Here is a 288,358-nt window from a genome sequence, read left to right on the forward strand (position 1 = left end):
ATAACTACTCTCTGACTACGGTTATCCAGCCAGTTATGCACCCACCTTATAGTAGCCCCATCTAAGATGTATTTACCTAGTTTATTGATAAGAATATCATGCGAGACTGTATCAAATACCTTACTAATGTCTAGGTATACCACATCCACCGCTTCTCCCTTATCCACAAAACTCATTATCATATCAAAGAAAGCTATCAGATCGGTTTGACATGATTTATTCTTTACAAATTCATGCTGGCTGTTTCTTATCACCTTGCCACCTTCCAAGTGTTTACAGAGGATTTCCTTAATTACCTGCTCCATTATCTTCCCTGGCACAGAAGTTAAACTAACTGGTCTGTAGTTTCCTGGGTTGTTCTTATTTCCCTTTTTATAAATGGCACTATACTTGTATTCTTATCAATTATATTTATCAATTCTTATTATTTGACTACTTTGACTAATTGAGTTGCTTTATATTACTTTTATCTTAGAAATACTATTATTTAAAAATAAAGAAAACCAGTGTTTCAGATATTGGTGGCTAGGGTTAGAAGCAAGGAGAGCACTTCTGTAGTGTAGTAACCATAGCTACAAGAAAGATTCTCTTCAGTTGTATTCCCGAAGAGTTAAAATAATTGATTTACTGGACTCATTAAAAAAAATTTGAACCTTAACTTTTTCTGTGTTTTGTTTCATATTTTTTCAGTTGCTCCATCTCCTTCTACAGTGGAGGTTTCTGTAATAACCATAACTTTTAAAATAAAGAAGGCAGAAGGGATGAGGATTGGGGCATATAACACAGCCTAAGAAGGGAGGGGAAACATGAGTAAGAGAGATTAACTAACTCTGTGAAGTCAGTTTAAAGTACAGGCAGCAGCAGCAATGTATGTACCTAACAGAGAGGATATAATATGTAAGAAAGAAGACTATGTAATTAGGTCTGAAAAGGGAGTGGGATTCCATAAGTTAAAGCAGAAGATCTTGAAACCAGTCTGCTGGTTTATATCCTGGCTCTGGGGACAGCTTGGGTTGATACCTGTTCCCACAAAACCTGAATTTGTTCTCTCACTGCATGTTGCTTTTGTCTGCATGCCAAATAGAATATAGAAGTGCTTGTCCCTTCTACAGTTAACCATTACTGGGCAGCTCCATGTGTTAAGGCAGGCAAAGACAACTGATCAGAGGGGACACCAGCTATGTGCTCCTCACACCCAGGGAAGAGCCGGGACAACCTCCATTCACCACCTTTTCCCCACCCTCTCTCCACCCCTGCTCTGTACTTCTCTGCTCTTGCCCTGCCCCTTCTCCCAGCTGAGACAGCCTGGGGGAATAACAGGGCTGGCAGGAGGGGTCTATCCCCCACATTTATTGGTAAGTGCAAGTGGAGGGTGGACCTTTGCTAGTCCCTCTGCTGACTGTTGGCTGGCCCGTTCTATCCTTGGCATGTGGGAGGTGTATGTGATCCCTTGTGCCCCCACACATAATCCCTGAAGGCAGAGATAGGGAACATTTTTTGGGTTGGGGGCCACTGACCCACAGAAAAATTAGTAGGGGGCCACACACAAATGAAAAGCAAAGAAGAAATTCTCACTGATCTGCCACCCAAGTGAGGAGAAAAAAAAAAGCCCTCACAGATGTGGCCCCCAACTGAGAAATAGGGTTGTAAAATCCCAGTTAATCAGTTAACATAATGTTTAACTGGTTAACTGATTAAAGGAGAACCCAGTTGAGCTAGAGCGGCCCCTCCTGGCAGGTTGAGCCTGCTACAGAAGGGTGCTACTTTGTCCAGGCTGGAGCATCATTGCCTGTGGAGTCTGGGCTGGGTCTGCCATAGGTGGGGGCTGCTCTGGCCAAGCTCCATGGAGTGCACTCACCCACAGCAGGATGGGCCAGTAAAGGTGATGTTTGTTGCATAAAAAAACCCTCTGCCTGAGCTTACTTGATTTTATACATGCATTTTCTGAAAATACACTAACTGTAAGGTCTAAGGTTTTAAACTGCAACTCATTTGTCAAACCTTGCAACTTGCTGTAATCTTCATAAAATTTTGTAAGCTTTGTAACTCTCAGCCACCTTGCTTGTAACTTGCTTTAAACTGCATTCTCCCCTGAGTGATGGAGAGAGAGAGAGAGAGAGTGAGTGTGTGTGTGTGTGTGTGTGTGTGTGTGTTTTTGAAGTTGCAATGCTGAGGCTGGAGCACATGGTGATGACTCATCAGAGACTGCTGCTTTGCTGGATAAAGGGAAGTCTGGGCATGCTCCCTGATGATGAGGTGGATGAGTCACAGGGGCCATACAGACACAATATAAAGGAGAAGGAGCACATGTGAGACTCTCTCTCTCTCAGGGTATGTTTACACTACCACCCTAGTTCGAACTAGGGTGGTTAATGTAGCCATTTGAAGTTGCAAATGAAGCCCGGGATTTAAATATCCTGGGCTTCATTTGCATCTTGCCGGGCGCTGCCACTTTTAAATCCCCATTAGTGTGGACTCCGTGCCCGCGGCTACACACAGCACGGAGTAGGTAGTTCGAATTAGGCTTTCTAATTTGAACTACTGTTACTCCTCGTGGACTTTGCAGCTCCATAATATATAAGCATCCAGCTCTTCAAATTGAAATGAGGTTTTTTTTCATGAGATGCTTGAAAAATACTTGTGTTTTTATTTTTTCTTGAAATGCAGCAAAGCAATTTGAGATTTTAGATTAAGACACACCAGCTGGACTGCATTGTGATATACCCTTAATTTTAGAAACTGGCAGATTTGCTATGACAATGTTTGGTCTGAAATAAACAAAACTTAAATGTATATTTTTTAAAAAGTTTAATGCTACTGATTGTACAATATCTCTGAGGTGGCTAATTTGAAGCCAAGAATTTAAACAGATTTAAAAATGGTAATCTGTTGTCATTTAATGTTTTTATTCTTTAGAAAGTTTTGAAGAGATTAATAACTAGGAAATGAGAGAGCTTCTGAAGTTTAATGCAATGAAATACTGTGTAATTGTCCAAACAGTAATCTGTGATCCAGATTTCTACATATTCAAGCAGCTGGTGTGAAGAAAGACTGCCAAGATTTTTGTTCCAGTAATTATTCTCATTCCACAGCCTGAAAAATAAGGCAATTGCTTTGTCAGCAAAAATGAAGTTTTAAAGAGCATTACAATAATAACTGATGCCAGCAGTGCAGATGTGGAATTTGCAGTTTTAAATTTTGGAGCCACATCCTATTCCCACAGAAGTCAATGGAAATTTTATCATTGACTTCACTGGGATCAGGGTCACAGGGTCAGTCTTTGATCTTTTCATACTGGAAAGTTCATGCTTTTATTTTAGTGGATTAATCAATTTTCTTCTGCAGTGAAACTTCCATAAACCTTGAGCCAGAGGTAATATTTGAAACATAAGGAAATCACTAAGTAGTATAAATGTTTGTTTCTGCTAAAAAGGATTGCTTAACACACTAGTTCTTATTAATAAATACCCCATCCTTTTGACTATTGAAAAGCCATTTCAAGTGCTTGATCCTGCAGTCCTTACTCAGTCAAAACTGGAGTTTTGCTTGAATGCAGGAGCAGCTCTTGAGTCCTTATATTATTCTTTAGATAAATGAGCAAACGTTCCATAACTCTATTGCTATATGTCAGATAAAGGCACTTAGTAATGTGGAAAAATGGACAGGTTATTCAGTTCAATTGTTGAATACATCCACCTCCATTTGAAGCTATGTGAAAGAAATTGAAAAGAAATATTTATATGCCTGCAGTTTTCTTATTTTTGATTTGCATGAATAAAAGGACTTCAATAAATTAACTAAGGCTAAATGTACACTACAGGGCTTTTTGGCGCTGTCCACACTGTAAGAAGTTGAAGGAAGAACACTCTTCCTTCAACTTCCCTTCCTCTTTGTGAAAGCAGGGTTACTGGCATCGACCAGAATAACCCTCTCACTTTGAATTAGCTGTCTTAACCAGACCGCTGATTTGAACCCTGGAAGATCGGCAGTGGCAGCTTCGATCTTCCTCTGTGGTGTCAATGCACCATAAGGGACTTGTTAAAAAGCAAATCATGGCTGTCTGCTTCATTTAAGCATGATATTTTATGGACTGTTCTGTATTTTGCACGTAGAGCTCTGAGTAACTGAAAAGCTCAGTATGTGTCAGCTGAGTAGAACATATTTTCTTCATCAAATCATAGGTTTAACAAGGGGAAATTTGCCTAGCCAAGTCCATATTCAATATCCTTTTAAAAATAATCCATGTCAGTTGAAAGATTATCTTCAGCTGTTTTACTCTGACTAGTAAATAGAAATGAAACTTCAAATAACACCAAATTTTGAAAATTAGTATTTCTCCTTACTGAAAAACAAAAAATGTTGAATGCTTGTAATATGTTAGTAATTTAAGCCACTGATACTTTCCATGATTCCAAAGACATTTCCTTTGTATGTGGACCTACGTAGAATTTTACTAATTTTATTTTAAATTTGCTTTTTATTTATAGAAGTACTTCATGAGTGAAGAAAAACACTACATTTATCTAGGATTCACCTGTTTCCATAGGACCCAATCCTACAGTCCAACTCAAGAGAGTATAACGAGTGCAGGCAAATATCAATTTATCAAATATGTAATTAATATATGTCCTCTTTTAAGTATATTAATTTAAGAAAGAAAATGCTCCAAAATGGCCTTGTTTTCCTTTAATGCTCATTTAGCACCTTAATCATCCAGTGGCCTTACTCACTGTTTGGCACACTTCCTGCTTCTGATATACTTATGTATTTTTGTTAGTTTGTGTCTTTTGCCACTTGCTCTTCAAATTCATTTTTGCCTGCCTAATTTTACTTTTCTACCTGATTTGCCAGAATTTATGTTTATTTCTATTTTCTTCACAGGATTTAACTTCCAAAATTTAAATGATATCTTTTTTGCCTCTGGTAGACTGTTTTACTTTGTTGATTAATCTTAGTAATAGTTTTTTTTTGGGTCCTTTTACTGTTTTTTTAAAAATTTGAGGAAAACATGTAGTTTGAGCTTTCATAGTAGTCTGGTGAGTATCCATGAGATGGTTAGAGGGATCCGAGCGTACGACAGGTTGGACCTCCCTCTCTAGCACCCTCGGGACTTGACTGGTCCTGAACAAGGGGATTTGCCAAATGAGGGAGGTCCTTCCCAACATAGCCCATGCTGCCCTGGGTTAGGATTCCAGCTGAGTCCTGCTGCTGCTTGCCTGGCCATGGCTCCCCATGGGGCTGCAGCTCCTGGGTCTGCCAAGGCTCCGCGATTGCCATGTCTTCTGGGGCTGCCAGGGGACTACCCCTGGCTACTGTCCAGCAGCAGGGGCCAGAACACCCTGCTGTGCTCTCCATTCTCAACACAGAGCTCCTGGCTGAGTTGTTCCTCCCCCCTCCCTACTCCTGCCCCACGTCCCGATCTTCTTATACCTGGACTCTGTGGTCTAGGAACATTGCCAGACCAGAGTCCCTGTTAAGGGAGATACAACCTGTAGAAGATTCACAGCAATACCCGTCCATAGAGGGAGTTGGCTACTACATATATTATGGCCAAACTTGATTTAGTTGATTACAATAGTACATAAAATATGCATGAACTCCTCTGTGGGAGATAGGACATAGTTTGGATAAACTTAAATCAGTATCTCCATCAATTGTGAAGCACCCGTGGCTGACAAAGAATACCTCTTGTGCCAAGATAAAATTCAAAGACAGAAATTCCCTGTACTCAGAAATTAAAGGAAAACTGCATTAGTATTGATCTACATATCGGTCTCCAGTACAGCTGTATTGCCTAAAGGCAATGGTTCTTCCCTTAAGAGATTTGGAGGCAATAAGCACACAAATTGGATGAAGGCTTAAAAACTTTACTAAGCAAATATAAAGGTAAAAGACAATGCTTAATATTAGAATAAAGTACAATGCTTGTTAAGCAAATCTTAGAATAAAATACAATACTTATTAAGCCTAAACAAATCTTAGAAGAAATCTTAGGATAGGATACAATATTTATTAAGCCTAAGCCTATTTTAAAGTAAAATGCAATGCTTACTAAGAAAGTACAATGCTTATTAAGCCTAAGCAAGCTTCAGAATAAAATGCAATGTATACGTCCCTTCTGCTGTTGGGAACCTCCTGAAGAAGGGGGCCAGTACGTAGCACCTCCTGCAGCTTCAGTCTATACCAAGGTTCCAATGTTAGGAATATCCCTGGCACTTATGTACTGTTGGATCTACAGTATCACCCCTGTTGTTTTGAGAACCTAACAAGATCGTTGATACATTGCATATTTTCCCACTTCCAATAATTAACTTGTTGCTACTTTGCATATTTTCCCAGGGCAAATAATTAGCATTATCAGGTGGAAAACATTCAGCAAAGATAGCTACGTGATTTTTCCCAAGCCCTCCTGCACTCCTATACCAGGTGCATTGCCTTGGGACCTGTCCCAGAACTTGTTGAAAGTCAACAGTTCATTCCTACACTGAGCAAACAGCTAACTCTGAGGCTATATCTACATTGGCAAGATTTCTACACTGGCCGTGAGTTCTTGCGCAAGAACACTGACATTCTAATGTAAGAAATCAGCGCTTCTTGCGCAAGAACTATGACGCTCCCGCTCAGGAATAAGCCCTCTTGCGCAACTATTCTTGAGCAAGAGGCCAGTGTAGACAGGCAACATGAATTTCTTGCGCAAGAAAGCACGGTGGTTAAAATGGCCATCGGAGCTTTCTTGCGCAAAAGCACATCTCTTGCGCAAAAGCACATGCCAGCATAGACGCTCTCTTGCACAAATACTCTAATGCAAAAACTCTTGCGTTAAAGAGTATTTGCGCAAGATCATGCCAATGTAGACATAGCTTAATTAGAGAATAATAAAAGAATAATAAGAAGCAAAAAGCACAAATGGCTGTCTAGAGCATCCAGGCCTATAAGAAAATGCAGGCATAAAAGGAACGATTATGGTACACCACCTAATTTCCTCGATCTCGTGATCATCTTCTGCATTTCCACTACAACAGCTTAGTATGAATAAAACACAAAATGTAATTTGTAATAATTTACAATGAATAGGCATCTTTGAATCTAAGTATGGGAAGTCAATGTAAAAAATTACTGCAAAACAAGTTTCTGAGTTTTTAATTTCTATAAACATTAGACTATTACTATACAAATTATACCTTTTGTATTTAAATATGATAATATATTATAATTATTAAACTATAATTCAGAGCTGAAATATCACAGAAGAAAAGGCTTTATTAAATGTACTTGATGGTTGTGATTTGTTTTGACTGAGATTTTTAATTAGTTTTCTCATCTGTTTTATTAAGTCAGCTGGGGAATATGTTGTAGAAAAGTCAACATGGCTTTTATAAAGTGAAGTCATTTCCTCACCAATCTATTAGAGTTCTTTGAGGTTGTAGCCAATTATATGGACACAGGTGCTCCAAATGGATCTAATGTCCTTGGACTTTTAGAAAGCTTTTCAGGAAGACTCATAAGCAAAGCAAGCAATCATAGGATACTGAAAAAGTCCTCCCATGGATCTATAGCTAGTTAAAAGATAGGGGGGAAATAAAAGAGTAGGAATACACATTGGCTGCGTCTAGACTGGCAATAGTGATAGAAATGTAGCCGTGTTAGTCTGGGGTAGTTGAAGCAAAATGCAGGACAATGTAGCACTTTAAAGACTAACAAGATGGTTTATTAGATGATGAGCTTTCGTGAAGTGGGTCTGGCCCACGAAAGCTCATCATCTAATAGACTGGCAAGTTTTTCTGCAAAAGCAGTTGCTTTTGTGGAAAAACTTACCAGCTGTCTACACCGGCCACTTGAATTTCCACAAGAACACTGATGATCTCATGTAAGATTGTCAGTGTTCTTGCGGAAATGCTATGCTGCTCCCGTTCGGGCAAAAGGGCCAGTGTAGACAACGCGGTATTGTTTTGTGCAAAAAAGCCCCGATGGCAAAAATGGCGATCGAGGCTTTCTTGCGCAAAACCGTGTCTAGATTGGCACGGACACTTTTCCACAAAGTGCTTTTGCGGAAAAGTGTCCGTGCCAATCTAGACGCTCTTTTCCGCAAATGCTTTTAACAGAAAACCTTTTCCGTTAAAAGCATTTGCGTAAAATCATGCCAGTCTAGATGTAGCCAGTCAGTTTTTATAACAGAAAATAGTAAATAGCAGGGTCCCCAAAATCTGTACTGGGACCTGTTCTATTAAACATTCAGAAATGATCTAAGAAAAGGGGTAAATAGGGAGGTGGTTTGCTGAGGATACTAAATACATCTAATTTCTTAAGCTCAAAGATGACTGAAAAGAGTTGCAATGGGATCTCACAAAATGGGATGATTGGGCAACAAAATGGCAGCTGAAATTCACTGTTAATAAATGCAAAATAGTACAGGTTGGACTTCCCTAATCAGGCACCCTCAGGACTTTACCAGATCCAAAAGAGATGGTGAATTCCAGCCACTTTGCAGGTGGTCTCCAGGCTCTTCCAGGGAGCTGCCAGCCTCCTGGCTGGGCTCCTCTCAAAGTTGCTGGCTTCACTGCCATACCTAGCCAAGCTCTCTCCCCCCAGTTGCCGTAATGACTCAGCTCCCAGGCCCTGGGAACTCTGGCCATAGGACCAGCTCTGTTCCTGACCCTCTAGCCATGGGACCAGCTCCACTCCTCAGCTGGACTCCTTGTCCCCTGACTGGCTCTGCTCCTTGCCTCCAGCTGCAGGACTGACTACTCTCCTGGCCCTCCTTCTGGGCTCCAGGCTGCTGGCTCCCCAGCTATGGGGCCAAATTTACTCTCAGACCCCTGGATGGGCTTCAGGCTGCCAGCCCTCCAGTCAGGCTCTGGTTCTGCTCTCAGCCTCCCAGCCATAGGATTGGCCCGAATTCCAGCCCTCTAGCTGGGCTCTCCCTTCTCCTGCTCCCCCACTCCTCAGCCACTGGACAAGCTCCACTCCCGCTCCGTCACCACCAGAATCCCAGCTGGCCCTCGCTCCTAATCGCTGGGGTCTCTGGTCCTTCTGGACCAGACCAGACAATCCTGAACCAGACAGGTTCAACCTGTGTATACACAGGGAAATATTATCTCTGCTGTACATGCCTCTTTTCATAACCCAAGAAGGGATGTGAGACAGAAATATGAGAGTGACAGTGTAAATGATACTGAGCCACTAAAAGGCTATACACATTTTGGGGGGCTTTTAAAGGTACAGAGTATTATAAGTTTTTCTTACTATGTATTCATGTTCTTGCATGTTCTCTTCTCTTTTTTCATGAATGATGGGAATTTTGGTTACAGTTAGTTTTGTTGTGAGACAAGAAGCTGCAGTCCACTAATGAATTTGAGCCGAATCTTGGGGAAAGCTCCTTTTGATGGCTGTCTGACCTATTTGTCCACTTTCAGAAGAAAGAGCAGCTAATCAGAGTCTCTGCCCTAAGCAGACTGAACTCTTCCCCATTCCCTCAGGCTACATTTACACTACAAGGCTTTTGCGTAAAAATGGCTGTTTTTGTGCAAAACCCCATGGAGTGTCCACACCTCAAGCACATTTTTGCACAAGAAAATCTACAGTCAATCAACAGAACAGAGAGCTTTTTGTGGTGTAGGTAAAAAGGCATAACTCCTTTTTGCGCTACAGCTCTTGCACAAAAAAGGCATGTGTGGACGTTCCACAGGGGTTTCTTACACAAAAAGAACATATCAGAAAAAGCACAGGTGCTCTGATGGCCATTCTGTGAATGGCAGTCAGAACTTTCTTGTGCGAGCATGGACGCTCTCTTGTGCAAAAGTGCATTGCAAAAGCGATGTCCTTTGTTTGAGGGTGTGGATGTCCTTTGGTGCAAGAAGTTTTTGCACAATAATTCTATTAAACCATCTTGTTAGTCTTTAAAGTGCGACATGGTTTTTCCTTTTGTTTCCTTCCTTTTCCACACAGCTGCCTACAGCCTGGAAGGGGGAGAAAAGGACCCTGCTGCAGCTGCATCTCCCGCCAAAGAAAAGGGGATGAAAAACCTCATCAGTAGGGAGGAAGAAGAACAGAGTTGATCGGGGAGGGGATGGGCAGATGCAAGGGTGTCTGGGCAGCCAGAGTTAATTGCTTGGAAAGCGGTGGGCATCAGGGTTCTTTGTAAGTTGTTGAGGAGAGATTCAAATAGCGCCCAACGGATTAGCAGAGCGGCCAGGGCTAGGCTTTGCGTGTCACATCGGCTCACACCTTAGTGCACATCAGGCCCGTCCCGCACGTGGATGGCAAGGGTTCGCAGGAGCAGTGGGGCATACAGGGTGAGAGCTGCACAGCACTAGCAGAAGTGGCCGCCCTACCCAGTGTTGGAGCGGGGTAACCCATTCACCGGCGACGGGCAGGGGCCGGCACCGCCGGGAGGAGCGCGCGCCGAGCCCGACACGCTGCGTTCTGTAGTTACTACAAGGCGGAACCGGGAGACTGGAGCCCGGCACCCAAGCGGCCTCCGCGTCTCTCGCCCCGCCAATCACGCCGTAGGGGCGGAGTCAGGTGTCGCGCGGCTACTGCGGGTGGAGTTCCTGGCGGAGGTGGGCGGGGTTAACGCTGAGTGGGCGGAAGTGAGGCGGCGGGGCGGGGCGAGCTGAGCTGCGCGCGGGAACGAGAAGCCGGTAGGCTCGGTGCGGAGAGCGGCAGCCGGGTGAGGGTTTCGCGCGTTCGGATCGCTCCGTTCCTGCCGCCTCCTCGGAGCCAGGGCCCAGCGCCGCTGCCTCGCGCTCTCCGGTGCTGCTGCCGCCGCGGTGCCTGAGCGTGGCCCGGGCGCGGTGCGTCCCGTTGGGGGCGGGAGGGGGGGGGGCGCGGAGCTGGGCGGTCCGGTGCTGTCGGAGGACGGGCGGTGGGAGTCGGTGCCCCGGGCCCGGGATGCCACCGTCACTGGCGCGGCGCGTCTGTCTGCCACGGAGCCCGCTTCCCGAGAGTGGCCGGGTTCCAGCTTGGTGCTGCCCCTTGTAACTCGCTCCTGGGCAGTGTGTCCCGCTGTCTGTGAGCTGGGGCTGCATCCACCGAGGTGGGGATGTGGTGTCGCCAGGGGTGACAGTCGCTCCCATTTCTTACAGGTGCTGTACTCTCCCAACCCGCCTCCCCTTGGAAGAACCCTGCACTTGTACAACTCTACTTCTAGGAAACGTTCCTGGGGGAGCTCAGGGCAGAGGGTGTGTGGGTGGGTCAGGCTATGGATAGTGGGGCTGGGCTAATTTACCTGGCTGGGTAGCTGCTGCTGGATGGGGGCCTGGCCAATTTCGTCTCCCCTCCTACAGGAGCTATTTCTACTCCTAAACTATGGAAGGAGCGAGGCTATCGGCCACTGCCAGCCCCTTTCCTGGTCACATGGAGGCTAGTCTGTGGGGCCTGCCCCAGGGCTGGGGTCATGGTCTAGTGGCTGCAGTCACAGCCATGTCCAGACTAGGGATGTAAGTGACTAATCGACTATCCAATAATTAAATGCTTATCGGGTCGTCGAATAGGAACTTGACTAGTCACTCCCCCCGCCCCATTGCTGCCTCTATCAGAGAGAGGGAGGGAGCATGAGCCGGTGCTCGGGGAACCCTGCTTAAAAGCCCATGCCGTCTCTGCAGGGGCTGGAGAGGCAGGGGGCAGCAGATTGACACAATCCTGCTTGTGTGGGTCACGCTGCTGCTCCTCTCCCTTTGGAATGTACAGGAGCTGCCTGTAGCTGTCATACATTTCAAAGGAAGAGGCACAGAGGGGAACCTGGGCCAACAGGGATTGCTTTGCTCCTCACTGGCATGGGTTCCTGCTGCCTCTCTCCCTTTGAAGTATATAAGAGCTGTGGGCAGTTCTTGTAAATTTCAAAGGGAGAGGTGCAAGAGGATAGCAGATGCTCCTTATCGACTAATGGAGTAGTGGATGGAAATTCTTTTGACTACTTGATTAGCTGATTAATTGGAATTAAGCATCCCTAGTCCGGACAGGGGTTGGTTTGGCCCTTTGCCCCACCGCAGCAGGAGTGGGGCCACCACCAGTTCCTCTCATGGCCAGACTGAGGGGCCTGCCCTGAGACTGGGGCCAGAGTGCCATGGGCTAGACAGGGATCACTTCTGCCACTCTGCAGGAGCGGGCCCGGACAGCCATGGCCACACAGTAAGCCGGCTGGGAGTGCATGCACCTTCTCTATAGAGTGCCCCCAGCTGGTCCCTTTAAAATGTCAGTTCCGAATCAAATGCCCCAGGCTGGCTGCAGCCAACCTGGAGCAGTGCACCAGGGCACACCTCCTTACTTTCATATCTGGATGTTGCCTTCATTGTATGGCAAAATGTGGTTATTTCTGATGATACACTGATTAAACCAAATATTGTTTTAACTTTTTCCCCTCTAGTTTCATCTGAACACAATGGAGTTTTCTAGAGAAAGAAGGTTGAAGGCAAGGCTGGCAGGTGATAGACGAGGAGATTTGTATCCTCACAGCTTGCAGTTCTACTTACAGCCTCCCACTGAAAATATTTCTCTAGCTGAGTTTGAAAATTTTGCCATCGATAGGCTTAAATGTGAGTAACACTATAAAGCTATAATTCATTTTTTTGCACTTTGGATAAGTGCAGTTTGAGATGATCCATAGTCAACAAGTGATACAGTATTAACTAGGGATGCAAAATTCTGTTTAATTAGTTAATGTGTTAAACATAACCCTAACTGATTAAAGCGGGGCAGGAGGAGGAAAAGGGCAGGAGGAGGGATGGGATGGAAGGTGTCCGTGGGGATGGGAGGGGACAGGGTGATGCTGGGAGAAGGGCGAGACAATGGGGGAAAGAGGAAGGAAGAGGAGAAGGGAGGAGTGGGTGAAAGGAGCAGATGGGTTGAAAGGATGGGTGAGCATGAGGAAGGCAGGGGATTGAGCAAATCATGTCTGCTGACGCAGAGGGGGCATGAGGAGAACTGGGGCAGAGAGTGATGAGGGGGTGAGCATTGGGGAGAGGCAGGGGCAGTGAGGGAATGGGGAGGCACCAGGAAGGTGCAGGTGCCAGGGAATTGTGGGGGTGAGGTAGTAAGGCAGACATGTGGAGGGGCGGGATGGGCACCAGAGAGGGAGGTGTTAGGAGAGGGGATGGGGAGGGGTAGCTACAGATGATCAGAGTTGGTCTAGAGGAGGGGTGGACACGGGGAAGAGAGGGCTGGTGCAGGGGAGGGGGGGGGCAGGTATCCAAAGGGCTGAGGGGAGTGAGAAGGGCAGGAGCCAGGACACCAGAGGCGGGTGGGGAGCAGCAGGCACCAGGGGAGCACATGGGGGGGAGAGTGGGGAACATGGCAGCAGAGGGAGAAGGGAGAGGTTTATAAGATATTATTATTAACTTGCGCGTTAGTGGCACACATCTGAACAAACACACATGAATTCAATCCTGGTGCCCAAGACAAAATTCACTCTGCTCATGGGAGGAACATGTTAGAGGGAACACTTCCCCCAGCCTCTCTCCCCATTAAGTTAGTGCATTGAGCGGGTCCTGTGGGCGCCAAACCCATCCCTATTGCTAGGAGAAAGGTGGGAGGAGTTCTTAGGGGGGGTCACACAACACCCTTTACTTTTGGTTGTGTCCATCTTGACCCTGGGAGTACTACCTCCAAGGGCAGGACTTCTTGTGGCAGGGAGTGTGGCTAATGGGGTCAGGGGGCTGGTTAGTGTGTCCCTAATTTTGGTTCAGAAAATATGGTCGCCATATTTAGATATCCCATATAATGACATTTGTTCAGAGCCCTTTGAATACTTGACAGTAGCAAAAAAGGAAAAAAAAAAAGAATTGGTTCATGAATGGCTAGTGAAGAAAAAATATTTTTTATTAGAAAACTAATTTGACATTAATTTGACCACAGTAGTTAATAATATGCTATGGCAATTAGGAATCATTCCATTGACAGTAGTAGGCTTTGAATCAGGTCCCAAAATATCTAACTGTAGCACTGCATTAGCTTATTGATTTTGATCTCTTCTATTTTATTGATTCAGGCTAAGGCCTGTAATCCTGCAGGCAAATTTCTTGTTGATCCAAAAACTTGTGGGGATGTGGTAGAAGAAAATCTGAAATACTTTTGGCCTTTTTCAGTCTTAAAAATCCTATATAGCAAGAAAAACAATATTGTAGTTTAGATGATAGAACTAACAAATTCTACATAGATGTATTTTTAATATTACAAGAATTGCTCATGCTGATTTCTTTTTTCCTCTATTTATTTTAGTGCTCAAACTAGTTGAGAACCTTGGTGTGAGCTATGTGAAAGGCAGCGAAGAGTACAAAAGCAAGCTGGGGCATGAACTTCGAAAGCTTAAATTTCCATACAGAGTAAGTATATAATAGAAAAAGGAAAAGCATAACCTTTTAAATTTTATTTTCCAAGTACTGTTGAAAATTGCATGAATAAGGATGCACTTGTTGAATGCTGCACTCAAAGCATATTTTTTATAATTTGGACAATTTATGTTGATTTTTTTTTTTTGAGCCTACCAACTACTTTTTTCTTGTTAATTTTATATTAACATTTTTTAATACAATTTTCACATTCAGAACTCCTTTCAAAATCAACTGAAAGCTGCTTAAGTAAGGTCTGCAAGATATTATGTAGTAAGATTTGGGAGGTTTAATGTGTGCTTGGCTAGAGGCAGAAGATTTAGAAAACAGAGTGGAAGTTATATGTTTCATGGATTGTATTTCTTTTTTTGGTGTATTGGCATTGTTTGTCCCAGCAATATTATGTTTTACTCTGGGAATTGGTTTCTTATTGGTGCAGAAAAGGGACACGGAATTGTTTTTGTGTGGGTGACTTCAAACAGTTAGCTTTGATTTGTTTTCACAAATGAGTGTTTTGACAGAAGCTTTTTCCCAATGGTCATTCTAATCAGAGCAGGTATTTGGATGAGAAGTTTCCCTGTACAGGGTACTATAAAGTATATTCTTAGTTGCTATTGTCAGTTAAAGGTAGAACTTTTTTCCATTTGTCTTTTGATAGCTATGTCAGAAGTGTAGAAAGTTAATTGGTATAAAAGAGTTTGATGTACTTTACATGTTTTACAGTGATATGACAGAATTGTGGGTCTTGATATTCAATATGGGAATTTTTTCTCAACTTCTTTTACTGCCATAATTCAATACATATTTTCTCTTTATGAAAACTAGGTTTTGGCTGAGGATGATTATGATGCAAGGAGGAAAGATCATATATCTCATTTTATACTGCGCCTTGCTTATTGCCAGTCGTAAGTTACTTTTTTAAGCAATTGCATATTCTTGTTAATATTTCATGCATATAGTTAAAATTTTGGAACCTGAAGTCTGGTAAGATGGTATTTAATAGAGATACAACTTTTTCTTTGATTCAAATATAAGTCTCTTCCCCATTTAGTCAGGAAGAGCGTTCACTTGTGAGGAAATGTGACATGCAGTATAAAAATTAGAATACATTCTTATACTTGAACAAATTTATTGTGATATTTAAAACAATTCACTCACAACACAGCCATTGGGTATGAATACAGGTAGCATGTTTTTTTTAATTTATTTTTTACTTTCAAAGGCATTCAGCATTGATTTAAATTAGTTCCCATTGATGTAAATCGAAATAGATTTAGGCTGGTATTAACACTTTTGACCCCCGAACTGGCAGTAATTGAAAAGACAGTTTAAAAATATCACTGTAGATAACTGCCTTATACAAGACCCCCAATCATTTCTTTCAGCAAAAGTCAGGCTTTTAAAAATGTGCCTAAGGGGATAAAGGCCCAAACTACCATTGAATTTCAGTTGGAGTTGGTTGCTAAACTCCATTAAGCAACTTTGAAAATCTCACAGTAAGTACATGCATGAATTTAATACTGTTCCCAAAAGCTAGAAAGTTGCCTAGGGAGGTGGTTCCCATGGAGCTGCCTCCCCACCCTTGTGCTGTTGCCTCTGACACAGAGGCAGCAGTGCAGGGAAGGGCAGGTTGCTCCACGGAAGCCAGTACGGGCCAGATCCTGTCTGCCCCTCCATGCTGCTACCTGTGTGAGGCAGTGGCATCAGAGGGGGAAGGTGATTCTTGCCTGCCTCTTCCCCTCCCTCCTGGGACTACTGCTTCTGATACGGAGGTAGCTGTGAGTGTGTGCACGGAGGGAGAGGTGCCTCTGCAGGAGCCGGTGCCCACAGGTAGTTTGCTTAAAAGCTGGCTCCCTGTTAGCACTGACTCCTTCTGGGTGCTCCCTCCCCTTCCCCAGGTGCTGCCGCCTCTATAATGAACAGAAGGGGTACCATGATAGAGCTTGCGTGAGAGACTCTTTAGGGCAGATGAGTTATTGTCAGTATTAGCATTTGGGGGTCCAAGGTTCAAAAATCCAAGTGCAGTTTTGTCACTTGTGGTTTCTTAAAATCAGCAAGTAACTTGTAGTAGTTACTGTTGTGAACTAATACTCAGTTTCCTATTACCAGAATATTAAAAATGCGTAGATTGCAGGAGAATTTCAGGAGTGTAGTATCAATTGTTGTAATGTGTATAGGCAGGGCTCAACAAACCGCTGTTTCTACTCGTCCATGGCGAGTAGATTTCAGCCGGTCGCTCCATGCGCCCCATTTACCGGTGCTGCATGCATGCGCGGTGCGGGGTTGGCGAGTAGCTCTCGCCGCAGTTTGTCAAGCCCTGTGTATAGGCATGTTATACATATACAGTTTATCTTTTTACAAACTCCATTTAGTGATTCCAACCAGTAATGTACCTAATATACTTCCTTAAAAACAAAGTTCTGACTATCTACTTAGAAAAAAAATTGCCATCTTAAGGGACACTAGTAACTCATAAACCTGACTCAACAATTCATGGATTGGATGTTTTTCCTAAAATACATATATTCAAGAAGTTATTTGGGGGAAGTTTAATGGCCTGAGATCAAACTATATGATCATAATGGTCTGTTCTGGTCTTGATATCTATGAATAAGAGGAGAGCCTTCTTAAGTTACAATTTAGATTGAAGATTATTATATTAACAAATTATTGAGAACATTTCTGTTGGGTTTTAATTAGGGATGTGAAAGATTAACTGGTAAACATCACCCTAAATGGATAATACTTTCCTGTTTTAGTTAACCAGTAGGGGCAGGAGCAGTTCCCTGCCTGCTCTGGCCAGAGAACTGCTCCAGCCCTGCGGGGCCCACAGGAGGTAGGAGCTGCTTCAGCTGTAGCAGTCCCTGTCTCTGGCAGGCCCAATCCACCCTCGCTCCTTCATCCCCTGCTGTAGGTTGCACATTGGCTTCATGGGATCAGGGCCGATAGTGACTGTGAGCCCCACTCACTGGGAGCCAGCTGCAGAGCCTGTAGGAAAGCCTCCCAGGGAGATGGGCTGGCACCACTCCTGGAGAGGCAGTTTTGCTGTGGCAGCGAAGACTTCTCCCTGGAGTGGGGCCAGCAGCTCTCAGTGGCCCTGCTCCTGGGGAGGCTTTGCTGCAGGCTCTGCAGTATAAAGTTTACTTAAGCTTTATACTGCAGAGCTTGTGGCATGTAACCGCTAAGATTTTTAGTGGTTACATGGTTACTTTTTTACATGAATTTTTACATCCCTAGTGTTAGTGCATTAGACAGCATTTTGTGTACTTTGGAAAAAGGTTGGCATTGTGGGTTGCAGTGTTACATGGAGGAATAGAGCACTTAATTTAGGCTTGAGAGACCTGGCTTCTGTTAGAAACAGGTGACCCAGGAGCAGATGGGGTAAACAGAACTGCTTTATTGCCCATGCATGTTAAACTCAGACCCGCAACACGAAGTTCTGAGTGGCAACAATTTGGCACCAGTTGCACCCTTTTATCTATTTTAGTATGTTAATTCACACATCTATCACTACTTTCCCTAAAACCTTAATTAGTAATGTTAACAGTCATACAATAAATATTGATAAGCAGGTGATGAATACAATTACACCTGCCTCTGTTTACTGGTTTTTTGTAAAACCCACTTTATACAAAAGCGGCGAGGAGTCCTGTGGCACCTTATAGACTAACTGAAGTGTAGGAGCATAAGCTTTCGTGGGCAAAGACCCACTTCGTTGCCACTTTATACAGTGTCCCAGCAGCTTATAGAGAGGGAAAAAGAATTCTGACCCTGACAGTATTTTTACAGAACAAGTGCGAAGACCAAACACTGTTGTACTGACACTGTTCAGTACAACTGTGTTTCAAGGCTGCCAAGACAAATGGGGAAAAAACATGTTTAAAGAGCAATGCTTGCTGTGGCTGGACCCCTTACCACTATCGCGGACCCCTATTAATTTTTACATATCTATTCTGAGCTCAGACACTGACCTCCTGGATGACGTTGGAGAAATTGGCCCTGGAGGTTTTTCGCCTTCCTCTGTAGCATGGGGTCCAGATCACAGCTAGAGGATTCTCTGCATCTTAGGGTCTTCAAAGTATTTGAAGGCTTCAATATCTGAGATATAGGTGAGAGGATTATTCTAGGAGGGATGGGTGAGATTCTGTGGCCTGCACTGTGCAGGGGGTCAGACTAGATGATGATAATGGTCCCTTCTGACCTTAAAGTCTATGAGTCTATGTAAATTCTCAAGTTCATCTGAAGAAGTGGGTTTTGCCCACAAAAGCTGCTTATTCTCATTCTCTCTCTAGTATTATATATATTTCTCTGAAACTAGAAGATGTTACTTCATCTTCTTATGCCTCAATTTCATCTTCTGTAAAATGGAGATGAGTGTGTAAAATACTTTGAGATCTGTTAATGAAGAATGCTATTTAAGAGCTAGGTGATTTCTCCCCCCTCCCCCCCCAAAGTACAATGCATATTTCAGTATTCTATAACTTCATGAGTGTATTGGTCCTTCATAAAGGGCTGTTCTGAACTAAATGCTAACAGTATAGTATTGCTATAGATAATTTTGTTAGCCAGTTTTTATCCTATGTAAATTGTTTTTTCCCCGTTAGGAAGATTTAATTAATGGTTAGTGCTGGGAGGCAAACAACTTGAACAGGAAAATATTGAAGATGGGTGAGGTAATTTTTTTCTAATTGGGCTGATTCTGTTGGGAGGATAGATAAGTTTTTGAGTTTACAGAGCTGTTTTTCAGCTCTCCCCCCAACAAAAATTGGTCCAATGAAAGATTCTTACCCATCTTGTCTTTCTCATATCTTGGGTCCAACTCTGTGTATGAAAAGGAAAAATATATATCTTAAATTTGTAATCATTCCGGGATGGGAAGATGCTGAAGTGAAACATAAGCTGCACACCGTGGTTTCCGCTATTCCCCATTGAAATGCAGCCATCTGCAATGAAAATTGCCATGCACTGCCAATGATAAATTGATACACTTCAATAGGTAAGACCACGATGTGAATAGTACAGGAAAAACTTTTTGAACTGAAGGACTTAAGGCAGAGAAGCAATTTTTGGCAAAGCTCAAGGATTTTATAGTTGCTGTTGGTTTAGTACTAAATTTGGAATCTATTTTACAGAAAATTTTAAGTAGATGGAATCACAGTTTTAGTTCAAGGAGGATGTGTTTATGGATAAAATACATGGGAGGTGGAAGATGTGAGCTTTCTTTTCATTAGTGGATTAACAGTGCCACCCAGAGGTGCAGATGTGCATTTTTTATTTTGTTATTTCTCTGGCTTATTGCTAGGTTAGTTGGATTGAATATCACTTTTTTATATTTGTCTGATGGGCTTTAGTTGTGCATATTTGGAATGAACACACACTTTATTTGTGAGCACTAATACCACCGTCCTCTGTCAAGCCCATAGCCTGGGTATTGTTTTTGACTTTCTCTTTAGTTCCTTTCCTTTGGTCTGAGCCTACATCTTACTGATTCTACTTGCATGATATCAGAGATACAGTCTTCCCACTTTATATGCAGGGCTCGACAAATAATACAATCTACTCGCCCGTGACGAGTAGATTGTAACCCGGAAGAGCTGGGTTCAGGTGATCTTTGCATGCGCAGAATGATCTGCGCATGCACAGATCGCCGGACAGTGCATCTGGCGAGCCCTGTTTATATGTATAGCTAAAATGCTCACCCAGGCTCTCATCTTGCCTTTTTTATTAGTGCAACATGCTCTCTTCTGGCTTGGATAGATGCATTCTTGCCTCATCCTGCTGCGGCTCTGCAATTTAAAAGGCAGAAGGAGCTGGGCAGCCTGCGTTTCAAATTTGCAGAGTCACAGTGGGGTTTGGTCCCACACCCGGGACTGAGTGCCTGTTGACTAAGAAGTAGTTGATAGAATTTTTATGAACTAATCCATTAGTTAAATACCTGCCTATTCACATCCCCAGTTGGTGTTGCTTTTCAAAAGTACCTTGTATGTAATTTTACACATGTAAGCATAGGAGAAAGAGAGCCTGAAGCACTAAAATTGCTAGCACTAATAAAAGCACATGAAATATGTAAATTGATTCTGCCAGAACAGTACAAGGACACGCAGCTAAGTACATGATAAAACAGCTTGAAACAACAAGAGTGAAAACATAACAAGTGGTGAATGCTTTGGAGGAAGGTACTTGGGGAAGTACCAAATGTGTCATTAATGCATAGGATAATTTTTCTATTAGGTACCTCGACTTAACTTTTTGGCTGGCCTATGGGGCAATAGTGAAATCGATATTATTGATTAAGCCATGTCCATTGTTGTGGGTACAAACGCGTAGGAGCTCAGAGGCCATCTGGCTACTGATGACTATTAATGTATTTCATTCAACAATAAACTTGACTTGGATGCCTTCGTATCTTATCTGAGTCTGTGGTCTTTGGGGGCTCCCGTAAAGTCTATTATGCTAGCTTGCTGCACAGAGCTGACATGATATACTGAGGGAGCATACAAAACCGCATGCAGCCGAACGTTTATCATCACTGATAGAGCGGGAGACCTGTCAGGACGCCATACCAGTGGACTGTGTATTTATTACATTGCTGTCCTGAACTACTACATAAGCAAAGGCACTTGTTAATGATGGTTTGTTTTTAAAACAGGTAATAATCTGTTGTCACAGATCCATAAGATCATTGTTGTGCCTCCTGCTTAGGAACAATCTGTAGGAGGGAACCCCTTTGGTGTGCCTCCCTAGAGCCTTTCAAGATTACTGTGACGACATCACGTGATGGTGTCAGACAGTAGAATTTACTCATTAACTGGAAATGAGTAATCATAGGAAATCCTTAGTGTATGGAGAGATGAAGGTTATAGCATAGCCCCTTCTGGTTAGCCCAGAATCCAGCCACATTATAGACACAGTGTGTATATATTTGAAGTTTTCTGAAATTGTTGACCAACTAGAGGAAACTGAAGAAGTGTGAGTTCTAAATTTCAAAAAGGAGCCTTTACAATTTTGTTTCTGTAAAGGTTAAATTTGTTTAGAACAAATACTTACCTTTAGAAATTCACATGCTGTCAGAAGAGTTGCATAAGAACTGTCATACTGGGTGAGACCAAAGGTCACTCTTACCCATATACAGTCTGTCCCAGACAGAATGAACAAAAATGGTGAATCATTCCCTGATGCCCATTCCCTGCTTCTGGCATACAAAGGCTAGAGACACCATCCCTGCCTATGCTGGCTAATAGTCATTGATGAGCCTTTTCTCCATGAACTTATCTAATTCTTTTTTGAACCCTGTTATAATCTTTCGTGGCCTTCACAGCATCCTCTGGCAGAGAGTTCCACTGGTTTACAGTGCGTTGTATGAAGAAATACTTCCTTGTGTGTGTGTTTTTTAAAACCTGCTGCCCCTAGTTTGTGTGTTATGAAAAGGAGGAAATAACTTATTTACTTTCTCTACACCAGTCATGATTTTATTGACCTCTATCACATCCCTACTCAGTTCTTTCTCTTCCAACCTGAAAATTCCCAATCTTATTAATCTCTCATACAAATGCTGCTTCATACCCCTAATAATTTTTCAGTTCAAATATCTTTTTTTATCCTTTTCCAATTCAAATACACACTTTTGAGGTGGGGGGACCACATCGGCACATAGTATTTGCTATCCTATTATCTATCCCTTTCTTAATGATTCCCAGTGATGTTTTTTTTTTTCTTGACTGCTGTGGCATATTGAGGGGGTGTTTCCAGAGAACTAACCATAATGACTCCAAGAGCTTTTTAAGTGGTAATAGCTAAGTTAGATCTCTTCATTTTATGTTTTTAGTTGGGATTATGTTTTCCAATGTACATTACTTTGAATCTATCAACACTGAAGTTTATCTGTCATTTTATTGCCTACCAGTTTTGTGAGATCCTTTTGTAACTCTTTACAATCTGCTTGAGACTTAACTTATAGTTTTGTGTCATCTGCAAACTTTGCCACCTCATTTTTTTAACCTCTGGGGAACACCTCCATTTTGAAAACTGACCACTTATTCTTACCCTTTGTTAATAGTCTTTTAATCAGATACTGTCTATGAGAAAAGCTTATCCCATGACACTTACTTTGTTTATGAGCCTTTGGTGAGGGGCCTTGTTCAGGTTTTCAGAAAACCTGAAGTATACTATATTAATTGATCCCCATTATTTACAGCTAATATTATGCTAATTTGAAGTCTGAATGGGATCTTTTGACAATTACACAAGGGTTTTTAGTTTTGCTGGAAGCACTAATCTCTCTAAAATAGGTATTGTTAATCTTATTTCAAAATCATATCTAATCCCTCCTCCCTTTTAAGAGTAAAAAAAAAAATCTTGACACTAGGATGTTATTGTATAGTCATTAACGATTAACCAATAAGCCTAGACTTACTGATTAATCCAAATGACTACGCACCCTGCCCCCTTCACCCCCACTGACTGTCAGAGGAAGCAAGGAAAGGGAGAACTGCCTCCTCTACCTCTGCCCCCCATCCCCTCTGCACACTGCTGCCTCTGATAGTGAGAGTGGGGTGGGGGGCAGGCGGGAGCTGGTACATGTTGGAAACCGGTTTTCAAGCCAGCGCTCTGCACCAATCGGAGCTGGCTAAAAAGCTTGGCGGAGCTGCCCGTGCCCTCGCACTGCTGATTCTTTATCAAGGCAGCAGGGTGAAGTGGCATGGGGCTCCCCAGGAATGGGGCTGGGAGCTCACTGGCTGCTGGCCTCACCCCAGGAGATCATAGAATAATTGTGTAACCCATAAGATTTGATGAGATTACACGATTATTAAATTAAACAACATCTAATATCCCTACTTCACACCTGCAGAACGTTTATAGAAGGGTGAAAATGAATATATCTTGCATTAATAGTATTGCATTGATTGTGCTATTTCTGGTCTTAAACATATTACATAATTTATATCTGACTTTTTACTGCAGTGAGGATCTCAGAAGATGGTTCATTCAACAAGAAATTGATCTTTTTCGATATCGGTTTAATGAGCTAACTGATGTTTTGGTCCAGAAGTTCCTGAAATATGTTAATTTGTCATATGAAGCTGTAAGTACATTATTTTGTAGTTTTTTTTGTTCTGAAATGTTCATTTCAATCTGACGCTTTCTAGAACTTTTTCATTAATGTTGAAATGTTCTATTGTAAAAGTCACAAAGGAAATAAGTTCTCTCAACTTCTGAAACTAGGAAATATACACAATAAAAATGACAACTCTATGTATTGTATTGTAATTTTGTGGTTGACTGGATTATAAATGGAATATCACTTTAAAATGTAATTTGTAACAAAGGCTTATAGTCCTGTTATTGAAAGAACATATAATTTTCACAAATAATTTTCAGGAGTAAAATAGAGGTATTGCTCTACAATCAGAGTTGTGAAAGGTGGGCTATGGTTGCCAAATACAACTTGTGTATATTATCTCTCAGTTGTCCTTTAGAGGAAATCTGGCTTGGACTAGGCTGATTCTTTTTGTAAATGTATATCGGAAATGTTGAATCATAGACTGAGACTATTAAATATTTGTATAAAAGCATTCTTAGTGACTAGTATGGGACGATCAATAAATTTTGGGAACTAACTATGGCACTTGGTCCTTTTATCCTAACATAGGGTATATAGTGTGAGGCTCTGTCCTCTTCTCACTACTGGTTGGAAGTGGTGAATTTTCTTTGAGTAGAGAATTTAGTTCATTACTGTTTTTGATGGAATGCATTCCACGCTACTGGGGAGACAGTAGAGCCTGTTGTTTCTAAGGTATCTGCCTCTTTCTAGAGTATCAAGATAAATAGTCTGATCTGGAGACACATACAGTACACTAAATTCAAAAATTGAGAATTATGAAAAGATTCAAAATGTAACTGTTCAGCTATTTGAAAGATATTTATTATAGCCATGGATATATGAGTGAGCTATAAACCTTTAGGGAATAGAACATTCTCTAGCTTGACCATCTGTTCTATGATTAGATGGAATAAATTCTGGGTGTCACATGGTATGTGTGTGCATTGTATATTTGATATGTCAGTCAGTGTAACCAATTCTGACTGTCTTGAGGAAAATGTGTAGAAGTTGTGTTGCTGCTACTGGGTACATGGCTGCATTGGCAAGTAGAAACAAAGTCTTTGGCCAGCTTCAATTGTTTCAACTAGTTTTCTTATGATCTCTTGAAACAGTACAATCTGTTAATAAGATTGCCTTTGCATCTTTGTTGCAAGATTTGTATGTGTCTGAACTACAAATTGAGAGTTCCTAGTTGCCAGAGTTCAGAACTGATTAAATTAGGTTTTTGCAGAGTTTGGGGTGTTTGGCAGTGGATTATTGTTTAAGACAGTGGTGAGGAACCCTTTGCACTTGCGACCCCTGGTAAAACTTGGTTGAACAACAACAACAACAAAAAAAGCCCCTTTTAAATGCTGCTCCGCTCGCCTGCCACTTCCCCCATCCACGCTGCATGTACGGTGGGTGCCAAGACGGGAAAAGAAAACACTGGCTGGCCCAAATCACAGTGCTGTGATGCCCTGGAGGACAGCCACAACCGGCGGGTTGTGCACCACTTGGTTAAGACATCTGTGTAGTGAATAACTATATAGCTTTTTCAGGAAAATGATCATAGCCAACACGACCCATTAAAGCTAGTAATGTTTTCTTCCTGCAGTCATTTGTACCTTTTCCTCATTCAGAACTATTTGTATGATTAGGGCCTGCTTCTGTAAACTGTAATTTCAAAAATATGCTTGTGTTCATTATATATGCATTTCTTGCCTTCCAAATTCTAATATGATGGTTTCCACAGATTTGGTCATTTAAGGGATATTTGACCAGACTAATTTCAATTGTTTTCTCTGGAACTAAGTCCTTAACAACTGGAAGAATTCTGTTTCCTTGACAATCCTATACAAATCTGTTTTTACAGATTCTTGGAAAGAAAGAAATTTTAATAATTGGATACAACATTTTGGATCTTATTAAAAAAAAAACCTGTTTAACTTTTAAATACAGAAAATACTCTTCTTTCTCACCCCATTAATGTGGTAGTCGTTACTGCAGGGATTTGAGATGGTGGCATTGCTGCTAGTGGCTCTAGGATATGACAGGCTTCCAAAACAGTAAATAATTTAAAATTCTCTTTAATCATGAAAAATTGTGGCTTATGTTTAAAAAAAAAAAATAGAAATTTATTCCTAGATGTCTCTTAGTTTATAGCTAGTATCTATCAGCTACTGAAGCAGAGTAGTTGGATAGGGGATAGCAAGACAAGACCTCTAACTCAGGTAATCACGTTCTCACCAGCAACTCTTGTAAGCTTGTTCTGATGGTTTTTTACCTGTTCTGAATATGAATATTCCTTCTAATAACTTTAACAGGATGTTTTTCTTTACTAAGTTAAAGGATTTGGATCAAATGTAGGCATGTGGTAAAGTACTAAGGCAAAGATCTCTGTTCATTAACAGGAATGTGTACAACACAACTTTCATAGATTAAAAAAATTCTCTTGATATGCAGTTTGCTGCACTTTGTGGTAATTAAGCATAAAGTAACTTCAGATGTTCTTTATTTGTAAATATTTTGCAAGCCTGCCTCTAGAAGATGCATTGTCGTTCTGTGAGATGTTCTTGAAAATCTTTTCCAAAGTTGTTGGAATGTGAGACAGTGGTTTTTACAGGACTTGGGTTCCATTTCTTACCCTCCTTGTCCATAGTTCTTCCAAAGCAGGATAGTGTACCTTTGGTGAAATGGTGTGTTATAAAATTTAATGTCCTTATTAATTTATTTGTGATTTTTTTTTAAAACTTTCAGTTGATAACTTTTGAAGATTGAAAATCAAGGTTTCAGCTTAAATTTAACCACACTACCTAATTGGAGGAAAAAGAGAGTTGACAGTGCTTGCTGTTTTACAGTATGTTTTCACTGGAACGGGAAGGTATAATTTCCAGTAGTGATGGACATAACTGCACTAGGGATGTGCAGGACTAGTCACTCCTCCCTCCCTCCCTCCCCCACTACCTCTGTCAGAAAGAGACAGGGGGAGGGGGAATGGAGGTGGTACTTCAAAGTGGTAGCTCTGCATGGAGCCTGGGTCCATCTGTGATGTCCCCAGGCTGCATGCGACGTTTCAGAGTGGCATGGCTGTGTGGAGCCCGGGATCAGCTGGAGACTACCCCCCACCCTCGGCTCCATGTAGTGCTGCCTCTTTGAAATGCCACGAGGAGTGTGACACTAGGCTCCCCATGGCGTTTCAAAGTGGCAGTGCTGCATGGAACCCGGGATCAGCACGGTAGTCTCCAACTGATCCTGGGCTCCACGCGACGTTTTCACCTTTGAAGTGTAGCAACAGCACTAGGGCTGTTGCTACATTTCAAAGGTGGAGGCGCTTATCAACTAATCTAATAGTTGGTTACTCGCAATTTAACATCCCTAAGCTGCACTGGCTCTGAGTAAGTTAATGTGCTAAAAACAGAAGTGTGACAAGGTGATGTGATCAGCGAGATGGGCTGGCTGCCTGAGTATAACCCTGTTAGAGGCCCTAGGAACATATAAATTTGGCCCAGTAGAAGAAGCAAGAATTATGGAACCTCTCTACTCATTGTATCAAGATTTCTGGATTTATTTTTACTCTCTTCTTAATATCTTATTTTTTGCAAGGCTGGAAATTGCCAGGAATTGTATTTTTAATGGGTTGGTAGAGAAAGTAGTGTTCTAAATTATAAAAATAGGAAGAATATTTACCTATATTTTGACTTGTATCTAATTTTGAATCAAGTCATTTATGATTGACGATAGAATGTTGGTGTGACTGCTTTTTGTACCCTCATCCTCTTGTCCTGATTTTCCTATCCTTGTTAAAACTTGCTGAAGCAAGAATGGTCTTTTTTCTATGTGTGTACAGTGTACCATCTCACGTGATGAAGCCCTAATCTTGAGTGGGGTAAAGCTAACACTATTCACATCTATTCTTTCTTCTAAAAACTTTATCTTTGATACTGCTATGGGGGAAAATCTATTAAATAAGACTGTGAGACTTTCTTTTGTAATGATTCTCAAGAGGTGTATGTTTGAGGGTATAGGTTAAAATACATATGGTCAATATCAATTTTTGTGACAGATCTTGGTCATGCTATTGTACAAAATTCTTTGTGAGCCTTTGATGTAAGAATAGTTTATCCCTGTTGAATTTTCTGTGTAGTTAGAACTTTTGATGAGAATTTATGTAGACTAGATTTTCAGAAAATTAATAACTTTACACGGTAACAAACTATTATTTTATCTGTAAATAGTTCTAGTAGGTTAATTAAATATGAAAAGATTAGGGGAGAAAAGTAACCTTTTAGGACTTGGCCATTTGGTAGAAATACTTTTTGAGGATCCTTGAGCAGGAGTGGCTAGATGCGACCAAATCTGTGTTAAGTTCTTATATGGTTTCCATCTCTGTAGTATCTGAATACCTCATAGTTTTTAGTGTCTTCATCCCTGCACACTGAGCTTGGGGAACCTTTTTTGGGTTGGGGACCACTGACCAACAGAAAAATCAGTTGGGGTCTGGAGAAGCAAACCCCCCCCCTTCATCCAAAAGAAACCCCTCACTGATGTGGCCCCCAACTGAGAAGGAGAAAGACACTCCCTCCCATACCAGAGTCTAGTGTTGTCCAGCCTAGCTGATTTTGTGTGCTTTAGCTCCATGGTGGGGCAGCAGAAGGGCTGGAGCACCAGTGCAGGCTCCCCAATGCTAATGGAGGCCCTGAACCTGTTTGTGTTAGGGAGACCTTTTGAAATATACGCAGAAACCAAGGATCTAGAGTAAAAATGAAATTTTCTTTATAGACGCAAACTCCTATGGAAAACCCTGCTGTAAATTGATGGCTTAGTTTTTGTAAATAAAACTGTTTAAGGGCTTCTGATGAGGGCACAGAACCAGATTCTCTAAAGAGAAACAAGGAAGAGGAACCTTGGTAGTTGAGGAAAAATGGAGTCTTGCACTAATTGATGTATAAATATAAAATTCTTGCTTTGTGTGTGTATATACCTGATCCTGGCAGCTACTGTGCTTTCTACTGCTGATGTGTGAGCAGTGTGCCTGTTTAGTGGGCTACATCTTTAGATGAACATAAGTCTGTTTCTGATTTACATTTTCTTTGATTGGCTGGTCAAGACGTATTTATCTATTTTGGAACTGAAATCTAGACATCTAGTCCTGGCTTCACAATGGTATTGTCAAGTAGGTTTTCTGTTTGTAGCAAAGGATTTCATTATATATTGTCACATAGTTACTACTTCAGGAAAGAACAAAGAGAATTGGTCAAACATTTTGAGGTACAGGTCATTTAATTATTTTAATTATGGAGCCAATCAGTAGCAGTCTTTCTTGTTTAGATTGCAACCAGGGTATATTTACTATATAAACCCTATATGTACTCCCTCTATAAATTGGCGTAAAAAAACAGTCATTTGAGTACTTCCAGGGTACACTTGTATTTTTTTAGAAAATTATAGCATTTGCTAAAACCATTTTCCAGTTAAGGGTACGTAAAGTGACATTTTAAAAACTTTACTCAGGTTCTTAGACTTACTTGGGTACCTAATAGTTAAAAAAGCATGATTTTAAAACTTTTAGAGAATTTGTGTGTCTCTCTGTCCATGAGTCAGTCCGTCCAAGAATGCCTCCTAAATGGTAAGACATAGGGCCATCAGATTTGGTATGCTTTAAGTTAGGATAAGAGAAAGCTGCAAGGCCAGAGTTTAGTCATGCCAGGACAATGGGATGCACCTAGAATTACATTATTTTCCATAATATGGAAAGGGAGGGTTCATATTGGAGGGACAGTTATACTGCAGAGTGACCACAAGGGGCAGCGAGCATGGCGGACAGATATACTACGGAGTGACTATAGGGGGCAGCTGCACCAGAAAGATTATGGCCAGCTGGTGTGAGGGCTCTCTCTGTTGCCAGCTGTCTGCCTAGTAAGTGTCCGTCCTGTCCTCAATCCCCAAGTCCTTGACTGCAGTGCTAGATGGGAATGGGCTCACCAGCCAGCAGCTCCACAGCCCAGAGGACCTGCAGACTAGGGTCAGGCAGTGGGTGCTTTCCCCCCGAGAAGCTGGAAGAACTGGGGGGGAGGGATAGCGCAGTGGTTTGAACATTGGCCTGCTAAATCCAGGATTGTGAGTTCAGTCCTTGAGGGGGCCATTTAGGGATCTGGAGCAAATTTGTCAGGGATGGTACTTGGTCCATCTATGAGGGTAGGGGACAGGACTCAATGACCTCTCAAGGTCCCTTCCAAAGAAATGTGATGTATGTGGTTTCAGCCAAAAGTCTGCCAGGCAGAGCAAGGCAAAGGGAATAGGGAATTTTGCAGAACCTGTGAGCTGTGCAGAGAGACAGATGAAACCAAGGACCTGATGGAGCTCCACCTCCCAGAGTATGAGTTCTGGGAAACAGTGACTCAGAATTTCTAAGATCCCAAGCTTCAGAGGAATAGCCAAGTTAGTCTGTATCTGGAAAAACTTAAACAGCAAGTAGTCTTGCAGCACCTTAAAGGCAATCAAAACATGTAGATGGTATCATGAGCTTTCGTGGGGACAATCCACTTCAGATTAATGGATTAAACTAAACAATGGGTACCTAAGTCATTAGAATGTGGAAGGTAGTGTGCTAGCCAGGTAATGTCTTTACTCATACCTTTGTCATGGCTCCCAAACTTGTAACCCCTGTAGGTTAAAGTGTTCTCCAGCAGCACACCTCCATCATAATCATCCAGGAACCCACCCCTCCAATCAGCTCTGGTGCCAACTATGTCCACACATCTACATAAGTGATTTTATCACTGGACCCACCATATCAGCCACTATATCGGGCTCATTTACTTGCACATCTATTAATGTGTTCTATGCTGTAAAATGCCAGCACTGCTCTCTGCCATAAATTTTGGCCAAACTGGATAGTCTCTATGGGAAAGACTTAATGGACACAAATCAGATATCTGAAAAGGCAACACACAGAAACCTGTTAGAGAACACTTTAACCTGCCTGGGCGCTCGTTAATGGATTTAAAAGTCACCATGTTGTTTCAGGCCAATTCCACAAGCCAAATACACAGGGAAACTTTGGAACTTAGTTCCCAAACTTGTAAATGAACTTATCAGGAAGGTATGAATAAAGACATTACCTGATGAGCATACTATCTTCCATATCCTAATGACTTAACCAACTAACAATGACTACTTAAGAACAATTTACACCTTCTCTATCAGCTTCTTGTAACATAAACACTCTTAATTCACTATTTTTTCCCGCCCGCCCCCCCCATTCCCTATTTATTTTGGAACTGGACTTTTAATACTCCGTTCATCTGAAGAAGTGGGTTGTACCCATGAAAGCTCATGATACCATCTACATATTTTGCTGTCTTTAAGGTGCTGCTAGACTATTCATTGTTTTTTAAGCTCCCAAAGTTTGGCTAGAAAATACTATAGAGTACCAAAATATTGCCTCTGAAATAAGAAAGGGGCAGAGGGGAGGGCAGGGTAGGTAATGGTGTCTAACATCCAAGAGTAACCGGGGGAAGAGAGCAATAGTTTGGTCCTGGCTTCCTTTGCCACTAAGAGAACCATATTTAGATAAGTTAACTTCAGAGATTGAGAAGTTTGAGATTAGAAAGCAAATTTGTATTTAAATAGCACATTAAAAAAAGCTTTCCTCATCTATGGATGCTTCAATTATCTTATATGGCAGTTGAGGAGAATCTTAGTGGTACATTTCTAAACTCCTTGTCCTAGAAACACATTGCTCTCTTTTGTTGTACTTTTTTGGCTTGCTCAACACTATGTCCTTAAAAGGAGTCTCTATTGTTTAAAAGGGTTCAAAGTCTCTGGTTTTTTAACTTATATCTTTTTAAAAAGAACATTTTAAATATGGCTTGTAATTTATAGCTCTGAAAAAACACATTACAAAATCTAAATGCAAAGTCTGCCACAAGATGAGCACAGCTAGTTTTGAAGTAGCACTCAAGAGCTGTGGAATAAATGCTGACATTTAAGGTGACGAGGCCCATCAAAGAGAATAAGCAAACACAGGTGTGCAGTTGTGAGATTTAATTTGGGAGATTAAAGCATTAAAATCTTGCTAGAAATGATTAATTATGGTGTCTGACAGTTTCTGGTAGAAAAAGAAACCAAAATAGATGGTAAGATATTTAAAGAAAAATTCAGAGTATTTATCATCTGAGAAAACAACATTTGAGAGTTTTTAGATTAACTTCATATTTTTGAGAGTGGTGGAAAGTTTGAATTTCAAGGGTCTATGAAAGAAATAACTATTTAGCAGAGAAATTACATTTGATACTGGCCTTTAGTTGTGGAAATGTCTCTCACTTTCAGCAAGATCTGACTCTTTTAGCATACTCCTTTTTTGTTGTTTAAATGAACTGAGACCATATAGGGGACTTGTTAGTGACATAGGTCATACCTATGCAACAAATCTAACAAGTCATCCTATATTAGGTCAACTTAGAGCCACTGCAGTACAGTAATTACTATGGTGGTGCATGTTCACACTACTCTCCTTGGGTTGGCAGTGCATGTCTGCACCAGAAGCACTTCATTGACATGAGAAGGGCAGTGTGGGGAGCCGAGAACCTAGTCTCTCAATTCTGCTGGTAGCTCCCTGCCAGAAGCCTGGCTGCCCCACAGATTCCCAGCTTCCAGCATTCTTTCCCTTGCTCCCATCTGGGAGTGGGGAGGGGAGACTGCCTAGAGCTTCTTGCCTCCCATTTTCTGTCAAGAGTAGGGGGGAAGTCACTTGGGTTTCTCATCTCGGCTCTCAGCTAGGAGCAGTGGCTTCCTTCTCAATTTTTGGCTCCTGCTGTGATACTGACAAGAAAAGATGTAACGAACGCAGTGTCCACACTGGTAAGTCTTATGCCTCTATTGAGGATGGGGTAGTTACGTCAGAGTAATACTTTGGTGGTAGGAAGGCTTGTAGCGCAGACACTGACATAATTAGGTCCACGTAAGCTGCCTTATGTTGACATAACTGAGTAGTGTAGACCAACCCATAGATAAGACAGACTTTCAGGTACTCCGCTTCAAAAAAGACAACAGTGTCTGAGCCATCAGTTTGGGGGAAGCAGTAACCTAGCTGGCACCATCCAGACTAAGATGTCTTTCTCTTCCTAAGGTGACCTTGGCATAAAGGGATGGTGTTAAAGTGTCAGTAAGTTGTGAGCCTATCTCTGTGGCTGAGACAGGCTGACTAATAATAATCAAGGGACACAGTAAGGTAGATGTACTCCTGGCTTCTACTTTAAAACCTGCAGTGCACAATTCTTCTCCTCTTACTTTTCACCTTTTGGCTCACTCTGTGGTTCAGTCAGACACAGTCTCCTCTGTCCATTTGTCAGACTCTACTGTACTTGTGCATGGAGCACATTTCTTAAACTCCTACAAGGCCTCTTCCCTCTTCACATTCAAATTCCTCTTAGAGTCCTTCTCAGGTAATATGGCAAAACTAGATGTATTGTTGGAGGCATAATTAGGATAATTATATCTCTGGAATCAGGTGTTTTAACTCAAATTTATATTACTAAGACACAGCCTTTTCTGTTTGTGTGCTAGAAGAATAAAATTAATAGTTGCAGTAATGTGTGTTCCTCTGTTGTGGTACAAGGAAGACACGTGTCCTGAGTTTAGAGTTCATGTACTCTTTTTTTCTTTTGCCTTATCTTTAAGTAGTAGGCAGAGGAAATACACTTTAAGTGGGGCAATGTAATTTGTCTTGTGAGTAAATTATCCTGCATTGTTGCTTCCCTCACATGAGTTTGTGAGGGTCCTATATATATTAAACCTTAACATAAGTTTTCCCCCTTTTATAACTTTTCCTGGCTTGGGTGGTGGTTGTACTCATTCTGGCTGATATGTAAGAGCTGTATTCTTTTTGGTAGCATCCAGTTTGAAAATAATTTTAAAACTATTAAAATATTAAATATTGATGAGAACATCGTTATTTTATTATAATATTTTGTATTGTATTAGTGAGGGAGAAGAGAGAAAGAACAGATGCCCTGGAAGAGCCAGTTGGAGGAGCTAATGCTCTGTAGTGGAACTGATAGCAGCTGGGATGCTCTGCAGAATAGGAAGGTATAAAACACATTGGAGAAGTTAATTTTCCCCAGAAGCTTCTCTTTGATGTATCAGTTTAAAAATACTTGAGTAAGTTTCACCAATACAAATGAGAATTTTTTTAATTTCCAGTTTTATAATCAAAGCATTCAAATGGCAACACTCCACATATTTCCTTTTTAGTATTTGTGAAGACTTTTATTTCAGCATTAAAGGGGTTTATGTAAATATTTATTTACTATATCAAGCAATTAGTGTTTTGTAGCTTTCTTTGGAAGATGCACCATATAAATGTCCTAAAGCCAAATTTGGGATGACTAGGTGTTGTCTGTAAGCTACAGATTTAGATGTTGAGGTGATGTTGGACAGTTTCATATACCTAGCTGTTGAAGAGTTAAGTTTCTGATTATGCTTTCCCCCGTTTTCATTTTAGGTATACAAATTAGAATTACATTGTTTTGATCAGAGCCATATAGTGTCAAACTGTAGACTAGAGGCACCAAACTGCATCAGATTTTTCTTTGAACAGCATGGTAAAGCTACAGTTGCCGAGATGTTTAGTTTGCTGCAACTCAGGATAGAAATTATAACCATTTTAATAGGCATCAGTTTGTATTCATGAGAGGCATAGGTTTGAATTTAGGTTAGTTTTTTGCTGCTTGACGCTATCAGTTGACCCTCTGTGCTAAAAACACTACTGGAAGTCATCATCAAAGGTCAGAATCTTTGAACGACTGCTTCTGAAATAATGATGAATGACTGGTGTAACCAAGGGACCAACTGAGAGAACATATGGATAAGATCAAATTGAATTAAAAACATAGAAGGATCAGACATCAAGAGGAGTGGACTATAATGGAAAAGAGGCTTAAACAGGATAAAGTTCTCTCTCAAAAAAATCAAATCATTTGTTAAACAGGGTAACATTAAATACGACTTTAACACATTGCATTCATAGCATGCTTTGTTTGAAAGAAAGTAATCAACTCCCCAGTTTAATAAAATCTTCTGAAGTTTGAATAGTAAAGTGAAAGAGAGCATTTTAACTGTACTTTCATTTTAAGTGTCCCTGCAGGTGCTCCACCTTAGGTGTTTTGGCGTTGCAGTGTTTCTGTCTTGAAGATTTTACTAGTAGTGGCTTTAACAGCTAGCTCGCATATGTGCAGAAGCATTACACACACGAGGCGGCTCATGCACAAGATATAATCTCCTCCGTTCCTCTTCTGCCGCCACTGGTGTCGGTCAGAACCCGCAGTGTGCTCTGCAGACTTCTCCTCAGACAGCTAGTCCTTTCCCTTACTTAGTTAGCCTTTTCATTATATTTTTATTTTTTTACTATCCTCTCTTCTCCCCCCTCCCCCAAAAAGGTGATGACCGAGTGGCTCCCTCAGATAGAGACAGACACGGGCTCCATGCCTCATGCTGCCCTTCAGGGGACTCCTCTCTCCTGTACTGAAGAGTTTCTTTTCCCTCGGCTTCAGCCCCAGCCTTCTCATATAAGGCTGAGAGATTTTTTTTCCCCACAGATTTAAAAAATTTTTCTTAATATTTTTCGCAGCATTCTCCTGCAGCATTTCGCAGCGGGGGCTCTGTTTTAAGCACTGTTTTCTCCTTATGGACTGTCAGTCACACTGCCAGATTAGCGTGTCAGTTTACTGCCATCAGTGAAAAATTGGCAACCAGAGCCAGGAGAGCCAGAGGGTTTTTAGCTCAACCTGATGTCCCTCAAATGCTCTCTCAGATCTGGTCACCTCGCATCCCTGCTATTACTATCACCAGCAGCAATGTCAGATAAGGCAGTTCCTGTTGCTGCCACTGCGAGCTCTGCCTCTTCCAGACAGAAAAGAGCACATGTAGTAGCAAACAGGGAATCCCTTTGACTTAAGAAAGGGTGATGCCTGAATCATAAGCCAGTTCTGTCCCCTGCTGGGGCTCTGGACAAGCGCTTACCGGGGCAACGTTCACCCACAGCGCCTCAAGGATCTGAGGACCTGGCCAATGTGCCTAAACATACTGACATGCCCAAGCCTGTCATGGCTGAACAGCACAGGGCTACAACAGCATTGTAGGTCCTACTAGCACCAAGCAGTGCTGTACATAAGGGCAGCTTGGGGACCAGAGCGCTGTTACCGCCCCCAGCATCTGTGCCATCCCCTCTGCTCGTGAAGCCAAAGCATACACTGGCACAATATTCTTTACCACCTGTGCCTCCTTTTTGCCCTTTTATGACCACAGATGCTTCTATGATCTCTTCAGTGCCCACAACACCCTTGTTTGGCACTGATTCCTCTCTCCATTCTGAGGGGTTTTCCATGTCTCTGCCTGGTACTTCCATACCTCCGTTATCTGGTGAGGGGGATCAGGCTTCTGTCATGACCTCAACCCCTCCCAGACACTCTGCAGTGAGGTGCAAATTCCCTCATTCACAACTGGCCATACCACACTGGCAACTTGCACATTGACAACCACCACCTGTGCCAGTGCCCCCCATGTGGCCCTACTGGGATCCCTGGGATCCTTAGAGGGCCCAGCAGCAACAGCATCACCATGTTGTGCAGCTTTGCTCCAGGCCTACATCCACTTTGTCCCTTGACACCTCAAACAACCAGACAGACTTCAATCAGCCACTAAGTGACAAGGAATCCACTACTTCCTCTCACCCACTTACACAGATCTCCTCCCTCCCCTCTCATGCCTCTGCAAGCCCTATCGGGGGATGATTTCAAGGCTTTTCAAGACCTTTTCAAGAGGGTAGCTGAGGTCCTTGAGGTCTCATTAACCACACTGCCAGAGACTCAGTATAAACTTAAGAGCGTCCTCCATAGCTCTCCTTCCACGAGGCTTGTTCTCCCCAGGTACCCCGCCCTCATAGACCCAGCCAAGCAACTTTGGCAAATACTCTCCACCGTTCATCCAGTGGGCAAGTAGGCGGATTGGAAATATTACATGGCTCCTCAGGGTGCTGAATTTTTATTCTCACTTCACTCCCTTAACTCCATAGTAATTGAGGCAGTGCATCAGAGGAGCAAGCAAAACATTGCCAAATCTACCCCTCCTGATAAGGAGTGGAAATGTCTAGACATAATGGGCAGATGGTCATACTCTTCTGCCTCCCTACAGCTACATATCGCTAATTACACCGCGATGCTTGCAAAATACACTCATCACATATTTGAGCAAATTGCAGATTTAATACAGAACAAATGAGAGGTAGCACCAATGAGGGTCTCCTGAAAGCCAGAACGGCCCTCCAAGCTGCTTTGGACTCAGCAGGCAGCTTCACGAGTCCTTGCCATTTTTGTGGTGATGAGAAGAGCCTCCTGACTCCACCTCTCTGGTTTCCCAAAGGAGGTCCAGATGAAGGAGGAAGACCTTCTATTCGAGGACCTGATGGCTCAGATGCTATTTTACATTCCCTGAAAGACTCCAGGGCCACACTTAAAACGCTGGGCATCCAGGCTCCTGCACCAAAATGCAAACAAAACAAATCTTATGTTCAGAGATACATACCTTCCCTCTTTGGTCATTTTCAAAGGCAATATGACCCTAGAAAGCGCCGATGTCAAGGGAAAAGGTGACAGCTAGCTGATCAACCCATTCCATCTCAGTCTTCTAACTCTAGGCAAACATTTTAAAGGTCTGGTTGAGAGCCATCAGATTTGTCTTCCTTCACCTGAGCCTTCTTTCACCCTGTTATCCAACCACAGATTAGCACCCTTTTACCATCAGTGGTGCCTCATCCTGAACATATTTATCTGTAGTTATGTGATAAAGTTCGGGTACTGCATCCCCTTCCTATCTCCTCCCAAAATCCACCCACCCACCCTGTCCCTCTTCAGGGACCCATCTCATGGGACTATTCTATGTCAAGAGATCAACCACTTGCTCCATATCAATGCAGTGGAAAAGAGTTCCACAACAATATCAAAACACTAGCTTCTACTCCTGATATTTTCTCATGAGAAGTTGTCAGGGGGCTGGAGACCCATTCTCAATCTCAGCTCTCAACAGAGATGTCCTGTACTAGAGAATGGTTATCCTCTCCACCATCATATCCTCCTTCAATAAAGTCAACTGGCTGGCGACTCTCGACCTCCAAGACGCGTAATTCCATGTACCCATACACCCTGCTCATAGGGGGTACTTAAGATTCACAACAGTGGGACAACACTTCCAGTATACAGTACTACCTTTCGGCCTATCCATGGCATGAAGGGTTTTTTCTCAGGTCTTGGCAGTTGTGGCGGCTCACCTGCGAAGACAGGTAGTGTCAATTTATCCATGTCTTGACGACTGCCTTGTATAGGGGGAAGGCATTCCAGGAAACTCAGGACTCAGTCACGACCACCACGTCACTGTTCCGTTAACTCGGTCTCCAAATCAACATCTCCAAATGCCAGCTCCAACCAACCCAAATACTACAGTTTAAAGGTGCTCAACTCGATCGCATCCTTACCCCATCAGATGTTCCTTGAAATAGTACAACCTCACACCATAGCTCCACAACTTCCTGCCAGGGCGTGTGTCCAGCTATTAGGCCATATGGCAGCTGTGATAACGGTTGTCCCGCATGCCAGATTATACATGATGTCTCTACAACACTGGCTGAACACAGTATACATTCCTTGGTTAAACAGCCTACACAAGCTGGTCTCACTTCCAAACATGGTCAAATGCTCCCTTCAGTGGTGCTCAGTAGCATGAAACTTGTGCTAGGGTCCCCTTTGACAGGCAAACCCCATCGTTCACCATTACCACAGACGCATCACAACAGGTCTGGGGAGCTCATCTGGATACCCTCACCATACAAGCACGGTGGACCCACACAGATACCATGATGCACATCAATGTGTTCAAGCTTCATGCAGTATACTATGCCTGCCAGCATTTTGTGAACTTTATTTCCAACTCCACAGTGCAGATCTTTATGGACAACAAAGCTGCAGTGTTGTACATAAACAGGCAGGGAGGGGCGAGGTCCTACCCCCTTTGAAGAGAGGCAGTCCAATTATGGGCTTGATGCATCGCTTGCAACATAATGTTAATTGCCTCACATCACCCCAGCAAAGACAACATAACCACAGACAGCCTAAGCAGGAACTTTCCTGCGAGCCATGAATAGGAACTAGACCTTATAATTCTGCATCAAATCTTTACATAATGGGGCTTCTTACAGATTGACTTGTTTGCCACCAGTGCCAACAAAAAGTGTCCGCTACTGTTCGGGTGCAGGCATTGGAAAACAATCTCTAGGGGACGCATTCATGAGACACTGGGGGACAACCCTACTATACACTTTCCCTCATACCGCTTCTCATCAAGTAGTCACCAAGGTGCGCTTAGATAATGCCAGCATCATACTGATAGCATCAGACTGGCCAGGATAAACCTGGTATACGTACCTACTGCAAATGTCAGCCGACCGCCTGCAGGCATCTTCCCACGGCTGCCACAACTCCTCACCCAATGTTGAGGTTGCTGTGAGCATTCTCATCTTTATACCCTGAATCTTCAGGCCTGGCTTCTCAATGGCTCACTTCACTAGAAGCAGAATGTACAGATGAAGTCCAAAATATTGTGTGTAGCAGTCGGAGAATATGCGGTCACAAAACTTACCTGTACAAGTGGTGTCGATTCTCCACCTCGTTTTACCTCCACAATCATAACCTATCTTCCACTCCATTACCTGCGGTCCTGCAATAGATAACCAAAGTCAAAAACTCTGGGCTTTCACTCAGTTCCCTGAAGGTCCACCTTTCTACCATAACTGCTTTACACCAGCCAATAGACAGCAAGTTGCTATTTACCCATGCCATGGCCAGAAAGTTCCTCAAAGGATTGCAGAACATTTATCCACCAATCAAACCTCCAGCTCTGGCCTGGGACCTCAATTTGGTTCTGAGGGCCTTAACTCGTAAACCATTTGAACCTATGGTAACCTGCTCCAGCTCTACCTTTCTATGAAGATGGCCTTACTCTTGGAAATGACATCTGCAAGGAGAGTCAGTGAAATTGCAGCTTTCCTAGCAGAGACCTTCCTTTCGCCGCCACCTATAAGGACAAGGTAGTCCTCTGGCCTTACCCTAAGTTCCTGCCAAAGGTGCCCTCTTCTTTCCACTGCAACATACCTATTAACTGACCAGTCTTTTTCCCAAACCCCACGCCAACCACACAGAGGCCATACTCCACACTTGATTTACGGAGGGCCATTGCACTCTACCTGGAAAGGACCAAGCAAATTCGGAAAACCAACAGGTTATTTGTATGAACCACGGAATGATCTGAGGGATTCCCCATCTCCTCCCAGAGTGTCTCAAAATGGATAGTGGAACGCATAAGAATAGTGCATTCAATATTTGGTAAAGAACCACCTGCACAACTTCGTGCACATTCGACCAGAACCATGGCAGTATCAACAGCCTATGTACAAGTCAACTTCCTGTCTGATAAGTGCAAATCGGCCACCTGGTTCTCTACTCATACATTCGCTGCTCACTATGCTCTGGACTCCTATGCATCCAACGAAACTGCGTTCGAACATAGTTTTTACCCTGGTCTAAAAGGACACTACACCATCCGAAGCTCCCACCTTTAGAGGATAAATTGCTTGTAGTCACTGGAGCAGCCACAGGGACACTCCTGGAAGAAGGAGAGGGTTAGTCACCCTCTGCAGTAAGTGATTTTCTTCAAGATGGGTGTGCCTATGAGTGCTCCACCACCCAGCCTTCTTCCCCTCTGCTTTGGTATTATTTCCATACTTTTCTGGGGCAGAGAAGGAACTGAGGTGACCGTATCTTACGCGTGTGCATTAGCCGCCTAGCGCATGTAGCGCTTCTGCGCATGTGCGAGCTAGCTGTCAAAGCCATTGCTAGTAAAATCTTATGGCCAGGCACACTGCGGTGCCAAAACACCTAAGGTGGAGCACCCACAGGGACACCCATCTTGAATGTCAGTTACTGCAGAGAGTGATTAAACCTCTCTTCTAGACAAGAGGGTTTTGTTAGCTCTTGACCAATATAGGGAGAAAAATGCACTGATTTCCATCAGGTTAATAGTCCTAGTCTGTAATCAGCTGTGCTGGTGCATTAGTGAAGAGGATCACAGGGGGACCTCTTGCTTCATGCCCAGGTGGAGCAGGATAGTGTAGTACTGAAGGGAGAACAAAGAGGCTGTTCCTCTGAGAGTCATGGTCCTCAGTTCAGAGGCATAGCCAGCCTATTGGTTGGCTAATACACAGGTATTATCTCTAGCACATTGTAAGTGGGGAGTGATGTTGCTAATGTTTCCATAAAATCGGAAAGTTATTTAATTAATAAATGATTGAAGAGTATCTAACTAACGTGGGTGTCCCTTCTCACTTTTCTAAATGGGGAACAAAAATTAAATGCTAATTAAAGATTTTGATCAGACACAGATGCTGAGTATGTGCAGAAATCTAAATATACCCTTCTAAGCATAGGTGCTAGAACTAAGGGTGCTGCCACATCCTTCTGATTTGAAGAGGTTTTCATCATATACAGGGTGTATGTTTTGGTTCAATGGCTCTCCGCACCTCCATTATACAAATTGTTCTAGTGCCCATGCTTCTAAGTTTTATTACTTAAAATAAACTTGTTAAGCTAATTAAGAAAATAAAACACACTGTATAATACGCTGCTTGTAACGCCACCTTAGCAATGTAAGAATCTGAATTTTTGTGTAAAAGTAATTTTGAAAGACACATTTTTTATTTTTCTCCACTTGTATTGTGGTAATGTCCAAAGGTCCATTCAGAATTAGAGCTTTGTTGTGCTAGGTTCCCTGCAAACATGTAGTATGACAATGCTCTTGTCTTGCAAAAGTTTCATAGACTTAAATGAGACTGCAGAAACTGGATGCACTAAAAATGGGGAATGACAAATAAAATCATTTCTCTACATAAAAAAAGCTGCACATGTAACTTAAATACATTTTAAATTGTAGATTTATAATGTACGTATTATGCCAGTTCATACCTGATCCAGCATTGAGTCACTCTTCTGACTGCTGTGCTGGTGGCTCAGAGGACACCCGGTTCTTCCCATTTGGCATAGGTCTAGCATAGGTGGCTCTTATGCTGCATGTTCTTGCAGTGCCTGATAGAATGGTTAGGAAGGAGCAGATGGGGGTTTGGGTGGAGGGGAGAAGGAGGAGAATGCTATTGTGCTCTAGCAATCCTCAGATGGCAGACTGTCCCCAGAAGGCTATTTATCAGCTGGCATAGTAGTGGCACTAAAACCTGCTTCTTAATTGTCTCTCCCCTTCTGGCTAACCCTTTGTCAGCTGTACTCTATAAATACTGGGCACAGCTGAGAATGTAGCCAATGTGCAATTTTTTACCTAATCAAATAGAACAGGTTAATCATTCTGTGGTAAAATTCAATGGGTTGTCTCAACCAGTATCAGTTTATGGTCAAGAATATATGTAGTCAAGTATGTAGTCAAGTATCAGAGGGGTAGCCGTGTTAGTCTGAATCTGCAAAAGCGACGAGGAGTCCTGTGGCACCTTATAGACTAACTGAAGTGTAGGAGCATAAGCTTTCGTGGGCAAAGACCCGCATCTGACGAAGTGGGTCTTTGCCCATGAAAGCTTATGCTCCTACACTTCAGTTAGTCTATAAGGTGCCACAGGACTCCTCGTCGCTTTTGAAGAATATATGTAGTTCACATAAAGCCAAGAGACAGAGGACTGTAGCTCCACAGTTTGCACAACAGTGTGTTGACCTTCTCTCTAGGAGCCCCTATTTATACAGCTTCAGCTGGGCCCTAACTGGTTGCTATTTGCTGCTAGGGTTGTCAGGTGTCTGGTTTTGAACCAGACAGTCCAGGATTTGAGCTTTCTGTTCAGGAAACAAATTGAGAAAATATAAATGTCCAGTATTTTCTAAATAAGATGTAATATAGATTGTGATGTAATGTAAAGTATGTCTGGTATTTTTGTTGAAACTGTCTGGCAATCCTGTTTGCTGCAGCTATTTACTCTATACCCCTAGCCCTCTCTTAGAGCTGTGTTTAATCTTTGTTAGGGCTAGCGAGGGGCAGACACTGATTGATTGAATATATTTTATTTATTTTGTCACAGCATTGATTCAGTATATTTTATTTATTTAAATAGCTGTAATGAATTTAGGTCTCAACAGTGGTGTAATAAATTCAAATTTGGTTTTAAATAATATTATTTTAATCAACTGCTGGCCTTCAAAAGACATTTGATCACACTTTGATTTGCAGTGGAAATGATGGGAGAGGAGAAATGAAATGAAAACCAAAGTCAAGAGTACCTTTCAGTGCTTTCTCTCTGATTGACATTGTCCCTACTTCTTCCAAGCAGACATTTACTTTTTGGGTATGTTTGCATGAGGATTTAAAAAAACCCTGCAGCTGTGTGGGTCAGCTGATTCAGACTGGGGTTTTGTGCTCCAAGAGTCAGGCTCTGGACCAAGCCCCACTATGTAACCTTGCCAAAGTTGGGGTCTCACAGATAGTCTTCTACACCAACTTTTTGCACTGCAGTATGAATCCACTCATGGGGCTCTTATTGCCATGTACAGGTACTCTTAATGGAGCTGTGTTGTCCTCTGAATTCTTCCTACTTATGTTTTAATGTATATATGTTTATCAAGTAACTTTTTTTTATACAAATTGTGTGATGATGTTTCTGTTGGTCCCTTACTTTTTTTTTCCAACTGAAAGGATAGCATTCTTATTACTGAAAACATAAATGCTTGATTAGCTCATATAAAGAAATGGTATCTAAATTGTATAATCTATTTTAAAACACAACTGTTTTTGTTTTAGATTAGCGAAGAAGTAAAAGAAAAGCTTTCAGTCCAACTGCTAAATTCAACTCCTGGCCTCAGTGGAGCTAAAGTAGAAGAACTGGTGTTTTATAAGGTAAGTTAGCACTAATGGAAATTGTGTAACAAAACTTATTTAAATGTCACAATTGGGGTTATCTCCACCTCCTTAAGCCCCAAAGTTCCCAATTTTAGGTTGTATGGTTTGACTGTTCCCCACCGATTCTGATGTTTGAATTGATTGGTGCTGAGGAATTCCTTTACTAACAAGAAGTGTAGTGTAATCATTGATTGCAAGTTCCAGTCTTGCCACCTGACTGATCCAACTGGTTTTCTGCCTTTTTGAGTATTTCAGCTGTTGTACATTTTTATTTTCTTCCTTTTCATTGAATCATAGTAATGTAGAGCTGGAGTGGACCTTGAGAGGTCATGAGTCAAGTCCCCTGCAGTGAGGCAGGACCAAGTAAATCTAGACCAGTAAGGGGCAACCTGGGTTACTGAGTGGGCTGTAAGATTGTTATAACCAAGACGATCTCCTGGGATAGAGTGGTTTTGTTAACTCTGCTTGTGTATCTAGAGTTTGTAGAGTGTGCCGATTGAACCATAGCAGCAGTTTGATTGGATGCAGAGGGAGCACACAACTCTCACAATGTTGCATGCAATTAGCATGTGTCCATGCTTTTAAGTCTGTAATACTGGCAGAAAAAAAACCTATACAGATGAAAACCAGCAGAATTTGGCAACCCTGAGCGCTGGTAGTAGTAAACAATGTCTCGTGGGTCTCACATAGAACCCTCATGGTCCACATGTGATCCTTGGGCTGCAGGTTGCCCACCACTGACCTAGACTATTCTTGACAGGTATTTGTCCAACCTGTTCTTAAAAACTTCCAATGATGATGGGGATTCCACAGCCTCCTGGGAATGTCCAGAACTGAGCCACTCTTATAGTTAGAAAGCTTTTTCTAATGTCTTACCTAAATCTCCCTTGGTGCAAATTAATCTTACTACTTTTTGTGGTTCCTCCTGTGAACGGGAAGAATAATTGATCATAGCGCTCTTTATAACTGCCTGTAACATATCTGAAGACTGCTCTCAAGGTCTCTCTGTCTTCTCTTCTCAAGATTAAACTTGCACAGTTTTAAAATATTTTTTCATAGGTCAGATTTTCTATACCTTTTATCCTTTTTACTCTTCTTTGATCTTTCCAATTTTCCACATCTTTTCTAAAGTGTGATGCCCAGAACTGGTGTCAGTAGTTCATCAGAGGCCTCAGCAGTGCTGAGTAGAGTGGAACATTGATCTTTCTTGTCTTGCATACAACACACCTGCTACTGCTCCCCAAAGTGACATTTTGTAAGCATATTCTGTTCTCTGTTATCCATGTTTTAATACAAATATCCAATAGTAATGGATATAGGACTGACTGATGTGGGACCTACTAGATATGCCACTACAGTTTGACAGCAAGTTGTTAACTACTCTTTGAATAGTTTTTCAGCCAGTTGTGTACTCACTTTGTAGTAATTTCATTTAGACCACATTTTCCTAGCTTGCTGATGAGAATGTCTTATGTAACTGTATCAGAGAAAGAATTAGGTTTGTTTGGCATGATTTGTGCTTTACAAATCCATGTTGGCTATTCTTTATAGCCCTATTATCCTTTAGGTGTATCTAAAAATTGGTTGTTTACTAATTTGTTCAAGTATCCTTCCAGGAATTGAAGTTAGGCTGACTAGGCTATAATTTTCTGGAGCCTCTTGGTTTCCCTGTTTAAAGACAGGTACTATGTTTGCTCTTCAGTCCTTTGGGACCTCATCTGCCCTCCATGAGTTCTTGAAGATAATTGTTAATGGTTCTAAGATTGCTTCGGCTAATTCTTTAAGTGTCCTATGGTGAATTTCATCAGGCCCTGATGACATGAATACATATAAATTATGTTTAATTATTCTTTAATCTGTTCTTTCCTCCTTTTGGGAAACATTTCTTCGCTGCTCGTCAAGACACTCATAGAATCTTTCAGAATCCTCTCTTTCACTCTTGAAATGTGTTTAGTAGGGGTTCAAAGAACCCTCTTCTCTTACCCACAGTATCAAAGATAGTTTACTGTGTATCACGTGTTACACCTCAGGTTTGAAGAAGAGCTACTTCACCCTTTGCAGGCTTGGTGAAAATGATAGATCTGAACATCTCAGGCTCTGTTTAGAGGAAATCACCAAGACTATTGCCTACCAGAGCCCTGACGTCAGGCTATTAAAGAAATGCCTCCAGCAAATCCCTTCTTCTTTTCTCTTCCCTAGCAGAATTGTGGGACAAGGGCAGACCGTGTTATACTGCCATCTTGTCTCACCACCACTTTGGACTTGGTTTGAAAATCCATGAAGCAGCAACAGTATTTACAACACAAGCAACTTTCATTAAAAGTGGTAATCTGCTCTTGCTACTGTGTCCCATTTGTTTCAGCCCCTTTGCGTCTAGCCTAGTTAATTCTGGGAACTTCAGATGCATCCTGACAGTGGTAAACAAAGGACACATAAATCCAGCAAGCTTCTGCATTAACTTTGTTCTGTTTGCATGTTCCTTCCATCTGCTTTCCCCGGGAAATGCATGAAAAGCAGTGAATCCTGTCCTTTATCCTACATTGTCCAGAATGGCTTTCTGCTTTGTGGTAGCACAGACAGATAGATAAATAAAAATGTGAGGAGACTAATTGAACATTAGCTTCTGAACGGTCAATGAATATGTTCTGAAAAGGCATTGCAGAATTAGAGTTCTTGTGGGGTGCGGTTGGATTTGACTGTTCTGGGACTGGTCAGAAACTAGAGTTTTGGCATTTCTAATATTTCATGCTTTAGCACTGGATGCAGTCAAAGGAAGAGCTCATGATTTTTACCCCAGGTCATACCTTTGGTGGTATTTTAGAACTTTCATACTAGAATTGTGCTTAGGGAAAAGGGAAAGGGTTTTGTAAAGATTTACGTAGCTTTTATTTTGTTCTGAAGCATCTGTATTTCCCTCATTTTGAGTCCATGGACTATGTGTGTAATTCTGGAATTCTGGAATTACCAACCTGAAGTAGTTCTTATCTACAGTAAACTCCTTCTGTAAGTGAGGGAGCACACAGATGTGTGTGTGACCAAAAAAAAAACCCAAACAAAACAAAACCATTTTTACATGCTTATGTATTGCTTGTTAGAAACTATTTTGTAACAATCCACGCAGTGAAAGAGGTAGCGAGCCCCTTGTCATTTGTATATGGAGTTATGAGGGGCTGTTTGTGTTCTTGGACATCTCTCGTGCTGGCTTTTTGTGTTGAAACTTTTCTGTTCACATAAGAGTTTTCAAAGCTTTCCAAGAATAATTGTTTGTTCTATTTGAAATAGGTGTTTGTAACATGTGGGAAAGTCATCTGAGCCTTTTTGGCTACAAGGGCACACTTGACTCCTATCTAGCTTCTCATCCCCTGTAATCTCCAGGGTTTTTTTTTTTCCTGCCGTACTGCTACTTAGCCAGTTAGTCCCCAGCCTATAGCAGTGTTTGGGATTCTTCCGTCCCAAGTATAGGATTCTGCACTTGTCTTTATTGAACCTCATCAGATTTCTTTTGGCTCAATCCTCAAATTTAACTAAGTCACTCTGGACTCAATCCTCAAATTTAACTAAGTCACCCTACCCTCCAACGTATCTACCTTTCTCTTAGCTCAGTGTCAGCTTTGACGCCAGGCACAGGCTGGGCCAGGTGAAGGGGTGCCAGTGGTTCCTATGCCTGCACTGACCTAGCAGGACCAGGTGCAGGAGGGAGAAGAGGTGGAGAACCTGCTGGGCTGGGCACTCCCTGGTAGTATCATTGTCCCCAGATGAGATGGTGGTGGGCATGTCCCTGTCCCACCCTTAATGGACTCTCATGCCCATTATGACCTTCTGCGGCAGGTGGCGCAGAACCTTTATCCTCCAGACCCAGAAGGTGGTGGAAGAAGTGGACTCCATTGTGGAGTGTCCTTTTGCATGAGGGTCCAGCAAAGTTCACCATTGCTAATATCAAGGCCATCCAGGCAATCACCAGGGTCTTGTGGCAGACACCAGCATCTATTGCATCAAAGGCCAAGGGTGTGGAAAGGTGTTACATTGTGCCACAGAGGAGCTGTGAAAACCTTTTCACCTTACCCCAGACAGGATCTCTGGTGATGGATGCAGTGAACCACAGGGAGCACCAGGGCAGCCAAAGCCAACCCCCAAAAACAAGGAGGCTAAAGCGCTAGACCTGTTCCAGAGCAAGGTGTAGTCCACAGCGGGCCTCCAGCTTAGTGTCTCAAATCAGCAGGCATTTCTTACACGATAAGATTTCAGCTCCTGGAATGTTCTTTAGAAGTTCTATGAGCTCCTACCCTCATAGGTGAGACAGGAATTTGTGGTGGTGATGGTGCAAGACAGCTGCTTCGTGTCAAAAATGGCTCTGCAGGTGGCACTGGATGCAGCAGACTTGGCAGCTCATGTGATAGCTACCGGGGTCAATTGAGCTCATGAGATGGCTATAATTTGAGGTGCAATTTGGTCCAGTAGGTGTCTCTCTTACCACCAGAAGTCCAACGCACCATCCAGGACTTGCCCTCTGATGGCTTAGGCCTTTTTGCAGAGAAACAGACTCCTATCTTCACAATTTGAAGGACTCCAGGGATTCCTTAAATCCCTGGGGATCCATATGCCTGCCCCATAGTGCAGACATTTTTAGGTCCTAGCAAGACCAGGTTTTCCCTGGCCCTCCCAAGCAAGACCACAGGTGCCATAGGAGTCGGCAAATGCAGGATGGTGATGACAGACAATACCACAGCAAATGTTTTATATCAGCAGATAGTCACTCCTTTCCCCTGCATCATCAGCCCTGTGGGACCTCTTCATTTCCCACAACATCAACCTGATGGCCTTGTTATACCAAATAAAAGCAAGCAGGATCTTATGAGGGGGATAAGGCAAAAAGCCACATTTATTGTAAAGATGATGATAAAATAAAGAAAAGATAGAAGCAAACAACATTGTTTAACTACTTAACCCTTATACATATAAACATTCATTCATCCAGGTTCTGTGTATTAGTTATAGTTATCATCCTGGAAGTTGCTTGTGACAGAATACTGGCCAGGTATTCTGTACACAAGTGATGGTAGTGGGGAGTGAAGTCCTAATCAGATGCGCATCTGAAGCTCCTGGTAGGCTGGCAGCAGAACCTTGGACTCTGATTCCATAGTTTTTTAGTCCAGTTCTTACAGGAATTTCTTCTTATGCCAATCTATGGAAATTGCTGCATCATGCTGATGTCTCCAGGGTGGCTGCCAGGTGCTCGTCAGTGATCTCATAGGGTGGACCTCCAGTACTTTGTTTTCTCCACTTGACATCTTTTGGTTGCACTGGGCACCTGATGCCTTCTTCAGCCCTTTGTTGCTGTATTCTCAGGCTGGCACCTCTCAGAACCATTCATTCATCGTCCAAGCACTCTCTCTCTCTTACATACATTCCCTAATTAATGTTTCCCATACAGTATTTTGTATAATAATAAAAGTTGTAGTTACAAAAGTTTCTGGGTGGTATTGCTTAAAACATTCTCTGAGTGCTGAGTAAAGTTACAATGTTTTAAAGAGAACAGGCGTCAATTATGTAACAATGCCCTTAGTCAATTACAGGGCTTGGCTCCCATAGCAGAGTTAGTGGCTTGACAATGCATTGTTACAATGTATCTCTGCACAAGCCTGAGCATGCCCTGGGACACGGGGGCGGGGGGGGGGGGGGCAGCTGTTTCTGGCTACATAGGATTATATTCTTAACAGTTCTAAGTTACATGACCTAATACATTATATTTTAAAGGGGCAATAATACTAATAAATCTAAACATTTAACAATGAATTAATAATAAATCTAAACACTTTTAAGTTGTGGGGAACGAATTATGGGGAGTCACTTCCATTTGGGGGAATCATTTTCAATACATTAATATGTTATCCCTACATACTCCCCCTTTTGACACTACGATATCTGGTATAATTGTAGTGTCACTTTCTATTCAACTTGTTTAAAAGAAAGTATCGTGAGGCAACATGTGTTTGTGATTGTAATGTAACAAATATTCTCTTTATCCAGGTTAGGTGACTTTGCCCAGAGCGAGAGAAAATAGTGATTTTATCCAAGGCAGCTTGGGCAACAGTCTGAAACCCAATTAACAGTGCATGAATGTATGTGCTCTATCCCACATAGTGTAGGCATCTTTGCATTTAGCCCTGAAAACAAAATTGGTGGTGTGCCTCAGTTTCCCTTTTTTACATCACACACCAATTTTGGAATTTCCCTTTCTCAGGTGAGAAGCTTCAACACTAATTACAAGTACTAACAGTAAAATACCAGTGTTACAAGGCTTTTGAACATACAATGTGTTCTTGGGTACATTTTTTAACCATTTTCAGGGTTTTGGTACAAAATCCTGCACATTGAACATTGTTACACTTTTAAGCCTCGTACCATCCTGGGGAGAAGAATGACCTTGAGGACCACTTCAGCCAGTCGTTTCAGTCCCGTGAGTGGTCCCTTCGAGCAGATGTTGCCCTCTTCATCTTTCAAGCATGTGGTTGTTCCCAGGTGTACCTGTTTGCGACCCATCTCAATAAGAAGTGGCAGTGATTTTGCTCCTTCCAAAGGCATGGCAGAGTGTCACTGTCAGATGCTTTCCACCTGATGTGGACTGAGCAGTTACTATATGCGTTCTGCCTGGTGCTGCTAATACCCAGGGTCCTCCTCAAAATTTCAGGACAAAGTAGCAGTAATCCTACTTGCTGCCTCAGCCATACTGGTTGGTGCATTGGTTCACCATGCTCCTGTCCCTGTCGATGACCAAGCCCATAATGGTCTGCCTGGTCCAGACCTGCTGACCCAAGAGTTTGGCACACTATGCCACCCAAACTTAAACTTGCTCTACTTTACAATATGGATGCTCCATGGTTGAACCACCTCGAGTTCTAGTGTTGGGACCCAGGCAGGGTCACTTGTTTAAGGCTCAGAAACTGTCCAGTTGCATGAGTATGGTACTACCTTTCCAATGCCAGGATTTTTGAGTCTGCTTGCCTAATGTAGTCTGTGCTTAACATTGTAGCATTAGCTAGCAGATCAAAGTTGGAGGCCCTCTTAGCATTGGGAAAGGGTAATGCATCAGAGGTTTGTGAATAGTTCTGAAATGATGGATCTTGCAGTTACAGGTTATTTTCACCTTGTGATTCCCGGTTGGCCATTGTCAGATGCACATACTCACTCTTGTCTTCCTAACCCATTCCTGTGGGCTAACTGAACTGCCCAGAACCAAATTTATTAGGATTTATTATTTTGAAAACTCTGTTCTCAGTTTGAGTCTTTAATACAAAGAGTTACATAGCATCCACACAAATCAAGATTAATCAAAGGGATTTGCTAAGGGGAAACAAATGATTGTTCGGCTTTTGAATAATGTGACACTTCAGCGCTATTCTACAGTTGGTTTCTTTCTTCTCCCATCTCAAATCCAGGTTCCTTTACCAGATGCTATGGATCTCTTTAGAGTAAGAAGAGTTTACCTTCTGAATGGCATTGCATATGTACCTCATACAGACATTATTGCAATTGTTTTAAATAACTACAGAATCAAATTGTCAAAGGCCCTTGCGGTAAGTACACACTTTCCTATCTGGCTTTGTACCTTTGAGAATATTGAGTCACAATATTGTGCAGCAGCTGGTCAGAGCATTTCAGTTAGTGAGTTCGGTCTTCAGAATTCCAGCTAAACTTTATTAAAAGACTCATGAAGATTAACTGAAGGAGTGTGAACACACTTGGAGTGAGGTTGAGATGGACATAGGAGACGGAAGTGTTGAGTCTCTGAGTTAGGCTAAAAGGGATTAAAAACAAAGGTGATGTCATGCTAGGAGTCTACTACAGGCCACCTACCCAGGTGGTAGAAGTGGATGAGGCTTATTTAAACAACTAACAAAATCATCCAAAGCCCAAGATTTGGTGGTGATGGGGGACTTCAACTATCCAGATATATGTTGGGAAAATAACACTGCGGGGCACAGACTATCCAATAAGTTCTTGGACTGCATTGAAGACAACTTTTTATTTCAGAAGGTTGAAAACGCTACTGGGGGGAAGCTGTTCTAGATTTGATCCTAACAAATAGGAAGGAACTGGTTGAGAATTTGAAAGTGGAAGGCAGCTTGGGTGAAAGCAATCATGAAATCATAGAGTTCACAATTCTAAGGAAGGGTAGAAGGGAGAACAGCAAGATAGAGACAATGGATTTCAGGAAAGCAGATTTTGGTAGCTCAGAGGGCTGATAGGAATCGAGACTCAGGGGGAAAAACAACTGAGGAGAGTTGACAGTTTTTCAAAGGGACATTAAGGGCCCAAAAGCAAGCTATTCCGATGTTTCGGAAAGATAGAAAATATGGCAAAAGACCGCCTTGGCTTAACCACAAGATCTTGCATGATCTAAAAATAAAAAAGGAGTCCTATAAAAATGGAAAGTAGGACAAATTACAAAGGATGAATATAGGCAAACAGCACAGGAATGCAGGGGCAAGATTAGAAAGGCAAAGGCACAGAATGAGCTCAAACTAGCTACCGGAATAAAGAGAAACAAGAAGACTTTTTATAAATACATTAGAAGCAAGAGGAAGACCAAGGAGAGGGTAGGCCCACTGGTCAGTGAGGGAGAAACAGTAACAGGAAACTTGGAAATGGCAGAGATGCTCAATGACTTCTTTGTTCGGTCTTCACTGAGAAGTCTGTAGGAATGCCTAACATAGTGAATGCTAGTGGGAAGGGGGTAATTTTAGAAGGTAAAATAAAAAAAGAACAAGATAAAAATCACCTAGAAAAGTTAGATGCCTGCATGTCACCAGGGCCTGATGAAATGCATCCCAGAATACTCAAGGAGCTGATAGAGGAGGTTTCTGAGCCTCTAGCTATCATCTTTGGAAAATCATGGGAGACAGGAGAGATTGCAGAAGACTGGAAAAGGAAAAATATAGTGTCCATCTATAAAAAGGAAAATAAGGAACAACCCAGGAAATAACAGACCAGTTAATTTAACTTCTGTGCCAGGGAAGATAATGGAGCAAGTAATTAAGGAAATCCTCTGTAAACACTTAGAAGGTGGCAAGGTGATAGGGAACAGCCAGCATGGATTTGTAAAGAACAAATCATGTCAAACCAATCTGATAGCTTTCTTTAATAGGATAATGAGTCTTGTGGATAAGGGAGAAGCGTGGATGTGGTATACTTAGACTTTAGTAAGGCATTTGATACGGTCTCACATGATATTTTTATCAATAAACTAGGTAAATACAACTTAGATGGGGCTACTATAAGGTGGGTGTATAACTGACTGGATAACCGTACTCTGAGTAGTTATTAATGGTTCACAATCCTGCTGGAAAGGCATAACAAATGGGCTTCCGCAGGGGTCTGTTTTGGGACTGGCTCCGTTCAATATCTTCATCAACGATTTAGATATTGGTATAGAAAGTACGCTTATTAAGTTTGCAGATGATACCAAGCTGGAAGGGATTGCGACTAATCTGGAGGATAGGGTTGTAATTCAAAATGATCTGGACAAATTGGAGAAATGGTCTGAGGTAAATAGGATGAAGTTTAATAAAGACAAATGCAAAGTGCTCCATTTAGGAAGGAACAATCAGTTGCACACATACAGAATGGGAAGCGACTATCTAGGAACGAGTACGGCAGAAAGGGATCTAGGGGTCATAGTGGACCACAAGCTGAGTATGAGTTAGCAGTGTGGTGCCGTTGCAAAGAAAGCAAACATTATTCTGGGATGCATTAACAGGCGTGTTGTGAGCAAGACACGAGAAGTCATTCTTCCTCTCTACTCTGCTCAGTTAGGCCTCAATTGGAGTATTGTGTTCAGTTCTGGGCACCGCATTTCAAGAAAAATGTGGAGAAATTTGAGAGGGACCAGAGAAGAGCAATGAGAATGATTAAAGATCTAGAGATCATGACCTATGAGGGAAGGCTGAAGGAATTGGGTTTGTTTAGCTTAGAAAAGAGAAGATTGAGGGGGGACATGATAGCAGTTTTCAGGTATCTATAAGGATGTCATAAGGAGGAGGGAGGAAACTTCTTCAACTTGGCCTCTGGGGATAGAACAAGAAGCAACTGCAGCAAGGGAAGTTCAGGTTGGACATTAGGAAAAAGTTCCTAACTGTCAGGGTAGTCAAACACTGGAATAAATTGCCTGTGGAGGTTGTGAAATCTCCATCTGTGGAGATATTTGAGTAGGTTAGATAAATGTCTATCAGGGATGGTCTAGACAGTATTTGGTCTTGCTGTAAGGGCAGGGGACTGGAGTTTATGACCTTTTGAGGTCCCTTCCAGTCCTAGTATTCTATGATAATTTTAAGTAGAGTTGGGACTTTCTGCCAGGGATATTGTTAAGGAAATATTTCTTTTTAGATTGTTTAAAGGCTCATTTGTGATAGACTCCCTATGTTTGTGTCTCAGTAACTATGTATAGCTATGGCTACGCTAGTGCCTAAGTTGACATAAATAATATTGCTCCAATAGAGAGCTCTCTGGTGCAACCATTCTATAAGTTATGTTTTTACACAACAGGTGGTCCTGCGCATGTCTCCCTCTTGAGGGGTTAGCAGTATTTTCTTATGTGGAAAGTAACATAACTGTTACTGAAGATGTTAACCCTGGACACAACTTTTTAAATTTTACTTTATTTTGCAGCATTTTTAGGTAGAGATAAGAAAGGGAATATGCAGAGAGATAGCTGATATTAAAGTTAAAGTAATACCAATTCCTAACGTGTACCATTATAACTCATTTGCAGACAAATGAGACAGAGGTCTCATGGATATAGTGGGGATTTAAATGAAATCTTAGACTTCCCCCTCCAATGTATCATTGACGCAGCAAACAAATGTTGCCCCCTTTGAAATGGCACCTCTTTTGTCTCCACTCAGTAATACCATTGCATAAAAAGCCCTAAAATCTATGCTTTGAGGTAGTGTGTGTTTCCATGATGTGCTGGGGAAGAGCCGGGAAAGAATAGAATCATAAGGTTAGATGCTTTTGACAAATCATTCTCTGGCCCATCAGCCTCTAGAGAAAGCAGTGTTACATTGCTTAATCCCTTCTCCTATTTAGAAGGTAGATCAGACCTTAAAATCTGGTGAGTGGTTGAATGTAGCTTAGGCTTTCTTTCTCTTGCCCTCTGACTGTGGGATGCATAAGTGTATGTGTGTGTGTACATATGTATAGCATTCCTCTGTCTTTTTGGTTTGAATTTGGCATTCTGATGTTGCTCAGTCCGTTCTATTTGAGGGTATGTCTACACTACCCTCCTAGTTCGAACTAGGAGGGTAATGTAGGCATACCGCACTTGCAAATGAAACCTGGGATTTGAATTCGTGAAATGAGGAAGCCTAGTTCGAACTACCTAGTTCGTGCCCCGTGTAGCCGCGCTGCACGGGGTTTGAACCAGCGGGGTTTTAAAAATGGCGGCTCCCCGCTTATGCAAATGAAGCCCGGGAAATTCAAATCCTGGGCTTCATTTGTAAGTGCGGTATGCCTACATTACCCCGCTAGTTCGAACTAGCGGGGTAGTGTAGACATACCCGGAGTGAGTAAGCAGAATAAAAGGTGAGAGTTGGAGAAAGAGTTTCAGAATCTTGTTTCTATTGAAACAGACAAATGGTAACTGTTCTCATTCTCAGTAACTTTCACTGCCATTATAAAGTGAACATAAGAACATAAGAACGGCCGTACTGGGTCAGACCAAAGGTCCATCTAGCCCAGTATCCTGTTTACCGACAGTGGCCAGCACCAGGTACCCCAGAGAGGGTTGACCGAAGACAATGATCAAGTGATTTGTCTCCTGCCATCCCTCTCCAGCCTCTGACAAACAGAGGCCAAGGACACCATTTTATCCCCTGGCTAATAGCCTTTTATGGACGTAACCTCCATGAATTTATCCAGCTTCTCTTTAAACTCTATTATAGTCCTAGCCTTCACCGCCTCCTCTGGCAAGGAGTTCCACAGGTTGACAACACGCTGTGTGAAGAAGAACTTCCTTTTATTAGTTTTAAACCTGCTACCCATTAATTTCATTTGGTGTCCTCTAGTTCTTCTATTATGGGAACTAATAAATAACTTTTCTTTATCAGCCCTCTCCACACCACTCATGATTTTATAGACCTCTATCATATCCCTCCTCAGTCTCCTCTTTTCTAAACTGAAAAGTCCCAGTCTCTTTAGCCTCTCCTCATATGGGACCCGTTCCAAACCCCTAATCATTTTAGTTGCCCTTTTCTGAACCCTTTCCAAGCCCAAAATATCTTTTTTGAGATGAGGAGACCACATCTGTACACAGTATTCAAGATGTGGGCGTACCATAGTTTTATACAGGGGCAGTAAGATGTTCTGGGTCTTATTTTCTATCCCTTTCTTAATAATTCCTAGCATCCTATTTGCCTTTTTGACTGCCGCTGCACACTGTGTGGAAGTTTTCAGAGAACTGTCCACGATAACTCCAAGATCTCTTTCCTGATTTGTCATAGCCAAATTAGCCCCCATCATACTGTACATATAGTTGGGGTTATTTTTCCCGATTTGCGTTACTTTACACTTATCCACATTAAATTTCATTTGCCATTTTGTTGCCCAATCATTCAGTTTGGTGAGATCTTCTTGGAGTCCCTCACAGTCTGCTTCTGTCTTGACTATCCTAAACAGTTTGGTATCATCCGCAAACTTTACTACGTCACTGCTTACCCCTTTCTCCAGATCGTTTATGAATAAGTTGAAAAGGATTGGTCCCAGGACTGAGCCTTGGGGTACACCACTAGTTACCCCTCTCCAATCTGAAAATTTACCATTTATTCCTACCCTTTGTTTCCTGTCTTTTAGCCAGTTCTCAATCCAAGAAAGGACCTTCCCTCTTGTCCCATGGCCATGTAATTTACACAAGAGCCTTTGGTGAGGGACCTTGTCAAAGGCTTTCTGAAAATCCAAGTATACTATATCTACTGGATCCCCCTTGTCCGCATGTTTGTTAACCCCTTCAAAGAACTCTAATAGATTAGTAAGACAGGATTTCCCTTTACAGAAACCATGTTGACTTTTGTCCAACAAATTATGTTCTTCTACATGCTTCACAATTTTATTCTTTACTATTGTTTCGACTAATTTGCCCGGTACTGAAGTTAGACTTACCAGTCTGTAATTGCCAGGATCGCCTCTAGAGCCCTTTTTAAATATTGGTGTCACGTTGGCTACCTTCCAGTCATTAGGTACGGAAGCCGATTTAAAGGATAGGGAAGTGAGATGAGCTCTTGTCCTTAATTGAGGCTTCAAAGCACTTCTGAAATTCAAATGAGTGGTAACGAGATCAAAATAAAAAACTGATTTACCTTAAATATATAAATTTGCCATCTTTCTGTTGTCAACCTTTTCTTTATCTTAGATTTTATTTACTTTCTTTCCCTCTATACTACTTAGGAGTCTTGGGAATGGAAGCCATTGAACATTGAACATAGTATTAAACTTTACTAAATATTTTAAACTACCCTCTCTATTTGTGTTTGTTCCACAGAGTGGGAAGACAGAGTTATGGTAATAAAAAATAACTAAAAGTGTAGAATTTAGGGATTGCTGCCATGGAGGGGACCAGGTTATATATAATGTAGGAAAAGAGAAATACTGATACAGTCTTACAGCTTTTTTATCTGAAGTAATTGGAATGTTAATCTCAGGTTAAAGCTGAGACCACAACATTTTGTTTTAAACTATTAAAGGCACACAATGAGATCACTGTGGAAGAAGCTGTTTGGCATGCTTTGTTTTGGTTATAGTAAATCAAGTTTGATCTGATACAATCTGCAGAAGAAGGTATTTGTATTTAATTAACATATAGTTAGATATTCTTATGCTAATGATGCCATTAATGCTGTACAGTATAATTGAAGCCAGAGGCATCCTTATTTTAGTCAATGAGTAACATTCTTGAAAGCTAAGAATCAGTCTAATTAAAACAGTTTGCTACAAGTGCAACAGTTAAGTGATAACCATTGAAATGTTTTCGCTTTTTCAAAGTCACTGCAGATTTTATATAATGTTGGTAATCAAAACGTATAACTATTGTGTGTGGTTTTTTTATTGGAAAATAATCTCACATTTTAATTGATACCATGTTGCTGTTTGTGATATCTTATTTGCTCTCTTCTATCAAACCATGAACTGTTTATTTTTTAATGTGGATTGAAAGCCTGTATACATGTTAAAGTTATTAAAGGGCACTAATTTCATACTTAGTGTGAATTCTGGAGTCCTCTTTCAAAGCATACTATGTTTTAAAGCAAATTGAGTCAGTGCAAATGATTATTAGTTTGTATGCAGTGCTAAAGCGTGCTACTTTGGCGGCAGTCCTACTGCTTTCCTATACTGCTTTGTGGACATCTGTGACATACCCGTCTGTTTACCTGTGTGCCCTTCACTGCTCTAGGGCCAAATAGATTTGAAGCATCTGTCTGAAGCATGTTGAATGGCTTGTTGAATAATAATGCAGTAATGTTGATGTATTTGAATCTAGGTGCCAATGAGCAAATTCTGGCCCTTCATCAGTTTTTAAACATGAGGATCAGATGGGGAATATGGGATGAATGGAGTGGAATTATGGGATTTTAGGGACTTAACCATCAAGTCCCCAAGTTACGGTGGTTTCCACCTGGCTGTTGCTATGAATCCCTAAAATGTTTAGCATAAACATCCCAGAGTGCACATAACTCAGCAACAAAGCAAAGGCCCGTGGGATATCCACCCATATGCTTTTTTCTTAGAGTACACCTGACCCCTGTTATGTGTACACAATAATGTAAATACTAAGAGGGTGCAGTAGCTCTGTCTTTGTGTTAGTGCAGATTACATATTGTAGAAAATCTAATGTGCACCAACTCAGAGTAGACAAGCTCTAAGGCAATTTGTGTGACTATTTGGTGAAGGTCAAACTACTACTAAAAGACGGATCTTCTGGTGGTTCTTGCAGAGTCAGTTGAATTCTTTCTTGCTGTACTCTAAAACCAAATTTCATTGCATTTAAATAGATTTCATTTTGTAGTTATTTCAATCTGATCAGAATTGGCAACATGAAAAAAATGGAGATGCACCTTAACTGTTAAATTGAAAACACTTGTTATTTATTTAAGCTCTAGACCCTCCAGTAAGGTTAAATAAGGTTTGAATGTTTAGCATAGGATCATAGTGGGATTAACTCTTAAATGTTGTAATTTTAGTTTTAATATTACATTTATAACTGATGGCATAATTCATTGTATTATTTGAAATAATGTGAAACACAAAGCTGAAAATGAAGACAGGTGTGATAGATTTGAAATATTAAATTGTTGGCTTTATAAGGAAAAAAATTCCATTTCTGTTGGGCGAAAGCTCCTTTTTGAAAGTTTAAAGTGTCCATTTCACATGCTCTTGAGCTAAAGCTTGAGTTGAAAACTTAGATACAGGTTTAAAACAGTGTTAAATATTTTCAGAATTAAATTTTAGAGCTTCAAAATTTACTTTTTATGTATTTGTATACAATATTTCTACCATTTGGCACTTGGTTTCAGGCTAGTACTGTATTAAGGAGACCATATGATATAACATAGTTATTGGATGTAGTGTCTGACCTTAAACTAGACAGTGATATCCAAGACCAGGTAGCTTCTATGCTCAGCCTCTGGGTATGTTTCCATCTCAGATATGTGCAAAGAAGGTTTGATGGACCTCACTTCATACCTTTACAAAGTGTTGTTTACATATCACCTCTGGTGAAGAATCCTGCTTCAGAGTTCCAATTCTCCAGAAGTTTTTTCTGATGTTGAAAAGCCCATGCCCTGCAACTTGGTTTCTTTCAGGATGCTGTGTATTTGAGTTTAAAATTTTGCATGTGTTATGTATATATCCTGTAGACAAGCCAACAGTTTAAACAAGATTGTTGATTTTTTTAAGGGGGGGGGGGGGGGCAATCTTCTTGTAGTTGTTGCTCTTTGAGAGGTATCATTCACATCTGTTCCAATTGGGTATGTGCGCATAGTATGCCAATTGGGGGAAAGCTTTCCCCTTAGCAGCTTCCATTGGGTTGGCTGTGGAGCCCTCTAGAATCATGAGCCTGCTGACCTGATCCCCCTTCAGTTCCTTCTTGTTGGCTACTTCGACCTAAGGGAAAGAGGGTGGGCATTAGAATGGATGGGAGCAACACATCTTGAAAAATAACAGTTATGGTAAAGTGAGTAACCATTTTTTCTTCAAGTGCTTGTTGATGGCTATTCCAATCAGGTGACTCCCAACCTCTACCCTGGAGTCAGGGTCAGAGTTAAGGAATCGATCTTTGGAACACCACTTTGCTATCACCCAAAAGTGTCAATGATGCCAAAGGCGATGCAGCAATCAGCATAATGAGAGAGAAATGTATGCACTGATGACCAACTTGCTGTCTCTTACATCAAGACGTGGATCAGGAACCCAGCTAATGAGGCTTGTGTGTTTGTAGAATGTGCTGAAACAGCTGGGTTTGGGATATTGGCCAGTTCATAATGCGTGCAGATTGAAGCTGTGATCCAGGAAGATATTCTTTGAGATGAGACAGGATTCCTTTTTTCTGGTCTCATATCAACATGAACAGCTAGTTTGACTACCTGAACAGCTTTGTACACTCAATGTAGAATGCTAGTGCCTGCTGAATATCCAGTGAGTTCATCCTCTGTTCTTGGGTACAGATACGAGACTTAGGATAGAAGACGGACAGAAAAATGTCTTGGCTAGTATGGAGGTGACACTCCCTTCTGCCTGCCTTCCTCAGGAATCTTGAGCTGCACCATGTTCTTGTGGGGAAACCACATAAGGTGGTTTGGAGGTTAGGGCCTTGGACATGCACCTGGCTGATATGACCAGGAAGGCCACCACTCAGGAAAAACAGCAGTGAGCAAGTTGCCAGAGCTTTGAGAGGGGGCCCCATTAGTTTGGAGAGGACCAGTTTAAGATCCCATGCTAACCATTCCAGGCCCTTGAGAAAATATCCTGCCATAGTATTAGTGAATATAGAGTATCCAGACACTCCTGGTGTAATGTAACAGGGGGCTGGAGGCACCACTGTGAGGGTCAAATCAGGGTGAACTGCTTAGGACTAGGGCTACTTACAGGTCAAGACTGGGGGTCCTCCTCTGAGGCACCAAACCAGTCATACAGAGCACTTCAGCTGCCACTCTGGTTAGTAAGAAGTCTCATGAGCAATTGCCTTAGACACTCTTGCTTTCCCTGTGCCACAGCCTGTACCACTCCTTAAACAGGTTAGAGGTTCTGAAAACCAATCTCACCAAATCCAAACATATTCTACCGATCCCAAAGGACCAGCCACATTCCCAGGTCAATTTATACCTTGGAGCTTATCCAAAAGAGCTGTGCCAATCCTTTAGAATAAAAAAATCTAAAGGTTTATTAATTAAAAAAGGAAAGGTTGAGGATAGAATTGTTAAAGAAATCACATTACATACATCAGTCACCAAGTTCTTGATTCAGGCTCTTAGCAGAGATGTAGTACATTGATTGCTATCTTAAAAGTCTCTGGAGTACATCCTTTGTTAGGACGGGTCAGGAAATCCTTCCAGGACCCTTGTCCATAACAAGAACACTTCTGAAGTTAAGAGCAGGATTGAAGATGAGAATGGAGGAACCCCTATGATCCTTTTATAATCTTGTCCATGTGGAGGGAAAGCAATTGTCCTCCAGTGTGATGGTACTTCCCCAAATGGAGTTGGTCACGTGATCAAGTGACCTGTCCTATGTCTTTTTTAGGCAAGGGGCCATAGTGTACCTGCTGATCGGCAGGTTTGCAGCAGAATTCCTCAGACGTTTATAGACATCACTTAAGGGCCATTGTCCAGGCAACATAGCTTTCTGCTGAGTCATCTCCCCTCTCAATAGGTGAGTAAAACCTGCTGCTGTCTGCCAGACAGAAAACTTTTAAAATACAAGTACAAAGCCAATATTCATAACTTTACATACAAAAATCATACATGTGTATATGGATAGCATGAACAGAATCAGCAAAGCACAAGCTTTCAATAGACACCCCACTTAGCTTAGAATTAGGGGCAAACACACAACAATGACCTGGATTTTCATACTAAAATCCAATAATATCACACCTGTATGGAAGGCTGAAATAACAGTGAGGTGCACCTTGATGGATTACACTGGTAGACTTGAGATGCAGAAGGTACTCCAGGATAAGAGTTATAGGTGCCTGAGTGAAGGTGTGAAATGCTGAGCATGTGAGCAAGTGCACTTAGCAAGAGAAGTGGTCCTGATCGATGGTTTCCTGCTGCTCAGCAAAACCTCCCTTATCCTTTCCAAACACAGGAATTCCACTGCATTTAAACATGAAGCTTCCAGAATGTGAGAGGGAGTGACATAAGGGTGAGGAAAGGGCTCTATCCTGCTTGTGATGTAAAACATGGCAGCGGTATTGTCCTTGACCTTGCAGTTAGGACTAGAGGGTTTGCCATGTTAGTCATGCTTCTCAGAACTCCTTGATGTTGATATAAAGTGAGAGTTTGTCCAATGAAGACGTAGCCTGTGTTTGGAGGTCCCCCAGAGCTGATGCATCTAGTACCAAGGTCAAGGAGGGCTGTGAGCTGTTCAGGGGGATTCCTTTGCATGCCATCCAAGGGTCGAACCACCAATGAAGGGATTCAAGTGTGTGCTCTGGACTTTCATTAGAGTCCAGACTGTCACACCTTGGGTTTTAGGCAGATATGATCCATGCTTGTAGGAGTCTGAGCCTCACTGTGATATGGATCACATAAGTGTAGGCTGCGCTGTGGCTGAGAAGACTCATGCAGTAATGGTTGGGTATAGTCTGAGATACTGAATAATGTTTGTCATGATTTGGAATCGGCTCTCTGGCAAAGATGCCCTGGGCTGTACAGAGTCCAGCAGCACCGCCAGTAAACTCTAATCTTTGGGTTGGTGATAAAGTTAACTTGCTCATGTTGAGGAGGAGGCACAGTCTTTTGAAAGTGGTTTTGACTAACAGTCTTGAAACTCTACTTACTCTCTTGAGTGCCTCTGCAGCAGCCATTCATCAAGGTAAGGGTATACCTGCACCTGTCTCCTCTGGAAGAAAGCTTCTCTGAATGATGTGTACTTGGTGGACACTTTGGGAATGTAGATTGAATGGGAGAACTGATAGTGTTAGTAGGTTCTGGTAATGATTTTATTCACCTTGTTACGTTGCATGTGAGTTGTTTTGTCCTGTAGTACCCCGTGTGTGCCTCAGCTTCCCTGGGCACTGCACCAGTACCAAAATAGTGATGGGAATTTTGGGTGCAATAGCCTCCCACATATACACAGTGGACAATGCTCTTTGTAAAACTGAGGCTGGGAGGGAATGAAAATAGGTGATACCTTTTTTATCAGGAAGCAGGAGAGAGCCTGGAGGAAGAGTCTGGCTGAGGGGACTAAGGCGCTGTTAGTGGGGCAGTCTGGGCTGGCTTGGGGTGTAGGACAAGAGCCAGTTCTTAGCTCTGGGGCCCTCTCTCTAAGATGTATTGTACTGACTGCTTCTGGTTACTGTGTTGACAAGTCTTAAGTGTCATTAATCTGTTTAAGGTATTTTTCAAGCATTTATTTGTGATTGGCTAACTATTTTATTGGTAGATATTTTGTTTCCCATCTCGAATGCATTAAGGTATTGAAGATGGTAATAGTAGTATTTGTGGCATGTAACCAGTAGTTGGAGATATGACCCATTACAGTTGTATTTAGGGACTAGAAAATTCAGTGTTTTTGAGGGTAGAATGACACTACAATATAATAGCTTGAGATCCTCATATGCAGGGGTGGGGGAACCTATGGCCCGGGGGATGGATGCAGACCCTGGCTTGCTTGGATCTGGCCCCTGAGGCTTGGAGCTCCCCCCAGCATCGGGGGGACTGTGCTGGCTTGCCAGCTCCCCCCCCCCAAAAAAAAAATCTACTCTCTTGGCCCCCCTTAGGCTCTGGTGTGTGAAGGAACTGTGGGGAGTGTCTTTCTCCTTCTCATTTGGGAGCCATAGCAAGAGGGTTTGTTTTGTTAGGGTTTTTTGCTTCACTTCTGTGCAGCCCCTGACTGATTTTTCTGTGGGTCAGAGGCCCCCAAGCCCCAAAAAAGGTTTCTCAAGTCCGCTCAAATGGAAAACACAGTATAATTGCAAGTGAAAAATAATCAGAATATTAATGCCATAGAGTTTACAAGGTGCTTAAAGGTGAAACACAAGCTGCATCTTCTCCCTATTTGGTTTATTTGATAGTCATTGCTCTTTGGAAGAACTTGCACATTTCTCCAATAGACACATAGTTTGGAAAGGTTTGCTTTAATCACTGAAGACAATGACGATCTGTTAAATAATTTTCATTTTGGAATCTGTCACCTTAGTAACACTTAAACTCCAATGTTCCTTTCCTTCTAGTATCATGATTGTCCCTCTGTTTCTGTGATTTGTATTTTTGAAATATAACACTGAAACTATAGGGGTGAAATGACTTTTTAGTTATGGAAAAAAAAGATATATGTGCAAATACTAGCTTTTTCTGGTACTCCTACCTAAGATTCTTAAGTAGCAGAAAAATACAAATTCTGAAGATACACCAGGATTTGGATTAAGTTCAAGTGTTGGTATGTAGGAAAACTGTCATTCTTGATAATTTGGGGTTTTGAGGTGCTAGAATGTATGTGGGCTTGAGTAACTCAACAGTCTTAGGCAAGATATCAGGAATACTTAGTTCTCATAGTTCTTCAAATAAGTAGATCTCAAAGCTCTTCACAAAGGAGGACAGTATCATTATCTCTGTTTTCCAGATGGGGAAATTGAGGCACACATGTGCTTCAGCCAGAAGACTGGCAAAGAGTTGGTTTTTAAATAAATAGGTTTGATATTGGGGGGGGGGGGGGGGGGGGGAGAAGAGCTAAATTTGTATAAGCCCATCTGATAATTTGAACCCTTGTTCTATTATGGAGTGCCCAATCTGGAAAATTTAAATCAGGCATTCTCATCTCGTCTCAAACTGTTGAATACTATGTTCTTTTTCTTAATCTAGTAAAACATTTTTCTTGTTGCATTAACAAGGATATTTGAACTCCAGACATTTTCAATAGATCAGATTTTTTTCTGCCCAAAGTGTGGTATAATTTAAAGAAAGCTACTAAGATTGATTTTAGAATAAAATAAAGGATTTCAGAAAAGCATAGGTTTGCAGTTTTTCAACCCAGACACAGTATCAAAAGGTTTCTGTTGCTACATGATTAAGCTTGTTTATCTGAGTCAAATGTAGCAAACAGATCCTCTTTCTGCAAAGGATTAGAGCAAACAGTGAAAGATGCTTCTTGGATGAATAATATCGGCGGCTTTGGAGAAAGTTCTATGCCGAAATTTGGTCAAGCGTTCACATATTCATAGAGCACTATGCAAACTTTATTTGCTATCCTCTTTCCTCTTCAGAAACATTATTCATTAGAAATTTCCACAGAAATGTAGTATTTATTGAGCTAGAATGATTTAGTAGGCATTCTCTACTTTTTCTTTGTTTTCATTGATTTTCAAATTTTCCTACTCCTCCCTCTCCCTCCCCCAAACCCTTTAAAAAAAAACCCAGCAAATCGTCCTGTAGCACCTTAGAAACTAATAAAAAAAGATAGATAGTATCATGAGCTTTTGTGGGCACAACCCACTTCTTCAGATGTTTGTTCACATTGAGAGGATGTATGTCATCTGAAGAAGTGGGTTGTGCCCACAAAAGCTCATGATAAAATCTATATTTTTTGTTAAGTCTCTGAGGTGCTACAGGATCATTTAAAAAAAAAAAAAACCCACCCACCACACAATACCCACAATAAAGTTACAGACTAACATGGCTGTCCCTCTGAGAAATTTCCCTATAGTGAAGAAAAGGAGATGTGTTTTTCTGAGGAAAAAAGGGTTTAGTATAGAGGAATTTTTTTCCTCCTTTCAATAACTAGTCCTTATCTTGACTAGCTAGGCCAGATACTCAGATATCTTTTTTGGAGGGGTATGTACTAATATTCTGAAATCCCAGTCTGAATGATATTATCCTGGGATCTGGAACTTGATCCTTAATAATTAGGTGATGCAGCCCTTTTAATATGATCTTCGACTCCCATGTGGTGGTTTCAGTAAATGTAAAGTAATGTATGCTCCTCAAATAACATGTTTAATGATACTTCTTGTTTAAATATCCTAACTCTCAATTTAATTTTTAAATAAACTCTGTATCTACTAAAACATACCTCCTGTCTTACTGCATTGTTTACAGATTGGCGCACCTTGCTGCGTAGAACTGCTTTCACTGACACATGACTGCACTGAAACAACAGATTTTATCCATATTACCCACTTGTGATGAGAAAATATCAGATTCTAGTTGCTAGGGAACAACAGAATACTGAAATAGCTTTTTGGTACTTTGTAAATTCAGTTCTTTGACAGTTCTGTATGAAAAGTAAATTCAATACTTTTCATACAGCAAAAAAGTATTCAATGACTAAAAAATATATCATCTGTAGTTTCCAATTTAAAACATTTTGCACAGGTAGGACCTAGGCATATGAACATTATGTGATTAGGTGTGGAGAGTGTATTTTAAGAGGAGGATATGTATGTATATATAATGTACATGATTATATACTTACAGGCATTAGTATTGAATAAAATTTAATTTTTTCAGGGTTTATGGACTTCTAAAAGTTGTCTGTTGCCTATATTGTAAAAGCAAGATTCAGAGAACAATAAAAAGCATTGTTAGTGAACCTTATTGCGCTAAGGTCCAATCCAATCCCTTAACCACAAAAGAATTCTTCCTCTTACACCCTTGCATGTTTAGTAATACTTTGTTTTAAAACTGATCAGCTTTTCTTTTTGAGAGAATGTGTATTTTAAGGAAATACACAATATAATTTGTTTATATACTTAACCTAGGTTACTCTCTGCATCTTATGCTCATGTCTGTTTTGTTGTGATCACCTTGAAATAGAGAGATGGTTCTTTAAATTATTCTCTGCAATAATTTATTTAAAATAGACATTTTTCACTGACAGCAAATGTATTACCTTCTGTAGAAACTGAGCATGTAAGGTACAATGGTGCCAGAAATTAATAATGGTCTGTATGGTTAATGCCTTCCTGTCATCTGAGATTCTCCACAACAGTGTAAAAACATAAGGCCTTGCTGATTTCTGGCCAGAGGTGTCAGCAAGGTGGGTAGGGGATGCACCTTAGCACTCTTGGAAAAGGTGTGGCTGAGGGTGGAAGTGCCGGGGCTGAGTACAGCCAGCCCTCAGTGCCACCCAGAATGCACCAAGCAGCCCTCAGTGCTGTGCAGAGTAGGGTGCTTCACCTACCTTCCACCCCACCAGTCCTTAATGCTGCCCAGAGCATGTGGCATGACATGCTCTGGCAGCAATATAAAGGCCCCTTTGAATAGCTGCTCCTCGTCTTTCCGTACCCCTGGCAGTGGGCCTGTCCCTGCTTCTTCCTCAAGCCTTTGTGTTGAAGCTGACATCGTTAGTCTTCAAAGATTACTTTTGTGACCCCACTTTTTAGAATTAGTTCAGCTTATCCAGCTAAGCAAATTAAATAACTCTTTTAACCCCTATCTCAAGTTGTGCCTGCTGTCCTTCGAAATGAAAAATGAAGACAATAATCTGAAGGTATTCCACAAGGTAGAACAAAATAATGCTGCTATCCCACTATATAGGGGCAGCTGAACTGTGATATGAGGGTGAATAAGGATGTATACATAATAATAAACAATGAATTCTTAAGCTTGAAGCATGTTATGAAGCTTTTATAATGTAAGCAGATGCATTTATATAATATATATAATTAAGTTGCTTTTTCTAATTTCTACAGGCACTGTGCAGTTTTACATTTTATTTTACACTGACCTGAAAATACAAGTATGAACTTTTTAGGAAATCATAATTTAGGAATTATTATTATTATTATTATTCTAGAATCCCTCACTAATGGATAATTATGTAGCTGGGTATGTATGCATGCTGCATTTATAAAAATGTAGCTTGGTAATTTTTTTAATACAGGCTGCTGTCCATCTTTTGACAGAACACTATTGCTGAAATGTATCCCTGAGTGTTTTCTCCAGTTGGCAGTTGAAAATACTGCTTCACAATATTTGGCAGGTTCACATTTCTTACACAGATTTCTCTTGATTCTTGTCACCATCCTTTCTTAAAAAGATAAGTTATTTGTAGTCAAATAATGGCTGCTTATACTCCCAATACCGAAGAGTGAAGGGAAGCATGTGCATGCATGTTTACTGTATAATACTAGTTTTAATTTTCTAGGGACTGTAAATGTTCTGCACAATTTTCAAAATGTTAGTGGTAAGTCACAATAATATTCCCTAGCTGTATGTTGAACTACTTTTCTTCCCACCTCTTCTGATTCTGTTTCATTACTGATAAGCAGGGCTGGACAAATCAGTGAATCTACTCGCCCATGGTGAGTAGATTTCAGCCGGTCGCCCCGTTCACTGGCGGCGCGCGCATGCGCAATGCGGGGCTGGTAAATGCGCAGTGCGGGGCAGGCAAGTAGATTTCTCTGCTGTTTGTCAAGCCCTGCTGATAAGACCATTTTTAATCCTTTTGTATCAGCTCGATTTGAAAGTGTAGGGTGTGGCATGCAAAGTAACGGATATTAGTATATCAGTTCCCTATAAAAAGGATGAGAAGTGTTTTGACCCACTTAGGACAATTGGCTTTTTCAGATTCATTTTTTTGTGGGTTGTTTTAAATTTGTGGTAGGCTTCAAAGATAAGTGAACGTAGAATACATCTTTTTATCTTTTCCACTTCTTCCCTTCAGAAAAGTTGCAAGCTTAGACATCAAACTTGTTACTTGGACAATACCTCTGTGGCACTGCGTATCATAAATCTTGTCCATTCAGTGGAACTAACATGCAGTCTCATGATACCAGCACTCAGTACTATCACAAGGAAGGGTGTGGAGAGATGGGAAGGGCTCTCGGTTTCCATGATTGCATTAAAATTCTAATGTGGATTTCTGAAGTATTGTACCATTATCTGTGTAACTGGTCTGCACAACAAAAAAAATTGAGGGAATTCCAAGATAAAGTGCCTAGTTAGCCATATGTGGGATTTTTTTCTTTAAATTACAGCTTGCAAAGTCCCCCTTTTTCTTGTCAATTTTTCATCTATCAGGCTGGGGGAAGCTCAGGTCTTCTGTCCTGCTATAGGGGGCTACGGGCTTATGCCTTGCAGGGAGAGGTGTTTTGGGCCTTTACCCCCTCAGCAGATACTTGCTGGAGATTGGGGCTTCAGTGGGAGTGTAGGTAAAGCTCTGAGCTGCAATGGGCGCATGCCACGGGCTGAGTCCTGAGCCCTGGCAGCTGTGCCCGGCGCTCAAACTTCTCAAGATTATCATATGTGGCTGAGAGACAATAAATTTAGCCACCCCTGATATAATGGGTTTATGTAATTGTATTGATTTTCTCCTATGATTTGTGATGTAATCGCTATATGCTACTGTAACATGTCAAAACATGCATTTCAATATGTACATTTGATCGGTGTTACAATGGATGTGTGTAAAAAACCAGTAGTTCTAATATATGTAATGCATTAAGGTAATCAGGTTTCTGATATTTCTTAAGTTTTATTCCCTAGAGGAACATAATCTAAAGATGAAAAATAATTCTCTTGTCAGTTGTTTTTGTTGTCTGTGCCAGTAATCTTGTTATTAAACGCAGTCTAATTATAGTGGACCACAGGGTAAATGAGTCAACAGTGTGATGCTGTTGCAAAAAAAGACAGCATGATTCTAGGATGCATTAACAGGTGTGTTGTGAGCAAGACATGAGAAGTCAGTCTTTTCTACTCTGCGCTGATTAGGCCTCAGTTGGAGTATTGTGTTCAGTTCTGGGCGCCACATTTCAAGAAAGATGTGGAGAAATTGGAGAAGGTCCAGAGAAGAGCAAAAAGAATGATTAAAGGTCTAGAGAGCATGACCTATGAAGGAAGACTGAAATAATTGGGCTTGTTTAGTTTGGAAAAGAGAAGATTGAGAGGGACATGAAAGTGGTTTTCAGGTATCTAAAAGGGTGTCATAAGGAGGGAGAAAACTTGTTCTTCTCTAGCCTCTGAGGATAGAACAAGAAGCAATGGGCTCAAACTGCAGCCAGGGAGGTTTAGGTTGGACATTAGGAAAAAGTTCCTAACTGTCAGGGTGGTTAAACTACGACAAGTGGCAATTGGCTTTAGAATTTTTGGAATGCTTTTCCGTGTAAGTTTTAACACCTTAAATTTCTTGTGTCAAAGGGGAATTGGTTTCTCTTTCTGAACAGTCATTTTATTCTACCAGTAGGAACCCTACGGTTGGTTTTCCTGCAAGTATGATTATGAAGAAGGCTTGAATAATTGTCCTCAATCTATCTCCAGAATCATTTCAGACCACAGATTAGTTAGGCAGAGTGATTTTGCCTTTAATGTAAACAAGATTGCCTGCAGATAATCTACCTTCTTTCCCTCAGTGTCAATAATATCTACTACAGCTGGTTTTTTAATTCTTTTCTCCTCTTGGATATTACTTTCAAATTTGTTAGCAATATTAGTCAAACGGTGGAGATTTTCAGCTTCAGATTTCCATGAAGCCACTAATGTCTGTTTTATTTTTAAAAGAATCCTGTTTTTTTATGGTTAATTGTAGGGCTGTCAAGCAATTTAAAAATTCACTATGATTAATTGCATGATATCAAAAATTAATTGCAGTTAACTACATTATTAATTATGATTAATTGCTGTGTTAATGGAATACCATTTATTTTGAGGCTTTCTAAATTTTCAAATTAATTTCATTTACAACATAAAATACAAAGTATAAAATGCTCACTTTGTATTTCTCAGGGATAGCCGTGTTAGTCTGTAATTTTAAAAAAAGAGTAGTCCTTACAGACTAACAAAAATATGTATAGTATCATGAGCTTTCATGGGCAAAATCCTATATTTATTTGTATTACAAATTTTTGCAATATAAAAAGATACAAACTATTTAATTCAATTCATATAGAAGTACTGCAGTGAAATCTCTGTCATGAATGTTGAACATATAAATTTAGGATTATGTACAAAAATAACTGCATTCAAAAATATAATAATGTGAAACTTTAGATTCGGCAAGTTCACTCAATTCTACTTCTTGCTTAGACAATCACTCTGAAAAACCAAGTCTGATTACATTTTCAGTAGGTAATGCTACCTGTTTCTTGTTTACGATGTCACCTGGAAGTGAGGGCAGGCATTCCCATGGCACAGCTGTCTATATGCTGGACATTTGTATGCTCCTTCATGGTTCAGCCACCTTTACAGAGGACGACATGCATCCAAACTGATGATGGCCTCTGGTTGATAATGGTCCAAGGCAGTGCAAAACCCATGCATGGCCTTTTTTATCATCTTAATCAGATGCTGCGCTTCAACTCAAATTAATTTTTAACTATATAAAAAGTTCATACTGTAATTTTGAAAAAACATGGTTTTTATTCAGAGTTTTAAAACAATTTAAATGTCATCAACAATGATACAAACTAGAATAATTCATAATTCAATCTGTAAAAAAATATTGCAGCAATCAAATCGTCTTTCATAGCTTGCCGCAGAGCATTTAAAATTAACTTTAAAACGGAAAACAGTTGCTCTACACTAGCTTGAGTTGTTGGCATGCTCAAAGCAATTCTACAGGCAGCCTGAATGGGTTGTGGGTAGCTGTGAACGGCCTCAAAAACAGACTTAACTTTTACCCTACCAATAGACTCCATTGCCTCAAAATCTTCCCGAAAGTTTCTCTCGAATAATGCTTCATTACAATTATGAATTGCAGAAACTCTCTGGCATCTTCCTTGTTTATCTGATTCCTTTTTGAAATCGTCATCTTCTGAAGAATTGGTGCTTGAATTATCTCCATTTCCCTGTGATGGTTGAAGACGTCTCAGGGATGGACGCTCGAACAAGTTCAGAGTGCAGACGGAAGTTTGAGAACAGGCTGCTATTTCTGAAGGATGTGAACTTTCCGAAACCACAGATTTGATTGTTGATGACTCTTTTTGTTGTTGCATTTTCTTCAACCTCTTTCGCTGAGTTCAAATGTAGCAATAGATTTTGTTTTTCGAGTCATCGAGCAATATCAAGGAGACCTTCCTTTGCCTTTGGTATTTCCCTTGAGGTTAAAAGAATCCAATACCGTGGGTCAACATCTCCATCAAGGAAATGAATATTGTCAAAAAGCTTCTCTTTGCGCTTCTGCATGGAGGATAGAATTCCTTCCGCAATTTGTCCACCATTTTCTTGCAAGAATTTTGACAGTTTTCGCTATTCCTTCATTAAAACTCCTGGGGTTACATAGACAGCTGGAAGGTTCACGGTTGTTTGGTTTGGCTTTGCCAGGAGGTCTCTTAGGTTCTTCAGTTCGTCTCATTCAGATTTTGTTAACTTGAGTTCGCTTGTTCCATCAGCAGCCACTTGTTCACAGTAAGATTGAAAACTGAGAAGCTGATCAATCATTGCAAATGTTGAACCCCAGCGAGTCACAGTATCCAATGATTGAGTCATCCCATGTGGATCAAGCAGAACACTTTGAATACTTGGGGTTCATAGTTTGACGACTTGTCAATTTTATGCCAGTAATTTCTTCACATGTTCTTTGTTCAGTCCATCCCAGATTGCCAGCTGAAGAGTGTGAATACCACACTTCATCAGTTGGACTTTTGAGTCGTCCTCATGAAGCTATGTTGGAAGTATGAGGCTAGGGTCATTAACCCATTGCGCAGCAGCATCCATGTTGTTTGATTTCATCCATTCCTTTAGTTCCTCCATTAGTTCCTTCAAAATAGTTTCAGTTCTGTCTCCATCCCTGTTCTCAAAGGTAGAAATGGTTTAATTGTCCTCACTGAAATTTTTGACGGCACACATCATGTTTGCTGCATTGTCAATGCAGTTGCTCAGCACTTGCATTTCACTGATGCCAAATTTTTCTAAAATAGCTTTTACTTGACATTTCACATAGGAAGAATTGTGATGCCCTTCCGTGTTGATTATGTCCAAGGTTTTTTCCACAGCTTTATCTTTTCCTTCTTTGTAGTACTGAGCATTGATTGCAAGGAAATTTCTGTTTCCACGGCTTGCCGCATCCATTTTCATGTAGCACAATTTTTGCTCCAAAACTTTCTTGAGCTCTTTGCGGCCAGACTCAGTTGTGCTGACGACTAAATGATGAACCGCATCGTGCCCCGTCGAAACGCCAAGCTGCTGACCCATTTCATCTGCAATTTTTTGGAATCCTTTATTCTTTAGGCTGAAGGTAGTGAGCGGTGTTGAACTAAAGCAAACCATTTCCATCATCCCTTCACGGAAAGTATTGACATGTATGGTGAGTGTAACCTTTGAGGACTTCAAATGAGAGTCAAGTTTTGTTTGCTCAATTTTGGGTTTCTTTTCAGATGAAGCGCCACAAAGAATCTTTTCTCTAGGAGTTTTCAAAGAGCCAGATGAATGTCGTTTAGCCGCATCAGCTTTCTGTTTTGACTCATCTTCCTGATCCTTTTTTTGTAACTAGAGCCGCATAGTTTTTAGGATGGTTACGTTTTACATGCTGCCAAAGGTTGAAACTTTTCACGGCACGTGCTTCACTTGTCTTGAAGCTACATGCTTTGAGCTCACCATTCACTTCCTTTTCCATCTTGCACGTTGCTGATTTCTTCTTTGCTTTCCCCCAAAAGCCCAAATTAGGCTTTTCAAATTCAAAAGTAAAGATGTCGTTGAGATCCTTTTCCATAAATCAGCTACCAGTCATGGGGGGCAGATTTTATTTTTGTTCGGGGGTTTTTTTTTTTTTGTTTGAAGCCATGGCCAAATCTTCTTGTGCTGTTACCGCATCCAAATGTTTCTTGTTATGATCTTTGAAAAGCAATGAACAAAAGCACTACATTTTTTTTATAATGTACCTGCTTGTGATATCTTAACCACTTAAGATACTTTGAATTTATTTTGAATTTTCTGGACAAAAATCACCTTTTTTTTACACAATTATTATTAAAATATATTTTAACATGTTTCTTGCAGTTTGAATGAAGAAAAGTATTTTTAATATACATAATATAAATTTTTCTTTATAATTGCAAGTTAGTTTTTCTTATGAAATTTTGCGGTAAAAATATTTGAAATATTTTCCAAATTTTTAATATCTCAAATGCTTTAATATAGATATACCAATGAAATGTGGTATGTGCCATAGGGTTACTACATGCTATCTCTGTTCTACAATGTGAATTGTTGGGAAGTAATGAGGCTACCCGTTACAAAGTTGAAAATAAACACATACTAATCTAACTAATCTATGTGAGTACGTACTTGCCTAACCTTGGCAGAAGGGTGGGAGCAGTCTGCAGTGTTGCTGGATGTCTGATAATTTTCTGATTCTGTAATAAAACATATCTCCAAAAAACTTTGTAATTTTGTATCTGTTGTACATTAAATCTTCATTTTGGCCAAAGTGAGAATAACTGTGACACATTACGTAAAGAGGTAAAGTAGATGTTAATATCAATTGTTATACAATCTGAAACTTTTTGGCACCTTTAGAACTTTTTTGCTAAAATATTCATTTTGGATTGAACATGGAAAAAAAACCTGGAGCAGTAGAGCAGTCAAGATTTTCTGTGCTCTGGCACTGCTTTAGCTCTGGGCAAAAACCTGTTGCTCCACTGCTCTGGGCTCCAGTTCCGGGCTCCACTCCAAATCCCTGATTCAGAAAGTTGGTTTTGTTAATTTGGTGGTTTGGGTTCTATAGTTTCCGGATCAGTGAGTTGCTCTTTTAAGAATTCTATAAGCATGCTTCACACCTCCTCCCTCTCTGATTTTGGGAGGCTCTTCAGATTTTTAAATCTTGAGTAGAATGCTGTACCTATCTTGGGAATCTCACATTGGCACCTTCTTTATGTTTTGTCAAATTTATAGTGAAAGTGTTCTTAAAATGAAACATGCTGGGTCATCATTCAAGATTGCTATGGAAGAAGGAGAGTAAACACGTAGCCTGGGACTCTAGGGGTTATTTGCGGAAGAACTTTGTACGTGAAAGTTTAGGAGTGGTGCAATCTGCATTCTTTTCCCCCTTTCCTCTACTACTGATGAGCCAGAAGCAAGCCTCTAGGAACATACACCATTGTAGCAGGAACAAAATTGTAGATAAGGGCGGGAACATAACAGTCTTGTTTACCTAAATGTACTGATCATGTAAACAAAGTCAAAGGCCAAGCAGTACAGCTGAGCCATACTGTAACAAGCAATGAGTAACCCCCGAAAATCTCCAAACTGCCCCAAACAAGGTAGAGACACAGTATTTAAAGCTGCACCAAAGCACAGCAATTTGGACCTCACTGATGGGCTTTGGGTACCGGTGCCTCAGAAGCTGAGACAAGCTCCCGCTTCGTCCGCAGCCAGCTCAGGATCCCCGGCTAGCAGAAAGGGATGAAAGAGATGCCACTTCATTGTTATGTTTCCCTTCTAGTTAAGGGGTGCAGCTGTTAGCTGTCAGGAAATAAACTACTTGTGTAGCATCCTTTGTACTTTGAGAACCCAGTGTTGGACCCGAGAGTTACTCTTGCCAACAACAGGGACATACAAGTTTCCCCAAAGAGTTCATTCACAAATTTAATTAACACGTTCCTTTTTAACTAGCATTATCAGTATGGAAAAATGTCCTGTGGGCATGGTGGCTGAAACATGAAGGGATGTATATTAGCATATCTGGCATGTAAATACCTTGCAATGCTGACGACAGAAGCGCTGTGTGAATGCCTGTGCTTACTTTTGGGTTACATTTTGTGAATAAGTAGCAAGCAGCATTATCTCCTGTAAATATAAACAAACTTGTTTTGTCTTGGGATTGTCTGAACAAGAAGTAGTACTGAATGGGTTTGTAGGTTCTAAAGTTTTACATTGTTTTTCAGTGCATTTATGTAGAAAAACATCTAATTGTAAATTGCACTTTCATGATAAAAAGATTATATTACTGTATTTGAGGTGAATTGAAAAGTACTATGTTTTATTTAATTTTAAGGGAAATATTTGTAATTAAAAATCAAGTGAGCACTGTGTACTTCTGTTATAAATATATTCAAAATATATTTGAAAGTGTAGAAAAACATCTATAATTTCAGTTGGTATTCTACTTTTTAAGAATGTGATTTTAAAACTGATTAATCACAATTTTTTGAGGTAATCATGCGAGTTAACCGCAATTAATCAAAAGTCCCTGTTCATTTACATGTTGGTTCTAAGAACTTGCTAATGAGGATTAGGAGGGACCCAAACTTTTGCACATGGGGCTTAAATACTTGAATGTTCAAACAGCAAAGTAGAAAACTTTCTATTGTGGCATTGGTCTCTGGAAAAACATGATTAATGAAGGTCTTGTCAATTGAAATTCATTTCGGGTGTTGTTCTCAGTGTCAAAGTAATTCACTGTAACATAAATGGATGATTTTTATAATATGCATATGCAAGGTTAAATAAGGTAATAACTTTGGCATTACAGTATAAGACATTATTAAAATGGCTTTGTCCTCTAAATATTTCCTTTAAAGTTAACTCTAAGTACAGCAGAAAAGCACTTCTACTTTGGTATAATTTCATCTAGCATGGCTTAGTATTATTTCTGTTCTGTCATCCTTTCCATATAAAATTCTGAACTTCTTAAAAGATGCCTTTTGTTTGAGATCAAGGTACTTGCTTAAGCTACTACAGTAAAACAATATCTACCAGTTTCAGTTACTGAGTGTACAAATACTGTTTCTTGCTAGGCAACTATCTGAAGTAAATTGCTGTAAAAGTGTACAGGCAGTCCCCGGGTTATGTACAAGATAGGGACTGTAGGTTTGTTCTTAAGTTGAATCTGTATGTAAGTCGGAACTGGCGTCCAGATTCAGCCGCTGCTGAAACTGATCAGTTTCAACAGCGGCTGAATCTGGACGCCAGTTCTGACTTACATACAGATTCAACTTAAGAACCCCAGGCATCCCCAAGTCAGCTGCTGCTGAAACTGATCAGCGGCTGATTCCAGGAAGCCCGGGGCAGGAGCTTCCTGTAGTCAGTCACTGGTCAGTTTCAGCAGCGGCTGACTTGGGGACTCCTGGGGCAGAGTAGCTGGGGTGCTGCTGGGTTGGTCCAGTAGCGCCGCCGCTCCTCGGCGCTACTGGACCAACCCAGCAGCACCCAAGCTGCTCTGCCCCAGGCGTCCTGATTCAACCACTGCTGAATCTGACCAGCAGTGGCTGAATCAGGACGCCTGGGGCAGAACAGCTGGGGTGCTGCCCGGTTGGTCCAGTAGCGCCCAGAGCGGCGCTACGGGACCAACTGGCAGCGCCCCAGCTGCTGTACCACAGGTGTCCGGAGCAAAGCCACGGAGCACGGGGGCAGCGGGACAGCCCAGACGTGCCGTAGCTGTCCTGCTGCCCTCGGGCTCTGTGGCTTTGCTCTGCTTTGCTCCCCGTCCCCCTGGTCTGCAGACCAGGGGGATGGGGGGGGGGCAAAGCAGAGCCAAGCTGCGGAGCGCATGGGCAGCGGACAGCCCTGTCCGCTGCCCACGTGTTCCGCCGCTTTGCTTCCTCTCCCTGGTCTGCTGGAGACCAGGGAGAGGAACGGCCCTGTTCGTAACTGCGGATCTGACATAAGTCGGATCCGCGTAACTCGGGGACTGCCTGTATATATACAGTGCTGAGCAGAAAATCAAAATAATGGAAAATTGTGCAAATGCTTAGATCCCTTTGTAGAACTCTTATCAACAAATTAGAGAATCTCTCCATAGAAAACTTACTCTTTCACTTGCCGGTAATCTCTAGCTATGGTTCCCTAACTATCTCATGGTTAACATATTCCTGAAATGTACAATATTTTAATAATCTCTTCCACTTCAGTTCTACACCATCCCTGCAGCAACTGCATTGCTTGGGAAGTGTAATTTGGAATAATATTGAGCATAAAGATGGGAATAAGCTCATTTTAATACTCCTTTTGTCTGTGCCTCTTAATTTGGTATTTATTCAGCTTAAATTCTTTATCTGTATGCACAAGTTCACAATGGTTGGCTCTGAATGTGTCGCCATTGTTTGCAGCCCTGCTATGATATTTTTAGATTCATTTGCACTTTAGTTCTCTGTAAAGTATTGGTGTCATCTGGCAATTTACTTTCCGTTTTACTTACACCTAGTAAACACCTGACAAAGAAATATGGAGCAGTCAAACAGAATGGAAGGGTTCCTTGACATTTGAGATTAGTCAGCAAGACTTCAAAAAAAACCTTTTTGAACTTGACTGAATTAAGCAAAAAGTGTCACTGCTTGACAAATCATCCTCTCCTAATCAGCTTCCAGTTCTGGTTTACCAGAGGTACTGACACACTAATAAATAAATACCTGAACTTGGCACTTGCCACAGGAGGTGCCAACAATTTGCTTGGCTGCCTCCTTCACACTCAAGACAGACTCCCAGACTAATGGTTTTTTTTTTTTTCTAATAGCAGCCAGAATCCTATTAAAGCTTTAGCAGAAGACATGTACCACTTCTTCCTTGAATAACTCAGGTTCTTGTTTGAGGAATGTCCCTGTGGGTGTTACACTTTAGATACCTTGACACTTTGTGTTTGTAATTGGAAATGTGTAGTAGCATGTGTGGCAGCTGTTTTCCTACCACTCTGTTTATCATGCACAACCAACCAACCCCCGGTTTCTTCTCTACCATCTTTAGCTTGAGTGACAGCAGTATCCCTTCAACTTTGTATATAGTTCATAATCCTTTTTCTTTTATCCTTTCAATTCTAGTTACTTCCGTTAACATTACTTTTAGTTGCTTTCTTATTTAACAATAACAAAACTTTATTTGGTATACTTTTTCCTCTCCCGCATCTGGTGTGTCTCTGCCAACTAGCCATTTAAAAATGGCCTACCTCATTTTTCTTCAGACCTGGACCTTTCTCAGGCATGTCTGCTTCTGCTGGATTTAAATGCTGCCTGACCTGTAGGATATTGATATGTTTCAGATGGTCATGATTAATGCAGCTATGGCCAACCTGCGGCTCGTGAGCGGCATGTGCCCCCCGCCTCATGAAGCCGCCTCCCCCCATAGCTTGTAAAGCCCCCCCCCCCATCCCTGAAAATGGCCTTCTTCTCCTGGCTCCCTGTGCTAATCTGGGCAGAGGAGCTGTCTAGTGTGGCCATTAAATATGAAGTATTAACAATGGCATCGGCCAGCGGGAGCCTGATGTGGTGCCAAAGCCTCTAAACGCATTTTCTTAAAGGGACAGTCCTTTTTTCTTTTCCCCTTGACCAAATGTGGCTGGGGGCTCCTTTTTAAGGGGCAGTCCTTCCCCCTCCCACCTCCAACAACTTTGTCCTGGCTCTTCGCGCTAGAACCACTGATCTCTTGGCTCTTTCCCCGGAATGGGTTGGCCACCCCTGAATTAATGAATCTGCTGTCTTGGACATTCATTTATTTCTCAGACATGTCCTCATTGCAAAAAACTAACTGCTAAGACAATTACTCCCAGGGACTTCCAACTTAAATTACTAATGATGAAGTCCCTCAACCCAGCCTCCGACCCAGAGTCCAGGGTGCCTCGTGACCGGAGGTCACCACTAACAGCCTCAGACAAGGGCTCCGCTACCAAGACTGCTTGTAAGGACCCCTATCCCATAAAAGTGGTCCTATTTGTCACACAGCAAGATAGGCCTAAAAGAAAATGATTTCCTGGTGGAAAAACCTTCCTTGGTACTGATGGCACTGAGAGGCACCTTCAGCGTTTGGTCCTAGTCTTCTGAAGGAGCTAAGGTCCTAGTAGAAGCAGGCTCTCAGTCAGGTGCATGATCTAAAGCAGGTTTCCTAGCTCAGCACCAAATGTTCAGAAGAATGTCCTGGTACTGACTAGTGTAACAGGGTTACTCAATATGCAGCCTGTGGGTGGGAGCCAAAACAAAAAAGTAGTGAATATAATGGTCTTCTGTTGATGATATGCGTTTTAGTAGTTAAATTTCTGGACTTGCATTGCTCATTAGAAGTTCCATATGGGTGCAAATCAGATAAAAATTGGATTTTATTAGTATCAGCAGAACTGACTTAAATGGGGCTTGCTTTTTGTGTAGTCTTGCCTTAATCTTTGTATTCATGTCCGTCAGTGTGAAAAAAATATATTTGCACATATATGCAACCACACTTAAATTGCGGCCCTCTGCATGTGTTGTGATCCCACCCTCCAGGGCTTCCAAAGTTGAGTAGCTTTTGGTTAGCAAGACCTCAGCACTGACCGTTCTAAACCCTCTGCTTTCGCTGTGCTGCCATTCTCAACACTGAGTTTTGCAGTACTGACCTGCAAACTTGGTAGTTTCTTCTACACCAGGGAACCCACTGTGGTACTGACGGGTATGCCAGCAAGGCCTAGACCAAGCCAGATGCTGGCTCCAGGGGCTTAGTGCAAGCTCCCGCCAGTAATGAGGATGACCTAAGACTGCATACCCCTTGCCACGCCTCTCCTAGAGGTGGACTGGACCCTCACATAAGCAGTCCTCTGCAGACATGTGATCCTTGCAGCCCCAATTCAAACTGCCAGCTTTTATGGCCCTCCCACCCAACTGGCCATATTGGGACGCATGTGCCATTTACAGAGTTTAGAATGTTAGACTGCCTAACCTACCAGCTTCCATAACACACTCCTCTCCCTCACCAATAGTCCTAGCATCTTCAGAGGCCAAGTATGAGGAATTTGAAGAGGAGGAGAATTGCCATCTATTCATATCTCTTCTTTGTCTCCAAATGAAATAGTTATACCATCACCCCCACATTGGGGGTGGACTTCAGGTCTTTTTAGGACCTTTTCAACGGGGTAGAGGACTCTTCCAACATTGCCTTGTGTGAGATCCCTGGGAACCAAAAATAAACTCACTGACATTCTCCAGATGTTGCCATTAGCAAAAAAAGCACTGCCTATTAACGCTGCCATAGAGGATCATGCAAAAACCATTTGGCTCATGATGCTCTTGCTTTCTGCAAAAAGTCAGACAAAAAATATGCACTAGCAAAAGGGGCTGAATTTTTCTTGTTCACCCACTCCTAATTCACTGGCGGTGGAGCAGGAAAATCAGAGAAACAAATAGCAACAGAATAGAAGCAGCCTTTATGATAGACGAGAAGATGCTGACTTCTTCGTGTGCAAAGCCTATTGTTCCACCAACCAGCAATTCCACATCACAAATTATTGTGCACTGCTTGTAAAACACACAACCTTTTATTGGGCATCTCCCCAAGGACAAGAGGAAACCATATAAATCCAACCTCTTTGATGGCTCTCACTGTGAAGACTGCCATCCAAACCCCTCTCAGTTCCTTGGACATACCAGCATGTTCTCTTACAATCTCTGTGGTCATATATTGGTCATTCTGGCTCCAGTTAGCAGGATTCCTGACAGAGGTACAGGCCATGGTTAAAGATCTATGCGTTGAGGGTCAGAAGCTGTTGGCTGAATCCACCAATGTGTCCTTGCACACTTTAAAGGCTTCTGGGCCACCCTAAAGACTCTTGTCCCTGGGGGTGGGTGGGCGGGGGAGGGAGGAAAGGGCAGGTTTTATAACCAAAAGTTCTGTGCTGCATCTTACTCCCAGCCTCAAAAACATTATAGTCAGTACTGCAAACAGAAGCAGGTGGGACAAAGGCAAAATCAAGGCCAGACTTCCATGTCCCAGCCTTCTTCTTGCAGACAGTCATTTTGAAGGTCTGGTTGAGAGTCCAAGAACTCTACACTTTCTAATTCCAAATCTCAACCCCACTTTAGCAACTTTTGGGGACCACCTATCATTGTTTTAACCAGTCTGGAACAGCATCATCATAGACGGATGTGTCCTGAAAATTACTCCTCAGGGTTACTTCCATCCCTCTTCAGGGACTCCTCTCATAAACCTGGATTACAATTGGAAATAAACTACTTCCTACAGCTCAACACGAGAAGTGGATTTTATTCCCATTATTTTCTCACTCTGAAAAAAGATTGGCAGAGGCCACCCAGTTTGGGTTTTGACAAACTCAACAAGATTGAGAGAACACAGTGATTCAAAATGGTGACCCTATCAATAATAATTCCAGCATTAGAGGAAAGGTGATTTGGCTCTCACCCCTCAACCTCCAGGATGCTTATTTTCATGTCACCCTTCACAGTCTTGGGCTTTACCCTAAGACACACACATTTTCAATGTAAAGTTCTATCCTTCAGATTGTCAACTGCCTCAAGCAGGGGTGACGTGGAAGGGCACAGGGGTCACATGCCTCACACCCCATGCTGTTGCCTATAGCAAGGATCTTGCCTGCCCTTCTCCCCCTGCACTCGCCAGCAGCGGCAGGAGAAGCAGACCAAGGCAGCCCCAGCTCACTCTATTCCTGCACATGCATTTTTCAAAGGAGAGATGGCACCATTCCCTTCCTGGCGGGAAGTATGACAGCGGTAGAGTGAAGATATATGTGGTTTGTGATTGTATTCAGAAGAGTTCCAGGAACCAGTTAAACAGAAAAATGTCATTACTATTTAATTTCTTTTGTAGTGGTGTTTAGAAGGTCTCCGGTTGGTGGCCAAACTGGAAAACACACTGTCCCTGCCACAGAAAACTTAAGATATGAAAGGTTTTTTTAAAATCCAAACCCTACTGTTTTCTCCTGTTAGTTTTGTAGCTTCAACTCCTTAAAGCTAGTGCAGCAGTTTAGTTGCTGTAATGGTGATGCTGTATGTCACTGTTTCAGCTTTATATTTAATTCATTCTTATGATAATTAATGTAACACTTTTCTCCCTTGCCTCTTCAGCTCTGATGTTGATACCTGAATATGTGAAATACTACTTCTCTCACTCACTCTTTTATACACACACGCACACACACACGTGCAGAACCACATCAGTCCCATTTTGATATGGTTCAAAAGCATGTCTTCGCCCATAGAATTTGGTCCAATAAAAGATGGTACCTCACCTACTTTGTCTCTCTAGGATCCATTTCAAACAGTCTCATAGTTGCAGGCACAACCACTTTCATCTCTGCATCTTGTCATCAGAAATACCCTTCCTTGTCTACCTAACTGCCTTTTTTCAGGAATCTTTTTTTCCTCTTCTTATCCATTCTTGATTATTTCTCCCCTCACTCTGTCTTCACACTTTGTAACTATATGAACTTATTTTTTTTAAAGTGAATAGGATATAATTTGTATAGAAAATGTTATACAAATTGTCACATTTTTAAGTGTCTCAAGTGAGAAAAACACAAGTGGGAATTAGACTTTCAAATGAAGGAAAATTTCAGATCCTCAAAATACTTTGATTTTTTTAACATTTTCTTGGATGTTTGTTCTAAATAAGACTAGGCTTAAAGAGTTAATGCTTGTACATTTTTGGGCCATCCTATTATTTCCCTACTATTGTCATGTAAATGGCAGTAGTTCAGCTATCTTTAACACTACAGTGGCTCAGTGATTTACAGGCACATTGTGCATTTCAGTGATCTCTGCAGAAAATATAATGGAAGGTGTTTGAGACTGATTTCTTCTCTCACTTTCAAGGGTTTTCTTTATTGGAAAAAGGGAAACTATTCAGTAGCTTTTCAAAGTATGCAAAAGGCTTTATCTGTAATTTAATTGCATCAGTGAAGATCACCATTTAACTTTTACTGCTTGAAGTACTTGTGTGTATTTATAACTTAAATTGCAGCATAATAATTTTTTTAACAGTATGAATCGTTAAGTTCCTGTATTGCTGGAAATAAGGTGGGTGAATTAATATATTTTATTGGACCAACTTCTGCTTGTGTGAGACACGAGCTTTGGGTGTCCACAGATCTTTCTTTCAGGTCTCTGTGGCACTTTCTTTCAGGTCTCACCACTTTGTCCCTCATATCCTGAGACCAATATGAATACAGCAATGCTGCAAGCAATGGAATATGTTGGTGGACACCATTTTTCTGTAACTTAGAACATTGAATAAAATACCATCAGGATGTAGTGCCACTTAGTTTTGTGTTGAGGCTAAGAAGTTGACGTTTCTGTTAAGTTTTGAGGAAGTAGCATGATAATTTATTTCTGCAACTTACACATACCATTATTGAAAAGGTTGCAAACATGGATTTGAAAAATAAAGACCATATATACAGTCAAACTCTTAATGGATGATCAAGCATATAACGAAAATGTGTGTTTTCCTATTTCAGAATGTACTTGGATGGTATTAAACAGTTCAATCTAAAGGATGATTCTAGAGAAAAAAATTAAAGGTATTAAAACTGACTAGTGATATATTGTATGGTTGGCAGAACAAAAAGCAAAATAAAATGTCCTTTTTTTGTATTAATATTGGCACATGTTGAGGAATAAACATGTCGGGGAAAAAAACACTTGTGGACACCACACTAAGTTTTAGTTAATTATTTAGTCACATTTAATAGAAGGTTATTTCCTACTAATGTGCAATTCTGGAAATAGGTCAGCTTAGAGTTATACAATATAATTATTTAAAAATAATTTCCAATTACTTTACTTTTTGTATTCTAACATTAGTAGGCTATGAAATGGGAAATAGTAATTGCTCAGCAAATGTTGGAATAAATGTACTGCTTACTGAATGCATTTTTCTATCACAGAAGGTCAATAGCAACTGATTTGTATTTTTTTGATCAACACGTTTTATTAAGGCTTTAAAGAAACAAACCCAGAATAAATCCTCAATAGTTCTAATTGCTGATACAGGTCTCTTTTCTGCCCATCTCTTTGCTCTGGTATTTAAATACTAAAACTTTCATTCTCTTCTTGAGCAGAAATGGAAAAGGAAATAAGTTAGTATAGTAGTCCTTTTGTCAGCAGTAGGCTTTTCTGCAGAGTAACTGCAGTGTTGTAATTGAATAGCCATGAGATGAATTGTTTGCTGGGGCTATAATGATGATTTCTTTAGGAACCATATCAAGTGAGTTACCACTTACATTGGTTTCATAGGTTACATATAAAGGTAGAATTACCACTGTACCGTCCAACTGTGTTAAATGTCTGTCTTTAATTTGTAGCCATAGCAATACTTTAGCTCATGTTGGACTTGCTTTTTTTTTTATTTAGGTCTGGAAATTTGAAAGAGAAAATCTTGCTATTTTACTGTATACTGCTAATGAGCAAAATTAGCTTAGTTTAAGATGCAAGTTTTGGTTCTTTGTAATGTGGAGGTTTTATTTTGAAGAACCACACAGTTGGCTTTATGGTGATAAAGGAAGCTTAGGTTACTGGTGGTTGCATTTAAATTCAGTATGTTTTTATGTAATAATTCTAAAACATTCCTAAAATAAATAGTCTTTGTATACTATGATGTGGTAAATTAGATCATTTGTATAACTTTCCACATACAAATAAACCAATATCATGCCAGTAAAACCTGCATAACAAATTCTCAGATATTCATATTGCTGTCTCAGCTTGTCCCCTGAAAATATGGAAATCATCCCTTCCAATGGCATAAAGTTTTCATTTCTAGCTTTGAAGTAGGGTGAGAGCTAATTATATTAATATACTGAAATATCTTTCCTGTACTTTTGTCCAGTATAAATTAAGAGAAATTCCCCATTACTTCCATGAATGATGCCAGTTCTTAGTTTCTCGGCTTATCCTACAAACTTCACCTGGTTTGTTTCGTGTTGCTTAGTAATGAAAATTCCTTTCTTGAGTTGGCTTACAAGGTTGCTATTCTGTTTACTTTCCATTTCCTTCTGAAAGTCCACTTCTACTGTGACACCTGATTTTGTGTCAAGATTAAAACCTGTAGATGAATGGGGATGTTTAGTATTATCCCCTTTTTATGGATACAAATATTGAGTGTTATGAGGATATGATGGTTTATCACCTGACCAGTTTACCTATGTGCAGTGCCCCTTATTTGCCTGCCTGCCTTTTTATGTCTTTGTTCCTATTTGAGGCTAATTTATTTAGACAAATGCATAATGCATTGTTTTTGTGTTTCTACAAACATACATGGTGTTATGCAGTTACCAGAAAGGAAAAGAAAATTTAATTGTTGTTGGGATAGAAAAAGAACAAAATCTTTCTATGATGGAGTCCATGGATTAGAATGGCACCTCCAGTTGGTAGTCTTGGAGATTAGCTCTCTGAGCTAGCACATGGTGGTGCTTCTCTCTCAGCCTTCTCTGCTTGCAGACCCACCCCAGTTCAGGAACTGCAGCGTCTGTTTCATTGACTCAGTATGCTGGACACGCCACTCTCTGTGACTTCTGCCCCAAAAGGGAGAAAATATCTCTCAGTTCTATAATCTAGCCCCTTCCCTAGTGGCAAGTTGGTTGTTCTCGGACCCTCCCACTGTTTTGGGTTCCAGGGACACTGTTGATAGCAGCCTCTTGCTATTTCTCCTTAATTTCTCCACCAAACCTGCTTCATTTCCTGGATCGCTTCCATGCAACTCTGGCACCTTTTTTGTTCTTTTCTCAGGGCCTCTAGCCCATAAATCCCAGGAACCAGCCGGGAGCTCTGTTTTGCTCCCTACTTTGTCAAAGGTGCTATTTTCCTGCAGCCTGCTAGGAACATAGCGCTGTCTCCTTGGGTGCACCCTGCAGCAGCTGACCCAGCTCTCCACTGGGCCCTGATTCACCTGTCTGTACACTTCACTGTGACTGATGGCACAACCTTCTTTAGGTGGCTTATAACCTCTTCCTTTTTGGTTTAGTGAATACCCTGTCATATTTCCCTTTTAACCTCCTCCCTCCCTATATTAACTGAATAAATGCAGAGCTTTGGAATGTTTGAAATAGTTGTGGCTATTACGAATGTGTTCGAACACCTTGAACATAATATTGTAGTGTGTATCAACAATACAATATGCATGTGTTTTTTATATATTGAAAATGTGTATTTGTGAATCATGTTGTCCCTCAAGCACCCCATCTTTAACTCATCAAAGTATTTACAGGAGTATATCCTCACAATGATGCATTCACAAAAAGCCAAGGCAAGGAAGTTATACATTAAGATGCATTTATACCTAAGGCAATGACATTTCATAGTTGTTAGCCCAATACCATCACGACATGCAACCACTTCAGTACTAACAAATGCCTTACATGCTTTCAGTTCTTCTGCACATACATCAAAGAACTTAAAATCCCTTTTATGGATTGGAAGCATTTACCACCCCATTTAGGGATTACAAGTTTGTATTCTGAAATCACTCTTCTACCAGACACATGATGATTTATTTACTCATACGCACAAAGAAGTATTAATTAAAAGACTAAAAGTGTAATACTTCAAGATAATCTTTTCATTAACTCACAGCATACAATTCTGGGGTTGATTTAATAGTAGATAAACATCATATGTTGTAAACCACACTGCAGGTAGTGTCTCTTATTATCTGAAAATCTGATAGAAAATATTAATTTAGGGTAAACAAATTGACCTCCCAGTATGATTGGTGAATGGACCCTTAGGTTAATTTAATGTGAGGACACGCATTATTGCTGAAGAGGAACTACCAATGTGGAGAGAGATTGATTCTGTCCAAGGGTGGGGAAACTATCGCCTGAGGGCTGGATCCGACCTGCGGCTTCCTTTATCTAGCCCATGGCTTTGCTTGATCCGCAGTGGGGCAAGCCATGGCAGGAGCATGGGCTGCCCTCTGTGGAAAGTGAGCCCCAACCCTTATAGGCCTAATGAGAGGAAGCTGCTGTTTGGATTCAGCCTGTGGGTAGAAGCATGTTGCAGTGAGTTACAGCCTATGGGAGCAGTGGTGGACATTGTCTTCAGGGAGCACTTCTCTGCAGTGTGTGGAGCCCCTTGTAGCCCCTGGGAGCTGTGCCAGGCAGGTGCCCCAATCTTGTCCCCTCCTGCGCTCCCCCTCCTGTTGAGACCCTGCACCTCCCCCTCAGCATGCTTCATGGCAACCCCCTCTCTCACACTGAATCCCACATTTTTGTTCAGCCCCGTAGGCTGGAGGGGGTGCCCATACAATCTACTAGCCTCGAGCCCCCAGAAGTTAATTCAGCCCTAAGGTAGGCCCTGAGCCTTGGTGTCTCCTTCTCCTCCCCTCCCCCCCATGGGACTGGAGCTTGGGGTGTGGTGGGGAGGTGAGGTGAATGTGTTTCTTTTCCCTGTTTCTCAGTTGGGGGGGCACATCTGTAAGGGATATTTTTTTGCTTCTCACTTGTGTGTGGCCCCTAACCTAAAAAAGGTTCCCCACTCCTGATTTAGTGCTTTGAATTGTGACATTCAAAATGTATTGCTCTCAAACTGGATTTCCTACTACACGTAGGAACATGATAAATGATAACGGCAATTCAAGTTTCTATCAATTCACTTTCACCTGCCATGTTACTTGTCAATCTTGAGTGCTTGTCACGTAAAGTGGAGATTTATCCAGCTTTATTAAAATCAATTATATTTAAATGTTGTTTTACTGTCTGTCCATCACACATGCTGTGAATTAAATGTAAAAACTGTTGTAAATAATGTTTATGTTGTGACAAAAACTGATCAATGTAAGGAAATTCAGAGTTAAGGTTGACATCTCAAGACCAGCTTTTAATTGTCCTGGGTTTTCAGTTGAAGTCATAACCTTTGTTTATGACTTAACATTTATAGTCATGTATATTTCATTTTACAGAAAGTATGAGATATAATTCTTAGAAATTATGCAAAATAGAATATTTAAGAAGTTAAAATCTATTTTTATGTAGTATGTATTCAGGAATGTTGGAATAAATGTTTTTTCTACAGTAAGATTTTAGCATTTGTTTAAAATTACTGTAGCTTACCTGACAGACCATAAAAATTGTGAATATTAAGATATTGTATATATTGATTTTCTTGCCAGTAGGAACTGAATTTTTGTTGGCTATTTATAATTAAATAGCCTACATATAACATTCAATATTCGAGGCTCTTGAGTTAAAGGTGACCTTGTACATTTTTGCAAATCACTTTCTAGCTCTTAAAAAGTACTGTAAGTTACACAAGGACCAAACTTTTTTATAAACATTGAAATCTGTTTTTCTTTGTAAAATTATGATTTTTCAGTGTGATAGAATTGATTATATGATTTCATTTTAGAAACTGATTGTAAGGGTTAAGATAATACTTATGTGCAGTTAGGTAATCTATGCAGAAATATGTATCTAGTCCTTTTATGTTAAGATTGAATCATCTTGAGTTTATATTGGCTGGAAGCAGGGACAGTGAGTTTTATGGGGCCCATGGTGCCCTGGATCCAGAAATATTCCTGGGCCCGGGGGCCCTACTCTAGAAAAGTTCGGGGGCCAAGTCTCTCGCCTGGCTCTTCTGCTGCCTCCCACACCTTGGTGCATCCCTCTGGCTCCACCTGCAGTCCCTGGGCAATTTAAAAGAACCATGCCAATAGCAGTGCAGCTGGGCTAGAGCAGTTTCTGGCCCGCTCACTTGGTGTTCCTCCTTATACTTCCTTGTGGCTCTGTCGGGGTGAGGTGTAGGGGTCGGTCGGTCTGTCTGTCTGTCAAATAGCAATGCGGCATTGCTGGCATTTGATGGCATAGATCAAATTACTGGATGTGCAGTCAGATGACTTTCTGATATGGTAGTTTATGTTGTTGGATCCAGTGATAATTTGCTTGTATAAATATGTGGGCAGAGTTGGCACTGTGGTTGGTTCCAGGATGCTTATGATGTGGTTGTGTGGCATGGTTACCGGAAATAATTCATTTCAGGTTGGGAGGTTGTCTGTTAGCGAGAATGGGCTTTTCTCCCAAGGCGTCTGAAAGTGAGGGATCATTTTCCAAGACAGGTTGTAAATTGTGTATAATGCGTTGGAGGGGTTTGAGCTGTGGACTATATTTAATAACAAGTGGAATTCTGTTATTTTCCTCTTTTGGGTCTGTCTTGAAGTAGTTAATGTCTGGGTACTTTTTTGGCTCTGTTTTTTTCACTTCTCCAGGTAGGCATTTCAGTTTTAGGAATGCTCTATAAAGATTCTGTAGGTGTTTGTCTGTCTGTGGGATCGGAGCAAATCCGGTTGTATCTTAGGGCAGGGGTTCTCAAACTTTGTGATACCGTGACCTCCCCCTCTAAGTTGCTCACAACCCCCGGGGCGGGGGGGGTGTCAGGACCCACAGTTTGAGAAACGCTGTCTTAGGGCTTGGCTGTATACAATAGACTGAGAAATCTGTCTGGGATGTCGTGTAGCAGGTCCTTTTGACCACGGCCTCGCGCGTATTGCCCAAACTGCCACACTAAAGCCCCTCACGAGAAAAACACAGGCTGTTGAGGTGGATCCAGAAACAGTTTGAAGTCCCTTGGGTGCTCCGTTTACTGAGAACAGTGCTGAACTTAACTTGGCAAGCACCCGGCCCAGGGGCCTTCAAGCCTCAATAAACCGAACTTAACTTGGCAAGCACTTGTGCCAAAAAGATAAGAGTAGGGACACAAGCTGTCCCATACACTAAGTTAACGAGCACTTAAAAAAACAGGACAAGATAGGAATAAGAGAAATTAGCTGTCATATACATCTGTTAACAAGCACCTGGAGCAGGGAAGCAAAAACATAGCTAGCTTTCACGTGTGCCCGTCATGTCTGCATCAGGCACTGACCACAGTGCCTTGAGGCAGATGTTATATCACAAGGAAGGAACCCTAATATGGTACCGGATATCAAATAACTCTAATATGGTACCGGATGTCAAAATTCTAGTATAAAGCACCTTGAGCCCTAAGCTCAGGGAGGTCCCGTATCAAAATAGTAGGCACGTATCATCCAGCCTGGCTGAGGGGTTGATCACCCAAGGCCGCCTCCCACCCACCGAATCACGAAAGGGTGTACGAATCCGGAGCATGCTACGCATTGTTTTTTTTGTCTGTGCATCGTAATTGTTACTGGGCTTGTAAGTATTGCTTAATATATTATTTGTCAGCTTAGAAATAGTTAGTTGTATTGTATTAACCATACTGTATAATGGTACCACACCTAGGTCTAAATAAGGACTAGGAGTAGAATTGAGGGGTTGTTAAGTGAATAGGAAAACTAACAACTAGCTCTACAATAGAGGGACTGGCTGTAGGAGGAGTTTTTATTATTGTTGTATTGACTTTCTTTAATGTATGTTTTATTTGAATGCTATGTTGTCTTAAACAAATCAGAGACAGTAATTTAATATAATCAGATTGTAGTTAATAAAGTTTGTAAATGGTTAAGTACATTTAGGTCTCGGGCTTTCCTCCTTCGCAGCCCCAGTCCCTTGCCACAAAAAGCCACCCCTAGACAATCTTTCGAACCTCTGGTTCATCAGGATGGAAGCTGGAGGCATGAAGGTAAGTGAAGCCATCGACGGGTTTTCAGTACATGGTGGTGGAAGTTTGTCCATTATTTAACTGTACTGTTCTGTCCAGAAAGTGCATTTCTTGTGTGGTCTGGTCCAGGCTGAGATTGATGGTGGGGTGTAAGTTGTGGAAATCGTTGTGAAATTCTTCAAGAGTCTCTTTTCTTTGCGTCCCTATGATGAAGATGTCATTGATGTAGCGTAAGTATAGTAAAGGTGTTAAGGAGCGAGAGCTGAGGAAATGTTGGTCAAGCTCAGCCATAAAGGTATTTGCTTTTGTTATGGTGCCGCTGAGCATTTGAGGTGGCAATCGCATGACCATGCTGACTGCAACTAAAAATTTCTCTTTGTCCTTCATTTCCCCAGCTTTTTCATCAGCTTTGACTCCTTCAGACCATCTTCTCACCTCTACTTTTCTCTTCCCAAGATCTCACCCATGTTTTCTAAATGAAAATTGACAAAAACATGTGTCCTCATTCTTGCCTTTTGCTCACCTCTTTTTCCACTGCTTCTATCATTTTCTCACCTACATTTTGTCTGCTCTCCTCTAAATGTATAATTTCTTCCCCTACCATTACATCTTATCTCCTCAAGATTTTCTTTCATTATGAATGGTTGTCTCTCTCATCTGATCCCCACCTTTATAGTACTTGCTTTTTTGAATTGTTGCCTGTAGCCGGCCAGAGTAAGTCTAAGGTCCGACACTGGGTTCTCAAAGTACAAAACACGCCACACAGGTATCTGTCAAACACAAGTAGTTTATTTCCTGACTGCTAACAGCTGTGCGCCATAACTGGAAGATCAACATAACAAAGAAGTGGCAGATCTTATGTCCCTCCCTGCAAGCCTGGCACCCCGGGTAGACTGTGGATGAAGTGGGAGGTTGTCTCAACTTCCCAGGCACCGGTACCCAAAGCTCATCGGTGAGGTCCGATTTGCTAGGCTCTGAGGCAGCCTTAAATACAGTTTTCCTGCCTTGTTTTGCAGTTTGGAAATTTCCAAGGTTTACTCATTAGTGCTGATGTAGGGCTTAGCTGTTTGTTAGTTATCGATCTGGTTCTGATCTGGATCTTCTTGTTTTTTGGCCCTGTTTACATGATCAGCATGTTAGACTAAACAGAATTGTTTATGCGTTCTTGCCCTTTATCCTTATATTTGTTCTTGCTATACTGGCAACAATGCTTATCTTAAGTGGCGTATGTTCCCAAAGACTTGCTTCTGGCTCATCAGTAGTAGGGGAAAAGGAAAAGGGGGGAAAGAATGCAGGCCTTACCACCCGTAAACTAACACGTACAAAGTTCTTCCGCAATTGACCACTATACTGTCCCATGTCCTTTCTCTCTTTCATCTTGATGCTTGCTGAATATGCTGTCTAGAATTGCTTTCTTCCATATCTGTCCTATCCCCTCTATATCCCCAGTGCTTTGTTGAAATGGCTTTTACCTCTCCAGTGTCATGCTGGTTATAGCTCAGTATCAGAATTCCCCCTTAATGGGTGTCACGGCTGCAGCAGCCTCTGTACACATTGGGCTCAGGTGCTGGAGCAGCACCTGCCTTTGGGCACCCTGGCTCAGTGGGTTTAGCCCCAGCCTGTAGCTGTGGGAGACACAGGCAGGGGCTGCTCTGTCTGGGCTGGAGCAGCCCCTGGCTATGGCAGAGGAGGGCATGTTCCAGCTCAGCTGGAGCAGTCCCCCACTCCCTTTCAACTAGTAAACTAGTTAAATAGTATGTTTGCTCTGTCTGTGGGGGAGCTCGGGCTCTCCCACAGACAGGGGCTTCTCTTGAGCCCCTCCCACTGCTGCCTCTGAAACTGAGGCAGCAGCGCAGGGCCTCAGGCAGGAGCTGGTTTTTAAACTGGCTCCCTGCATGGATCGGCTCCTACCTGCTGCTCCATGCTGTTTCTATATCAGAGTCAGCAGTGCGGTGTGGCAAGCAGCTCCCCTGCATGCTCTTCATTTAAAACTCAGATCACCAGGCTGAGATTGAGTCACTTCCTGGTCAAAATTTTAAATGCAGAGAACAGAACCCTGTTCTCTGCATTAACCAATAAGCAATCATTTAGCGGTTAACCAGGTAGTTGTTAACATCCCTATTCTCAATAAACCTTATAGAAAAGAGATAAAATAGAAAAATGTGGAGTAGTGCTTTGTTGTGACCCCAAAAAGATTGATTTAGCTAAGGTTTGAAAATTAGAGGAAAGTGTTATTGGAAGCCACACTGAGGTTAGGCTTTTTTGTTAAGATAGTGAATGGTAACAGTTTATAGGAACAAAGAAGAAAAATGCAAAAAAAATTACTAAATAAATTCAACATAAAAATGTTAACAATCCCCTTTAAGAGAAATCTGCAATATAAACGAATAAAAATAACACTATTTTTTTGGAAAAAAAATTAAATTAATCATGCACATTTTCCTTTTATTTCACCCTTCCCTTCCCTGCCTGCAAACATTAATTAAGGATGCAAGCAATGCTGGGTAAATTTCCTAGTAAAATCATCAAGTGAACACTTTACATTTTGTATTGTGTTGTGATTGAAATCAATATATTTGAAAATGTAGAAAAACATCTGGTCATAATTTTAAATTGGTATTCTGTTTAACTGTGCAATTAATTATGATTAATTTTAAAAACAAGTTCATTTGTTTTCAGTTAATTTGTTGTTAACTTTGATTAACAGACCTAAAATTGTTTGTATAGGAAACATGGATCCTGTGTTTATCTTTCAGTTTCCAAGGGCATTAGATGCAGAAAATAAAGTAGCTAGAGTTAATGACCTATTAGTCCTGTTATTTCATTATAACTTGTTGACTTTAAAGGACAGAGATAATCTTTTGGAGAAATAATGTTCCATTAATCCTTGCACCCTAAAACAATATTGTGTATGTATACAGGTGCTTTTGATAATTCTGGTATTTTTCAAAGCAGTTTTCCATTTTCTCGTTATCTCTTTTATTGTCTGGAACAAATATTTGAAAACAATTTTATCTTCTCAGCCAGGATAACCTTATTGTCCTTGCACCAGATAATTTTTTTCTTTGCTTGAATGCTATGTAGCCTGTTATTTGATGAAGTTATAAAATGCAAAAAAGCTAGTTTTCCAGTTACTTTGTATGTAAAATTGAGGGATAAGTTTTTCTTCTAATTTTTAGTAAGCACAGAGGTAAGGAAGGGAAATGCTACAAATATTGTTTTATTCCTGAAATTATAGCAGTTTGGATTTAAAAAACAAACTTTAATTTTGTATGTAAGAACAAAGCAAAGATTGTGGGAGGAAGGAAGCTTAAAATGAAAAAAAAAAAAGATAGAGATGATATAACTTGTTTAATGCTTCACAAGTATGCTATGAGAGATTTGGGAAATGTATGTAGTACACAATAATGAAACAATTGAAAACTGCAAATGTAATTGAAAAAATCCTTCAAATCATAAGTAAAGCATGTTAGATGCAGAATGCAATTAGGCATTATATGTAACCAGTGAAATATTAACATAAACTAACATAACATAAATAAGAGTGTGTTGCATGTTTATATTAGAATAGAGATGTCAGAAGGAAAAGAAATATGTGCCTAAGTAAATTCTGCCTGCTGAAACTGACAGGAATAGGTGATATAACAATTTATACCATTTGTCCTTGCCTCTTTTTTAAATAGTTTGGATTTTTTTCCCCAAGACAGATAACTATATTCAGGATACCCTTTTTTTGTTAAATTATTGTGCTCTATGCAGTGCATCCCAATCCCACTATACTATGATTTGTAATGACTATTGTAGTGTTTATTAAAGACTATATAGTTTTCTGCTTCAATGTTCTTAAGAGTTGCTTATATTGGATTAAGTCATGAGAAAAATGCTTGTCTGTAAATTCAGAGGGACTTGATAGCGTGAAAACTTGTGAGTTACCTGGTATTGCAATGTAGTTAGTGTTATGGATATCTTGTGAAACCTTAGAAGTGAAAAGTAGTCTCAATTTATCTTGGAAAGTAACTATTAATAATAAGTTTTTGGAAAGTAAATTTGCTGTTATTACCTGAATTGAGTTTGTTACTTTTTTTGAAATTCTGATGAATAGCCTCAATCAATATTACTTTTAAGAAACATAAAAGTAAAGGTGTAGTGCCTATAGCCTGTGTTTTCAGCCTCATTTACTGAAGGTAGGCATTTAATTGTTGAAATGTAAGGCTTTTTTGATTCTTTGTAAGAGAAGCTCTGAAATGTGAGGTTGGAGCTGTTGAATACTGAGAGTTGTGCATTTCATGAGAGGTGCTCCAAATGTTTCTGTAAAAACGGGATGCATATTATTTCTTAGATCTTAGCAGGGCATTTGTTAGTTCTTAAGAATACCCAGCTGTTGATAAAGGTAAGTATTCAAATTACAGCTAGGTTTAGTCTCCTGCAGTATGAAGATAGGAAAATACTGTTACATATGCTGTTGTAATCAATTAGCCTTTTCCAATGTTTTTGATGACATCTATGTTGCATATGGGGGGAAAAAAAGATCCATGGATTCAATATGAAATGCTGTAGAGCTATTAGGTTTGACTGAAGTTGCATGATTATAGAATACTAGGACTAGAAGGGACCTCGAGAGGTCTTCGAGTCCAGTCCTTTGCCCTCATGGCCGGACCCAGTACTGTGTAGACCAGTGGTCCCCAACGTTTTGGGGCTGCCGGGCGCCTGGGGGCGGGGCCGCTCATAGGCCACGTGACTGGGGGCGGGGCCAAGCATGCGCCTCACGCCTGAGGTCGGCACCGGCATGTGCAGCAATCCCGGGCAGGGGCTGCCCAGGTTCCGTGCGGCGCCCCTGGGGCCGGGGCTGGCGCGGTGCCCCCGGGGGCGGGGTGGGGCTGGGGCCGGGGCCTGCGGCCAGGGCTGGTGTGGCACCCCCGGGGCCAGGGCTGGCGCGGCGCCCCCGGGGGCGGGGCCAAGGCAGGGGCTGGGGCTCAGGGTCAGCACCGGCACGCGCGGCGCACCCGGGGCGGGGGCCGGCCATGCGCCCGGGGCTGGCACCTGCCGCACGCCATGGGGCGGGGCCAGCCCAGATTGCTCCACGGGCGCGTGTAAAGGGCCTGGCGGGCGCCATGACTCCCGCGGGCACCGGGTTGAGGACCACGGGTGTAGACCATCCCTAATAGACATTTATCTAAACTACTCTTAAATATCTCCAGATGATGAGTTGCTAGAGGGTAAAGAGAAAAAGAGTACATCAGTCAGACTTTACAAGTTCCCAAGATAGGGAAGATGCCTTTGTGGGAAGATGTTTTTTCTTTGTTGTATTATTTTATTATTATGGTATTACCTAGGGACCAACTAAGCAGGGTCTCATAGTAACTATATAGAGTAGTAGACAGTCCCTGCCCAAAAGGCTTGTGTCTTAAGAACTCTTGTTAATTACCTTTTCTGATATTCCTATCTAGTGAATTATCATAGAGTACTAGAACTAGAAGAAAAGACAGGACTATGTAGCACTTTGAAGACTAACAAGATGGTTTGTTAGGTGATGAGCTTTCGTGGGCCAGACCCACTTCCTCAGATCAAATTGTGGAATAAAATTGGCACGACCATATATACCGAAGGGATACAATCAAATAAAAGTGAACACATATAAAAAGGACAAATCAAATTTCAGAACAGAAGGAGAATGACGGGGGGAGATTAATGTCTGTGAGCTAATATTATTAGCTCGAAAAAGGAGGTTTACACGGCTTTTCGACAAAGAGGGGCAGTTTGCCAAAAAAAAGCCGCGTCTTAATTGCTTTCGCTTTCGAAAGCGTGATCAGAAGAAGATATGCAGATTTCTGCGGAATTTGCATATCTTCTTTTGACTGTTCCCTATAGTCTAGAGCCCTCAATCTTCTCTTTTTCCAAATTAAATAAACCCAGTCCTTCCAGTCTTCTCTCATAGGTCATGTTTTCTAGATCTTTAATACGTTTTGGACCTTGTACAATTTGTTCACATCTTTCCTGAAATGTGGTGCCTACAGCTAGACACAGTACTCCAGTTGAGGTGAAATCAGTGCAAAGTAGAAGGGAAGAAGGACGTCTCGTGTCTTGTTCACAACACTTATGATAATGCCTCCCGGAATCACGTTTGCTTCTTTTTGCAAGTGTCATACTGTTGACTCGTAGTTAGCTTGTGGTCCACAATGACCCCCTAAATCCCTTTCTGCAATACTCCTCCTAGATCATTGCTTCCCATTCTCTGTGTGAAACTGAAACTTTGTATATGTTTGTATTGAACTTCAACCTATTAACCTCAGGCCATTTCTCCAGTTTGTCTGGATCATTTTGAATTATCCTCCAAAGCATGTGGGTGCATTTCATCAGGTCTTGCTAACTTGTCTAAATAATTTTAACTTCTGAAAGTACCTGATTTTCACTGGCATTCAGTATGTTAGGTGTCCAATCATTGTCAGCTACGTTAGTGAAAACTAACACAAAAAAGTTAAGCACTTCTGCAATTTCCATCTTTTCTTTTATTGTTTCTTCTTCTTCTCTGAGCAGTGGGCCTGCCCTGTCCTTTATCTTTGTCTTGCTTCTAATATATTTGCAGGTCTTCTTGTTACCTTTTTATGTCTTTAGCTTGACTGTGCTCATTTTTTCCTTGGCATTTCTAATTTTGCTGCTACAGACTTGTGTTTATATCCATCCTTTGTACTTAGACATAGGGTACGTCTAGACTACATGCCTCTGTCGCCAGAGGCATGTAGATCAGGCTACCAGACATACGAAAATGAAGCGGCGATTTAAATAATCGCCTCTTCATTTAAATTTACATGGCTGCCGCGCTGAGCCGACAAACAGCTGATCAGGTGTTTGTCGGCTCAGCGCGGTAGTCTGGACGCGTGGGTGTCGACATCAAAGGCATTTGTCGACCACCCAGGTATGCCTCCTGCGATGAGGTATACCCGGGTGGTCGACAAATGCCTTTGATGTCAACACCCGCGCATCCAGACTACCGTGCTGAGCCGACAAACACCTGATCAGCTGTTTGTCGGCTCAGCGTGGCAGCCATGTAAATTTAAATGAAGCGGCGATTATTTAAATCGCCGCTTCATTTTCCTATGTCTGGTAGCCTAATCTACATGCTTCTGGCAACAGAGGCATGTAGTCTAGACGTACATAGTTTCCATTTCCTAGTCTAGTTTCCATTTTATATATGATTCTTTACTGATTTTTAAATAATTCATATATACAATCTTGTTTCTGAAGACCACTTTGTTTTTTGATCAAAACGTAATTGAAAATGAGGAATCATCATTAAACAGATATGTTTCTAGTGGGGAACGAACAGAAATTTGTTCTTGGGCTTTTCTGTTTTACATTTTTGTCAATTACCTGGAATAAAACATGAAATCATCACTGCTAAAGCTTGCAGATGACAAAAAACTGGTCACGGATTCAAGTGAACACATGCAAATAATGTGCTTTAATTGTAAATGTACACCTCTAGTAACAAAGGACATGTACTATACTTTCAGACCAAGAGATTCTATCCTGAGAAGCAGTGACTCTGAAAAAAGATGCAAAGGTCATGGTGGATAATCAGATAAACATAAGCTCTCAATTTTTACAAAAAGCTAATAGAATTCTTGTGTTACTGGAATTTATAAATATAATTCTCATAACTGTTACCATTTTATATGAATTTTTCATGTTCCTTCCAATATCTAACCTCTTTCCCTTCTGTTGGAATAGCCAGCAAAAAGGAATTGGGGAGGAGACGTGTCTTCAGGGCTCTATATAGGACATCATAGTGCACTCTCATTGTCAATGTGTAACTCAGAAATGTAGATTTTTGTTTTTGTTACATAAATAAAAATCAAAACTGCAAAATTTTAGAGCCTGCAAGTCCACTCAGTCCTGTTTCTTGTTCAGCCTGTTGCTAAGACAAATAAATTTGTTTACTGGAGATAATGCTGCCTGCTTCTTGTTTACAATGTCAGCTGAAAGTAAGGAAAGGCATTAACACTTTTGTTGCCAGCATTGTAAGGTATTTACTTGCTAGAAATAACTAAACATTCATATGCCCCTCCATGCTTCAGACACCATCCCAAAGGATATTTCTTTGTGCCTCCCTAGTTTGAGTACCATGGGCTTACTGACAGATACAGTAGTTGCAAAAATCTGAAGAATTTGAATTTTTCTGGCTTTTCTAACTGCACTTTAAAGGTATCATGATAATAGTTTATTTTATGCTAACAGCAAAGACTTGTTGGTGTATGTATAGTACAATCTCATTAACTTTTGGAATGTCCTTAATTTTTATTTGACCAAAAAAATGTCTCAGGGATTGCAGTTTCGTCTGGTAGGAAAGCTTGGTTGCTCCAGTGACGGAAAGCGCTATGCCTACTCTTAGGGTGTCAGCTAAGGTAGACAGGTCAGTGAATGGAGACTAGAAGAAAAAACAGTCCAGTGGTTCAGCAGGTTGGGGGGTTGAGCAACAGGCCAATAACATACTGTTTAAAAAAGTACAGAAATACACAAGGTAGTTGTGAAAGTAACAGCATGTAAAAGTAATGGACTCTGACTTTGTAGAAATGAGTCTTGGTGAAAGGCATCAGAATGGGTCAGCCAAGATTGAGATATTTTTACTTAAGGTAGGTTAAAAGCAGGTTTCTGGAACACTAGGAAAATGTCTGCACCAATAAAAACCACACTGGTGATTAAAGAAATGGATGGCAATAATTTCAAAGTTCTTGGCGCAAGTGAACATTGTTGGCCTGGGGACGACAAGTGATTTTAATAATGAAAATAAGTACTTAATATATTTAAGGAGGCAAAGAGTTTACCACTTGAAGGAAGTAGCATGAATTGTGACTTTCAGCACAGAAGAGTCACTTGTGGCACGTCTAGACTTGCTTTCACATTCGAAAGAAGATTTGCAAATTTGGTGTGAATTTGCATATCTTCCAATCGCTTTTTCGAAAGTGGTTCTTTTGAAAAAAGTAGTCTAGACGCGATTCTTTTTAAGAAAAACCCCTTTTGAAAGAACTGTTCTTCCTAAAAAAATTAGGTTTACATGGTTCTTTTGAAAAAGGGGTTTTTCTCGAAAGAACCACATCGAGACTTTTTCGAAAGAACCTCTTTCGAAAAAGCAATCGAAGATATGCAAATTCGTGTGAATTTGCATATCTTCTTTGAAAAGTAAAAGCAAGTCTACATGTGCCCTTATAAAGGGAGAATTATTGCTCCTAAATGGGCTTCAAACCTGATGAAGGAAAATTATATAGTATTACGCACCAACAATCAATTATGATGATCAGCTTGAAATAAATGTTATATTTGTCTATAAACTCTGATAGATTTTCTTCCAATGCTCAGGAATATTAAGGGAAAAAAACATTCAGGAGAGCTGACAGCTCATCTAATTAAAGGTGCAATAGCACAAACGGTCCTGAGTTTAAAAAAAAAAAAAAGTGACTAACATGGCCACATAAGAAGCTCTTTAATCACGTGAAAATCAAAAAGAAATACCACAAAAAGTATTGACATGGTTAGATTACTAAGGCGCAGCACAAAAGAATAGCACAGACATGGAAGGACCTAATTAGAAAGTCAAATGAATTCTATCTACTAAGGGAAGTAAAAGGCAGTAAAAAGAGTTGTGTAAATTTAGGGACAAGAGAAAGGCTAAGGAAAGTGTAAGGCCTCTACTTAATGGGGAAGCAAAGCTAAAAACTGATGGCATGAAGAAGGCTAAGGTATTTAGTGCCTATTTTGCTTTAGCCTTTTCTTTAAAAAAGACTAGTTTTCACTAAGACTCATTTCTCCCAAGGTGGAACTCATTACTTGGATATGCTGTTAACTAGATTGGCTCTCTTGTTGTGTTTCTATACATTGCCTTTAATTGTGGCCAGCTGTTAAACACAGTATTTACAAAAGGAAGGAACGTTAGCCAGAATAGGGAAAACATGTTAAAGAATATTTCAATAAGTTAGGAATAGTCAAGTCAGCAGGCCCTTACTGCAGGCCCTTACTTCAGGAACTTTCTGAGGATCTCAGAACCATTAATGTCAACTCACAGAGGATGGGTAAAGTCCTGTCTTTAAAAAGGAGGGGGGAAAAAGAGGATTTGGGGAATTACAGACCAATCAGTGTTACTTCAATACAGAAACTCTTGCCATTTGTGGTGGATGCATTCCTGGCACCAGCGTGAATGGCTCCTCCATCTGCAAAGTATTGAAACAAATTAATGCATAGTTAGTTTCTAGGCACCTAGAGCAGTGGTTCTCAAACTTATTTTTTCGTGGATTGTTTGAACATTAGCGAGGGTCTCGGTGGATTACTTAATAATCTTTCCAAATATTGTTTATACAATTTAGCTAACTATTCTAAAGCACTTTGTATAAAAATGCTATATTTTAAAAAAAGTAATGCTTTTTGTTCTACAAATAGAAGTGCACAACTCATATTTTTGCATCAATAGGTGGTCTGTTCTATACCACAGCAGCCACAGAGCTGAGACTGGGGAGGAGGGCTATCTTTCTCAAGTAGCTGTAACCCTAGAGCTGGGGAAAGTTGCCCCTCTTTGGTTGCCCCAGCCCTGCATGTCTCAATTCTCCCATCACCTGATTTAATCCATTGCTACCCCACCTACTTCCTATTTTCCCCACTTCACCCCACTGTCCTTTTCCATCGGTGCCATATTTTCTCCACAGCCACCACCTCACTTTACATGTGAGGATCCAGGTATCTACTTGATGTACCCAAATCTACAAATCCCTAATTAGTGGGGCAGGCCTTCATTCTCTTGTTTGGCCACCCAGGTTTGCACCATGGAGGATACTATCTGCATGGAGCTTGCAGACCACTGGTGGACCATGGATCACAGTTTGAGATTCTCTGACCTAGAGTACAACAGGGTTATTAGGAATAGCCAGCATGGATTTGTGAAGAACATATTAAGCACAGTTTGGTACTTTAATCTCATGAAGTTCCTGATACCTGTTACTCACTGGTTAAGAATCTATACTTTCGATTTCAAACACATTATTTGCTGATACCATTAAGATTTTGGAAAACTAGTTCATATGTAAATGAATTGCATATATAAGAAAAAAAGTAAAATAGAATACTAGGACTGGAAGAGACCTCGAGAGGTAATGGTTAATATTTGGTAGTGATAATAGCCAAGGCTAGACATCTAGGAACCCCTGCCTACTTGGAGTGGCACTCTGCACCCTCCCTCCGCCCGCCACCTGTGGTGGCTAAGGCATTGATGGCAGGTTACAGCCTTGGTTGAGGAAAGTTGTCTTTTAGCTTAGGCAGTAGAGTCTCATGCATTTAGCTCCAAAAGTCCCAGGTTTGATCCCTGCTTCTGACTCTCCTGTATGAGTTGGCATTACTGAGGGATAGCGGAGCTTTGTTTAAGCAATGTTTGGCACCATGGGGAGGATTCAGATTAAGGAAGAATCCCACTTTGAATCGGTAGCTAAAGTATGCAGTAGCTGATCATTTTCATTTCTTAGCGATACATCTTATGTTCAGTATCAGAGAGGTAGCCATTTTAATCGGTATCTGCAAAAACAATCAAGACTCTTATGGAATCTTACAGACTTATGTTGAAAGTGACGATTCATTTATAATAAAATGTACAGTCATCGTAACAGTATCTGTAACTTTTCCTGATGAAATATTTATATTGTTTTTAGGAAATGTTCTTGTTTGAGAGAGATCTTGAGTAGATGGAACTAGAATAACTATGATGAGCTCTGCACTAATATCAGTTTCAACTAGTTGAGTGAATGGCAATCCTCTGGGGAAATTCTTTCATGGCCTTTAAAAATATTGTAGCACTGCCACAGTAACACTAGCATGTGTTTCTCTTTCCTATTTCTACATGCTATTTCAAGGTTGTGCAATATAAAAATAGTTTAAATGTCTTATAAAATTATGGTGTTATGTAACAAATGACTACACTGCATGCTCAGTGACATTATAAAACAATAATTTTGTTCATTTCGAAAAACGTTAGCTTCTTTCCTGTGTATTGTAGGCAAATATTTCACATGGAATAAACACGATTTTTAATAGTGCACTTGGATATTTATCAGGTATATTCCAGTGTGAATACTGTTGAAATAAATTTTAATAGGAGAAAGAGCATTGGTGAAGATTACTTATTAATTTTATGTATACCTTGGGATTTGAAACCTGTTGCAAAAGGTTAAAATCAAACTTTTTCAGCTGAAAATTGATCAGAACTAAAATGTCAACTGTCTAGTCATTGTGCCAACATGAAAACATTACTTCCTTATTTTAAGTTCCCTAGCTGCATAGCATTTGCATTGTGACATTTTATTAGTGTTAGCAAGATAGTTGATGTTTCTAGAGGGTCAGTTTTTCTTGGTACGAGACAATGTACGTTTTATTAAAAATGACCCATGGATGTATTAGGCTTTTTAAGTGAAGGTCTCTTTAATGGTGGTGTGGGGAGGAGGGAGATAGCAAGATCCAATTGCTTGAAGCTAAAGCCAGACAAATTTCAATTGGCAATAAGGGTGATTAATCATTGAAATAATCTACAGGTTGAACTTCTCTAGTCTGGCATTCTAGGGACTTGACTGGTGCTAAAGCAGAGAATTTCCCAGACCAGGGGAGGTCAATATTATCTAGCAGCATTACCAACACTTCTATTGCTTGTTGGGCACTTAAAAGACATTTTGGGGTAAATTAGAACTAAACAACAGCAAAGAACATTGAGAGACAGGGCTGGTGTCTGTAAACAAGGTTTATGGGACCACAGGAAACTTGGCCATATCCATGATAAGTGGACAACCAGCTAACTAAAATCATGCTGGACACAAATGTTGTTGGACCAGAGTGTGCTGGATTTGATAGCACTCAACCTGTATTAAGGGAAATGGAAGAGGATTGTATGCAGCATTTCTAAAACAAAAATATCCAAAACACAACACCTCATATAAAATTTCTGGTAAGTTCTTAGAATGTATCAGGTACAACCTTTTGTTTCAGAACATGGAGGGAGTAACCAGGGAACAACCATTTTAGACTTGATTCTGACAAATATAGAGAAAGTGAACCTGAAATGGTAGATTTATGAATATTTTCACCAAAGGGAAAGTCATCCTGTAAGGAAATATGTGATAACATAATAAGGAAAATGAACAAAAGCGGACTTTAACTAACAGAACTGGTAGGTAAGATCCAACAGAGAAAATGAGGAAAAAGTCATTCAGGTGGTGTCCCTGTGGGTGCTCCACTCAGGTCTCAGTGCGTTCTTGCGCTGCTGATTGGAGATTGTGCCTAGCAGTGCCGTCCTGCATTGCACATGCGCAGTCACTATCTCTCTCTATTACAGTCCGTGAGATGTGCGTCCGGTGCGATCCTCCCTTAGTTCCTTTTCTATTGTCTTTGGCTTAAGACAGTGTGTCAGTAGTGCTTTCCTTTCTGACAGAAAATTGAAAAATAGTATAGTTAGTTCACCAGTTGTTAATAGATTTAGTCCAGTGGTCCCCAACCTTTTGGGGCTGCCAGGATCCCGGAGGTGGGGGCCGCACACCAGAATGGCTTGGGCTGGCCCTGGTCACTAGGAAGGCACACACAAATGCACCGGTGGGCGCCATGGTGCCTGTGGGCGCCGTGTTGGGGACTACTGATTTAGTCAGTATAAGAGTAGTTTCACTTACAGCATTGTGAAAAGTACCCGCGTTGTCAAAACATGACTGCCAGAGCAAGGAAAGACCACGAAATAAAGCTGAACAAACTCCTCTGGGAGAAATCACTAGACACACAGGCACACTCAGCGCCCCATGAGAGGGTTGGTTCATTGCCTCAGAGAGGCTCTTGAGTGCTAAAGGCTTCCCTGGTATGCCTGCTACATCCCGGGCCTCCCGTTCTCTGGTGCCGTCCACTTCCAGCACCACAGAGAAATGAAGACCGACCTTGGGTAACAGAGCTGAGTCTGAACTGACATGCTCGGCACCTGCCGATGCAGCTAACTGGCTGGCACCGACAAAACTGGATATGCCGCTGCCACAGGCATCCTGGCACTGATTGAGCAATTCAGTTCCCGGCAGACGGTTAAAGCATGCTCTTTAGCCACTTTCTTATGTTGCGGTCCCAAAGACATGCCACTTACAAAAAGCCCCACAGGTGCACTAAGTCTACCAGTTCAAGGAGTACCTTCACCATGCTCCCCAACATAACCTCACTCTAGCCCATATAGACAAAGTGTAGAAGTTTTTTCCCGCTCTCATACACCTTTGTCACCGTGAACTGAGCATGGCAGCAAGCAGGGAAGTAGCCCATCCTCAATGGGCTTAGTGGCTTCATGGCATTATACTTGACATCATCCTTTTCAACAGCTCCCACAATTTCCATGGCTAAACTACTCCATGGTCGAATCCGCCGCAACAGCTTCAACCTCAGTGGCCTTTATTGGAGCCATGGCACCAATATCGCCCCTGCTTCTCCCTTCACCACGGCTCATGAGATACACCAGTGCATACATCTACATGGTCTCCGGCCACCATGGTGCATGGCCCACCCACCGTATACTACCTTTTCTAAGGGTAAGTTTATGTTCAGGTCTCATCTCAAGTTCCTCCCCAGAGTTATATTTGACTTTCACCTGTATGAACCTATATATGTAGTCCCATACTTTCCTAAACCTCACATATCTCTGAGACACCATCTTGCATACCCCTATATGCTAGATGAGCCCAGAAGACTAGGAGCTTAGACTCTTCATCTCTCTGTCCAGTACCCCCAAGAGAACAGCCAGAGATTATTAGAGCACACTCCACAGGTGGTGCGATGGCCACATAGCTTTCCTATGTAATGTGCCAGAAAAGTTGGAGTGGAAGTTATTTTTGCTGTTTTATGATACTGTGGATTCTGTAGTTACCTGTCAATTGTAGGACCACTGTAAATGATATTAGTTGAGTCAGGCTGGATGTGTCCCATTCATAGCTTTTGATGTGTAAATACAACTTTCAAAGGGAGGGAAAATTGCCTTTGTAATGTGTTAACCAGTTAATATCTTTATTAAAGCCCAAGTTGATAGTGTTGCATTTGTAAAAGAATTCCAGTTCAGCACTTTCCTCTGTTACTGGGTGATAACATTCCTTTGTAGAAGGTTGGCTACTTTTAAATCCTTTATTGAATGTCCAGGGAGGTTAAAATGTTTCCCTACGAGTTTGTGTGTTACCATTCTGGATGTCTGATTTGTGTCCATTAATCCTTTGTCTTAAAGACTGTCCTGTACTTGAGGGCATATATCACATTAAAGGATGTGGAGTTGTACGAACCCCTGATATTGTGGCTTAAGTGGTTAGATCCTGTGATGGTGTAGCTTGTGTAGAGAGGTGGACAGAGTTTGCAATGGGATTTGTTTCAGGGATGGGTTCCTGGGTGAGTGTATATCTGTGGTGTAACGTGTAGCTGCTGGTAAGTATTTGCTAACACTTGGGGGCAGGAGAGAGCTATCTGATTGTGAGGATTGGCCTACCTCCCAATGTCTGTGAGAGTGAGGGGTTGTTTTCCAGGATAGGGTGTAGATTGTTATAGATTGTTGTAATAAGCCATATATTCAGCGTCTTTATTAAGGCTATAATTTTTAGTGTCTAGCACAGTTATAAATATAATTCTATGCAGACTTTCCTTTGAAAAGTGAAAATACGTAAATCTGTCATTTTAATAAGTCTTCTCCAGTTGTGTGTGTTGGAAAGTATCATGACTGTGCACTTTAGAGAGCAACAGATGATTGCATATGGTGTAGCAAATTCAAGAGCCTTTTTTCAGATTGGTTTGAGGAGGAGAGAAACAACTTCAGTTACAAAAAAAAAAAAAATGCCTTCATATCCTATAGAAACCTGGAGGAAGATTGGGGGCAGGAGTGCCAGCTGCCTTTCATTAGGAAAACTCCCTGACTGAAGTCAGAAGGGATTATCTGGTGCATGGAAGGCATAAATTATACCCTCCATATCATCTTTAGTGAATTTGCCCCTTTGTTTTTAAATACTAAAATATTTCAACTATTTTAAGAAACTATAAATGTTAACAAGATAGAACACATGAAATGCCTAGTTTTAAGATGGAAAACTAAAATTGTCCATTACAATAGTTTAACAGAGGGCTACAATCTGTAAGGGAATGTTTTATTAGTAGACAGGGCCATGGTAGCTACTTTTTCCAGAATCTAAATGTGTAATCTTTTTGTAGTGTTCCTCAAAGTATTTTTTGCATATTATAGAACATTTTGCATCCTCTTATTGTGCTGTTGGGGACAAAATATTTCAGTGTCTTTAATTATGTAAAATGTAATAGTCCAGTTTTTACACACATCATATCTGAAAAGAAATTTAGAACATTACCAGTTAAATGTAACTGTTCTCCTACATCTGGGGTGGGCAAATACTGGCTCAGCGCATCGGTTCCAGTCTGCCAGGATTAGCTCCTGATGGGTCCCCACCACTATGTTTACCTGCATGGCTGCAAATACCATTGATCACAGCTCCTGTTGGCCATGGATCGTCGTTCCCAGCCAATGGGAGCTGCAGGAAGTGATGTCCTGCTCCATAACACTTCCTGATGCTCCTATTAACCAGGAAAGGTGATCAGCAGCCAACAGAAGCTGTGATCAGTGTACCTGCAGCTGTGCAGGTAAATATAATGGAGGTGTAAATGCCCACTTTTGCCATATATATCACTACAAGGATGCATCTTCTAATATGTTTCTTTAATACTAAAATGTAGTTGGAATATGCACTTGGTTGGTGGTAGTTATTAGTCTGCATGATGGTTTTGAATAACTTTTCAGGCATGGTTTGTTATGTATGTATAAATATTACTCTTCGACAGAAAAGGACTACACACAAATGGAAAAATAGATAAACCCTGAAACATTGTTATACTAGCTGCATATTTCATCTTTTTTTTTTTTTAGAAATTGGCTGAATTTATTTGTTTGACAAAACGATTGAGTATTCTGGAATATGATTACAGAGCATTCTATTATATTTGGAATTTAGGCACTTGAACATTAATCTGAAATGGTTAATGATATTCCCATATGCCTTTTTAGAGAGTCCACCCGTTGTGTATGTTTTGTTAGTTTAAGAGTGCAAGCTTTAATAAAAGAATACTGTTGCAGTGTTGCATTTTTAAAATATTTTATTTCATTTTTCTGTAAGTTTCTTCAAGAAAATAATTTAGAATAACTAAATTATTAGTCAGAGATTGGACAAAGATGATTTTCTGGCATTTACTTTGGATGTGGCATATACTTAATAGAAATGAATAGGCTGCAGCCAAAGATGCAGGAAAGATTTTCTGTTTTCACTCATGTGACACAATGATTTTCAACTGCACTTCATGTTCAGAAATTTAATTAACTCAAATTCTGTGCCTACTGCTTGTGAACCAAAGAAAGAAATAGTAACTGTAGTTCAGAAATACCCCGAAGCAAATAACTTTTCTGTACACTGAGAATTGTTGAGAGTTTCAAGCATAGCAGTTAAGGCTTTCAGCTTTAATGCAGAGTAGAGACCTGACAATTGAATGGTACTGAGGAGTGATACTGGAGTTACATTCTCAATCCTTCCTTTCATCTGCTATATTTTTGTAACACATAGTTCAGCAGTTGTAAAGTGAGTTGTTTGATGGCTTGCTATAAAGATTCTAGATGTTTACTAACAATTAGTTTGTATTACTAAAAGATTGTCTGGTATTCATTACCTTGTGAGTATGAGTCTACATTCCAAAGCCATCCCAAAGTTTGCTATCACCATCAATCATCATCAACAATAACAACAGGGCCTGGGACGGAGTTGGGATATAGGGGGAGGTGTGGTGCCAGAGGCATACTCTGGCTGGGAAGTACTTATCTAAACTGTTCCCAGGCAGCAGGCGGACTCAAAGGCAGGCTTCCCTGCTGCCAGCATCCCCAGACCCCTTGAAGTGGCTGGCTGTTCTGTCTGTGGGGGAGTGGAGGGGAGAAGGCTTTGCATGTTGCCCTCTCCCCCAGTACAGCTTCTCTTCGTTGCACTGAGGATAACTAAGGCCTAAATTTGCATCTGATTATTATTAATTAAGCCTCAGTGGAAGTTGCAGATACCACCAAACCTCATCTATCATAGGTGTTTGCTGACCCAAGAATGCCGCAGTAAATGAAAACGTTGCTCACTTTAAAGGGGCCAAACAATATATTGTAAAAGTTTTAAAAGCACAACAAGGAAAAGCAGGTAAACACTTTTTATCCAAACCCAAGAAGGAAAGAAGATAGAAAAGTACCCCACAAACATAAGTTTACACAAAATACAATAATTACACAGTCCAGTAGTTGACAGTGGGTGAGAAGCTCCTATCTCTCAAACCTTTGGCTAATTGAAAGCCTCTGGTGAAAGACAAGGAGGAGATCCCTTACAGCGGTGACCCTCTGTGGTGCTCTCGACCTCAAGCCTTAGGCTCCTTCTGAGCTCTTGGCAAGGAACAGAGAGGCGATCCCTCGGAAACCCTGGGGACGGGTATGGTGCAGGCAGGTGGTGATGATCCTCGTCTGGGGCCTTCCGCTCCTAGGCGCAGGAATCACCGGTGGAGACTTGCCTGGTGCTGATCTTCAGGTGGCTTCTGCTCTTCAGCAGGAACCGATGATTGACAGCTACCTATCCCTAATACCTGGAAACAAAACCTGACTAGCTAGACTCGACGCTCTCGTCACAGACAAGTACCCGGCCGCTGGTGCGGTGAACCAACGCATAATCCTAACGGACACACTTGATGACGAGAAGCTAGCTAACCCTAACTAACAGAGACTAACATAAACAGACAGGAGACAAGCAGGGACAATGGTGGCAGGAACGAACAGACACAGACAACTCTTAGCCAGGCCTTCAAGGCACCCTTCTCATAAATATTCATGATCTTTATCTTTAAAATCATTGGACCCTGTACAGGAAACAAGGGTCCCTGATTGGTTGCTTTGATAAACAAGTTGTAACAGCCTGGATCAGTGTGCTGCATGCAGCAGCACAGTGTGACATGTGCAGCTACTTGCGTGCCGTGTGCAACATTCCTAGAAACTTCTAACTGAATATGAATACAGCTAATACATATTCATAACTAAAGATACATACTAATGAGGTGTCAAAGTGACAGGCTACTTCTTCTTCTGATGATTGGTTTCTGTCCAACAGAAGTTCTGGGGTAGGGGCAAGCATGAAGGGGCCTCCCCCCATTTGTAGCACAGAAAGCCACAGGGGGCAGCCATCCGCTTTAAGCAGAAGGGAGCTTCTCTGGGCAAGCTGCTGGCCAGATGAAAAGGCTAGGCTGCCATATCTTGCCTACCCCTGCTCTGAGATATTTGGATGCATGAGACTGACATAAATGACAGAGTGATAGAAATGTAGCTGTGTTAGTCTGGTGTAGCTGAAACAAAATACAGGACTATGTAGCACTTTAAAGACTAACAAGATGGTTTATTAGATGATGAGCTTTCGTGAAGTGGGCCTGGCCCACGAAAGCTCAGCATCTAATAAGCCATCTTGTTAGTCTTTAAAGTGCTACGTAGTCCTATAAATGACAGATATTTTTTTCCCTGGATGTGAAGGATCCAAATAGTAGGGTTATGTTCTGTATTTTATCTTGTGTTTTGATGCAGCATATATAGTAAAACATTAATGATGATCCCTGTATGGGCTATGCATCTGCTCTATGCAACTGAAATCGGATAATTCTGATGTCTATTGCATTGCACCCTTGCTCCTGCTCTCTTAACAGAGTGATTCATCCATCTCCTGTCATCCTTTCCCAGCTTCTGGCAATCAGAGTCTAGGGGCACTTCAAAGCATGGTTTTGCATCCTGGCTAATATCCATTAATAGACCCTGTCCTCTATAAACTAGTTCTTTTTTTGGACCCTATTGTAGTCTTGGCTTTTACAACATCTCTGGCAGAGTTCCATAGGTTGACTGTGTGTATAAAGAAATACTTCCTTTTTGTTTGTTTTTTAAGTCTGCTGCATATTAATTGTATTTGGTGACCCCTAGTTCTTGTGTTATGAAAAAAGTAAATAACATTTCTTTATTTACTTAGTCCACCCCAGGCATAATTTTATAGACCTCTGTCATATCCATCTTAGTTGTTCCTTTTACAAGATAAGTCCTAGTTTTATAAATGTCTCATATGGAAACTATGCCATATTCCTAATTTTTTTTTAAATGTAAATAGAGGTTTATTTTTTTAAAATTAACCTTTTAAAAGTTAAATTTGAAATTGACAACCTCTGTTAAGTCTTAAACATAATCTATTAAAATCATTTAAAGTAAAGATTATTATTAAGTACATGTCTGCCAAAGATTTAAAGAAAGTGAAAATGCTGAACTGTTAGAAGTCACCAGCTGAGCAAATAGAATAAGAGCTTTTAAAGTGCTAAAGCAGCTTTTGAGAGCACTCACCTATTCTGCAAGTGGAGAAAGGATCTTTCAGTTTATTCAAGTAGTTCAGGTAAATGACTAGTCCATTCAAAGTTTAGAAACAGGTTGGGAGTTGAAAGAACAGGAAAGTTTTCTTATTTAAGTGCTTGCTCATATTGATTTCATTCTAGGTGTGCACATATTCTAGAAATGGGAAATATTTGCCTTAGTAGGAAATGGCAATGGGAAATTTTTGCCTTAGTGATATCTGTAGGGTCAGCCATAATGCCATGCCACACTCGTGCTGATATATTAGGTGCAGCCTGCCTCACACCCTCTTAGTCCCTTTTTACCACCTGTGATGTGTGCTTAAAGCAACATCCCTTGCTTGCAAGAGCTAGCATTTTTTTTCGTCGTGGACTTCATGCCTTAAGGCCTTGTTCCTAGTAGTTCGTGTTAGTAATTGCGGAGTTGCGGGACTTTGTCATTGCTGGGGCATGCCCCAATCTATGAGATTTAAACCCTGTACAGACTGCAAGAAGCCTATGGCTCTTAATGGCACCCTCTCTCCTACCCACAGCAGCTATCTCATGTGCTTAGAGGAGGCACACATCAAAGATAAGTGCCGTATCTGTATGAGCTTTCAGCCTTGGACAAAAAGAGAGCAGGATATTCAATTCCAAGCTCCTCTTATGGAGTCCACCCTCTATCTGGCATCCAGAGCCTCTCAGCATGAGTCACTGAGCACTTTGGCATCAGTGCAAAGTGCACCTCCAGCACCAGGCTCTACTGGCACCACTCCCCATTGTTGGCACTGAAAAAGAAGAGCCAGGTGATAGCAGGCAAAGGACCTGCCTTCGGCTGTCTCCCTACCTAGATGCCCCAGTCAGCCTTCTCTGGTTGGGGTCATTAGCCCCCTGAAAGGCCCTCCTTCGACTCCTGTGAGCAGTATTGAAACATTTCTCATGCTGGCACCAATGCCCTCATGTACTCTCCTGATTGAGAAGCAGGTCTCTGCCCATGCCGCTAGCACAAAAGGTGCTACAGGCCTCAGTGAAGGCTCCCAGAGAGAGCAAACCAGATTATAAGGCTCCCCATAGAGCAGTGAGTGCCACTGGTCCCCAGAGGTGATGAGGTGCTTTCCACATCTGTGCTGATGGTTGCTGGAGCCACTGTCAAGATCATTGGGTGCTCACTAGTGGTTGCCAGACTTCTGTCTTGACATTCATCACTGACGGGGGCACTGGTCTCCTTACTACTGGCACATATTGCCTTTTTGCTGATTGTATCATCATGGATCCAGGTTTCCATTGTCATGGGAGTGTTCTCTTTCGTGCTTCTGAGAGTCTCAGCACTGTCTCTGGTTTCCACACCATCGGTACCAGACCTCCTATGCCCATTACCATTATTGGTGTTCTGTAAGCACACTCAGTTGTCTACAGGCTCTCTCGGTGGCCTCCAAAAGGAGGTATCTCTGGGAATGCAGGTCACTTTAGCCTATCCCCTATACCTCAGCATTGAGAGAGGGGTAACCAAGCCTGCATCAACAATGTCAGTGCAGTAGCAGTTGGGTCAGTGTCCCACAGAGTAGTGGTGTTGGAAAGCAGAGGGGGTTCCTATCATGGCTATATCCTTTTTGCTCCACTCCTTGATTGCTGTTTCATAGCACAGCAGCTTGCACTGATGGCACATCCAGAAGCTGTAACTGCAGGAGGCTGTGCCCACCACTGAACTATCTTACTTTGTAGAAAAGGGTCCTTCTCCCATGATATTCTTTGTCCCCTATCAAGGTGATGACCAGCTTCTCAAGGGTCAGCCCACCTGATGACTTTGAGGCTTCATCTATGGCCTCTCCAAACATGGCTGGCCTCGGTAGACTGGGTGGTCAGAGTGCTAAACCATGTCATATTGTCCCTGTACCACTGGTTGCATCCCAAGTTGTTGCTGCAGGGAGTTCCTTTGCAACCCCATCTCTGTCTCTAACCCAGGGTTTCCACACTTCAGATATAGGCTGGGTAGCCCATTTAGGGGACCTCAGTAACCAAGGCCACTGGCTATGGGATGACCTAGACCACGATATCAAAATCAGGGAGCACAGGACAGTACATCTGAGATGTATTACAACAACAGGCAGGGCTGTTCTTTGTCATGAGGCACTCAGCCTTTGGGGTTTTTGTGTGTAACATGCCATTCATCTGGTCATTGTCCACCTACCTGGCTCCAAGAATGTCTGAGCAGATCACCTTAGCAGGGCCATCTCATCTGGCTATGAAGGGTCACTCCATTTGGAGGTGCCCTACATAATCTTCCAAAGGTGTCAAACTCTCCAAGTGGATCTTTTTGCATCTAGGCAAAATAGGAAGTGCCACATATTTTATTCCCTCTAATATCTGTATAAAGGTTCCCTTTTGGATGCCTTTTTCATCCCTTGGTTGTGGGTGCCAATGTATGTTTTTCCATTGGTGCCACTAATCCACAAAGTCCTGGTGAAAATCAATCAGGATAGAGTGAGGGTTATCCTTGTAACCCTTGTATGGCCCATCAGCACTGGTTCAGCATCCTGCTGAGCCTTTCAGCAGCCACCCTGTTTCATGGCCTTTTCAGTTGGATCTAGTATCTCAGCACCACAGCAGCCTACTGCATCTGAGCCTAGTGGTGCTGCTGTGTGGCTAAGTGTCGGAGTGGGTGTACTTGTCCCTGTGTTCAATAGATTTTGCTGGCCATCATGAAACCCTCCTCAGGACAACCTACTTGGCTAAATGGGCCTCAACCAGTACCTTCAGGCCTTTCAGAGCCTGTGGTAGGGCATCCTGGATTACTTACTTGATCTCAAGCTCCAAGAATTGTCCCTCTCTTTTATTAAGGTTCAGCTGGCAGACACGTTGCCACTGCATCCCCCATTCCAGGGCAGTATTTCTTCATCCATCCTACGACGGCAAAGTCCCATTCCATTACTTGTCCTCCTTGGAGTTGTCATCAAGAAGGAACTGAAAGTGCCTGATACACCAGTGAGTATGACACTCAAGGAGTGCCACTGCAGGCCCTAGGAATACTGGACTTGGACACTGTGCACCTAGAATGGAATGGCCAAGAGCAGTACATCTCAAAATAGAATTTATTTAAAAAATTGTAGCTTTCAAAAAATCAGGAGTGTGAGTGTTTTTAATACTGATTTTGTATGTTTTAATTGAATTCCAGTTTCTATCCTAGTGCAGGTCTGCAGAATTCACAAGTAAAGAAATAATGATTTAGTAAATTAGAATGGTACACTTCATCGTTTTTTGTGAGATAATAAAAACCCTATTTATTCAGATTCAGTGTTTTAGGAGTTTTTGTTATCTCACAAAATGAAGAAGTATGCACACAGGAAAATGTGTACTGTGTATCTGCCTGGTTAGTTAAAAGCTACCAATTTAATGTAAAGGCTATAGATTATTGCAGATTACCATGCTTTAATGGCTACCCACCATGAGAATCAACCTATTGCCTTCTGTTTAGGAAAATAATTAAATTATAAATGAAATACAAAATTAAGATCAGTGGTTTAAATCAGTATTTCCTGTTTGCTGATTTAAACAATGGTTATTTAAATTGCTGTGATTTAAATCACTCTACCATGTACAAAATCCTTATTAACTGAAAGCTGATATGCTTTTTATTAGAGGAAAATGTGTTCCTTTATACAATATATTTAATAGACTAAGAAAAAATGTTTTTGAACCATTTGTTTAAAAAAAATCATAACTAATCTTCAATCTCCTGTGTTGCTCAGAATTATTATGAGTTTAATTTACTGTCTTGTTTTGCTTGTTATTGCCAATACTTGGGAATCCCTGAGAAGTGGTACTATATTAAGGGTACAAAAAATATCACGATGGTAATAGAAGCTGCAGTGACTAAAAATGGGAAGAGCAACCATCAGCATTAAAGCTCATTTCTTGATGTGATAAAGTTGAAGTTTGTGAAATTGGAAAATTTTGAGCAGATTGAGATGTTGAAACTTCTAAAACCTAATATATGGTGCGGGCTTGACTTGCATTCATGGAGGGATGGATGTGAACAAGTCAGATAAAGGCGAAAACCTAGTGAGACTTTAAAGAAAAATAATCTAAAAGAATTAAATCTAGAGGTCTTGGTTTGCAGGGTGGTTTATTTTTTTTAAATCAATGTTAAAATCGAGGCTCTTCTACTGTTTTTGATGAATATGACAGGGATAAAGATTATACTGAGATTAAGTTTAAATTGGTAGAATCCCTCCACATTATACAGTATTCCAATATAGGGTTCCCTTTTTACGTTTTAATGGTAATTGGTTTTATTTTTCTTCATCTCCATCCAAGCAAAATTATTTGTTTATATTTAAATTATTCTAAACAATCTGGAAGGATACAGGCACATTTGAAATGATTACTATAATTAAAAAAGGACTAGGCAACAAAAATATTATCTGAACAAGTTTAATTCAGCTTGATTTTAGCTATCCCATTCTTCAAGAGATGAGTGGAAAAACTAGCTTCAAGTACTTTTACAAGAGTGACATGCTAAAATATACCAGCAGAACTATTACCATAGAGGAAATGATACTAGATTTCTATCCTAATAGATCTTATCAGAATTAAAATAAAATGTACTTCTCAGCTATTTAAGAAAAACATCTTTACATTTACAAGAGAGAATGCTTCCAGCTTCTTATTTACAGTGTTACCTGAAATTGAAAACAGGTGCTCACATGGCACTTTTGTAGCTGGCATTGCAAGATATTTACATGCCAGATATGCTAAACGTTAATGCCTCACTGCTGGTGATACTTGTTAAACAAATAATGTGTTAATTAAATTTGTCACTCAACACCTTGGAAGAACTATAAGCCTCCTACTCTTTTACCTATATTCTGCCATATATTTCATGTTTTAACAGTCTTTGATAACTCACTACAAGTTGTTCATATTAATAATACTTTCACTGCACATGTGACAAAATTTAAATAAGGTACCAATCTGAGGTTTCTGAAGATGGTTATAGGCAGCACTTGATCCAAGGTGTAAGATCCAGTATCTGAGAGATGAGGTATGGAGTATATATATATATAAATAAATAATGTAGGTTTGGCACACAATTGTAAAACAATGCAAAATGACTTGAATTAGAAATTGAGAACTTTTATTTTTACTGTATGCTAAAGTTAGAACTGTTTAGAGACTATAGAAATTAAGATTTAAGAAGCCAGTAAAAGCTGAGTCCTACAGCTGAAACGAAAATTAACAAATCTAAGATATTTGATGAGGCAGTGTCTATGCAAATCTGTACGATGTTGTCATGTAGAAGGGATCACCTGAAATTTGCTATCACCCAAATATTCTGATCCTCCCCCCCCCCCCAAAATCAGCTAATTTTCAATAAAATTGTATGAAATATGAAGGCAAAATAAGAAAAGTCTTGTATTTATTTAGATTAGTGTATATATCCAGCAAAATAGTTATTTCTGAGTTTTGAGTGTTTTAAAACCAAACCTCCATCACACATGTTCAGGTTAAGTTCAAGCACATACAGTTTGTCTAAAAGGAAAACTTTGGATTATCTGAGGAAGTAGATCTGCAGCCTGCACAATCGTAATCCCCTGCATCTGCTACTAAGAAATTGTAGAAAACCAGAGTGGGTAGGTGTGAGTATTTGATTAGAATCTTACCAAATCTTTTATAATGGTGGCATAAGAAAACTAGCTGCTTTAGTTTCTTAGAAAATCAACACGCTATTCATTGAGCTACAGTTATTCTTTTGAAGTTTTGAGACTCCAGTGTATTTTATTAAATACGCAGATTCCAAAAGTCAGAAAGTAGACTGGGCAGTTTCGTGTTAAACTGAGTCAAACTAATTTTTAGATATCCCCAAATGAATCACTTTGTTCCTATTCTTTTATCTTCTTTATCTTAGCTAAAGCTGGCTTATTACACATTTAATTATTTCAGGGCAACAGCAGTGCCAGATCTTAATTCTGATAGGGGCTCATTACTCAGACCCCCCTCTCATGTTATTCTTTTATCAGTGCCCTATGAAAATTGTCATGTTACTGTTTATAGCAAGCTGTTGACTAATAACATAACATTAGTCACCTTTTCTGATTTCATACCCACTCTAGGTTAGAAATATGGTTATTGCATAAAATTCAGCAGAATAGCTTCCTTTGCATATTGTCACTCATCTGTGAGAAAGCAGAAAGAGATTAGTGAATTCTGTCAGTGTATTAGACATTGTGCTCCTGAAAATTCCAGCCACAGTTGTATCAAAAAAGCAGTTTGTTTTGAAGTTTCTGGTAGGGATGCAAAAAGTTAATCAGTTACCTGGTAAGTTTTAGCCTAACTGGCATGCTTACTTAGTAATTGGTTAATGGGAGCTGTCCAAACTGTGGTGGACTCAGCCAGCAGGACCCTAGCTATGAAGGGCCAGGCTAGAGCAGCCCTCCACCTATGGTGCAGTGCGTTCGTCAGCACCATGGAGGGTCGAGCTCAAGGAGCCCCCTGCCTGGAGCAAGCTAGCGGCGGGACCCCTGCTGTGGTGGTCTTACTGTGCCTGGTAGGCAGGTTCTCTGCTCCATAGATGCAGTGGGACAGCAGCCCTGGAGGGCCCCAGCTGCTCTGCACTAGCCCTCCAACAGTTAACTGGTTAAATGATATTTTTATCATTTAACTGATTGTTTTAATGGGTATGTACATCCATAGTTTATTTGCTGCTGGCAAACCTAATTGTGTAGCTGAGGTGGCTGCTATAGTGGCACATGAATGTAGATCTGATCTGAACTTGTGGAGTTTCTGCTTATCCTAAAAATGTGGTCATTCTGTTTTTCAAAATATGACTGATTGTCTGACCCTTTCCTACCAAATGTTTCTCCTTCACTTTCCTATTTAAAATATTAATATTGATATTATAGAGCATAGCTTGGTTTTTTTTTAATGTTATTTTGCACATCACAGTTTTCATTATCTTAAATCAACTCTGGGATGTCTGCATGGGCTGTTTGAGGTTTACTCTGAGTTCTTCACATCATCCAGACCTCTGAACTGGAAATATCTTAACTCTGCAACGTTTAATATTCCCCATAAATGAAACTACTTCAGCACAACTAGAGCTCAGATGAAAGTCATGCTTCTTGCTTGAAAAGGTTATGATGGTTTTTTACATATCTTACATATTGGATAGTATGTTTGCTTTTCTGTGATAAGGTAATCTTCATGTTCAGTACATTGTGTAGGTGAAGTCAACACTGTAGTAATATATTTTAGTCCCGCTTGTGCAAGTATGGAACATGAAAACAAGGATACATTTGGTTTAAAAGTGAGAGCAGCAAATGGTAGAATCTCAGAGTTTGTAACCTATAATTCAGATTAGCTGCTTTTGTTAAAAAAATAATGCAAAAGAAATGGGGTTCTTAGTTGTTGGAAATCTGTGACATTAGCTCAGCAGCTGTGCGGGAGTAAGAAAATACTGTTGCTAGTAAGAGGGGCGAGGAAAAGCTCAAGGTTTAATTGGTGGTAGGATTTTAAAAACTATGTTCGGGGCAGACGATTGTGTGTATTTTCCTGTTTTAACTGAAATAGTTTGTAGTTTTTTAAAATTCAATTTTGTGCTTATAAAATATAATTTGTGAAGTGAAACATTGACTTGGCTTTGAATAGAGACTATGCAAGACTGTTTGTTTGTTTTTTTGCAATTGGTTTTCATGTTATTTCACAATCTATAAAATAAAACATGTACCCCTCAATGGCGGCTCCTGTCATACAGGGCTGGGTCCAGATGCCATTTTTAGTTGTCATCACGTGGCCTACAGAGTTAAAGTACTGTTCACTCACATTTATACTGGCCTCTCTTCCCCGTCATAATGGTTGGACATTTGGGTCAAATCTGAGAAACTCTGTGAACCGGTATGCCAGGTTACAATGCTCAGCATGAGGAGCTGGACTAACCCCCCCATAGGAGAGGAGCTGATGCTATGGGATTAATGCAAGTTATGCTTGTTCTGCAACTCCTCAGTCCTACTGGGGGCATGATTCAACTCTCTCATTTTACCTGGGAGCAGAACATGACCCACTCACCCAACAGCCTCCCCTGACAAAATAAAACAAAATTCCTCAAACATAAAACCAAAACATAACAGTCAACAGCCTGTAATGGCGCTCTACCTATAATATACCCAACACCCAGGGCCATCCCCAACAATGCTAGTGCCCTATGCAGCCCAACACCTGCACCTGACCCACTCCACAAGGGGAAACTGTGGGTTGTAGGGGCACAGCAGGGACAGGCTGATCACCTGAAGCTTCAGTCAAGTGTGCAGAAGACACAGTTGGCGGTGAGCAGTTTGACCTTGCAAGCTGGAGGACTCAAGGAGCAGCTGATGGCTGCACTGCTGGCTGGAGAGAAGCAGTGCTTTCTCCAAAGCTTGGTGGGCAGCGACTGGGCCCAGTCTTCTGCGGGGCCAGGGGATGGAGGCTGTGCAGGACACCAAATTGCATAGCGCCCTGCATAACTGTGTATTTTGTATATTGGTAGTGGTGGCCCTGTGAGCACCAAAGAACAAAACTGAGCAATGTTTACTATTTCACTTTTTTCAGTGATTGTCTCTAAGTGTATTACACATGTGGGATATGCATGCCCACCATGTGCCTGAGTTAGGAATATTTTGCGTAGAATATCTGTTGGCCCTCATACCATAGCCTCTCCTTGTGCTCTGAACTTGGACATAAAGTGGTGCAGGCCAGTACCTCTCTAGTTTCTTCTTAGAGCTGCCTCATCGGAGTCAGAATCTTCTGCATCCCCAGAACCTTTTTTACTGCGTCATTTCTGTAAGATATTTTATACAGTTAGTTTTAGTAGCATCTTTAAATCATAGTGTACATTAGTGGTTCTTAAACTGTGTGTTGTTTGAGACCCTGAAGTGGAGAGTTCACCAGGCTCAGAGTTGGTAGTGCCTTGGTCCAAAGCTGAAGCCCTAGGACGTCAGGCCTGGGCTAAAGCCCTTGAATTCTGCTTTGGTTCCCCCACTCAGAGTAGAGAGGCTCAGGCTTTGATTTTTGTTTCCCAGGCCCGGGGAAGCATGGTTTCGGCAGGCTTAAACTTTGATTCCCCCCCCCCCCCTTTTATTGTCAGAAGGGGGTCTCTGAAGTTTGACAATACTTGGTCTACATGCATAGTATACTTAGTGGCTGCGTCTAGACTGGCAAGTTTTTCGCAAAAACTTGCCAGCTGTCTACACTGGCCGCTTGATTTTGCGCAAAAGCACTGATGTTCTACTGTCCGAAATCAGTGCTTCTTGTGTAAATGCTTTGGCGTTCCTGTTCGGGCAAAAACCCTTTTCCAGAAATGTTTTTGCACAAGAGGGCCAGTGTAGACAGCTAAAAACTGTTTTGTGCAAAAAAGCCCCGATGGCGAAAATGGCAATCGGGGCTTTCTTGTGCAAAACTGCGTCTAGATTGGCACAGATGCTTTTCCACAAAAAGTGCTTTTGTGGAAAAACATCCATGCCAATCTAGACGCTCTTTTCCACAAATGCTTTTAACGGAAAAACTTTTCCGTTAAAAGCATTTGCGGAAAACCATGTCAGTCTAGACATAGCCAGTGGGTTTTTTTACATTTTCTTCCCCAAGCAGGGATTTTTTTGTTCCCCAAGAAGTCTGGGATTATGCTCAATGTCTCGGTTCAAAAACTGCATTTCCTGTTTTCTCTCCTTTTCAATGTGCAACTAACATCAGCTCTGTATCTATTGCTTGGATGAGGTTAATATTTCTGCCACATGCTTCATTTGTACTGGCATTCAGAAAACCTCTCATAGAAAATATAATCAACTCCAAACCAGAGCTTGGCTTTGGATCTGTCTCCTAATACATCAGTCTCTCCTAAGTGTCCAGCATCTTTCTGAGCATGATCTTAGGAATGGAGGCTAAGACTGATAAACTGAAGGAAAAGGCTTCGTAGAAGAGCAAATGGACAGTGCTACACATAAGAGCAAGCCATCTTCATCTAAAACTATCCCGAAGGTAAAGAATCTCTTCCCGATGTGGTCAAAGTTAGGAGAGCTGGTGTGTGTGGAGCGTAAGGACTTAAACCTGTGTAAATCTTCATGACAAAGAGAAGGACATTGTGAGGGGGGCATTCCATGTTCTTTCTGGGGGAGGGATGACTCAGTGGTTTGAGCATTGGCCTGCTAAACCCAGGGTTATGAGTTCAGTCCTTGAGGGGGCCATTTAGGGATCGGGGCAAATTTGTCAGGGATGGTATTTGGTCTTGCCATAAGTGCAGGGGACTGGACTTGATGACTTCTCAAGGTGCCTTCCAGCTCTATGAGATAGGTATAGCTCCATATATTTATAACTGGCATGTGCTTTATGTGAGAAACTTAATGTGAGATCCTTTGAAAGGAGGTAATCTACTGAATATGATTCTCCTATTTGTATGCATGTATCATTTCTGCATCTGAAGTTCGGGATATTGACTGTAGATTATCAGTGTATTCATGTTGGGAAAAGCCTATATCAGATTGCACTTCCCAAATTTGGGATTCTCTGATCCAACAACATCCGTGGTCTGGCATGACCACAGATGTTCCTGAATGAGAGTGTCCTGGAGCAGAATGGCCAGAAGCTGGGAGCCTGGCGTAGCTCGGTGACTCTGGTAGCAGCAGGGCTGCAGCAAACTGGGCAGTGATGGTACCCAGGTAGTGGCAGAGCATGATCGGGACTTCTGGGATTGCTGAGAGGCTTTAATCCTTATTGTCAAAGCCACCGTGTCAACTCAAGGTATGTTGAAGGAATTATGATAGTAGCAGAGGGAAAAAAGAGAAGCAGAAGCTTCCAAAGAAACTGAGGCAAAATTTCACACACCCCCCCCCCCAGCAACAAAATTCTCAGCATGATAAAGACAAAACAATCCACCTTTTGTACCCAGACTCTAAAAGGAATGGCAGGTAGTAACAGCAAAGCAGGCTCCACAGTATACACATCTAGCCAGTCATTGCCCTGTCTAGAGAAATAAGCCCATCAATACTGGAAAGGATTCATATCCCCTAATAGTTCAAAACCAAGCCCAATGCAGATAATTGCTCACCTACCCATAAATCAAAATTGTCATGGATCTGAACACAATTTTACCATGATGTTAAAGTTTTGCAAAGAACCAAAACTTGAGAATAGGTAATTGGCAAGCATCATAGATATGTGGATATCAGCCCTAAATGCATTCTTTATGGATAGGTACATAGCACTTTTCATTTGAGTATCATTAGTTGCCAAGTTAAATCAGGACACCAGAGAAGACAAGCCTTTGCCAAGTCTTTCTAGTCTACGTTAGCTCTTGAAAGTCAGACTTTGGAAGCAATTTCTGCATCTACACTACCTGTATATCTACTGATGTAATTGTGAGGAAAAGACTACTCTTATAGCTCCAGTAAGTTCTTCTTTCCATAATTCCTGGGAAATATTTTTCAACGTTTTGTTTTAACCTTTAGCATTCCTATGGAAGGCTTAATATTAATGGACATTCCTTGTCATCTAAAGATACATCAAAGCATATAGAGTTCACTCCAGTTGTGAGGTTTTTTTTGCTTCGCGTGTGTATGGTCCCCGACTGATTATTATTATTATTATTATTATTATTATTATTATTTTGTGTCAGTGGCCTCTGACCCAAAAAAGGTTTCCCGCCCCAGGTATAATGGGTTGTTTACCCCATAAAGCCTTGATTTATATTGTTGTTATATCAGAGGCAGGAGCTGGTGTGTGTTGGGAATTGGCTTTTAAGCCAGCTCCTTGCATGTGCTGGCTCCCGCAGAGCTGCCTGCCCCTTCCCCCTTAGCGTTGCGCACTGCTTCCTCCCACAGAAGCAGGCTCCCTGCACGCCTCTGTATCAGAGGAGGGGAGGGAGGCGGGAGCTGGTGTGCATGGAGAGCCAGCTTAAAAGCTTGTTTCCCGTGAACACTGGCTACTGCCTGCTTCCCTCATGTAAATGTGTAATCATTGAAAATTTCAGTGGTTTACAAATTTATCTTTCTATATATTAAAAGTTTTTCCTGTGGGACGACAGAGAAGTCATCATGTCACACTGCATCCTGCCTGCCTTGTGTGTGTCTCTCCCCCTCTTAACTTGAGCCTGACCTTGCTGCTTCCCCTCGCCACTTGGACTTGATATTTTAAACCAAGCCTCTACTCCCCTTCCTGCAGCCCCACCCCACAGGGCTTCCAATGCCAAGAAACATGGCACAGTAGCATGGCACAGTAGCACAGTAGCGGGATGTGCTGTGCTTGGGAGAGCATACCGGGGACAGGCGCTAGGATGGAGGCCCCCACCTAGGCTTGTGTGTCAGCAGTGGGCTCTTGGGGGCTCCCCCACTGCCAAGCTCTTGGGGAGCTCGAGCGTGGTGCCTGACCACCCAGGCTACGTCTACACTGGCCCCTTTTCCGGAAGGGGCATGTAAATTTCATGAGTCGTAGTAGGGAAATGCGCGGGGGATTTAAATATCCCCCGCGGCATTTAAATAAAAATGTCCGCCGCTTTTTTCCGGCTTTTAAAAAAGCCGGAAAAGAGCGTCTACACTGGCCCCGATCCTCCGGAAAAAGTGCCCTTTTCCGGAGGATCTTATTCCTACTTATTCAAAGTAGGAATAAGATCCTCCGGAAAAGGGCACTTTTTCCGGAGGATCGGGGCCAGTGTAGACGCTCTTTTCCGGCTTTTTTAAAAGCCGGAAAAAAGCGGCGGACATTTTTATTTAAATGCCGCGGGGGATATTTAAATCCCCCGCGCATTTCCCTACTACGACTCATGAAATTTACATGCCCCTTCCGGAAAAGGGGCCAGTGTAGACGAGCCCCCAGAGTCTGGCTGCCCCCCACAGAGACTCACCCCCTTTTCAGCAGCTATACTTACCATGGCTGCCAGAGCACCCCTGAGCTGTCCGGGAGAGCCGCCACACTGACGTGTCTGCTCTTTCCCTTCCACTCCCAGCGGGTGGATGGACTGCCCTAGGCTCTGCAGGCAGGGCTGGGATAGTGAGCAGCGCAGGCAGGACTGCACAGGGGAGATGTTGGATCAGTGGGGGGAGGAGGCAGGGGGATAGGGGAAACCGGGAGGGGAGAGCCGCGGTTGCCCTACCCTCTGATAGGAGAGTTGGCGGGCGCAGTGACCAGAGGGCACAGCCCCCTAGTAAAAATAAACACATTTTAACATCCCTGTAGGTAAGTAGTGTCCTGCATACCTGAACTTCAAGGATATATACCCTACACAAGCTTTCTAGACAGCTGTTTTTAGCACTATGTTCTGCTGCCTTGCACCTGCCAGGAACCTTTCCTTGCTGCCTGCTCGTTGCCAAAGCTTATTTGTATCATGGTGAAAGATTCCAGCTTCAGGGGGCAGCCAGAGACTTTCAGTGTAGGTGAACATCACAATAACCTATGTGGAGACAGCATGCCTTTCACTGCATCTTGTAGGTACTCACGTAGTGTCTGTGTGTGCGCTCCAGAAAGATTAGACATAGCTTTAATGTGGCCTGTGCACTAGGGTACGCTTAGTCCTGGAGCCTCCAACAACACTGGACTACCTCTGAATTCTATAGGTAAAGAATATTAATCCAAAAGCTGCTAAAAGGAAATTCGGGTAAGAAATTTGTCTCCTTACTCAGTAGACCCAGGTCTTCACCACCAATCTTATGTGCTAGGAATACATGGATGCAGAAGAAAGGTTATGGGCTGGTTCCCAAAACCTCGGTTACCATCAATGGTTTAAATTCAAACAATAAATATTTAGGGCTGTTGTACTCTACAAAGATAGGTACAATCAAGCTACATTTTTTTAGGTGGTGTGAAAAATTCACACTACTGAGACAGTGAAGCCAATCTAAGCCCCCTATCTAAATAGCACAAGGTCAACAAAAGAACTCTCTTGCAGAGGTAGATTTATTATAGTAATGGAAGAACCCACCCACTGCTGTAATGTTTAAACTGATATACTACAGCTTCTTGTTGCATTCAAGTGTAGAAATAGCCTTAGTGTGTGTCCCCTCTAGTTCTGACTCATAGACTTTAAGGTCAGAAGGGACCATTATGATCATCTAGCCTGACCCCCTGCACAATGCAGGCCACAGAATCTCACCCACCCCCTCCTAGAATAATCCTCTCACCTATATCTCAGATATTGAAGCCTTCAAATAGTTTGAAGACCCCAAGATGCAGAGAATCCTCCAGCTGTGATCTGTACCCCATGCTACAGAGGAAGGCGAAAAACCTCCAGGGCCTCTGCCAATCTACCCTGGAGGAAAATTCCTTCCCGACCCCAAATATAATGATCAGCTAAACCCTGAGCATGTGGGCAAGACTCACCAGCCAGACACCCAGAAAGTTCTCTATAGTAACTCCTATCATCCCTCCATTGACCCATTTACCACTGATAATGAATGGTCAATTAGTTACCAAGATCATGTTATCTTATCAAACCATCCCCTTCATAAACCCATCTAGTTTAATCTTGAAGCCAGAGCTTGGTCCAAGTATCCTGTCAATTTTCCCCATAAAGTAACCAGACAGTTTTTTGCACATGGAAAAAAAAATTCTCTAAAGAAAAGAAGTGCCCTGAAAACAAATCTGCCAGTTGAGAATTGTGATGCTGTAAGTGGATGTAAATTTGACTCTTCTTAGGCTCCTGTGTACGATTTTTAAGTCTTTTGCCACTAATGCTCTACCTATTTTCTTTGATTTGTTGTATATCATATGTTACCCAAGCTGATGTTGATTACAAAGCTAGAGACGTAGACACTCTGCTTAAGGAATTTCATAAAGTCAGAAGGGCAATTTTAATTCATTTGTCCATTTTATGAGCTCAAGTGTGTGTTTGTTCATACGTATGTGAACTAATATATAATATTTATTAAAGTTTAGTTGTATCAAACATTGTATCTTTCTAATTTTGTTGGCTTGCGTTATGTAATTTGGCTTCCCAAACCAGTATGCCTGCTTTTGAAGTATTTCTGAACAAATAAAATACCATTTTTGAGGATATAAGGAAACATATCATTTAAATTTACTAGTGTTTAGGATATACAAAGATTTTTTTATGAAGATGTATTAGCAATTCAAAGTAAACAGTATCTTTAAAATAGTGAATAAAAAGAGAAATGTGCTCAAGTCAAAATTAGTTATTTTATTTAAATAATTTTATTAACATTCTTAAAGGTTGAATATTCTTCATGAATATAATTTTTATTTTCTAAAATAAGACATTTATAAGAAATTTATAATCAGAAATACTAGTTTATGTAAATTAAGGGGATGGCACTAAGAAAAAATGGCTGCTATATAAAGCATTTTGTTATTTGATGCTATGAAGATGAAATGTTTGGGGTTTCTGCCTGAAGGAGTTTATAAATAATGCATATAGTATAGAAACCACAGTTTAAATCTGACTTTAGCCTAGTAAAATAAAAGATCTATAGGATTTTTCTGAAATAGTGGTCCAAAAAATACATAGCTTTAAATGTGTGTATATAAGGTTATTTAGGATTAATAGGACATGGCTTTTTATTTTTATGTAAAGTAAAAATGAAGTTTGCAAATAATTTTTACCGGTTTTATGGAATATTGTCACCAAGAAATTATTAGGTTTTCTTAAGTCACCATAATGGTGAAAGTTATACGACTGAAGTTTTAACTTTTTATAATCAGTTTTTTTTTAGATTTAGAGTCACATGATTGGTGATAAACAGTGATAAAACTTCCTTACTAAATATTTCTGAAATTGTGCTGCTATTATTAAAATGGTCTAACTTTGTTATTGACCCTGTTGGCAGCATTGCAAAAGTCATTGCAAATTTCTAAGACTTCATGATCATAATCTAAATTTTTCTTTACTGTGAACAGTTTCCTCTTTGTTTTTGTTTGTCAGTTATGGAATTTGTGTGTGTGCGTGTACAGATTTTATTTTTTTTATAATTAACTTGACATTGAGTGCCATAAAGTGAAATAGGTAGAAATCTTTAATTTGTTTGGATTCTGTGTCAAAACTAACAACCACAAACCATAAAGTTTGGCTAGAATGATAGATAGGTTATTTATATGTAAAGGAAAAACAATGAAGTATTGTAGCACCAGAAAGCTATTTCTTTTTTTAATTATCTGATCATAAGTTTTTCTGGATTAGTTGATAGGTATTAGGACAGCAATACTAGACTTCTTTCCTCCATGCTTTCCTGTTTCATCAGATAAAAAGTAGAGAGAATCCTTTTTGTGTGTCAGGCTCTTCTAAATGTACTCTTCCACTGTGCCATCTAAATGCAGACTGTACAGGCAGTCCCCGAGTTACGCAGATCCGACTTATGTCGGATCCGCAGTTACGAACGGGGTTTGCTGCCTGTCTCCCTGGTCTGCTGAAGACAAGCAGACCAGGAAGACGGGAAGCAAAGCCTCTGAGGACGCCAGCAGCGGGACAGCCGTGGCGCGTCTGGGCTGTCTGCTGCCCGCGTGCTCCGCGGCTTTGCTCCACATCTCCCCAGACCAGGGAAACGGGGAGCAAAGCCGGGGAGCATGCGGGCAGCGGACTGCCCAGACGCGCCGCGGCTGTCCCGCTGCCGGCGTCCTCAGAGGCTTTGCTCCCCGTCTCCCTGGTCTGCTGGTCTCCAGCAGACCAGGGAGACGGGGAGCAAAACCGCGGAGCACGCGGGCAGCGGACAGCCCAGACGCGCCGCAGCTGTCCCACTGCCGGCATGTTCCGCAGCTTTGCTCCCCGTTTCCCTGGTCTGCTGGAGACCAACAGACCAGGGAGACGGGGAGCAAAGCAGAGCAAAGCTGCGGAGCACACAGGCAGCGGACAGCCCAGACGCGCCGAGGCTGTCCCGCTGCCGGCGTGCTCCGCGGCTTTGCTCGGCTTTGCTCCCCGTCTCCCTGGTCTGCTGGAAACCAGCAGACCAGGGAGACGGGGAGCAAAGCCGCTGAGCACGCGGGCAGCAGGACAGCCGTGGCGCGTCTGAGCTGTCCCGCTGCCCCCGTGCTCCGCGGCTTTGCTTGAGACGCCTGTGGTACAGCAGCTGGGGCATTGCCGGTTGGTCCGGTAGCGCCGCTCTGGGTGCTACTGGACCAACCTGGCAGCACCCCAGCTGCTCTGCCCCAGGCGTCCTGATTCAGCCACTGCTGGTCAGTTTCAGCAGCGGCTGAATCAGGACGCCTGGGGCAGAGCAGCTTGGGTGCTGCTGGGTTGGTCCAGTAGCGCCGAGGAGCGGTGCTACTGGAGCAACCCAGCAGCACCCAAGCTGCTCTGCCCCAGGCGTCCCCAAGTCAGCCGCTGCTGAAACTGACCAGCGCTGACTACAGGAAGCTGGAGGCAGAGTTGCTCTGCCCCGGGCTTCCTGGAATCAGCCGCTGATCAGTTTCAGCAGCAGCTGACTTGGGGATGCCTGGGGTTTTTAAGTTGAATCTGTATGTAAGAACTGGCGTCCAGATTCAGCCTGTTGAAACTGATCAATGGCTGATTCCTGGAAGCCCGGGGCAGAGCAACTCTGCCTCGGGCTTCCTGTAGTCAGCCGCTGGTCAGTTTCAGTAGCGGCTGAATCTGGATGCCAGTTCCGACTTACATACAGATTCAACTTAAGAACAAGTCGGAACTGGCATCCAGATTCAGCCGCTGCTGAAACTGACCAGCGGCTGACTACAGGAAGCCCGAGGCAGAGGTGCTCTGCCCCGGGCTTCCAGGAATCAGCCACTGATCAGTTTCAACAGGCTGAATCTGGACGCCAGTTCTTACATACAGATTCAACTTAAGAACAAACCTACAGTCCCTCTCTTGTACGTAACCCGGGGACTGCCTGTATTTGGAAACAATTAGACTCCTTGGATTGAGTCTTGGATTGTGCTAAATATCCTAAGTGGACTCTGCAGTCTATGAAAATCATCAGGGTGCACCTACACAGCAGTGTTATTTTGGAATAACTAATGTTATTCCAAAATAATACATTGCATGTCTATACTACACATCATTATTTTGAAATAATGTTGAGTTGGAGGACTTCTTTCTTCAACTCATGGTAACCCTCATTTCATGAGGAGTAAGAGAAGTCGAAGAAAGACTGTTGTTCCTTCAACTTTCTGTTGTGTAGACAGCGTCAAAAGCAGATTTCAGCTTTTTTTACTTCAGCTATGCAATTGATACAGCTGAAGTTGTGTAGTTTAATTCAGCTTTAACCCAGCTGTGTAGACATACCCTTAGACTGCTTCCAACTTGCACTGTATATATTAAAATGGAAGTATATTAGGGTTGTTGATGAATTGCAGTTAACTCGTGTGATAAGCTCAGAAAATCATGATGAAAATATTAATAGCAATTAATTAGTTTTAATCGCATGGTTAAACCATAGCATACAAATTGAAATTTATTAAATATTTTTGGATTTTTTTCTGTTTTCAAATATGTTAATTTGTTACATTGTAAAATACAGAGTACACAATTCTCAGTTTATATTATTTAAAAAAAAATATTTGCACTGTAAAAATGATAGATAAGAATTTTTTTTCCAATTAATCTCATACAAGTACCATAAAGCAATCACTTTATCATGAAAATGCAACTTACACTGTAGATTTTTTTATTACATAATTACATTAAAAAACAAAACTATGTAAACCTTTGAAGCCTACAAGTCCACTGAGTACTCCTCCTTTTCAGCCAATCACTGAAACAAACAAGTTTGTTTTTATTTACAGGAGATAATGCTGCTGGTTTCTTTTTTACAATTCACCTGAAGAGAGAACAGGCATTTGGCCCTTTTGTAGCTGGCATTGCAAGGAATTTACGTGCCATGTATGTTAAACATTCATATGCCCCTTCATGCTTTGGCCACTGTTCCAGACAAGATGCTTCCATGCTGATGATGCTTATTAAAAAATAATGCATTAATTATATTTGTGACTGAACTTCTTGGTGGAGAAAGTCTCCTGTTTTACCCACTTTCTGCAATATAGTTCATATTTATGGCAGTAATACCATGTGGCACATGCTTTCAGAAGTCTTAAAAGAGCAACACTCAGATGTGGAAACTACAGTCTGAATCACTGAAAAAGAAAATCAACTCTCTGCCAACAGCGTCTGACTCATGATGATGATGAACATGTCAGTTTGCATTGCTTTGGATAGATATTAAGCAGAGCCCCTCATTAGCATGGATGTATGTCCTCTGGACTGGTGCTTGACGCATGAAGGGACATATGAATCTTTACCACATCTGGCACCTAAATATCTTTCAGTGCCAGCTACAATGGTGCCATGTGAATGTCTGTTCTCACTTTCATGTGACATTATAAAAAAGACATGGGCAGCATTATCTCCTGAAAATGTAAACAAACTCATCTGTGTGACTGACTGAACACTCTATAGGATTGAGTGAACTTGTAGGCTCTATAGTTTTACATTGTTGAACAGTTATTTTTAATATAATTCTACATTTCTAAGTTCAAATTTCATAATAAAGAGGTTGCATTACAGTACTTGTATGAGGTGAATTGGAAAATTTTATTTTTGTTTTTTAAAGCACAGATATTTGTAAGAAAATAAATACAAAAGAAACATTGTACATTTCATGTTCTGTGTTGTAACAAATCAATATATTTGAAAATGTAGAACACATCCAAAGTATTTAAATGGTATTCTCTTTTTAATAGTGCAATAATCACATTTTAATAGGTTTATTTTTAATGACTTAATAGGCCTAAAATAGATGTATGTATATCCTATTAGTTTACTCATACTAATTCACAGTCTTCCAAGTGAGACAGGTACCTGTAGAATTTGTAGAAGCCAACCGATAACCCTTAGAAATGAAGTTAGAGCCTTAAATAGGTATGCATCCTTAAATAGTTATGCTAAACAGGTAAAATGTCTTGTTACTGGACAAAGAAACATACCATGATTTATACAGTGGTATGCTAATATCACTCTTCTTATACCTGTGTGAAGAACTCCATTATTTATATTTACCTGAGAGAGTCTAAAAGTCTATTTCTATTTTGTAAGTTTTAGTGGGGCACCTATGTTGAACATTACTGCCTTCTAATTTAAATATGCTTTGTTAAAAATAAACATAAAACTGACAGACACTAGACTTGCTATTTAATTAAATATTTTGTATATATGTAACTCCATTATTTCGTGGATAAATATTTGTTTACTATAGATTTAGAAATACTGAGTTTTGTCAAGTGTTATCAGATAAATGGAGAAAGTGTCTCTTGTCTCATTTTACCCTAAGGAAAAAAATATAATTGAAATGATTTCTTATATCACTTCTGCTAGGTTATCACATTCTCTAATAGTGAGATTTTGTTTTGTTTTCTTCTAGTTGACTGCAAGATCGCTCCCTGCTGTGCAGTCTGATGAGAGACTGCAACCTTTGCTAAATCACCTCAGGTAATATGTTCTTGTGGGTAAGATCTAAAGTGTAAATTGGCCAGGCACTGTGGCTGGTTCTTTGGGCCCGGGAGGATCTGTTAAGACTAGGTGAGATCGGGTTTTATAACCTTTCACCTATGTGAAAGGTCCGGGGCTGATTGTGGTGCGGGGAAAGCTGGGGTGTCTGAGGGGTTTTGCTCATGAGGCTTCCTGCTGGCTAGATTGGCAGCTGAAGTGCTCTGTGTGACTGCTTTGTGGCCTGTTTGGGAAAGGTCTCCAGTTGAGGGCTGTAAGTAGCCCTGGTTTCAAGCAACTCGGCACCGCTGAGGGTGTCAGCTCAGGGCCAGACCAAGCCTGGTCCGTCATAGGATGCTCAGCAGTTCCATGAGCTGATGGATTGCATGACATCCATGTTGATCAGTAGCCATGGAGAAAACATCTCCTCTGATGCTCAGGATTTGTGGTGATATCTGGAAGAGTATGATGATGTTTCTAATTTTGATTGGCTATCAGTTGCAAGACTATTCTATCTACTCCTACTCTTGCCAGCCTATTTCCAAGAAGTCAGACAAATAATATCATGAAAAATCCTACAAGGATATATATTTTCACTAAAGATGTAAAGGAGTAGTCAACTAGTGGACTACCTGATGAGCAGGAGCTTATTGGGTAGCACTATCGACTATTCGCTCATCCCCTCGACCCCCACATTTTTAAAGGGAAGCCATCAGGAGATGATGCTGGCTGAATCCCTGTTCCTGGATCTCAGCACTTGTACCAGCTTCCCTTTAAAAATGCAAAGCGGCAGTGTGGGTGGGTGGGTAGATGGATGGATGGATGGATCCAGGAACAGGGATTCAGCCAGTGTCCTCTCTTGCTAGTTTCCCTTTAAAAATGCAAAGGAGATTGTGCTGAGACCTGGTGCACTGACACTGCCGTCCCTTAATTGACTAATTGAGTAGTTGATGGAAATTCCATCGATTACTTGATTAGCCAATTAATCACTTCTTAACATCCCTAATTTTCACACATACTCTATATTTAGTTCAGTGATGACAATGCCTACTGCCAGTAGCAGGCTGAGGTCTTGATAAGTACATTCCACTCTAGCTGATGCAGAAGGGAAGAAGAATACTAATTTCTTAAGTAGTAAGATGTTGCCTTTTTCCTCTTTTGGAATTAGGGTAACAGATTATCAAGCTGGTATGGCTGTCCATCAATTCCACTTCTGGAAAAGTCAAGAACATTTGTGCAGAACCTCACAAATGATCCTAGTGGAGGGTCAGAATGTGGCAAATGTGCTTTCCTAGGGCTGTGTCAAAACACCTTGGGCTTTTCTGACAGACCACTCACTTTTGCTGTTACACTGAGGAGACCTGTTTGGCCATTTTGGTTTCTCTTCTCTTGGTCTGGATACAGTAATGAAGGTGAAAGAGCTCCTCAAAGTGGATGATCTTTTCAGGAATAAGATGGATGAGTTGCTGGGAAAAGCCTAAGGAGATAAGAATGATGGCCTGCTCTTTGAATCTGACTTTCATTCTCTGAGGTTGCACTCAAATAGAAATGATAGTTGGCTTCATACTTGGAATATAAGGTGAACTTTGTCATTTTATCTAGAAAGACTGAGCTCTTTAAGTTATCTGCTCAGCTTTCTATCTTTTATACTGACAATTTCTATGTGTACAGTTTCCATATTGATTACTTTTAGCATCACAGAAGTGAACAAGGTATCAAAGATTGTTCCTCCAGAGGGACTTTTGGCCCATTCAGCAATGGCTCAAGCTACCTCAGTGGCATTTTTTAGGCATGTGGAAGCAGGACTAAGGGAGAGGGAATTTGGGTGGCCATTTCAGGGTTTGTCAGTAGCAGAGCAAGAGTCTGGTTCACTCTGACTCCTGCTAACGCGAGAGCTAGAAGAGACGCCTCTCTGACTCTCTCTCCAAGATAAGAGTGGAATGCTGACCTCAGTGAGAACCTTGAGATAAGACAGTGTCTGATGGGAACTGAGTGGGCAGGGAAGTAATTGTTTAATGTTATATGTAACGGAAAGGTATATATATATTAGTTTTAATTGTTTTGTATTTGAAGATCCACTTATGCTGTCTTCCCTTGCAATATTGCTCGAATAAACTGCCTCTGGCAACTTGTTGCTTAAACCCAACGCAGAGTGAAGGCTCGTTATCTTCCACGGGGATGTCCCCATTTTGGCATTTATAGGGCTTCTTCTTTGTCTTCTGTGCATATTATAACTCAACATTAAGCCATCACATCTATTTCAAGATCTAATACAAACTTGGAAAAAGTGATTCTACAGTCTTTCATTAGGTGGATTCTGAGCCTGCTTGTGAAGCACCTGAGTGATAAGTACATGTGCGGTCACACAGAGAAGAATGCATTACTTATCTCTATTGTAACTGTTCTTTGAGATGTGGGTCACATGAGTATTCCACAATCCATCTTCTGAACTCCCTGCATTGGAAACTTGAGTCATAAATTCTGGTGAAAGACCTGAGGGGACAGGGTGTTTGAGAGCCACTACTTTCATAGCCATGGGAGGAGTACCAAGAAAGCACAAGGTATGTGCGCAGTCCCAAGGGGTACTGCTACAGAAAGAATTGTGGTATGCTGCACATGCACACAGTTCAATGAAGTAGGCATTTGTTCATATCTTGATGAACAACAGGTACACATACAGGTGAGTAACTGTTCTAGTGTGTTATTTTTTCATTAAAACATCTTTGTAGGATTATCAGGAGTGCTCATCAGTAGTATAACTTAATTTCCACTGAATTCAATAGTAAAACATTGTTTACCGTAGTGGGAACAAATTTAGTTTAACACTTACTGTTTTTGAAAATTCCACCTACCGGTGGAATCTAATGATTGAGAATTTCATCATTGACCATTTTTCCCATAATTTTTATAGACAGGAATAGTGTCTATAAATGAATAGTGTCCCTAGCTTCTCTGCCAGAGCTGGGAATGTATGACAAGGAATGGATCATTTGATGATTATCTAGCCTGTTTATTCCCTTGGGGGCACCTGACACTGGTCATTGTCAGAAGACAGGATACTGAGCTAAATGAATTCTTCACAATTTTACTTTGCAGAAGCTGCACTTTGCTTTTCTCCTCACTTCTTTGCCTCCCTCTCCAACTAGCTATTTGGCTGCATTCTCACCCTCTCAACTTTTCTGCATTACTACCCCAACCTCCTCCCACGTCCAAACTCCCTCTCGTACCTCCTCCCCACACCCTCTTCTTCCGCACAACTCCCTTCCAGATCCTGCTCTCTTCACCCCGTCTTGCACTCTGCTCCTGCCCAGATCCTGCATCCCTATCCCGCTTGCTGGCAGCCCTGTCCTACACACCGAACCCCTCATTTTTGCCCCCACCCGAGAGCCTAAGGAGGTCCACAAAATCTACTAACTCTGAAACTCCAGAAAAGTAAATCTGGTCTATGGGAAGCCCAGAAACTCAGTCCCCCTGTCCCTTTCCCTCACTCCTTTTGGCTGGAGTGCCAGAAGAGTGAGGTTGGGGGGTTTTGGAGGAGGTGTGTTTGCTTCTCACTTGTGCGGTCTCCAACTGATTTTTCTGTGGGTCAGTGGCCCCCGACCTAGAAAAGGTTCCCCATATCTGCCATAAATAAAGGAAACATTGAAACCTTTTCTGTTGGACATCAATAATAATTTTCTTTATTTAAAATGAAGTTTGATAAATTAACATGAGAAAGTTAAAACACTTAATATGTTTGGATTAATTTAAATTAAACCATTCTCCCTAGCTGCAGCTGGTTCAGAAAAAATACGATCACCCTGCCCAACTTGCCACAGCCCCCTCCTCCTCTCGGCATGCATATCTGTAAATAGAAGTGAATAAGTTAAATCTTGGCATGCCACTTCTAAAAGGCTGCTGACCCCTGAGTTATAGTATAAAATTGGATTTTAGAACTTGAGAATCAGGCTTTGGCAGGGAATAGACAGATGACCTAATAGGTCTTTTCCATTATTTATTTGTATGAATCTGTGATTCATTTTTATGTCATCTTGCTCACAAAAATGAAAGGTATTTTACTTTTAGGCTGCCATCTACCTTCATCTTACAAGCTAATAATAAAATATTGCTGAAAGTAACTTTGTGTCAGACAAATAGCTTTATCAGGAGACGAAAGCTTAGAAATTATCTGAAAAGAGTGTACAATTGAAGGTTATATAAAATTGGTTGCCAATACATTGTATGTTCTATGACAGCGGTTCATATCTGCTTGTGAATTTTAAATTAGCCAGCCTTCACTTTCAGCACAAGTTCTTTTAGCTGACATTTACATCTACAGAGTCATTTTTTTAAACAATTCCTTATTTTAATGAATGGCCCTCTTTTTTTTTTTTTTTAATGTCCATAGAAATAATTTTGTAATGTAGACTTTATCTACAGGTGAGATACTCTTTCTTCCCTATTGTACTTCACTGATGCTTTTTAATGCTGATTGGACTGTAGTGAAATAAGAAATCACTTTAGCTAAACATTTATTTTATTTTGTATAATGCAGGACTGTCTTTAAGTTTTTGCAAAACATACAATAAACCTTTAAATATTGAACATTCTGAGTTGTACTTTTAATGAGAAATTCCTGAGCCAACAAAATTGAAGAGGAACTCATCTGTACATATTATTCTAACATTCTAATATGACTGTACAGAAACTGAAGCTTTGCATGTGTCAAACATATTAAATGGAAGTGAAGTTTTTGTTTCCCAAATTAACTTAAGTTTACATTTAGCTTTCTGTGTTCAGTAACACATGATCTCTTGAAGTTCCTCTAATACAAATATTCTGTAGGAGGGGACTAATAAAAGCAAAACAAAATGAGTGTTGAACTGTCTTGGGCAATACCAACAAATGAATATGTGACTGTGTACTTAATCTTAACATGTGCAGACTTGGAAAAGCTAATGTTAAGAGTTTATGAAGCTAACTTAGTCTACTTACCTGACTAACCTAAACCAAACTAAGAGACTATTAGACAGTAGTTTAGGGACTAATTTAACTCCGAACTCCTGCAATTCTTCATTCCTTTTTTTTCTTTTTTGCCTCAACTCGAGCCTCGCCTCATCCATATTCACAAAAATTAGACGTGAATATCCACATTGACATCCATGAAATCAGATATCCGCAGATATAAAGCAGATACCTGTGGATTTGCAACACTCTATTTATAGGCTCAGATGCTTGGGCCCTCATTCTATGCCCACAAACTAGGGTATACTTACTCCAAAGGCTGGACACACATGACATGCTTATATATGTATTGATGGCTTGTACATATATATTAATGATTTTAGATCATTCTCACTTATGTTACTTTTATGTCGTTTTTTGTTGTTCTTGTGGTGTACTTGTTAAGTTTTTCAGGGTTCTCTTGGAAGCCCCTATACCATGAAAAATCTTACCACTAACTATTGAGATGAAAGGTATCAAGCTTACACAACTTGTCTTTGATATCTGTGTGAAGGGTCCCAGACATATGTAAAATAACTTTGCTTTAGCTCAGCATTCAGGATATAGCCTGTAGGTCTCTTGTGTTACAGCCAAATTACTTTAATATAAACTTATAAGCCTACTGTAATAAAAAAGTAATTAAACCATAAGAAAATATATGTAGATATCTATAGGCAGGTTAGCCCTATAGGCTACAGAAATAGATAAGGAAGTGTTGTTTATTCTTCATTACACAAGAACTAGGATAAACTTAAAAAACAAAACCTGGTCCGGTAGCACTTTATAGACGAACAAAACATATAGATGGTATCATGATCTTTCGTGGGCACAGCCCCCTTCTTCAGACGACTGGAGTTCTTTCAAAAAAGCTTTTTTTTCCCCCCCAAAAGAACCATGTCTAGGCCGCGTTTTCACTTTCGAAAAATGCTTTTTCAAAAAAGCGCTTGGAAGCATATATGCAAATGAAGCACAGGATAGTTAAATCCGTGCTTCATTCGCACTTTTGATTTGCCTAATTTACATTCCTCTTTCGAAAGAGGAATGTAGTTTAGACGTGCTTTAGGAATGTAGTTTAAGGCAGCCCACCAACTGCTTTTTTTTGTTTTGTTTTTGCAACCGCTTTTACCATTCGTCTGAAGAGATGGGTTGTGCCCACATAAGCTCAAGATACAATCTACATGTTTTGTTAGTCTTTAAGATGCTGCTAGATTATTTAAATTTTCACTATTATCTGGATGGCCTTGGATGTGACGACTGATTTAAGACCTTCCTACCACCCGCTGTTTAGAAAAGTGTCTTAGTACATATATTTGAACTGTCTAGCCTGTGGAGGTCCTGATCCCTCATTAGTGTCTTAATATGCTTCTGTAATACAAATACGCTAGAAATGATTTATTGTTTACATATAAGAAGTTCTTGGGCTTATGTATTCAGACTAGATGTTGGTTTTGGACATGATGGTATTGTATGTAGTGTTTTGTAAGGTAATTAGGGAGCTCTGCAACATGGGAGAAATACATAGTGGAGACAACTAAAAGAAAAATGAAAGTGTGAAATTTGAAATCATGGGAAATGCATATTTTATTGGTTCATGACCTGACTGGTAGCATGAATAGCACTGAAACTGTGTAGAGCCCTCTACAGGATTGTTTGTTTTTTTGCTAATACCGGATAACATAAATAAAAATGTTAACATATAAACAGACATGAAATGAAAAATCCTCCAATAGCAATTCCTGGGCATTGCAATCTGGCAATGTTCAGGTTTTGTTGGGCCACTTCGTCAGGCCCAGCCGTGCAGCACAGGATCCGCTATTGCAGAATGAGTGTAGGGTCAGCTCACTCCTAAAATCTGACTCCTATCCTCACTGGGAGCAGGACTGGAATCCCTTCTCTGAGAGAAAGTTATCTGCTGGCTAGAAATAATTGACTCTAGAGATTCTTTAATCAAAAATAGATATATTTTTAAAATAGGAAATCTAAATATATACATAATAAATCTGAGACATTCAAATGAAAACTAATTTTGATCTAATAGTCTTTCATTGGCAATACATCTGCAAACTTCTTGTCATTTTTGCTTTTGTCACCTGTTTTCACTCTTCTGGACTATATTCTTTGTTGAAAAAATAACCTCTTTCTTTGATATTCTAGAAGCATGAACTAACCTTAAATTTAAGATGTTGCTACAAAAATAAAAATGGTAATCCTTACAATTTTATTTTTTATGTAAAACCTTGGAAATTGATTCATTCTGGATGTTTGAATGCATCTTCCTTGACGTTTACATTTCTTTATTTCCATTGGGTGCTTGCTGTGTAAATTGGGATAAATCTGTTAGGCCATGTTATGGGAAAACTCTAGAATAGCAAGGAAGCAATTAATTATGAACTCCTCTCAACTTGTTTTGCTCAAATACTGATTTAATTTAGATTTATAACTGGACCACCTTACTACTTGGTAGTAGGTTTTCATTTTTTTATTACTGTGTTAAATATACAGATATTAGTTTGACTTGCATGTTGCACTCAAAATAAAAATGGACTCTTTTATTAATTTTTGAAAGTACTAGGTGCTTGTAGCAATAATTTCACACAGTTGTGTTCCAATTTCTTCAGGTTATTTAAAAACAAAAGTGAATCATGTTTCTTTGTATTTCCCACTATGATGCTTTGCAGCTATTATGGTAATATAAACAGGAGTAAATTATAGTTGTGGCATAGTATAGCTTAAATCCAGGGTTAGAGTGAGGCCAACCTGCTTCACTACAAGAAGGCTAAACAGGTTAATGGCCTGGTCCAGGCCCTGCTTCACTGAGAACACACAGTTTCGAGGCTTAGGCCTATGCTCAGGCCGAGCTAGCAATTATTACACCAAGGCCCTGTTTGAGTGGACAGTAAGCTTTTTCAAGTGTTCAGCTCTATGCTTAGGCCAAGCAACAGTCAATATGGCCAGGTCCTAGTTCAGGGTTGGGCAGTGAACAGTTAAGGATGAGGAACAGTCGGGTTCTCTCACCCTGGTGGAGAACTAACCAACGTAGTTGTTCTGCCCAGAAACAAGGGAAGACTGTCACCCATGGATTGGTGTGGTTGAGTGGGGGAATGCAGGCCCACTCACTCGATTGAGTCCTAGCCCAGGGCCACTAACAGTGGCAGACCCAGCTGTCCTGACTGCAACATACTGACTTGTTCACTGGCATTGCTTCAGCCAGACCACTGTCGGCTACCCTGGGCTATTTCTTCATTCTCCCTCTGGGCATATCTTACTTAGTGGCAGTTCCTCTGGGTCTTTGGGGAATGGAGTCTCTAGAAGGGCTTGCAGTTACTTTGGGTCTGGATTCATCAGTGGTCCTGGCAGTCCTGGCCAATCCTCTGCTTCCTGGAGGTGAATGCCAGCCTCCCACTTCAGGAACTCTTGGAAAGGCATATGGCTCCTTCAGCTGCTGGGGCCCAACTTCTGGCATCACCCTTCTGCTTCCTGGGGGTGAGGCAGGATTGATACGTTGGGGTGGTTTTCCCCTTCTGAGTCAGAGGGAGGCCACCCTGCCTCATCACACAGTGCCATTGCTATTATAATGGCTACAGTAAATGTGATACAGCTTTCAATTAAATTGATTTTTAAATGTTTTGTTGCATTCATCCATGCAATTATATTTTAGTTGCTAATATGTTTACATGATACATATTTTGCAATAATTGTGTACAGCTGTTCCCCGACTTGCGAACACACCAACTTAAGACCATCTGTACTTATGACCAACCTCCCATTATAATATTTTCAAGTTGAGAGCCATGTATGTCAAGTTTTTCGAACAGCGCATTTAAGAGTATTTCCGACTTATGACCAAATCGAGTTACGACCACGTGTTCGGAATGTGACCCGTTCGTAAGTTGGGGACTGCCTGTATAATGTTGTTGCTTGTGCAAAATATATTTCAAGTAGTTTCAGAGCTTAGTATTTTGTATGGGGACCTAATTTCAAAAAAAGAAACTAAATATTGAACTACAGAATTTTTTTGGAAACCTTCCTTTGTCCCATCACTCTTTTTTTTTTAAATAATGTTTTTCTCTCAGGTGAGGCCTTCCATTCACTCTCTCTGAAAGCATCCTTGACATAGCATTGTGAGGTAGATAATTTATTTTATTGTGCTCATTCCATAGAGAAGAACACTTTTTCTCCTAGAGTCATTTTATTCTAGGTAATGCTACCCAGACCTCAGTGGCTCAGGAGCCAAATTAGCAATCATGATTATACAAAAGAGTCACAGTTGTGTGAATTCATTTTTCATTTACTATTATATATACAATTCTCCCAGCAAAATAATTTACCAAATATTATTCTATCAATTGCATATAAGAACATAGGAATGGCCATATTGTGTCAGACCAAAGTCCATCTAGCCCAGTAACCTGTCTTCAACAGTGGCCAATGCCAGATGCCCCAGAGGGCATGAATGGGGAATCTTCACACAATCCCTCTCCCATCACCCATTCCCAGCCTCTGACAGAGGCTGAGGACACCATTCCTACCCATCCTGTCTAATAGCCATTGATGGATCTAACTTCCATAAATTTATCTAGTTCTTTCTTGATCCCTGTTAAAGTCCTAGTCTTTACAACATTGTCTGGCAAGGAGTTCCACAGGTTGACTGTGCTCTGCACCAACATCATTGGGTTCTTGCCATCAGTTGCGGGCAATGTGATTGTGGTCCCCCTAGTCCTGATATGGATCTCTGAGGCAAGCACTGGTCCTTTACTATTGGCATTGATTGTCTTCTGACCAGTTGTTTTAATTGATTCAGGTCACCAGTGCCGTGGGAGCATTCTTGTCCCCTTGGCACCGACTTTGGTTCCCGAGCCATCAGTATTGGCCTCCCATGCCTGTCACCAGACACCAGTATTGGTGGCCTCTAAGCACTCCGTTGTCCACATTCTTTCTCAAAATCCCATTCTGGAGGGTAGTTCCTCTGGGACCAAATGTTGCTTAAATCTTGAGAACTGGGTAACTGAGTCTGCATTGGCATCAGCAGTGTAAGTGCAGTGACAGTTGGGTTAGTGTCCCTCGCAGTGGCCTTTTTGAAGTACAGGGAGGCAGTGTTCCCTCTAAGCTGCACTGCAGCATGGCTTCACAGGTGATTAATCAGCCCGACTCAGTCAGTAAGCTCCGTGCACAGAGTCCTCAGCCTCTGATTGGGCAGGGCTGATTAATCACTTATGAAGCTGTGCTGCCTCTCAACTTAGCGGGAACAGTGCAGTGGGGTGGAGGTTCCTGTCATAGCTATGCCTCCTTTGCTTCATCCATTGACTTTTGCTTCAGTGTAGTAACTTGGCAGCGCTGGCCTTGATATTAGAGAGATGCTCAGAAGTTGGGAATTATAAGGATGATCAAGTCCCCCTCCTTTCCCACTGGTGGTACAATCTTTGTTCCCCAGATGAGGCAGCCATAAACCCCTCCAAAGTTAGCTTGCCTGATAACTTTAAGGGCCACTGGGTTTTGCCAGCCTGCCTGTTGACTCCAAGGATCACTAGGATGGCTGAAAACTTGGGACTGGAATTGGAGGAGATGGCTGAACTAGTGGACACCTTATTCAGTGTCCTGTCAATCTTTACCTTGTGTCACAGTAACAGTGCATAACTACATCCTCGAGATTGGACATTTGAAGGAAAATTTATTTCACAACCAGTATATAGTTTTGGGTGGTGAATAATTAGGTCCTGTTGGGCTGCTATAACTTAACTTATGGGTCTCCCTCCGTAAGTTCAAAGAGGCCATTCCTCAGGCTTTGACCTACGAGTTCAAAACTGTGGTGCAGAACAGCACCACAGTGGCCCAATGCTCCCTTCAAAAGGCATGGGATGTGGTGGATTCTGCAACTAGGGTGTTTGAGGCACAGCTTCTGGCATCAAACCACTAGACTTTCTCAGTATATGGAACAAAATACAGGACTATGAAGCACTTTAAAGACTAACCAGATGGTTTATTAGATGATGAGCTTTCGTGGGCCAGACCCACTTCCTCAGATCAAATAGTGGAAGAAAACAGTCACAGCCATATATACCAAAGGATACAATTAAAAAAATGAACACATATGAAAAGGACAAATCACATTTCAGAACAGAAGGGGGATGCGGGGGGGTGGGGGAGGGAAGGAAGGTGAATGCCTGTGAGTTAATGATATTAGAGGTGGGGAAGGGTAGATGTCTGTGAGTTAATAGTATTAGAGGTAATAATTGGGGAAGCTATCTTTGTAATGGGTAAGATAGCTGGAGTCTTTGTTCAGCCCCCCGCAGAGAGTGTTGAATTTTAGCATGAATGCCAGTTCAGAGAATTCTCTTTCAAGTGCAGATTTGAATGAATGGCTGTGACTATTTTCTTCCACTATTTGATCTGAGGAAGTGGGTCTGGCCCACGAAAGCTCATCATCTAATAAACCATCTTGTTAGTCTTTAAAGTGCTACATAGTCCTGTATTTTGTTTCAGCTACACCAGACTAACACGGCTACATTTCTATCAGTGTATGGAGACTTCCTTCCGAGATCTTTCATTCTATGGGAATCCTATTGTCTCTGACCAAATAGATGGAAAGTTGCATGGGCTAAGGGATACCAGACCTGTCCTTCACTTGCTGGGTGTATACAAGCTGCAATCAGTGTGTAAATAGTTCCAGCTGCTTCTGCCATCAGGCTTATCAAGGGCAGGTCTGGTATCCTTTAGCCTATGCAGCCTAGAAAAAAGGACAGAGATCCTCCCACCTACTGTTCACCTGCACAAATTGGCCTGGTGAAGCATTATGGAGAGCAGAAGTGCTTGTTTAGCTGGTGTGGTTGGGGTGACACCCACGCCAGTTCCTTGCATCTGCTGTTATTTCCCTCATCCACCTCCTTCCCTAGTATCCATCCTGGTTGCAGGTCAATTTGAAACTTTGAGTCCTGGGCCAGCTGCTCATGCCAACCCTTCTTTAGGCTGAAGCCCTAATGTAGTTAAGCTAACATCTTACAGGCCTCAGACCATAGGCTATGCTTTATAGTAGGGGTGGGGAACCTCAGGGCCTGGGGGCTGGATGTAGCCCCTGGCTTGCCTGGATCTGGCCCCTGATGCTCAGGGATTCCTCCCGCATTGGGGAGCCTGGACTGGGCACTCCAGCCCCCCTGCTACCCACTCATAGGGCTGGAGCACACAAAATCATCTAGCCTGGCTTTTCACTTGTGTGTGGCCCTTGACCCAAAAAAACTACCTTGCCTTAGTTTGATTATTCCAAATACACACTCACCCTTAATAAATGTTTGTCAAGCTTATATCTCTGTAATTTTTACTTATTTCTATACCTAAACTTAAATCTGTTTATCACATATTGATTACATATGAATTAACTACAACATTATTCATCCTTTAAATATCTCAGTAAATTTTTTTTTGTCATACCTACATAAAGCTAAACACGAGTCAAGAGTGTGACAATCTTGCAAAAAAAGCAAACATGATTCTGGGATGCATTAACAGGAGTGTTGTGAGCAAGACATGAGAAGTCATTCTTCTGCTCTACTCTGCATTGATAAGGCCTCAGTTGGAGTATTGTGTCCAGTTCTGGGCACCGCATTTCAAGAAAGATTTGGAAAAGGTCCAGAGAAGAGCAACAAAAATGATTAAAGGCCTAGAAAACATAACCTATAAGGGAAGACTGAAAGAACTGGGCTTGTTTAGTTTAGAAAAGAGAAGACTGAGAGAGGACAGGATATCGGTTTTCAAGTATCTAAAAGGGTGTTATAAGGAAGAGGGAGAAAAATTATTGTTCTTGGCCTCTGTGTATAGGACAAGAAGCAACGGGCTTAAATTGCAACAAGGGAGTTTTAGGTCGGACATTAGGAAAAACTTCCTAACTGTCAGGGTGGTTAGGTTGTGGAATCTCCATCACAGGAGATATTTAATTAGAGGTTAGGTAGACATCTATCAGGGATGATCGAGATAGTGCTTGGTCCTGCTGTGAGGGCTAGGGACTGGACTTGATGTCCTCTCAAGGTCCCTTGCAGTTCTAGTATTCAAAATAACACCCCACCCCAAAAAGTCATCAGTTGGAAGTGCTGCTGCAGATGCTTATCTTCTCTCTCTCTCGCTCTCTCTTTTTTTTTTAAACATACCTTTGGTACTTTTGCATTCTTTTCAGTATTTTAAATAGTGACTTTATTTCCTTTTTTAAGGATGTTTTCACGAGGGTGTCTCAACAGTTTCAAACTCAGAACCAATATATAAATATTGAAGACTTTTCCTCCAAAAAATAAAAGAACCACAAAATATTTAGACTTGATTTTAATGTTCTTTTTAATTTGTTTTTGAAAACCTGTAGATAACTATCAACAATTTTATTTTCTTATGTCTATGGTTTGCATGTAAAGTTATCAGTTCCTAAATTTAATTTGCTACAGAATTTTCTACAGAAGTTCAGTTCCTGCACTTATAAAATTTTCTTTTTTAACTAACTAAACTAAACAGCTTATTTCCTTTTTTCTTTCAGTCATTCATACATTGGCCCAGATTATAGCATACAAAAAAACACTGGGAAAATTTCCCTGGAACTCATTGATGCTGTAAGTACTTTGTGCTCATCATTTGTTTGCTGTATGTTCCTTGTTGCCTTACACATTATTAAAAATAATTAACAGTTCATTCTACCACCTCTTATGGTAACTTTGGCCTTTCTTAAAAAATTCTTTGCTCTCCATATCCATAAAAGCTGTGATGAAACTTTTTTTTTCCTCTTTAGTAGTGGCTTTCAAACTGTTTTCAGGACCAGTTCAACAAATTGTCATATAGAAGCTAAAATGAAGCAACGTTAACTTAACGTTCACCCTGTTAGAAATTAGAGTGGGATTATTTGTGAGTTGGTGTTAAATATTTAATTCTACCTCCAGCTTTTTTCCTTATTCATTCTGTAGTCAATTTCTGTTTAGTCTGCATAATTGGTCAGTTTGCCTGGGTTCTCTTTCCTTTTTTTTTTTTTTTTTTGATCTTTCAAATAACAAAGGAGAATATCTTTTTAAAATATGGATATAAAAAAGGATTATTGTGAGTTGGGCATACTCTTGATGTACAAGAGCTAGACAAATCAACACTGAGTGCAATATCAAGTTCAGGATACTGAACTGGCATTAATATGAGGTCAGATGAGATGATCTACTACTGTGTTCTGGCCTTAGATTCTGTGACTCTTTGATGCTTAAACTCACATTCTCCATTTTCCCTGTGGTATAATTCTTCAAGTAGCTACAAGCAGGCATAAGACCCATTGTAGTAGTTATGCAGTTTTTGTTGTTTTTGCTGGAAGAAAATGATCAGTTACACTTTTGTTACCTAGTAGCTTTCCCCTTGTGTATTTTATGTTTTTGTCCTTGGATTTTTGGAGTCAAGGGCATATTTGATTTATTTGTGTAGTCCCCTTACTAAAGGGGCCTCTGTTTTATTCTAATAAGACCCTGTGTGCTACAATCCAGACTACAATTCCCATGAGCCCTTGGAACAACAGAGGTAGGAGGAACTCTTGTGAGAGAGAGGAGGCTCTCTCCATGTGCTTGAAGAAGAGGCCTAGCACTAGGCCTAGCACTAGGTCTGGGACTCTGCCTTGCAGTTTGGAACCAAAGGGGGAGCCAGGCTGCTGCCAAGGACATTGACCCAGTGCAGGGGCTGTTGGAGTACAGCTACTACATGCCTGTTGGAACTGGGAGTTAGCAGGCTGCTTCCTATAGGCACAGCATGAGGCAGTGAGTTTGGGCCTTGCTGGAAGAGTGCTGCCTGGGACAGAGCTGCTGTTTAGCCTGGACCAAATCCTCACTACAGCTGCAACATCAGCGCGCCAACGCAAGCGTCTGGGACTGAGTCTAAGGGTGTGCACACTCTGGGGTGGAGTAACTGTTGTCTAGCTACATAAGCTTCAGTTATTGTTATGTGTTTTGTTAATGCTATTCCTTGCTAATCTGTTAATCCCTGTGTAGTTAAGTAAAGATTGTTTATTTTAAAGTATTCTATTAGATGTATATGATTTGTAGTTGTTCTGGAATTAGATCTAGCTTCATGTTGGAATGAGTATATTCCTGGAGGCTCTCAAGGCACCAGTGTGTGTACAAGGCCAGCCAGGTGTAGGCACCACCACTTTACATTCATTGCCAGGAAGGGACTGCAGCAAGGGGGTGGATAGGGATTTCCCCAGCTAAACACCATCACCCCTGGGGTACTCAGGATCTCTTTTGGGTTAAAACGCCAGGGGCCCAGGCACACCTGTGAGTGTGACCTGCTCCCCAGTAACCCGGGGAGGAAAAAGGGGGTTACATTTGTAATCCAGTGATTATTGTATAAGCATTTTATTTTCCCCAGCCATTGACCTTTTCAGATAGAGTTAATTAGTAATCCCAATAAACATATATTCTATCAGTTACTTGGTTAATCTACTTTATATATTTTTTTTTATTCTTCAGCTTTCTGTTAAATCATTTCCTCTGTGCATGAGACAGTTGCACAAAGCCCTGCGAGATAACCACCATCTCCGTCATGGAGGTCGTATCCAATATGGACTGTTTTTAAAGGGCATTGGCTTAACACTGGAACAAGCTCTGCAATTCTGGAAGTCTGAATTTATTAAAGGAAAAGTGGATGCAGACAAGGTAAGTTTGTTTTTGGTTGAAGACTAACTATCGAAATGCAAGGACTTTTTAATACCGTACTCTGTTCTTCAGACCTCACTTCATTATTAACTAAAACATTTTTACATGAACATAAGAATTAGGATAATACACCTGTCACAGCTCAATCCTATGCGTGCAGAGTTGGGGGAGCTGACTAGCAGAATAATCTCTGCAAAACCTGTTGCTGTGATTCCCAGAGACACATTTACTCAATCTCGGTCCCCCTGAGATCCAAAAAAAGCCGGGGGAGGGGGGGCGGGAGGAAGCAAGACTGGTTTTTCACTTCCACCACTGAAGTGATTCCAAGAAAGTCAGAGAAAAGAGCACTTGGGAATCCCCTCCCTAAGGTAAAGCTCTCCCCACTGCTCCAATGTCTGGTTTTTCTTGGAGTTGGGAAAAACAGAGGGAATCCACAGACAATAATGGACTTGGTCCTTGTAACTAGGCATTTAGTCCTAAGGACACAACAGTCAACCAATACCGGTTAATTAGAATAAAAAAACCCCAATCTTTTATTATCAAAACAAAACTACAGTTGCAAGCATAGTAAATTTGCTAGGTGGGAAGAGACATCATTTGATATAGGTATTCAAGGAAAGTCCCTGGGCTGTAATCCTTTTTTATAAAAAAGAAAACAATTAGACACTCAGATATGATTTCCAAACCCCCAAACAAGGAAAACAATAAACCCAGATGGACTATCTAAACTTTTCCCTAATTACACATTTTAAGGAGTCCATTCTTGAAGAGAGAAGTGTCTCCCATCTCATTCAATTCCTGGGAGAAACTGCTCTGCCCTCAAACAAAGGAGAGAGAGAAAAAACCCTCTTTTTCCAGTTTGAAATTCCTACCTGCATTGTTATTGACTGACTGCCCTACATCTTTGCTAGTTACCTTAGTGACCAGGTGCTGGTCAGCACTCCTTCTGATTATGTCAGCACCTTTCTAAGTTCTTTTTTCCTTTTAGGTACAATGTTTCTTTTATCTTTATTTGTTGGCGTTGCAAAAGAGAAGCAATGCCAAGGAAAGCCTTGCTCTAAACAAAATAGAGCTATATATATATTAGAGCTACAGGTTCAACCACTCTAGTCTGGCACCTTCAGGATTTGAGTGGTTTGACAAACCACGGAGGTCAATATTGTACTGAGTAGGTGTCTTTATTTTCATTTCACTGAGGTGAACGTTAAGCAGCATTGCAAGTGCTGTTCCATTTAATGTATGACTATACTGATATACCCTATATAAGCCTACGCCTAGCCACGGGTTATCAGCTCTCTCCATAACAAAGTGGTAGTGGTATTACACAATTTTATAGTATTTGGCACAAGTAAATAAGTAGATAAAGTATAAAAATAAACTTAAGCTTAGCAATATTACCAGCACTTCCACTGCTTGCTGGTCTCTTAGAAGACATTTATGGGTAATTTAGAGCTAAATAAAACAGCACAGAACACTGAGAGCCAGGGCTACGGGAAACTTGGTTATACCCATGATTAGCAGATAACCAACTAACTAAAATCATAATGGACTGTGGATGTTGCCAGAGCAGAGATGCCGGACTAGTGCGGTTCAACCTGTAGCAAGTTGTGTTGCACAGTTAAGCAGCTGGAAAACAAATGCAATTCATAGTCCATAGGTATGGTATGACAATGGTAACTTGCTCCACTAAGCAGGAAAATTGCCATATTTTGTACTAGCTGAAACTTTGGAGTATTCATTATTATTTGTATTATCATAATGTCCAACAACCCTAGTCATGGACCAAGACCCCTTTATGCTAGATATACAAAAAGATGGCTGTTGCTCCTAAGAGCTTACAATCAAAGTAAGAGTCAATACATGGATACAGACAGATGTGGGGAGTAAAGGAAACAATGAGACAGTTTTGGTCAACATGAGAGGCAGAGGCAGCAGGGGCCTAACTGTTAAATATTTTCTAGGTGTCATAAGAGTTTGTTTTGAGTCAGATAAGGTTAGTTTTCTGGAGGTTTGTGAAAAGCATCTCATATTAGTGAGAGCGTGAAGGAACGCTTGTTGGAAAACTTAACAAATGGCTGATTAGAGGCTGACATCATGGGCTTATCAGTGGGAGCAGACCTTCTGATAGTGCATAACAAATAGGATGGGGATAGAGTTTTAAGTGAAGACAACATACATTTCATGTAATAGAGAAGGGAAAGCTGATGGAACACAACAACATAAGAATGGCTGTAGTGGGTTAATCTAGACCAGTATCCTGTCTTCTGTCTTGAACAATCATCATATTATCCATCTACAGTCATCCACTTCTCTGGCAACCAGAGATACTCAGAGCAGGAAGGTGCATCCCTGACATCTAAGCTAACAGCCATCGATGGACCTATCCTTCATGAACGAATCTAATTCTTTTTTGTACCCCAATATAGTTTTGAACTTCACAGTATCCTGTGGCAACAAGTTCCACAGGTTGACTATGCATTGTGTGAAGAAGTACTTACTTCCTTTTGTTTTGTTTTTTAAATCTGTTGCCAATTAATTTTATTGGGTGACCTCTGGTTCTTAAGTCATGTGAAGGAGTAATTACTATTTCTTTCTCCACTTTCTCCACATCATTCATGATTTTATAGTCTATATCTTCTCTGTTTCTTTTTTCCAAAATGAAAACACCAAGTCTTTTTAATCTCTCTTCATGTGGCAACTCTTTCCTTTTTTTATAATTATGTATTTCTCTATACATTTTCCATTTATAATGTATCTTTTTAAAATGGGGTGACCAGAACTATATGCAGGCCCATCATGGATTTATATAGTGGCATTATGAGATTTTCTGTCTTATTTATATATTAATTTTATGATTCCCATTAGCTTTTTTGACTGCTGCTGCACATTAAGTGGATATTTCCAGAGGACTATCCACTGTGATTCTAAGATCTTATTTGTTGCCACTCAAGAAAAAGTTAAACTTCATCATTTTGTATGTATAGCTGTGATTGTTTTCCAATATGCATTTCTTTCCATTAATTCACATTGAATTTCATCTGCTATTTTGTTCCCTAAGTTAGAGAGGTAGCTGTGTTAGTCTCTTTAAAAAAAAAAAAAAAAAAACAATGAGTGGTCCTGTAGCACCCTATAAACTACCCTTGTACACATGCTCAGCATCAAAAGTAAAAGGGGCCAGAGCAGACTGATTTCCTCTCCAGTACCTTGTTACAGCCTGAGTCAAAATCCTTGTTTTCAAGGCTGATATTTCTGTTCTCCTGTAGATATTCCACCTATATTATTCTCGTTTTTTATTGTTTGTTAGTGTTTAATTATCTACTTAATGTTACACCTGGGCGATTTTTATAGACAGTTATTAAATGAACAGCCATTAGGGATTTTTATGTGTAATTTTGCAATACTTCGAAATTTCAAAGTGTCTAAAAACAGAGGATGGAAAATAATTTTTCCAGTCTCTAGTAAAAAAAAGTAAAAAAAAAAAAAAAAAAGAAATCAGCCAAGGAAAAGGAAATCACTTTCTACCAAAAGCTTTGAAAAAAATGTATCAAGTTACTTGATCTCCTCCCATTCTTATATCTGAACTTTGGCAGTACACAGTTATGGCCAAACCACCAAAGCTAAATGGCTTTGGTCAGCAAGATGCTGAAGTACCATGAAGATGGAATTTCTTCAGGCATATTTCTGTGGAAAAATGTATAAGACTAAAACGTCTCTAAATTTCTATCTTACAGCTCTTATGTGGGATCCATCCATAACTATAGCACTACCAATATTTAAAAGCTGGCTATAATTTGAAATAATTTAATGTTTTTGAATAACCGCTTTTAGGATTGCTAACACCTAACTGGTAACTGTACACATTATATCAAACTGTTCAAATATCAAAATGGATAGATAAGCAAAACAGGTGTGGTGTTTTTTTTTTTTTGGCGAGGCAACAAGAGAGCTGCTTTTTACATGCCCACCTTTAATTGTAATTGCAGCATTTGCTCAATAATTACAAATAGTTTTGGCCACAACAGCATTACAGGCAGTCCCCGAGTTACGCGGATCCGACTTATGTCGGATCCGCAGTTACGAACAGGGCTTTTCTCGCCCCGTAGGATGGGAGCGTCGGGATGCCCAGATGCGCTGCGGTCCGCCGCCCCCGTCTTCCGGGGCGAGAAAAGCTGCTCCCCATCTCCCTGGTCTGCAGGGAGACGGGGAGCAAAGCCTTGGAGCACGCCCGCAGCGGGACAGCCCAAGCGGGCCTGGGCTGTCCCGCTGTGGGCATGCTCCAAGGCTTTGCCCCCCGTCTCCCAGGTCAACAGACGAGGGAGACGGATCAAAGCCGTGGAGGACTTGGGCGGTCCCGCCACCCCCGTCTCCTGGGTCTGCTGGGGGGGGGGGTGCAGCTAGTGCCCCCCCCCCCCCCAGCAGACCAGGCTTTTCTTGCCTACCCCTGGGTTAGAGCAGCTGGGGGCTGCCGGGTTGGTCCCGCAGCGCCGCTCCGGACCAACCCGGCAGCACCCCAGCTGCTCTGCCCCAGGCATCCTGATTCAGCCGCTGCTGAAACTGACCAGCGCTGACTACAGGAAGCCTGAGGCAGAGTTGCTCTGCCCCAGGCTTCCTGGAATCAGCCGCTGATCAGTTTCAGCAGCAGCTGACTTGGGGACGCCTGGGTTTCTTAAGTTGAATCTGTATGTAAGTCAGAACTGGCGTCCAGATTCAGCCGCGGTTGAAACTGATCAGTTTCAGCAGCGGCTGACGCCAGTTCCGACTTACATACAGATTCAACTTAAGAACAAACGTACAATCCCTATCTTGTACGTAACCCGGAGACTGCCTGTACTTTTGAAACGTTACAAGGTGTGCTTGTGTTGGAAAATGTAACATTTCAAATTGTTAGAGCTTAGCTTTTGTTTCCTCAGACCTGTAGTTCTAGAGAGAGTGAGTTTGGGTATGTAATAATTAAACTTTGAATACATCAGATGATGACATTTTCATATGTTTATCCATTTTACTAAGCTACTGGATGCCCTATAAATTCCTTTGCCTTAAAATGTCTTTGTACTGTGAGGAAGGAACCAATCTAAAATGGACATGTGTGATTTCAGAAGGCAAATGCTGAATTGCAAATGATATCTATTGTACCTAACTATAGATACTGATGAAATGCATAATAGGAGTATGGACTCTTTGCTGTAGTTGAGTGTTTGACATACAGGCAGTCCCCGAGTTACGCGGATCCGACTTATGTCGGATCCGCAGTTACGAACGGGGCCCTCCCTCTTCCTGGTCTCCAGCAGACCAGGGAGAGGAAGCAAAGCGGCGGAACACGCGGGCAGCGGACAGCCCAGACGCGTCTGGGCTGTCCGCTGGCCATGTGCTCCGCGGCTTTCCTCTGCTCTGCTCTGCTCCCCGTTCCTCTGGTCTGCAGACCAGGGGGACAGGGAGCAGAGCAGAGCAAAGCCGCGGAGCACGCGGCCAGCTGACAGCCCAGACGCGTCGGGGCTGTCCGCTGCTCGCGTGTTCCGCCGCTTTGCTCTCCGTCCCCCTGGTCTGCGGACCAGGGGGACGGGGAGCAAAGCAGAGCAAAGCCACGGAGCCCGAGGGCAGCAGGATAGCCACGGCGCGTCTGGGCTGTCCCGCTGCCCCCATGCTCCGCGGCTTTGCTCCGGACGCCTGTGGTACAGCAGCTGGGCGCTGCCGGTTGGTCCCGTAGCCCCGCTCTGGGCGCCACTGGACCAACCCAGGAGCACCCTAGCTGCTCTGCCCCAGGTGTCCCCAAGTCAGCTGCTGCTGAAACTGACCAGTGGCTGACTACAGGAAGCCCCTGCCCTGGGCTTCCTGGAATCAGCTGCTGATCAGTTTCAGCAGCTGACTACAGGAAGCCCCTGCCCTGGGCTTCCTGGAATCAGCTGCTGATCAGTTTCAGCAGCAGCTGACTTGGGGATGCCTGGGGTTCTTAAGTTGAATCTGTATGTAAGTCAGAACTGGCGTCCAGATTCAGCCGCTGTTGAAACTGATCAGTTTCAGCAGCGGCTGAATCTGGACGCCAGTTCCGACTTACATACGGATTCAACTTAAGAACAAACCTACAGTCCCTATCTTGTATGTAACCCGGTGACTGCCTGTACATGTAGGATCTAAGTTGCAAGAGTAGAACAGGAAGAGATTTATTTGGTACGGTTTCAGTCTTGTTTTAGTTTTGGTCACAAGAAAGAAATAGTGCTCTGTTCAACTTTTGATTAAGATCTTTTTCACTGGAAAGTAGCATGATGGTATTAAACTCACATATGTTTGGAATAATGAGGTGGTAATATCCCATTGTAGCTTTCAAAATACTGTGTTTTGATTTGCTTGTTGTGTTATTAACTTGTGAAAAAGAATAGAACAAGAGGCAGTTAAGAGAATGACACAAGTGTGTTGTACTTCGATCTTCCTTAATGTTCTTAAGATTGAAGTACAACACACTTGTGTCATTCAAAGAACATAGTATACAATCATATTTTGATACTTCATTATTGCATCAGAGCCTAACAAGAATGCTGAAGTGGTACATATTTAACTCCTCATGACAATTCAGAGACTCTAATCTGCATATCTTCAGAACTTGAACCTACCTAAGGTTGAGAATGTTTTAGATATCTTGATTTACAGCCTGCAAGTGATGGAGTATCAGAATTGTTTATAGTTAATACCCCTTTTTTTTCTTTATTTCTAGTCTGATTTTGTCTAGCTTCAAATCCAATGGTTGGTTCTCATTATGCCCTTTTCTGTTGTATTAAAGAGCTGTCTACTATCACAAATCTCTTCCACATGCAGGTACTTCCAGACTAATCAAGTTCTCAGCCTTGTCTTTAATAAATTATATAGACTGAGCTTTAGTTTTTCATTGTAAGGCATGTTTTCCAGACCTTAATTCTGTCGCCCTATCCCTAGTTGCTATTCCCTTGCTTACACTTCCAAGAATTATATTTGCCCTTTTAGCTACGGTATTGCCTCAGAATAATAAAACATCCATATTGGGTCAGACTAAAGGCCAATCTAACGTGATATCCTGTCTTCCGACAGTGACCAATGCCAGCTTCCCTAGAGGGAATGAACCAAACAGGTAAACATCAAGCGATCCATCTTGTCACCCATTCCTGGCAAACGGAGGCTAGGGACATTGTCTGCCCATCCTGGCTAATACTCTTTGATGAACCTATCCTCCATGAATTGATCTAGTTCTTTTTTGAACCCTGTTAGTCTTATCCTTCACAACATCCCTGGTAAAGAATTCCACAGATAGACTGCACTGTGAGACTTTCTCTTGTTTATTTTAAATCTGCTGCCTGTTAATTTCATTTGGTGACACCTAGTTCTTTTGTTGTGGGAAGGAATAAATATTGCTTCCTAATTTTCTTTCTCCACAACCGTATTGATTTAAATAGACTAAAGTGATATTCCCTCCACTCAGTTGTCTCTTTCCAAGCTGAAAATTCCCAGTCTAATTAAACTCTCTCATATACAGAAGCTGTTCCATAAACCTAAGCACTTTCGTTACCCTTTTCTGTACTTTTTCCAGTTCCATATTTTTATGTTTTTGAGATGGTGGACCAGACCCGCACTCAGTATTTTAGCTATGGGCGTACCATATATTTATATAGAGGCAATATGATATGTTCTGTCTTATTACCTAGCCCTTTCTTAATGACTGCCAACATTCTGTTAGCTTTCTTTGACTGCTGCTGTACATTGAGTGGATGTTGAGTGGAGAACTATCCACAGTGACTCCAAGATTTCTTTCATGAGTGGTAACTGGTAAGTTAGACTTCACCATTTTATATGTATATTTGGGATTGTTTCCAGTATGCAATACTTGGCATTTTTCAGGACTGAATTTCATGTACTATTTTGTTGCCCTGTTACCCAGTTTTATCAGATCCTTTGTAACTCTTCACAGTCTACTGCAGACTTCACTATATTGAGTAGTTCATCCGCAAACTTTGCCACCTCACTGTTTACTCCTTTTTCCAGATCATTTATGAATATGTTAAACCGCTTCAGCTCCAGTACAGAGAGTTCTGGGAGTCTGATTTTAAACTCTCCCCACTATAAAAAATATTTATTCTTACCCTTTATTTCCCAGCTTTTAACTTGTTACTGATAACAGAAAGCCCTTCTTTCCTATACTATGACTGCCTACTTTGCTTAAAAGCCATTGGTATGGGAACTCGTTAAAGACTTTCTGAAAGTCCAAGTATTCAGTATATTCACTCAGTCATCCTGGTCCACATGTTGACCCGTTCAAAAAATTATATTAATTAGTTAGACATGATATCCCTTTACAAAAGCTGTATTAGATTAATACGATTTCTGAGTAAGACAAGTGTCTAATAATTCTCTTCCTTGCTATAGTTTCAACCAGTTTGCTTGCTACTGAAATTAGGCTTCTTAGTCTGAAATTGCCAGGATTGCCTCTAGAGCCTTTTTAAAAAATTGGTGTCACATTAGATATCCCCCAGTCATCTGGTAGAGAAGCTGATGTAAATGATAGGCTTCATACCATAGTTAGAAGTTCTATATTTGAGTTCCTTCAGAAACTTTGATGAATGTCATCTGGTCCTGGTAACTTATTACTGTTTAATTTATAAATGTATTCCAAAGCCATCTCCGTTGACATCTTTATCAGGAGAGATTAAAAAAGTGTGACAGTTGTCAAAACAAGGGCTAGGAAAATGATATTTTTATCAGCATTCTGAAAGTCTGTCAGGGACAACAAGGATATAAGTGGTCCTGGACTGAAAAAAGGATATTTTAGTAATTTAAATGTGAGGATGGAAGCCTAGAGAAGAGTTTAGATTTGTGGATGGACAAAGAAGGCCATATGTTAGAGATGCTGTGCAGAAAGAATTTGAAAGATTTAGATATGGCCTGGATGTAAGTTTTGGGGTAGGAGGCCTCAACTGAAGATGGAACAGGCTTAAGTGACAAGCAGAATGGTGGCGGTGTCCTCTCTGATCTATTTAAGGGTTCATTTACACTTGAAAATGTACCGAATAACCGTTCTTGATTAATCAATTTAGCATTAGCTGGTGTGGACATTCTTATTTTGGAATAAGTTTGTGTTTTTCTGATTTAGCTAATCCCCTTTGGAAGTGGATTAAACTATTCTGAAAGAAACACTTTTATTTAAGAATAAAAACATTCACATAGTGCCTTATACTAAAATAACTATTTAAAAATTGTTAAAAAATATAAATTTCCAAGCATAATAAAGCTCTGACTGGTCCTTGATAGAACATATTGTTAATGGTACACCTAGAAATAGCAATGTTTTAAATGATTGTAGCAAGTTCAGTATCATCAAGAAAGTTCCACAGCATGTTAATTACAAATGAAAATACAGTTTATATAATCAATGCTGTCTCTGATTCCAAAAGCAATTGGGCTTCCAGATGGTCAAAATTGTGAAACAAATGAAGCAGTCACAATCCTTGCCAATTCTTGTGACTTCTCTCTTGCCAGCATCAACTATCTTTTCTTAACTGAATCTTAGCTAGGTCATTCTCCATCTTTGGTATATTTTAGCCAAGGACTAGGAGAAGGAGGAAATGTCACTGTCCAGATATGATGGAAGAGAAACAGTGCTGAATTTCATATGTCTTTTGCTGTCATAGTGTCCCATAATTCTTAGTGATGATCTCAAGTGACCTCGTATACTGGAGTAATCACAGAATAGTGGAAACCACCCATTTGAGTCAATTGTTAGGAAAGTTCACAAGTTCATACTTTTACAAAAAAAGGGTCAAATAAGAAATGTCTCCACACTGTTTTCAGTCTTGAAGTCATAATGATGATTTCAGAAAGCCAGAAGAATCCTTATACATTTAATATAAAAATATAGGTAAACAATATTGGTGCTAAAGATTTACTTAGTTGACTTACATAATTATTGTATGTTATGGAGTATTGATTTACTGTTTTATTGTGGGTGGTGCAGATAGTGATGCCTATTGGTAAGGTTATCAGACACACTTCATAATAAGACACTGTTTTCAGTTGCTTATAATTTTGCAAAACGTAAACCAATCTGGTTGAAATTCCTTATTTCACGTGTTTATCTCAGGCTGAATTTTTAAGAGACCGTACAGCTAAAATGTTCAAGCCATTTCCAAAAACAGATGAGGAAAAAAGTCCATGTTTTTTAAAAATGAAATAAAAACCTTACAAACATTTTGTAGAGAAGTTGCAGAATCTCAGGCTTTAAGGGGAATATCCTGGTGTACCCCAAGGATATGTGTGTTGCAATCCCTATGAAATTCTTGCAAATTTAGGCAAATTTTAAGCTTTTAAAAGCTGTTTGGTCATTCTTAGACAACATTTGGTTGCTGCTTTTTTCCTCCAAAGATTCTGTCTGCACTGAGCATACTCCAACCCAAGGCGACAGGAGCTGAGCATAACTTTCTTTCTGAATATACTGCCAGCTACAGGGGGCCAACATGGTATTGGATGTAAGAACAGGGAGACTAACTCTGTCTCTCCTGCATTTGGAATACTTTAACTACACATGGCCTGGTATTGTGCAAGAGAAAAATGAAGCTGCCTTATTCAGATATACAGGGGCAGGCAATCAGGAGTAGGAGCCAGGTTGGGAAGGGGAAGAGATAAATTGGTTAGAAGGAGACAATGAAAAGTTATGGGGCGCAGTGACCGTAAGCTGTGTAACCACAAGAACATGCTCCCCTTGGGAGCTGCAGTAAAAGCCAAGATTCTTGAGTCTCAGCATTACTTTTCTATCTACTGATGAAGTGTCTTTTGTCCAGTCCCATCTAGTGGCAGGTCCACAGCAAAGATTTCTACTGCTGCCATTTATTCTGTTAGCTCAGGTAATAGAGGACTGTGAAACTCTATTGATAAACCACAAACAAAATAATACACTATGAACTTTGTTTGTTTTTTTTATAAATGATATTGGAAAAAATTAGGAAACTATATCCCCAAACACCTGAGTTAATTTTGCAAAATCAACTGCTCCAAGTTTGCAAAATCAACTGCTCAAAAGTTAGGCAATGCTGGAATTGAGATTGCCTGTGCAAGCTTAATTCAGTCCTTGGTGGACATGTATTGTGATGCATGTATTTAATTAACTGATCACATGCTAATTTTTCACCATAGACTCCCTACCTTATTTATTGCACAGGATGGTCAGGTTTTTTAAGACAAAATATGAGTGAATGTGGTTGTCTGGAAGACCCTAATGTGTTGCAGAAGTTGGAAGATGTGTTGAAAGAGGCAGGGAATTTTAATAAGAGAGGATAATTTTGGTGGTGAAAGAGTTAGTGAATTGCAATGAGAGGATAATTTTGTGGATAATTTTGAGTGCAGCCCTGACAAAATTAATTCTATCTCTGTCTGTACCACAGAGATGCTCTATGATACTGGGAAAGTCAGGTAAACTAAAATTTTCACAGATGTGGCCACTGTTTTCACAGGTGTCCTCATTTCCCAGATACTCACAATGTGTCTGATTTGTAAAAGTGCCAAGCACTCAAAGCTGCAACTGAAATCCCTAGGAGTTGTGTTCTTCAACTATACATTTCTATATAATGCTAAGTATCCTAAAATCCAGGCTACTGGAATCTCTAATAGGGCATCAACTTCTAACATTTTGGGGAGCCAGAGTTCCCCTTGTGTAAAATAGGGATAATAATTCTCTCTCTTCTTACAGGTTTGTGAAAAATAAATTCATTCACGTCTGTAAAAATTCTGCAATGACAGCATCATAGCAAAGTCCATGAGGAAATTAATAATTCTGTATTCAGAGCAGAGTTTGGATGGTGTGTGTAAATAGTGCATGGGGACATACTTTGAATGATGGAGATAAAAAGAAATATTGATTAGCTACACATTCAGTGAGCACTGTCTGTCCTGTGAACTGAATGAGGCAAAGATTCTGTAGAGAAAATAGTATGTGATCATGTAATTAAAGACTTAAGCATAATGCATACTCACCAGGAAGCTGAGTTAAGGTTGCACAAATAACTTTAATTATGGCATTTCCTACCTTTTGAGTGGTTGATTTTGCAATCTAATGTGCTTTTAACAGTGTTTATGCATAAATCTTATTCCAAATAAAAATACTTACTTGCTCCTGCATTTTGTTGTTTGATGTTAGTTTTGATAAAAAAAAACTTTGTCAGGTCCTTTTTTTTAAAGTAAGAAATAAGTATCTGCTCTGTTATTAAAAAAAACAGTTCTGAAAGCAAGAAACCAAAGGGAAGGATGGATGCTAAGCATGTAATGCAATACTAGCAAAACATGTAAAACGATTTTAAAATGAGGACTTTTTTGTTTTCAGTTATACAACATACTTTGTAGTGTAAATAGTTGATACTATGCTTTTATTATTTTTAGATGAAGAAGGATAAGATATCAAAGAAAGAAATTATTGAAAATTAAATCAGTTTTTTGGGACATCATACAATATTTATTCTTTTAGCAAATAGCCTGGAATCAAGATTTGAATACAGATATTTTAAAATATACAACCCAGCACAGTTGCATTAATTCAGTTGTCTAAGGGTACGTCTAAACTACAAGCCTCTTTCGAAAGAGATTGTCTAGACAGCCACAAGACTTTGGAAAAAGTGATCCACTTTTTCGAAAGAGAGCACCCAGGCAATCTGGATGCTCTTTTAAGAAAAAGCCTTGTTTGCGTTTAAGAACGCCTTTTTTTCAAAAGAGCTCTTTTGAAAAAAGGTGTTCTTCCTCGTAATAGCAGGTTTACTACTATCAAAAAAACCACTGCGTTCTTTGGATTTAATTTCGAAAGAATGTGACAGCAGTCTAGACACAAATGAAGTTTTTTTGAAAAAAGGCCACTTTAAAAAAAAAAAACCCCTTCTGTAGTCTAGATATAGCCTAAGATTCCTTCTTTCCTTAACACACAAGTTCTTTCTGCTCATGCTATTCAATATTCTTATAGTATGAAAAAAGCTCAAGTTCTATTTTTTTTTGGTAAGGAAAAATCATTTCTAGTACATGTAACATTTACCAAATAAATTGTACAGAAAAGTTTCCAGCTGTGCACCTGATTGAGGGAAGAGTGAACCCTTTTATATTGTAGAAAACATGGCAATTTTTGTATCCTTGTGATAAAAGCAGAGCATATTTAATCTACTGTTTAACATTGTCCAAAAAATCCTTAAGAATCAGGGTTCTCCAAGTAGTTGGGTATTCATAGGCATATATTTACAGTTGATTATTTTGAAATATGTGCATTTGCTTTTACTTTGCATTCATTTGAGTCTAGTTGACTTACATTTTTATTGACTTATAACTGAAAGAAGTAGGGTCTAAGAAACAAATATGATAATATAAATAGAAAATTCCTAAGTTTATTAAAAAATCCTGCTATAAGTATTGAATTTAGGATTTAAGGAATAGAAAATAATTAGTTTAACACAAGCAACTGCTTCCTTCTTATATAAACCTCTGTTTTTGTAACTTCCACTTCAATTCATCTGATGAAGTGAGTTTTACCCTAATAAATCAGGTTCCACAGGACTCCTTGTTGATATTATCTCAGGTCATTTTGTATAAGAAACCAATATCTTTGAATTGTGTTATGAATAAATATAAAAAATTCAATGGCTCTAGAAAATGAGTGCAGGAAATGTGGAGTCAGTAAACTTTGTAGATGATTAACCCTCAGAACTTTCAGACATATATTCCCTACTAGTTTGATAAGGAAACAATAATTGTTCTGCATTAACATAACCATAAAATAAATATGATGATCAAAGCTAAGCTTTGCAAGTATACAAAAAATCTTTAGTAATCAATCCAGATTTACGCATCAGAAGTTTCTTACTATGAACTTTAGTTTTCTACTTTGAACCTTTGATAGATCTAAGTGTGGAATCTGTAGTTCGTGGAGCAGAATGGTTTGGGCACACATTATACAGGGGAAGCAAGAGCTGGTCTGTAAGAAGGAAATTTTTGAGCAGAAGCAGTTGATATCCAAGGAGAAAGCAATGAAGTTTCATACTGGCATCTTACTACAAAGTAAATGCATGGTAGAGAAGGATGAGAAGCAGGGAACCCTGGAAGTTGAGGTGATTTCCCTAAAAAGGAATAGACTACCATGGCGAAGGGTATAGACCAGTGGTTCCCAACCTTTTCAGGTTGTCTGGCGCCAGGGGGCGTGGCCGTTTGCCTGCCGGGTGCCGGGGGTGGGGACACGTGCGCGCCCGGGGGCCCCCCCCCCCCCAGCCGCATGCTCGGGGGCAGGCCCCCCCCATAGCCGCGCGCCCGGGGCAGGCGCTCCCCCCCGCCGAGCGCCGCGCGCCCGGGGCCGGCGCTCCCCCCCGCTGAGCGCGCCCCCCCCCCACAAGCGCCTGTGCGCCATGTGCCCGGGCCAGGCCAGCCCCGAGCACCTGGCGAGCGCATTCAAATGCCCCCGTGTTGGGGACCACGGGCACTGTGTTGGGGACCACGGGTATAGACAGTAGAACTTGCAAAGGGCTGGCAAGGTTTTTTGGCACAGTAGGTGGGGGGCGGGGAAGATACGTGTATCCGTCTCTGCCCCTTTTAGTGCTAGGAAGCCTACGACTGGCACTGCTTATAATAAAAAACTCTTTAGAACAGGTAGGTCTCTGGCATTCTCTGGAGAAAAGCAAAGGGACTTTGCGTCGTTGCAGCCTTCTTTGGTCAGGGGAGTAGCTTCATTTTGGTGTTAACATTACTAGCTGAAATGCTGAAAACTCAGTCCTTCACAGTCAATATCAGGAATTGGGAATTTCCTGTAATATCTAGATAAGAAAAACATACTTTTGTGTTAAAATTTTGATCCTCCCTTCTAGTTCCCTAAAACATTGGGTTAGCCAGTACATTTCCCATGAAATTAATTTCAACAGATCTTTCTTCTGCCAATCTTTCTGTAGTCTGATCTACCAGTCTAGGATTATTTTTGTGGGAGCAGGGGTTGGCAGGAATAATCCTTTATAAAATCTATAGATTTGTTGGCTTGTTTTTGTAACCTAGGAATGATTAAGCAGTGGCCAGAATCTGTTCAGGCCCTTTCTTCTGGGCACCACTTTTTCTTCAAATAAGAAACTTGCAAAGTGACAAACAATCCCTGACCAAATCAGAACTATGCTTTTGACATAGCATTTCACTGCTGCTGAGAATTGCTTGTCCAGCTCCTGTGACCTTGTGCAGATTCTATCACTCTTCCCAGAGTCCTGCTGAAATTAAGGATTCATGTGGGTGCAACTGTCCACCTACATGGAAATCATTCCAGAATTGAGGCCTAATTTAGCTTTTTCCCCACTTCAACAACAGTCCCAGCCAGGGCTGCGCCCCCCCTACCTGTTGGTGATGGCCAGAGATGCATGTGCAGATGACTCCAACCCCAGCCAGGGATGAGCTTCCCGCTGCCAGCCCTGGCCAGGGCTGCAATCCTGCACTGTGCTAGCCCCACTACCTCCAGCTCTGGTTGGGGCTGTGCTCTTGCTGCCGACCCTGGCCAGGGCCGTGCTCTCCACTACACTGGCTCCGGGCTCCCCACGGGCAGCCCAGCCTGGGCTGTGCTACTGAACCTAGCCAACTGGGGCTTTCTGGTCCAACAGTACTCATGGTCCTATCATACCAGAGTTGTTGCCAGACCAGAGAATCCCAGATTTTAGAGGGTCAACTTGTTGTGATCCAGTGATAAAAGGGTTTTATGCAGTTGTGTGGGGAAGATGAAATACACTGGGAAGCCAAAGGAATGAGTAACTTGATATTTTAATGTTTGATTCATTTCTTATTGATTTCAATGAAGAGGAGAAAATGAAAAGGGAACTGAAAGAGGGGTTTGAGGTGGGTACATGAACCAAGTTAGAGATGCAGAATTTTGTGTGTGGAAAAAGGTGCTAAGAAAAGAGTAAGAGAATGAAAAGAATGAAACATTGATACCAGCATTGGAGAAGGAAATCTCTTCAGAATGACCATATCTATATATTCTTCAGAAAAAATCCAGTACTAAACTGATGTGCAATTAATAAGAACTACAGCGGATCTGAACAAATATGCATGCAACTCTTTTTTGTTGCCCTTTTTAGTAATAGCACATGACTGCAGTGTGAATGCGTGTATATCACGTATGGTCTAACTAGCTTTAGTTCTGCTAGGCTTGAGGACAGTGAGGATGGTGCATGTGTAAGTGAAACCTATCTACAATTTTTTTTGTCCACCTTTTGTGTTTCTGCACTCCACTTAAAGTATCTCAAATTCCTGTGACTGTATCTAATTAGCAAACTAAAAGATGCCTTTTGAAATTTAATGTTTAATATAATTGGGGTGGCTGTTTTGTTTTATCCAATTTTGTTTAATTGAAACTGGAATTTACATGTTTGCTTAATTGGAAAACCCTCAGTCCTGTGTACAAGAGATAACATCAATCTTCTGTTTTAAATGTTTAAAATATCATTCCAAAATATTGTTTACTTTATAAAGTATGTTAAATTATTTTCTTAAAATAAACAGTAATCTGGAATTGATGTTTCTATCAAAGTCCGAGCATAGTGCTTTTCATTTAAGTCACTTGTGCTTTTGTTCTTCTGAATTGTTTTGGGCAAACTTGAACTGAATTTAAGCACAAACTACATAAAGTAGAGTGTTGTGCAATGCATAGCCAGATTTTGATGATAAACACTTGTACTTTTGGAATTAGGGTTTTTAGAATGCATTTATTTAACTGCCTGGTGCTGTGGTTGAGGTTAGTCTTGGGATAGTAAAAGTTACTTGTCAGAGTAATTCAAAAGAACATTAAATCTAGCTATGGTGGTATTTATCCTAGAACAGCTGTGTCCAACCCGTGGCTTGCAAGCTGCATGGGGCTCTTGCCCCCCAAAAGTGCGGCTTGCGAAGCCACTCCTGTTGCCCTCTTCTCCCCCCCCCCCCCATGGATCCACAGCTTCACTGTGCTTACTGGATTGGAGCTGTGAGGTTTTAAAAATGGTGTCCAAGATGGCAGCCATCTTAAAGGGGCAGCTTCCTTTTTTAAAAAACTGAAAAACATTTTGTTGTTTTTGCTCGACAATTCTGTTCTGGGGATTTTTTTTGTTTTGGTTTGTTGATTTGCTTGACAATTCTGGTGCGGCTCTTCGCATTTTTTCCGCCGCTGTTTTGGCTCTCTCTGTTAAATGGGTTGGCCACCTTTGTCCTAGAATGTTTTATGTGGCAGGCTCTGTAGTGCAGTTGGCTTTCTGGGAACCAGTGTACACCAGGAACCGGCTTTTAAGCTGGTTTCTGGTGCGACTGGCTTCTGCCTGCCGCTCCGCTCCCAGGAAGCTGGCTGCCACCTCACGCTACTGCCTCTGATACATAAGAAGCAGTGAGGAGTGGTAGCCAGCTCCATATATCAGATGTTGCCAGGTACACTGGCTCCCCGCCCTGCTCTCAGCTCCCAGCTGCTGCCCTGCTCTATGGGTTCTGATACAGAGCCAGCAGTTTGAGGTGGTGGCTAGCTGCCCAGGAGCAGGCCCAGGAGCTGGCGTGTAGCCATTATAGTAACTGATAATCTTATGCTTATTTATTAACTGTTTAGATGGTTACACTATTACAGCCCTAATAAAAAGACAGTTTTATAGAATGAAAATCTTAATAAACTCTTAGTAATTATTGGTTTGTGATTGTTCTGATGTGTGTACCAATTATTCAGTGGATGATTTAATGTACTTAGGTGGAATGAGAGATTCAGAAACAACCATGGAAAACGATTCTACCTTGTTACTTTGAAAGAATTTGTCTTTGATCTTTTATTTTCCTGTCCATTATTTTGAAACTGTTGACTTTTTTGCATGATTTTTTTTTTAAATTTAACCTTGTACATTTTAAGTAGTAGATCACTGAAACGATAGTCATTGTTCACTAAGTTGTGGAATGGTTTGTAGCTGATAAATGTGAATGAACCATTAGTTGATCACCTATTTTTAATGATAATTTAATTATATCTGTCAAAAGTTGTAATTTTATTTGTAAGCTTAAAAATGGTTAAAATGATTGTCTGAAAATTCACGTCTGATCTTTGGCTTTGACTAACATGTTGTTCCACTGGAAATAAATTACTAAATTAGAAGGCCTATAGACATTTCCATAAAGGCTATGATAGGAATGCAAAAAAATGTTTACTAAGTCTTCTTTTTGAATTTTTATATGTATAATAAAGATGCTGCACATATTAAGTGGTTAGTCATATCCCCATGAAATTTGTGTAAATGAGAAGAATTATTCATGGTAGCACATTATGGAAATTAATATATAAACATTAGACTTGAGCAGATTGTCCTTGCATAAATTATCAAGGGAAACTAGCTAGTCAAGTTTTTGATTAAATTATATTTTGGGTTAAGCCCAACATTAGTATGAAATGGTTGCTATTATATTTTTTTTCCATCATTGACTATAAAAATTAGCTTTTCTATGGAACTAATTACTATCTGTATTTCATTCTCATTACTTTGAAATAATCAGTTTAAACATAGTTGCAGTAAGGTACAGTATGTGAATTTTAAGGCTTTTTATGTGAATCACTTCCATTCTTAAGAAAAATGATATGATCGTCATAAGCAATACCATGTGTTGTATGGCTGCACATAACTAAGCACAAAAAATCTGAAAAGTTATTCAAAATATTATTGCTATCACCACAAGGAAAAATAGCATTTGAAGACACTTCAGGAGGAAGATGCTATTGCAGAACCATAAATAAGGTTTATTTGTGAGAAAGTACTGTTGCTTAAGAGCCTGATCCCTTAAGTCCTCCACTCACAGACCTAACATTGAGATTGGATTTAACTTTATCTTTTGTTGAATACTATTGTAAATAGATCTTTAAAGATGCACTGATGTTACTGCTCCATTAATTTAGTTGGAATAAAGATAGGTCTTAACATGACGTTGGAACTGTCCAATTTGTTAAACTGGATTTGGTGTATAGGGACTTCAGCTTGCTTAGAATTGATAGCAAATACACCTTTAAATAACTTGATCAAATATACAAAAAGAAAATAGTTTAGGATTTGAAATGTAAAGTACTGAATAAGGCTTTCCCTTCAACAACATTCCCTGTTCAGTCTTCCTTTAGTGACAAAGTGTTTAGAGGGAAAACGTCCCATTTTTCTGTCTTTTAGATGGTATTAAAAATAACTCTCTTTTTGGGAGAAAGATGTTAAGATGGGTTGTGTCTGTTATTATTTCTGTTACATCTATCTCCTAGGTTGTTGAAGCGAAAACAAGATGGGGAATGAAAAGAATAGCAAAGAAAATATACAGCTTTTGTTTCTAGTGTTGCTGTGTCATTTCTGAAAGAAACACAGGCACAGCATATGGTTTTATCAACCACTACAAGATATAGCAAGTTTATACTAGTATCAGGCTGTTTAGGGCATTGCTTTTAGCTCCCTCTCTGTGGTAATAATCTAAAGTGTGGCAAAACATTCAGTTTTGACCAGCTATACCATACTCTTATTAGACAGAATAAAAAGAGAGAGGGGCAAGGAAAATAATACACTGGTGTATGTGTATGCATGTGTGACACAGTCTCACATCCCAAGCATTGGGATCCATGCTAGAGATCCAGGAGATGGGGTGAGTGATCATAACATGATGAAGCTCTTTTGATCTCCTTGCTTTGTTTTTCAGTCAGACAGAACTGCAGTAGCCAATCTTTCCCCCCAAATTTTCCTTTTAAGGACCAAAACACAGAAGTGGTGGATGGGTTAGCTCATTCCCTTATTTTATCTATGATAGGCTCAACTTCTAACATACCAATTTTGGTTCATGAATTTCTGGTTCTACACTTTTTTTATTTCATGTTCTTAACACAGTTCTTGAGTTACATCAGTAGGAATTTGAGTAGCTTTTTAGTTATTAGATTCTTGTAGAAAAATTTAATTGGAAATTTTTTAAATTAACTTTGAGAGGGAAAAAGAGATTGACATCATTTCACAAGTTTGTTCCTTTTTATTTTATACCCACTGACCAAATAGTATTTTACACAGTATTGTTACAACACATACATTTTAAAATGTTGCTTTGAACATACTGTAGAATGTTTTCTAGTTTTATGGGAATGCAGGTGAACATATAATGATGACACATGCAGTTATAATAAATAGTATTTTTTTAGAAAGTGTGAAAGGGATATAAACTTTCATATTTCAGAACTTAAATCAGTCACCGACTGAAAATATCTGCCTCAATGGGTAGGTTATTTCATGATTTCCAGCTTCATAGTTTCTTGCATCTGCATCTGAAGCATCTGGGTCCTCTGTCATACCAAACTAGGTGGAACTTTAGTTTGGTCTGGCAGTTCCTGTATTTCACTGTCCACTTGTTTCTCAACATCTGTGCTCAGCTGGAATATTGGTAATTATTTCTGAAATGTTTCCATTAAGTTATATAATTAATATAGATTAGCTATATTCAAATGTATTTTAAATTAGGACAAGTCATTACTTTATTTGTATGATATGTAATCTTGTTGAACTGAAATTGGTATATGCTATATTTGGAAGGTGGAAAAATATCTCCATAATGAATGGATAAAACAGTCCTTTTAACATACACTAATTGCTTATTAATTAATTGTTGTCTTTAAAATTAGCTGCGTTCATTTGGTCTCTAACTAGTGCTATTTTTTTGTCTGCTTTTGTGTAATCTGTAGTATTAATTTTTCTTCTTGGTTTGTTAGGATTTCTTTTACTTTTTTTCTTCTTGCCCCAGTAATTAAACTATTTTCATTTCCAGATTTTTGTTGTTTTCTAGAAAGCAAAACCCTCACATTTTAATTTTGGAACCATTTTACTTGTAAGAATGTATTTTCACATTTCGAAAAAAAAAAATACTTCCTGACCTTGTAGACCCTGAGGTCTTTTCTGGTTTGGCTACTAAGTAAAGTATACTAATGAGAGTGTCTTTGAGACATAATTATGTAGATTTAAAGGGCGTGATGTAGTTTTAATTATGCCCTTTAGCTATTGTAGATGCATATTAAATTCAGTCATGTCTTTGTGCATTTCACTCTGAAGCTTTTCTTTTCTCAGACCTTAATCTATAAAGTGCTACAAGACCATTTGTTGTTTTTTAAGTTTACCCTATATAGACTAACTTGGCTACCCCCTGAAGCTTCTTAAATTACTAATCAGCTCATTGGTGCACCCCAAGGTTATGTAAACTATCTCACTATTGCCATCAGAAGTTCTTAACCTACTAAGTTTTTAACCATTTACAATTTTATATTTTGATAAAATGACCTAAGGCTCTGTATTATTCTTTCATTAAATTTACATGGAGAATGTTACAGTGTAATTCATTTAAAATCAAGGGTAATTTCTGTACAATCATTTGTAATCCTTGATCTGCTTTCTTAAACCCAGTTTACTTGAAATTAAATAACGAAAACATGAAATAGTATGTGAGAGCGAGAGAAAGAGAGGAGAGCAACATTCTCAGACTTTTTTACTAAATGTGAAAAATATGCTTTCTGGTTTTAGTTTTGACATTTGGGAGCTGATACCCGTTGGTGAAGTTCAACCACAGAAGTTGCTCTGACTTGCACTGTAGCCTATTTTAGTACTAGTGAGCTCTCAGGTTGAGGTGAGCAGAGCAGTTGGCTAAAGCCACCTAATCCCCTTTGCAAAGGTGTACTGAGAGTAGTTGTGGCATATCTGAAGAAGCAGCTTTAACATTTTGATGTTGGTTTTTAATTATACAGGATACCATACAATATTCACAATTGTCATATTTAGGAGCCTAAAATTAGGTACCAACATCCATATTTAATAACTAAGTGGCTAAATTCTTGAAAATATTGTTTGAGCCAGATTCTGATCTCTGCATCACTCTGATTTAAATCCTCCATTAAAGGAAATGAAAATCTAGTCTGGAAAAACAGAGATCTGGCCTTATGTAAAATCAGTCTGTTTCTATTTTCAGTGAACATACATTACCTATCTCCTCTGTCCATAGTGTACTCTTTTTTAAATTTTCTTCTGTTGCTTTTATAAATATACTATGAATACCGGAGCCTAAATTTCCTTAAATTCCCATTTCAGTCTTGTATCACTAGCCAGACTTGTATTTGACTTTCGCTGTTGAAAGATTGTATCCACATAAGAAGAGCTTTCTAGTTTATTAGCCTATCACAGCAGCTGTGAGCTATTAAGTCAATGATATTTTTAAGAAAAGTAAAAGAGAGACTTGTCAGCAAGAATGGTATATCTCCATCTTAAGTGAATGTGAAGTAGCTAAATATCATATAGGGGTTGTCTACACTTGAAATGCTGCACTACTGCAGCTGCCCCATTGTAGCACTTCAGTGATGACAATATCTATACTGACAATCAGGCTACATCTACACAGCTTCCCTCTTCTGCAAAAGCCTATGCAAATGAAGAGCAGATTAGCATATTGCTGCACTTCATTTGCATAATTAATTAGGAGCCATTTTGTGCAAGAGCTGTTCTTCCTCATTTTCCAGGAAGAACGGCTCTTGCGCAAGAAGGTTTTTTTGCACAAAAAGGTGCTATGTAGATGGTGCCTTTTTGCAAAAAAAACCTCTTGTGCAAAAAACGGCTCCTAATTAATTATGCAAATGAAGTGTGGCAATATGCTAATCCACACTTCATTTACATAGGCTTTTGTAGAAAAGGGAAGCTGTGTAGATGTAGCCTCAGTGTAGGTTCTCTTCGTCCCCAAGAGATGGGAGCTGTGTCAGTGGAAGATGATGTCTTGTCAGCATAGCTCTGTCTACATTAAGACTTAGGTCTGAATAAGAATGTCACTCGGGTTTGGATTTTACACTGATATAATCTTACACATTAAGCTGCTAGTATAGACCAAGCCATACTCTGTTCTTCAGAGTGATGTTTTGAATAATTGTGACTTTGCAAGCATTAGCCAAATATAAATCAATAAACATTGGTTTTACTTTTTCCCCTACTGTATATATGTATTAATGCTTTTAGAGACATGCCCCTTAGAGACAGAGAGATAAATATAGGGTTAAAAATACAAATCTTTGATGTACCTTTCTTATTTTATACTGCCTGAATTTTTGAAACAGAAAAGATTGTTTTTATACTTGTATTTTCACAAAATTACTACCCTAATATCTTTGCAATCATTTGCAATAGGATTAAAAAGTAGACTTGGTGAAATATGCAATTGCGTTTTAAGTTATTTTATTAGCTGTGTGTTTAGAACCGCATCATTTAGCATATCCTTACTCTAAATTATCTAAAAGAATAAAGTAGAGTCCGCAGGGGTTTTTTATTTCATTTTGTTTTTCTGTTTAATAGACATGAAACATATCAGTTTATCTTGAACTGCATAATAGAGCTATACCAACTAAAAAATGGAGACTATATTTCATATTCAAGAATTCATAGGAACAACTTCTTATATCAAAATGTTCAACCTGGCGACATACTATGCAGAATATTATGTAAAATAGGAAAGTATTTCTTCCATCGAAAAGAAAGACTTTCTGCATGTCTCTAGAACATATCTCATGAATAGAGGCAGACAATTATTTTGTATAATTTGTGTGTTAATGCAAAATTTATATTTCAGAAGATAGAATAGATTGATCTGGAAAAGCTAGATTGTGACCCAGTGTGTTAAGTGTAGAGGAATAATTATTTTTTAAATAATAGTGTGTATCTTGTGCTGATTTCATAATGACGACACTTAGGGTACGTCTAGACTACCGCGTTTTGTCGACGGAAGTTTTGTCGACAGATACTGTCGACAAAACTTCCGTCGACAATTTGCGTCCAGACACATGGAGTTCTGTCGACAAAGCAAGCTGCTTTGTCGACAGAACTCCGTAGTCTGGACGCAACGTTACAGGCAATAACACCTTCTGTCGACAGAACTCTGTCGACAGAAGGTGTTTTGCCTCGTAAAATGAGGTATACCAGCGTCGACAAAACTGCGGAGTTCTGTCGACGTTATGTCGACAGAATTCCGCGGTAGTGTAGACGCTGGTATTGTTTTGTCGACAAAAGTCCTCTTTTGTCGACAAAACTAGGTAGTCTAGACACACCCTTAGTTATTTTACTAAGAAAATAAATGTTACCTGTAAATATGTGATCCATGCAATATTAAAAGCCATTTCTTTTTTTAAAACTCCTTGGAGATCTGGGGAGGGGGGGAACAGAAAAAGACATTTCTTCCTCCTCCAACACACTTTTCCCACCTATCCAAGGTATCCATCTCTCTGCACTGGTGAAAGTCTCCATTGTATAGCTTCCTTCCAAAGGGACTGATAGTATTGCAAGTTGGCCTCCCTATCATGTAAGTAGTTGAGATGCATATATTCCAAAATTGCCTCAAGAAAGTCTGATTATTGAACAGTCTGCCATGTTTCAATAGAGCTTGAGTTGTTGTGGTTTAAAAAAAATCTTGGAGATATCCTAGCCCCTTGGATTTTTTTGAAAAATGTTCGGAAGTAGCAATTGGAAACTAACTTCCCTTTGTTAAGCCTCTGAGTGTTCTATTTTAAAAATTAGCAGCATGATTCTTTTCAGATGTCAGAGGCTGAGGAGCAGGATGACTTGCTGCTAGCTAGTTAGTACTGGCAGGCTTGGGAGATTTGTGTAAATTTTTAGTTTAAAAAAAAAAGAATATGGCAGGGTAGACTAGGTCTGGAGTCTCCTTGCTGTGGAAGACTTGCAGCCCTTTGTCATCCTGCCCAAAAATAGAGCAGAGATATGTCCTCCAGATAACCCAGAGAGGCTGCAGAGGAGCAGCCACTCAGAGGAGCTGCTTGCGTGACTAATAAGGGGCCAGAAGGGCCACATAATAGGCAAGTAGCAGAGCATAATCTTCGGTTGCTGTGGGACTCTCTGTGAAGGAGGACTGGATGCCTGGATGCCTAGACAAGTTGCAGGACCACAGACAGCTCACTAGGAACAGCTCCCCAGAACTGCTGCTGCAGATGAGGTGTCTGGCTGACTGGATAGAAAAGCAACAGGACAATGAAAGGTCAGTGCATGGGGGACTGGGCATAGAACCTGACCAGACTAGACAAGGGTACTGAAATATGCCCTGCAGGTCTAATTGCAGCTGAGCCCAGGGAGAGCTGGTGAATAGGACACTAGCTGAGGCTTCTGAGAAGGTCCCTGGCAGTGTGGTTGAAGAAGACAGTGCCTCTGTGAAGAAGCTTAAGAGCTATGGCCTCATGCGAGGTTCATAAGAACTTTGTACTATAGACCCCAGAAAGAGTGACAGTGTATGCAACTCATTTGGAGAACTGAGTTTGATGACGACTTGCTGAGAGAACTGTCATCTGCAGCAGGAAATGCCACCCCATTACAGACACACACTGGTATTGAAGTCAGTTTAGAGCAGTGGTTCTTAACATTAGGTCCCATATAGAACATGTTATAACAGAAAAAAGAAAAAATGAATGGATTTTCCCTATTTTGACCAACACCCCAGGAGGTAATACTGTTATCTCCATACTACAGAGGGCAAATTTAAGCACGTGGAGGGTAAGTGACTTAGTCCGACATCACACACAAATCTATAGTAGAAATAGAGAATTGAACCTTAGTTTCCCTAGTCCTAGACTAGAGTGCCTGGACCACTGGACAGTCCTTCCTCTCTGTTTCTAGTTACTTTAGTCATCCTTGAAATTAGTTTCTTCAGATGAAAGAGCTAGAGTCATGGTTTTATAAATGGAAAATACAGTCTCTGTGCTAATGCAGATTAAGTGAAAATCTGATAAACGGGAGAACAAAGTTGAGAATATTGGCAGAGCAGATGAAATGGTGGGGCAATGGGAAGCTTGCAGGAAAAGATAAATCAGAAGAGAGTTATACCAAGTTAGGGCCGTGCTAGTTACAGTTCACAGGCTTCAGAATGAGAACTAAGTAGTGCATGTGCATAAGCGCGCGCGCGCACACACACACACACACACACACACCATCTTCAATACATCCTCAATACATCTCACAGAGGCCACCAGTCATCCAGTATTGGAACTCCTCTGTCGGACCGAGGGAGTTCCTCAAGCACTCCATCTAGTGGTACTTGGTGAAATCTTTATGTATTAATCTGACCACAGTATGCTTTATGAAAGGCTCGATTAGGACTTTCCCATCAGTCATCAGACTCATCCCAGTGGACTTAATCTTGTTCTGTCAAGCACTTAGAGGCCCACTCTCCATTAAAGTGGTGTTCTTAGTAGCCATCACCTTGGACTGAAAGGTCAATGAATTTCCATAAAAAGAGTCTTCTGGCTACATCCTAAGTTTCTCCCCAGGATTGTACCTAAATCAATCAGTCAGTCATTTCACTTCACTTGTATTTTTTCCAAATCTTCACATGTCTCCTGAAGACAGGTAACTGCACTCCCCTAACATCACATGTACCCTGGAGTTCCACCTGCCGAGGCTGTTACCAGATTTGCCCATTACTTTGGGATATGCTCATTTATTAGGGTTACTCTTACGGGGCTGGGGAGCGTGTGGAAGAGTGAGCGAGAGAGGCTATGTCTACACTACACTTCTTTTTCAGAAAAAGGTGCCCTTTTCCGATTCTTTGGAAGAGGCTTTTCCGAAATTTGGCCAGTCTACATAGGGCCAAAAAAAATCTCCTCTTTCAGAAGAGCCCTTATTTCTTGTGAAACAAGGTTTACAGGGCTTCTGAAAGAGTGTGTCTGCTCTTCCAAAAGAAATTTCGGAAGAGTAGACGCATTCCCTGGACGCGGTGGAGTTTATCCTGGAAAAAAACTCCGTAGTGTAGACGTAGCCAGAGAAAGAAAAAGAAAGAGAAGCAACCAGCTTAACAATGAGTTATTTATTTTTGGGTAGGGAATATAATATATGGAGCCAAACACACAAAACAGTTACAATTAAATCTAAATTGAAACTGATTACAAATGTTAGGGCTAGAAAACCATATAATTGATTATATAAGGCAGGGTCAGGAGGCTATATCTAGAGAGGTAAGGGAAGAGAGCGATTTCACCACTCTGTGAAGCTTGCATTGATCAGGGTTTCCAGATGGTGATGGTAGTTGCGGGTCCAGAGAGCAGGAGACAAGTAGAGCAGAGCCCTCAGCATGATCGGGTAGGAGATGCATCAGTTCCATTGAGACTTCTTCAAAGTTTACATCCAGGCATCAGAACAGTTTTTCTTGAGCAAGGATAGGTGTTTTTATAGGGACAGGACAATAGTTCAAGGAGAACACTGATTTGTTTATGGGTAAACAGAGGTGAGACAATAGAGACTGACTATGGGTGATGTTCCTTGAAAGAGCTCACAATGCAACTAGGCAGTTTAAGTATTTTGGATATCAATAGGATCCATTACTAGAATTGTTCTGATAATGACTAATTTGGGTGTGAGCAGACCTGGGTTCATTAGCATCTGGAACAGAGATTTCCCATCAGGCAGTGCTGCTCTGCTTTCAGTATCCCATAGTTCAGTGCAGTTCCTGCTTTGGAAGAGCTATTCTCCATTCTGTATGCTAGTTAAGATGTCTCTTTGTTCTATCTTCAATGCAGATGAGGTGCTTCCAATTACGTTTGTCTGGAGGAGTTTAGTTGTGTCTTCCCCTGCCTTTTCGTTGCTTTTTCTTTTATTCAAACAGAGGCCTGGGGGAGGAAGACTGTTTTCCATGAGTATCACTTCTTGGTTCCCCAAGAGCACAGGGCTGACAAGTGGCCATGCTCTGGTTCCCCAAGAACACAGAGCTGGTAGGTAACAAGATAGCCTCTCCAAATGTGTGTCCATTGCCTCAGAAGGTGATGGAAGGACCCATGCAGGGAGTGTGTTGAAACGGCTATCTATTCATTCATCTAGGTCTTATCAATATTTGTCGTCATTACAGCAGCCAAATTTCTCCTGGGCCTATATGACTTGTTTCCTCCTATTTGACATATGGTCCTCCAGTAGGACTTCAGTCTGCTTCTAAATACCTGTACTAGTATTAGTAATACCTGTTCTCTCCTCTGTTTCTTCCTCAAAACTTCAATTCTAATTGCTATCACCTCAAAAAGATGAATGGAGATCATGGACTTGGGAGTGCTGATAGCGGACCTGACCACTATAAATAAACCACTTTCTGCAAGACAGCATGATATTACAAACTTTATCCTCACTTTCTCCAACCCTCCTTCTCTTTGCTGTGGAGTTCTGGCTTCTGAGTGGTGATGGGCTCACACCTTATTCAAAGCAGAGAAGCACCCATTGGTAGCCTGTATTTCAAAACTTTTTCTATATTGTTTAAGTGTTAAGTTGAGACTGATCCTTCCCACTGTTTGTTTCAATGAATCAGCATTTTCCAATGAAAAAATGTTAAATTGAAAAATCACAGCCAGCTCTACATATTACTGCAAAACAAATTCCCTTTACTATTTCTCCCTGATTCTTTCATTTCATACTGTGACAAGTGTGTTTTTATAAACAAGTCAGTTCTGCAGTAAAAATAGTGCATAATCATATAATTAATAACTGTGACTCTGATTCTGAAGACAGAATTATTGCTTAATTGTTTAAATGTCTATATGCTAACATCCCTATCAGATATCAGTTCAGAGTTATCCTGTTCAGTATGTCTTCAGTCTTGGGAGACTATTTCAATCTAATAGATCTTGCTGTTAGTGTATATATGTTTTATTGAACAGCGAGAAGGAGCATTAAATTATAATGGACAAAGACCTTTTGAAGAATTTGGCAGTTTGTACCACTGAGCTGCATTGCTCTTCTATGCCATCTGCCAGTATGGAAACTCTTAATGGAGCAGGTGGTAGATGTAACATAAGCTTCCATAAATAGGCACACAATTAGCTAGCACGGCTATTTATGAATTGTCGTCTTTAAAGAGGAAAAGTAATTTTGCCATTTTATTAATTCAGACCAACCCCTCTCTTAGCAGACAAACTGGCACTTTACATATGATGGCTTTGCAGTTTTGACTATAGATCTTAGAAGTGTCCATCCGGCACAATAAAACTATGATGAATTTCAAGAAGAATTACCCAATAAAAAGTTGTTGAGACACAAAGTATTGTATTTTAGTTAAATACTTTAAAGGTGCTACTAACCACAAAATGGATTGAAAGTGAAAAATGTGTCTTAAAAATAATAGATTTGTAGTGACTTAACTAAAATTGGACCTCAGCAGGTTTTAAAGCAATGGTCCTCATCATTTTGGTATCAATGACACCATAATGCAGGAGTGGGCAAAAGGGCCTCCGCAGGCAGGATCTGGCCTGCAGAGGCCTGGGTACTCCCCTGGCCCCAGGCCAATTAGGGCCTGGGGGCGGGGGAGTGCCCGCAGCCTCCTCCTGCCCTGCCAGGAGCATGTGGCTCTTTGAAGTGCTGTGTACTGCTCGCAGGGAGTGGGGGAGAGCAGAGGAGGCTTCGTGCGCTCCTGTGCCCCCAAGGTCAATCAGGACCTGGGGGTGGGGGAGCTGCATGAAACTTCCTTTGACCTGCTCTGGCCCTGCGAGGAGCCCTCAGCACTTCGAAGTGCCACATGCTCTTCGCAGGGCGGGAGCAGGCTTCCCACATTCCCCCACCCCCAGGCCCTAATTGGCATGGGGGTGAGGGAGCATGCCAAGCCTCTCCCAGGGCATAGGTAACTAGTGGGAAGAGAAGGCAAAGAGACTCCTCCACCCCTTCCCGTTTAGGTCCTACCCCTTCAAAAATTATTGCCCACCTCTGCCATAAGGCAATGATCGCTATTTAAAAAAATGAACGATTCCCTCTCTTAATTGTTACCCAGTCCTAGCACTCAGATTTAAATGTATGTTTACTGATATATTTCAGTTACATTTTATAAAGCTATTACTGGCAATGGGATTTATCTTTTTAGGGAATCTTATACTTAAATAGAGGTATGATATGGGTATAGCTTTACAGAGTTATGGCTAGAAAACTAGATGCGATATCAGCTGAATTCAGTGGAGTTAATTCAGTGGAGTTATCAGTATAACCAAAGAGCAAAATTTAGCCCAAGGTTTCTTTGTGCCATTATTACAAATAGGACTTGTCAGTTTGATGAAATAACAGATATATTCATTGTGCTATAAGATACTGAACTTACAAGCAGAGAGAAATTAGAAAGATGGTAGATTTTCATACTTAAGTTTTATGCGCAAAGACTAATCTGGCTAACCTTTCTAGAAAGGAATAATTCATTCAAGATGTAGTGATTAATAACAGAAAAGTCTCTAGTGGACAAAGATGTTTAGCTAAATGAAGATGTTTTTCAATATTATCTAAACAAAGGTAGATTGAATCATAGGACTCGTTGCTTCTAGCTAATTTAGACTAGTGTTTCTCAACCAGTGGTACGAGTACCCTTAAGGGTCCTCGAGAAGTCTGGGGGGTACGTGAGCACAACTGAAATGTGGAGAACTGAATTTTTGTTTTAAATTTCACAGCACTTTATTATTTGTACTTTTTACACCCAAAAATGTCATCGCCCACCCAGCTACAATTAAATTGTTTAAACAGATGTGTTGCAATGGTAGAAAAAAATTGTGTGTCTGAAAACTGTAGGTACTGGGGGTACTTGTTTTAAAAAAGGGGTTCTTCATAAAAAATAAAGGTTGAGAGAAACTAATTTAGACCATCTTTTGTCTTTGAAACCATCTGGATGATGTTCAGTTCCACTAAGGTTCAGTTTGCAGCTGTTTGTTTCACCCCCATATAAAAAGCTCTGCAGTTTTTCTCACCAAACTGTTTCCAGAATTGTAAAGGCCTTGGCTCATTTATATCTATCAATTAGAAAAGACTTTCCAGTTTGGGATTTGAATACAGTTTTAATCTTAAACGAATCCTTGTTTTGAACCTTTATCAACACATTCGGTATAGCATCCATCCATAATACAGTGTTACTTGTGTCTGACACTTTAGCTTGCCAAATAAGATAGTTACACGCCTCAGTGGCCAAGTCTCCATACATAATATTGCATAAGGACAAACTACAGTTCTTAGACCAGGGGGTCAGCAACATGTGGCATGCATGCCTTAAGTGGCATGCAAACTGATTGAGTGGCATGCAGATGGTCTGTGGCAAGAGCTAAGCCCTGCCACGTCATGCAATGGGAAGCCCATGCTGCCACTGGAGCTTTGCAGCTGGCACGCAGCCATGAGGCTGCAACACCAGCTCCAGGGGGCAGGCAGGGAGGCTGCAGATTAGGCTGCATTGGGCTCGTGGCGCACGAGCGGCCGACATCCTCACCCTTCCCCAGCAGTAGGTTAGGTTGCACGCACAGTGGCTGGGCACTCCGAGGCACCCGAGCTAGCCACTGGGGGCAAGCTGGAGCCAGGCTGAGGTGTGGTGGATGCCGGGAAGAGGGGGGCTTGTTCTGGGGCTGTTTCCCTGCTTCGGAGGAAGGCAGAGAGTGTGAAGCTGCCTTCCAGCCCCTCCTGTGCCTTCACCTCAGAGTCTTGTCCCTGCCTCCTCCAGCCTGCAGCCTTGGTGCTCCCCACTCCTCTTGCCTCCCTTTCTGCCTCACGGTGCCCCTGCCAGGTGACACTGAAGTCATGCCCAGCTGCTAGAACCCCACTAGAGGGCAAGTGCTGCCCGAGCTGCAGCTCCAGGGCTGGGTGGTGGCTGAGGGGAGAGGAAACTTATGAGAGGGGGCCCCCTCCCCAAAGCCACCTTGGCCCCTGGATGTTTGGGTCCCTGTCAGGAAGGCATGCAAGTTCTCCTCAGCTGGGGGGGATGAGGAAGCCCGCATCTCCCCACTGTTACCAGATTTGCCCATTACTCTGGGGTATGTTCATTTATTAGGGTTACTCTTATGGGACTGGGGGAAGGTTAACAATTCTATCAGTGTGCTGCTTGTGCTTACTTGTGCTCTCATATAGAGCTGAATTCCTCCTCCCACTGGAGCTCTCCTGCATGAACTAGGTTCCTTAGTATGGGGTTCTTACCATCTTAGCAATACACACAGACACTCATACCCACTAACAGAGCACATCTGAGAGGGCTGGGTAATGAGCACTCACAAGCGGACCCCCTTATATGTCCCTGGACTCAGCTGGGTCTAACGGCAATGCCATGCTGCACCCTCATGTGTCTTTGGACTCAATGGGCTGGATTAAACAGCACTTTAAGCTGCCATCCTCATACGCCCTCAGGTTCAGCACTTCTCTATCCCCACTTTCACACCACAATCATTCACTGGTAAACCACAAGATGAGCAAATCCTACAGGACTTTGGGCACTACAGGGATCTTTAGCTTGGGTACGAGAAGTGTTGTTGCAGAGCGAATGGGAAAGCCAAAACAACACCCCTTGAGGAAGAGTGAGCAAAAGAGAAGAAAAGAGAGAGAAGCAACCAGCTTAACAATGAAAGTGATTTTATATATATATATATATATATATATATATATATATATATATATATATATATAGGGAGCCAAACACAAAACAGTTACAATATTAAATCTAAATCGGAACTGATTAAAAATGTTAGTGCTAGCTAACCATATAACAGTTTACACAGGACAGGGTCAGGAGACTATGCTTAGAGAGATAGTTGGTGGGTGGGTGTGTGTGTGTGTGTGTGTGTGTGTGTGTGTGAGAGAGAGAGAGAGAGAGAGAAAGACCTCACCACTCCATGGAGCTTGCACTAATCAGTGTTCCCAGATGATGATGGTAGCCAGGGATCCAGAGGGCAGGAGACAAACAGAGCAGAGCCCTCAGCATGATCAGGTAGGAGATGAAGAAGTCTCAATGGAACTGATGCAAAGTTTACATCCAGGCATCAGAACAGTTTTTCTTGGGGCAAGGATAGGAGTTTTTATAGGGATAGGACAATAGTTCAAAGAGAAAGAAGAGAGACAATAGAGACTGATCATCCCTGGTTATGAGTGATGTTCCTTGAATGTGCTCACAATGCAACTAGGCAGTTTCAGTATTTTAGATGTCAATAGGATCGTTACTAGAATGGTCTGATGACTAATTTGGGTGTGAGCAGGCCTGGGTTCATTAGCATCTGGAGTAGAGATTTCCCATCAGGCAGTGCTTCTCTGCTTTCGGTATCCCATAGTTCACTGAGGATCCTGCCTTGGAAGAGCTGGTCTCCATTCTGTATGCTAATGAGTTCTATCTTAAATGCAGATGAGGCTGGGGTGTTTCCTTAATTAATTTAGGTGTGTCTTCCTTGGCCTTTTCATTGCTTTGTCTGATTCTAGAAAAGGCTGAGGGGAAGGGGGGGGAGGATGGCTTTCCATGAATGTCGCTCCCTGATTCCCAAGAACACAGGGTTGGTAGGTAACACCACGGCCCCCACTCCTTACTAACTTGCTTCTCGGCTGTCATTTGCCAGGCCAGTTGCTGCATTGTCCTTGACACAGTGCAGGGCGCTTTGTTCCTCTGAGTGCCCGAATGATAGACAGAGGTGTAGTTGATTAATATACCCAGAATCATCCCGCAGTAGGATTTTAATCCTAAATGTGAGAGTTACAGGCTAACTGATTGCTGTAAGACCAAACTTGGAGAACTCAGCAAGGGAAAGCAAGGCCAAGGATCACACTAAACGTTTGATGTCAGAAAGTAGAGCTACAAAAATGAAGAAGTTAGTTAAATACCAATTAAAAAGTACAGTGTCAAAAGTGAAATCCCTGAAAATTGCATGGAAACTTTTTAAAGACACCATAATAGCTCAACATAAATATTTTACCCCAATATTTAAAAAAAAAAAAGAAGCCATAGTAAACCAAAAAAAGTGCCAACCTGGCTAAATCCTATAAAGAAGAATAAAAAGGCTCGTAAACTGGCCAATTAAATATAAAAATATAATTAGGAAAGCCACTTAAAGAGTTAGAACAACAGCTAGCCAAAGACTCAAAAAAGTAATAGCAAAAAATGTTTTAATTACAACAGAAGCAGGCAGCTTACTAAAAACCAAGGGGGCCACTGGATGGTTTAGATTGTAAAAGAGTACTCAAGAAATATGAGGCCATCCAGAAAAACTAAAGGAATTCTTTGCTTCAGTCCTCATAGTTAAGGCTGGGAAGAAAATTCCCAAACCTGAGCCATTCTTTTTAGCTGACAAATCTGAGGAACTGTCCTGATTGTGGCATCATTAGAGGAGACTTTTGGGGGGGGGGAAATGATAAACATAAGAAATCATCAGGACCAGAAGTTACTCACCAAAAGTTCTGAAAGAACTCAAATGTGAAATTTCAAAACTACTAACTGTGTTATATAACTTACAATCATCTGGCAGAGAAGTTGATTTAAATTATAAGATAGCTCATGTGATTCCAAATTTTGAAAAGGCTCCCAGAAGTGATCCTGGTAATTATAGGCTGGTAAACCTAACTTCAGTACGAAGCAGATGGTTTCAATCCATCAGTCCCATATAGGTGCCTGTAATTTGTTGGGGAAGAGTCATCATGATATTTGTACAGGCAAATCATACCTCACTATTCTGCTAGATATTTTGGGGGGAAGGAGTGTTAACAAGGATGATCCTGTGGATTTAGATTTTCAGAAACCTTTGACAAGATCCTTCACCAAAATAAGCTGTTGTGAGATAAGAGGGAAGGTCCTCTTATGGACTGGTAACTCATTAAGGATAAACACCGAGATGGAAAATTTTGCAAATAATAGTAAACTACCCAAGATAAGTAAGTCCATAGCAGACTGCAAAATGTTACAAAAAGATTCTGGGCAGCAGAATGGCAGATGAAATTCAGTAATGATAAATGCAAATTAATGCACATTGGAAAAATAATCCCAACAATACGTACAAACTGGTAGAGTCTAGATTAGCTGTTACCACTCCAGAATGAGAACTCTGAGACATTGTAGATAGTTTTATAAAAACATCGACTCTGTAGTGGCAGTAAAAATAACAATAAACAACCAAAATGTAGGAATCATGAAGAAAGGAATAGGAAATAAGAGAAAATATTTCCCTCTATATCAGTGCATGGTATACCCACATCTTAATCATGAGTGTAGCTGTGGGAATCCCATCTCAAAAAAGATATATTTGGAATTGGAAAAGGTTTTAAAAAAAGGGTAAAAAGAATTATGGGCATAGAATGGCTTCCATATGAGGGGAGATTAATAAGACTGGAACTGGGTTGGATATGTAAAGAAAATAAATAAGGTAGAGTTAATTATAACTCTACTTACAACACAATAAGTAGGGTTCACCAAATGAAATGGACTAACAAGAGGTGCCAGTAATCCTTCTGATTGCTTTCCTTATTTTGTATCCATTTCACCCACTTTTAGTTTCCCTTTCTTTTGTCAGAAGCTGCATCTACACTGCAGGGTTTTTATGCAAAAAATCTGCGGAGCGTCCACACCTCAAGCACGCTTTTGCGCAAGTAAATCAACAGTTAAATGGCAAAACAGAGGGCTTTTTGGGATGTAGGTAAACCTTCAATGAGGCATAATTCCTTTTTGCACTACAGCTGTTGTGCAAGAAGGCATGTGTGGATGCTCCGCAGGGGTTTCTTGTGAAAATAGTAACCGACTAGAAACCTGTGCTTCTTCTATCCGAAAAAGTACAGGTGCTCTGATGGCAATTCTGTGAAAGCTTTTGTGATGCATTTTAAGGATGGACGTGCTTTTGCACAAGAAATTTTTGCACAAGAACTCCTCCGCAAAAGACTTCTTACACAAAAACCCTTCAGTGTAGAGTAGACAGAGTGTACATTCTTAGGGCAGAAACTATGGCTGCTTATATTTAGGAAAGTACCTTGTATATTTTGCGTGCCACACAGAGTGAAAATGAAAGAAGGATTGGTTTAGGAAGAGGTGGGAGCAGAATTGGTACCACTGGTGGTTAGCAGAAGGGGGATTTCAAATGGAAGTGTCTGAGGGGAACAGTATTTCAAAGTGAGTAGGCCAAGAGAGTGAATAAAGGTGATGAGTTGGAGAGCTAGTTCGGAAATGGAAATAAAAGAAGTAAATGAAAATGAGGCATCGAAGTCAGACAAATCAGTAACCATGGAATTTGATGTTTTCTAAAATTAAGGATAGAAGAATGAAGAAAGAAATAGACATATCCAAGTATCAAAGTGAGAGGGGAGGTAGAAGCAGCTCCAGGAGAATGTTAGATGATAGCTACCTCTAAAGAAGAGTAGAGAATAGATGGACTATGTGCAATGTAATGATAGAAAAAAGATTCCAAACACTATGGCTGAAAAAGAACCAAGGAAAACAGGCAGATTTCATTGAAGGCAAAGCATTGGAAGTTGTAAGGAGGAGGGAGGGAAGAAAGGATACTACCTCATCTAGTTCTGCCCAAAGCCTCTTGCTACTGTAGGAGAGAGGCCAGGGTAATCATCTTTTCATATTACTGACCCTGGCTTTAGGTGCCATTATAGCCATTTCTTTATGAAACTTGGATAGATGTGGTAATGGGTAGTGGCTTATTACAGGACTAGAATATGAACATTTTCAAGAAAAATTGGTTTACAAGTCAAACAAAATAACCCTATTAAGGAAGTTTGCGTGTATGACTATAATTAGTGATCTACTGTAGGCTTTGTAACAATCATAGAAGAATGTTATAAGCAATCATATGATTCAGTTCAAGTAAAATGTAGAATGATTTGAATAAATAAATGTTCAACTAGAAGTATGTCAGTGCATTTCATGTTAGTGATGAAATTTATTGTAATTCTTCTGTACTGTTGATATGAAAACATGTTGCCATTCAGCTCATAGTTAATAATTTTCTTCCCTCTCCATTTGAAGGGAGGAAATTTCATTTCAGACAAAATTGTAGTGAATTAAAAGTTCTTCTAAAGGCTCAATAGAATCATTTAAACATATTCAAAAATAAGATGGCTTGAAGATATTTAGAGGGGAGCTTCCAGGGTACAAATAGCTAGGCTGAGTGAATAACTCCAGAACACAGAAGCCTCCTGTCTGAATACATTAGCATTTTATATAAAAATATATATAATTACTCTAGCCATCTCCTGCTGCTGTTCCCATACAAGCAATAATAAAACTAATTTAAGTACTTGAAAGTGGGTTGCAAGTGAATGTTGATTCAACCATTGAGATACAAATTTCTTTAATTCAAATTTCCTGAAGGCAGGGCATGAAAATAAAAAAAGATTAGCATGACTTTATTTGATCTATGAAATAAGTTTTATCAATATAGATTAAGAAAACTATAATAAGTCTTATTAAAACTACAATAGACAATTCCTATTTGTATAGGAAAGTGTATACTAGAGAGATAAAAGAAGTGGACTTCTCATTTAAAAAAAAATGAACTGATCTAACAGCATAATGTCTATTAATGTTACCCAAAACAAAATCCAAGTTGTGATTTACTATGTCAAATTTCGATTCATACATGTTATAAAACCTCCTGACTGCTTGCAAATCTTATAAGATGTTACTTCCATCATAATACTTGTAAACGTAAAATATTTCAGTAGGCTTCATTGTAACTTTATGCACCAATATCTCTGTCATCACTGTATGTTTTGTACATGGCACAATTTATTCAGCCTCGTATAGAGACAATTTGAAGCCATTCAAAGATGTTTAGATACAGCTTTTAGGGTTAAAGCAATTTCTTCTTGTGGACAAATGATCTAATTCCTTCAAACTTGATTTTATAAAAATTTGGTTATTCCAAACACTTTTCTTCAGTTTCAATTTTCAGTCAGAATGCTCTGGTTGGAATAACTAAACCCGTGGTCCCCAACCCGGTGCCCGTGGGCGCCATGGTGCCCGCGGGCGCCATGGCGCCCGCCGGGCTCTTTGCTCCGCGGGCGCATGTAATCTGGGCTGGCAGGTGCCAGCCCCGGGCACATGGCCGGTCCCGGCGGTGCCGCGCGTACCCTTGCCAGCTCCGGCGCCGGCCTTGACCCCGCCCCCGGGAGCGCCGCCCCGGCCCCGGCCCCGCGGCGCTTACGGGGGGAGCGCTAGCCCCGGGCGCGCGGCGCTTACGGGAGGAGCGCCTTCCCCGGGTGCGCGGCTATGGGGGGCCCTGCCCCTGGGCATGCGGCTGGGGGGGGGCCGCCCCCGGGCGGGCAAGTGTCCCCGCCCCCTGGCGCCCGGCGGGTGAACGGCCACGCCCCCTGGCGCCCGCCAACCTGAAAAGGTTGGGGACCACTGAACTAAACAATATGAAAGAGTCACTTAGAAAATCCATGTCTGTCAATAATAGCAATAACAATATTTATTTTGATGACTTTAGCATCTAGTATCCCAGGTGTGGACGAGCACCCCATAGTACAAAGGTTTGTTCAAAGAGAACAAAAAGGCTTTGTCTGCACCAATCAGTTAACTGTCCATATATAAGACTACAGAGATGTACAGATGCACTGGGGAACTACAAAGAAAGAGTGAAATATGCATCTGTTTAACCTGTCTTAAAGTCATTTTACTATTACATAGTTGTTGTTTCTATTTACTGCAAGACCTGCTTCTCCTCATAAAATGTATTAGGTATTAAAAGCAATTTTTGAGTATGAAAGGGAACAATGTGAAAAGATTTTCACTATACAAAACTGTAGGGCTGTGTCTACATTGCACAGTTCTTGTGCAACAATGGCTGTTGCACAAAAACTTGCCAGCTGTCTACACTGTATGTGCGTTCTTGCGCAAGTAAATCTACAGTATAGCGTCAGAAAACAGGGCTTCTTGCACAAGAGCTCTGACACTCCCTAGCAGGAAGAAGCCTTCTTGCGCAAGTGTTCTTTCTCAAGAGGCCAGTGTAGACAGGCAACCAAGAGTTTTTTGCGCAAGAACTGGCCTCACAGGAAAAAAGCCAAGTGGCCACCTGGATGCTCTGTACCCGAACTCACAGCTCCTTACTTCCTGGTTACCGGACCTCTCCTTAAAGCCACACGCAGCCTGCAGAGGCCGTGTGGCAGCAGCAGCACAGCCAGCAGCTCCAGCACACGGCTCTGCCCCTTGTACCCATGAGCTCCCCAGAGGAGATGTCTACTCTAGAGGGACACCCCCGAGAGCCTGCACCCTCCTCCCGGCAGCCACCCCAGGGCTCCCAGGAAGCCTGGAGGGGAATCAAGAGGCGTGCCCCTTACTGGTCCCAGGCAGAGGTCAAGTCCCTTCTCAACCTGTGGGCTGAGGAGGAAGACCTCCACGACTCCTGTGCTCATCGCAGGAATGCAGACATTTTTAGCCGCACGACCCAGATGCTCTCCCAGCAGGGACATCTGGCCCAGATGCTTGAACAGGTCCGGGCTAAGGTGAAGGAGCTGCGCCTGGGCTATGTCCAGGCGGCCGGGGGCAGGAGCCGACACCTGCCCCCACTATGACAGCCTCCATGCCATCCTTGGCGAGACTGCAGTCTCAAGACCCTCAGTGCCAGTAGACACTGGCCTGCGCCTCCCAGTGATCAGGCCATGTGATGCAGAGGAGGAGGGTGACCTGCCCACTGGGTCTTGATCCGAGGACGAGGGAGACAACTGCAGTAGCACCGCTACTACTGCAGTAGCACCAGCTACTACTACCTGGAGCCAGTGCCGAGCAGCCAGGATGTCTCCTGGACTTCATCCGAGGCTGGTGAAGGATCCTCTGGTGAGTGTTGTGCTTCTCACTCTCAAGGCTGGGGGAAGGTGGATGCCCAGGGGGGAGTGGGAGGGAGCAGGAGGATCATTCAGGCAGTTTGAGATGGACGCTGTGTAACAACACGCAGCATGTGCAACCTCGTGCAGCCTGACTGTGTGGCATGTGGACGCGGCAGGCAGCTCCAGGGCACGCCTGATACCCTGCTTGCTCGCGCATGTCCTGACTTGGGGGGAACAAGGGGTGTCGGCTGGAAGCAGCCAAGACCTCAAGAGCTCAGGCCAGACCCCACACCTCCCTAAGTGTGCCGCACACAGACAGCAGGCAGCCATGCCTGGCTGTGCGACACAGCAGCTGCTCCTGGGAAAACTGCAGCGAGCCAGCCCTGTAGCATGGCCCCCACGGAGCCCCTCACCTGCTCCTGGTCCCTAAGCTGCCCCTGAGGGAATCCCCTCATTGCAGCCACACACTTCCCTGGGGGCTCGTGGGAGGAGGAGCAGGGAAGCAATCGGCCTGTCCCTATGGCCACTTGAGTTTTGCTGCAAGGATGATACACTCCCCAGTCACCCTGGCTCCGTCTCCAAGGACATCAATTGACAGGGGTCCGACAGCCCAGACCTCGTCTGCCATACTTGCTCCTATGCAATGTGGGGATTTATCTAGTTCCTCTTTAAACTCTGTTAATAGTCCTAGCCTTCACAGCCTCCCCTGGCAAGGAGTTCCACAGGCTGACACAACACATGCCAAGTGGCCAGGACACAGACAAGGGGTCTTCAGTCACAGTGATGTCTCCCAAGGGGTTACAATCCATGGAGGATCACTTGACTCCAGGAGGAGTCCTTTATGCAAACATACACACAGGGAAACCGAGTTGGCCCAAGCCACAGTTGTGTGGTGTCACCTGGGCTCAGGGTGGAGGACACAGGGGGCAGGGACAGTGTGGGCAGGGCTGCCCCATCATTTTCTCTGTTCTCTGCAGCAGGACCATCCAGGACCAAGGGACTCTCCATCCCTGCGGCAGCAGCAGCACCCCCAACCGCCCAGGCACCAGTCTGGCGGGCCAGGCAGCGGGACCAGCTACTACAGCGGCATGTCCAGGCCGTCGAGAGAATTGAGGCACTGGTCACCAGAAAAATCGACACTGACCTGGAGTGGCGGCAGCAGGCATGGGGGCAGTTTCTGCAATGGTGGGACTGCATGTGTGACGTTATTACCACCCGTGCACTATGGCATGGCCTTGCCACATCCACCTGCCCTCCCTGCCGTGCCCATGCCCCCTCCAGCCGCTCCTCCAGCCGCCATGCCCCCACCTGCCATACCCCGTCCTGCCCACCTCCCCGTGCTGCCTGCCCCAACCCAGCCTGAAGGCCAGTGAGGCCTCCACCCCAGCAGAGGCACTGGCAAGAGTGCCCCCCTCTCGCCAGTAGCTCCCCCTCCCAGTTCAGAGGCCTCCCCCTCCTCCCCCTCCGAGTTCAGAGGCCCCTTCCTCCCACCCTCCCAGTTCAGAGGCCCCTCCCACTGCCCACACTTCTTCTCTATTGCTAAGACAAATAAAAGTTTTCTGTTTTAAGAAAAAGTGGTTTTGTTTTGTTTATTGGGAGGTGAGAGGAGTGGAGGGGAAGGATTGGGGATGGGAGGGAGATGTAGACGGGAGTCAGAAGTGACCCTACTGTAGGGCCTGGGGGAACATATCCTTCAGGGCCTCCCAGATGTGCACCCCACTGTGGTACAGATGATGGCTGTTGAGGGCTGTTCAAACGCCTGCCCCTCAGCTGCCATCCACGCCAGGAGGAAGGCCTTCCCCTTCTGCTCCACGATGTTGTGGAGCACACAACATGCTACCACAACTTCAGGAATGTTCTGCTCACCCATCTCGAGACGGGTGAGCAAACAACGAAAGCGCGCCTTCAGCCAGCCAAAGGCGCACTCGACCTGGTTGTGGGCCCAGTTCAGGCATCTGTCCTGTGTAGGGCCCCATCAAAAGGGCCTGAAAACAGGCTGGAGTTTCTTAGGATGCGGGCATCACGGGCCCTGCCGGACCACCCCTCATAACTGTGAAGCAGCCACGGTGGTCCACGAGGGCCTGGAGCACGACGGAGAAGTACCCCTTCCGATTGATAAAATGGGCTGCTTGATGTTCCAGGGCACGGATGGGGATGTGGGGATCCTGGATGGCATGGCCAATGTGGGCGGTGAGGGTTGCGATGGAATCTGCCATGCAGACACACTGGGCCTGGAAGGAGCCCCAGGCCTCCTGGCGCCGAGTGATGGCTGCCTAGACGGCCTGCACGTGGCGCCGAAGGAGCTGGTCCCAGTGGCAGAGCCACCACCACGGTGATTGAGCGGCTGGGGGTGCTGCTGCTGCAGGACTAAAGGGTCCCCGGCTTGTGCTTGGTCCCACTGCAGGGAAGAGAAGAAAGGATGGGTCAGTCAGGCAGCCTGGCCACTGTCCCCACATCTCATGCCCTCCACCCCTGAGCCCAGGTGACACCACAGTAGTGTGGCTTGGGCCCACTTGGTGACCCCCCTCCTTCCCATGTTGTATGTTTGCATACAGGAGTGCCCCTGGAGTAGGGTCCTCCTCCATGTATTGGAACCACCAGTCTGTGTCCTGGCCCCGTTGAGGGTTGGAGGGGAGGGGGGTGGCTTGTGTTGTGTTAACGTGTGGAACTCCCTGCCGGTGGCGGCTGTGAGGCTTTGAACTAATCAATGGTGTTTGACAGGGAGCAAGATGAATCCCCACACAGTGCCTGGGAGCACATCTGGCAGACGTTGTCTGGGCTCTCAGATCCCCATCATGTGTGGGATGTCTCCTGGACGGAACTAGGGGTTACTGGGGAGTGTACCATCCTTACAGCAAAACTGAGGTGGCCCTAGGGCCGTCCTGAGTGCTTCCCCTCCTCCCCCTCCCGTTAGCCCTCACACACGTAGCCCAGGGACATGTGGGGCCGCAGTAGGGACTTCCCTTGGCCAGCCAAGGCACCGGGAGCAGGCGAGGGGCTCAGTGGGGGCCACACTCACAGGGCTGTGATGCTGTGGTTTTCCCAGAAGCAGCTAGCTGTTCCTCACAGCCAGGCATGGGACAGTGTGCCGTTCTGCGTGCTGCACCCTTGCGGAGGTGTGGGCTCTGACCTGAGTCCCTGGGCCCCTGGCTGGTTCCAGCCTGCATCTAACCTTCCCCCCTGATCCCACCGGATGTGTGTGAGCAGCATGGTCCCAGCGTGCCCTGGAGCTGCCTGCCGCGGCCACATGCCGCTCGGTCACCTGGTTGCACGTGCTGCTTACTGCCTAATGCTACACAGCGTGCAGCTCGTGTGGCCTGTGACGTGCTCTCCCCCTCCCCCCTCCGGGAGCCTGGCTCCCCCCGCACTTGTGAGTGCAACACTCACCGGTGGATCCTTCCCCAAGGATGCATGGGAGACGTCGGGGCTGCCGGAGTGGGCCTGCAGGGTGGCAGTGCTGTCCTTGTCCTCGGACCTGCTGCTGGTGTCTCCTTCCTCCGCCTCAGTGGTCCTGGTGACAGAGGGGCACATGCTGCTTTCCACGGGGATGTCCAGTGCTTGTGGTGCTGGCTGGCCCTAGATGGCATGGAGCCGTTGGTAGTGGGGGCAGGTGTTGGCTCCTTCCCCCTGGCCCTCGCTGGCCCGGACGTAGCCCAGGCGCAGTTCCTTAACTTTAGCCCTGACTTGCTCCAGGATCTGGGTTGGATGGCCCCGCTGGGCAAGCACCTGGGACATGCGGGCAAAAATGTCTTCGTTCTGGTGCCGGGAGCGGGTGTCGTGGAGGGCTGCTTCTTCTGCCACAGGTCCATGAGGGCTTCCAGCTCCCCCGATGACCAGGATGGGGCCTGTCTTTTTCTGGCCCTGGGGGGGTCTCCTGTGCTGGGGGTGCGGGTGCCTGATCTCTCTCCCCCCCCCCCCCCCCGGAGCTGCCATCGTGCTCTGGGGTGGCTGTTGAGGACGGCAGGGGCCACGTGGCAGACCTCTGGCCAGAGGTCTGAGAAGGGCTCCTGCCTCGTGACCTTAGCAGCCTGCGTCTGCTTTAAGGGGGCTCGGGTACCAGGAAGTGCGGGAACTGACTGCGGCTACAGAGTCTCCAAGCGGCCACTAGGGCTTTTTTCCGTTTAGCCTACTTTTCCGCAAAACATCTTAGCTGCCTGTCTACACTGGCACTCTTGCGCAAAATCATTTCCGCAAGAGGGCTTTTTCCTGAATGGGAGCGTCAAAGGATTTGCGGAAGAAGCACTGATTTCGGACAGTAGAACGTCAGTGCTCTTGCGCAAAATCAAGCGGCCAGTGTAGACAGCTGGCAAGTCTTTGCGCAAAAGCAGCTGCTTTTGCGCAAAGTCTTGCCAGTCTAGATGCACCCTCAGATTATTTCTTGATTCACCCTGACTAACCAGTTAAATATCAAAACTCCAGACCTCAGGAAAATGGTACCTCTGATATGTTACCTTAAATTCTCTGAAATAATTGTGCAGTGTTAGGAATGTTACTTTGTGTGATATTTCACTCTGGGCCACTACTGTATAATGTATGAAAATTATTCAAATGATCCTACCTGCTCCATTTCCACAGTTTACAAGAATCTAAGGGACCAACTAGTCCAGGTCAAAGAAACCTCTGGTGTTCTGACTGCACACAATTCATCGGAGTTAGCCAGTGGCGGGCTGTCAGATGCTCTGTTTCCTTGAGTGTCCATAGGCACAGAGCCCCACGGTTTCCAGTCAGTGGGAGCTGCAGGAAGCAGTATGGGCTGGACCGTTGCTTCCTAAAGCTCCCATTGGCTGTGCCTGTGGACGTTCAAGTAAATTAAGTGTCAGGAAGCCTGCCACTGACTGACTGATGAACACAGGTAACCCGTATAGAATCATAGAGCTGGAAGAGACCTCTGGAGGTCATTAAGGCCAGACCCTTTCCCAAGGCAGGACCAATCCCAACTAAATCAACCCAGCCAGGGCTTTGTCAAGCCAAGACTTAAAAACCTCTAGGGATTGAGATTCCACCACCTCCCTAGGTAACCCTAGGTGTACTGTCCCCTGATCTAGTCTGAACTCCTCTGTACCACATAGAATTTCTCCAAAAAATTTCTAGAGATATCTTTTAGAAACAGTTCAATAATTTAAAAATTGTCAGGGATGGAGAATCTAATACAACACTTGGTAAATAGTAAATAACCATGGAAACAGTCACCAATAACAGTTTGTCTTGTTTCTGATCTACTTTGTGTGGCTTCAACTTCCATTCATTGGATCATATTATACCGCTCTGCTATACTGAAGAGCCCATCATTAAATATTTATTTCCTGTGTAGGTACCTATAGACTATAATCAAGTTATCCCTTACCATGTTCTTTTAAGCTTAAATAGATTGAGCTCACTATAAGGGCATGTTTTCTACACCTTTAAACATTCTCCTAACTCTTCTCTGAAATCTTTCTGATGTATCAACGTCCTTTTGGAATTTTGTCATCTGCAAATTTATCTGTAATGATTATAATATTTCTTCTGTATCATAGATAAAGATGTTATAATATGAGGCCAGTGGAGTCCTTGGGAGGGAGAGGATTCTGGGAAACGTGTCCATTCAGTGATTATTCCCTCTTTATTTTATTATTTTGAGATCTGTTATTTGTCCTTTTTAAAATTCATTTAATATGTTCCATATCAGTTGTATATCATTGTAATTTTAAATCAGAATGTCATGTGGTACCGTGTTAAATGTTTTACACAAGTCTAAATAGCACTCCATATTTCAAACTTGAAATCTCTTTTAAAAAAAAAAAAGAAATCAAGTTAGTTTGAGTCTATCTGTTTTTAATCACCATATGTTGACTGGCATTAATTAAATTACCCTCCTCTTGTTCTTTATTATTCGAATCCCTTATCAGTCATTGTCATATCTGGTATCGATGTCAGACTGACAAGCGTATAATTACCTACCTAGTTCATTCCATTGATTATTTTTTTAAATTAGCACATTAGCCATCTTCCTCTCCTATAGAACTCCTATAGGGTTCCATAACTTAATGAAAATCAAATTAATGATCTAGCTCTTTTAAAACTCATGAATGCAAGTTATCTGGATTTGGTGATTTTTAGTAACTTCTATTTAACGTATTATAGATATGATAGTGGAATGGAAATAATGTTATCACCATTTGAGCGCACTGCATTGTCTTTTTTTCAAATAAAATAAAATATTTATTGAACATGTCTGCCTTTCCTGTTGTTACAATTCAACCATTTCTGTCTAGGACTGGACCAGTTCTGTATCAGAATTCTTTTTGTTCCTAATATATTTTAAAAATTCCTTCTCATTGTCCTTTGCTAGCCACAGATTTTTTTTTAAAATATTTTTTTTTGCTTGCATCCCTTGGTTTCTCTTATCAATTTTATACAATTCCTAACTCTGATTTGTATTCATGACCATCAGCAGCTTCTTTCTTCCATTTACTATATGTTAGTTTTTCTTTATTTTTACAGCTGTCTTCACTTCCCTTCTAAACCCAGGTTGGTTTTTAAACCAGCACAGCATTCTTCCTCAGTTGTGAGATTTTGGCTTGTTTGGGACATCTAGTGAAGAATTCTTATAATTCACCTTTTCCTAGTTAATTTCTTCCTCCTTGTTGATTTGACTCATAATTGTTTTCATCTTTGTGAAATTAACCTAATAAAAGCAGCAAGCATAAATATTACTGGTATGGGTTTTATTTTACTTGCACATTCTAAACGTGATCGTATCAGGTTGACTTGTACCTAAGCTACAGTTAACTTTTACTTCTGTGATCACTTCCTTTTTATCAGTGAGGACAAAGTCTAATACAGAATTCACCCATGTTGGTACAAGACTTTTTGAGTTAGGAAATTCTTACCTATAACGTTGAGAAATTTCAAGAATGTTTTGAAATGGCAGCCTGAGGCTTCCAGCATATGTCACTCAAGTTGAAATGTTCTATGATTATGCTGTTTTTTCCCCTACATATTATATATTGATGTGTAAGAAATCAATGATCCTGTTCACTTGTGTGATTTGGTGATCTATACGAGACACCAGCAAATACCCTATTTTTATGCTTAATTTATTAAGACCAGTGATCAATAAGCATTCAAGTTCATAAACTTCCGCATTCTCAGTGACTAGGAAACAAGTAATGCCAGTCCTCCTCTCCTTTTCTCTCTCTTGACTCTTCCTAAATAGGTTATAATAATAATATGTTAACATACCTGGTTTCAATAATAGCAATTAGATCAACTTTATGGTCATAAATTTGTTACCCATGCTACTAGCCTTAGTATTTAGACAGTCCAGAAATTTCTCTTCTTCATGTCTTTTGGTTTCTTGATTAATTTGATTCTCAACATCTCAGATTTTGTGCTGAGGATTCATGTCTTCCCTCTTCCCTCAAGACTGAAGGGAAAAACAACTGAGGAGAGTTGGAAGTATTTCAAAGGGACGTTGTTAAGGGCCCAAAAGCAAACAATTCCGCTGTGTAGGAAAGATAGAAAATATGGCAAAAGACCAGCTTGGCTTAACAAGGAGATCTTGCACGATCTCAAAATAAAAAAGGAGTCATATAAAAAATGGAAACTAGGACAATTAACAAAGGAGGAATATAGGCAAGCAACACGCGAATGCAGGGGCAAGATTAGAAAGGCAAAGGCACAAAATGAGATCAAACTAGCTACAGGCATAAAGGGAAACAAGAAGACCTTTTATAAATACATTAAAAGCAAGAGGAAGACCAAGGACAGGGTAGGCCCACTGGTTAGTGAGGACGGAGAAGCAGTAACAGGGAACTTGGAAATGGCGGAGATGCTCAATGACTTCTTTGTTTCGGTCTTCACCGAGAAGTCTGGAGGTGTGCCTAACGTAGTGAATACAAGCAGAGAGAGGGTAAGTTTAGAAGATAGGATACACAAAGAACAAGTTAAAAATCACGTAGGAAAGTTAGATGTCAGCAAGTCACCAGGTCCTGATGAAATGCATCCCAGGATACTCAAGGAGCTGATAGAGGAGGTATCTGAGCCTTTAGCTATGATCTTTGAAAAATCATGGCAGACAGGGGAGATTCCAGAAGACTGGAAAAGGGCAAATATTGTGCCCATCTATAAAAAGGGGAATAAGAACAACCCAGGAAACTACAGACCGGTCAGTTTAACGTCTGTCCCAGGGAAGATAATGGAGCAGGTAATTAAAGAAATCCTATGCAAACACTTGGAAGGTAATAAAGTGATAGGGAATAGCCAGCATGGGTTTGTGAAGAACAAGTCATGCCAAACTAATCTGATAGCTTTCTTTGATAAGATAACGAGCCTTGTGGATAAGGGAGAAGCGGTGGATGTCATATACCTAGACTTTAGTAAGGCATTTGATACGGTCTCGCATGATATTCTTATTGATAAACTAGGCAAATATAACTTAGATAGGGCCATGATAAGGTGGGTGCATAATTGGCTGGATAACCGTAGTCAGAGAGTTGTTGTTAACGGTTCTAAATCCTGCTGGAAAGGGATAACAAGTGGAGTTCCTCAAGGGTCTGTTTTGGGACCCGTACTGATCAATATCTTCATCAATGATGTAGATATTGGGATAGAGAGTACGCTTATTAAGTTTGCAGATGATACCAAACTGGGTGGGGTTGCAACTTCTTTGGAGGATAGGGACATAATTCAAAATGACCTTAGCAAGTTAGAGAAATGGTCAGAGGTAAACAGGATGAGGTTTAATAAAGAGAAATGCAAAGTGCTCCACTTAGGAAGGAACAATCAGTTCCATACATACAAGATGGGAAGCGACTGTCTAGGAAGGAGCATGGCGGAAAGGGATCTAGGGGTCATAGTGGACCACAAGTTGAATATGAGTCAACAGTGTGATGCTGTTGCAAAAAAAGCAAATATGATTCTAGGTTGTATCAACAGGTGTGTTGTAAGCAAAACTCGTGAAGTCATTCTGCCGCTCTACTCTGCACTAGTTAGGCCTCAGCTGGAGTACTGTGTCCAGTTCTGGGCGCCACATTTCAAGAAAGATGTGGAGAAATTGGAAAGGGTACAGAGAAGAGCGACAAGAATGATTAAAGGTTTAGAGAACATGACCTATGAAGCCAGGCTTCATGAACTGGGCTTGTTTAGTTTGGAAAAAAGAAGATTAAGGGGGGACATGATAGCGGTTTTCAAATATCTAAAAGGGTGTCACAAGGAGGAAGGCGAAAATTTGTTCCTCTTGGTTTCTGAGGACAGGACAAGGAGTAATGGGCTTAAAGTGCAGCAGGGGAGGTTTAGATTGGACATTAGGAAAAAATTCCTAACTGTCAGGGTGGTCAAATATTGGAATAAATTGCCAAGGGAGGTGGTGGAATCTCCCTCTCTGGAGATATTTAAGAACAGGTTAGATAGACATCTGTCAGGGATGGTGTAGACGGAGCTTGATCCTGCCTTGAGGGCGGGGGCTGGACTCGATGACCTCTCGAGGTCCCTTCCAGTCCTATTATTCTATGATTCTATGATTCTTTTACCCTCCCTTTTATTATAAATCAAACCCCCACCTGACTAGTTGAATCAGCTTGCTCAAAGGAGATTGGTCTTCCTTCTACTTAGATGGAAACCATAATCCGCATGGTCTTCTCTTATCATGGAAGGTGCATTAACACTCCACAAAACTAAATTTGTCTATCCTGCACAAATTACCTAGCCAGTGACTCTCTTCCAGAATTTTCTTTATTATCTTTTATTCATGGGTCAGGAAGGATGTCAGAGAACACTGAACATAGAACGGCCATACTGGATCAGACCAGCAGTCCATCCAGCCCAATATCCTATCTGCTGACAGTGGCCAATACCAGATGTCCCAGAGGGAGGGAATACAACAACTAATCCTCATGTGATCCCTCTCCTGTCACCCACTTCTAGAGAAACAAAGACTAGGGTCACCATTCCTACCTATCCTGGCTACTAGACATTGATGGACCTAACCTCCATGAATCTATCTAGCTCTTTTTTGAACCCTGTTAAAGTTCTAGCCAAGGACTGTTCCTTGGACATTATTCTTCTTATTTATGTGTGTCATTTTATGTATGCTTAAGTCATCTTAAGACTTTCCTGAACTCCTCTCTTATCTGTGAGATACCCCACAGTTAAGTGAACCATGATCCTGGCCCATAGATGTCAGAAGCCTGTGAAATCTCAGTGACATTTTTATTTCTTGGCTCCAGAAAGGTAGCATATTCTCTTATTGTCTGTCTGTTCCTTGTAGAGTGTTCTTGCATTGTGCAGAGTGTTGAATTTCCAACAAGAATCATCTTTCTTCTTTGGGCAGTTGAACTCTTTTGGGGTAAGCTTGTTTGTTTTTTATTTAGTTTTGGCTTTTTACAGGTGAGATGTGTCATGGGCATCTCTCCATTCCCTTGGACCTGGTGGATCTTTCAACGTGTCTCCCGTAGCTTCCATTTTGAGGGTTTGGTGCTGATTTGAAATTTCATAGAATCATAGAATACTAGGACTGGAAGGGACCTCGAGAGGTCAACGAGTCCAGTCCCCTGCCCTCATGGCAGGTCCAACAAATTTCCTGCTGTGTGGAATTCCTTCTGCTTCTCTCTTCTGGTGGCCATGTTCTGGTGGCATGGCCATGGTCTCCAACCACGTAAAATGCATGACCTCTTGCTTTTAGTGGTTATAAACTGCTAGGCTACGTCTCTGATTTCCTCTGCTCCATTCTACCTTGACTCTAAAAACGCCTCTGTTTCTATTATTCTCAGTAACATCTTACTTTGCCTCTTCAATCCAAGAATATTTTCTTCTAGCACTGCCACCAATTTGTACTTCACGCATAGTAAATCTTCTGTCTTTAGGCAGGAAAGATGACATGATGCAGCTGGTACAGTTCACCACAGTTATTCTATTTCTGGTCATCTTGATACCACATGTAGTGCTGAATTTGGAATGCAAACCCCCTCACATCCTTCCTATAACTCCCTTTGAAACTCCTTTTGTAGGTGCCTCTGCAGATCTTGAGATCACCCACAAAGTGACTTTTACACTATATCTTTGCTGCTTACCTCAGCTTGCCACCAGGAGTGAAGAACCGCTCAGAGACTTCAGACTCTCTCTGATTTCCTCTGTCTCCTTTCTGGCCTGCTCCATTCTACTTTGAATCTACTGGTGTTTCCCAAATCTAATTGTCTAGGAATTAGAATTGACTAGAATTGTCTAGGTCTGATCTAAGGTCCAAGGGCTATAGCCTCACAGTCTTTAACAAGGATGTTGATCAGGGAATGTCTCCATAGCAGTTAAACACCCATGGTTGACCTCGGTCAGTTAATCTTTCTCTCTCTCTCTTCCCTCCCCCCCCAAAACAAACATAGAATGCTAGAACTCTTGAGGTCCCTTCCAGTTCATCAGGTTCAATCCCCTGCACTCACAGCAGGACCAAGCACTGTCTTGATCATCGCTGACAGAAGTTTATCTAACCTTCCCGTAAATATCTCCAGTGATGGAAAAACAACAAGGAGTCCAGTGGCACTTTAAAGACTGACTAATTTATTAGGGTATCAGGGTATAAGCTTTCATAAGCTACCGCTCACTTTCTCAGATGCTGAAAAGAGAGAAAAAAATGGGATACAAAGATGGGAGTGTGATATCAGTGCTAATTAACTTAAGAGGGGATATGGAGATTCCACAACCTCTGTTAGCAATTTATTCCAGTGCTTAACCACACTGACAGGAAATTTTTCCTAATGTCCAACCTAATATCTTGGTTTCATCATTCTCCATTTTTCTCCATTTGCACGACAGGTATTTTTTATAGTATTTCATCCTATAGAGTAGCTGACAAAACATGCAGTTCATGTGCAAATAATCTGTGTTTAAATATTTTTACCATTCAGTTTGACAAAGGATATGCCTACAGCATCCGCCATAGCTATGGGAAAGAAGGCAAGAGGACTGATTATACACCATTCAGCTGCATGAAGATAATCCTCTCCAATCCACCTAGTCAAGGGGATTATCATGGTGAGTATTTATAACTGACATGTTCAGAATGTATGGAACCCAGAAGCTCTGGAAGAGACCTGGGTAGATGAGTGTATTACAGGCAGGAGTTACTAGTTCGTAGCTTGTGCCAATCATTGCTACCAAGCCAGTGCTCTATTACTTTTCTGGTGATTTGTCTTATTACTGAACTAGGTCAGGCAAGAGAAATTTGTACAACTGTAATTCAGTATGGCTTCTCTCTTTTTTTTTTTCTTCCTGGTTTTCTTTTTTACACTTTTCAGTTTGTTTTATAAGTGTCTTAGAAAACAGGCCCTGAAGTTTCTCACAGCTCTACTTTGAGTGGCTAACAAACTCCAGTATTATTATGCCTATTTAGTTTTGAATAGGATAATCATTCAGCAGTACTGTTCAACTTTGAATCTCATGGTTTTAGTCTGTTTAATAAGTTAAGATTATATAAAAATTTAATATATCGACTTCACATATTTCTGTAAATCTGACCAATCCTTGGTATAGAATGATACATAAAACTCTCATGTAATAGTCTTTGTGCTTTCTTGTACATTAGCATTGGTACTGTGTGAAACTTAATTTTTCAGCAGAGCTTGGGCAAAAATTTTCAATTACCTGACAGCTAGTAAAGATTGATTCCTTTACATTAAGTTTAATAAATGTTAACACTTCTCCCTGTGCAACATTTTCTGGAGAACCTTCTGTTTCTAGAGTAGTCCTTTTATCCACTCCTTCGTCCTAAGTTAATTTGAAAAGACTATGGCAGATAAGTAGTGTGTTGGACTATTCATCCAGCTGGGCTGCTATGTGACACACTGACTGTGTGTGTAGTGCACTGCATTCCAGGGGGATGCTTTCAAAAGTTCCTAAGGAATTGTAGGCATTCATTCAATAGGAATTGTGCTCTTCAATCTCTTAAGACTGTGTTTTCCTATTTTATTTGGCCACGGAACCCTTTTTTAAAAAACCCCAAAAATGCCAGGGGAAACTGGTCAACCTGGAAAAAGAAAAAAAACACCAAACCCTTACTTTCACGTTGCAGAACCCCAGAGTTCTGTGGAGCACTATTTGGGAAACACTGCCTTTGGATATGTCTATATTGCAGATGAAAGTAAGCCTCCAGCCTGTTTAGATAGTTTGTGCTCAGTGAGCTAAAATAGCACTGTGAAAACTTTGCTACCTATTCTGTGTTTTGATTTGCGGTGGGGGGGGGGGGGGTGAGAATTAGTTTTAGCCTCTGTTAGTGCTGCAGTGGTGGGATTCTTCAAGATATTTTTTACAATGGAATAAATATTCTTGTGCCATTCTTCCCTTTTATTTTAGTTTTCCTATTGCTTGTGTGTGTGCCCATCACAGCCTAACGTTACCTTTTGTATTTGAGTTTACTTCACATGTGACAAAGTGATAGCTGTTTTGTGACTGTTTATGCTTGTTAAAAAGGAACCTAATTTAAAACAGTTTTCCATTCAACAAATGTGAATCTTGGTCTGCTTATGTTGTTAGTGCTTTATGTAACTCTTGAGCCTGTAATACCCTGATAACTAGAGTAAAGCAGTTTTACACATGGGCAATTAACTTCTTTATTAATAAGCTGATAGATAATTAAGAACAGCTTAGTTAGCACAATAATACACTTGAGAGACTAAGTCCTGGGTAAGTAATCTTGTTTGTGTGCTTGTTTTTTTCCCTTGTCAGGGTGCCCATTTCGCCACAGTGACCCTGAGCTGCTGAAGCAGAAGCTCCAGTCATACAAGATTCCTCCCACTGGGATAACTCAGGTAGGGCATATTCTGTTTGCACTCCTCAGTAATGAGGAGTCAGGCACTGCCTTTCAATTTAATTTAATATCCACGTAGCAATGCACAGTACAACTTGTCAGCATATCTTTCTTCTTGTAAAAGAAGAGAATAATGCTTCTCTGAATTATTACTTTTGCTGGCAATGTTTTTACCAAGCAGCTAAATGGAATTTTAACTTTTTTTTTTAAAACTTATTGTAGTGGGGATGGTGAGGGATTTAGCACTGTTTCTTTTAAGTTAATTTTACTGCAATTTATTATTAAAGATTCCTATTGAAGGTGGCAGTTAATGGTAACATTCTTTTTTGAATACTGTTTTGTAATGTTGTCTGAAAGTGTGAAAGTTATAATGTTGTGTAGTCAGTGGAAATTGTGATGTGGATTAGTCACTATGCTATGTAATATAAAATGCTAATAATCCATTAGTTCCAAAATATATGTGTTTTAAAATGCTTCATTGTACTGAACTATTTTAATCAATAAAAGTACATTATGCTGTTTTGCAAAATTTTATCAAGATGTCAGTACTTTCTTAAAAGCAAGCATTAATAAAGTATTGCAGAAAACCTGATGTAACCAAGAGATGATGAAGGAATAAGGATGTTTTGATATTGGGAGCTAATTTCTTACACTGTTAGACTGGCTGAGGAGTTGGTTGTGTAAAAGGACAACTATTACCCTTACTGCGGGAAGCCAAATGGATCACAAAGCTTAACAAAGAACATTTTTAAAAAATGTACTTTAGATGGCCAAAACCTATTTTAAGGCTGTAGCCAACAGAAAATATTTTTCTTCCCTCATGAGTGAAAGGTAAAGCATCTGATATACACAGGTGATTGAACTATAGGTGGAAAATTTGAAAGCCCTATTGAAATCAACAAACAGTCCTGTGGCACCATTGAACTTAGTCTTTCTTGGATGCCTGCTGAAGAAACAATCAGTGTATTGATTAAATATCAGTGATCTATAGTATTTTTATGCAGGAATACATATGCTTATCCAGTTCTGGAAGGCCCCAAACTATTGGTCCTGTCTCCTGTTGTATATTTACTTTTACCTAGATTCATAAAAATAAATGTCCCCAATGAAAGATGTCACCCTGCAAGTTGCAAATCAATAGCCAGCCATCTTTCTAGCATCTGTTCAGTAAATAAAACATTACAGTGAAACCTTTGTTATCTGGCACTCTGTTAACCAGAAAACTTTAACCGGCATTGCCCCCAGCCACAATATTGTCACATGTTCAGGCACACAGGCCTGGCTTGGTTTACTGTGATTGGCTTAAAAAAAATTATTTAAGAAGTACTAATCTTGAACTCAAAATAGAAATGTGAGTCCGACTGCCTCACACTACAAAACTACCAATATTAAAAATGTAAGTTTTACTAGTATTGTCCATTGGTTTTTCCTAGGTTGATGGGGACCCTCAGATAACTGGAATGTCCTAATCCCTGAGCATGCCGAATAACACAGATTTTACTGTATTTACTTGTCTTAAGCACCTCAGTTATTAGCAGGGCTCGCCATGCGCATATCAGGTGGCGCCGGCTGTGCCGGCTTGCAATCTACTCGCCACAAGCGAGTAGATTACATGATTTGTCAAGCCCTAGTTATTAGTGATGCCTTCTTTGAGACAAACACCTACAAGACCTTTTTCAAACATCTTAAAGGTAAAATAACCACTCGTGGAAGTGAAGAAACAGAGCCAGATTAATACCCAGAAGTCAGCTATTACAGGACAGGCCCAACAAGGAAAATAACAGACCACCACTGGTAATCACTTAAGCCCCCAGCTAAAACCCTTCAGTGTATCATTGACAATCTACAACCTACCCTGGAAAATGATCCCTCACTCTTACAGACTTTGTGAGATAGGCTAGTGCTTTCCTACTGACAGCCCCCTAACCTGAAGTAAATACTCACCAGCAGACACACAAAACACCACAGAAACATTAACCCAGAAATCTATCCCTGCAACAAACCCCATTGCCAACTCTGTCCAAATATCTATGCCAGTGACACCATCACGGAACCTAACTACATAAGCCAAACCATCAGGGGCTCCTCCACGTTCACATCTTCTAACATGCTATATGCTATCATGTGCCAGCAATGCCCCTCTGACTATATATTTGCCAAACTGGACAGTCTCTGCACTAAAGGATAAATGGACACAAATCAGACATCAAGAAAGACAACGTACAAAACCCAGCAGGAGAACAATTTGACTTCCCTGGACAGTCAGTAATGGATGTAAAAGCAAGTCATCCTTCTACAAAACCAGATTACGAAGATAAACAGCAGTGCTGCAATTCATTTGCAAATTTAACATGACCAAATTAGGACTGAATAAGGCTTTAGATTGGTTATCTCCCTACAAATGGAATTTTCCTTCTATTGGTATTCACACCTCCACATCAGCTGCTGAGAGAGAGCCCTCATCCACCCGGAGTGAATTGACCTTGCTAATACTGATTCTACGCTTGATAAGTAACTTTTCTCTTTTGACATACTAGTACTAGTACAGGCTGAACTTCTGTAGTCTGGCATCTCTGGGACATCACTGGTGCCAAACCAGAGAATTTGCCAAACCATGGGAAGTCAGGATTGTCTAGCAGCATTACCAAGTCTTCCACTGTTTAGTGGACTCTTAGAAGACATTTGGAAGTATACCCCATGATAGGTGGACATCCGGCTAACTAAAATCATGCCAAACCACAGATGTTGCTGAACCAGAGTGTGCTGGATTAAGAGGTTCAACCTGCAGATCCCTGTCTCTGTAATTTCCACTCCAATGCATGTGGTGAAGTGGTTTTTACCCACACTAGATTATCCCCAAGAAATCTGTTAGTCTTTAAGGTGCCATAGGCCTGCTTGTTGTCTTTTTATATGCTTCAAATCTTGGTGCTGGTTGAGATTTTTCCACGATCATTGGAAATGGTGAAAAGCAGACACTTTAGTGGATCGTTAGTGTATTTTGATGTGGTATATCTGGGATTGATCCTGTATACTTGGATGAGCGGATAGTATATTTATATTCATCATAGTCCCATAGCTCGGGTACGTCATATGTGTTTCCTAAATTAGGAATTCGCTTCATTGAGGTAGTACAGGCAGTCCCTGGGTTACGTGGATCCGACTTATGTCGGATCCCTACTTAAGAACGGGGTGAAGGAACCCTGAACTAGCTGCGCCTTCCCCCCCCCCCCCCCCAGCAGACCGCCGAGACGCGCTGTGGCGCTCCCGCCGCCCACGTCCTCTGCGGTGAGAAAAACTGCTCCGCGTCTCCCTGGTTTGCTGGGGGGATCCCTGCAGCAGACCAGAGAGATGCGGAGCAAAGTTGCATCGGACGCGGGCGGCGGGACCACGGCACGTCTGGCCTGTATCCACTATCAACAACTCTCTTGAAAGTTTCCTAATGGTTAATAATTATGCTAATTTGCTTTTAAGTAGCCTTTTCACTTTTAGATCTCAAAATTCTTTGAGCAAAGATAAGTATTCTTATTCTCATTTTATAATTTAGGGAAACTGTGACTGATGATAGGTGAAGTCATTTCCTCATAGTCATAAAGCAGGATAGTGGCAAACTCAAAAATAAAAATAGTATCTCCTTAATATAATCAGTGACCTATACATTAGACCATGCTACCCGCCTCATTTTAAAACAATAGTTTTATTTAAAGTCCTGTTGCTCCCATTCTACAGGAGAAATTCATGCAACAATAATGATTTTGAGCCTACATGCTTGTTTTCTTATAACTAGCTTTTTATATTAATGCAATCTAGATGTACTGTTCTCAAGGCTTGTCTACACTATTTTGTATCACTTTATATTTGCAAACTGTTATACTGTTTTTATTATAGTTATAATTTTATTTTAAAAGTAAATTTGCAGAAATATGCTATACTACCATAAGACACATTTATACTGATGTAACTGCATCCACACTAGGGATTGTTTAATTAGGTAAAAAAATCACCATGCTTGCTGAAGAAGATTTGTTTTAAACTAATTTAAAACTGTAAACAAGGTGGGTAGGCAGTTCCTACCCATTGCTGGAGTTCAGAGGTAGGAATGGAGTCAGAGTCTAAAAATACCATATTATTTACTAGTGTGATGAAATTTCATCTAGGAAAAAAACCATTTTCAGTAGGGAAGAATACCAATAGCCAGTGCTTTTTTTGTGACGATATGGCCTGGAACTTGTACCGTTGCCTATTTTCCCAGCGCTGTGGCTCTTAAAGGGGTGGCTCATTTGGGCCCCTATTGTGGTTTTTTTGCTCAACAAGCTTTCTTGTTTTGTTTTTGTTTTTCCCTCAACGAGTTTTCCTTTCTTACAAAAAAAAAAAAAAAGCACTGCCAATCGGAAACAGCGATAGCTGACAAAAGCAGAGAAGGTAAAATCATTAATGTAAATGTAAAAATGAAATTTAAAACATTTGGGATAAACTTTCAGATTCGTGACTGGATTTAGCTTCCAATTTACAAACAGATTCAAATTGTTCAGATAAATCTCTTTCCATAGCTCAGAAAATATAACCAACCATAAGGTACACTTTTAAAATTGTGTGCAGAAATAGGCATATGCGTAGGAGTATTTTTCCATAGGCTCAAACCTCAAATGTATAGGAAAGAAATAAAAGGTCATGGAGCAATATGCTAATATACCTGTTGTATATTGTTCTCTTTGCTCCAATTAAAATTAATCATTTAAGGCAGATGTTTGGATTCCAATGTACTATACTTATTGATACATCTGCCTCAAAAATAGATAAAGGAATTGCATCTACAGCTGTCTAGGAACTAATAATTCTTAGATTGTCCTTTATGCCATTTCCGTCTACCTCTGCTTCAATGCCTACCCCACCTTGACATTTCAGTGGTTCTAAGCAGGCATTTGTTAGAACGCTCGAGGATATTGTACTAGTTCCCAGAATGCCAGACTAATTTTTAATTTATTTGCAAGCTGCCTTTCCCATTTATTCAGTGCTTGGTCCTATCTCACCATGGAGTTTTGGATGTTGAGCAATATAGAAGTGGAATGCACCCCTCAATTTATTTCTGTCCCTTCCTTCCTCTCTCCCTCTGTCTTTGTCTGTTTTCAAGGACTCTGCTCATGAAAAGCTTCTTGTCCGGTACAGTATATTCAATCTCTCCTTCAGATGTGAGCTGAGCAGAGGTTCTGTAGAATTTGAGAGGGTTTTTTTTCCTAATTCCAAAATCCAAGGAAGGTCAGACCTGTAGGCTCAACAACTCTCTCAGAAAGATAAAAGTTTCTCATGATCACCTGGCATCCATTATTTCTTCTCTGAATCCATGAGACTGGTATGCCATCCTCAGTTTAAGGGATGATTACTTCCATGTGCTGATATACTAAGAGCACAGAGAGTTCCTCAGATTTGTAGTGAAACACTTGCATTGCTGGTTCATGGGTTTCCATTTGGCTTATCTGCAGTTTCTCTGATGTTCACAAAATGTATGGTCGTAGTATATTCTTCAAGAGATTGGGAGTGAATGTACACTTGTTCCTGTATGACTGGGTAGTCAAAACTCAGGTTATATCCAGTGTTCATCTAAATCAGTTAACCTTAAGGATTTAGAACTACTCACTAATGCATACAAGTCTATCCTTTGCCTGGTGCAGATGCTAGAATGTAGGGGCTCTGTTGAACATTACCCAAGCCAGAACGTTCCTGATAGTCAAAATTCCAGTCTGTTCACACACTCATGCAGATCTCAGGATTCATCCAGTCACAACTACCCAAAATTGCGTTTGGCTTTTAAGGCACAAGTCCATCTGTACATATGTAGTTCAGCTCAAAAGGCTGAACTCAAACCCTGTCAGATGTGATTGGCCTCAGCGTACTTGCCTTATTGTCTGCATCTGGACAGTGTACTCACAGTACCATCTCGGATTCTAATTTTGCTCAAATTGATAGTCAAATCGTCTGAATGTTTGTGCTGGAATTCCCTTAGCCCTCAATGCTGAAACATTTGGAATTAACCCTGACATTTACTCCAAGTACTTGTTATTTGACTTATATTCAGTTCATCTTTCCGATAGATCAGGCCATTGCTATCTCATTAGAGGAGCATTTTAATAATGTTTTAAAATGTTCAAAGTATGACCTTAGGAAGTATTGTGGCTAAATGGACACCTGACTTAATGTTGTGTAGACATTTTGCCCCCAGTTCTGCTTTGGATCCACCCACAGTTGTGGTCCTGGCTCCAGGCCAAGACTCTGCTCCTTGTCCCAAACATGCTCCCAGCTGAGTCCCAGCCACAGTTCCTGGCCCTACTATGGCATTGGGACCAGACTTGGCTCCCATCCCCAATTATGGCTCCATTCCTGGTCATGATCTCAGCTGCAGCCTGACCCTTCCTGGGGCCCCAACTCAGGCTTCCAACTGTAGCCCCTGTGAAATGGGTTGTGGACGGGACGGGAGTAAGAAGGGAATTACATAAAAAGTATAGAGACTACTGTTATAAAATGTTCACGCAAAAAGTTTGTGATCATTCCTGATTGCCAAAATGCCAGATGTTTCATCAGAAAAAAATGTCAAGGTTCAAGTTTATGTGAAGGTAAAAGCCTGTCTGGATGTGTCTTGCTGAAGATATCAGTCCAGTCTGGAGGCAGAAATGAATTTGATGGTGAATAAATGGCTTTGGATTGTGGGCATCTTAAAATTTCTATTAAATCAGAGAGCTTTCTTGGGGGCGGGGAAACCCCTGAGTGTGTGAGGAGAAAAACAAAAGAATACTTGATTTGGGCTTTGGCTATCTTGAGGTAGAGGAATAGTCTTGTGGGTAATGCAGAAAACTAGAATTATTCCCATTTTCTCGTAGCCTGCCTCTTGGACACTTATCTCAAAACGTCTGTATGTTATTAGTTCACATTTACACAGATGCAACACAATAATACTATCTACCTTTTAAGAGAAGTTTTTCCTCTAAGTATTGTTGAAATCATTATGCTTTCTGGATTGCGGTTCATATATGTTCTTAATTACTAAGGCTACTGTACTTTTGGGCAATAGAATTAAGGCAAATATGTTGGTAAATTCACTGGACTAATGATCTACATCCTCTTGGAACTGAAGAAGGTTTTAGGGATGGTGAATCTTAAATGGGGATGTTAAAATGCATTTATTTGTGTAAATGAAATTTTCAGCAGATACTAGGGATGTTAAATATAGTTTAATCAACTAATTGACTAGTTGATGGAATATCCATTGACTAGTTGATTAGTCGATAAACAGGGGAGCCACAGCGTGGTTAGCTGCCAGGTCCAGGAGCTAACCCCGCTTTCTCTGTCTTTTAAATTTTATTAAGAGCCGGAAGGTTCTTAATACATTCAAAAACCAGAGTCGCAGTGTCTGGTACTGGGTGTGAGTCAGGAACCAGCAGCAAGGAGGGTAGGGGCGAGCAACTAGTCGAGGAACTTGCTGACTTTCTGCTAAGCTTTTACTTGTTGGATAGTCACTTAAATTTCTAGAGAATACATGTTTACATTCTGGAGGGTGGGGAGAAGGTGGGTGCACCATCTCCTTTTCCACTGCCCCCTTTTGCCTCGGTATCAGAGGTGGGGGAACAGTCAGCTGAGTGGGGGTCGGTATGCATGGAGAGCTAGCTTCAAAACTGGCTCTCTGAGTGTACCAGCTCCCACTTACCCCCCTTACCCTCCACGCTGCTGACTATCAGAGGCAGTAGGGAGATGGGGGTGGAGATGGCTCTGTGGGAGCCAGCATGTGCGTGGGGCTGGCTTTCCGCATGTACCACCTTTCACCTCCCTCACTGTCTCTGATACAGAGGCAGTATAAGGAGGGTGTATGTAGTCAGTATGATTAACGTATAAGCCCAGGCTTATTGTTTAATCGTGTGTAACACTATAACATCCCTTGTTTTCATACTGATTGATGCAAGTCAGATAGTCCTTAACTAGGTGAGTTGACATGGTTACGCATTTCCATGATATACTTATAATAACAATAAAACAAGTGACATAATACTTAGTAAGATTTACTTCTCTGATTATACTTTCTAAAGATCAAAATGAATCCTAGATAGGGATGTTTAAAAGTGAGTAATTGGGTACCCTTGTAACCACTGAAAATTTCAGTGGTTTTACACAGTTACACACATCCAGAGCCAACTCACTGGCTGCCGCTCCGCAGGGCTACCTCTGAATCATGTTAGAAACTGTAATTTATTTGGATTCCTTGGGAGATTAGTTAAGAACCACTGAAGATTTTGAAGCCACTATTGAGCATACTAAATCTAAGAACTGTAAATACTTTTTATTGATAAAATCTATTGATAAAAGCTTTGCTCGGGTGTCCCTGGTCTTCTGGGGGGGTCCAGCAGCTTTGCTGGACCCCCCCCCCCAGCAGACCAGGGGGACAGGAGCAAAGCCACGAAGCACGCCCGCAGTGGGCGTGCTCCAAGGCTTTGCTCCCCGTCTCCCTGCAGACCAGGGAGACGGAGAGCAAAGCCGCAGAGCACCCCCGTAGAAGGACAGCCCAAGTGCGCCCGGGCTGTCCCGCTGCGGGCGTGCTCCGCGGCTTTGCTCCTGTCCCCCTGGTCTGCTGGGGGGGTCCAGCAAAGCTGCTGGAAACTAGGGAATCTGACTACTGTCATTTAAATCTGAACAACTGTCAAATCAAGAGAAGCCAGTGAACTAATAGAAAGTCTCTCTCCCAGAAAGAGCTGAAAACAGAGTTTGCAAAACATCTCATTTCATATACTTCTAATTTCCAAGCATAAAAACATTAAATTAGAAATAGTACAAAAAAAAAAACCTAGAAGGTTGCAAACTTAATTACTGTGACAAAGGAAATGGCAGAACTAAAGTTGCTCACACAGTAGACTATTAAAAGTGAACTGCAGAAACTGGGGAAAAAACACTACCATATAAATTTTTGTATTTCATAGTTTAAAAATAGAAAATAAATTTTCATTTAAAAGTTTATCCAGGGGTTGCTGAAACAAATAGAAACTGTAGAGCTGGAATTCATTTGCAAATTTGACAGTGTTACCTGAGGCTTGAATAGCAACATTAACTAGCTGATGCACTACAATGCCAATTTCTCCTGCCTTTAACATTCACATTTCCACATCAGAAGTTATGAATGGGACACACCCAGCCCATTAATTAGCTTCACTAACATGGGCCCTAAAGTTGACAGGTCAATGCTTTTTGCCACTATTTATATATATAAGTTGGATTCTGTTAATTCCATTCTGACTCATCTGATGAAGTGGGTTTTGCTCATGATTATTTACACACACACACACACACACACACACACTCTCTCTCTCTCTCTCTCTCTCTCTCTCTCTCTCTCTCTCTCTCAGGTGCCATAGGAATACCTGTTGAAACAAATATATTAACATATTGCCACAGTAGTGGAGTTACTGATCTGTTAGCTATTTAATGAGTTCTTCACTGGCACCCTAAAAATTAAGATTTATGCTAAAGGGTTTATGGAATAAAAGTGAAAAGGAAGGGTTGTTTGTAGTGCAACCTCTATGTAGCTATTTTTGAAGGTACTTTGATTGAGCAGGTGCTTTAGGGTAAAGCCCTCCATGGATACAAATTTATATCCATACCTGTATGCGCAAAAATGATCTGCAGATATGTGCATTGACATCTGTGGTTGCTCATACCTGCAGATATTAAGTGGATATATGAAAATTTGCAGTATTCTAGATTATAAAAATTTTTATATGCTTCTGCATCTATATCCACAAAAATGAGCTGCGAATATCTGCATCCAAGTCCACAGATGCAGATACCTGTGATATAAAGGGGATATCTGCAGATTTGCAGGGCTCTACTTCATGGATTATTGCCCTTTTAAAAATCTTACTGTTAGTTTGAATAGAAGCAGTCTTGTTGCTTGGCAGTAGATTTTCACTGTTCTGGTGATGGTGAGTTTTGAGGAAGCTGCTAACATTTGTGATGCTGCTGAAAATCATGAGAACAAATATTGTTGCCCCTATAAGAAAGAGTAAATGAGGAATATAATAGGGGCAACAACTGAGGCAAAACTGAAAGAATGATTTCATAGACTGCACCTGAACATTTTGAGAACACAGTGTTTAATGCAGATAGAGAGGGTAGTACAATATATATATTGTATAAAAATGGAGCTTTCAAAAAATCAAGGTGTTGAGTATACAATACAAAATTAAATATCAAAAAGCAAGAGAAAGATACATGCCCCATATCAGCAAGTAACCAAAGGTCATAGTAAAGTCCTAACAGAGCAGGTTGAGTTGTGCTGAGATATTTAGAAACTGACCTGAAACTGGAACAAATAATAACGTGTTCAAGTATGTTCCAGAAGCTGCACCTTAATCACATCTTCAGTCACCTTTGAAATAAAATGAAGGTTAGAAATTGTGTCATATTTGGTTAAATCCAGAGTAGAAAGACTTGTGTTTTTAAGAATAGAGGTAACTGCAGCAATTTAAGAAAAAAATTAAACTGATCTTGAGTAAGTGAAAGTAATTATTCGTAATTGCTGAGCCCAAGGTGCAACATCTTAAGTATATAAGCCAAAGATCTAGAGAGCAGGTGGTTGGATACCACTGACAAACATAATTGTAATGTCATCTATCTACTATATATTTGAGGGGTCTGTCAGTCTTTTTGTTCAAGAACTTCTCCTAAACAGCAAGAGTTAGAGCCACCAAATTAGGTATTCAGCTTCCTCTTATCATAACTTAAAGCAAGGTAAGGGTTTGGTTGTGCCTAGAATGGGATTGCGTCTCATAAAATCTTACATAAAAGAGAATCACCAGGCAGGTGAAAGAGGCTAGCTGGGGACGCCCCCATCATCCAGGATTTCCCCAATCCCAATCCTCCCATCCCTCAGGTACCCATTTTGGGGAGGGCTGAAGCTTCCTCCCCCCTTCCCTTGATTCATAGAGGGACATTGCTTGCTGTTTCCCTTTGTCAGGGGGTGAGGGAAAAGTGCACACTTAGGTGAATTTCCCACTGTGCTTGGGGAGCGCAGGGGGCAGATGAACCTGGCCATGCCCCCATCCTCCAGCTATGTCCATTGGAGCTGCACTGGCCATGGAGATATGCTTCTCACCTGGGCCAAGGTGCTGCAGTGAGAGAGGGCTGGAATTGTCTCTTTCCCTGGGGCAGCCTGCATACTGAACCCCTTATTCCCACCCGCATCAGAGCAATGATTTAAATGAAGCATGTACATTTTTATTTTATTTTCTAAAAACCAAAGATTAATTTCACTAAGAACCTGAGCAATGCTAGGTAAGTCTTCTAGATAGTAACTAATGCAAAATCAGAAAACAGTTGCAGATGTCTGTGAAAGAAGGTACTGGTACTTAAAAGGGAGCCGTATGATTCAAAGTCAAATTTGTTCTCAGTCTACTAAATACGGTGTTTTAATGCCCATTTTTGTATTTCCCATTTATTTTTACATAAATGAGGCTTCTTTCCAGTCAGACGTCACTTGGTGTTGTGTATTTGGCACACAATAGCTTTTGTTGTAATGTTTTAACTTTCACATTTCTTTATAGAGAAACTCCCCTGCACCTAATTGATAACAGTCTGGTCTATGAAGTACTTTGTTAATGTTCAGAGCAAAAAGAAACACTTTGGGGCGGAAAAAGGAGTGGTTGTCAGGATACCAAGGATATTTTGTGGATGCTGGAAAAGTTCCTGTAGGAACCATTAGCAAAGTGCTTTGACCCTCTCCTCCAAGATCCAATTCCTAGCTAACACACAGGAAAATATCTATGGTTATATATCATAATGACTGAGTGGATTGAAAGAATTTTGAGAGGGTAGGAAGATTTCTTTCTATATTGACCCTAGCCCAGAGGGAGGAGAAAGATTAAGGCAGAATGTGTGAGGATGGGTAAGTTCTTCTTAGAAAGAAGCTCTATTTTTTGGACTCACTAGAGGCTGAGTCTGGGTTGGCATGAATTAGCTAGTTTTCTCCAAATGGCTCCTCTCCTTCCTTTGTGCAGTATCCATGTTGAATGTATTCAAGAATGGGTAAAGAGGCCATGCAAACATTGGTTCTTCCTTGTTTGTCCCAAGTGATACACTAAAACAGTTAGAACTGGCAGTGGTTGTAACATTACCCAGGGCACAATCTGGGTCATTGAACAGGTGTGTGTCCCCTGTATTCTCTATCCTGGAGTGCCTTTTACTCAAGATAATCAAAAAGGTAGCTTCAGCTGTGGTAAACTCAAGAGTCAAGCTTATGTGTGAAACCTGGTAGATAGAGTGCCATGATAGTGAGAGTATTTTTGGGGAACTATTTCCAGCTGATATTGGTGCCATAACAGGAAATACAAAGCATGCCACGAAAAGAGGCTGTTCTAAAAGCATAAATGTTATTCTGTGCCATAATCAGATTTCATAGCTGTCATGGAAAGCTCTTGAAATGTTGTCCTGTCCTTGTCCAGAGTACTACAGAAAACAAATCTGGACATTTTACTGCTAATCAGTTGGTGACTGAAATTTTCCACTGTGACATTACCCAGAGTACAGTCTGGACTGTTGACCAGCAGTGTCCCCTTAACTCTGTAACTTGAGTTACAATACTGGTTTTCTAGTATAACATCCATACAACCTGCAGCATGCAAATTCATTCCCAGGTACATGTATGAGCGCTCTGATCAGTCACTGATGAAGTACATACAGGATGATACCTACAAATAACTAATACAAGTGTTCCCCCAGAAACGTGTGTCTTGTGCTGTCCAGCACACTACTGAACAATGCAAGATTATAGAAAATCGATTATATCCTCAAAATAAGATGATATACACACCAGTCCCATTATCCCAAATGGAGTTTCCTGCCACATTAATTCAAACACATTATTTAAGATAAAACAGTATTAACTATATAAAGGTAGATTTTAAGTGATACAAATGATAATACAAAAGAGTCAGGATTGGTTACAAAATAAAAATAATATGCTAGCTAATAGTTAAATTCATAAACTAAATGAGCTTAAAAGAAAAGGTTTTGTCTCACAACTCAAATTTTCACAGTCTGGATCTCCTTTCAGCCTGGTACCAGTTCTTTAGAGTCATTGATACTATTAAAAGAGAGATGGGAGGAGGAAAAGCAAAGTCAAGTGTTTTCTTCCCCCCTCTTTTTATTTCACCTTGTGTTAGAAACTTCTTTGTTGGGCCATGGTGACACACAGTCTATTGTGAATGTGAGATTTGACTCAGCTCTGTGATGAAATATATATTTCTTGTTTATACCTTCCCATTGCTAGAGAATGGCTGCTTAAGCCTGTGATAGCTCTTTAACCCATGGATGGGTTGCCTGTGAGACTGTGTGTCTGAAACTGGTCTGGACCTGCCTTTTGAACTCTGGAATGTGTTACAACAATGTAATGGAGTCGAAATGTATAACTTTACATACAGCATTAATATATGCATTTTCCCAGCAGATTGAGTTTCAAATGAGACCTCACAAGGCATACTTCATACCAAATAGGTCATAGTCTTATATAAATGGTGAGCATAATACTGTATACTGTCACAGTGGTTTTCAAGCCTATGAGCTGCTGTGCTTGTGTCAATTGCCCCTTCCTCCAAATCTGCAACTGTTGTTGAGTTGAAGAAGTTGGTAGCAGTTTGGTAAAAGATCACGAAAAGTATTGTGTGTTCCAGTAACTAAAGACTACACTTGATCATTGCTCACCCCTTTTCCTCAAAGCAATTTTACAATACTATTAGCAGTGCAGCAGCCCTTTGATAAGCTTGCAATCTGTAAGTGAAGACTTAAACCAAACTCATTCTATTGTAAAGATGACGAGCTAGTCGAGCAGAATTCTCTGACACATTGTCGTCTTATAGTGATCAGACTGAAACCTTTTTAAAAGGTTTTCCACGTTCCCAGGAAACTGGGATTTGTACCCACATTTTCTGTTTGCCCAGATTTATTACTCTTCTTCTCAACCCGAGTAACCAACTAGGATAGGATGCTTACAAATTAAGCAGTGGAATAGCAGAACTGAAATGTGAAGGGACTATTAGCATTTACGTTTTCATATGTGCATGTCTCCGGTAGATGTCTCATGGGGGAAAAAGCTTGTTTTGTGGTTAGATCAGAGATTTGTCTTTTATTGTCAGAGACCATCATGCAGATGACCATTAAGAGATGGTAGGTTGTTTTATTTCTGAGGAAATGTAAACAAGCCTTTATTTTTCTTGTATAATAAATTTGAGGCAAAATATTAGCTTCTCAAGTTCCTCTAAGGTGTTCAGTACTGTTTCTGAGATGAACCAATTAGAATTACTTCATTAGAGATGAAAAAGCATAATGGAAAATTATAAAGGGGAAAAAAATAAAATAAATGAATTTATTTATATGTCTAGCAAAATTATGAGCGAAATATATACATAATAAAAAGTTAAAATAATGACTAGCCCACGTATTGTAGAGTAATTATATATAAATACAAATATATAAAATTATATTTAAGGAATAACACTTGAATAATAGCTAAATATTTTGAAATGTAAAAAATGCTAAACTTTCAGCATTACTTGCTATTTCTTTATCTAGATTTCTATGCTGGGAGATACTCTCGTCAACTCGTTCTTTAGGAGCTGGTAAAGTGCTCCATCTATATCTAGCATAAACAACACCTGCAATGACTTAGTTCCAATTCTTAAGTTTTGACAACTCTCAGCACATTTCACCCAAGAGTCAGAGGCAGTGTAAGCTAGTGGATGAATCACTGGACTGATATGTAGAAACTCACCTTCAGTTCCAGAGTCTGGCACTGGCTGACTAGCTGTGTGACCTTACTGGCAGGTCACTTTTCTGCTGTGTTCCAGTTTCCCCATCTGTAAAATGAAGAAAATGATACTGCTCACCTTTCTTAAAGATTTTGAGTACTAAGGATGAAAAGCAGTATATAAGAAAAGTACATGATTATTAATACAAATATTTACTTTTTGAAAATCCCCACTAAAAATATCCATTTTTATGCTTTTCCATCCGTGGTTGTCATTAAGGGGACATTTGCTCATCTAAATATCCCAAGTCAGCTTCTAGAGCACAGATTGGGATTTTGTGTTTTGAACATACAAAGACCCTCTCAACTTAATTAAACAAAGCCTATACGGGTTTTAGGCAGAGTGTGTTATGTTCGTTGTTACATTTAATGACTAATACTTAATGGACCATGGATACTTTTGAGTCCCTTACATTTCAAGGTCAGAGGTACAGCAGAATTTTTGGATCCCGTTTTTAATTTTAAAACGGGATTTGGACGCCAATATTATGGTTTGAGTTAACCACCTCCAGAATTGTATTTCTGTATGATATTCTTTACTTTCATGTTATAGAAGTAGTAATACAAAATAAGATAAACTAAATTTAAACAGTTTCAGTCAATGTTCTTTTTTTTTTTTTTTTTTTTTTTTTTTGGAAGACTAATTCAAAAAGTGGATAGGAAGGATATGTAGTCTGTTTTCAGGCCCTGTTGGTTAGCTGACGTGGTCCTTGGTGTTTTTACATAGGATTTAAAAGAAAGTGACAGGAGGCTTAGAAATTTAATCAATTGGCCTGCAACAGAGAAACAATGCAGTTATATACTTTCTTGGCAATGTGTAGTGATTTGATCTATTCTGCAAATGTAATTTATTTGTACATCAGTCAATAACTATAATGCAGCATCTAGTAATGAGGGCAGCAGGAATTTAAGCCTGAATTTACTGCAATAGCATAGACAGCCTTTTAAAAAAATTAACATTTTTTCAGAAATTATTTTTTGCTCTGCTAAGGTTATCTCTTAATTCCAGCAACTTTCTCCGGTTGATAAGCGCAGAGAGTATACATTTTGACTATTTAAGGGAGGGAGATGGTTAGGCAGCTTTAAAAATTTCAACTGATATTACATTCTGCAGATAAGAATGCAGCACAGAAGAGATTTCATGAGGTAGGACTGGGAAGAAAATTGTATTTACTAAAGATAGGATGATGCTCTTAATAGGTGTTCAAAACAGATTCTTCACTCATATTCTGCTGAGCTTTACTAGAAATAACTTGATTTCAAAAAGGGACAAATGTGATTGAAAGTAAAAGCTTTCCCCTCTTACAGATATTTTTCTAGAGAGTTTACATAAAATTTTCTTGATGGAGCACAGAAACAGCAGTATTTATGTTGTGTCTACATGAAATGAGAATGTGGAAAATAGAAATATAAAAAGTATACAGGCAGTCCCCGACTTACGCGGATCCGACTTATGTCGGATCCGCAGTTACGAACGGGGCTTTTCTTCCCCCGAAGGACACGGACTGCGGGACCTTGCGGTCCCGCCGCCCGTGTACTCTGGGGCGAGGAAAGCTGCTCCGCGTCTCCCTGGTCTGCAGACCAGGAAGACGCGGAGCAAAGCCGCGGAGGGGCTCGGGTAGCCCAGGCGCGCGGGACAGCCCAGGCGTGCCTGGGCTGTCCCACTGTGGGCGTGCTCCAAGGCTTTGCTCCCCGTCTCCCTGCAGACCAGGGAGACGGGGAGCAAAGCCTTGGAGAACGCCTGCAGGGGGACAGCTCAAGCGCGCCCGGGCTGTCCCGCTGAGGGCGTGCTCCGCGGCTTTGCTCCCCGTCTCCCTGGTCTGACCAGCAGACCAGGGAGATGGGGAGCAAAGCCTCGGAGCACGCCAGCAGTGGGACAGCGTGGTGCACCTGGACTGTCCCGCTGCCCGCGTGCGCTGCGGCTTTGCTCCGCATCTCCCAGGTCAGCAGACCAGGGAGACGGAGCAAAGCCGTGGAGGAGTTGGGCGTCCCGCCACCCCCGTCTCCCTGGTCTGCTGGGAGGCGGTGCAGCTAGTCCCCCCCCCAGCAGACCAGGCTTTTCTTGCCTACCCCTGGAGTAGAGCAGCTGGGGGCTGCCAGGTTGGTCCCGCAGCGCCGCTCTGGACCAACCCGGCAGCACCCCAGCTGCTCTGCCCCAGGAGTCCTGATTCAGCCGCTGCTGGTCAGTTTCAGCAGCGGCTGAATCAGGACGCCTGGGGCAGAGCAGCTGGGGTGCTGCTGGGTTGCAACCCAGCAGCACCCCAGCTGCTCTGCCCCAGGCGTCCCCAAGTCAGCCGCTGATGAAACTGACCAGCGGCTGACTACAGGAAGCCCGAGGCAGAGTTGCTCTGCCCCAGGCTTCCTGGAATCAGCCGCTGATCAGTTTCAGCAGCAGCTGACTTGGGGACGCCTGGGTTTCTTAAGTTGAATCTGTATGTAAGTCGGAACTGGCGTCCAGATTCAGCCGCGGTTGAAACTGATCAGTTTCAGCAGCGGCTGACGCCAGTTCCGACTTACATACAGATTCAACTTAAGAACACACCTACAGTCCCTATCTTGTACGTAACCCGGGGACTGCCTGTACTTGATTGATTCATGCTTCCGCCACTTGAATACTAGATCTATAGCTGTAATTATATAAGAGATGTTATAATATGATATTCTGATAACTGCCAGAAATGTTATACAAGAAATTATTTTCACCTTGTTCCTGCTCTTAAAGTACTGAAATAATTAGAGCATCGTTCTATCTGTAGTTTTTAAAAATTTTTAATGGAACCAATGTATATTTAAGCAAACAGGGTACAATGGAACTCAGCCAGAATTGTGACAGTACAAAGATAGGTGACAAGGGTGTCAAGTGCAGCATACTTTCTTGCATTATATGTCTGTCTGTCTGTAGGGTATCTTATAAAGGTTAATGATAAAATGTAAGTGTTGAATTCTTCAGTTCTGAATGAATGCTACTTCTAATTACTCTATTTTTCTCCAGATTTTGGAGTTAGTGAAAGGTATGCATTACCAGCTGGCCTGTCAGAAATACTTCCAGTTGACACATGATGTAAGTACATATTCAGTTTTTATTGTGCAATCAACAGGGTGCCTTTGTCTCTAGAAAGGGCCATGGAAATCATGCATGAAACTCCAGAGGCTCTCTCCAGTTATCTCATTCATCATTGGTTGTCATAGTTTGTTAAAGTTTATGAGTTAATTAGCATAAGCCTTTTTCTGTGTATTTTAGCATGGTTTTTAGATCAAATATTTTATATACACACTTATCACTTCTGTAATACAGATACAGTATATAAAACTAGAAAAGAGTGATAAGATGTAGCAAAACAAAAAGCTTGTTTCTTAGAAGTGAGTATTTTTGAAGATTTATCATAAGGCAGGGGTGGGCAAGTTCCAGCTCGTGGGTTGGATCCGGTCCACAGAGTTAGTCCCTGGTAGGCCTCCACCACTGTGTTTACCTGTGCTTTTGCAGGTATTGGATGATCGCAGCTCTTATTGGCTTTCAATTGCCATTCGTGGCCAATGTGAGCAGTGGTAAGCAGCATCTTGGTCCACGCTTCTTCCCTCCCTCACGTTGGCCATGAACAGTGATCTGCAACTAATGAGAGTTGTGTTTATCTGATACCAGCAAAAGTGCAGGTAAACATAGTGGCAATGGCCCATAGGTGACTAACTCTGGTGGGCTGCTGCTTTTTCCTCCCCCCCCCCTCCCCCCGTCCTAAGGATTAAAGTTTTGAGTTCTTTTTTTAAAGAAAGAGGCCTAATGGAACTCTTCGTGGATGCAATAAAAACTGTACCGGTCACTGAAAACTCATTTAAAACTTTTTTAGTTTTTTTTAAGCATATTTCATCATGCATAAACATGGTATCTTTAATTTCTGGTGACTAATAATTTAAAAACTTCTGAGCTTGATGGCTTTTTAAATTTTTTTAATGTATGGTTAGTTTTTTATTTAAGACAAATTGAAGACATTCGCTATGAGAGCATTTTCTCTTTGTTAGCTAAGCTCCTATACTTTTTAGTAATTACTATAAAGTTTATTATATAAAGAATATGAAAAATATATTTTAAAGTGGTGGAACGATCTATCTTCTGTGCTTATAAAGCAACAATACATATATATGCCATATTACCATAGCCCCTCCAAAGTCTTTTAATATATTTGTATTATGAGGTAGGGTCATACTATTATGTTCCATTTTACATATGGGGAAACTGAGATGTAGAGAGGTCAGAACAGGGTCATGAACCCAGGTCTCATGAGTCCTAGGATAGTGCCCATCCACCCTCTCTAGGATAAAGATGTAATTAAAATATTAAGTATATTTTCTCAATTAAAAACAGTTGTGAGTCTTTGTTTCACTTTTCTGTTAGGTACATTGTGTTGATGCTGAGATAACTGTACACTGGTGACCTGAGTTGCATGTGTATTTACCAGGAGATAATACAATAACAGTGACTCAATTCATGGTCACTGGCGTCATATGATAACTTAAAACAATATGTGACTATAGTTTGGACCTCCCTCTGGACCTGAGTTGTCCCAATCCACAGAGTTTGCCAGTCAAGGCTCCTCTCTGGGCTGTGAGCATCCCTGAAGCCTGGGCTTCCCTCCCCACTGCTGGCCCCATGCCGGGGTTCCCAGGGTCAGCTTCTTTGGGCTGGGATTCCCTCCAGCTGCCACCAGTCCTTTTCCCACCACCGGTTCTGCTTCCACTGGGGATCCCCCACAGCTGCCGCTGGTCTTGCTCCCACCGGGGATCCCCCCTGGCTGCTGATGGCCCTGCTTCCATCAGAGTTTCTGGCTGGGGATTCCCTGCACCCACTGCCAGCTCAGCTGCTGCTTGGATTCCCGACTGGGGCTGGGGATTCCTCTCAGCCACTGCAGAGGCTCCTCAGCCTGGGGCTCCCTAAGGTTGGATTCTCCACCCACCATAGGTCCAGCCCCTGCCATCCCAGCTGGGGCTTCCCAACACCTGTGGGACACCCAGCTGTCTCTCATGCTCCTCACTTCCAGGGCTCTGTTGATGAGCAACACCTTTGGTCCTTTCTTCTGGATCACGGATGTTGCCGGACCAAAGAGTCCCAAATTTGGGAGGTTCAACCGATACTTAGTTTCTTTGAAGTTATGTGGCAATGTAATAGAGACTGAGTGGATTGCAAACCGTAAGGAACGAATATTAATTATACTAATTAGAATACAGATCCCTTCAATTCTGGATCAGTAGTTCAAATTGAGTCTGCATTGGGTCCTACTCTCCTTTTTTCTGGGGTTTGACACAGGGTGTAATGAAGGATATTGTCCAAGGGGCAGCACAAAGAATTAAAATCTTTTGTGAGAGAATCTCCCCTGCAGGTCATCTGTTGAAAAGTGAAATACTTCAGACTCGCAACTAAGATTTCCAGAATTACTAATAATCTAATTTGAGGTTCTTATGGTTTTAGACAATGGAACACATACAGAATTGCACCCTGGAAGGTTGAAGGAAAGTAATTCTTCTTTCCAAGTTTGAAGGTGTAATTAAGGTGGAATGGGAATTGCCTATCAAGATCTACTACAGGTAGAACCTCTCTTAACTGGGACTCTCTGGTCCGACAACATCCCTGGTCTAGCAGGATCATGGGTGTCCCAGGATCAGAGAGTCCTGGTGGAGGGCTGGTTGCTGAGCACCCTGCAGCGGGGCTAGAGCCCAGTAGCTGTGCTGCTCTGTGCCAGCGGGAGCCCAGCAGTAGGGCTACTGCCCAGTGGCAACACTGCAGGGTGGATGGGCACGGGGGGACAGGAGGCAGTGGGGTTGGAGCTCAGCGGCGCAGATGCCCAGTGGGACTAGGAGGCAGTGCAGCTGCCCCACAGGACCGGGAGCCTGACCATGGGGCTGCCTGGTGGTGGGGCTGTTGTCTGGGGCTGCAGTAAAGAGCCCGGTAGCCCCGCTGCCACCTGCAGAATTGCCCAGTGAGACTGGGAGACAGTGGGGCTCGTGACCGAGGTTGGAGCCCATCAGTGGGGCTGTGCATGCAGCGGCGGTGTGGCCAGGAGCCTTGTGTGCAGAGAAGCAGGGGAAGCCATCTGGGAAGCTGGCAATAAGGCCATGTCTGGGAAGGTCAGTGATAGGAGAGGCTCAGAAATTACCTTTCCTGGTCCGGCAAAATCCCTCATCCAGGATTGGTCAGGTCCCGAGGGTGCCAGACTAAGAAGGTCCACCCTGTAGTACTTAAGGGCTTGGGTGTTCATTAAGATTGCTAAGGTTAAGCTTCTTCCACTCTGTTAAGGTTAAACTTATTCCTTAGTAAAGAGCAGCTGAGGAAATATTCCCACAAATACACAGTGGAAGAGAATAACACGATCTCTCAGGTTAACTTGTGTACAGCTGCCTCTGTAGAGAGATTGCAGCCTTGTGTAGATGTATGTTCAATTTGAAGGAAAACAACAAAACAAACAAGCCAACATACTCAGACATAAAATCTACTTTAAACTTGAAGATGCTTCACCTGACTGATTTACTGCACATTCAAAAATTCCAAAGCCTGGTACTAGGGCAATTATCACTCCACTTAAACAGGAATTGGTGTTTAACATCTAATATCCTTGTAAATATTGTTGGTAATCTCAGAGGCATAGCAGTCACTCACACTTTGGACAAGGGAATAAATCCCTTCCTCCTTCTGATGAGAACCTTTTAAGCTATTGCTACTTCAGAGTACAGATTCTATATTTCAAGGATGATAGAAATGTAGCCGTGTTAGTCTGGGGTAGTTGAAGCAAAATGCAGGACAATGTAGCACTTTAAAGACTAACAAGATGGTTTATTAGATGATGAGCTTTCGTGGGCCAGACCCACTTCCTCAGATCAAATAGTGGAAGAAAGTAGTCACAACCATATATACCAAAGGATACAATTAAAAAAAATGAACAAATATGAAAAGGACAAATCACATTGCAGAACAGAAGGGGGATGCGGGGGGGGTGGGAAGGGGGAGGAAGGAAGGTAAGTGTCTGTGAATTGCTGATATTAAAGGTAGGGAGAGTGGGATGTTCTCATCCAGGATGTTCCCACTCTCCCTACCTTTAATATCAGCAATTCACAGACACTTACCTTCCTTCCTCCCCCTTCCCACCCCCCCGCATCCCCCTTCTGTTCTGCAATGTGATTTGTCCTTTTCATATTTGTTCATTTTTTTTAATTGTATCCTTTGGTATATATGGTTGTGACTACTTTCTTCCACTATTTGATCTGAGGAAGTGGGTCTGGCCCACGAAAGCTCATCATCTAATAAACCATCTTGTTAGTCTTTAAAGTGCTACATTGTCCTGCATTATATTTCAAGGGGACCTTTGTTGTCCTTCCTGAGTGTTTGAAGACCAAGCCTGGAGTCCTTTAGAAAACAATCCGGCTCCTAAAGGTGATCAGAGTGAAAATTAGAATCTATGAAAGTATGGGGAAATCTCCCTTCCCTCAGCCACACATGTTTCAGAGAGAAATCAACCACCTCAGAAAATACATGTTTCACTATCTTTCACATGTTGTCCCAGGGATAAGTTTATTCCTTTCCCTGAGTTAAACTAGAATACATCAACATCTTTGTACCATTTGATGATGAAGGGTGGTCCATCTCCTACACATTGGAGCGCTAAAACACATTATGTGGCAAGACAGATGTTTTGGAAAGACTACAAAAGTCTTTATGGTACAAAGAGAAGCAATTGTATGCAGCCCATTTTAGATCTCAAATCCATATGGAGATCTGTAGTCCAAGTGTAAATATTGAAATCCATCATTACTGCAGTATCTTTCAAAAACTTCAGAATATGAAAGTAAACTTCCTGGACTTATAACTTCTACATAGATATTCACAAATTTCATGTCAAAGCTTTGTTCAAGAGGAAAAGATGTCTGCTCTTATCTGAGGACATTTTCATCTGTTGCAGAGGACTCTGAACCATTATTACAAGCCTTCAGAGAGATGGTTTTCAGTGTAAAAGTTGCAGGACCAGTTACATCTCTCACAAAAATGCCAGCAGCAAAGGTACCATCAAAGGTCATCTTTATTTCTGAAGGGAGATGAAAGAAAATAATGTTTGATTTACTAAGTATTAGTATATCTCTCTGTCTCTGGCTTAGCGTATGGGCTAGTGAGTCTTGTGTAGATACCCAGCACAACTCATTCTTAGCTTCCCAATGACAATTGTGGCAAATTGGCATATGAATATCTTGGTCCAGATTTAGTGCTAGCATTTCTTGTTGAACTCATTTTTTATATGGTGTGATGCACTGAATGACCAGCTAATCTCATCTGCATTCACTTGGCTCTAAGCATATCTTACTCAGCAGCCAATCTTGACTTATTCTTTGCGTAGAATCCTGAGGAACTGAGAAATAGCTTTGTGCCCAAAACAGAAATGTAAAATTCTGTAAGCAGTTCTGAAGATTTTCTGCCTTTTAGCAGTTATACACGTGATAACTGACTGGAGAATCATATCCTGGAGTAGTGATCGTGATGATACACAGCATGAAACCTCCCTCAAACATGAGGCTTCCCCGAAACTCACATAGGAGTCCAGATATGTTTCTCATCCATGGGGTCCAATATCAGTATTGATGACCAGTTTCTTTGGACCTTTGGCTTCTGCCTCTGTTATATAAACAGCAGCATGGGAGGAGGGGTGTCCTGCATGTAACTGAAGATTAACCAGTGAGCCCAGGCTCATCGGTTAAGGATCACATCCCTAATATTATATACAGAATTTCTTAAATATTATCTGTACATACATTTTGCAATAGTTGTGATGATCAGTGTGACACAAAAGCTTTCAGTAGAGACCTGTTATGACACTTTGAACCTAGATGGTGAAACCATACTCAGAAAATCCCTGTGTATCCCGTGTCCTCTATACTTGTTGACATTAAGAAGACTCTGGATTATACTTCCCCACTATGAAGGCTGACAGATGTGCGTGTTTTATTGTTCTATGTCTGAAGTCACCAGATTTACTGCTCTTTTAGTCATCGGAAAAGAAACTGATTTCTGTAGTTACATTGGTTTAATGTTCTAGTCTCCTGGGGATATGAAACCCATATGGGTATCTTAAATTTTTGTTACTTAGACAATTCTGTTTTGTGAAATTAATTGATTAAATTTGTATCGCACTGCTAAAAGAATGGCTTAATGAGTATTGAATCGGCTATTCCCCAAGTTGATACTTTGAAATATATTTCCTTCCTTAATAGCCTATGAAAAGGGAATTTAATGATTAATTGTATAAAATTCTAAACACTGATAGACAATACTGATACTTCATAATCCTATAGTGGTATATGTTTTTAGTGTTAGGACATGATTTAGATCTGACATGTCACTGATCAATAACCATCTAAATGGGTGTTTGTTAGTCCAAGACAAGACAGCACAGCATGGAAAGGAAAAAGTTAATACAACAGAAGTCTAGAAAACAGGCTTGTAAATGTCTCTGTAAATTGTATATTACCACGGGTCCTGAGGAAGATAATCTGGCTTATATTTCAAACATCTGACACTTTTCTTAAAAAAAAATCACTTTGTTATTCTTTGAATAACTCGTACAGTTTAGGATAGCTGGACTTGAGATTTTTTGTATTTGATGGCCTTTTAAAAAAGAGATCCCTAACTTTATCTTGGTATCTGCACCTATAATATAGAAAGTTTACCAGGGAGTTAAGTACTGTAATGGCTGTATTGGCTGTCTGTCACCTTAGGTCTGTTAAATTATTTTGTGGGCTAAGACAAATTATTGCATGTCTATATATGTCCGTATTAGTCGGCAGATTCATTCCATTTTTTGAATGCCATTTTCGTTACAGATATTATTACACCTTTACTTTTTCCTTTGTAATGTCTATAATGGATTAGAATATCCATTAGGTATTAAAGAGACTGTATCCACTCACTAGGAAAGAAGGGTACCAAAAAAGAGCAGGGAAGAGGAATTAACCAGGTGGCCTTCCATTCAGGTGGAAGGAACATAGAACAAGGAAGTGGCTGATAAATGGGGAAAAGAAAGGGGAAATTAGAGGTCTCAGCTGCATGTGGTCAAGTGGCAATAATTTTAAAGAATTACATTGATATCAGCTATATTATTGATAAACTTTTAGGCAGCCTGTCACAATTGTATAAAAATGTCTGTTGCTTTGAAATCAGATTGCATACCTAAATTCAAGAGCAGTCTAAATGAACATATTTTAAGCCCCAATTTTAAGCATGTAGATAAATAATTAACTGGCTAACACATCTTCAGTTGATTTAATTTAATTATTACAAATACATATATAATTTTCACAAATGATACTTCAGCAATTGGCACAACACCAGTTTATTTTTTAATTTAGCATGTCTTTTTTTGAAAAACATTATTCTTGAGTTCCTTTAAAAATTTACTATTTGTACATGATTTTTAAAACAAAATTTTGAAAAATAGCTAACTTAAATCTTGTGACAGTAACTGTTTACCTTTTTAAAAGAGAACATTTTAGATCTGTGTAGTTAGAGTACATGAAGTTAAAAATGTAAGCAAAAACATCTTTTATGATAATTATAGAGGAAACTGTCAACTTTGTTGTAACTTCCCAAATATTGATGTTTTAACATTATTACATTTCTAATTTTATTAACCACCTGTGTTCCCTACGTTTTTTGGAATATGAATGTCCCTGTCCTCTTCATTATTTTAAAGCAAGGAGAGTGGAGAATGTACATTTTCTTATGATTGTCCTTTGTGATTAAATCTCATTTAAGTGGAAGTTTTTGAAAATGAAACACTGCTAATTGATACCATTTGCTGCAGCACCATAATTGTTCCATATGGCTTTTTTTGTAATACCAGCTGCCTCGTTGTCATCTGTCATTGGAAACTGCTTGATTAAAACTTAAGGATCCCAGCGGTGCAACTGAGGCTGATGTGTTGCCTCACTTCCTTTCAAAGCCACATTTGCTACAGTAGAAATAGGAGACCAATGTTTGTATGAAGGTCAATGAGAGGAAAATACGTTGAATCCAAGGAAATGTTTATATCACCTATTTGTTTAAAGTAAAATTCCCTTTACTGTGGATCAATATAGATTATAAATTCAACTTTTCTTTACAGTACATCATGTACGGTTTTATTTTTCCTTACATGCTAATTTAATTGCATCTATAAATGAAACTAATAAACTTGCTGAAGAAATTCAATTTCAGTTTATTACTAGTTGGTTAACAACACAAACAGTCTGACTAAACACAAATCAAGGAAATATAAATGTGTGTTCTTGGTTCTTTTTATTTGTAGATCAAACAAACCATTAATTTGTCAGTTGAATTTTTGTGACATCAGAACACTGTATTATCACACAGACAAATCCTCGTGGACATTTATTTTGGAGAAAATAGATTGAGAAAAAGCAGTAAAAAGTAATAGAGTATAAGTGCAGAATGTTCTTAAAGCTGAGTTATCCAAACTGTAACTAATGAAGCTCTAGAAAGGCCTAGCAGTACTTGTGGAGGCTACACTTAAAATTTTGAAAGCAGACTACATGATTCAGTTGAATTTAATGATAGTTGTGTTAGTAAATACTCAACTCATCTTTGAAAATCTTAGTCTATATATCTCATCTGCCAGCTTTTTTTAATACAAGCAGATATTTCATAGATGGTTCTAATTTTTGAAAGAGGAGAAAAAGGAATTACTAACCAGAAAAACAAAATGAGATTGTAAGGATAAAATAGAAGGCTAATAAAGAGATTTGAGTTGAGTGGCCTTCAGTATGTCAGCTCCATAGTTCTCTCTTCAGACTCTGCTGGTGTAGGTTGGCTAAGACTCACCCTCATAATCCGGCACCTCTAGGACCCAGGGGGAGCTGAATTATCAAATATGCCGGACTATTGGAAGGGGGGGGGCTATGAGGAGTCTGGAGTGGAGTGGGGGGGGATGTGCCCCATGGCGCTGCGGGACCAACCCAGCAGCACCCCAGCTGTTCTGCCCCAGACTTCCCCAAGTCAGCTGCTGCTGAAACTGACCAGCGGCTGAATCGGGGAAGCCGGGGGCAAAGCAGCTCCAATTGTCCAGCACTTCAGGGTTCCAGATGGTGCCGGACCACTGGAGTTTTACTGTACAGAGATGAATCTTAAAGAATGGGGAAATAGCCAGAAGAAACAGCAGAAATTAATCAGTCCTCCAAATTAGGACTATGTCCCCTAAATGTTTCTAAGAGTTTCAACCTGATTGTCATATTGGAGTCCCAGTTGCTTCTACATATTTAGGTTGTTACACTTGCTAAGACTGGTTTTATTCATGTATTTAGCAAGGAAGTTGTGACTTCTTTCTTTATGCAGGATCTTACTATAGTTATCCATTCTTTTTTTCACAATAAGGCTAGATTATTATACTACAGTCTAATTTAAATCCTTTCAAAACTTGGACCTAGCACAGAATGTGACTCTGCTCTTATTCTGCAAAGTTTCATGCAAAAAGAGCACATTACATACATATTATAGGATTGCGTTGGCTTTGAGCTGTATAATGTTGGATTTGACCTATAAAGTCCCAAGTATTTTTTTTCTCATATGATACAAAAAAGAAGGATCTTGACAGCTGAGAATTCTTGAGCTTTGAAATTTGCCCTCCCACCTTAGTTCACCAGATTCCAGAGTTGATGCCTTTTAAACTTTCCTCCCTGGCTTGCTTGTGGCTTGTGGGAAAATGATGGTGGGGTAAAGAGGTGAATGCACTAGAAAATTTGACTAAGAGCTCCTTTTAAAAGACTTCCTGGCTTTTTCTGTAAATATTTGATGCTTGTAAGCACCTGCAGAGTGGGACTGGGGTTATAAATGAGGTTGTGAAATGGATACTGCAAAGTGTCTTGCTTTTAGGAGTATGAAAGGCCCACAGAGGAAGATTATTTTTAATGTTTTAATATGTTTGATAAACTGTTTAATTGTATTTCAGATTGTGTAAATGATTAGAGAATTATCTAACAGTTAATTATTTAACAAACCAAAAATATATAATTATAGTAGTTGAATAAAAACACATGCCTGAGTTTAAGAAACAATTAAAAAAAATAGAATGCACACTGCAATAATTTCTCTTCCTTCTTCACAACTAATCAGAAGTCTGTGCTGGTACAAGGGCCCATTGGGATTCCACGGAGCTAGATCACACATGTTCTTGCAGCTTAGTGGAACCATTGGCCTTCTGCCTAAGTCTGCTACCTTGTTGAATATAAACCATGTTTGTGATCAACATCAATAAGGGCTGGTGAGAGAGTAATGATAGAGATTAGCTATTGTTTTACCTATGGCTTCACCTTTGTACTGAGAGCCAATTAGGGATGTTAAATATCGGTTAATTGAATAGTCATGTAACCTCATGAATTCTTATAGGTTAGTCAACTATATTCTGTAGTCCCCAGCGGGCAGGGTCAGCAGCAGCATGGGGTGCCAGGTGGGAGCTAGTCTGCGAAGGGAGCAAGTTTAAAAACCTGCTCTTCTTGTGGATCAGTTGCTTGTTGCCCTGTGCTGCTGCCTCTGATAAAGAGGCAGCAGTGCAAGGTGGTAGTAGCCCTTTCTGGGAGATGATGGTCTGAGCTCCCGGACCCAGTGCGAACCGGAATTGAGTCAGGCCTCCTGCCTGTCCTGCTCCTAATACATTTTAAATGCAGATCCGCAGAGGGGGGTAGGTCCTGGACCTGACATGAGCCAGAATTGAGCCGGGCTGGGCTGCTGGCCAGCCTGCTAAAAAATTTACTGGTTTGGGGGCGGGAAATGTGCGTATTTTATAGCATTAATCTATAAGCTTTTGCTTATCAGTTTATTACTTAATCGACTACACTATTACATCCCTAGATCCAATCCAATTTGGTTTCATACAACTTTGCCCTCATTGCTGTTCCTCTTTGGCCCATTGATCATAGACTAATCTGAAGCCCACTCCTCAAAGTTAGAAATAAAATGATTATAAAGAATAGTTTGGGTTCACCAGGTGAAGTTGTTAAAGCATATATCATTTCCAAACTTATGTTGTTTGGCTTGTTTCATTTATTTGTCGTTCCTGAAGCAATACAAGACAGTGTTAAAATAATATCTTCCAGGGCTTTTAAAACAATGTTTTATACCTAAAATGTAAGTGAAGGAGGTTAGTGTTGGATCTTTGGCATGATATTATTGAATCAGACAAGTATCTGCAAAGTGACCTCCCACACCCATTTTCTTAAATAAAAGCTATACTAGTTAAATGACCAATGCTACTGAATCAGTTTCTGATCTAAAATTCAATTTTTCAAATACCATACAATAATTCCTTTTCCTTTCCCTCTCTCTACAGGTTGATGATATTGGGTTTTCTTTGAATCATCCCAATCAATATTTTGCAGAGAGTCAGAAGCTACTAAGTGGTGGTAGAGAAGTGAAGAAAGAAACAAGTGAACCAGAAAGCTCCCAGCAAAAACTGAGTAATCAGAAAAGTACAAATTCATCTTCCATTCTCACTTCTTCAAACACAGATGCAGATATAGAACTGGAAGGACTGGATGCATATTTTACAGAAGACTGAGAAGTTTTATTTTTCTTTCGTTCATTACTTCTCTGTAATTTTTAGCAATATTTTCAATTGTAAGAGAGTAAGAACATAGCTTTCTGGGGAGATTAGGTCTATTATGCTCTGAGTTGTCTGATGAAAAGAAAGAAGAGATACATACATTGTAATTACATCCAGTACTTTTACTTGTAGTTAAAGCATAGACGTTCCAGTCAATTTCTAACTGCTTGGGACTTGAGAACCAAAAGTTAGTTCCTAAATTTGAATGACATTGCAGTTTCTGAGACTTGTTCTGTTTCTGGGCTCATAAGCATTTTGTGTATACCCCATCTTCCCACCCTATACTCTACATTTTTATATAGCTTTCTCTTCACTATTTTTTCTTAATAAACACATGTTGAAATGTAAAAATGTGTGAGATTTTCTTCTTCAATTGTGTTTCTAGAATAATGCCAATCTATCTGAACCATATTCACAGATACATCTTTGAGAAATATTATTTAGTGGCACATGAGGACTATCTCCAATTAGTAGTATTTATTTGCACTTTATTATTTGGTAGTTAAGTATTCAGATCATTCTAAAAGTTCTCATCTTTCTACGTAAGGTGTGTAGATGACTTCCATTACCATGAAAACAATTTACAATGTATTATAGTTTTATTGTCACAACTGTACTTTGACAAGCTGGGAGTACAGTTGTCCCAGTTTCATAGATATGGAACTATGGCAAAAAGTGACTAAAAACCAGATTTTAAAGGTATTTGGGTACTTCTACAGTCAGTTGTGCAAAGCTTAATTGATTTAGGTATATAAATCTCATTTTCAAAATTGACATAGGCACTTTTGTTGTCTAAGGCTTTGTCTACGCTTGCAGATGTAAAGCACTGTCAGTTAACAGCACTGCTCACAGAGCATACAGTGAAACTGCTGTTGTGTGTCCACACTATCAGCTGATTCATCCATTAGTGTTGATGTGGCCTGAGTGGAGCAATGCCTAGACACATTTAAAAAACAGGACTTAAATGACTTGCCCAAGATCACTCAGAAATCCTTTGTTAGGAGTAGTCTCCTAAGTCTCAGGCTACCACCTAACTATTACACCATCCTTCTTTTAAGTATCCTGAAATAGCGCCGCAGTATAGACATATCCTTAGTTTGTTCTCTCGTGTAATTCAGGTGTATCAGAATAGTAACATTCTTGAAAGACATAGATTACTGCATGCAAGTGATGTTACTAGCAGGAGATTGAAATTGTTTCCTTTTTCATTGCTCTTTTGAAGGTTATAGAAGATATATTTAATTGCTTTAGCCAATTCTGATTTTTTTTCCTTTGAAAGCAGAGTATTTTAATTGGGTGATGTACAAATGACTGATAAAGGAGACTTCATTCACACATTTGGACACAGACGAATTTATAATTTTGAAAATTTTAACCTATTGTCTTGTAACCTCACTGAAAAAGAGAAGCTATGAGATTGCCTTTTCCATTTCTAATGGTATGTATAGAAAGCAGGAGTAAATAAATAAACTGGCAAATGGAGCTGGTTGAAACTTCTAATATGTCTAATGTAGAGATTCTCTGGTAATGTACTTCATGTGATTTTAGGAGCTTTCTCTCTCTCTCTCTCTCTCTCTCTTTGTCCTACGGTACATCTACACTGCAACACTATTTCGAAATAACTAGTACTATTCTGAAATAACTTAGTCTGCGTATGCACAGCAGGCAGTTATTTCAAAATAGTGTCAAAATACTGTCAAGCTGGAGAACTTCTTACTCTGACTCCTGTAACCCTCATTGTATGAAGGAAGAGTGTTCTATTTCAAAATAAGTGCTGTGTAGATACTCCCAATTTCGAAATAAGCTATTTTGAAATAAGCTATGCAATTGATGTGGCTGAATTTGCGCATCTTATTTCGAGTTAAGTCCTGCTGTGTAGACGCATCCCTATTCACAGTTTCTCCCTTTAGAACATCTAATTGAAATATACAGAAGAGAATCCTGGCAAACATTTTCTGTAAACTTTTTACTGCTGTTGTAAACTATATTATGATGTCAAAAGATAAGGATTCTGAGGTACCAAATTACTCTATAATGAGTTTTCTGCAGTGAAAAAATAAATTAATTTAAAATGTTTCAGAACTTAAGGGATTTTAACTGTTTTTCCCAAATCAGAGGTATTTTATAGGTGTTCTGTTTATTATAGTCTGATTTTGCTGTTATATAGTGACACTGCAAAGTTTTCTTTGCAAGTCAACTTTTGTGGTACTTTGCAATCTTTAAGAACACTTCTTGATTTTAAGCTTGAAAGACAAAATGAGCTAATTTTAAAGTGTCTACTTGGGTAAAGCATACCATCTGCAAATTTAATCAAGGTCTTCCACAGACATCAGTTTAACATTACATTTAAGTGCCCATTTAAAGAGATTATTTGACAACAGTTCTGAACATTAGACTCAGTCTGAGGAAATCTTTGCAGCTGGAAAAAAAAAAAGAATTGAGACACCTTAAGCTACTTGATAATTAATTCAGTTTGCTGGATTTCTTTTATAATATGTCGGGGATAGGATTTAGCAAATGAGTATAGACTGCTTTCTGTGTCTTGTCTGACAGTGGTGTATGCAAATATGAAGCAATTCTGCTGGTGAACGTGGTGGTTGTCCTTCCCAAAGGAAAATGCAATCTACAGGCAGTCCCCGGGTTACATGGATCCGACTTACATCAGATCCCTACTTACAAACGAGGTGAGGCAACCCCGCATTAGCTGCTTCTCCCCAGCAGACCAGGGAGACACAAAGCTAGCACCCCTCCCAGCAGACCAGGGAGACGTGGAGCGGCTTTTCTCAGCAGACACCTCAGCTTGAGAATAAAGGACTGAGGGAAGTGAGGTGTGGGAGAATAAAACTGAGCTCTGGAGAAATGTTTGGCTAGAGTTTCCCCTACAATATGTACCAGTTCCGACTTACATACAAATTCAACTTAAGAACAAACCTACAGTCCCTATCTTGTACGTAACCCGGGGACTGCCTGTATTGGTCTGAAGACATCTTGAAAGAAAGTTTGTCTCTGTTTTACCTTTTTGTTGGGCATGGGGGAAGTTAGAGTGATTCGTTTTTGCAGTGCATTTTCTCCCTCTTCAGTGAAAAAATAAACACTAGAAAAATAGAGACCTTTTGCACTTAAAGATCATAAAGTTTAAAGTTTTAACCGACTGCAATATTGGTTAAAAATATTAAATTATTTTAGGCTTTTAAAGGAGTTTCATATACTCCAAAGCTGCCATTATTTCTGAGTAAGTCAGAATGAAATGGCATCAGTTTAAAAAGAAAAGTTTACTTTTTCTGGAAGCTTGTATCTTAAAAAGACTGAAATTTGTCATCCTTCCTCTCTCCTCCCTAGATACTGCCATTTCCTCCTCAGGATTTGAGAAATTACTCTTGGGTAAAGAGTGAAAAACGACTTGTGCCCTTTAAAACATTTCAGTCCCTGTTACCCTGAATATTTTTAAGCATTCCCAGTGTTCTGAAGCCCCTTGCAGTATAAATATTTTGTCATGTTCAAAATGAAGTGAATTGAACTGCTCTTTTGAGCAAATGTTTTGAACTTCGTAAGACTTTTGCCATTGCAGATAAGCTTGAATATAGTCAGTGCATTATAATCTTCTTGACCTTCCATATGTTTAAAATAGTGCTCAGTGTGACAGAGCTCATTTACTTTGCATTGTATTCTTTCCCCATTTCAGTGCTGGGGTTCCACTTTCACGTGGTATCTGTTCAACAAACCCCCAATTGGGGCCAAGTCCCCATCAGGCCACAGCATCATAACACTCCTGCACTCCCCTTTCCACCTATTATAGAGACTAACCTAGTCTTCTGTGAGATGATAGCTAACTTTACAGACCAAGGAAATGTAGCAAATCTAATTTGCCTGGATTTCAGTAAATTGTTTGATATAATCCCCATAGGCAGGTAGTTAAATTAAAGGAAGTGGGGGATTGATATGACAATTAAAAGGTGGGTAAGGAACTAGTTAAAAAGGAGACTGAGTCATGTTGAAAGGTGATGTGTGAGGCTGGATAGGGTGTTACTGGTGAAGTTCCTTGGGGATACTTTCATGTCCTTAGTACAAAAGTGGGTGTGTGTAAATAAAAATGAAGAGGAGAATGCTCTGAACTTTTTGGAAAATGAGGCCACAGACTTCTGAATCTTCTATTTTTTTTTCTTGTAAGGAATGATATAATTAAAATGTGATAAATTAATATTGAGATGAGAGTATCCCACTACTGAATTAGAATACAGGACTATGTAGCACTTTAAAGACTAACAAGATGGTTTATTAGATGATGAGCTTTCGTGGGCCAGACCCACTTCCTCAGATCAAATAGTGGAAGGAAATAGTTACAACCATATATACCAAAGGATACAATTTAAAAAAAAATGAACACATATGAAAAGGACAAATCAAATTTCAGAACAGAAGAGGGATGGGGGGGGGAGGGGGGGGGAAATGTCTGTGGGCTAATGATATTAGAGGTGATAATTGGGGAAGCTGTCTTTGTAATGGGTAAGTATATCTTGGTCTTCACTTACCTTCCACTCAGATACTTGAAAAGTAAAACCTGTTTACAATTGCTTGGAAACTAGTCAGGTTGCTCACCCATTGAGAAGTTTCTGGTTGTTTTCTACATATATCCCTGGCCTCCCTCACTATCACTAATAGTCCTGTGCAAAACTCACCAAACTTAAATGCCCAGGTAATCTCAGCCCTTCCTTTGCCAAGATCCTACTTCTGAATGTATTCATTCTGTTAGCAACGGTGGCAGTAGACTTCCTTCAGTCTAAAGAGACCACAGATATAAGCTCCTGAGAGACAACGACAGCTTATCAGAAAAACCTCTCTTCAAATTTCCAAGTAAGGCACCTAAGCCTTCTTTTAAGTTCTTTATTACATTTCTCAGGCAAGTATAGCCAAACCAGGCTCAACTTCAATACTTTTAATCAATGTGCCCTTCTTCACAGTACTGATCTATTACATTTTTCTTCATATTTTTCTCTTCCCCATTTCACTAGACTGTAGATCAGGGATGGGCAATAAAACAGCAACGGTTCACCAGGGTTAGCCCCTAGTGGGATGCTGCTAGTGTATTTACCTGCACCTCTGCAGTACAGGCACTTGCAGCTCCCATTGGCTGGGAACAGCCATCTGTGGCCAACAGGAGCTTCAATTCCCCATACCTGCAGAGGCGCAAGTAAATATATTGCAATGTGAGGGCCTGCCACAAGCTAACCCTGGCAGACCAGACCCAGCCTGTATTTTCCCACCCTGCTTTAGATCCTGTGAATTACTGTGACATCTATTAACTAAACTCTTCTGGACACAGCTTCTTTGTCTCCTTTCTACATCTTTCCCTTTCTTACTCATGACATGAGTTACTGATCACAATTTCTACAACTGTCACGGTGAAATACCATACCTTAATTCATGTTAACCAAGTAAATGGTGCTTGTCACTGTACTACTCCCAGTCACTGCTTTTTATGTCATGCCATTTCTTTTGTATTCATGCCTCCAGCCTACTGATCCTCCATCTCTCACAAATGCTTGTCCTTTTGTCATTCCTTCTGAATCAAAATCCAGCCATGTGTTATCAATGAACATCTTCTATTAATAGATCATTCTGAGAATGTCAGTCTGTCTCGCTAAATCTAGTCTCAAATATTAGTACCATAGCCCACAGTGCTTCACGTTGACATCAGAAATATTTAATACCGTGTATCATCATGAATTTCACCCCTGCCTTTCTGCAAATTAATTCTCTAAAATTATTATTCTATCTTTTATAATCTTAACACTTTCTTTGGTGAAGGAGAAAAAGGAGACTAAAGAATGATCTGATGAATGAAACAATCCAGGATATGCTTTACATGCTCTCCTCAGCATCAGTTTGGTAAAATGGCCCTTTATGATTCCATTCTCATGTACAGGAAATTTCAAAGACAAATAAAGAAGAAACTGAGAATAGCTTACAGTATTCAGGGTAGAAAAGTAGAACCCAAGAAATAATAAGGGCATAATATGCAAATTAATTTTAAATGTTTTATTAGCATGGTTATATTAAAAAACAAAACTATATCTCCTTTTGGTATAATCTGCATATTACTTTCTAGAAAAAATCTTGATATAATATCACATTATTGGTTAATTAGTTATTTTGTAGTCGCATAACAGGTGCAATCAGGATCAAGGCCCTATTGTACTGGGCATTGTAAAACAGAATGGAAGACAGTCCTTGCTGTTTATGATCATGTAGTTTATATATTTTTAAAAAATCAAATAAACTCGAATCCAAACGAAATTGCTCTAGCTAAGTCTAAAGTTAAGAACTTGATGCAGGAATGACTCGGAGAAGTTTGAGCATTAACCCCAGAAAGTCAGCCCATAGCTTTGGGTAGGGAGGAGAAGTTAAATTAACTGAAAGTCAGTCCTACCAGTTAGAAACATGGAAAAACTTTGAAAAAAAACAGTAGTCAAGCAGCACCTTAAATACTAACAAAACATGTAGTTTTCATGAGCAAAGTCCATTTCTTCAGATGAATGATGTTCATAAGGTCCAGTTCCAAAATAAATAGGGGATGGTGGGGAAGAGGGGGAGAAGAAAAAGGGGGGAAGAAATAGTCAATTAAAGTGTTCATGCCAAATGAAGCTGATAGAGAAGGAGTACATCATAATGACTTTAAAAAACAAACAATGGGTACTTAAGAACAATTTGCATCTTCTCTATGAGCTTCATGTGGCATGAACACTCAAATTGACTACTTCTTTCCCATAAGAACATAAGAACGTCTGTACTGGGTCAGACCAAAGGCCCATCTAGCCCAGTATCCTGTCTACCGACAGTGGCCAGCACCAGGTGTCCCAGAGAGGGTGGACCGAAGACAATGATCAAGTGATTTGTCTCCTGCCATCCTTCTCCAGCCTCTGACAGACAGAGGCCAGGGACACCATTTTATCCCCTGGCTAATAGCCTTTTATGGACCTAACTTCCATGAAATTATCTAGCTTCTCTTTAAACTCTATTATAGTCCTAGCCCTCACAGCCGCCTCTGGCAAAGAGTTCCACAGGTTGACTACACGCTGTGTGAAAAAGAACTTTCTTTTATTAGTTTTAAACCTGCTACCCATTAATTTCATTTGGTGTCCTCTAGTTTTTCTATTTAGGGAACTAATAAATAACTTTTCTTTATCAGTCCTCTCCACACCACTCATGATTTTATAGACCTCTATCATATCCCCCCCTCAGTCTCCTCTTTTCTAAACTGTAAAGTCCCAGTTGCTTTAACCTCTCCTCATATGGGACCCGTTCCAAACCCCTAATCATTTTAGTTGCCCTTTCCCAGGCCAAAATATCTTTTTTGAGGTGAGGAGACCACATCACAGTATTCAAGATGTGGGTGTACCATAGTTTTATACAGGGGCAGTAAGATTTTCTGGGTCTTATTTTCTATCCCTTCCCTAGTAATTCCTAGCATCCTATTTGCCTTTTTGACCACCGCTGCACACTGTGTGGAAGTTTTCAGAGAACTGTCCACGATAACTCCAAGATCTCTTTCCTGATTTGTCGTAGCCAAATTAGCCCCCATTATACTGTACGTATAGTTGGGTTATTTTTCCCGATGTGCATTACTTTACACTTATCCACATTAAATTTCATTTGCCATTTTGTTGCCCAATCAGTCAGTTTGGTGAGATCTTCTTGGAGTCCCTCACAGTCTGCTTCTGTCTTGACTATCCTAAACAGTTTTGTATCATCTGCAAACTTTACTACCCCACTGCTTACCCCTTTCTCCAGATCATTTATGAATAAGTTGAAAAGGATTGGTCCCAGGACTGACCCTTGGGGTACACCACTAGTTACCCCTCTCCAATCTGAAAATTTACCATTTATTCCTACCCTTTGTTTCCTGTCTTTTAACCAGTCTTTTCCCCTTTTTCCTCCTCTCCCCCATCCCCTATTTTGGAACTGGACCTTTAGTAACTCCATTCATCTGAAGAAGTGGTTTGTGCCCACAAAAACTCATGATACCATCTACATGTTTCATTTGTCTTTAAGGTGGTGCTAGACTATTCGTTGTTTTTTAAGTTTTTCCAGTTACAGACTAACACGGCTACACCTCTGAAGAGTTAGTAACATGTCATTTAACGGGTAAAAAGTTCATATCTTAAAATATATAGTAGAGTTTTTTCCAGCCATGGGTCATTGAACACTTGCTGGTCTTCAAAAGCATTGCCAGCAGAAACTGGATAGTTTTGTGGTGTTAGGTCTATTTTTCTTTTTTCCATCTGCTTAATTTCCTGGAAGACAGCTAAAACTATATGAGAGGAGTTCATTTCTTAATGTTACTCTTATATGTATAAGCACTTGCTGTAGTTGCCACAGGGATGTTTTGTGATAGATTGAGAGATGTTCCATGTGAGGGTCAGTAGTTGATTAGACAATCTCTCTATTAAAATTTGTCACAGTTGACTAGAATAGACTTATCCACTACTAACTTAAAATATTTAAGGACAGTGTTATGTCAAGCCTGAAGGTGGTTGTTTTAAGAACACTGGATTTAAGACAACTGAATGTTAATGGATTTTTTCATTAATTGTATTTTTTTAATTCCTAAGAATATTTTGTTTGGATTTAAATAGTTTCTCTAAAGTTTTTGCTTTTCGAAATTGCATCGTTGTAATAATATATGTGGAATGGAAAGTGAAAGTGACAAATCTCTTTCTATTATCTAAATTGAATAGTATAAAAATTGAAATAGCGAACAAATAGTGAAAAGTTAAATTATATGTAAAGTACAGATATTCTGCATATTTGTATCTATAGGTTCTGTGCTGCCTTGTGGTGCTTTAGGCTAGAACCTTCTAGCAGAGTGAATGGCAGTGCCTTTGTGGTCCCTCTGCATCTCCTCAGCATATCTGAATATGCAGGACCCTCTTTTCACCTCATTTTATTCCGTGTGTCTGCAGGAAGTGAACCTCTCTGGTATGTTTGGATCAGGAATCTTTCTCCTTTTTAATCAATAATTCTTATTGATAGTTTAATGCAGTAGTGGGCAGTGCTGCCCATCAGGGTTGCCAGATTTCACTGATTTCTGTCCACATAAGGTTCTCCTCCTCCCTCTCCTCCCCGGTATTTTTAAAGTGGAAGAGAGCTTTGCCAAACATCTTGAAAAATAACTGTGACAGGTTTAGTCACAGAAATTCATTGGATGTGTTGAAATACCACTGAGCCTGTCTCCCTGCCCTTAGGGGTGCCCACTACCCAGTCCCGCTGAGTCTGGCCTTCTCGCCCCCTCTACAGAGGTGGGGTCACAGCCCTATGCAAAGTAATACAGACACTGAGATCTCAGGTCTGTGAAGACTCAGTCTGGGGCTACATCTAGACTACAAAGAAAAGTCAGAGAAAGATACTCAAATTGCGAATCGCAATTTGGGTATCTTTTTCCACTTTTCTTTCACAAGAGGCTTTTGCAAAATTTGACACGTGTACATGGTGCCAAATTTGGAAAAACCTATTCTTTCGAGCCATGCTCCTCTTCCTCGTAAAATGAGGTTTACAGGGATGGCGAAAGAATGCATCCGCTTTTTCAGAAATGTTTCCAAAAAAGCAGATGCCAGAGGGCCATATCTCTGGTATCCCAGAAAAGCACTGCAGTCTAAACGTAGTCAAAGGGACTTGACTCAGTATTTAGATGAACAGCCCCCAAACGGTCAGAAAACCCAGATCAATTGGTCTTACTGTGTATAGAGCTTATATAGAGTGAGCACATGAAAAAATTCTTCGTCTTTATAAATGAAAGAGATGCACAGCTATTTGCCCTCTTCCCCCCACAGGTAATAATTATGTATACTGGGATTATTAATACACAAAAGTGATTTTATTAAGTTAAAAAATAGGCTTTAAGTGGTCATAAGAGAGACGATAGAACAAGAACAATGTAGGTCACTAAACAAAAATAAAAACACAAGGTAAGCTTAATACATTGAGAATTTGTTACAAATCATAATTTCTCATCCTAATTTTTATTTCAGGTAAAGTCCTTCTCAGGCCAGAGGTGTTCTTTCTGACTTGGATCCAGCAATTCTCCTTCACCCCTGTTGTTACAATCCTTTTTGTTTTCATATATCCTCTTGGGTCCAGGAGGCTGTCTGTAAAGTCAGCTAAAGACATTCATTGTTTATTTCTTTACTGTGTATAGAATTTTGCTTAAGAAAAGCCTTTGTTTGATTCCCCCTCACCTCTGTAGAAAAGTACCAAATTCAAGATGGATTCCAGCATCAGCTGACATGGTCACATGTCTTTGCAGCACCGCAGAGTCCACGAGTCAATAGGAGTATACCACATCTCCAGAAAGATAGTTTTCCCGCAACTTAATTGTCTCTTGTTACTGGGGTATTAGCTCTGTCTGGCTTCTTTATTTTTGTTCCTGATGGGCTGATAATATGCTTTTCACATGAACAGTGAATAGTAAATCTATAGTCAATATTCCTGCTTTCAGATACACAAATGGCACATGCATACAAACAGAATAGACACATGCTGTATTTTACAGGCTTTCCAGGTTTACAAGAATTGTTACAAGAATTATTTTGCATAAAGCATTTCCAGTTATGCACATTCATATTCATAAGCATATTTTTATACAGCATAGGGAAAGCTCCATTACAGTTATCCCCATCTAATTCCCCTCTACTCATCCTTTTTTTCAGGGACACTCCTTATGAGGCTATTCTTTCAAAAATAGAGAAATTGCTTATTCTAGGGCCAATTGAGGAGGTGCCCAAATACATGAGAGTTTGGAGATTTTATTTATGATTTTCGCTGGTACAGAAGAAGGATGGGGGGTAGTAGTTCATCCAGTCTGGGATTTAAGGAACCTGAACAGGTGCTTGCATAAATTTTTAGTTCCATATGCTAACTTTGGCCTTCCTTCCAGTTGTAGACTGATTTGCAACCCTCAATTTAAAGGACTCATATTTGCATATTTTGAGTTGTTAAATGGGCCTGGATCATCTTACCAATACCAGAAAGTCAAATCTCTGCTGAATTCAGAGATTTTTTGTTCACAGATTCCATGTTGGACATGGCAGAAAGAAGATCCTTTCTACCACACGAGAGGTTTCTGATGTTGAGGCAGTGTGTTCTTAATGCTCAAGAACATCCAATTCAGAGGGTATTCTTTTGGGGTCTCATGAGGCATATATGTAACCTTACCGGACTCAAACCGGTATAACAGAATGACACGGATGCCCGAAGGAGGATTTACCAGACTTTTATTAATCAGCGCTGATGGTCGTCCCCTCGAGCTTTATAGCAAAAAAATGGCGAGGAGCGACCCCGTGCCGCTCTGTGCATAGCTTTTTATCAGATACATGAATAACAGTTTGATTGGCTTTTACATTTCATTGGTTAAAGCACAGCAATACATTATTTCTAACGTTCACGATTGGCATTCCAGTAGTTGGGGAGGGGTACTCTTATCTTATGCCTATGTGCGGTTTTACTTTCTCATAGCTATGTTGCTGATTTCTGCCTGCTTGTGCCTGTCACAAGTTAGAAAATGTGAAATACAGCGTCATTCTTGCTCGACAGGCTAGTGGGCCCCTAACTGCTATTAGGCTAGTTCCTTATCTTTTTTGGGCAAGGGGCAAATTCCACTACATATAAATGTGACTCTATTCATACAACTGAAAAAGAGGCCTATGAAGCAATGGGTGTCTCAGGTTTACAGTCCAAGTCATGACAGTTGGCATTAGTGGTTTTCATGCCTCCAAACATCTTACTTTCACTAGAGTGTTGGTTAATCAAGGTAATTGTCTTCACATGTGTCCAGTTCAATCCTTCAGCCCCCATCAATTAAATAAACTTCGGATTAATCAAACAGTGGTTGTGGTTGTGTGTGGAGGGGTGCATCTGAGCCACTTCGCGATTTGAGGGCATTGGTCTCAATCAATTCTGCATAACCTTGTGTTGGAGTTGAGAGCCATTCTTCTGGACAGCCCCAGTTCATTTGCATGGGAGGATTGTACAAGTGGTAGTGGACAATACTTCCACAATGTGATATGGAAAGGAAAAGGAATTAAATGCTCTTGTGGTGGATTAATCTTTCACAACTTTCTGTAAAGATAAGGTGGCTCTTCAACCTAATCCCTAGTTTTTGCCAGAAGTGGTCTGATTTATGTGAATATTGATCTATTAATTTGCTATTTCCTCTCCCTCCCCCCAGCCACATTTGAATAAGGGAGAATCTGTTGTACATTAATTAGATGTAATGAGATACATAGCTTGTTGTTTGGACAGGACTAAAACTTTTTGAAAATCCTTTTGATGGTTTGTGTATCATGCTAAAAACTACATGATGCATTTCATTCCAGACTGTTTCTAGGTTGCTTAAGCAATGTATTGTTGAATGCACTCCTGCACTTGGTACAATATTAGCGCATTCTACTAGATCAGGGCTATTCAACACATGGGCTGCGGCCCGTTTGTTTGTGGCCTGCAATGCGGTTTGGGTTTACATGGAGCTCAACACGTAAGCCCACAAGTGGGAGCCAAAACAAAAAAGTAGTCAATGTATTGGTCTTCTGTTGATATGCTTTAATATTAGCAGAATTGACTTACCTGGGGCCTTTGTGTTGTGTAGTCTTGCCTTAATCTTTGTATTCATGCCCATCAGTGTGAAAGAAGCTATTTGCATATATGTTTGCATGTGTGAAAGTAGAAAGAATTATACTGTAAGAGAAAGATGAATTGTGCTGTAATAATTGAATAAGTTGAAGGAATACTGTTTGTCTCTGAACAGGAAGAAGAAAAGTATGTTAATGTTGTTTGTAGGTATGCAGATCAATGTGCTAGCCAGGTGGGCCTGAGTTAACAGGAAAAGGAACATTAAGTGTTAAGCAGAAAGCAATTAAAATAACCAGGGAGATATGGACCGGAGATTGCTGTGTGCTTGATGTTGAAATGAAGATACTTGACTAAGTCTCACACTAATCATGTGAAGTTTTGCCCCTCCTTTTAATCCTGTTAACTTGGCTTTCTTTTGACTGTATAAATCAAGGGGTTTGAACCTTGTATGGTATTCACATTTTCTGGGTTAATTTAGCAGAGCAGCTTTGCTGAATAAACAGAGCGGTCTGACAAATCTGTGAGTCCTGTCTAACTTTGACACATGTATATGCAACCACACTTACATTGTGGCCCTCGGCATATGTTGTGAGTATCATTATGGCCCCCAGGGCTTCCAAAGTTGAGTTGGCCTGCACTAGACCTATAGCAACCTCCTTGCTAGCTTTACCTGTTATGGAAATTTTACAGAGCTGCAATTTGGAAGTCTGTTCATACTTTCACTAAACATTACACTCTCGGCATAGCCTCCAGAACCAATGATGGATTGGGTAGAACAATATTGCAGTCTCTAGTTATGATTCTATCCCACCTCCAGGTTATTTTTAGTAAGTCTTATCAGCCTATCCAATGAGTGTGAATATGTAGAGCCACTCTAAAAGAAAATGAAAGTTACTTGTAAACAGAGTTCTTTAAAATGGCTCCGCATATGGACTCTTCCCACCCATCTTCCCTTCTTTGTTACATTCCTAGTCTTTTTTTGTTCTCTAGGACTTAGGTGGAAGGAACTGAGGTGGTAGAGGGCTTTTTGCGCACCCCCTTATCTAGCCCTGCTCTCAGAACATTAAAGACACTGAGAGAAATAGGAGGGTGACAAATGTTACAAAGAGAAGGTTCTACTGCAAGGTGTCCCAGAGAAGTGCAGAACCCATAGGTGTGAATGTGAAGAGCCTTTTAAAGAACTTCAACTAAAGTAACTAACCTTCATTTATATTTTTAACATTTTGGTAATATAAGGTGTTAGCAACACAGATGAGGCAATTTGTTGTGTCCTTTTAAACATTCGTATTTAAGAAATTTAATCAGATTGTCATGTTTTAAGAATTTTAAGTAAATTATGGGGCTAAAGTGTGTTTGAATTTCCATTTTAATTAGACATCACAGATTTTTGTGGGTTCTCTACCCCATTACCTCTCTGCTTTAACTAAAGCTGGTCTTCCTGAGATATATGTGCAGTGTGGTCCGTATGTGACAGCCCTTGCGACACTGGGATTTTGCAAGTATTTAGATTCAACATTATACATTTTGGTTCAACATTATATTCAGATGCCAGTTGTATGTTTTAGTGTGTAAGGGATTTTTCCAATAAACTGTAACACCATTATTGGGACATCATAAATTATTCCCTCTTCCTAACCTCTGAGACACGCAAAAAGTCAAATGACATTCTTGGATTGCTGCAATAAAATGTCATCTAAATACATATGACCAACTTCCTGGTTGCAGTTTGGTCAGTCCAGCTCTTCTAAGCCTCCATACTGTTGCTTTGTGCTCACTATCAGGAGGTACAAGAAATATCTTTGCATTTAATATGTGAGAAATCACCTAGCTAACCCTGATGAGAAAGATTGAAAAACAAAAAAGTTCAAACTGCCTTCTTCAAACTGAACCTCATTGGATCCCAAAACTCACCCTGTGACATCTCTATATGATGGGCACATCCAACATAAAATTCTCAAGGTTTCCAGTGCATTGAGACCTGTAACTTTTCTTCCTTAATTACGTTGTGACAGAATCCTTCCTGAAAAGCATGTATGGAGTTGGCCTAGAAAGAGACGAACCACTTCTTCTCTCCCTCCTAGCTGAATACTGTTTTCAAGCCATTCAGCTGTTTACCATTTATTTGGGGACAGGATGCATGAATAGAAGTTGAGAGAGGAAAATGTGTCTTTTTCCTATAAAATGTCTGTGTCAACTAAGACTGGTTCTATTAAGAACTAATTTATTTTAAAGAATTTGTGATTGTAAAACTAATAACCCTAGTAGAATCTGATCTGTGACATTTTTACAAGTGGTGTTCTTGTTACATGGTTGATGCATTCTATGTATATTGAATCATCTGTCATGAGGAGATTTAAAGCTCAAAGAACCAATTTTTCAAGGAGCACTGTTCTGCTCTCTTCAGTAAGCCCATTAGCTCAACACTGTGGGCTCAGATACAGTTCTTGACTTTCAGTTTTAGTAGCGGGTGCTATTATTCTTACCAGATAGCAAACTTTGTGGATGCTTATGATTTAATGGTGTTTTAAGAATTGTACTTCTGCTTCCAATCTGGCCTCCACAATCATTCAGAATTACTGAATGTTAAAAAACAGCCTCCTTTTAGTCATACTGAAGTACAGTTTGGACAAATCCTGTAGTTTTCAATGAGATTTTATGATAAGCCTGTTGCTATTTTGCTAAATAGTTTCCATAATCATTATACAATAGTTTTCAAAAAGCTCTCTACTTAACACCATCAATTTTGATGTTTTTTTGTTTTTCAGAATTTTTTTTATCTTTTCTTATTGTGAGTAACATACATTTCAATGAGTCATTGCTTTTCTTAGCCTTGATAAAAGCTCCATGGTGATTGCTTTTTTTCCCAGTACACAGCCCCTAACTTTGCATATGTGAGAGAGAGATGAATCAAGATCTTGTTATGCAATAGTCTCCTATAATAGTTCTCTAAGCTGCCATTTTCTTGGTGTTCACAACTCTAGAAAATATTGAATTATGAAGTCCAGGTCCTGATATCAGTCAAACGATCCGAAATATTTGTGCTCAGATCAGTGTATTCAGAGTTGCATAATAATAGAGAGATAGCCATGTTAGTCTGATCTTGCTAAAGCAAGAGACCAATTTTATTCCAACAAACTTTCTTAGCTTTACTTATCAAATTTTACCTTCTCAATAACATCTTAAAAACAAAAGTGTGGTTCAGCATAGACAATCACAGTGCCTGCTTTGTGTTTATTTCTCAAGAAGCCTGAAACCAAAGCTCTATTCTGCCAATCACATAGACTGTAATGTGTAACATGCTCACCTGGGTTGTTTGGAAGACCCAGAGATCCTGTAACCTGGTAAATTTTCAGCATTTAGGTACAAGATATATAGGGGAATAATTGTAATCTGTGACTACTTTGCTTGAAAAAAGAAATCACAGTAACTTTGGGGCATTCCCTTTTTCTTCCCTCAGCAAGGACATTGAAATATTTCAATATATGCATTTCACTTACAGGTTTCTAAATGTGTTTTAAATTGGTAAAAGATCCAAAATCAAAATACTCCATTGCACACGTGTGCCCCCAGGGAAAAGATAAGAGAACAAACCCATGACAGATGTTAATCATTTTGCAAAATGCACTTACTAGATGGCACACTGACACTACAGTGATAAGCAAAATATAAGAACCTATAGGCTATGTCTACACTGGCAAGATTTTCCGGAAATGCTTTTAACGGAAAAGTTTTCCGTTAAAAGCATTTTCGGAAAAGCGCATCCTAGATTGGCAGGACGCTTTTCCGGAAAAGCACTTTTTCCGGAAAAGCATCCATGGCCAGTCTAGACGCGCTTTTCTGCAAAAAAACCCCGATCGTCATTTTCGCAATCGGGGCTTTTTTGCGGAAAACAGTACTGTGCTGTCTACACTGGCCCTTTTCCGGAACAGTTTTCCAGAAAAAGACTTTTGCCCAAACGGGAGCAGCATAGTTTTTCCGGAAAATCACTAATGATTTTACATTAGATCATCAGTGCTTTTGCGGAAATTCAAGCAGCCAGTGTAGACAGCTGGCAAGTTTTTCTGGAAAAGTGGCTGATTTTCCGGAATAACTTGCCAGTGTAGACACAGCCATAATGAATAGAACATGTAATATGTTGTTCTTAAATTGCTGCTAAACAATTTAAGGCATTGACTTTTGGCTATAGTCTAAATAAATAAATAACATGCAGGTTAGACAAACATGTCAGGAATGATCTAGATGGTGCTTGATCTTTCCATGGGTGCAGGGGTCTGGTCTTGATGACCTCTTGACCAGTTATATGATTCTATGAAAATATTGTTTAATGCAACATCAGAGAGTAAGCTTTAAGTTATTAAGTTTACTAACTTTATTAAATTAGATTATTCTAAGCAAAGAGTATAATAACTAATTATATTAAGGAGGCTAATCTGCAGCTACACTTGACCAAAGTTTGGTAACAATTGTATAATCTGTAGACATGACTTGTTTACTTCATATTGAATTTTTTTACTTAGTTACATGATCATGGCCATCTAATCACTAATAAATGTCAATCTTGTTGACCACACGACTTAGACAAGCCAAAATAAGTTTTTTTTATACACCTCCACGATGAACGATATTTTCTTACCATTTTTCCATCACGTGTGCTGTTTTCTTGTAGTTTGGGTTACAATTTAGTAAAGCAGAAAACAACTTGAATAAAGGTCACAAAAGTGTACTATACTTTTTAGGGCTGTGAAGCGATTAAAAACTTTAAGCGCGATTAATTGCACCATTTAAAAATTGAATCACTATTAATTGCATGCGCCTCCCCTTTGAAATGCTGCTGCAGTGTTTCAGTGGGGCAGCACTGCATGGAACCCAGGATCAGCTAGAGTCACTAGCTTATCCCAGGCTCCATGCAGTGCTGCCCCTTTAAAGTGCCAGGGTGCATTTCCAAGGGGCAGCGCAAGGCAGAGCCCAGGATTAGCTGGAGTGCCCAGCTGATCCCGGGCTCTGCTTTGCACTGCCCCTTGGAAGCACCACCCTGATGCCCCAAAGGGGCAGCAGATTAGGAGCCCGAGATCAGCCACAGCAGTGCTTCAAAGGGGCAGCTCAAGGCTGAGGCTGGGATCAGCTGGATACTCCATCTGATCCCCGGTAGGGAAGTTAAAGACCAGCTGACTATCCAATAAGCAAATTCTTATTGGATAGTCAGTCAATTAGTGGACTAGTCAATTCTCCCCTCCCCCTTTGCTGCCTCTGTCAGATAGAGGCAGCAAAGGGGGAAGGGAGTACTTCAAAGTGGCAGCACCGCACAGCTGTGTGGCACTGCCGCTTTGAAATCCCAAGGTGGTGTTTCAAAGGGGCAACCCCCCAGGGTCGGTCGCTGCCTCTTTAAAATGCCACCTCTGTGCACATTTCAAAGGGGAGCCCTGGAGCCCAGAGTCAGTTGGGCATTTTCTGAGAACCCGTGGTCAGCTGGGGAGTCCACAGCTGACCCCAGGTTCCATGCGACACTTCCCTGGGAGTCAGCTGGGGACTTCCCTACTGATCCCGGAGTTCTGGAGAAATGCAGCTGGGGACTCCCCTAGCCGACCCCAGACTCCACTGCCCTTTTGAAACATGTGGAGGAGGTGTTTCTAAGGGGCAGCCACTGCACAGCTGATCCCTGGCTCAGCACTTCAAAGGGGCAGTGCAGCATTAACACCTGCGATTAATGCGTTAAAAAATGTAACATGTTAAGCCTGGACTGCGTTAATCGCAGGCATTAACGCATGTCAATTGACAGCAATAATACTTTTGTTCTATAAGCAGTCTAGCTACTAAATTTTCATTCACTCTCTCCTAGCATAAACAAAACTTTATGGGAGTCTTTCTTCAGAGTTCTGTAGTATAGTAATGGAAGAGGCTTTCACTTTTAACAGAGTTATTATTTGCACTAGTTTCTGAAACCAGCATTGTTCTTGTGTTGTACAAACATATAGTAAGATAAGTTCCTGCCCCAAAGAGCTTTCAATTTGAGTTATAACATGCCATATCAAGCTGGTGTATCAAATAAGCAGAGAGAATGGGGTGGAGGGAAGGGTGAAAGGAAAATTGACTTGAGGATGCTGTTACATAGATGGCTTATTATACAATTTGCTGGTTTGAGGTATGTTGATTGTTTAAAATAAACAGTGATATCTGTTTTCTTAGCTGTCTACCTACTTCTCCAGTATCAACTGGCAAGTTACTAGAGGCGTCATGGTAGAAATGTATCTTGAAGGATTTAAAATCAATGAATACAAAACAAAAAATGGATGAGATTAAATTAAATAATAAATAACCGTGATATTAACTTTGTGGCTGTCTTACACTCTGAATTCTATTGCTCTCCACCAACTTTTCTAATGATTTTTGAAAGTGTCAGAAGCTCTTGATTGAATTCTGGCATTCGCTTTCTCGCCATTTATTTTTCAATACTGATAAGACTGGCAAAGGACATTTTCCAAATAATCTTGCAAGAATTACACATATTATAATATAAACCTATAGGCATCTGTCAAGGCCCTACTCTGGCACTTCAAGTGCAGAAGATGGAGGCCTGCAAAGACTTTAAATATACCTTGCCTCAACAGGCTCTGGTTACAAAAACTCCCCTAGAGTCACAGATTCACTGATTTTGGGATGAGGGGTAGCTGCTACCATCAAGTGATTTTATCCCTAAAACCAGGGGCGAACACTTGAATTCTCCCCCGAGGTACCCCAAGCTCTTTTACCACAAAAGAGCTTGAAAAAAATAAAAGAGAAAAACCAGCTACGGTCTCTGGTAGCTGACTGCCCAGACCCCTGTTACTCTCTAGGACACAAGAATCAAATCACCACTTTAAAAAAGTGATTTTTTAATTACAAAACAAAAAACATACTTCATAAAGCATTCTTGGTTGCTAGATGTTACAGAGCAACTAAGGAAAACAAATTAAAACACAGAGAAAATCTCTGGGAACAATTCTTAGATGGTGAATGGAGAAGGGGAGGCATAGATTCACACAGGGTATTTTCTTTATTTTAAACTGCTCTGATTATGACCAGATTAGCTTTTTCCCTTTTTTTACTCACAATCTTCTCTTTGTTTAGTCCCCTTCCATGCCCCGAATTCCTTGTAGGCATGGTATTCCTGCCTGGGTTTAAATCATTCTGTGTGTCTCAATTCCTGGTTTAACTCTCCTACATAAAGAAAGCAAGCAAGGTATCTATATCCAATTCAAATTTCAGCACTCTATCTTGATTGGTCCTTCTGGTACCCTTGTTAGCTACCTGAGTTTAACCCCTTAGTCACTGCATGTTGGTCAGCACTCCTCCTATCCATTACAGCATCTTTCCAAGGGATTATAATAATTTTTAGAAAAATTCCTTTGAAAGATTTAAATTAAAATATCAATTAGCTATATCATGTAGTTAAATCAATACACAGTCTTGTTGCACACAGTTTGTTGCCATTGGAAATGTCTAAAGAAAGCACTAGCAAGATAATCACTATGATCTTTATTGCTGATGCAAGTATACCTAGCAGTGGTTGAGGAAGCTTACAATTTACAGTAGTTGAAATATTACTGCATGAAAGAGTGGAAGAAAAATCCACTGTTTTGCTGTTAAAAGGATGAAAAATTGAATATATACTTGCTTATGCCAATGCCAGGAGAATGCTGCCATTTGAGGTGGCTATATAAAAAACTGAACATTAAATATTTATTATCGGTCAAGAAATTTGTACTCTTTCTGGGCTCTCTTTTAATTGACTGTGTCGAAATAGGTAAGTATTGGAATACAACACCTCTGTGTCCCTATACACGTACATGAGACAAATGTATTGATATCTAAATGGCAGCATTGCTCTCTGTGCTATTTACAATCTGTTCAAACAGAGAAAGGTCTTTAAAAGAAGGAACTGCCTGGTTATTTTCTTGTCCTTCTCATTATCTAAAGTCCTCTCTTCTCAATTAGTTTTTCAACCTGTTTTATCAGTTTATCACAAACACATTTTTGTTTTAGTCTTTGCATCGTATTTTTACAAATATAGGCACAATCCTGAAGACACAGGTAACTTCACACACTGGGATCAGTCAAATGTAAAGTTACTCATGCAAGTAAGCATCTGCAGGACTGTGTCATTATAAATGCTTCAGTATGTAGCAGCTTGGTTTCAGCAAAGCTTTTAGTTGTTCAAAGGGAAAATCTACAGTAGCTGACAATTTTAATTCAAGATGAGCAAAAAGTATTTTGAATGTGAGTGACATTGGGTTAATGTGCACAGTGAGATGACATCTCTAATTTGCCATTCAAGACTGTTAGCTCTCAAGTGCCAACTCATAATTATTTATAATGATTATTTTAATATAGGTTTTAGTGTGGAAGAATTGCATTTATAATTGATGGCAAAGACACTTAGAGCCTTGGATAAATCCAGATAAATAAATAAATATACATCCACCCTAGTGCTTAAAAAGTTTTTTCCATTCTGAAAAACTATTTGAGATTCTCTGTACTTCAAATGGAGAATGCTGGGAGAACCAGCAATCTCTCTCAGAATCCCAGTTCTAATTTTTACTACATAAATCAGCAGTATCAAAAGTCTAATGGTTTCTAAAGCAATTGTTACAAATTCATCACATTTATTATTTGTTGTAATGGAAGGGAGCTTCCATTTTAATTGACATGACTACTGCTCTGACTAGACAAGTTGTTAGTGGGGTCATTTGGGAAGTATTAACAAGGGATGGAGGAGTTCTCCCTCCCATGGTGTAATATGGAACATACACAACTGACTTGTCTAGGTGTTGTAAACAAATGTCCTGGAACCAGTTCTGGATCTGAAAGATCACAATAACTGTATGTCATCTCTGTTCTTGATTAACAAATTAGCTGTCCTAGTCCACTATGTTATCTTCAACATTAAAGAAAATAAACACATCATGAATACAAACAAAATGTATTTAAATGGATATAGCATATAAACTAAATTTAGTCGGAACAATTTTTATTCTCTGATTTCCAAAATCTATCTTAGTCATTTGAAACTCTTGCCATATTTTGTAATGTGCATCAGGCTTAATATAACTGCCACACATTACATAACTACTTATTGACATACATATGTACAATGAATGCCACTTTAATATAGCCCAGGTTGTTCTGTTTTAAATATACCGGACAGGCCCAGGGATTAACTTTATCCTGCATAAACTCTTGTGGCCAGAAATATCATCTTAGCAGCTGCTAAATAATTCATTGATAAGTGCTATAAAATTATTAGCTGGAGGGAAAAATAAAACTAAGTCTTAAACTGCAGTAGGAGAAAACCTAATAATTGTTTAAAATATTTAAATAGTACATAAAAATATCAAGTCTCAGAAGGGTAGCTGTGCCACTCTGTATCTGCAAAAAGCAATGAAGAAAGACACAACAGATTTCTTTGGGCATAAGTTTTCGTGAGTAAAAGCCACTTTGTCAGATGCATCCTATGAAAGCTTATGCCCAAATAAACCTGTTGGTCTTTAAGGTACCATAGGAGTCTTCGTTATAAAAATATAAGTCCTGTCTTCACTTTAATTTGATGAAGAAAAGTGTTCTTTATAGCAAGGAACCTCCAATAAGTTCTAGGATATTTTTGCTCTAATAAATCTGATAGTAGGCTAGACAAATCCAGTATGTTTTTCTAGGAGATTACACCTAGATTGAAGAAGGTTGATTCTATGCCTTGGGAGCCATAGCAACCACCATCAGCCACATGTTTATCATAGTCCTCCACAAGCAATGTTGCAGATGAGAAGCAGTACCCCAAAAAGTTAAGCTTACCAGTTGACTATGGGTTTTGCTTATGCATATTTTGTAGCGGATCCTCTAGTACGGGAAAGGACCTTTAAGAGGTCATCCAGTCCAGTCCAGTACCCTGCACTCCTGGTAGGACTTAAGTATTATATAGAACATATATGATGTGTGTCGGTCTGGTTAGTCATGTACACTGTTCTGAACGCACACTTCTCCCCCTCTTTAGATATACTATTTCCGAAGCATTTTTCTATTTGGAGCTTGCCGTATTCTTTATTCCACTTTTTTAAAATTAGAAGTCTAAGTGCTGGCCTTAACTTAATCATGCTTCAGACACTAGGCCGACACACAATCATAAAGCATTTTATATTGATTTCTGCTCATTCAGATTGATTTATAATGTTACAGGTATGTTTAAAAGCTATATAGCCTAACAGTGCACTCTAAATACCTTTTGCTCAGCAGACTTAGTTAAGACAAGAGAATGAAATGTGGCTTTTTAAAGCACCAGTTTAAATGCAAACTAGATTCATTATGGTCAAAAGTTCTTTTCCGCCAGATGAGTAAAAGGATGATTGGCATCATTGCTGGCATGTAGTCTGAACTGCTTTCTTGCCCTCTAGACATGATCCTTCTAAAACAGGATTAAGGGACATTGGCAATGTAGCATGGGGATGATTTTACTTTTGCTACCTGTGCTGTACCTGTATTATTCACTCAGCAGAGTTGTCAATCCCAGTACCTTTCATGAGCATGAAAATACACTTTAAAAAAATCCCTGCTCATTTGTATTGATTTTTTGCTACCATTCCGGAACATGTTTCATGGTAGTTTAGTTGTGATGCCCTGGAGGACAGAAAAATTAAAGAAGAACAAGTTCAGAGACGGCTGCTCGCTAGAGGAATGGCTCCATAAAAGGAAATGTACCGATACTGTTCTCAAAGTATGCTTCCAGTCTCTTAGCTGGTGTTTTGTGCTTATGACTGAAAGGGGACTATAACTGAAATACCATACCTAACAAAAATACAGTACAGTAAGGAAACTCTTGGCTCCTGAAAACAGGCTGGACAACTGTAAGAATTCAGTTTGACCAGAAAAAATGTTTTGTGTTGCTGCTTTTTTAGTACTTGCTCTAAGGCTATAGCATAAAGGAAGCAAAAGATACAAAGACAAATCCACACAAGTAAGAATTGTATGGTCTTTGTGAGAAATATAAGAACACTGGAAAGTTAAATGTTGACCATAATATGCAATGTTATAAAATACATAATACAAAGACAGTCATAAAATGTTCTTTTGCTTTAGTTTTAGGCAGTGTTTAAAAAGGAGGAGTGCCTTGGAGAATGGAAGAGGGAGATGGTGATGGGGTAACATACAAAATAGCAACTTCCTCTTCTACCTAGGGTGTGGAAAGCTACAGGAAATCTGGGGAAAGAAGGTAAATGTGGAGGACCCACTTTCTTAGCCACTGAGATCTAGTCAGCTAGTGCTACAGGAGCAGAGTGAATGAGATAGAAGAGAGAGAGAGGGTATGTCTACACATCAAAGTTAATTCGAAATAACAGCCGTTATTTCGAATTAACTTTCCTAGCATCTACACAGCCAAACTGCTATTTTGAAATAAATTTGAAATAGTGAAGTGCTTATTTTGAATTTGGTTAACCTCATTCTATGAGGAATAATGCCTAAATCGAAATAAGCGCTGTGTAGACGCTTATTTTGAAATAGGGGGTCTCCAGCCTTCCCAGGGTGCCCTGGTGGCCACTCTGGACTGAACCAGAAAAATTCCTCTGCTCCCCCCCAACCGCAGAGCCCTTAAAGGGTTAGACTCTGCCGGGAGGGGTTGAGGTGTCCTGTGTAGAGCTTCATGAGCTAGGGTTGTAGTGGGTAGGTCGCATCCCCCACCAGGCAGACAGGCATGTCCACGTCCTTGACCCTGGTGTGGCGGTCAGGGAAGAAGGTCCCAGCGTGCAGCCTCTGGCACACGAAGGAGTTGCGGTAAACCCACACATCATTTGGTTTGCCAGACCAGCCCACATTAATGTCCACGAACTGGCCCCAGTGGTCAGACACAGCCTGCAGGATGACCAAGTGGTATCCCTTAATGGTTAATGTACAGGGAGGCCCGGTGTTCCGGGGCATGGATGGAGATGTGCATCTTGTTGATTGCCCTCCTGCAGTTCGGGAAGCCCAGGGAGCCAAACTCCTCGATGACCACATCCTCATGAGTGAGGCGGATGACTCTGCAGACCAGCACTCTATTGATGGCCTTGACCACCTGCAGAGGGACACATAAAACCACCAATAGTCACTGGGGTGCCAGGGTGGCTGAGAGAGCTCCTTCCCCACCACTGCCCCACGCCCCCTCCCCAGGATCAACCCCCCTGTAATCCTGGCCACCGCGGGCAGTCTGTAGTGTGGCTGGGACAGAACAAACCTTCCTGTGGAGGGGACTTGCACCCCCTTCCCCTCTTTTCCCTAGGGCAGCCCATCCCCTCCTTGTACTGCCCGCCACAGTGGCTGGAGACTGCCATATCTGCGTGAGCACTGCTCCAATGGTAGATTTCCCCATGCAGAACTGGTTCACCACAGATTGGTAGCTATCTGGCGTGGAAAACTTCCAGAGAGTGATGGCCACACACTTGTGGACAGGAGTGGTCCGAGGCTGGCTGCAGCAGCTGGCGTCCTAGGCAGGGCGGTGCAATTGCCACCCCTGGCTGCACGGCTGTCAAGGGCCGTGACGTCATCATGGGGTGCCCCTGGTGCCCCGTGGTGATGTCATGATTGGGCACCCAGGGCAGTGGTGCCCTAGGCAACTGCCTAGCTCGCCTAGGCTCACAGGCCACTCCTGCTTGTGGAGGGGAATGGTGGGCCTCATGTGCATGTCCTGTCACCACAAAGCAGGGGCGAGCCACTCACAGAGCTCGAGGAAAGTGTCCTTCTTCATCCTGAAGTTCTGGGTCCACTGTTGGTCTCCCCAGCATTCCAGGAAGATGTGTTCCCACCAGTCAGTGCTGGTGTCCAGATGCCAGATGTGGCAGGGCATGCTGGCATCTGGCCGCTGCTCCTCCACGGCACCCAGGGGAGTCCAGAAGAGGACCTGGGGGTCGGGCAGTCTCCAGCACTTGCTGCCAGGCTTGCAGCAAAACATCCAAAATGAGCACCAGAGTGCTCAGAGGCAGCTCTGGGTCCATGGTGCTGAGTGCTGTGGTGTCCCGAGTAAGTGCAACCAAAACAATCAGAGAAAAAATGCTTTGCTGTCCCTCAGCAAGGTAGGTAGGCAAGCAAGCAGGAAAACCTGACAACCGGCTGTCCAGGGGGGTCCCTTTAAGCATAAGCCTTGGATAACCTCAGATATCAGCCACACAAAGCAACTACTGACCTGATGTCCTGCTGGAACTGGTTTCAGCTGGCTTTAAATGGGATTCAGCATCCAATCAGTGTGGATGTGCTATTTCAAAATGCATTTTGTGTGTAGACGCGTTATTTCAAAATAACTTATTTCGAAATAAGATATTTCGAAATAATGCTGTAGTGTAGACATACCCAGAGAGATTTGGTCAGAGAGATATCTAGTTCCACTTTGTTCAACTTAACTTGCATTTAGTTTCATTCTTTATTAATGAAATGAGAGGCAGGTGGGTTGAGATGAAGACCATTTTGAGAGAGAAGGAAATGTTGTGTTGTGAAACTCAGTGAGATGACTTAGGGTATGTCTAGACTGCGTTGCTATTGCAGGATACTAGAAGTATCCCACAATAGCAATGGAACGTCTTACACGCTCCCACTATTTCCTGAAATAACGGGAGCACTATTCCGGCATCCCTGGAATCCGAGGATTAAGGGATTTGTTGGAATAGTGCCTTATTTTGAAATTTGGCACTGTCTACACAGCACCAAATTTCAAAATAAGCTCTTTCAACCTAGACTCGGAATAAGCTACACAATTTGCATAGCACAAATTGTGTAGCTTATTCCCACAGAAGGCTACTGTCTAGACAGGCCCTCAGAAAGCCTATGAAGACAGAAGAGAATAAGAATGCTTAGCAGATATTCTCCCACAAGTTTATAAGAAGCTGGTTGTGTTTTCTTACGAAGCAGGAAGGTCCACAGAATATCAAGCAATAGTGCTTTTGGGCTTTTACTGTAAAGGCTGAATGGAAAACCTTCAGCGAAATTGGAGGATGTGCAGCCTATTCTTGCATATGATGAGCTAAACAGGTTTGCGATGCTCCTAAAGTTGGATGGAAATTCTGGAATGGCAGTGAAGCTCTTACACTAGAATTTCTGCTGGCACAATGGTGTTTCAATTGTTTGCAAGTGTGCTGAATTTCACTGCATGTTTGGAGAGGCAGGATGGTCTTTGTCACAACTTTGTGCTTGTATTCTGCCCTCAGGATTTACCAAGAGCTCTCACTCTAGACTCTTAGCTCCTCCTCCATCAAAGACACCCACCTCTCTTGGGTACAGACCTCTCTTGGGTACAGACACCCACCTCTTCCTCCTTTCCAGGCTTCACAGTTCTCTGCCTTTCCTATGATATTCCCAGCAAGCCAGAGTCTTTGAACAGTGTCATTGTTTCAATTGGAAGTTAACCATGCAGCTCTTTCTAAGAAAGCACACTTGTTCATAAGGTGAAAATAATATAGAGCTAACGCATTAAAAATAAAGGCCTACTAATGCTTAACAAAGGTCACCCTGGCGCCAGCCCTGGACTCTGGTAGGTGTCAGTCATTCAAAACCCACAACTGGGCTTTCCCCATGATTACAAGTTCATATCTATCTCAATTCAGAGCTACCATGAAGAGTTCAGTCTTTCCTTTATATACAATTTGGGCCTTTGATTTTGGCCTCTTGTAACAGATGAGTAGCAGACAATGACTCACTCCTCAGGGAATAGATTCAAATGTCTTGGTTTTTGCATAAGTGGAGGTGGCAAATTTCACCTCCTCCTTGGTCTTCCCCTGGGGAAGTGCTTATCATCTTTTGCTTCAAAATTCCTTTCTTGTGTAACACATTGATTGTTCAGAATAGTCCTTTGAACCCTGAGGTCTTATATCTGTCACATCTCCCCTCAAGAGGCTACACAAATCCCTGCCCACAGTAATCATTAGTCTTTAATTTAATTCAGCAAAGCCCAAAGATATTTAAACTTAAGATTTCTCAAGAATATTGCAGGAGATTGCCATATCTGTCTCATGCTTGTGGCTTAGTACAATGCACTCGAGTCCCTAACTCTGCAGCCAATTTCCTGTGTGGTCTTGGAAAAATCACCTAGTATCTCCTGTTCTGTGTAAGTACAATAACCTGTGTCATTTCACCTGGGGCCTCCAAGTATAATTGCAATTTGATTTTTAATAATAAGTGCTGGGCTCTGTTCAGAGCTTCTTGATTAGTCCATCAATTGTTCACTTTTGTAATTCGTTTCTGTGATAGTTGCCAGACCTTGAACAAGCCAGATGGTATCTGGCACCCTACAGTACAGGAAGGTGGAAGCAATGGCAGGTGACCCCAGATGCTTCGTCTTTTGTTTTTTCACATGTTCCCAACATATACAATTTAAATATATTTTTAACCTGCCCTGCCTCCCCCACACTTGTGTGGCTAACTTTCACAAACAGTCTCTGTGATTTGTTTCATTTCTCTTTATTTTGTTTGTGAGGCACGTAGGCTAAGTGTAGAACTGTCACAATATGATGTAGATAATACAGTCTGCTTGTGCCTTGAACTCATTGCTGTGCTCTGCTATTTGCTTTAATATTTAGCTTAGACGCAGCCAGTAAAAATCCATCATGAAGAGTTTTAAAGTGAAAACAAAATTGTAAAAACAATTATTTTAATTTGTTTGGGTTTTGTGCATATTGCAGATGCATATTGTGCATCTGTGTTTATTTTCTCTCCCACGGCTGCCATTCCCTAACCAAGCAAAAGGCAACAGTATCAGAAATTTAATAGGGTTGCCAATTGGTTGTTTTTTTTACTAGCTCAGCGGCTTTTTATATGAAAGATTCTTGAAGCTAGCTAAATATTTTATGAACAAGATTGCTAATGCAGCAAGGCACTGCAGGGAGTCATGGACCAAAACAGAGATTAGGGTTGGTAAAGGAAGAGACACTTATGTCTCCAAGGACATGATTTTTTTTACATGCACACATTTGCAGGAGAGAAAAGCATTCTGTGTAAAAGGAAATACCAGCCTAGGGACTAAATCTTGAAATCTGGGTCCTAAAATGCTCCTCCTAGGGAGAAATAGAAAATTTTGAGTAACTGCTCTGCTTCTCAAGATCCCATCACTATTTCAACCTTCTTCCACCTAAAACCAGCTGATGACAAAATTTGAAACAAGAGTTGAGGTAGATTGGAAGAGACAGGCAAAAAGAGGCTGGATGAGGGTGGCAAGGGCAGAAGTATCTGTATGAATTAGAACATGCATCTCTCCAGAACCTGAAGTGGAACCCAAGATTCCTGAGTATCACTATTCCTCTTCTATCATCAAAGAACAATCAAACTCACTGGCAAAAGTGTCCCAGTCTCTCTAGTGATTGATAGAAGAGGGGTTGCTGGAAGGAGCTACCTTAAAAGCCAGTTCCCCCCAGCTCCATAGGTGGGGGCAGGAGTGCAGCGGCGACCAACTTTGAAATGTAAAAGAGACCCCACTAGGGCTCTTGTACATTTCACAGTTGGAACATCACATGGAGCTGGGGCCAGCAAGGAGTCCCCCACTGGTCCCGGGCTCCAAGTGGTATGCCAGCTTCAAAATGTGAAAGAGTCCTCAGTGGGGGCTCCTGTGCATTTCAAAGAGGAAGTGCAGCATGGAGCATGGGGCCAGCGTGGGACTCTGAGTCCCCTGCTGATCCCAGGTTCCATTCGGTGCTTCCACTTTGAAATGTACAAGAGCCCCCACTGGAGCTCTTGCGCATTTCAAAGTGGAAGTGCCCATATGTAGCCTGGGGTCAGCAAGAATCCTCTCTGGCCCCAGGCTCCACACAGCATTTCAATCTTTGAAATGCACAAGAGCCCCTGCTTGGGCACTTGGACATTTCAAAGTCGGAATGTGGTAGTTCTTATCGACTAATCAAATAGTTGATGGAAATCCCATTGACTATTTGATGAGATAATTAGTCAAAGTTTAACATCCCTAGCTCAGATTGGATACTGTTGACTTTAATCTCCATGGGTATGTCTACACTACAGCACTAATTCGAACTAACTTAATTTGAATTAGTTAATTCGAACTAAGCTAATTCGAACTAGTGCATCTAGACCTAAAAACTAGTTTGAATTAGCGTTTTGTTAATTCTAACTAGCATGTCCACATTGAGTGGACCCTGAACCGAGGTTAAGGATGGCCGGAAGCAGTGCCGGCAGGACATCAGATTAGGATTTAGAGCGTGGAACTACTGTCTCAGGCTAGCTGAGGGCTGTGCTTAAAGGGACCCAACCCCCACAGACAGTTCTCAGGGGTTCCCGGCTCACTTGTCTAACTCGATGAGGGACAGCAAAGCAGTCCTGTCTTGGAGTGCCCTGAATGCCCACACTCTGCACATCACAGCACTTGGCCATCAGCCCGGCTGCACTTGCCGCAGGCTGCCATCCGGGGGGGGGGTGTCAATCGGGGGGCTGTAGGAGAGCTTCTACCCCAAGGAGCCCGCAGAGCCACCCCAGTCCTCCCCACCGGGGGCTCGTACCCTCGCCTCCTTCCACTTACCTCTCCCTAGCCCCTCTTCCTGATGTACAAAATAAAGGACATGTGTGTTCAAAAATAGAAACTCTCTTTATTGAACAAAACTTGGGGAGACTGGGAAAAGAAGGTGGGAGAGGGGAGGGCAACAAAAATGATCAGGGGTTTGGAACAGGTCCCATATGAAGAGAGGCTAAAGAGATTGGGACTTTTCAGCTTAGAAAATAGGAGACGAAGGGGGGATATGATAGAGGTCTATAAAAGCATGAGTGGTGTGGAGAGGGTGCATAAAGAAAAGTTCTTCATTAGTTCCCATAATAGAAGGACTAGAGGACACCAAATGAAATGAATGGGTAGCAGGCTTCAAACTAATAACAGAAAGTTCTTCTTCACAAAGCAAATAGTCAACCTGTGGAACTCCTTGCTGCAGGAGGCTGTGAAGGCTAGAACTAGAACAGAGTTGAAAAAGAAGTTAGATAAATTCATGGAGGCTGGGTCCATGGAGTGGTATTAGCCAGGGGATAGAAATGGTGTCCCTGGCCTCTGTTTTGGAAGGCTGGAGATGGATGGCACGAGACAAATGGCTTGGTCATTGTCTTCGGTCCATCCCCTCTGGGGTAGCTGGTGTTGGCCGCTGTCGGCAGACAGGCTACTGGGCTAGATGGACCTTTGGTCTGACCCACTACGGCCGTTCTAAGCTCAGGGTCAGGGGTCTCACTGGACCACCTTGATTTCCATGCAAACCTGCTCCTGGGTGGCCAGGCTGGCAGCTCTCCTGCCCTAGCCGGCCACTTTCCTGTGCCTAGTGTGGAGGTCGTGGATGGGGTCCACGATGTCCGCACTAGACCAGGCAGGCGCCCGCCTCTTGCGGCCCCGGGCAGGCTCCTCGGAGCCACCAGCCTGGTCCCAGGAAGAGTCGGAGGGCTGGGTGGCAGCGGGTGGCTGGCTCATGCCGTGCCAGGTGCAGGGTCTGCTGGCTGGGTGCTGGCAGGCTTGCACCTGGCATGGGCACCGTAGCCAGACCGTGCCCCTTTAAAGGCTCCGGGGCCGGGAGGGGGACAGAAGAGTTTTCCTGGTGGTGCCCAGAGTGGCCATCAGGGCAAGCTGGGGAGGGCTAGCCTTCCACTAGTTCAAAGTAAGTGGCTCCACAGCCCTTAATTCGAACTACTTAATTCGAACTAGGTGTTAGTCCTCGTAGAATGAGGTTTACCTAGTTCGAATTAAGCGCTCCGCTAGTTCGAATTAAGTTCGAACTAGCGGTTTGTATGTGTAGCGCCTATGAAAGTTAATTCGAACTAACGGCTGTTAGTTCGAATTAACTTTGTAGTGTAGACATACCCCTTGTGATTCAGCTTCCCATCTGCTACCACCCTTTCACTTCACAAAGTTATCATTTGTGAAGCACTCAGTTACTTTGGTGATGGGAGCTGTAGAGAGGTCCATAAGGAAATACAGACCTGTTACCATATATAGAACTATGAGGAGGAAATAAAATGTTGAATAGTTGATCATTCAACTATTCTCTTGTGTGAACTGAAGGAGGCAAATGTGTGAAAAAATAGTGTGCAATCTTATACAATTAAAAATTGAATCATGAAGTACAAGGGGACCACATTAATTTTGGCATTTCTTAACTTTTGAATGTGTGACTGCAATCTTATTGCTCTTTTAATTTTGTGTGTGCGGTGCATGTGTGAGAGAAATTATTTGTATTAAAGTAGCATTTGAATATGTAGTTGATTTGATAGGCCCAGAGGATGGTTTTAAAGGCAGGTTTTTGTAGGGACGGGAAGAAGGTGATGCTGATCAAGAGGCCATAGAGGAGGAGACTGTGATAAGACCAGGCCTGAAGAAGAGAGAGATTTTGCATAGACTTGAAAAGGTCAGATTTTAATAATATTGCAGTAGAAGGAGCAGTTGGCAATAGTCCCAAGGTTTGGGAAGCCAAATAACAGCATAGTTCTTATGTCAATTCAAATTCTGAATAGGGGAGAGAAGAGGGTGCCAGAGTTCACATTAAGTTTGTGTTGTCAGGGAATCATTAGGAAAGAGATGGCAGTGAGACAGGCACAGATGAGATGGGAATGGAGAGGCAGATTGAAGACTCATTAGCATAGAGATGCAATTGAAGCTACATGAGTGCTTGATATCACTCAAGGAAAGGTTGTTACTAGGAGAAATTGAAGGGGTGAAAAGCAGAGTCCTGTGTAATCCCCAGGAAAAATGGGAGAAAGGTGGAGGAAGTCTCCTCAAAAGAAATTTTAAGAAAAGTAGTCAGAGAAGTTTGAGGAAAAGCAGGCAAGCCCAGCACCATGTAAGCCAAAGTGTGATTGAGTGGTTCAGTAATCACAGAGAGGTCAAGTTCAGGGTCATAGATGTGCCTATGAACACGGCATTCGAAATTTTGGTGAGAGTGGATCACGATCAGCATGTCTTCTGTGTTTGTATTGGTGAAATGCTAAATGGGGTCAGAGTGTGCCAGGAACATAGGTGGAATCAGTAGAAAACAATACTAAAAACTATTGTGCCTTGTTAAAAGTGAATCCAAGGGGAATACAGCGAGCATAACTTATCTTCAGCTTCAGCTGAAACAACACACGCTCTTCACAAGCCACAGTGGTATAATCACCAGGGAGTTATTAAGCTACATGTAACTGTGTGTGTCTGTCAGTCATCTTAGAGATTCAAATACACAATCTAGCACTCTGGGATACTCATATAGAGATTGTGATGCTAATTTGGAGGAATTAAGCAAATGGGTTATATAGAGATACAATATTTTTTTTCATCTGTGATAGCTATAATCTTGACACCTTATTGTCATGCACAAAAAAACTATGCATTTTCTTCACACAAAAATTTGAAATTACAGTAATCTGCAGTTTGCTTTTCTGAAAACTATAAAATAATAATTGTTTTTAAGAAGCAGAGAGAGACAAAAAGAACCTCTCATCATAAAGGAACAGGAAAGATATATATGGCATCCTCTTTTAAAATGTACTGGATCAACACAGTTGTCAGTCTCTTATTTACCTCAACAACTGAAAGCATGAGCTCAAGCTGACAATTACAGTACTTAACTAAAACATGGGGCTGTGTCATCACATTAGATGACAAGGCATGAATGTTAATGTTAATACAAGGCATATGCTTCATGTTTTTGGTGGTGATAACACTGATGCTGTATGATGCAATAAACTAACTTAAGCTTCCTGCCACAGCCTAAACATAATGCACTCACAGACAAATGTATTGCCTAAACACGTACATTTTACGGGCTCATATTCTATTTCATAGTTTTAAATTATAGCAGATACAAACACCTCCACTCCCTTTACAAAATAACAAAAGCAAAGAATATTTTGTAAATGATGCAGAAAATATTAGAAATGTTATTCCAGCTCTTTACTCAGTTATTATTTATAGCAGCTTCAATGGTTATGACACATGTTTTAAGAACATGCTTTATTAAGAGCAATAGTTGACATCCTTTTACCAGAAGAATTGAAACCAATTATATCTACCCAATGGGACTATCTAAAATAGCTATTTTTTAATTTAAAATCTTATTTTCAATTCATCTACTTTGGTATTAAAGATTGTGATCCGCTCTATGGATTTTCCACTAAATTAAGGCTAGCTAGCTTTGTACTTGAAGGACAGGAATACAGCCTGCCAAAAAGCCATACATTTTTAAAAAACAATATTTATTTAGAGGTGAGATTACAACAAACAAGGAGAAAGAGGAGAGATATTACAGTTACAGTTTAAAGAAAGCATCATGGTAAATGAAGACTCAATGCTGTATTAACAATTCCACTTAACTTGATGGCGTATGACAATTTAACCATACAGTCATTCACTTACTACTGAGCTACAGTAGTAAGTCATTCACTTACCATACAGTCATTCACTTACTGCTGAGCTACAGTTCATCTTTAAGTTTGACACAATCAACTCTGGATTAAACAAAGACTGTGAATGGCTTGCTAACTACAAAAGCAGCTTCTATTCTCTTGGAATTCACACCTCCAGATCAGCTGCTAGAAGTGGGCCTCATCCTCCTTGATTGGATCACCTCATCATCTCCAGCCTGATCCTGGCCTGCATATTTATTCCTGCCTCTGGAAATTTCCACTACATGCATCTGACGAAGTGGGTCTTTGCCCACGAAAGCTTATGCTCCTACACTTCAGTTAGTCTATAAGGTGCCACAGGACTCCTCGTCGCTCTCACTTACTACTCTGACTTATAACAATTAAATGCATAAGAGAATATCTATTACATATCACTGTAACAATTAAACCCATAACAGTATATTCATTAATATTCAATATCAATTACTTAAAACTAGACTTTTAGTACATGCTGGCCTAACACATGCCAAATGAATAGGGAGATTTCACTTAAACCTCTGGATTCCAGCTTTACTTACAGTTGAAACTCAAATACTTCAGGAGGTTAAATAGAAAAAGATTTTGAGGCTTATTGTGACTTTTTTATAATCCCTCAGAATCACCTTCTAGTTGTTCTGCTTCATCCAGTCGTTCAGGATCTGGGATTTGGGGAGTGTTGTCTGTTGGAAGTTGGGATTAGTAGTTGCCAGCTGGCTTGTTGGGTCAGGCTGTGACGGCTGCTCTGGTGGGAAGTCTGGAAACCTGCTAGGTTGCTATGGAGGCCTCCAGTAGTGGTTGTTGCTATGGCTATTCTGGAGCCATGGGGTGGGATGCTGCTGCTACTTACAGTAGCGAGTTTTCAGGCAGTTCTTCCCTTGCAGGGTTTCCAGATGGCTTCTCTTGCACAGGTATCTTCTTTTGGTGTCCGTCAGCATTCCACTCTCTTCCGGGTCCCTATCCCTACAGAACTTTAGCCTACCAGCCATGGCTCTTATACACGATTTGGCCACCCAGCTCAGCCAATCAGCTTTTCTCTGACTTCACATGTCCTAACAAACAATCAGCTTGCAGATGAGCAATGGTATCATCACCTAGTCAGGTGGATCATGCCTAGCTTCCCATTCACTTCTATGGGTTCTGGGCATTCCTATGGACCTTTAGTTAGACTCTAGCTACTGCCTGTCTAGGAGTCTCATTGGTTTCTATAGGATTTATATAGGGTTTTGTATAAGAACTAGGAGTCACCAAATGAAATTAATAGGCAGCAGGTTTAAAGCAAACAAGAGGAAGTTTTTCTTCACTCAGAGCACAGTCAGCCTATGGAACTCCTTGGCAGAGGATGTGGTAAAGACTAGTACTTTAACAGGGTTCAAAAAAGAGCTAGATAGATTCATGGAGGTTAGGTCCATCAATAGCTATTAGCCAGGATGGGTAGGAATGGTATCCCTAGCTTCTGTTTGTCTCAAAATGGGTGACAGGAGAGGGATCATGTGAGGATCACCCGTAGTGTTCCCTCCCACTGGGGCATCTGGTATTGGCCACTGTCAGGAGACAGGATACTGGGATAGATGGACTTTTGTTCTCATCCAATATGGCCGTTCTTATATTCTTAGGCTACAATATTTCACTGCAGAGATTTGTTGAGTCATTTCCCACAGGAAGTGGTATTTACCATTCCAGCTCAAAGAGTAAAACTGCTATGTCACATTCAATAGATCCCTATGATCTTTAGTGATGGAATCTCCCATTCTTTGCATCACCCTGAAACTGCCATTACTGAATTTTCTATTTTTAAACTGTTGTTAATTTTTATTAAAGCCTTATTCCTAAAATTAAACACCATTCTCAGCATGTCAGAGGGTTTAAGCCCTTTCTAATTTAGGGTATGTCTACAGTACAGCGTTATTTCGAAATAGCTTATTTCGAAATAATGCAGTTACACACAAAATGCATTTTGAAATAGCATTTTGCTATTTCGAATAGTGCGTCCGCACTGAGTGGACTCTGAATCGCATTTAAGGCTGGCCGGAATCAGTCCAGTTCTGGCAGGGCACCAGGTCAGGACTTATTGTGTTGGGCTGCTGCCTGAGGCTATCTGAGGTCTGTGCTTAAAGGGACCCCCCCCCCCGTCCAAACCAGTTCTTATGTTTCCCTGCTTGCTTGTCTACCTTGCTGAGGGACAGCAAAGCATTTTGTCTCTGTGTGCTCTGGTTACCCTCACTTGGGACATCACAGCTCTCTGTAACATGGAGCCAGAGCTGCCCCTGGGCACTCTGGTGCTTCTCTTGGATGCGTTGCTGTGAGCCTGCGTGCACTTTCTTCAGGCTGCCATCTGGGAGGTCCATCAGGGGGCTATCAGTATCCAGTCGGCCCTGTGGGAGAGCTTCCACCCTGAGGAGCACTAAGAGCCTCCCTGGTCTGCCCAACTGGAGGCTTGTGCCTCATTCCTCCCTCACATCCTTCCACTTACCTCTCCCTAACCCCCCTTCCTGATGTCAATACACGTATTTTCATGAACACAAACTCTCTTTATTTAACAAAACTGGGGGGGAGGGAATGAAACTCTGGTGAGACTAGGGAAAGGAGGTGGGAGTGGGGAAAAGAGAGGATGGGAGAGGGGAGGGGGAAAATTGGGAGGAGAGAGGTGGAAGGAGGAAGAAGGGGGAGGGGAAGCTCTGAGCTCAGGGGTGGGGGTGCCGGACCAACCCTGTTCCTGGGTTTACATGTGGCCTTTGGTGGCCAGGCTGGCAGCTATCCTGCCATAGATGGCCGCGTTCCTTCATCGAGATGGATATCATGGACATTGGGGGCATCCCCCCCAAACCCGAATAAGGTCCATGACGTCCACCCTGGACCAGGAAGGCGCCCGCCTTCTCCGGGTCCTGGCAGGCTCCTGGGAGCTGGCAGATTGCTCCTGGGTAGTGGTGGAGGGCTGGCTGCCAGTGGCTTGCTGGCCCATGTTTTGGGGCCACTGGGTCAGGGCAGTGACTGCTGGCTCTGGGCTGGCAGGCTTGGAGCTGGCACAGGCAGTGTGGCCAGAGTCTACCCCTTTAAGGGCTCCAGGGAGGATGCAGAGTGTTCTTGGTTGAGGCTGAATTGGCCACCAGGGCACCCTGGGAAGGCTGGAGGCCCTCTATTTCAAAATAAGTGTCTACATAGCACTTATTTCAAAATAGCTATTTTGAATTTGGTGTTATTCCTCGTAGAATGAGGTTTACCAAATTTGAAATAAGTGCTCAGCCCTTTTCTTTCCTTCACTCTTTTTAGTTCTTTTTTCTTTTCCCATTTTAGTCACAATTGTTAATTTTCTTAACATTCTAATTTCACAGGCCTCCTTCTGCTCTTTTTAAAAATCAGGTATCCCTACTCCGTTTTCTTTTACTGGACAAAAGGGCATGGGAGTTGTCTAGCATAGATATAATGTGTGGCCTGATCCTGCACTCGATACACAGGCAAACTCCCTTTGAAGTCAATTGTTGTCTTACCTTCAGGAATACTCCATAATAAATCCAATAGTACATAATATTATGAAACACAATTTCCTGCATTGTACTTTAGTATTTATTCTGTTCTACAGAATTACTAATGTTTAACAGCCAAATGAGTAGCTAGATGTAGAAGAAGCGATGGATTATCTTGTAATACTGTGCATGATGACATGATATATTTGAATTCACAGTGGGTCAGTACATTAAAAGGAACTAAAATGTGATGAGCATAATAGGTTAGATTGGAATGCAGTGAAATAAGCAGAGTTAAATGGATTCTACTTGCTGGACTGCAGCAGCCACAGCAGGAATTTGTTTTTCCTTTACTCATTTATTTGATCGTTAGATGGTATTCCATGGTACAGTGTGTTTGCCAATAGTTTAATACACAGAAAGGAAAAATAGGATAGGGAGATTAATAAAGAGAGAATAAAAGTTATACCCAGGAGCCTGGAAGGTTAGTAATCCATACCTTGCAACACATGGAGATGAAAAAAAGCTGCAAGAAAAAAAGATCTTGCATAAATCATAATAGACTGATGTCACCATACATATAGGATAGAGAGCTTATTCACAGGCAACCTAATCTTTTTATGTGTGTAAAATGGAGAAAAAATAACTGGCTATACCAATTATTTCAGCTGCTGTTTTTATGTGCATTGTGCATTTGGAGTATGGCTAATCATAACTGATGGGCAATGCTGAGCAATTGCTGTCTTTGAAATACTCACAACAATTAGCACTGGAAACTGAGTAGTGATCAAAAATCCTCAAACTATACATGAGGGGACACAGAGAAGTGATTTGTTAAGACAAAGGGCCTATTGAAATGGGACCACAAGATATGAAAGGGATTGGAAATGACTAGAAACAAATGCTGTTACTCTGGGCGTCTTGCAGGAGTGATGCTGCATATACTCAAGAGAACTGTAAAGGAAAAGCAAGGGCACAATATAAATAACATTTGATACCTCCAGTCTTGTGCCATATCACATTTGTTGCCTGCTTTTCCCTTACTATTTATAAAGAAACATAAATAGGGGGTGACCTCTATATCTGGCAAAGGAAGTTTGTTTGAAAGTCCTTATAGGCTGAGTAAACAGTACACTAACTCCAGGAGGCTGCACTCTTCATCTACAAATGAAATGAAATTCAAGTTTAATGTGAATTTGGTGTTCTCGGCAGGCATCTGCCAGATATCCCAGAAGACTGAAGTCCTCCATTTATTCACAAGACACTGGATGGTAGGGCCAGGACAACCCTGTCAATCTACGGCACAATCCTGTCAATCATGTGACTCACCCCCTGAGCCATCTCTAGGCAGGAGAGATGAATTCACTCTTCACATCTAATTAGGGTGATCAGATGTCCCATATTTAAGCTCTCCTGCAGGTGTCCCTCCTTTTTTTAAAAAGGGAAAATGGTTCTGTATTTTCTGTCTCTTCCTTCCCATCATTACTGGTGAGCAGTGTTCCTTGTAAGCTGTGTGTTTCTGTGGCCATTCAGGAGAGATTCAAATGATGCCCAGTTGATGAGTTCAACATCCACAGACAGGGTTTTATGTTTTTGCTGGTGGTGCACATTCACACGTGCTTCAATCAGGGCCAGCCCAAGCCCTTTTGGTGCCCTGGGCCCAGGCGCACGGTGCCGCCCCCGGGCACAGGGTGCATGTGTGGGCCCACCCCCCAGGGTGCGCAGGCCTGCCCCCTGGGGCGCACGGCGCATGTGCTGCCCAGCCCAGCCCAGCCCAGCCCGGCTAGTGCGCGTGCCGGGGCCCCACAGCCGTGGGGGGAAAGGGCGCTGCTGGCCAGCGCCGCAGGGCCAGTGCTACGGGAGCCGGGTGCGTGGCTCCTGATGGCAGCTGTAAGGGACGCCGCGTGCCCCTTACAGCTGCCATCAGGTGCCCCTCATCGGTTGGCGCCCTGGGCAGCTGCCCGGTTTGCCCATGCCTCTGTCTGGCCTTGGCTTCAATGCACATAAAATTCTACACACGAGTGGAAAAGATTAGAGGGAACATTGGTGGTGGGTTCTACTGCTGGGTGGATCCTTGCTCACCATCTACCTGGCCACCAGAGGTGAGTGGTTGGGGTCCAGTGGTTGACGATGGGGGTGAACATGCAAGGCTGGTGGTAGGCAAAGCTGCAATATGTAGGGCCTGCTGTATCCCCTGTTGGACCATGAGTGCAGTCCCTACTGCATGCCAACTTTTGGCTGGCAGGTTCCCTGCCAACCTGTTTCTTGCCAGTACTAGTGGCTTGCTGCAGTGGCTGGTTACATATCACCTCTTCTGCCTATCCATCACCCCTGTACATACTTCCCTCTCACTGACCTCTCTCCCTGGTGTCAGATCCAGCCTGTCCCCAAGTCCTGCTAATCCTACATATACCCCGGCGGGGTGTGTCCCATTCCTGGCACTGTGTGGAGAACCAGCCCCTGGTCAGATCATTGAGCCCACCAGCAACATAGCTAGAAGGTTCCTTTCTTCCTTTCCCTGCTACCTTTGGGTGGGCTAGTGTTCAGGGAAAGTTAAAGAACCTCTTGCCCAGGGCCTGGGCCAGGAGGAGCCGAGCCTTGCATGTGCCAAAGCCCCATGCAGTGCTGGCCTGGGGAAGCTACTCTGAAGTGGTAGAGATTAAGCTGCTTCCAGCCTGTCTGTGCCCCAGCCCTTCAGGCCCTCAGGTAGGGGAACGTAGAAACTGCTTCACATGGTGCTGTCTGCTCTAGGTAGTGCCTGCTCTAGGTACTGCCTCAGGGTGTGCAGGGCTGCTCTGTCCCCTAGGCACCCTCCCCCACTGAGCTGCCTCTCTAGCTGCGTTTACTGAAGCCCCTGCAGTCAGGTTCCCTAGGCTCTGGTGCTCAGTGCCGCCTCAGGACATAATCTTTTCCTGCCTGAGCTGTAGCCAGGGGACTGGAGGCAGCTGGGTTATGTTGGTGGCCAGCAGCAGCTTGGAGGTGTTAGCTACCTTTCTACACTGTGTGGGCAGGAAGGGACAAGCTCCTTCTAGTCATACAGGTCTGGCTGGAGGGGAGGGGGAAGGGAAGAGGGGGGTCAGGAGGGAAGAGATGACCTTGAGAAAACATGGGCCTGGTCATCCCTACCCCAACCGCAAATGCCCCTTCAGCTGGAAGCCATTCCTTCCCTCACTCAGTGCCAAAAGGCAGCTGCTTGCCATGTTCTGGTATGAACCCTGACATATCTGGAGAAAGGGGCTGTGCCCCTCACATGCAGCCTTGTGAACATGTGGTGCCAAGTACCAGGAGAAACTGATCCATCCTGCCTAGCCAGGCATGGAGGGACTGGAGAGCACTGGGTAGAGAGGGTTGGGTCGGGTTGGTCAGTCACCCCCATCCTCATGCGAGAGAGGTGTCTGGGAATGTGTGTGTCACCTCTCCCCTTACAAACATTAAAGATAAGAAAGTAAATAAAAAGACTCTAGCTACTTTTTTCATAGTGACTAAGTCATCTTGATGTTAATTTGAACATCTCTACTGCATAATTCTGACTGTCATTGAACTCACTTGAATATGAGTAATTTCACTAGCTGTCCTGTATTCAGTATAGGGAAATGTGGTCATTCTACATCTAATAAATTCTCGGCCTTTCTGAGATTGCCAGAAAGACTGCTCTTTATGATGATGCTTTGGGGGTTATGGCAATCTGCCCAGTAGAAACTTGAGTAAGGACAACAAATCACTGTATGCAAACATTCAAAAAGCTTTCAGGTGGGAGCCAATAGGTGAAAGGCCCAAGAAAGTCAGACAACTTCCTAAAAGGGCTATCAATTGCAATTTGTAAGGCCTTGTATTTAGCTATTCCATAATCTTTGCCAAAATGTTGTGACTAGCCAGTGTCTTACATTGCATTGTGATATACCTGAAAATAGCTATTGGTCTTGGTCTCATTTTCCTCAATTGAAGGGTGAGTGGAAATGTTTTAGAGGCAATGTACTCATTGGGTTTGCATTTCTCAGCAGCATCCTCTTTGCCATGTAGAAATGGCACTAAGGGGCCTTTCTGTCCAGCCTTCTTTGGATTCTGTTCCACAGAGCCTTGAGACGAGAGAGTTAAAATTGGTAGAAACATATGCCAGTGCTCCAATATGAATGCAGAAAAGATCAAAACCCGTGGTATTTTTTTTTATGAATTGTTAAATTCACCTGGGAGGTAAAGAGAAGAAAAGTATCTGTACTTGTATTCTTAGGTGCAGATTTTGAAAGGCCTTTGATGTGTATATAATGCTTTTTATCCAAGAGGGTCCTCAAATTGTTTTACTTACAAATCTAGCAAACTAATTTATAAATTCAGAGAAATAGCATCACCTTTCACTGAAATGCGGTTACTCATTAATAGCACACCCTTTGAAGTAAAAAATGTCTAGCTCTTTGATATTTTGCATGGGATTTCATGGAGATAGAATTTACATTCCCAAAGAGCACAAGGGTAGGAAGCTGCAGTCATTACTGGTACTCTTGTGCCAGGGGATCTTTAGTGACTCTGTGTGGTCAGGGTCTTAGTTATATCCAAAAGACTGTGCTAAGCTCTGCCCTGCTTTACATCTGGTACTATCAAAGCCCTGTTATTTTGAAATAACAAGCAGACCATCCGCACTACCATACTTGTTATTTTAAATAAGGGTCTGGTTATTTCGAAATAACTCCTGCTTTCCACGAGGAATAACACTTATTTCAAAATAGCTATTTCAAAACAGCGGTAGTGTGGATGCTCCACTCCTGCTATTTTGAAATCACTACTCCTCAGAATCATTCAAAGTCACTGAGTGTTTCCTAGGGCTCCAAGTTGATGTAGCACATCCACATGAAGGGAGCTTGCATCGGACTCATTTTGAGGCTTCCCTATAGTGTGGACATGCTATTTAAAAAGAGTTATTTTGGGAGTTATTTCAAAAGTTACTTTGAAATAATTTCCTAGTGTAGATGTACCCAAAATGACTTTGTCTCAGCATTTCTGAAGATACAGGGTGAAATCCTGACTCCACCGAAGTCTTTGGGAGTTTTGCTATTGACTTTAATGGGACCACAATTTCACCTAGGCTGCTTTTGCAGAAAAACTTGCCAGCTGTCTACACTGGCCGCTTGAATTTCCGCAAAAGCACTGACGATCTCATGTAAGATTGTCAGTGCTTTTGCGGAAATACTATGCTGCTCCCATTCGGGCAAAAGTCTTTTTCCAAAAAACTTTTGCACAAAAGGGCCAGTGTAGACAGCAGAGATTTGTTTTCCGCAAAAAAGCCTTGATTGCGAAAATGGCGATCAGGGCTTTTTTGCAGAAAAGTGCGTCTAGACTGGCCATGGACGCTTATCCGCAAAAAGTGCTTTTGCGGAAAAGCGTCCGTGCCAATCTAGATGCGCTTTTCCGAAAATGCTTTTAACGGAAAACTTTTCCATTAAAAGCATTTCTGGAAAATCATGCCAGTGTAGACTTAGCCCTACAGTGTTCACTAGCACCATGCTAAGTTATTTGTTCTATGCTGAGTCAGAGAAAAGAATGGCATGTCCCTTCCCCCATCACATCCTACTGCATCTGCATTTTCTCTGGAGGTGTTATATCCAAAGTCTGATCCTTCCCAGTTCAGGAAAATTAGCAAGAAGCTCTCTCAGAGGTCAAAGAAGATCTCTCAGAGGTTTGAGGGTTTGTTATTAAAAGCCTGAAATATTCATATTTTTTAAATTTAGTATGCAGACTAAAATAATGGCTTTCATATGCAATGTGTTTCTTTCTTTAAAATATTTCTTAAAACTAAAATTCCTTTGCCATATTTTCTATTAATTTTTTATAAAGTTAAATAAAATATTATGCTTTACTGAAAAGGGTTGTTTGGTTTTTCATTATGAGTGGCATCAGCAAGGTCCAATATGTAAACAATTACCGTATATTCCGGCGTACAAGACGACCTCTGATGTTAAAAAACATCCCCCAAAAATCGGGGGTCGTCTTGTATGCCGGGTATACATCCCAGGCCTGCCTGGGCTGCCCCCCCGCCGGAGCCCCTCCGCGGCTTTGAAAGCCTCGGGGGAAGCCGGCGGCCGGGCATCCCAGGCGCGCCTGGGCTGCCCCCCCGCTGGAGCCCCTCCACGGCTTTGAAAGCTTTCAAAGCTGCAGAGGGGCTCCGGCGGGGGGGCAGCCCAGGCGTGCCTGGGATGCCTGGCCGCCGGCTTCCCCCGAGGCTTTCAAAGCTGTTGCGGCTTTGCTCCCGGTGCCTCTGGTCTGCTGGGGACCATCTCCAGCAGACCAGGGACACCGGGAGCAAAGGAGGCGGAGGGGCGCTGGGGTATAAGATGAAACCCTATCTTTTAATTAAAAAGATAGGGGGTCGTCTTATAGTCGCCCTATGCGCCGGAAAATACGGTAGATGGATTGCAAATCTGGTGTAATTTGATGGACTTTTCTCTTAGCCAATAAAAAGACACATTTATCTTAGCCGAGAGAGAAGATGGCAGCAAAACTTACTTTAACATAAATCAGATTGACTTTTACTTTAAATGCTTAAAGAATTCTGGGAAGTTGTATAAAGCTTGTGGCCCTGTGGTCTTGAAGAAAGGGCAAAATTTAAAATTAGCGAGATCTGGGCTACTGTCCTGTCACCCTGACTATATGGGAATGTGCAACATCTTGCAGAATAGGAGCCTAGGTTTGTTTACTGGTTTGCCAGCTTCATTCTAATGGAACAGTAAACGTTACGTTATAACTTACAATGGCTTACATATTGTTTGTAATTTATTTACACGTGATTGCTTGGTTCAGTTGTGATTTCTGATGTTTCAGGCAGGCATTGCTTTTTTGCAATTTTCCAGTTGAACTGTTACTCACAAATGAGCTGGTGAATAGGGGTAGTGGCTAATGAATAGGAGTGGAGTTTTGTTAGGGAGTTCTCCAGGTGAGGGAGGAGCAATTATGTGACCCTTAGAGAACATATGTTGTCTGTAGTGATGAGTATTTATAACAAACTTGCTGCTTGACTGAGAGGTACTGTGTGATCTATTTGTTTGGGGGTCCGTGTGCTAAGCCAAGTGGCCTTTTAGGCAAGCACAAGAGCTTCTTAACTAGGCTTTGGTCCCTAAGCCCTTTAACATTAACCTTTCACTGGGAATAGGGTGGGAATACTCAAGAAGGCCAAGGCTTTAAATCCTGCTCCTAAGTAACCAGAGGTTCTACTGAACAGGAACAGCTAGCAGGAGTGTTGTGAGGGAGTTGGGAGGATGTGTGAGGGAGACTAGTTACACTGAACATTTTTTTAAAATGGCTTTCTACTTAAAACCAAAGTCATCCAGTGCTATAAACAAAAGGTCAACAAATGAACAAGCTTCAGGAGTATGAAAGTATGGCTGGCAGAAGTCCAGCAAGAGAGTGAGGGCTATCCAGTTTATTGCTCCTAATCTGGGGATCAGCTGTGTGTCGGCTGCACCTTTGAAATGCCGCCTCCCTGTGTTTCAAAAGGGCAGCTGTGGAGCCCAGGGTCAGCTGGGGACTCCCCAGATGATCCTGGGCACCGCACGGCTTTTCCCCAGAACCCAGGGTCAGCTGGAGAGTTCCCCGTTGTTCCTGGGTTCTGCAGCAGCACGCAGCCCAAGATCAGCTGGGAGTCCCACATGGCATGCATCGTAGCATGGAACCTGAGGTCAGCGGGGGACTCTGAGTGCTCCTGCTGACCCTGAGCTCCATGGTTTTGAAATGCACAAGAGCCTCTGCTGGAGACTCTTGTACATTTCAAAGCCGGCACCCACATGGAGCTCTGAGTCAGCCGGACTTCCCGCTGGCCCTGGGCTGTACGTGGAGTTCCGCATTCCTCCTTTGAAATGTACAAGCCCAGCGGTGGCTCTTGTACATTTCAAAGGAAGAATGCGGAAGTGCCTATCGACTAGTTGAGTAGTTGATGGAAATTCCATCGACTAGTCAATTAACTGTATTTTAACATCTCTAATCCCAATCCCTTACCCCAAGCTCCCTTCTGCACCCAACTTCCATCCTGGACCTGCACTTCCTCCATTAATATCATGGAAGAGTGTGGCCCCTGACCACTTTCCAAAATCTTTTCCCCCATCAAAAATTATTGCCCACACCTGGATTAAAAACACCTTGCACTCTTTCATCATTCCTGCACTGATGCACTGTGGTCATGCCTCGGTATCCTAATAAAAGTTGAGAGATGCTGTAGTTCAAACTTTTTGGCTAGATCTCTTACTTCTGATATTGATAGCAAACCTCCCAACATCCTTTTGGTATTTTGAATTCTGACAGTAATCATAGACTCATAGGACTGGGAAGGGGATAATCTACTCCATCTGGGAGAGGGTCTAGGAGAGGGTTATAAACAGAAGAAGTTGACTACTGAAAATTTTGCCATATTAATTTTATTTGTATTTGATTTCATATTAAATTAACATTTAAAGTCATGTTCCTTGTTCATTATCCCTTGTTTTAGTATTCTTTCTTCCATGACATTTTACAATATATATATAATTGTTACTAACTTGGGTGCCACGGTGGCACACATCTGAACAAATGCACACAACCTCAATATTGGAGCTCAAGACAAAACTCACTTCACTCACGGATGGAAAATCTTAGCGGGAACACTGTTATAGCCTACTCTATTAGCCTCATTTAGCATGGTCACTATAAGTGACAGGTTTTTTTCTCCTTCATCTTACCCTCTTTTTCTGCTTTAACTTTTTGGGGTTTCTGTACCCCTTTGTACCTCTACTCCTCTCATCTGAAGAAGTGAGTTGTGTCCACGAAAGCTCACGATACTATCTATATTTTTTTCTTAGTCTCTAAGGTGCTACAGGACCACTTGTTTTTTAAAATGCAGAAGTTACGTAAACAGATATTTAAAGGCAGAGTGACAAAAGTGAAATCCCTGCAAGCTGCATGGAAACTTTTAAAAAACACAATAATAGAGGCTAAATTTTAGTGTATAGCCCCAAATTAAATAAAAAACATAGAAAGAAAACTAAAATAGCTTCACTGTGGCTAAACAACAACTGCTAAAAGAAGCAGGGAGAGATAAAAAGACAACATTCAAAAAGTGGAAGTTAAATCCTGGTGAGGAAAATAGAAGGGAACATAAAATCTGGTAAATGAAGGGTAAAAGTATAATTAGGCAAGCCAGAAATGAATTTGAAGAACAAAACGTATCAGCAAAGTTGTTTTTAAGGACATCAGAAGCAGGAAGCATGAGAAATAACCAGTGGGGCCACTGGATAATCAAGACACCAAAGGAGCACTGAAGGAAAATAAGGCCTTTACAGAGACATTAAATGAATTCTTTGCATCAGTCTTCTTTGGAGTGGATGTGAGGGAGTTTCCCAAACCTGAGCCATTATTTTTGGTGACAAATCTGCAGGACTGTCCCAGACTGAGGTGTCATTAAACGAGGTTTTGGAAAAAATATGAACTAAACAGTAATGAGTCACCAAGACCAGATGGTATTCATCCATGAGCTCTGAAGGAACTCAAATGTGAAATTGCAGAACTACTGTGGTTTGTAACCTATCCTTTAAATCATCTTCTGATCTAGATGACTTGAGGGTAGCTAAAGTGATGCCAATTTTTAAAAAGGGATCAAGAGGTGATCCTGAGGATTACTGGCCATTAACCTTGACATCAGTACATGGCAAACTGGCTGAATCAATAGCAAAGAACAAAATTGTTAAGACATATATGAACATAATTTGTTGGGGAAGATTCAACATGATTTTTGCAAAGGGATGTCATATCTCATCAATCCTTGAGGGTCAACAAGCATGTGGATGGGGCGATTTAGTGAAAATAGTGTACTTAGATTTTTAGAACGCCTCTGACAAGATTCCCTCACCAAAGACTCTTCTGCTAAGTAAACTTTCATGGATAGGAGGGGGAATGCAGGGGCCCATTGTGGAGAGGTGCAGGGGAGAATCTCATAGCTGGCTTTGGCTGAACTTCTCCCTCACGGCCTCCAGGATGAGCACAGCCCTTTGATGTGCTCATTGAATGACACTGGTGTCCAGCTGCTCATAAGTCCTGGCCAGCTATTTAGCTTCTGTCCCCCACCCTGGCAGGAAAACCTCTCCCTTGTTCTCACATAAGTTGTGGAGCACACAGTAGGCCACCACCACAAAGGGGAAGTTGTACTCACTCAGATCCAGGTGGGTAAGGAGATTCCTGAACCTCCCCTTTAAGTGGCTGAACACACACTCCATTGCATGTGGCACCTGCTCTGCCTGGCATTGAAGTTCTCCTTGGTGGGGTCCAGGCTGCCCATGTAGTGCTTCATAAGCCAGGGGAGTAAGGGATATGCAGTGTTGCCCAGGGTGCAGATGGGCATGTCCAGCTCCCCAACCCTGATGGGGTGGTTGGGGGAAAAAGTGCTGGCATGCATCTTCTAGAACAGGCAGGAGTACCGGAAGATGTGAGCGTCATGCGCCTTTCCCGACCACCTAATGTTCATGTCTGTAAAGCGTCCCTTGTGGTTCACCAGGGCCTACAACACCATCAAGAAGTGCCCCTTTCTTTTTATATAGTACGAGGCATGGTAGTCGGGGAGCCAGGATGGGGATATATGTGCTGTCTATGGCCCCCCTGCAGCTGGGGAAGCCCATGGTGACAAAGCCATTGACCATGATGTCCACGTTGCCTGGAGTGACAGCCCTCCATAACAAGATGTTATTAATGGCCTTCACTACCTGCAGGAGCATGGCTCTGACTGTGGATGCCAAACTGGTTCCCGACAGAATGGTGCTGTCCGGTGACCTTCCACAGGATGATGGCGATGAGTTTCTCAAGGGGGATGGTGGATCTAATCCAGATGTCCTGTCACCTGAGGTAAGGGGTGAACCACTCACAGAATTCCAGGAAAGTGGCCTTCTGCATGCGGAAGTTCTGGAGCCACTGCTGATCATCTGATCCCCGCAGGATGATGCGGTTCCACAAGTCCAAACTGGTCTCCCTCCACTATAAGCGGTGTTCAGTGGTGTCCAGGGGATTGAGGAGCATTTGTAGCAGCAGTAGCATCAGGACCTGGGTGAAGAGGACCTCAGGTTCAGACAGGTTGCCATCCTGCTGTAGCAGCATGTGGCAGTCTGGATGATCTGCGTCATGAGGCACAACACAAGGCTCGTGAGCCTGGCATTGCTTGGCAGCAGCTCTGGCTCTATGGTGTTAGTGCTGTGGCATCCGCAAGGGCAAACAGAGCACGCGGTGTCTGTTTGGTGTCCCACAATGGTGGAGGTAGTGGAGGAATGGTGTGTAAGACGTAGCCATAGAAAGGAGCCTCTGAAGGCATGTCACAGTTAGCCTGACCAACCATCCACAGGAAGTGTCCACCTGGTGGTGTTCTCTTCAGAGTACTTCTGAGGGCTCTAAATCCACAGTAGGCTCCAATCATTGTGGACATGCTATTTCAGAATAATTCTGCGCTATTTCAGTGCTTCCCCATGGTGGGGACGTGTTATTTCGGGACTTATTTAAAAATTATTTCCTAGTGTAGACATACCCAGAGAGATAGAAAATATCATATTGCTTCTGTATAAATCCATGGTATGCCATCATGTTGAATGCTGTGTGCAGATGTGGTCACCTTATCTCAAAAAAGATATTTTGGAATTGATAAAGATGTAGAAAGGGGAAACAAAATGATTAGGAGTATGGAATAGCTGCTATATAGGCGAGATTAGTAGGACGTGGACTTTTCATTTCAGAAAAAAATGATTAAGGTGGGGAGATGATGGAGGTCTATAAAACATGAGTAGTGTTGAGCAAGTAGATAAGATAGTGTTATTTACTCCTTCTCATAACACAAGAAATAGGTGTCATCAACATAAATTAATAGGCAGTGGGTTTAAAATAAATAAAAGAAAGTATTTTTTTCATACAATGCACAGTTAATTTGTGGAACTCCTTACCAGTTTTTGAAAGGACCAAGACTGTAACCAGGTTTAAAAAAGAACATTCATGGAGTATAGATCCACTGATGGTTATTAGCCAGGATGGGTAGGGTTGCTGTCCCTAGTCTCTATTTGTTGCAATGGGCAACAGGGAATGGATCACTTGATGATGGTCTCCCCTGCATTTGTTCATTCCCTCTGGGGCACCTAACATTGTCCACTGTTGGAAGACAAGACACTGGGCTATATGCACCTTTTAGCCATATCTATTTTGACCATTCTTATGTTTAAATCTTAAGAAAGTTTGGAAAGGAAATCAAAATGTATATTTTGTAACAAGAGTTTTGTGTGAACAACAGTACTGTGTGGATGAATACTGTACATAACAGAAACTTATACACTGGCACTTAAAACACTATTGTTCACAAATGTTTAATTCAATAAAGTTGTTTCACTAGAAGTAGCATGATGTCTGAGAAACTCTTGACACAGTTTGTATGCAAGATGAACGTAACAGCAATTTCCAATTTCTATTCTATTAATTCTTAGATAGCTGCTAAATTTGGAGGTCTCTAAGGAAAATATTTCAATATGGGGTTCAAATGGCAAAGGAAATTGTTTTTATATTGCAGTCTGACATTAAAGTCTCAAATTTAGTATATAGCTATGATTCTAGATGAATTTCGTAAGCCATTTCCTAGTCTCTTTATTACTTGAGGTCATACTATACCATAGAAGGCAAAATGAGAATTTCTCTGACACTTCCCGTGAGCTTAACAATTTGACCACACAGCCATGTTTGCTTTATTTTAAAAAGCGAAACATTAAGGGCCTGATGCTGCCATTCTTACTCACATTGAGTAATGCCTTACTCTGTAAGTTTTCCCATTTATTTAAATAAGTGAAGGTTTCAGAATCTGAAAGTATCAGATTTAAGGAAGCAAAGTTGTCAAACTCTAGACTTAATTATCTGTGTCCCTGCTGGATATTCCAGTTCTGTGCTCACTTATTCTTGGATTTAAATCTTTTGTTATTTCAACACTTCATAACCCAGGAGAACCTTTCAATACATTTCAGTCACCCAGTGAAAATGTTACTTCATTATTGTTGTTCATCCCTGGTTATCCCAAAAATATCTGGTACTTAATCTTCTCAGCCTGTACGGTGCTATTGAAGACTGGACTAAATACCTTGCTTTTAAATAAAGCAAATACCAGTTCTTTTGGCCTCTCTCATTGCTTCCAGAATGTGCATGTATAAGAATAAGCTTCAGCCTTATTCAGACTAGCTTTTAGAGTGGTGGGAGTACAAAGTGTTACTAAGTTTGCATTGGGGGCCTCATCCAAACCCTATTTAAATCAATTCAGTAGCCTTGGTTCAGGCTCTAGGAGCAACCTTTTATGGGCTCACTTATGAAACACTGATTATTCTTTTCATGGGAAATAACCCTGGAAATTTGCTCCTGTTGGCCTCTTGCTGTGAGGATGCCACCAAGCTTGGCTTACGGTAAGCCAACTCCAGCAATTTATTCTACATGGCTGGAATTGTGTACTTTACACCCACCTTCCAGTTTAGTGTAGATCTGGTCTGAGTGAAACACCTAGTCCCATTGTACAAGAACATTGCTGCACTGTTCTCCCTAGCTTAGGCAGACAGATGTGTGAGCTCTTCGCTATTTAGCATGATAAAAATAGTTGTGTCTTTAGAGCTAGCCCAGGTAGCAACTTGGGCAAGGCTTGTGACCCTTCACTCAGGAGTTCTGGGTTGGTCTGTAGTAAGGTGGTTAGCCCAAACTCCTGCCCATCCTACCCCTAGCTACCGTACTACTACTTTTAGCATACTGAATTGACCAAAACTAGTGTGTGTGTGTCTACCTGAGTGGGATGCACACTTCCTGCTGCAATATAGATTTATCCATAGTGTCAGAACTCTTATTTATTTCTAGTGAAGCAGGATTTCATCCAGCATTTCACTCTTGTTGCATTATGCTGCAGGTGGTTTCACTGGGCTAGATTTACCAAGGGCAAACACAGGTGTCTTTTGTGTATGAAATATTGGTGCCTGGACATCTGTCCAACTGACTGCTGTAGTAAGAGAACAGTTATGCAGACACTGGATCCTTTTCTATACTGCCCTATTATGGTGCCATTCCCATCATAGCCAAGAGCTTAGCAAAGGACTGGGCATCTCTATTGCTAAGAATCACATTGTAGTAAGGATGTTCTTGTTAGCCACATTAATAATTGCTCATTATTGATCTCTGGCGACTTTCACATCTACCTCACAGTCGGCACTAATGTGTTCACTCACTGATTCGTTCAACAGAATGAGGCCTGAAGGATGCCAAGCTATCCTCTCTCCTTGTGCCTTCTGGTCAGGCTTATGGCTTTTTGTGTGGCTTAGGCAATATAGGTCATGCTGGGGCAAATAACCTAGGCCCGCAGTGTCCTGTTTAAGAGACATGGAACATGACCTGTCATGGAGAGGGTGTGAAAAGAGTCAGCGTGAGCTACTAGCAAGCACCTTTTACCAGGAGTTGTAAAGGTAGAACTTCTTCTGTGTGGTTTTATTGCTGCTTTTCTCATTACTGATTTGGGTACAAATTGTGAATGAAATAGACAAGGAGATACATCCGCAAGTCACCACATCTTTCCTTTTTCTCTGTGAGATATCAAACATTTGAGAAGACCAAAACTTTACTTTTACTGCTGAAGTGATTAAAAATATGTAATTAAGGATTATTTTAAATTAATGTTTAACATTTGTGAACTCGTGCCATTTTGAGCAACGTTTTTTACCCCTATCTGATAGTACAGATGCAATGCTGCTGCTATCAGAGGCAAACAAAGTGATTGCTGGAGGTCCAACTCATTCACAGATGGCTCTTGGCTAGGAGGGAGTGTTTTTTGAGTTCTTTAAGCTAAATTCTTTGACTTGTACAGACAGGATACTAAATAGCTTAGCCATCTGCTGAAAGATAAACCCAGATGAATAATAACTACTCACACCATCCAGGGTACATCCTTAAGTGGGGAGCTACCTGAATCTTTACTAACCAGATCATCACCACTCTAGTAGTTATTTTAATGGTAGAGTGCCCATTTCCTGATAAGATTCAAAACTGCATTAGTTTTGGCCCTCAGTTCATCTAAATTTAGTTAGCTATTCCACCTCTTCTGATAGGACAGGAAGTGTGTTCATGCATACAGGAAGCTTAATCAGAATTCACTTATCTGTTGAAGGGAAAATGAAATTTAATATTTGCAGAGTCTCTCTGAACAATAATATTTTCTGTCTCTTGAATTCCTATAATTGGAGCAGGAGTGCAAACTTTCTCTTTATATAGCACTTTGTGTGGCACAATGTAATGTCTCTTAAATTGTTGCCATCTTTAATATACTATCTTCCCCAAGGCGGTCTATTTTACTAGCAGGTTTGAAGTTCATAGGTCCTGCTCAAAAAATAAGTAAAAATCTGATTGCTTTGAAATGGCACTGCTATGTCAATGATTTTTATTTTTTAAACTTTTACTTCATAGAAAAGTATTTTAATAGTTTCAGTACTTAGTATTGAATAAGGATCTTAGCTGGTGAATGCATTACAAAGGCAATTTCCCCTCTTGTGATATTCATTTCCACATCAACTGCTGCAAATTAGCCACTTCCACCCTCACTTTATTAGCCTCATTTACACAAGTACCCACTTTCTTCTGTAGTCCTTATATATATCCATGCCTCTGTAAACTCCATTCCAGTTCATCTGATGAAATGGGTTTTACTCATGAAAGCTTATGCCCTAATAAATCCTCTAATCTCCAAGGTGCCACAGGAGTCTTCATTATTTTAACAGTCTTTTTTATCCTGTTTTGGGAGTCAGGAGATTTGGGTTGCTTTTCCAGCTCCATCAGTGATGTGCTACATGACTTTGACTACATCACTTAACTTCTCTGTGCCTGCATTTCCCCATATAAGACAATATATACTCAGCTTTATGAATGAACAATATGATGTAATACAATAGCTTGTATTATTTTGATATATTATTTCCCAAATTCTTTATTCTACTTTTATGTATTTACAGTGTCATCATTTTTGCATTATAAACACAGAACCCCCCCCAGATCATGGGGGGTATGTTTAAAACAGTTTCACTTTCAAAAAGTTGAGTTCTAAAATGCAAGTACTTGAATGTTCTTGTATGTAATATTCAGTGGAAGTCACGAAATAGTGTAGTCTTTTGTGAAATCTTCATTAAGCTTCCTTTTTGACACCACAGTCATTAGGACAGTTACACTTTTTGGTACCCTGCATTATATTTTTAATGAATTAGGAATTTTTAAAAATTTTCTGTTTTGCCTTTACATCTGAAAGCACTGAATGGAATCATAGAACTGGAAGAGACCTCAGAAGGTCATCAAGTCCAGCCCCCTGCTCTAGGCAGAACCAATCCCAACTAAATCAACCTGGCCAGGGCTTTGTCAAGCCAAGACTTAAACATCTCTAGGGATGGAGACTCCACTACTTCCAGCAAGCCCTATCTGCCAGGGCTCCCCGGGGATAGGGCTCTCTGGTGCCACTGTTGCCCTGCTGGACATGCAGCCCTCAGTGAGACTCATCTTGCTAATGAAGGTCAGCTAACTGAAACTGGAGGTGGACATACTTTTTTTTGGAGCGGTCATGGCACCGATGAGCATTGCGATGCTGGAGTCGGATTCGCCGTCAGGAATCATCTTGTTCAGCAATTTGCCAGTCTTCCCAAGGGTGTGAATGATCGGCTTATGACACTACAGCTTCTGATACAGAATAGAAACCAAGCCACTCTGATCAGTGCCTATGCTCCCACAATGACTAACCCGAATGAGATGAAAGACAGGTTCTGCGAAGAACTGGATTCCTTACTATCAGCTGTGAGTAGCACTGACAAGCTGATCCTGCTCGGTGACTTCAATGCAAGAGTAGGATGCGACTCAATAGCCTGGCATGGAGTCGTTGGCAGACATGGAGTGGGCAAATGTAACAGCAACAGCCTACTCCTACTGAAGACTTGTGCAGCACATGACCTTCTTATCACCAACACAACGTTTCACCTGCCTACCCGGAACAAGACCTCTTGGATGTACCCCTGCTCTAAGCATTGGCATCTTATTGACTATGTCATTGTTAGGAGAAAAGACAGGAAAGATGTCAGAGTGACCAAGACCATGTGTGGTGCTGATTGTTGGACAGATCACAGGCTCATTGTCTCCAAAATGAATCTCTGAATTAGAAGAGGCGGCCACAAGATAGCAAGCCCATAAAAAGAGTTAATGTGGCCAAGCTAAAGAACCCAAACATAGCCTCAGCATTGACTGAGGATCTAGAAAGCAGGCTTTCTGACCTGCACCTTGCAGGCAGTGCTGCGACTGGGAACTTTTCTGGAATGCTATCCACTCATCTGCACGGAAGATTTTGGGACCCTCTTCGTTGCAAGCAGCCCGATTGGTTCGATGAGAATGATGGGGAGATATTGTCTCTACTTGCTGAAAAGCACCGCCTTCATCGTGCACATCAGAACGATCCATCATCAGCTGCCAAGAAGAACGCATTTGCAAATGCTCGCAGGACAGTCCAGAACAAACTGCGTAAAATTGCTGAACTTGGTTAAGTGACCAGGCAGCTGAAATTCAGCGGCATGCTGACAGGAATGACCTGAAACGGTTCTATGCAGCCCTCAACACTCTCTATGGACCTCAGTCTCTCGGAAGCTCTCCCCTTATTAGTACAGATGGTACCACTCTGATTACAGAGAAGGCTCAGATCCTGCAGAGATGGGGTGAACATTTTGAAGATGTCCTCAACCGACCATCATTTATCAACGATGAGGTGATTGAGAGGATTCCCCAGGTTGACATCAACGGTGCCATGGATGATCCACCGATAGTAGCCGAAGTTTCACAAGCTGTTAGCCAGCGATCCAGCGGCAAAGCTCCAGGGGCAGACACTATACCTGCAGAGGTCTATAAAGCCGGCGGTCACGTACTCACAGAGAAGCTCACTGAGTTGTTCCAGTCTTTTTGGGAGCAAGGATCCATTCCTCAGGAACTCAAGGATGCATCTATTGTACACCTCTATAAGAGAAAGGGCAATCGACAGGTATGTGACAATCATCAGGGAATTTCGCTGCTTTCCATTGCAGGTAAAATCCTTGCAAGAGTGATGTTAAACCGTCTGGTCACTCATCTGGAGTGTGGCCTCCTGCCGGAGTCACAATATGGCTTTCATAAGGGCCGCGGAACTATTGATGTCAAAGTTTGGCTGCCCCCCCAAATTCATTCAGATGGTACGCCAGTTTCATGATGGCATGATGGCCAGAGTGCTAGACGGTGGAGAATCTTCTAAGGCATTCCCAGTCACCAATGGCATCAAACAGGGCTGTGTACTCGCACCTACACTGTTCAGCATCATGTTTACTGCTATGCTGAATGATGCCTTCCAGGACAGCGTTGCCGGAATCAGCCTTAAGTACAGAGTGGACGGGAATCTTTTCAACCTGAGGAGACTTCAGGCTATCACCAAAGTGAAAGAGACTGTTCTGAGAGACTTCTTGTTTGCCAATGATTGCACCTTGTATGCTGGCTCTGAAGCAGAGATGCAAGTTAGTGTGGACAGCTTATGACAACTTTGGACTCACCATTAACAGCAGAAAGACCGAAGTCATGTATCAGCCTGTCCCTTATTCACCGTACACAGAACCCACAATCACAGTCACAGGGCGGATGCTACAGGCAGTGGACCAGTTCACTTACCTTGGCAGCACTCTTTCCCATGCAGCTAACATTGACATAGAAGTCACATGCAGAATAGCGAAGGCAAGTTCTGCTTTTGGTAGACTGTGCCCCACTGTATGGGAACGTTGAGGAATCAGCCAAGCAACAAAACTGAAGGTCTACAGAGCCGTGGTACTCACCACCCTCCTGTATGCCTGTGAAACGTGGACTGTGTATCGGAGGCACGCAAGACAGCTTAATCACTTCCACATGACTTGTCTTCGCAGAATATTACGCATCAGATGGCAAGACAAAATACCAGACACTGAGATTCTCTCTAGAGGAAGTTTACCATCAGTCCACACTCTGCTGATGAGTGCACAGACTAGATGGGCAGGTCATGTCATTCGTATGCTGGACGAACTTATACCTAAGCAGCTCCTTTTTGGGGAACTCTCTACTGGTAAACGCTCGCGTGGTGGACAGAGGAAACATTGCAAAGACACACTCAAGGCCTCCCTGAAGTCGTTTGGAATTGATACAACCACCTGGGAATCGCTGGCACACAACCACCCTGCCTGGTGCAGTCTCATTCACAAGGGATGCCAAGCTCTCGAAACAAGGCGCATCTCTGAAGCACAACACAAACGCATGCTGCGCAAGTCCAAAGCTACCAGCGCAACGATTGCAATGCCTACACATGTCTGCCCGACATGTTCCAGGACATTTGGTGCCCGAATTGGCCTGAGAAGTCATCTTCGGACACACCGTATCCAGTCTCAAAGCACTTAGTGGTGTTGAGGTCTTCATCGACCACGATGGACGAACAACAAGCTGGATGTGATTCCCAGGGGATGGGGCTCTGAGTGGATTCGCACTCCCGGGCTCCGGGACTCTCTAGTTTGGCAACATTCGTGGTCCAGTAGGATCACAGATGTTACGGGACCGGAGAGTCCCGAATTTTGGCATTTCAACCTGTAGCTCAGTCAGTTCAAATACTGATTTTTTCCTTATTTAGCCTTATGGTCATGTGTTAAACTGATACTGAAATATGCCAGTTTCAACGTGTTTGTGAACTGTGGCATTTGAATGCTTCATTTTGTGGGATCACATCTGCTAAGAATTCTGAGCATTGTCAACTGATAAGTCTGTTTTCCCTCCATTTCCCCTTCCCCATTTCTGTCTTGTTGCTTAATTCTACACGGGAAGTGTCTGCATTTGTTTTTAGCTCAATAAAAAAGGAACACGATACAAAGTAATATTGGTACACAGTATTTATCATCATCTCACCTGCCTTGAAATGGGAACTGTGAGCACTTTGATGAATGGAGTGAGAGTTGACCAGTTTTAATGTGGCTTCTGTAAGTGTGTGTTCTTTTCCAATCACTGCTCAAAATGCTATTTTGTAATTTCTTGTAGCAGAAATGCTCAGCGGTGCACTGATCCAGCTCTCTTTAGTCAGGCTTTACATGAATGCTGACTGGCAAAGCAGTTTTGCCTGGGGCAATTACTGGATTAGTGTCTGAATTGGAAGAGAGATCCTACCATTGCCTAAAACCACAATACACAATGGGGGATAATTGTGCCTCCTTCCCACCCCCTGTGCACACTCCACTTTCTCCAGTAGTAAAGACACAAGCGATGTCAGATCAAGGTCATAAATAGTATAGATAAAAAAAAAAAATTCAGTTGAGAATTAGATGCACCTCCATATAACTGAAAGTACTAGTGAGTTCACTATAACAGAGACATTTGTCAATTAAAGAGCACTCAGATAACACCTGACCTTTATTTATATTAATATGATTTGAATTGTTTCCCAGCATGTTATCACTAAAGGGACATATTGTTAGCTAGGAAAATTAGCTTGCCCCAGATGAAGAGTGTGGTATATTTGTCTTTTTATTTGTTTACCTCTCAACTGATTTATTCTTCTGTCATCTGTTTGACGTCCCATTTAAATAAAGGTCTAAATAAATGAACCTCGCAGAACATAGCTGTGCCTTATTTCATCCACAGTAACACTTCATTGATGATGATGGTGTAAACAACTTTAAAAGGTTTGCTACTGCCTGGTTCCTGTGGAGCTCAGTGCATGGGAGCTGGGGGTAATGCTGAGTAATGCCAATTGCCTGCTGAGAATAGCAGGTTTAAACCAAATATGTTTGTCTTGCCTAGCCAGGTGAAAAAAAGAGCTTGACTTGGGTAATTAAAGGGCTTGACTGTGGTAATTAAAGAGCTGACTCTGGCTAGTGCTGGCCATCAAAGGGAA

At 41.3% G+C, this 288,358-nt stretch overlaps 1 protein-coding gene across 4 annotated transcripts; it reads left to right on the top strand.

The window, feature by feature from the left end:
* Positions 1–10,511: 10,511 nt before the first annotated feature.
* On the top strand, positions 10,512–229,954 carry PRIM2 (DNA primase subunit 2). 4 transcript variants are annotated; one of them, XM_075923673.2, is made up of 14 exons: positions 10,512–10,669; positions 12,365–12,533; positions 14,215–14,318; positions 15,150–15,229; positions 23,286–23,406; positions 43,291–43,386; positions 50,826–50,963; positions 131,539–131,606; positions 145,096–145,168; positions 147,050–147,235; positions 198,633–198,759; positions 200,449–200,531; positions 218,353–218,421; positions 229,706–229,954. In XM_075923673.2, the coding sequence occupies exons 2-14, from the start codon at positions 12,380–12,382 to the stop codon at positions 229,931–229,933; spliced, it is 1,527 nt and encodes a 508-aa protein (XP_075779788.1). In that variant the 5' UTR covers positions 10,512–10,669; positions 12,365–12,379; the 3' UTR covers positions 229,934–229,954. The 4 variants fall into 4 exon arrangements, with proteins under 4 accessions (XP_075779788.1, XP_075779792.1, XP_075779791.1 ...); XM_075923676.2 differs by having other exon boundaries at positions 10,621–10,640; XM_075923674.2 differs by having other exon boundaries at positions 10,655–10,793.
* Positions 229,955–288,358: the final 58,404 nt, after the last annotated feature.

The sequence above is a fragment of the Pelodiscus sinensis genome, chromosome 3 (genome assembly GCF_052426305.1).
Source record: "Pelodiscus sinensis isolate ZL-2025 chromosome 3, ASM5242630v1, whole genome shotgun sequence".
NCBI classification, from domain to species: Eukaryota; Metazoa; Chordata; order Testudines; family Trionychidae; genus Pelodiscus; species Pelodiscus sinensis.

Bases quoted from the DNA above. Each gene is read 5' to 3' on its own strand.
- PRIM2 (XM_075923673.2), top strand. From the start codon at position 12,380: ATGGAGTTTTCTAGAGAAAGAAGGTTGAAGGCAAGGCTGGCAGGTGAT. The intron at 200,532-218,352 runs GTAGGGCATATT...ATTTTTCTCCAG, and splicing joins CTCCCACTGGGATAACTCAG to ATTTTGGAGTTAGTGAAAGG. The intron at 218,422-229,705 runs GTAAGTACATAT...CTCTCTCTACAG, and splicing joins ACTTCCAGTTGACACATGAT to GTTGATGATATTGGGTTTTC.